This window comes from Dermochelys coriacea, chromosome 6 (assembly GCF_009764565.3).
Source record: "Dermochelys coriacea isolate rDerCor1 chromosome 6, rDerCor1.pri.v4, whole genome shotgun sequence".
NCBI lineage: Eukaryota > Metazoa > Chordata > Testudines > Dermochelyidae > Dermochelys > Dermochelys coriacea.
In genome coordinates, this window is record NC_050073.1 from 45858760 (window position 1) to 46147117 (window position 288358).

Below are 288358 nucleotides of genomic sequence, written 5' to 3' on the forward strand. Positions count from 1 at the left end.
AATCCCAGCTCTCATTAATAAAAAGTTAGTTTATCCTACGATGACCAGATGTCCTGATTTTATAGGGATTGTCCTGATATTAGGGGTATCTTACATAGGACCCTATTCCTTCCCCCCCCCCCCCATTCCTGATTTTTTACACTTGCTATCAGGCTGTAAAGAAAACATTCAAAATGTGAACCAAGTGCAAACCAAAGCAATTAAGTCTACCAAGGACTGCAGCCAGCCTGTCATGGCAAGTTTTCCATCTCCATTCATTTCATTGAATTCTAAAGCCTAATGATGATAGTTAACATTGATACTTAAAGTATTTAATTGCTGATCATTTTAGCAGAAGTGCAAGTGGGTAGGCGCAAAGCTCATAGCGGGAGACTGGAAGTTGCAGAAGGGAAAGGAGGCTGAAGAAAGGAGAAGAGACACAGAAAGGAAGATGGAGAAGGAATAAAGATAATGAAAGGATAGAAACAGCAGTGGTCCTAAAGGGCAGCATGTTTGCCATCACTCAGTTGTGAGGCAGCAATAAGGCACTTAAACAGTAAAATATAGTAACTAGAAAGTTAGCTACTACACAAGAGCCATATCCTACTATAGTAGACCTGGCTGCTTCCTGAGCATCCTCTGGTGGCCTTAGAGTCAGTCTGCGGTGCTCTGCTTTTGTGTTTTCTTTTTCCCCTTAATATACTCAAACACACTTTATCTATTTCCATCCCTTCTTGGGTTCTGCTTTATTAACTTAACCTTCAACACTGATTCCCTTTACTTTTGTACTGGACATCACTTAACTACTCTGTGTCTCAGCTTCCCCTACTGTAAAATGGGAACAATCTCTACCACACAGGGGAGGGATGTTTTTGGGGTTAACAAACAAACAGTTACTAAGGAGCTTTACTTCCTACATATTATTTTATTTGACAACTGGCATACAGCAGGTAACTAGGAAATGAACACAGATCATTCTGTTGCTATGGGACAGGTCACATTTTACGGACTTCTCTGTCCTTTGTGAGGCACCAAAATCAAAAATAAAAGACTTGCAGCACATTCCTGCCTGCCAGCAGACATCCAAGTTCCTATACACTAAGAACAGCAGCATTTATACAGCAGTAGCCTTTGGACTTCTACCACTTTAGCCTGCGTAATGTCACGTTAAAGTCTATGAAAAAATGATGGATCCTCCAAGGACAGAATGGGCCATTTTGATCATCTAGTGCATAACACAAGCTACAGAATTTTACCAGTAATTAGTGTAGTGGAGATAATTATTCTTCCTCACCTGCCTCTCTCTACTGCTTGGAGGAAAGGGAGAGGGGGTGGAGGACTCAAAGCTGAAGCAGAATCATCTCCTCCCACACCAGCTAGCCATCAGCACTCCTTGTTCTGTGGTACACTGTCCCAGAATGTGGTGCAGCAAAAGGGGAACTGCTGGCTCTGTTGTCAAGTCCAATAACTTGTAGTTAAACTATAGCATCTGCATTTAAGGAGTCCAAATGACCACTTCCCTTAGTAATTCATTCCAACGATTGAGGACTTTCATTTAAGAAATTGTATCATTTTGAATTTTTTCCACTGCAGATCTCTTGTCACTGGATTTTGTTAGGCTTTTTGTCTGCTACATTAAGGAGCCCCTTCATATCGTCTCCTTGCATAGAAACTTGCAGACTATGATCAACCTTCTCTTTGATGAGATAAACAGATTGAATTTCTCTACAAAGACTCTCATTGTAAGATGCGTTTTCCAGAACTCATTTTTTCTAGTTCTTCTCTGATCTAATTTTTCAATGCTCTTCTTGAGGTGTGGAGAGCAGATCTAGATGCAGTCACCCAGTAATGGTTTCACCCATATCCTATATAGAGATGCTATCTCCCTAATCTTGCTTGATAATCCTTGGATGTGTAACGAGAGAACTTGGTTAACCCTTCTGCCCACTGCATCACAGTCACTTAGTCACCTACAATGATTCCCGAGTTCTTTACATAGAATCACGGTTTTGTGGGATAGTCCCCCATCTTTTAAATATGGCCTATATTCTTTATCCCTACACATATGATGTCTCACTTGGCAATACTTCAAACATGTTCGATTGTGCCCACTGTACTGAGTGATCCAGACGGCAGGCTCTCTGAGACCAACTGTTGTTACTTTCCACCCACTAACACTGTGTATCTGCTATCAGTTAGCTCAATTTAAATGGATTAAAAAAAAAAAGCTGTTAATTTTGTATAATGCTATTTTTTAAAAATCGGTGTCGCACAAATCAAATGCCTTACAGAAATTCAAGTAAAAAACATCAGTTACCTTTATCAACCACACTCAATCTTGTCAAACAAATGTGATTCTTTCACAAGACATTTTCCCGAAACCATGCTGATTGGCATTACTTATATTTTTGGCCTCTAATTCCTTATTGGCACAGTTCAATACAAGCCTTTCTATTATTTTACCTGGGCTCAATACAAGACTTACCAGCCTGTAATTAGCTTGAGTTATTTTTAAATGGAAAACAAAGTACTGGCACAACACTGGCCTTCTTCCAGTCCTGTGAAATTTTACCAAGATCTATTAAAAATTAATACCTGTGGTCTGGAACCAACTCCATTAAAAAACTCTTGAATACAAGTTGTTGGGAGCTGCTAATTTTAGCATCAACTAACTTTAGTTAAGATGCTGTTTAATATCCTTCTTTGTTACAGCTAGATACATCATTCAGCATTAGCCCAAATACAAAACTGAACAATTCTGCCAGTGTCATTTCATAAGTCTCTGAAGGGTTGGTTCAGTAAAAAACAAGCCAACCGTCTAAATTCATCCTTGGTGAACTCCCCTGAATCAACAGAGTCACACAAGGACGCAATACATCCAGGCATACGTAATGGGAAAGTCAGACATATTTAAGCAATTGACAGTCAACAGCAAAAGATTCCCAGCTTTCAGAAACCTCAGATTTGAATGGTTTCAGAGTAGCGGCCGTGTTAGTCTGTATTCGCAAAAAGACAAAGGAGGACTTGTGGCACCTTAGAGACTAACAAATTTATTTGAGCGCAAGCTTTCCTGAGCTACAGCTCACTTCATCGGATCTGATTTGAACGGCATTCACAGCTGCCCTGGTTTAATGTTCTTTGGCCAACTCGACACAACTGCCAGTATGAACCGGCTCTCTCTTCACACAACTCCCTCCTTTCAAACACATACCTTCTGAAGCAAGCTTCCTGGACTTCATATTGGTTTAGGACAACGGCAAAATAAAAATAAGCCTCAAGTCACTTGACATGCCCAACAACTCTTCAAACTCTATACAGGGAGGGCAGGATGCTGGTCTACAGCTCTGTGGGCTTGATTCCAATTATCTGCTCAAGCGACCGTGATTCGTTTCAATGGGGCTATCCTGAGAGCAAGAAACGCCCGCGCGTTCGAAAGAAGAATCTTGGAAGACTCTTGGCCCTGTCCGAGGTGTGACCGGCCTCATCCCCCTACTCAACCGCCGCGGCGCGCTGATCACCTGTCCGGCATTTACGTGGTCTGGAGCTTTCCGCTCTCAAGCCGCCTCCCACACGCGTTTGGAGCCGACCTACCATTTCTCGTCCTTCGGCTGCGCCGCAACACACTCGAAGGGGGGGGGAAACCCAATAGCGTTCCCAGCCCTGCCGCTTCCAGCTGCTTTGTGTGAAGTGAGCTGTAGCTCACGAAAGCCGATGCTCGGATCAATTTGTTAGTCTCCAAGGTGCCACACGTCCTCCTTTCCTTTGTGCGAACACAGACTAAACACGGCTGCTCCTCTGAAACCTACGGATCTAGGAACAGCTCGGCCCAGTGCCCGAGGCGGCTCATGCATCATTACAGTTGGGGCAGAGTTATCAACCCTACAGCGGCCACCGATAGCCTAAACAAGGAGAGAGGCTACAGTCCCGGGTGCCCAGTCAGGGCTCACCACAGGACTCCCATTTAAGGATCATCGCACGCCAGGGCGATTGCACGCGATTGCCGGACGCCAAGGCAGAGCTGGGGAGTCCGCCTGCCCAGGGCACGGCGTGAATCCTGCCGTTAAAGGAGCCAGCCCTCGAGGCGGCCCTTGGGGGGGAAACAAGCGCTGCAGCCTCGGCCCCGCGGCTGCCTTTCGCGCCCGTCAGGCCCAAACGCGGACCCACGCCCTGCTCCAGAAGCACCCGGAGACCCCCGAGAAGGCGCGTAGCCTGCGGGCGGGGAAGAGCGGGGCGCTGCTCGCTTCTCCCTCCTTCCGCGCAGCGGCGCTCGCCCAGGCGGAGGGACACGGGGCACCGCGCGCGGCCCTGGAGGGAAACGCGGCCTCCGCCGCAAGCGCGTATAATTCAAGAGCCCTCGCCTGAGAGCGAGCCACGTCCGCTGCCCCCCCGCCCACCGGCTGTCAGCACGGGCCCGCCGAGAGCTCTTCCCGACGCTTACGCAGCGGCCTCCGCTCCCGGCCGAGCTGCTGGGAAAGCAGGCAGGTCTGCTGACTGGGGGCGGCTTCCGGCCAGGCAGGCGCCCACCCTTTCCTTGTCTCCTTCCTCCCCGCGGCGGGGAAGGAGGCCCGCCGGCTGCGGCTGGGTGGGGCTTGTTCACACTGACAGTCTACAGCGCTGCAAGTTTCTCTCTCCGGGCTGTGGGGAAAAAAACGCCCCCCGCGAGCGAGGCAAGTTTCAACGCGGTAACGCGCCCTTGTGAACAGCTAGGCCCCCCGCGGAGGTGGGCTTTTCGCGTTGCCCGTGTAGACCAGCCGCTCGATCCCCAGAGCTCAGCGGGGCGATAAGAGGCGGCCTGAGCATGAAATTCTGGAGGCTAGGCTAATGCCAGCTTCTTCGGGTGCTAATGTTATCTTGCCTCTTGCACAGACTCTCTTTTATGGGCCTGATTTGCTAGTAAGGCTATTTTTCCTCCCCTAGAGAAAAGGAATTCAAGCTCTTCCTTTCTGGAACCACATCCTACCATGAGGAATAACTGTCGTGTAATTCCTGCTGTGACAGTTGCTAAAAAGCATTCCTTTCCCGTTTGTCAGGGATCACAAGATTTGGACTAGATTGCTTTGGATTTCGCTTTACTAAGAATGGATGTTGAGGGTGGAGACAATTATATATGCTCCAGGGACCCTGCTTGGGATGGAGAAGGCACATCATTTAAAATTTAAGCTTTTATCAAACGGATTTGCATTCTCTCTGAAAGCAGGGAGGGAGATAATTAAAGTAGACCTGCCCTGATTGTGGAAGTAGAAGCTAAGAGAGTAGAGGAAGCGATAATAAAACAAAAAAAGGGTGAGGCTAGGCAAGGTTTCAGAGTAGCAGCCGTGTTAGTCTGTATTCACAAAAAGAAAAGGAGTACTTGTGGCACCTTAGAGACTAACAAATTTCTTAGTCTCTAAATAAATGTGTTAGTCTCTAAGGTGCCACAAGTACTCCTTTTCTTTTTGCTAGGCAAGGTTGTGTACCTTTCTACCAGACTACTGTGCCCCTTGCAGGAGTCATATTTGTCTTGTGTACCCCCAAGTTTCACCTCATTTAAAAACTACATACATTTTGCATAATGTACAAAATCAGACCTAAAAGTATAAAAGTGTCACAGCACATCATTACTGAAAAATTGCTTACTTTCTCCTTTTGTCTGTATGAAAATGAAGTTTGTACTGACTTCACTAGTACTTTTTTTGTAGCCTGTTATAAAACTAGGCAAATATCTATCTGAGTTGTTGTACCCCCTAGAGCAGTGCTTCTCAAGCTATCTGATGTGGGGGACCGGCAATTTCTTTTTCCAATGTGTACGCAGACCGGCAGCTGATGGCTCGCGGACTAGCACCAGTCCGCAAACCACCACTTTGAGTGGAACTGCCCTAGAAGACCTCTGTGTACCCCCAGGGGTACACATACTCCTGGTTGATACCTGCTGGGCTAGAGCCTTTGGAAATGGGTAGATGGAGTAAAGATTTTTGCAAAAAGGAATTTAGCCAAGTCTAAATAAAAGTGGGAGAACAAATATGCAGAACCAAAACAAAGCTCTGAAATGAAGACAGGCAGGATTGCTGTAAGCTAAATGTAACCCTTCTGCCCATCAGAGTTGGCAGCAACAAGGGACCAGGTTCAGTATCTAGGGGTTCCACTCCAATACACAATGGAAAACTGGCCCAAGCCCCCACCCAGTGACCTGGGACAACTATATACGACCCCCGCTGGGCACCTCCAAGAGGCAATACTTCCCCTCTCACAGAGTCTGAGTGTTGCAAAAGCCTTTTAATAACAGAGAGAAACAATGTGGCATGATGTTGGCTTTGGTCTAGCACTTCTGTTCTGCCCAGCTGCCGTGTCGTGGCCCATCTCATAAGGGGTGCCTACAAATTCCCCCACAGGGAACAAAAGGTTTCTATGCACCGTCTTTATTTGCCATGGACCCTTTTCAGGTTTGATCTTGTAGACCAGCAGATCTCCCAGTTTTTCCATCACCAGGTAAGGTATTGCCTTCCATCTGTCAGCTATCTTGTGTTTGCCAGGAACACCCAAATTTTGCAGCAGACTCTGTCCCCCGACTCAATCTCCTGCAAACGCACTCTAGCATCATATCGATGTTTGTTGCAGTCTGCGTTCTTCCGAGACGCAGAGGTAGCTAAGTGATAAGCATCCTGCAGCTTTTCTCTTAGTCGGGATACATATTGCTGATGAGTTTCATAGCTATCTCCATCCTCTGATACACCAAAGCAAAAGTCTATGGGTAATCTTGGTTTCGCCCAAACATCAAGAGATATGGGGTGACTCCCGTAGCATTGTTCTTTGTGGCATTGTAACATGTTGGCTCCAGGTTGCCTTCTGCTCCGGTCGCAAAGTTCCCAACATATCTAATAGGGTTCGGTTGAACCTCTCTGGCTTAGGATCACCTTGCGGGTGATAAGGCGTGGTCCTAGACTTTTTAATTCCTGCTATCTTCAGCACCTCCTTCAGAAGGTGACTCTCAAAATCCCGCCCCTGATCAGAGTGTATCCGAGCCGGGATTCATAGATACTAAGGTCAGAAGGGACCATTCTGATCATCTGGTCCGACCCCCTGCACAGCGCAGGCCACAGAATCTCACCCACCCACTCCTACGAAAAACCTCACCTATGTCTGAGCTATTGAAGTCCTTAAATCATGGTTTAAAGACTTCAAGGAACAGAGAAGCCTCCCTCAAGTCACCCATGCTACAGAGGAAGGCGAAAAACCTCCAGGGCCTCTCCAATCTGCCCTGGAGGAAAATTCCTTCCCGACCCCAAATATGGCAATCAGCTAAACCCTGAGCATATGGGCAAGATTCACCAGCCAGATACCCAGGAAAGAATTTTCTGTAGTAACTCAGATCCCATCCATCTAATATCCCATCTCAGGGGATTAGTCCTATTTACCTTGAATATTTAAAAATCAATTACTTACCGAAATCCCATTATCCCATAATACCATCTCCTTCATAAACTTATCAAGTAGAATCTTAAAACCAGATAGATCTTTTGCCCCCACTGCTTCCCTTGGAAGGCTATTCCAAAACTTCACTCCTCTGATGGTTAAAAACCTTCGTCTAATTTCAAGTCTAAACTTCCTGGTGGCCAGTTTATATCCATTTGTTCTTGTGAATCCATAGACTGAGAAATATTTGTCCCACAATACTCAAGCGACGGTGGTGGCCCTCTGATCACGTGTGGGATATGCCTGCGCATACCATGTAAAATGGTCAATCACTACTAGAATGTTAATTGTATCCAGTTTGCAAATTAATTCCAATTCAGCAGTCTCTCGTTGGAGTCTGTTTTTGAAGTTTTTTCGTTGAAGGATAGCCACTCTCAGGTCTGTAATCGTGTGACCGGAGAGATTGAAGTGTTCTCCGACTGGTTTTTGAACGTTATAATTTTTGACATCTGATTTGTGTCCATTTATTCTTTTACGTAGAGACTGTCCAGTTTCACCAACGTACATGGCAGAGGGGCATTGCTGGCACATGATGGCATATATCACATTGGTAGATGTGCAGGTGAACAAGCCTCTGATAGTGTGGCTGATGTGATTAGGCCCTATGATGGTGTCCCCTGAATAGATATGTGGACAGAGTTGGCAACAGGCTTTGTTTCAAGGATAGGTTCCTGAGTTAGTGGTTCTGTTGTGTGGTTGCTGGTGAGTATCTGCTTCAGGTTGGGGGGGCTGTCTGTAAGCAAGGACTAGCCTGTCTCCCAAGATCTGTGAGAGTGATGGGTCGTCCTTCAGGATAGGTTGTAGATCCTTGATGATGCCTTGGAGAGGTTTTAGTTGGGGGCTGAAGGTGATGGCTAGTGGCGTTCTGTTGTTTTCTTTGTTGGGCCTGTCCTGTAGTAGGTGACTTCTGGGTACTCTTCTGGCTCTGTCAATCTGTTTCTTCACTTCAGCAGGTGGGTACTGTAGTTGTAAGAATGCATGATAGAGATCTTGTAGGTGTTTGTCTCTGTCTGAGGGGTTGGAGCAAATGCGGTTATATCATAGAGCTTGGTTGTAGACAATGGATCGTGTGGTGTGATCTGGATGAAAGCTAGAGGCATGTAGGTAGGAATAGCGGTCAGTAGGTTTCCGATATAGGGTGGTGTTTATGTGACCATCGCTTATTAGCACCATAGTGTCCAGGAAGTGGATCTCTTGTGTGGACTGGTCCAGGCTGAGGTTGATGGTGGGATGGAAATTGTTGAAATCATGGTGGAATTCCTCAAGGGCTTCTTTTCCATGGGTCCAGATGATGATGTCATCAATGTAACGCAAGTAGAGTAGGGGCATTAGGAGACAAGAGCTGAGGAAGCGTTGTTCTAAGTCAGCCATAAAAATGTTGGCATACTGTGGGGCCATGCGGGTACCCATCGCAGTGCCGCTGATTTGAAGGTATACATTGTCCCCAAATGTGAAATAGTTATGGGTGAGGACAAAGTCACAAAGTTCAGCCACCAGGTTAGCCGTGACATTATCGGGGATACTGTTCCTGACGGCTTGTAGTCCATCTTTGTGTGGAATGTTGGTGTAGAGGGCTTCTACATCCATAGTGGCTAGGATGGTGTTTTTAGGAAGATCACTGATGGATTGTAGTTTCCTCAGGAAGTCAGTGGTGTCTCAAAGATAGCTGGGAGTGCTGTTAGGGTACGGCCTGAGGAGGGAGTCTACCTAGCCAGACAATCCTGCTGTCAGGGTGCCAATGCCTGAGATGATGGGGCGTCCAGGATTTCCAGGTTTATGGATCTTGGGTAGCAGATAGAATACCCCAGGTCGGGGTTCCAGGGGTGTGTCTGTGCGGATTTGTTCTTGTGCTTTTTCAGGGAGTTTCTTGAGCAAATGCTGTAGTTTCTTTTGGTAACACTCAGTGGGATTAGAGGGAATGGCTTGCAGAAAGTGGTGTTGGAGAGCTGCCTAGTAGCCTTTTGTTCATATTCTGACCTATTCATGATGACGACAGCACCTCCTTTGTCAGCCTTTTTGATTATGATGTCAGAGTTCTTTCTGAGGCTGTGGATGGCATTGTGTTCTGCACGGCTGAGGTTATGGGGCAAGTGATGCTGCTTTTCCACAATTTCAACCCGTGCACGTCGGCGGAAGCACTCTATGTAGAAGTCCAGTCTGTTATTTTGACCTTCAGGAGGAGTCGACCCAGAATCCTTCTTTTTGTTGTGTTGGTAGGAAGATCTCTGTGGGTTAGTATGTTGTTCAGAGGTGTGTTGGAAATATTCCTCGAGTCGGAGACATCGAAAATAGGATTCTAGGTCACCACAGACCTGTATCATGTTCGTGGGGATGGAGGGGCAAAAGGAGAGGCCCCGAGATAGGACAGATTCTTCTGCTGGGCTAAGAGTATAGTTGGACAGATTAACAATATTGCTGGGTGGGTTAAGGGAACCACTGTTGTGGCCCCTTTGCAAATTAATATCAATTCAGCAGTCTCTCGTTGGAGTTTCTACGTACAAGAATAAATGGACACAAATCAGACGTCAAGAATTATAACATTCAAAAACCAGTCGGCGAACACTTCAATCTCTCCGGTCACACGATTACAGACCTGAGAGTAGCTATCCTTCAACAAAAAAACTTCAAAAACAGTTTCCAACGAGAGACTGCTGAATTGGAATTAATTTGCAAACTGGATACAATTAACTTAGGCTTGAATAGAGACTGGGAGTGGATGAATCATTACATAAAGTAAAACTATTTCCCCATGTTATCTCTCCCCCCACCCCCCACTGTTCCTCAGAGGTTCTTGTTAACTGTTGGAAATGGCCCACCTTGATTATCACCACAAAAGGTTTTCCTCCCCCCCCCCCTGCTGGTAATAGCTCATCTTAAGTGACCACTCTCCTTACAGTGTGTATAATAAAACCCATTGTTTCATGTTCTCTGTGTGTGTATCTAAATCTCCCCACTGTATTTTCCACCGAATGCATCCGATGAAGTGAGCTGTAGCTCACGAAAGCTTATGCTCAATTAAAAGAGAGAAACAATGTGGCATTATGTTGGGGAAACACCACTAACAGGATTCATAACGACAGGTTTCAGAGTAGCAGCCGTGTTAGTCTGTATTCGCAAAAAGAAAAGGAGTACTTGTGGCACCTTAGAGACTAACAAATTTATTTGAGCATAAGCTTTCGTGAGCTACAGCTCACTTAATCGGATGCATTTGGTGGAAAATACAGATGGGAGATTGATATACACACAAAGAGAATATGAAACAATGGGTTTATCATACACACTGTAAGGAGAGTGATCACTTAAGATAAGCCATCACCAGCAGCGGGGCGGGGGGAGGAGGAAAACCTTTCATGGTGACAAGCAAGGTAGGCTATTTCCAGCAGTTAACAAGAATATCTGAGGAACAGTGGGGGGTGGGGTGGGGGGGGAGAAATAACATAGGGAAATAGAAAAGGAGTACTTGTGGCACCTTAGAGACTAACAAATTTATTAGAGCATAAGCTTTCGTGAGCTACAGCTCACTTCATCGGATGGGGAAATAGTTTTACTTTGTGTAATGACTCATCCATTCCCAGTCTCTATTCAAGCCTAAGTTAATTGTATCCAGTTTGCAAATTAATTCCAATTCAGCAGTCTCTTGTTGGAGTCTGTTTTTGAAGTTTTTTTTGTTGGAGAATAGCCACTCTCAGGTCTGTAATCGAGTGACCAGAGAGATTGAAGTATTCTCCGACTTGTTTTTGAATGTTATAATTCTTGACGTCTGATTTGTGTCCATTCATTCTTTTACGTAGAGACTATCCAGTTTGACCAATGTACATGGCAGAGGGGCATTGCTGGCACATGATGGCATATATCACATTGGTAGATGCGCAGGTGAACGAGCCTCTGATAGTGTGGCTGATGTGATTAGGCCCTATGATGGTGTCCCCTGAATAGATATGTGGACAGAGTTGGCAACGGGCTTTGTTGCAAGGATAGGTTCCTAGGTTAGTGGTTCTGTTGTGTGGTGTGTGGTAGCTGGTGAGTATTTGCTTCAGGTTGGGGGGCTGTCTGTAAGCAAGGACTGGCCTGTCTCCCAAGATCTGTGAGAGTGATGGGTCGTCCTTCAGGATAGGTTGTAGATCCTTGATGATGCGTTGGAGAGGTTTTAGTTGGGGGCTGAAGGTGATGGCTAGTGGCGTTCTGTTATTTTCTTTGTTGGGCCTGTCCTGTAGTAGGTGACTTCTGGGTACTCTTCTGGCTCTGTCAATCTGTCAATCATAATACAACCCATGAGCAAAAACTCCACCTCAAGTAAATTGGGGCATGTCCTTTCCCTTTGGTTCTTGAGTCCAGCAACCCAAATCACCCAAAGTCCCAAAAGTCCAACAACCCAAAAGTCTCTGTCCCTGGTCAGTGCAGCCCCAGAGTTTGAAAGTTTACCTCCTTTGGGAGGTAAAACTCTGCAGATAATGGGGAGGAGGGGGATGGAGATGGGGGGGGCGTTAAGGGGCACCTTACGTGGTCCAAAGCCGATTGCCCCATCTCTCCATGGGGCTCTGCTCCGCTCCACCAGCCGTTCCACGAATCGCTCCACTCTGCCAGCCACCCCCATGAGCTGCTCCAGGCATCCCACAAACTACTCTGCTCCAGCAGCCACTCTGCTCTGCCGTCACGCAAACTCCTCCGCAATATATCTTCAGGCTCCCCCACTACTTAACACAATACTCAGTGATTTCAGCTCTTAATAAGTTTAGCTCTTTTGTGATTTCAGCTTGTAGTAGGGGAGCCTCAATACTGGTGCACTATTGGCCCAAAGTGAATACAGTTCAGCAGCCTGTAACTAGACTCCTAATAGAATCAAAATTACTCCACTCTGGAGAGAAAAGGAAGTGCAATTAACATGTAAGGCCCTTATTAGGAGACCCATACCACCAAGTATTAATATCTATCCCCAGCCTCTCTCTATTCACTGGGTTTTGGAACCCATGACCCTTGCCTAGTGAGTGCTGCTTAGTTGATGGTGAGTCCCTAATCATAACAAAAGGCCAAGTACAGTTCCACTGTCCTTGAGTCACATAATCAGGATAATATCAGTTTATTCCTGCCCCAATAACAGAGAAACTGGGGCTCCTACAGCAGCCAAAGTGACCATCTAGGCAGGGTGGGTGTGCCTATGCAAATGAGATCAGCCCCTGAAGTTCTTTTCCACAACCCACCGTGACTCGCCACCAGATGTCAGGGTAGAGCTCATCCTGACTCTGCTTACATCAATAAGCGGTCATTGGGGGCTGTGTGGTAAAGTATAAGAGTGGCAAAGCTAGAATCAGGAACAAGACAATTCAGAGACAGCACCATAAGAGGAAAAAAACTGAACACTATTTCTTTAACGTAACCCTGTCTCTAGGGCATGGGTAGGCAAACTTTTTGGCCCAAGGGTAACATCAGTGTTGCAAATCTAATTACACACAATGTGCCTGTATTCCTAACAGAAAAGAGCACTTAATGAAATAGGACTTATCTTTCATAGAGACCTATTGGGAAGTATAAGCAGAAAAAAATATGGTCCTGATCTTCAGATGGTGTGAATTGCCATACGTCTAAGTGGATGTTGTTTATCCAATTTACACCAGCTAAAAATCTACATCTAAATGTTTATCTTTTTTTCTACAGATTTTTTCTACAAAAGTAAAGCATCCAAAAGTCATGGTCATAACAGTTGCTACACTGCAGGCTGTTTTTCTAGCCACTATGATTAGATTCTTGTTGCAAAGATCAGTTTGACAGCAGTGGGATCTAAAGTTGTAACCATTACAAATTCTCTTTTTTTTTTTTTTTTTTGATGTTGCATCGGTGGTATACTATGGATTTATAGAGTGGCATTATGATATTTACTGTCTTATCTATCCCTTTCCTAGCTTTTTTTACTGCTGCTGCACATTCCCCATGTTGTGAATTGCTCTGGGGCGTAAGTGGGAGATAGGTGTCCAGCAATCTAAAGTGAGTCAGCAGTGTGCATGCCCAGATGCAGAAATCGAGGTGGCAGTACTAAGTATACCTAGATTATCGCTGAGAGTTGTTTGTCTAACCTGCTCATAAAAACCACTAGTCGCAGGGATTTCACAACCTCCCATGGAAGTCTGTTCCAGTGCTTAACAATCATTATAGTTAAGTTTTTCTTAATAGCTAACCTAAATCTCCTTTGCTGCAGAATAAGCTGTTTACATCTTGTCCTACGTTCAGCGGACATGGAGAACAATTGATGACCATCCTGTTTATAACAGCCCTTAACACAGTGGTCTCCAACTTTTTTAAGCACAAGATCACTTTTGAATTTAAGTGCAACTGTGACATTCCCCTCTGGTGTTATCTGGACCAGTGATCTGCTAGGCCACTCCAATCCTTGACTTGGGACCAGACTTACCCTGCTCTGCTGTGAGAACCCCCACTCCTGGACTGTTCACACACAGCCTCTAGCATGTAAGCTGCTCCCAGCTACTTGCAATCGAATGACACTAGCAAATATCTCCGATCCCAGCACAACCCTAGGAACCTCCATCTTGCAGTGTCCAGTTATGCCTGCTGGACACTGCAAGCTTATATGAGTTAGTCAATTTAACAAAGAAATTGATATGTACCAGGCTTGTACTCCCAAAGGGAGCCTCTGACACACTTCAAATCAAACGCACTGCTTCAGGTAGAATAAACAAATAGATTTATTAACTATAAAGATAGATTTTAAGTTATTATAAGTCAAAGCATAACAATCCAGAGTGGTTACCAAAATAAAATAAAATATAAGCATGCAGTCCAAACTCTTAATCCTATTAGACTGGGCAGTAACTAGATTAAGCAGTTTTTCTCACCCCACGGATATTGCAGTCCTTAATACACAGGTTTGTTCCTTAAAGTTGTGCCAATCTCCTGTGTTGGAGTCTTGTCTTCTTCTCAGGGTCTTGGTTGCTTGAAGCATAGGTGGGAGCAGGAGAAGGGTCCAATATGTGTCCACTCTGCCTGTTTTATACTCTCAGTCCATGTGCTTGTAGAACACAAGTCCAGGCATGTCTGGAGGGCATTGCTGAGTCTCACCAAGCCCGGTTGAGAAATTCCCCTGGTGTGGCCTCATGCAGGTGAGTCATTGAATTGTAGCTCCCTTGCTGGACAATGGCCGTTGATGGGCTATTTGACACCCTGTCCAGGCATTGGTTACTTTCCTTGCAGGTGCCTCTGGGGAGCTAATATCTGGCTGCTTCCCCAATTTACAGCATGCTTTAGTGACCACCATACAACACAATTCTCATAACTTCATATGCATTCATGATACACATATGGATAGAGAAATGACTTTGAGCAGATCATAACCTTTCCCCGATACCTTAAAAGGCATGCTTTATATGTGAGAGCACGATTATGTGAATATGAAGAATATGGGGGTTATAATACACTCCCCCAAGGTATAGAATGTCACAGTAACCCAGTATCTACCGCAAAGAAAATGTAGAAATAACAGTAAACACATAAATCCAAACCCCCTAACCCTACCCCTTGCCCTACCCCTTCCCTGAGGCCCAGCCTCTGCCCCGCCCATTCTCCAGGGCCCCGCCCTGCTCACTCCATCCTCTCTCCCTCCATCGCTCTCCCTCACCCTGGACTCTGGACACCTCCGCCCCTGGACACTACTACCCCGCTTTCAAGGGCGATTGTATAGACTCCAGCCACTAGGCCACGCTACCCAATGAGAGGAATTGTATAGACTCTGGCCATTAGGCAGTACTGCTCCAATGTGGGGAGCGATTTATATGGACCCTGGCCATTGGGCCACACTGCCCTGATGCTTGGGGTGAGTTACATGGACTCCAGCCGCTAGGCCACACTCCCCCAACCAAGGGGTGATTGTGTGGAGGGAGGCCATTAGGCCGCAGCTGGCCGCCTACAGAGAGACGGCACGTGAACTTGTGAGTGGCAAGGTTCCGACACCCCATCCCACCCCTGCCACACAGGGGCAGTGTGGTGACAGGCCCGCCACAGGGGGATATGATAGAGGTCTATAAAATCATGACTGGTGTGGAGAGAGTAAATAAGGAAGTGTTATTTACTCCTTCTTGTAACACAAGAATTAGGGGTCATCAAATGAAATTAATAGGCAGCAGGTTTAAAACAAACAAAAGGAAGTATTTCTTCACACAAATGTACAGTCAGCTGGTGGAACTCTTTGCCAAAGGATGTTATGAAGAGTTCAAAACAGAACTAGATAAGTTCCTGGAGGATAGATCCATCAGTGGCTATTAGCTAGGATGGGAAGGGATGCAAAACCATGCTCTGAAGTGTCCCTAGCCTCTGTTTGCCAGAAACTGGGAATGGGCGACAGGAATGGATCACTTGATGATTACCTGTTCTCTTCATTCCCTCTAAAGCCCCTGGCATTGACCACTGTCAGAAGACAGGATGCTGGGCTAGATGGACCACTGGTCTGACCCAGTGTGGCTGTTCTTCTGTTCTTAAATAGCTCTAAGGCCAGGTGGGTCAAATGGGGAAGTGTGTGGTGTATATTACTCTTCAATTTTCTGTGTGGTATACTTTTAAATGTAAAATGAATTCCTGCCTGTATTGTGAGGCAGTGCAAAATGGCTATCACACAGCAAAAGCTTCCTTTCATGGAGATCCTGGCAGCCACATCCGGGTCACCAGGTTCAGCCAAATTCAGAGAGACACGAAAATATAAACATGAAGCGGGATTATATTGTAGGGCTTACCTGAGGGTTAATTTACATAAACAACCCAGATCCCAAGTAGACACTATACCAACTGTTGTGTGAGCCCAAAGTAGACTGCATACTGTGTCTCTAAACCTCTGAGTAGTTCAGGCCAGAGCCCAATAGACAGAGGATCTCTCAGCCCAGGCAGATTTTGCTCCTCCCTGTAACCAAGGGCTCCTTCTGTAGCCCAAACTATTGCATTTTAAAGACCTGCTTTGCTAATGAGGCCCAGCTGTCAGTTCCTGCCTTCAGGCCTGATTTTGGGGGTACAGAGCAAGAATCAGAAACCAAGTATTTTTTCTCCTTCATTAAGAAAGTAAGTAACTCCTTCCTCTCAGAGGGGAGGAGGTGCACCTCACATGGCAGAAGGTGCAATTCCTACTATGGGAGTTAATAAGAGCATTCCTGTTTCCATTGGTCTGGCATCACAAGATTTGAATTAGAATCCCCTCTATTTGGCTTTTCTTTGCTGGGAGCATACAATGCACTTAAAGCAGACCGTTTCTGCTTCAGGCACTGTGCTTATTAAGGGTGAGGAAAACTGTTTACCTTTTAAAAAGTTATATCATGGAATTACATTCACTCTGGAAGCAGGAAGATAATTAAAATCAAGTGAGGGTAGGGCCTTGGAACAGAGGCTGATGATGCCATGACTTTTCCAGCCACATTTCCTTCTTTTGGAGCAAAAAAATTATGCAGAAGCAGAAAACAGCTCTAAGAAGATGAAAGGCAGGATTGTTCCAAGAGAAGCAAGATAATTAGAGGCTTTATGGCATATTTTATATATTCCATCTAAATTTCCTTGAAGTCCAATATGCTCCTTGTGTTGCTAAATGGGAACTAATGAAATGGCTGCTAATTAACACAATAGCAACAATTAACAAAAAGTGATGTTACTTGAATCAATATGATTTGAAACCAGAGTATTCAGCATCAAAGAGAAAAAAATTAGATTAGGAACTAACAAAGAACAGAGGGAGTATCTGGTTCAGAAAGTCAATGATTCATATAATGTAGGAATGAAAAACACCCATGAATCATCTAGTGTGTTGTCTCTTTCATGGTAGTATTGTTGCCTACTGTAAATTGTTAGTTTACCCAGACAAAAGGGGTAGTCTGAAGCCTGAAATTAGATTAGTAACCCTCATCGTTTCCTAATGAAATGGCCCTTTCCCAGCACAGCTAACAGCTCTGGAAACACTAATTGATTGTATGTAGCCTCCACTCCCCGATAGACTGCCTTGTGAATTAGTTAAGATTTCTCATTTCCCAACATAGGATTCTTTCCTAACTGTAACAAGCATTCTGGTAAATAACCATACTTATCTCAGTTTTGTTTATTTTTGTCCTTTTTTATTCGTCAAAAATCACCATCATCACTCACGTTCTGAGTGATCAGATAAATTCTAGAACATCTTAATAGCTGGAATCATTTTGATCAAATGAAACTAAACCAAACTGTCATATGTTCTACAAGGAATAATATGGTGTCTTCATCTACCTACAGTTGTGGCAGCAAAGCAGAAGCATACTGGTCACCATGGGAGACTCTGGATACCACAGACCAAGGATCTCAGGAATAGAAATGTCTTTGGTAATTGACTCCCCTCTTGCCCAACGCAAGTAGGATAGTACACCCCTAAGAAAGCAGGGGAAGATTTGATATTACCGAGTACAGATTGAGAGAGGGGCCCCAAATATAGTAAAAGCACCAAGGTCTATCCCCATCACTTAGTGATCCAGTACAGTTGGCAGCAAGATCAAGGCTGTGTCAAAAGCCTTTTTTCCATGTACAGAAAGAGCATTTTTCATGCAATACAGTATATGTTTTATTAGCGGCAATAATAATAAAATATTGGCAGTTATAAATGTTGCACAAAGAAGTTCTACAGGTCTATTTCTGAAACATCCACATTTGGAAGCCCAAAGAGTTAGTTGCATTTGCTGAATCTGTTTCCAAGCAGAAACTAATTAAAGCATATACATACTGGAAATTTTGCTAGGTGTGCCCTTTTAAACTCCACTGTTTTAGACAAAAATATCAGGCTAAGGCCAAAAAGTTGCATACAACTCTGAATATGCAAAGTTGTTTTCAGTGCAAAGGACCTGCTCAGCTCTAATCTTTATTATGAAAGCCACCATAAGCAGAATATAAAATATACATAAGATGCTGTAGCAGCAACTACATGTACCTGCATGCTCATAGAACTCTAGAGATGCAGGGCATTCCTTATTTACTTAAAATGCACCTCAATTTAGTTTTTACTGACTTGATAATTCATTTGCAAAACATAGCTAAACATATTTCAGCAAGAACTAGGATTTCAACTATATTAATAAGATCATAAGAAATTTTACTTCTAAACAACAGCAGGAGAATTCACTGGCTGAAGGATAATAAAACATATTGGAGAAGAGAGAAAAACATAATTGCAAATTCATAGAGCATCAAGAAATTACAATTTTCTAGCATTTAATATGTATTTTTCCATGTTTTTTCCATATTTGGCTTTTTTTTAAAGATGGTATTTTCCTCCAAATGTGGCATCACAGAATGTTCTACCTTTCTCTGACTGATAACACACAATGTGCCCCTTTTTCCAGACAGCTGTTGACAGTAATTTATCCAAGAGAGAGCACTTTGTGAAGCAGGATTTATAAATCAGAGGGCAACACTCCACCACCCCATAGATAGAGAACTGGGAAAATATTTAGTAATACAAACAGAAAAAAATATGTTTATCTTTTTTATCTCCAGCTTAAAAGCAGAGCATCCAGATCATGGTCATCACAGTCGCAATGCTGAAGGTGGTTTTACTAACCACTGTGACTGGACTCTTGTTGCAAAAGTCCTTTTGACAGCAGTGGAAATCAAAGTTGTCAGCACCAAAATCATCAGCAATCTCATTCATGTTGCATCGTGAGTGTTTCCAGCAGGCATAGGTTTTCAAATCAGCTTTAAAAAAAAAAAAAAGAGTCAAAAAGAGTGTTCGAAACAGGATACCATACTGTTTGCTTCTCTGTAGAAAGAAGCCGAATCACTGCCCTGGTCTGAACATGCCCAGTTCTTGTCATTCAAACTACTTTCAACGTGTTCAGGCGTTCTTCTCTGAATGCACACTATCAACATGCTGGTGGGAGGTGATAACGCGCTTGTTGTCAGCTCAGTATTAAATTGAGATATGACTCAAGTATTCCCTCTAACTTAATGTCTACACACATATCTAGCTCAACTGAAATAGTGCTTTAAACTCGAGCTAGTTGGCCCATCAGGGATCTGGGTTGAATCTCAAGTGCTACTGTTTCTCAAGCTAATAATGCAGTGGGGATGCAGTTATGGCCAACAGCTTGAGTTAGTGCAACTCATAAGCTACGCAGAGTGATTGGGTTAGCAGCTGAAGTGTTCTTTCAAAGAGAAACCTGGAATAAACTATTCATTGCTGAATAATGCCCAGTTTGTGCTCAGTTCTCATCACAGAATCTACAGTTTAATGAAAACACTACATAGAATAGTGTCCTTTTCTAGTTGTGCCAGTGAAGTTTCCTTCATGCTCATAGATTCATGAGCTTGCAGCTTCAATACATTTGACATTGACAGAACTGGGGGCATTTAAAGATCCTCCATTATCACAAGACACCATAGCCAGTCCCTATTTTGGAGAGGAAGAATGAAATGGAGGTGAGGAAGAGGGAGTATGTGTGGTGGAATCTAAAGATAGTAGAAACATATTTCAGTCTGGCAGTCATTTCTTTTACAAAAGGAGTTAGGTGTTGTCTACATGAGAAAGTTGTGTGGGAAATGCTGAGTATCAGATGTTTTAGAAATGTGTGCCAAGTAATGGAAAATAACAGTACAAGAGGCGGGGCTGCGGGTGGCAAGTTGAAGGACTAAACTTTGGCTGAACTAAGGACTAATGAGATAAAGCAGCACCTGAGAGTCTTTACCACCACAAGATAATGGAACCCAAAGATAAGAATGATGAGAACATTGGGTGATAAACAACAGAAAAGGAATAAACAAGTGCTGTATATATATGGCTGTGGGAAGGGAAATAAAGTGCTTTTTACCAGCAACTGTGTCAGTTGTCCTGTAAGCCAGCCTGCTAGCAGCAACAAATGGTGACCCCGACGTGAGAATTCTGTGAATTTGATACCACGGACAGAGGAAGAAATAGCAGGGACCGCCGCTGCCGGTGTCCTCCGTTCAGGTGAGGGACCGGGACGCCCAAGAGACGGGGGAGCTCACACTGAAAGGTGAGCGGCGGGGAATATCTCTTATAATGGGAGCGGCAGCATCAGCAGATGAGCAGGCGGTGTTTAAGGTCTTAAGCAATTTGCTTAAGGGAGAAAAATTTTCCCCAGAAGCTCTGCAAAAATTGCTTCGGTGGGGAAAGCGACGGGGTTTCCTGGTTAATGCAAAGAATGTGTTTGACTCCTCGGTGTGGAAAACAGTGGGGGAAGACCTGTGGGACTTTGTGGGGGTCGAAATAAAGAAGCTGCTGCCTTGAGCCCTATCTGGCGGACTGTTCATCGAGCCGTTACCACCGCAGCGGCTCAGGCAGGGGCGCGTATTGCCTTACGCGAGGCATTAGAATCATCAGCGAAAGGGGCCTTCACGGTAGGAGCGAAAGACTTTTTTGGTAAAACAACGCCTATGATTCCTTTGGCGCCGTTGGACCCCAGTGAGGTACCATTGCCCTTGAAGGATGACGACTCAGATCGGGGCAAACCGATGGCCGTGGATCAGCCTGTGTCAGGGGAATCGTCATCGGGCAATCCAGAGAACCCGTTACAAGGGGGGTCAGGATTGCCGCCCGCGGTTGTGCCATCAGCCCCTCCTCGACACATTCGGATTATTGACTTGCCTAAAACTGGAGAGTTTGATAACTTGACGCAGGACCAGATAATTCAGTGGTTATATAAGAAAGGTATTGCAGCTCAACAGATGATGGATGAGCTGGATAGAAAGGAAAACAGACCGCAAGGATCGTCACGATCGCATTTGCTGCAACAGCTTCAAGAGCACGGCATACCTGACCCCTCACGTTTGCCCCATATTTGTAGGTTGTGTGGGTATTATGGTTGTACGGAGCACCTCACTCCCGAAGGAGAGTTGCGATCGACAGCAGAGGAAGAATATCGCAAAATTTATGCCCCCGCTACGCAACCGGTTCAACCAAAAGTGAAACCTCCGCCACCTAAGTGTTCTTCAATTGGACGAGGGCAAGAAGAACGGGGGACGGGGGTGATTTGGAGGGATGGGGGGGAGGAGTGGGATCTCCTGACCCAATTAAGCACTGGCATGGATTGATAAAGGATGCTATAATTGAAGGGGAATTTTTGGATGCCATGCCGGCTACTTTCCCGGTATCGGTATCAAGGGAGGGGGTTAAACTGGGTGCCGTTAGACTGGAAATTGATAAGGGAGGCTCAGAAAGCTATTGTGGCGTATGGCTTAAAAAATCCGTATGTACAAGCGTTATTAAAACAAATATTCTCGGGGCAAGCGATGTGTCCCTTTGACGCCCAGAAATTTGCAGACATGTTGTTAACACCCACACAGAGATTATTATGGAAGAATTCATGGAGAAAAAAGGCTGAGCACGCAGCAGTGCTTAATTTAGATAGACCCCGGGACGACCTTCTCCAGGTAGCATCAATAGACATGTTGTTGGGACGGGCGATTTAAAGAGCCTCAGCTACAGGCGTGATTGGTACCACAAATATTACAACAGTCTCAGCTTCTAGCATTGGAGGCATTCAAAGAGCTCCCTGATTTGGGCACCCCTTTACCTCCCTATTTAAAAGTCACGCAGGAAGTGGGTGAATCTTTTGCCCTCTTTTTGAACCGCCTAAGAACGGCATTGGATAGGGCCCCTAATTTAACACCAGACGCCAGATCGGCATTGGGGGTAGATTTAGCCCTTCAAAATGCTAACCCCACGTGTAAAAAGATTTTGGTAACCTTACCAAAATCGGCCTCTCTAGTTGACATAATTGAAGCCTGCACTCGTGCTCCTTTGGTGGAGGAGGAGGATAAGGCAAAGATTCATGCATGCGCCTTGGCGGTAGCCTTGAATACCTCCAAGTCGAATTGGCGTAGAGGAAGGGAGGGGGCGTGTTATTAGTGTGGAAAGATGGGTCATTTAAAACGGGATTGCCCCAAGAAAAGAGGTCAGACTAAAGCCCCTTTTTTGTATTTGAGACTTCGGATCACTGACTGCACCGTACGCCCCCAGCAGTTGAAAATCTCTCCTCATGTGCGCACACTGTATGATGCACAGAAACTGCTAGGTGAACTGCAATGGCTTCGCCCCCTTTGTGGCAACACAAATCAGGATATAACTCCTCTTCTTCCTTTATTAGAAGGGGGGAGAGCCCCTGGAGATAAACGACAACTGTCGGTACTACAGAAGCAAGCATTACAACGAATAGGACAGAAGGTGGGGGAGGGTTATTCCGGGAGATATCGGGAAAACTTACCCTTTGTGGTAGCGGTCTTTAGCCTAGATGCAGTATTGGAAGCACTGTTATTTCAGTGGGATACAAGGGATAAAGACCCCCTAGTCGGTTTGGAATGGATATTTCCACCGTGTAAAAATGTGCGTACGGTAACTTCCAAAATTGAAGCAATAGCCATGCTAATAGTGCAAGCGCGGAAAAGAGTAACTGTAATGACAGGAATTGATCCGCATCAGATTCTGTTGCGATTTTCAAAAACGATGATTACACATCTGTTGATGTATAACACTGTGTTTGCTGTTGCCCTAGCAAATTATCAGGGACAATTAAGTTGTCATTACCCTCCCCACCGCCTGTTTTCTTCCCCGTTGCAGTTGGAAAAACACCTTATAAGACAGGAGAATCCAGTGACAGGAATAACAGCATTTACCGATGCAGCGGGGCAAACAGGGAGAGCAGGGGTAGTCTGGTGGAATGGACATACTTGTGCCCATATGTCATCATCCCAAAGAAATTGGCAGTCACACCATGCTTGCAGCTTATGCCAATTTGTCTTCACAGTATTCGAATATGGCAAATTGGGGCCCCGCCAATTACTACTTGTCCCCTGGGGCCCTATCTTTACATACCCCGTACCCAGCCGGGGCAGATAATGTAACGTGTGCGCGAGTGGTTAATTGCACACGCGCAAAAGTACCCATGGGCTGCCAAACCGTAAGTGCCCCCCTTTTGAATTGTACTAATGCGGTTAATGTTTCTTTTAATTATGGACATATTATTTTGCCGTCTGGTTGGTTTTTTACCTGCGGCGAACGAACCTTTAGTTATATTCCTGCCAATCTAAGTCATAATACTTTGTGCTGTCTTAGCCGAATGACCCTTTTGTTGCCCGGAAAGAATCAGCAGCGAAATCGGCGAAGCACGGCCCTGCAAAATACGTGTTCCGACGATGTTACCTTATATAGTCACTCAGAATATTTGGCTTTGCTGAATGCTGTTGCAGGCATTCCTGGCTTTGCAACTTATTACACGGTGCAAACTTTGAATGCGTTAGCTTGTTTTGCTGTTAAAGCGCTTAATGCTATATTACAGGCAATTGCTCTTTTAAGTATGGAACAACAGGAATTAAGAGATGTCATTTTAGATAATCGAGCTGCGATTGATTTTCTATTGCTTAAGCATCCCTGGTGTTGCTATTATGGAAAATGCTTTTAATTTAGAGAAATTAGTGTGTTGGACTATTAAACAGTTTAATCTAATTTTTGAAATATTAACTGAGTTATTAATCGATGTAGATAGCATTTGCCATGCAGTTTTATATAATAGTGCTGCGAGTGAATTTTTGTTATTAGCACATGGACACGGATGTGAAGATTTTGAGGGTATGTGTTGTGTTAATTTGTCAGATCATTCTCACTCTGTTCATGAGTTACTTGCAAAATTAGAACAAAATATGAATAACATCATTATAGCACACTCTTATTAATTGGTATCTGTATTGGTATAATTTGTTTGTGTGGTCCATATATAGTTCAATGTATGCGTTGGGGAATGTCACAGATGATTCAAGCTGCTTTTTAACAAAAAGGGGGAGATGTGGGAAATGCTGAGTATCAGATGTTTTAGAAATGTGTGCCAAGTAATGGAAAATAACAGTACAAGAGGCGGGGCTGCGGGTGGCAAGTTGAAGGACTAAACTTTGGCTGAACTAAGGACTAATGAGATAAGCAGCACCTGAGAGTCTTTACCACCACAAGATAATGGAACCCAAAGATAAGAATGATGAGAACATTGGGTGATAAACAACAGAAAAGGAATAAACAAGTGCTGTATATATATGGCTGTGGGAAGGGAAATAAAGTGCTTGTTACCAGCAACTGTGTCAGTTGTCCTGTAAGCCAGCCTGCTAGCAGCAACAAAGTTGGACTAATTTAAAAAGGTGAGATGTTCAACTGATGCAAAAGCATACATGGAAACTTATATAGTATTGGTTTAAGAATGGCTTATTTCAATTTTAGTTTTCTTAAATGAATACAAGAGTTTCCACACAGTCTTTTACATCAGTTTAACTGAATCAATTTAAAATCTCACTTTCAGTTAAAATAATGCAACTCTCTCATGTAGATAAGCCCTCAGTTAAAGGCTCCATTTACAGCTCACCATATAATCTCCCAGCCATTTTTGTAGGAATCCCAACCTACAAATTGCAAGAGGCAAAGCCACCATTTGGTTTGGTTTGGGCAGTGTGGGATCTCTGACAAGGAAGGTTGTTTACCCCAACAATTCTGTCCCTTTAAAAAGTTAGGCGTGGAATAAATGCAGGTCCAAAAGAAACTTCTAGTCACTGGCTTCCTTTAGTTTATGCTTAAAGAAATAAACTCTAAGCTAGCTTGCTTCAATCAAGCTCGCAGTGATAGCTCACTTACTGAGTACATAGTTCTATACAGTCTGGCCAGCTGCTTCAGTTCTGAGCTTTTTTTCTCAGAAAGAAAATTCTCTCTCTCAACAATCCTCTCTCTTCTGAAGGAATATCATTTATAAGAGCTCAAATCCATGCCAACTGAACCACTTACTGCTTCTCAGTGCCTCTTGGAAGTATAAGCCATATAATGGAAAATATATGATTAAGACCAGAAAACAGATTTTCCTCCTATGAGCTTTCCTAAAGTTCTTCATTCCTTGCTATTCCTTTGCTGTTTCTTAGAAAAGGTGAAGAATAAGTGCAATGTTTATGTCATCCACACTTGGCATTCAACACATGGAAAAACCTTGTTCCTCCAGGCAGATTCATGTTTTCAGGTCAATAGATAGATTATATATATTTGCCTTTTTACTATTCTGCAATAATAAAGCATGCACCCAATGTTCTGGATGCTCATGACAATCTTTGAAAGAGTTAAGTGGATATGACATTCTGGTGTCAGAAAAATTGGTTCATTTTTTGAAATATGCTTTGATTGTTCTGAATTTTTCAAACATAAGTTTATTTTAAGTGAAGTATATTTATGCTGAGAACAAATTACGTGAAGTGCACTTTATCCACTACAGTCTTATGCTGTCTTGCTGTTAATTCATTCACTTGGACTACTTCAATTTGACTTTTTTATGTACCTGGATATGAGACAAATGTTGTATATCAGATACACATACCACCAGTTATCTTCATCCGGTGCTCAAAAAAACAAAATGTACTGATGATCATTCTTAGCATGTAATTCAAATAGAATTTCAACCTGAACTATATTAACAAACCAGAGTTGGACATTTCTAGACTGGAAATGCACAGATTTTGAATGAGTTAATTTTTCTGTATTTATTTTATTCTGTGGGATAGTATACATACCAAACCTGATCTGTAAGCAACTATCATCTCCATGGGTGCAAGTGGCATTGGTTGAACATAATGAAGGACTATTTGCACAGATGTAACACTTCAGGGCATATCCTAAACAAGAAAATAATATTTTATCATTACATAGGAACCAGCAGCTTTCCTAATACAAATTCAAAATGCTCATAATGAAGGACTTTTCAATATCTGTTAGACCAAACCATTTCAAATCCTCAAAAAAAAAAAAAGACTATTCTTCTTTAAGTACTGCAAGAGCCTCTTGGGCCACAAATTATTTATGAGTCTCTTAATTTATCAACCCAAGTTTAGGGAAACAGCAGCTCCATTTAAATAAAGCAAATTGGGACTGCGTCCAACTGCTGCAATGCATAAACTGAGCCTTAAGATTTACCACCCAAGGGATATTAACCTGAGTTTCCTACATCTTTGTTTTACTGGTGACATTGATGCAGAATTGCTTATCCTTTTAATCAGGCTCTTTGTCCTTTCCCTCTCATTGCTTCTTGCCCCACCCCTTCTTTCTTTCCATCATTTTACCTCTTCTGTTCCATGAACTGACTCTCTTCCTACTTTTTTCCCCTGTCCTGAACTATGCGTGTTCTCATAAATCTTCAACACCATGCTGGTGACATCATTTCCTAATCCTGACTGCTAGCACACTCCCTTCCTATCATTAACCCCCTTGTATCTTATGCTCTAATTTCTTATTCCTTTTCCCCCCACTCATCTCTGTTCTCATAAATCTTCAACATTCTAGAATATCTGCCCTAATCCTAACCACTAGCATACACCTCCCTCATCTTCCTACATCATAAACTCCTTGTCTCTTATGCTCTTTTTTCCTTTACCCTTCTTGCTCCCATCTCATTCTATGTTCCCACTGAAATATATGCTATTGATTTTTTTTCAAAGAAGCAAATGTGTCTGTCCATCGCTGCCTCCTGCTAAATGTAATATCAGACTTGCTAAAATGTGTCTGATCGCATCTTTAGGTTGTACCCTAAAACAGCTAAACCCCTCAAACTGTGACAAAAATGAATGTTTCTAGTTACGATTTTAAAACTAGAAAAAAATAGATGATAATGACAAATCCTTTTTTGAAAATCTTGGCTCAAGTGCATTTGTTTTTGTACAACAAGTGTGCTACAGGTAAAACCTTCTTTGAAACAGACCAATTTTCCCCAATCCTTGCATGAATCCTTGAGCAGAGCCACAGAGAGAAGGAACTGGGAGACAGCAGTAGCCGATATTTGTTACACATGTAATTGAAGGAGGCCAGTCTATCATCCTGCATTATATCTTCAATTTTTGTTAATCCTTTTGCTATCAAAATCATTTTAAGCATAGAGTAGGCCTTAATCCTGAGGCATGGGTTATCCATAGTGGTACAAAAAGGAACTTGTATGACAAGCAAGACTGTTTTTTTATTCCATATAAATTGCATGATAAGCCTATTTATTTGAGCAAAGAGCAAGGGGGAGATCTTGAAAGGTAACGGACTAAGGATAAAAGTCATTCTTGGGCAAATATTCATTTTGGCTATTTCTATTCTCCCTAATAAGGATAGAGAGAAGGGACACCACTTTTCCATGTCCTTGGAAATTTCTTTTAACATAGTTTATAAAAACAATTTTGGGAAAATTAGGACAAATTTAACACCTGAATAAGTTATTTCCTTGCACATTTGAAAGGCAAAATGCTGAAACTGAGAAGAATCCAGTCTTTTGGATATATCCATTGTTTGTGATTTATTCCAGTTAATGCAAAAACCAGAGATCTTTCAAACAATATCAACTACGTTCAATAGTACAAAAATGCCATCAGCATATAAACTGGTTTAGTATTCTTTCCTGTTTATAGTCATATCTTCAATGACTAAGTGCTGACATACGTACATTGCCAGTGGTTCGAGAGAGAGATAAAAAGGAAGGGCAAGAGGAGACAGTCCTGTCATATGTCTTTTTATAGTTGAAATGTGGGAGAAATAATTCCATTAGTTGATAGTGAAGCAAGGGGAGAGTTATTCCTTACCCAATTCAGAAATATTGGTCAAAATCCAAATTTTTCAGGACAGCCATTAAATAAGGCCATTCAACCCTATCAATGGCTTTCTCTGCATCTAGAGATAAGGCTATATGCAGGGAAAATATGACATCTGAGCTTGCTGAATCAAGTGAGCTATTTTTTTTGTATTATCAGCAGCCAGTCTTCCTTCAATGAAATCCACCTGATCTGTGTATATAATTGATGGGATGATAGCATTCAGTTGTGTTGCTAAAATTTTTACAATTATTTTGCTATCTGTGTTCAACAGAGATATGGGGTGGAAGTTACCACAGTTGCAACCACCTTTTGTTCTTTCTAATATTAAAGTAGTTCTCATGTCATGAAACATGATTCCTTTTTGGAATGTTTCAGTGAAGACCTTTGAAAAAATAGAAGATACTTGATTATAAAATGTTTTGTAGAAATCTGACAGAAAGCCACTGGGGCCTTGCCAGAATTCATATTTTATAACATGTTTGATTTCTTGTGATAGCTTTGTCCATATGTGACCTTGCACTCCATAATGTTTTATGGAAATATGCTTATGAGTGGTTTCAGAGTAGCAGCCGTGTTAGTCTGTATTCGCAAAAAGAAAAGGAGTACTTGTGGCACCTTAGAGATGCATCCGATGAAGTGAGCTGTAGCTCACGAAAGCTTATGCTCTAATAAATTTGTTAGTCTCTAAGGTGCCACAAGTACTCCTTTTCTTTATGCTTATGAGTGTGAATATAATGTAACTGGAATATGCTTTATGCAGAAGGTCTCTTGTGTGTTCATCCTATTTGTATGAATGTATCATTCTTGTATCTGAAACTAGGAATATGAGGTATAGCTCTGAGGTCCTATTATAATTATGCAAAGTGTGGGCCATTGATGGTGGTTTAGAATCTTGATGGCTCCCATTGACTAGGACAATTGATTGTAAATGGCTCTGTTTACTTGCAAGCCTTCCTGTGAGCCAGCCCAGGAAGAATGGAGGCTGGGGTCTCACAGGACATGTGATCATGTCACATGATGCTGGAATCCATCTTAATTCTGGTACTTTTCCATTTAGAAGGAGGGGTGGGGATCCAGAGAGATAGACTCCTGCCTTGGCCAAAGCTATAAAAGGGGGTGGAACAGGACAAAAGGGGCTGCCAGTCATGAGAAAACCCCTAGTTACCACCTGAGCTGGAACTAACAAGGACTGCAGCAAGAGGAAGAATTGGGCCCAGACTAGGAAGGAGTCTAGTTTGTGAAAGAAGCTTATTGGAACATCTCTGAGGGTGAGATATTGCCTGTATCAGTTTCTTAATGTATTAGGCTTAGACTTGCATGTTTTTGCTTTATTTTGCTTGGTGACTTACTTTGTTCTGTCTGTTATTACTTGAAACCATTTAAATCCTACTTTTTATACTTAATAAAATCACTTTTGTTTATTAATTAACCCAGAGTAAGTGATTAATACCTGGGGGAGCAAACAGCTGTGCATATCTCTATCGGAGTTATAGAGGGTGGACAATTTATGAGTTTACCCTGTATAAGCTTTATACAGAGTAAATGGATTTATTTGGGGTTTGGATCCCATTGGGAACTGGGTATCTGGAGATAGATGACCTGCTGAGCAGTTTTTGGTTAAAGTCTGCAGCTTTGGGGCTCAGAGGTAAATTCAGTACATCAGGTGACAGTCCCAAGGGGGTCTCTGTGACCGAACCCATCACACAATAAACAAAACTTAACTTAGGGTATTAAAAGGTAGGCCTTCAGTAAAATGATCAAATGCATTAGAGTTAAATTAGTTATCTGATTTATATAAAGTTGGATAGAATTGCTTAAATTTTTTATTTATATAGAAATCATAGAAGTGTAGGACTGGAAGAGACCACAACACGTCATCTAGTCCAGTCCCCTGCACTCAAGGCAGGACTATACATTAACTAGACCATTCCTGATAGGTGTTTCTCTAACCTGTTCTTAAAAACCTCCAATGATGGTAATGATGTTCCAGTGCTTACCTACCCTGACAGGAAGTATTTCTGAATGTCCAACCTAAACCTCCCTTGCTGCAATTTAAGCCCCTTACTTCTTGTCCTATCCTCAGAGGTTAACAAGAACAATTTTTCACCCTCCTTGAAGCAACCTTTTACATACTTGAAAACTGTTATGGCCCCCTTCAGTCATCTTTCTTCAAATTAAACAAACCCATTTTTTCATATTTCATCTTTCCTCATATTTTCTAGACCTTTAATCATTTTTGTTGTTTTCCTCTGGACTTTCTCCAATATGTCCATATTTTTCCTGAAATGTGGTGCCCAGAACTGGATCATAGAATCATAGAATCATAGAAAATCAGGGTTGGAAGGGACCTCAGGAAGTCATCTAGTCCAACCCCCTGCTCAAAGCAGGACCATTCCCCAACTAAATCATCCCAGCCAGGGCTTTGTCAAGCCTGACCTTAAAAATTTCTAAGAAAGGAGATTCCACCAGCTCCCTAGATAATGCTTTCCAGTGTTTCACCACCCTCCTAGTGAAAAAGTTTTTCCTAATATCCAACCTAAACCTCCCCCATTGCAACTTGAGACCATTACTCCTCATTCTGTCATCCGCTACCACTGAGAACAGTCTAGATCCATCTTCCTTGGAACCCCCTTTCAGGTAGTGGATTGGATACAATACTCCAGTTGAGACTTATCAGTGCAGAGTAGAGTGGAAGAATTACTTCTCGTGTCTTGCTTACAACACTCCTTCTGATACATCCCAGAATTATGTTCGCTTTTTTGGCAGTAGTGTTACACTGTTGACTCATATTTAGCTTATGATCCAACATAACATCCAGGTCCCTTTCCACAGTACTCCTTCCTAGGCAGTCATTTCCCATTTTGTACTCCTAAGTGGAGTACTTTGCTTCTGTCTTCATTTAATTTCATCCTAGTTACCTCAAATCATTTCTTCAGTTTGTCCAGATCCTTTTGAATTTTAATCTTATCTTCCAAAGCACTTGAAACCAGCTTTGTATGGTCTGCAAACTTTATAAGTGTACTCTCGATGCCATTATCTAAATCATTTATGAAGATATTGAACAGAACCAGACCCAGGACCAGTATGCCCTTCCAGCTTAATTGTGAACCACTGATGATTACTCTCTGGAAATGCTTTTCCAAACAGTTATGCACCCACCTTATAGTAGCTCCACCTAGGCTATATTTCCCTAGTTTGCTTATGAGAAAGTCATGCAAGAAAGGAAAAAGAGAAATCCCATGGCCTTTGTACACAAGGATTTCAGCTTTTCTGGCACCATTCATTAACATTACTTTATCATTGAACTTCAGCAGCTTAAAGATGATTGGTTTGGGCTTGTCACACTCTCATTGTCTAGCACCAGGCCTTTGATGAGCTCTTTCAGTATCTAATGGGGGCAGCTGTCCGTCTAATTTAAGTATGTCAGGGAGCAGTTTCTGAAGAAAGCTGATAATATCCTTCTCCTCTAGACCCTCAGCAATGCCCAAGAGGCAAAGGTTGTGTCTGTGAGAGCCGTAGGGCTTGTCTACATTACCTGCTGGATCGATGGGCAGCAATCAATCCAGCAGGGGTCGATTTATCACATCGCCAAGCGCTCTTCCGTCAACTCCGATACTTCACCAGGGCAAGAGGCGCAGGCGGAGTTGACGGGAGAGGGTCAGCCGTCAACTTACCGCAGTGAAGACACTGCAGTAAGTCGATCTAAGTATGTCGACTTCAGCTACGCTATTCACATAGCTAAAATTGCGTAACTTAGATCGATCCCTCCCCTAGTGTAGACCAGACCTTAGTCATCCTGTTTTTCTTCCAGTTTCTCTAGTCTAAGCTTTAAGGAGAAAGTTCCTTCTTTAATTTCCCTGGTTTCAATGGCAGTTTTTTGTAGCTCATTTTCCATGTGAGTTATATGGGTTTTACATCACATGTATCTTTAGAGAGGCCACGAATATCTTTTGAGATTGAATCCAGTCTGTCTGTGAGGAATTCTTTCAGTGCTGTAATATTCTAGGCTAGGTCCTGCTGTGGCCGTGTAGTCTCTCCTTTCAGCTGCTTAAGTGATTCAGGCCTAGGTCTTTTGTTGTCTCTCATTTCTCCATTGGCATCCATATTCAACAGTTTGAAATTTATCCATGGGATTAATTTAAACTTTAGGACAGAAACTTATTGCCAATTTTCCAGGAAAGTAATGATTAGAGATGAATTGATATGTTTTGAGTGAGGAGGTCTGAGACTAGTAGCCATCCTCCTCACAGGTACCATGTGACCCGCTGCTCCCTCCCCACCTTCTTGGGGAACAAAACAAAACAAAAGCCAAAACCCAAATTTCCTTTCCATAGGCTGTCAAAGGAAAAGAGAGAAAATCAAACTAGAAGGAAAAGGAAGGGAAGGGCTAAGAAGACTGGAGCAGGAAAAGTGCAAGTCCTACCCTTTTTAAAAATAACCCATACCCAGTTCACACACTGAGACAGACAACTAATGAAAAGCCTCTTTTAAAAATAAGTTTAAAATTTTTTAAATTCACAATTAAGATTTTTAAATAAAAATTTAATCTTGACCTCCCCAATGGATGATCCATGAGATTTTTTTTAGCAAATTTTGCCACACCATCCTCTTGAAGGCAACATTGTAGTTGTCTACACATCTGAAAACTTATCCTATGAAAATTTTAAATCTTCTACCACCAAATATTTCCAGTTTTTATCCCCTTGTCCCCTGGCTACCTTCTGCTGATACTATATCAATGAAACAGAATATTTCGTTCCTATACTGCTATGGGATGCTCACTGTATGCCTGCATTCTTGCTTCAGCTTGAAAACATTCTGTTACAGAAATCTACCTCCACCCCTGAACCTGCCCTCACCGCAGAAAGTGACACTGAAATGCTGTACATTTATATAAACTGCACTGCTTCCCCCCTAGTTTGTGTCTATAATGACAAATTCTATCCATGACCACACTGTACACCTGTTTAATGTGACATTGGTATGTATGTAAGAAAAGCGTTAACGCAGAACCTCCAGGATACCTACCAGAACTGCAATAAGCAATCAGAACAATGAAGACAGTGAACAGGATACAATGCATTTTGTTCATGTTTCTTCCAGAATCTGGAAGCAAGAATAAATGAAAAATGGTTATATATTCCTTAGTTTATAATATTTAAAACCAGAGAAAGTTTTGATTAAAAAAGAGTAAGGTCTAGTAAGTCTGAACACATGCTTCAGGAGTCAGGAACTCCCAAATTCTAATCTTGACCCCAACAGACTATTTCTATGGCATTGGGTAAATCACGTAACTTCTATGTGCTCAGGTTTCCTCATCTGTAAAATGGAGATAATACTCACCTACCTTACAGAAGGGACATAATGAAGGGTAATTCACCGGTATTTGATACAAAGCTTATTGACATCAGAAGGCTTTGGACAAGTCCCTTAATGTTTGCAAAGTACTTAAGATATCACATCTGCAAAGAATTATTGGATACTACATATGGACGTGGCAGCTATCTAGCAAAGCAATACTAAATTACTGTGTCACCATGAGGCAGATCACAGACATGCCTGAATTACTGATTTCTGTTCTCTGTGTTTTCTATTTTTTGTTTATTTTTCTATGCTTAATAGCCCACCCAACCCATACTAGACTTTTCTGTTGGAGCACAATGCAATTCCTTTTTGTAGCACAACTCTCCCTACCTCTTTGTCTCAAGCTGTTGTACTCGAACAGTCAAGGTCACAGAGCAGAAGCCCAGGCACTTCTTTAGGAGCATATCATTTTTCTAAAGGCATAATTTCATAAACAGGCTTTTAAGGCTCAGTACAATACCCCCCCCAAGTGGAAATCTGGGGGCAGCTGCACAAATCTATCCCTGAGGAAACTTTGCCAAAACCAATGGAGTTATAACATGGATGAACTTGGCACAGTATATCCAGGCATCTACAAAGGGCAAACAAGAGACATAATTTTGCAATTAGAAAAGGAGTACTTGTGGCACCTTAGAGACTAACAAATTTATTAGAGCATAAGCTTTCGTGAGCTACAGCTCACTTCATCGGATGCATTTTCCACCAAATGCATCCGATGAAGTGAGCTGTAGCTCACGAAAGCTTATGCTCTAATAAATTTGTTAGTCTCTAAGGTGCCACAAGTACTCCTTTTCTTTTTGCGAATACAGACTAACACGGCTGCTACTCTGAAACCTGTAATTTTGCAATTAAAATCATATATTTTATGACTCTCCATGTCCTTTCATCCCTCCTACAAGAAGATTGTCAAACTCCCTCCATTTGAGTGAGTGCTTAATTAAAGTCTTGTAACTAGATTCCTACTGTACACACTAAGGATATTTACACACATAAAATTAATTAAAAAATGCATTTGTGCAATATTAAGACTGCACAGTTAAAAAAATACAATGTGAGAAAGTAAAAAGGCAAGGTTCCAGTATCAGTATCTAGGCCATGCTACACATACACTGTTTTCTATTCCTGTTTTGCAGGGCACATATATAAATCACAAGTTACATACCATAAAGACTACAGAAAATGAAATACAGTGTGGCCAAGGTAATGTCTCTACTGTAATCTTAATTTTCGATTTTGTGACTTTTTGTGATTTGAAACTGCAACATAAAAGTTGCATTAATGCAGATTTTTTGCATTTAATAATTTAAATGGACGTATAATTCTCTTGATTGAAAGAAAAGGAGTACTTGTGGCACTTTAGAGACTAACAAATTTATTTGAGCATAAGCTTTTGTGAGCTACAGCTCACTTCATCGGATGCATGCAGTGGAAATGCATATATCAGCTTATGCTCAAATAAATTTGTTAGTCTCTAAGGTTCCACAAGCACTCCTTTTCTTTTTGTGGATACAGACTAACACAGCTGCTACTCTGAAACCTGTTATTATGCAAGGCACTTGATTGAAAGTGTAGTCCACATAGCTAGTATTAGCACTTATTTTATTCAGTAATAATGCAAGGAACCTACAGGCCTGTATCCTGCAAGATACTGGCTTCAGCAGTTTGCATAAGGTTTGAAGCCTATGAACTTTGGCATAGATAAATGTCCCAGTGGTCACACCTAAGTTTTGAGGAACTGGGAATAGGGTGTTTAAGGGGAAGTTTGTCCATAACAACCCCAAGAACATGAGCTAACATCAGCTCTTGGATATTTTAGGATAGGCACATGTGCAGAGGTCTGATCACAAGAGCACCATGGCAATGAACTGACATATATGATAATAAGTTGGGATCATTAATATACTAACCTATAGGAGAAGGGCACCCCAACATTAGTAAGGTGAGGAAATACAAATAAAGAAGAGGCGAGAAACCTACTGAATATGCATAAGACAAATTGGTGTCAGCATAGCATATTATAAAAGTTGTATCCCAGCCTTTGTACGGGGGGGGGGGGGGGAGGGAGACAGATGTAGCCCTTGGGTGGTGCCAGAATGATGGCCACTGGTGATCATGAAGAAGGTGATGGTGATGAAGAAGATAATGGCCTACATTTCCAGTTGTTTTGCAAGAGACAGTGAGAGTATATGGATGTTCAGGTGTACATTCTATATTATCTCTATCTACCGTACTGGATTATAGTGTTTGTGACTTTGCAAAATGTATTAATAAACTATTGTAAATACAGAAAGGCTCCTAAAGTATGAGTGTTGCATCAGGATTCCCAACTAAACAGTAATTTTAATAATATGGGGCTTGATCTTTGGACAAGAACCTGTCAAACCTCAGAGTTTCTTAAGTAATCAATATAATTAATACACAGTCCATAGATCGAGCTGCAAAAGATCTAGGATTTAGATATAGTATGTAATATTTAATTATGTTACATAGCAGCTCCTATATCAGATTAGTCCAAAGATCTATTTGTTCAGAAACAGGATGTTAGACAGCAGCCAATACCACATGTCTATGAAAAGGTATAAAAAACTGTTTTATGAAGACAATTATGTAATAGCCTATTTCAGGGGAAATTTCTTCCTAAACTCATGGAGCTGGTGGCTGGCTTAAGTCCTAAAACGTGAAGGGTTTGTAGCCCTTATAAAGCTAACAGATCTAATACAATTGTAGATATGCTTCTTACGTATATTAAATAAATGTCTTTTTGGAATCCTACTAAACGTTTGGCCTCAACGGTCTGGTGCCAGTCAGTTCCACAGGTGTACTAGGAACTGTACACTACAATAAATTCAGTAAAACAACCAAAAACAAAAAACAAAACAATGTTGAGTTTCCCTAAAAATGTGCAATAGAATCTGTTCCCCTCTAAGAGGGAATGCATAGAAACACAAAGATAGGGTTTCTTTGAAAATGTCAGATGTAATCTATCAAAGTCAGCCATGAATTATTTTTGAGCTAGAAGAATTGACTTTTAAAAGACTCTCTTGATCTTGAATATCTATTGAGGATAGCAACATGTCACAAAACACTAACATCCCTTGTTCTCCTAGGTCTCAGTTTCAGAAATCACTGCCATAGAGAAGAAGCCAACAAAAGAGTTTTCTAAATCTAAATCATTGGTCAAAAATTATACACGAGTCACAACTCTTAAAAGCAGGGGGAAAAAAGGCACAGAAGATAATATAATCAGGAGAAAAGAAAAACAAGGGCTTATTTCAGACTGTTGCAACAAACACTGTGCCAAGTGATACATAACCATGCACTTCCTTTCCAGACAGCAATATTGTACTAAAATCACAGTCTTGCAGTAAAAACTAAGGAGCATTTTATTTTTCCATTTTCTAAAAAATGTAAATACATCTTAAAAATCCCACTAAAATGCCATATACGTTATTTTACAAAACACAAAATTGAAAGATCATTTTGTACAGAAGCACCTTTGTTAGTGTGATCTGAAAGTCTGCCATCAGCAATTGTTCTACAAAATTAAAACAAAGATACTGGAAAACTATCCATTTCACTAAAAAATTCCAACTACTTGGATTTAGGGCTTGGGTACACTTGCAAGTTAGAGCGCGTTAAGGCAGCCCCAAGCACTTAGCTCCTGAGGTGTCCACGCTGGCAAGGCATGTAGAGCACCTGGTCTCTGCAACTGGATTACTTCTGGTAATCCACCTCCACGAGAAGTATAAAGCTTGCTGTGCCCCAGCTGAAAGACCCGCGTCAGTGTGGACGAGGTGTTGCATTACTGCGCTGTGATTAGCCTCCAGAAACGTCCCATAATCCCCTGAAGTCAAGTGGCCACTCTTCTCATTGTTTTGAACTCTGCTGCAGGCATGTGGATACCCCTTTCAAGGCTCCGTTTCTGAAAGCCGGAATGCTTATCTGCTCCAGGACAAAGCAAAGCATTAGTGTGGAATGCTGCTGTTGCGAGTGTGTGTGCAGGCGAGGGGGTTTGCTGCTGCCTGAACTTACAAGACAGCATGCTGACGCACTCTCTGCCCCTTAAAACACACTGTCTCTCCCCGCACATACACACAGCACACTCTCTGTCACTCTCCACCCCCGCCCCATTTGAAAAGCATGTTACAGCCACTTGCACACTGGGATAGCTATCACAATGCACTGCTCTTTGTGGCGTTGCAAAAGCTGCTAATTTGGCCATGCCAGTGCACTGCAGCTGACAGTGTAAACACTGCTGTGGTCGCCAAAGGCTGGTTTAACTCCAAGCGCCCTACATCTGAAAGAGTAGCCATGCCCTTAGTAGATGTTCTCTCTCCATAGCAAACAAAAAACAAACGCAAACACGCAAACAAACAGGACATCTGAAAAATCTGTTTATTTATTCCTTCTTAAGTGTGTTGTCAAGTGGCTGCAGCAAGAGCATATCAATACAAGCTTTGCACATAGTGTCACAAGCTTCTTAGTCAAAGTCACAACCGGAAAAAATCAATAGCTTGATAAAGAAATTATGCTTTGAAATATGGTGAAAGTAGAGAACTGGGAATCAGCACCCTTTGGTGATAGCCTCTGCACTGCCAGTGACTCACTGTTTGACCCTGGACAAGTCACTTTAGAATGATTTCCCTTAAGCTCTCTAAGGAGGGGTCTATTCTCTGCTCTGTTGGGAATTCCTGGCTTCTGATAGCCCTAATAGCTGTCTCGGGTGTAGGGAGGGACTCCTTCCAAGAGAGATACTGCTATTTTCTGCTGAATAGGGATAGGAGATTTCCCCTTCCTCCCAGCTGCTTTTTTACCCTCGCAGTTCTCTTCTGATACAAGAGCTATATTCCTTTTTGCTAGGGTTATTACATTAACACAGTCCATAGTACTTTGGTAATATGTTGTCTGTGTCCAATCAACACATCTGCTGCAATGCTATCCAGTATGCCAACATTTAGAGTACCTTTTATATCTTCCCATTCCTGTTCTATTTAAGCTCAAGGCACAGTAACTTCAAATTTTCCTAATGCAAGGAGTCTTACATTTTTTCCAGGGATCATACCAGCTTCCCTAACCAGATTTGTTCTGATCAGAGAAATCTGGGCACCAGTAGCTCACCAGCCTTGGCAGATTTGCCATTCAACTTGGCATCTTCGATAAACTCTTTAACAATCTCCAATGGATCAGACCTTACAAAATTCACTGGGACCCCTTCAGGGAGCCTCCTGGTTCCCAAGTCTAAGGCAGCAGTTGCATTAACTTGGGGTGACAGGGGTTTGTATTTGAATTCCCCTGGCTTAGGGCAATCTTTTCTCATGTGCTTAGTGCAGCCATATGAGTAACACTTTCTTGGACTGTCCTCCTGTGATTGAGGCCTGTAATTATGATTACCCAGAGGGGATCAGTTGTGGGGACTCTCCACCACCCTAGCTTTTGTCAGGGATAGACAGAGCCTCTCTCTCTTTACCCTGGGCTTCTGATCTTCTCTCTGGGATTTGCATTCACTGGACGCTCTGGCTTGTACATGTGCTGCCTCTTGTTCTGTGCTATGGGATTTATCCCAAATGGCCACCTTGATTTTTTTGAGCATATATTCAGGAAATGTTCCTTTGCAAAGAGGTCAAATAACGGGTCACAATTCTCAACCGCTTTTCCCTTTTGCCCACTTTTTTCATTGAATCACATATTTTATATACATATTCGCTAGGATTCATCTTATGCTTTTTGAGATTCCTGAATTTTAACCCTTCAACCTTTAACCCTTTAACACTTCAAGGGTGATTTGAAACTTTGCAACACAGCTTTTGAAAATCCACCGTATATCAAAGCATCTCTCATCTCCATCTCACTAAACATGTGCAACACTTCTCCTGAGAGCTCTGGGACGAGCAGGAGAACCCTCTTATCTTTTGGAATCTTATGCAATTTGCAAATTCTTTCAAAAATGGTGATATATTCTTCAACACTGTCTGTTTCTCTCTATGTAGGGGATAGTTTGCCCCAGTCGGGTGACCTTTGGGGAGGACTGATCACTGCTTGAGGGTTTTCCATCTCTCCTGAACCTTGGGTTCATGCTCCCTCACTTCATGCTTCTGCTTCTTAGCTCCATGGTTCACTAATGGTCAGTCGTTTCTGCAACCTTTTCTGCTTCTCAGCTTTCAGGGTTCTCTGGCAAACTGCTTCTTCCTCTCTCTGGGCTGCATGTTTTCCATCCTCCAGTTCCATTTATTATTCCTTCTCTGCTATTTCTAACTTTTTGGTTAGATCTGCTCTCTGCAAAGTCTGTATCTCCATCTCAGCCAATGAGAGTTACATGGTGTCTCACTGAGAGCTGTGTTTTTGCCCTCATGTTCTTTTGGCGGTCTATTATGTTTACTCATCTTACACCTTCTTTTGCTCTATTTCTCTTACCCGAAATAAACAAACAAACAAAACAATAAACTAACCTTTTTTTTGGTTCCCAACCTTCTCCCCTGTGAACCTAATCAGAATCTAATTTTTCAGTGCTTGGATTGTGATTCTTCGCTAACCAGACAACTGTGTGTAAATCCTTGCCATGACTACACCAACAGGATGCTCCCCAGGGGTAACCAGGGTCGTGAGGCACCTCACCACTACCTGCCCTTAGTATGAAGCAGACTTGTCTGTTCCTGCTGTGGATCAGCTCCCTGAAACCAACAGCCTCTGGCTGCACAAGCACCGTCTTCCTGGGCTCCACAGACCTTGCCATTTCGGTATAGGCTAGTACCAAGTACACCAACCCCTGAGTCCTTGAAGCACTCCCTGCAATATCCAGTCCCAGTCACTACTAGGCACTCACAATAACTGCCAAGTAAGTTATCTCCAAAGAGACAGTGTATACACAGCTTGATTAGTACAAGGTCCTTTATAACATTACAGCACTGAAATACATGTACAGTAAAAACAAGCATAAGTTTATTCACAAAGATTAAGATTTAAGAGATACTGAAAAAGGATAATGAGTGGAAACAGAACTGGTTACACATGAAACAAAACATAAAATAAAGTGCTAGGTCTACACTTATGAATGGTTACCATTCTTATTTAATAAAGTAGGTCTTCTCCCAAGGATTCAGTGTCTTTGACAGAGCAGTCAAAACCAGGATCCAAATTTTCATGAATATCCACATGCCCTAATAGGGAATTCCTCAGCAAATGGATACCAACATGGCTTTTTGCTTCTCCTTACATTTCCCATAATTCAGTCTTTTCACCCCAGAGTCAGGAGAACACCCTCCCTCGCCATTGTTTGTTCTCCAGTGTGTTGGCTGCAAGTTGTCTTCATATCCTCATGTTGACTGAAATGCAAATGCTTACTCTACATATGAATCTTGGCAGACAAGTGAATATACATTCCTCTGTCTGCCAAAACCAGTTTTTCACCTCTGCTGAGGAGTAACACCTTGATACGAACAATAAGGATATATTTTCAGTACATATACATGTCTTCTTAAATATAATCAGTACATACATTTCACAATAATATGAACGATCAGCATGATCTTGACTTTCCTTTAAGATCTCAAACAACATTCTTTTTAGATAAATATTATGAAAACAAAGTGTTAGATGTAGTGAGTTTGTCAAGCCTGATAAGAGTTGCTGTTACAGAACAGTAAACCCTTTTCCAGTTGGCATCATGGCGTTCTTAGGGCCGCAATAACTACACTGGGTTTTCTATTTAAAGCAGCCGATCACATTACTGGTCCCTATTTGTCTGTCTGCATACAGTGCCAAGCCCTAAGATGGTTTTCAGAAAGGTATCCTCAAAAAAATGAAAGGACCTGTCTTTCAGCACAATAATTTTTGTAAGAAGAATGATTAAAAATTGCTGAGGGGAGTGGGGAAAGAGAGAGAAGAGACACCTCCTAAAAGAACACAAAATTTAATTCCTAGATAACAAGCTCCCCCAGTAAAAAGAAAAGGAGTACTTGTGGCACCTTAGAGACTAACAAATTTATTTGAGCATAAGCTTTCGTGAGCTACAGCTCACTTCATCGGATGCTGTAGCTCACGAAAGCTTATGCTCAAATAAATTTGTTAGTCTCTAAGGTGCCACAAGTACTCCTTTTCTTTTTGCGAATACAGACTAACACGGCTGCTACTCTGAAAGCTCCCCCAGTTTGACTATAGAGAAACCAATAGCCCTGAGCATTCTTCTCAGCAGCAGCATGACCCTCCCTTTGTTTATATCAGTGGCTGCCATCTGTCACTCAGAGAGCTCTAAATTGTGGCCCTCAAGAGTACCTGTCAAGAAAAGGATGTATCTGATAAATGAAGATCTGTTCCCTCAGTGCACACTGTGATTTTTTTTAACTGAAAATTTGACTCAGTCTCATCACCACAGCAAGGAGGTAAAGGGCTTACCTTCTGGGCTGTGGGAGCCCCAATGATGGCAATACAGGAGCTTGACTGGCTGAGCCTGAGCCTGAGCCTGAGCCTGAGCAAGTGCATAGTGAAGGACTGCTCCCCTCCACACATAGCTTACCAAGGCAGTGCAGGTCAGGGAGAAGGGAACACACACATATATAGATAAAGATCATAAGCTGAGAACCAGCAACTAATTAGGATTCCATGTATCTCTACCGCAGCCCAGGTGAGAGCAGTCTCATGGCTGCTCTAACTTGTATCAGCTGCCTGTGAACCATAGGCTACCTGAAGACATCCAGCGGACAATGCATATTAGCCTTTTTCCTCCCACAGAGGGGACTTGTACTTGGTTTCTGCTCCCTTTGTGCCAACAGCTTCATCTGCCATTTGTCATAAGTATCTCGGGAAAAGTAACGAGCTTCTGCCTTGTCTGTCATAGTCTGGAGATATTTTCCTTTAAGATTAACCCCCCATCACCACCACCTTCCAGAAAATCACTGCTCTGCCAGGAAACTGGCAAGACCATTAGCACAGTAGGAACAGTATCAGGGAAACCCAAAGTCCCAAAGAAATTAATTTGCTTTTTTACCACACCAGACCCCATCACAGTGTGATAGTGCTGCTGACACTGCCTTCTCACTATTCAGCTCAGAGATAGGCCAGATTCTACAGATACATAGCACAGCACAGCACTGAGCCAATGCTTCATCGGTGTCAGGCAGGAAAATATGGAGTAAGAGACCCAGTGCTGGGACTCAGATTGTTCTCCCTCCTACCACAAGAAAAACTGGAGAGAGCCCTGCTCAGCCATAAATACCCACTCACAATCCAGCCAACCCCTCCTACTACTTCAGTGGTCCCCAAACTTTTCAGGGTCAGGCCCCGTCCCCTTACCCATGTCCACACCCCCCGGGAGCTGGGGCCAGGAGCAGGGCTGTGGCTCCGGGGTTAATGGGGCCACAACTGGGATTGAGTCTGGAGCCGGGGCCAGGAGCAGAGCCCCATCAGAGGCTGAGGCTGGGGATAGAGGCCAGGAGGGGAGCCGAGTGGCAGGGAGCTGAGCTGCAGATAGAACAGGGCTGGGTCCCTGCCTGGCCTGTGCCCCACCATGCCCCCTGGAAGTTCCTCCATATCCCTATAGTAGGGGGGCATGACCCACAATTTGGGGACCTCTGTACTACATGAAGAGTGGGAGTACCCAGTGCTTACTTTCTGCTATGGCTTGCCAAGGCCGATCTCCAGCACCTGTAGGCTTTGCAGTTCATAGCTAGAGCCCTGTGCGGATACTCGCTTTTTATCTACAGATGCAGATATCTGCGGTTATAAAGCAGATATCTGAGGAACTGCAGGACTCTTCCAGGAACAGCAGTGGCAAAAGCAGCCTCACATCAGGCCACCACTTCCAGGAGCCAGCACCCTGCATGGGCAGCAACTCTAGCGTGGCTGTACCACCCCCAGCCCTGCACAGTGGGGCGGGCACTAGGCTCAGCAACAGCTGTCCCTGGTTGCGCTAGTCCAGGAGTGTGCAAGCGGGCGGGGCTGGGTGTGCAAGCGGGCGGGGCTGGGGGCAGTAGAGCCAAACCAGAGGAGCTGCCTACGTAGGTCACTGGCTCCTGCAAGTGGCAGCCTGAGTGTGGCTGCTTTCACCTGCCGTTCCTGGTAGAGCCCTGCAGCTACTCAGATATCCGCTTTATATCCGCACATATAAATCTGGTTTCCCTGCAGGGCTCCATCCATAGCCCTGGCACCTCTGGGCTAGCTGCATCAGTAATGAATGTAAAAAAAATTTCATTACAAATTAAGCACTGGGAGTATCTCCCCCTCTGTCAGTTCAAGGGGACCCCAAATCGCATACAACTGTGTCTGAATCACTCCTTCATGCCTCAGAAGAGAGACTGTAGAATGGGACAGAAAAGGCACTGAAATGAGTGTGAAGATGAGAGAGGAGATGGGGTGATGGATTGGGAAGGGGTGGAGGAGAAGGGAGAACAGTGGAATGAGGGTGAAGGTGAGGGAAGAGGCTGGAGGAGGAGGAAGTGGGGTGACAGAAGGTTTGGGTGTGGAACAGGGGGGGCAGAGGAATGAGGGTGAAGGTGAGGGAAGAGGCTGGGGGAGGATGGAAGTCGGGTGACAGAGGGGCTGGGTGGGGAACAGGGGGGACAGTGGAACGAGAGAGATGGTGAGGGAAGGAGAAAGTGGGGTGACAGGGTTTGGGTGGGGAACAGGGGGACAGTGAATGAGGGTGAAGGTGAGGGAAGGGGCTGGGGAAGGAGAAAGTGCGGTGACAGAGGGTTTGGGTGGGGAAAAGGGGGGACAGTGAATGAGGGCGAAGGTGAGGGAAGAGGCTGGGGGAGGAGGAAGTGGGGTGACAGAGGGTTTGGGTGGGGAACAGGGGGGACAGTGGAATGAGAGAGATGGTGAGGGAAGGGGCTGGGGAAGGAGAAAGTGGGGTGACAGAGGGTTTGGGTGGGGAACAGGGGGGACAGTGAATGAGGGTGAAGGTGAGGGAAGAGGCTAGGGGAGGAGGAAGTGGGGTGACAGAGGGTTTGGGTGGGGAACAGGGGGGACAGTGAATGAGGGTGAAGGTGAGGGAAGGGGCTCGGGGAGGATGGAAGTCGGGTGACAGAGGGGCTGGGTGGGGAATGGGGGGACAGTGGAACGAGAGAGATGGTGAGGGAAGGAGAAAGTGGGGTGACAGAGGGTTTGGGTGGGGAAAAGGGGGGACAGTGAATGAGGGCGAAGGTGAGGGAAGAGGCTGGGGGAGGAGGAAGTGGGGTGACAGAGGGTTTGGGTGGGGAACGGGGGGACAGTGGAATGAGAGAGATGGTGAGGGAAGGGGCTGGGGAAGGAGAAAGTGGGGTGACAGAGGGTTTGGGTGGGGAACAGGGGGGACAGTGAATGAGGGTGAAGGTGAGGGAAGAGGCTGGGGGAGGAGGAAGTGGGGTGACAGAGGGTTTCGGTGGGGAACAGGGGGACAGTGAATGAGGGTGAAGGTGAGGGAAGAGGCTGGGGAAGGAGAAAGTGGGGTGACAGAGGGTTTGGGTGGGGAACAGGGGGACAGTGAATGAGGGTGAAGGTGAGGGAAGGGGCTGGGGGAGGAGGAAGTGGGGTGACAGAGGGTTTGGGTGGGGAACAGGGGGGACAGTGAATGAGGGTGAAGGTGAGGGAAGGGGCTGGGGGAGGAGGAAGTGGGGTGACAGAGGGTTTGGGTGGGGAACAGGCGGAACAGTGAATGAGGGTGAAGGTGAGGGAAGGGGCTGGGGGAGGAGAAAGTGGGGTGACAGAGGGTTTGGGTGGGGAACAGGGGGACAGTGAATGAGGGTGAAGGTGAGGGAAGAGGCTGGGGGAGGAGGAAGTGGGGTGACAGAGGGTTTGGGTGGGGAACAGGGGGACAGTGAATGAGGGTGAAGGTGAGGGAAGGGGCTGGGGGAGGAGGAAGTGGGGTGACAGAGGGGCTGGGTGCGGAACAGGGGGGACAGTGGAACGAGAGAGATGGTGAGGGAAGGGGCTGGGGAAGGAGAAAGTGGGGTGACAGAGGGGCTGGGTGGGGAACAGGGGGACAGTGAATGAGGGTGAAGGTGAGGGAAGGGGCTGGGGGAGGAGGAAGTGGGGTGACGGAGGGTTTGGGTGGGGAACAGGGGGACAGTGAATGAGGGTGAAGGTGAGGGAAGGGGCTCGGGGAGGATGGAAGTGGGGTGACAGAGGGTTTGGGTGGGGAACAGGGGGACAGTGAATGAGGGTGAAGGTGAGGGAAGGGGCTGGGGGAGGAGGAAGTGGGGTGACAGAGGGGCTGGGTGGGGAACAGGGGGGACAGTGAACGAGAGAGATGGTGAGGGAAGAGGCTGGGGAAGGAGGAAGTGGGGTGACAGAGGGTTTGGGTGGGGAACAGGGGGGACAGAGGAATGAGGGTGAAGGTGAGGGAAGGGGCTCGGGGAGGAGGAAGTCGGGTGACAGAGGGGCTGGGTGGGGAACAGGGGGACAGTGAATGAGGGTGAAGGTGAGGGAAGGGGCTCAGGGAGGATGGAAGTGGGGTGACAGAGGGGCTGGGTGGGGAACAGGGGGGACAGTGGAACGAGAGAGATGGTGAGGGAAGGAGAAAGTCGGGTGACAGAGGGGCTGGGTGGGGAACAGGGGGACAGTGAATGAGGGTGAAGGTGAGGGAAGGGGCTGGGGGAGGAGGAAGTGGGGTGACAGCGGGTTTGGGTGGGGAACAGGGGGGACAGTGAATGAGGGTGAAGGTGAGGGAAGGGGCTCAGGGAGGAGGAAGTGGGGTGACAGAGGGGCTGGGTGGGGAACAGGGGGGACAGTGGAACGAGAGAGATGGTGAGGGAAGGAGAAAGTGGGGTGACAGAGGGTTTGGGTGGGGAACAGGGGGACAGTGAATGAGGGTGAAGGTGAGGGAAGGGGCTCGGGGAGGAGGAAGTGGGGTGACAGAGGGGCTGGGTGGGGAACAGGGGGACAGTGAATGAGGGTGAAGGTGAGGGAAGGGGCTCGGGGAGGAGGAAGTGGGGTGACAGGGTTGGGTGGGGAACAGGGGGGACAGTGAATGAGGGTGAAGGTGAGGCGAGGGGCTCAGGGAGGATGGAAGTCGGGTGACAGAGGGTTTGGGTGGGGAACAGGGGGACAGTGAATGAGGGTGAAGGTGAGGGAAGGGGCTGGGGGAGGAGGAAGTGGGGTGACAGAGGGGCTGGTTGGGGAACAGGGGGGACAGTGGAACGAGAGAGATGGTGAGGGAAGGAGGAAGTGGGGTGACAGAGGGTTTGGGTGGGGAACAGGGGGGACAGAGGAATGAGGCTGAAGGTGAGGGAAGGGGCTCGGGGAGGATGGAAGTCGGGTGACAGAGGGGCGGGGTGGGGAACAGGGGGACAGTGAATGAGGGTGAAGGTGAGGGAAGGGGCTGGGGGAGGAGGAAGTGGGGTGACGGAGGGTTTGGGTGGGGAACAGGGGGGACAGTGAATGAGGGTGAAGGTGAGGGAAGGGGCTCGGGGAGGAGGAAGTGGGGTGACAGAGGGTTTGGGTGGGGAACAGGGGGGACAGTGAATGAGGGTGAAGGTGAGGGGAGGGGCTCAGGGAGGATGGAAGTCGGGTGACAGAGGGTTTGGGTGGGGAACAGGGGGACAGTGAATGAGGGTGAAGGTGAGGGAAGGGGCTCGGGGAGGATGGAAGTGGGGTGACAGAGGGGCTGGGTGGGGAACAGGGGGACAGTGAATGAGGGTGAAGGTGAGGGAAGGGGCTGGGGGAGGAGGAAGTGGGGTGACGGAGGGTTTGGGTGGGGAACAGGGGGGACAGTGAATGAGGGTGAAGGTGAGGCGAGGGGCTCGGGGAGGATGGAAGTGGGGTGACAGAGGGGCTGGGTGGGGAACAGGGGGACAGTGAATGAGGGTGAAGGTGAGGGAAGGGGCTGGGGGAGGAGGAAGTGGGGTGACAGAGGGGCTGGGTGGGGAACAGGGGGACAGTGAATGAGGGTGAAGGTGAGGGAAGGGGCTCGGGGAGGATGGAAGTGGGGTGACAGAGGGGCTGGGTGGGGAACAGGGGGACAGTGAATGAGGGTGAAGGTGAGGGAAGAGGCTGGGGGAGGAGGAAGTGGGGTGACAGAGGGTTTGGGTGGGGAACAGGGGGGACAGTGAATGAGGGTGAAGGTGAGGGAAGGGGCTGGGGGAGGATGGAAGTGGGGTGACAGAGGGGCTGGGTGGGGAACAGGGGGACAGTGAATGAGGGTGAAGGTGAGGGAAGGGGCTGGGGGAGGAGGAAGTGGGGTGACAGAGGGGCTGGGTGGGGAACAGGGGGACAGTGAATGAGGGTGAAGGTGAGGCGAGGGGCTCGGGGAGGAGGAAGTGGGGTGACAGAGGTCTGGGTGGGGAACAGGGGGACAGTGAATGAGGGTGAAGGTGAGGGAAGGGGCTGGGGGAGGATGGAAATGGGGTGACAGAGGGGCTGGGTGGGGAACAGGGGGACAGTGAATGAGGGTGAAGGTGAGGGAAGGGGCTCGGGGAGGAGGAAGTGGGGTGACAGAGGGGCTGGGTGGGGAGCAGGGGGGACAGTGAATGAGGGTGAAGGTGAGGGAAGGGGCTCGGGGAGGAGGAAGTGGGGTGACAGAGGGGCTGGGTGGGGAACAGGGGGACAGTGAATGAGGGTGAAGGTGAGGGAGGGGCTCGGGGAGGAGGAAGTGGGGTGACAGAGGGGCTGGGTGGGGAGCAGGGGGGACAGTGAATGAGGGTGAAGGTGAGGGAAGGGGCTCGGGGAGGAGGAAGTGGGGTGACAGAGGGGCTGGGTGGGGAACAGGGGGACAGTGAATGAGGGTGAAGGTGAGGGAAGGGGCTCGGGGAGGAGGAAGTGGGGTGACAGAGGGGCTGGGTGGGGAGCAGGGGGGACAGTGAATGAGGGTGAAGGTGAGGGAAGGGGCTCGGGGAGGATGGAAGTGGGGTGACAGAGGGGGTGGGTGGGGAACAGGGGGACAGTGAATGAGGGTGAAGGTGAGGGAAGGGGCTCGGGGAGGAGGAAGTGGGGTGACAGAGGGGCTGGGTGGGGAGCAGGGGGGACAGTGAATGAGGGTGAAGGTGAGGGAAGGGGCTGGGGGAGGAGGAAGTGGGGTGACAGAGGGGCTGGGTGGGGAACAGGGGGACAGTGAATGAGGATGAAGGTGAGGGAAGGGGCTCGGGGAGGAGGAAGTGGGGTGACAGAGGGGCTGGGTGGGGAACAGGGGGACAGTGAATGAGGGTGAAGGTGAGGCGAGGGGCTCGGGGAGGAGGAAGTGGGGTGACAGAGGGGCTGGGTGGGGAACAGGGGGACAGTGAATGAGGGTGAAGGTGAGGCGAGGGGCTCGGGGAGGAGGAAGTGGGGTGACAGAGGTCTGGGTGGGGAACGGGGGGGGACAGTGGAATGAGGGTGAAGGTGAGGCGAGGGGCTCGGGGAGGAGGAAGTGGGGTGACAGAGGGGCTGGGTGGGGAACAGGGGGACAGTGAATGAGGGTGAAGGTGAGGGAAGGGGCTGGGGGAGGAGGAAGTGGGGTGACAGAGGGGCTGGGTGGGGAACAGGGGGACAGTGAATGAGGGTGAAGGTGAGGCGAGGGGCTCGGGGAGGAGGAAGTGGGGTGACAGAGGTCTGGGTGGGGAACGGGGGGGACAGTGAATGAGGGTGAAGGTGAGGCGAGGGGCTCGGGGAGGAGGAAGTGGGGTGACAGAGGGGCTGGGTGGGGAACAGGGGGACAGTGAATGAGGGTGAAGGTGAGGGAAGGGGCTCGGGGAGGAGGAAGTGGGGTGACAGAGGGGCTGGGTGGGGAACGGGGGGGACAGTGAATGAGGGTGAAGGTGAGGCGAGGGGCTCGGGGAGGAGGAAGTGGGGTGACAGAGGTCTGGGTGGGGAACGGGGGGGACAGTGAATGAGGGTGAAGGTGAGGCGAGGGGCTCGGGGAGGAGGAAGTGGGGTGACAGAGGGGCTGGGTGGTGAACAGGGGGACAGTGAATGAGGGTGAAGGTGAGGGAAGGGGCTGGGGGAGGAGGAAGTGGGGTGACGGAGGGTTTGGGTGGGGAACAGGGGGGACAGTGAATGAGGGTGAAGGTGAGGGAAGGGGCTCGGGGAGGAGGAAGTGGGGTGACAGAGGGGCTGGGTGGGGAACAGGGGGGACAGTGGAACGAGAGAGATGGTGAGGGAAGGAGAAAGTGGGGTGACAGAGGGTTTGGGTGGGGAACAGGGGGACAGTGAATGAGGGTGAAGGTGAGGGAAGGGGCTGGGGGAGGAGGAAGTGGGGTGACAGAGGGGCTGGGTGGGGAGCAGGGGGGACAGTGAATGAGGGTGAAGGTGAGGCGAGGGGCTCGGGGAGGAGGAAGTGGGGTGACAGAGGTCTGGGTGGGGAACAGGGGGACAGTGAATGAGGGTGAAGGTGAGGGAAGGGGCTCGGGGAGGAGGAAGTGGGGTGACAGAGGGGCTGGGTGGGGAGCAGGGGGGACAGTGAATGAGGGTGAAGGTGAGGGAAGGGGCTCGGGGAGGAGGAAGTGGGGTGACAGAGGGGCTGGGTGGGGAACAGGGGGACAGTGAATGAGGGTGAAGGTGAGGGAAGGGGCTCGGGGAGGATGGAAGTGGGGTGACAGAGGGGCTGGGTGGGGAACAGGGGGACAGTGAATGAGGGTGAAGGTGAGGGAAGGGGCTGGGGGAGGAGGAAGTGGGGTGACAGAGGGGCTGGGTGGGGAACAGGGGGACAGTGAATGAGGGTGAAGGTGAGGGAAGGGGCTGGGGGAGGATGGAAGTGGGGTGACAGAGGGGCTGGGTGGGGAACAGGGGGACAGTGAATGAGGTTGAAGGTGAGGGAAGGGGCTGGGGGAGGAGGAAGTGGGGTGACAGAGGGTTTGGGTGGGGAACAGGGGGACAGTGAATGAGGGTGAAGGTGAGGGAAGGGGCCGGGGGAGGAGGAAGTGGGGTGACAGAGGGGCTGGGTGGGGAACAGGGGGACAGTGAATGAGGGTGAAGGTGAGGGAAGGGGCTCGGGGAGGAGGAAGTGGGGTGACAGAGGGGCTGGGTGGGGAGCAGGGGGGACAGTGAATGAGGGTGAAGGTGAGGGAAGAGGCTGGGGGAGGAGGAAGTGGGGTGACAGAGGGTTTGGGTGGGGAACAGGGGGACAGTGAATGAGGGTGAAGGTGAGGGAAGGGGCTGGGGGAGGAGGAAGTGGGGTGACAGAGGGGCTGGGTGGGGAACAGGGGGGGACAGTGAATGAGGGTGAAGGTGAGGCGAGGGGCTCGGGGAGGAGGAAGTGGGGTGACAGAGGGGCTGGGTGGGGAACAGGGGGACAGTGAATGAGGGTGAAGGTGAGGGAAGGGGCTTGGGGAGGAGGAAGTGGGGTGACAGAGGGGCTGGGTGGGGAAAAGGGGGGGACAGTGAATGAGGGTGAAGGTGAGGCGAGGGGCTCGGGGAGGAGGAAGTGGGGTGACAGAGGGGCTGGGTGGGGAACAGGGGGACAGTGAATGAGGGTGAAGGTGAGGGAAGGGGCTGGGGGAGGAGGAAGTGGGGTGACAGAGGGGCTGGGTGGGGAACAGGGGGACAGTGAATGAGGGTGAAGGTGAGGGAATGGGCTGGGGGAGGAGGAAGTGGGGTGACAGAGGGGCTGGGTGGGGAACAGGGGGACAGTGAATGAGGGTGAAGGTGAGGCGAGGGGCTCGGGGAGGAGGAAGTGGGGTGACAGAGGTCTGGGTGGGGAACGGGGGGGACAGTGGAATGAGGGTGAAGGTGAGGCGAGGGGCCTCGGGGAGGAGGAAGTGGGGTGACAGAGAGGCTGGGTGGGGAACAGGGGGACAGTGAATGAGGGTGAAGGTGAGGCGAGGGGCTCGGGGAGGAGGAAGTGGGGTGACAGAGGGGCTGGGTGGGGAGCAGGGGGGACAGTGAATGAGGGTGAAGGTGAGGGAAGGGGCTCGGGGAGGAGGAAGTGGGGTGACAGAGGTCTGGGTGGGGAACGGGGGGGACAGTGGAATGAGGGTGAAGGTGAGGCGAGGGGCTCGGGGAGGAGGAAGTGGGGTGACAGAGGGGCTGGGTGGGGAACAGGGGGACAGTGAATGAGGGTGAAGGTGAGGCGAGGGGCTCGGGGAGGAGGAAGTGGGGTGACAGAGGGGCTGGGTGGGGAACAGGGGGACAGTGAATGAGGGTGAAGGTGAGGGAAGGGGCTGGGGGAGGAGGAAGTGGGGTGACAGAGGGGCTGGGTGGGGAACAGGGGGACAGTGAATGAGGGTGAAGGTGAGGCGAGGGGCTCGGGGAGGAGGAAGTGGGGTGACAGAGGTCTGGGTGGGGAACGGGGGGGACAGTGGAATGAGGGTGAAGGTGAGGCGAGGGGCTCGGGGAGGAGGAAGTGGGGTGACAGAGGGGCTGGGTGGGGAACAGGGGGACAGTGAATGAGGGTGAAGGTGAGGCGAGGGGCTCGGGGAGGAGGAAGTGGGGTGACAGAGGGGCTGGGTGGGGAGCAGGGGGGACAGTGAATGAGGGTGAAGGTGAGGGAAGGGGCTCGGGGAGGAGGAAGTGGGGTGACAGAGGTCTGGGTGGGGAACGGGGGGGACAGTGGAATGAGGGTGAAGGTGAGGCGAGGGGCTCGGGGAGGAGGAAGTGGGGTGACAGAGGGGCTGGGTGGGGAACAGGGGGACAGTGAATGAGGGTGAAGGTGAGGCGAGGGCTCGGGGAGGAGGAAGTGGGGTGACAGAGGGGCTGGGTGGGGAACAGGGGGACAGTGAATGAGGGTGAAGGTGAGGCGAGGGGCTCGGGGAGGAGGAAGTGGGGTGACAGAGGGGCTGGGTGGGGAACAGGGGGACAGTGAATGAGGGTGAAGGTGAGGCGAGGGGCTCGGGGAGGAGGAAGTGGGGTGACAGAGGGGCTGGGTGGGAACAGGGGGACAGTGAATGAGGGTGAAGGTGAGGGAGGGGGCTGGGGGAGGATGGAAGTGGGGTGACAGAGGGGCTGGGTGGGGAACAGGGGGACAGTGAATGAGGGTGAAGGTGAGGCGAGGGGCTCGGGGAGGAGGAAGTGGGGTGACAGAGGGGCTGGGTAGGGAACAGGGGGACAGTGAATGAGGGTGAAGGTGAGGGAAGGGGCTCGGGGAGGAGGAAGTGGGGTGACAGAGGGGCTGGGTCGGGAACAGGGGGACAGTGAATGAGGGTGAAGGTGAGGCGAGGGGCTCGGGAGGAGGAAGTGGGGTGACAGAGGGGCTGGGTGGGGAACAGGGGGACAGTGAATGAGGGTGAAGGTGAGGGAAGGGGCTGGGGGAGGAGGAAGTGGGGTGACAGAGGGGCTGGGTGGGGAGCAGGGGGGACAGTGAATGAGGGTGAAGGTGAGGCGAGGGGCTCGGGGAGGAGGAAGTGGGGTGACAGAGGTCTGGGTGGGGAACAGGGGGACAGTGAATGAGGGTGAAGGTGAGGGAAGGGGCTCGGGGAGGAGGAAGTGGGGTGACAGAGGGGCTGGGTGGGGAGCAGGGGGGACAGTGAATGAGGGTGAAGGTGAGGGAAGGGGCTGGGGGAGGATGGAAGTGGGGTGACAGAGGGGCTGGGTGGGGAACAGGGGGACAGTGAATGAGGGTGAAGGTGAGGGAAGGGGCTCGGGGAGGAGGAAGTGGGGTGACAGAGGGGCTGGGTGGGGAACAGGGGGACAGTGAATGAGGGTGAAGGTGAGGCGAGGGGGCTCGGGGAGGAGGAAGTGGGGTGACAGAGGGGCTGGGTGGGGAGCAGGGGGGACAGTGAATGAGGGTGAAGGTGAGGGAAGGGGCTCGGGGAGGAGGAAGTGGGGTGACAGAGGGGCTGGGTGGGGAACAGGGGGACAGTGAATGAGGGTGAAGGTGAGGCGAGGGGCTCGGGGAGGAGGAAGTGGGGTGACAGAGGGGCTGGGTGGGGAACAGGGGGACAGTGAATGAGGGTGAGGTGAGGCGAGGGGCTCGGGGAGGAGGAAGTGGGGTGACAGAGGGGCTGGGTGGGGAACAGGGGGACAGTGAATGAGGGTGAAGGTGAGGGAGGGGGCTGGGGGAGGATGGAAGTGGGGTGACAGAGGGGCTGGGGTGGGAACAGGGGGACAGTGAATGAGGGTGAAGGTGAGGCGAGGGGCTCGGGGAGGAGGAAGTGGGGTGACAGAGGGGCTGGGTGGGGAACAGGGGGACAGTGAATGAGGGTGAAGGTGAGGGAAGGGGGCTCGGGGAGGATGGAAGTGGGGTGACAGAGGGGCTGGGTGGGGAACAGGGGGACAGTGAATGAGGGTGAAGGTGAGGCAAGGGGCTCGGGGAGGAGGAAGTGGGGTGACAGAGGTCTGGGTGGGGAACAGGGGGACAGTGAATGAGGGTGAAGGTGAGGGAAGGGCTCGGGGAGGAGGAAGTGGGGTGACAGAGGGGCTGGGTGGGGAGCAGGGGGACAGTGAATGAGGGTGAAGGTGAGGCGAGGGGCTCGGGGAGGATGGAAGTGGGGTGACAGAGGGGCTGGGTGGGGAACAGGGGGACAGTGAATGAGGGTGAAGGTGAGGGAAGGGGCTCGGGGAGGAGGAAGTGGGGTGACAGAGGGGCTGGGTGGGGAACAGGGGGACAGTGAATGAGGGTGAAGGTGAGGGAAGGGGCTCGGGGAGGAGGAAGTGGGGTGACAGAGGGGCTGGGTCGGGAACAGGGGGACAGTGAATGAGGGTGAAGGTGAGGCGAGGGGCTCGGGGAGGAGGAAGTGGGGTGACAGAGGGTTTGGGTGGGGAACAGGGGGGGACAGTGAATGAGGGTGAAGGTGAGGGAGGGGGCTGGGGGAGGAGGAAGTGGGGTGACAGAGGGGCTGGGTGGGGAACAGGGGGACAGTGAATGAGGGTGAAGGTGAGGCGAGGGGCTCGGGGAGGAGGAAGTGGGGTGACAGAGGGGCTGGGTGGGGAACAGGGGGACAGTGAATGAGGGTGAAGGTGAGGGAAGGGGCTGGGGGAGGAGGAAGTGGGGTGACAGAGGGGCTGGGGTGGGGAGCAGGGGGGACAGTGAATGAGGGTGAAGGTGAGGCGAGGGGCTCGGGGAGGAGGAAGTGGGGTGACAGAGGTCTGGGTGGGGAACAGGGGGACAGTGAATGAGGGTGAAGGTGAGGGAAGGGGCTCGGGGAGGAGGAAGTGGGGTGACAGAGGGGCTGGGTGGGGAACAGGGGGACAGTGAATGAGGGTGAAGGTGAGGGAAGGGGCTCGGGGAGGAGGAAGTGGGGTGACAGAGGGGCTGGGTCGGGAACAGGGGGACAGTGAATGAGGGTGAAGGTGAGGCGAGGGGCTCGGGGAGGAGGAAGTGGGGTGACAGAGGGTTTGGGTGGGGAACAGGGGGGACAGTGAATGAGGGTGAAGGTGAGGGAGGGGGCTCGGGGGAGGAGGAAGTGGGGTGACAGAGGGGCTGGGTGGGGAACAGGGGGACAGTGAATGAGGGTGAAGGTGAGGCGAGGGGCTCGGGGAGGAGGAAGTGGGGTGACAGAGGGGCTGGGTGGGGAACAGGGGGACAGTGAATGAGGGTGAAGGTGAGGGAAGGGGCTGGGGGAGGAGGAAGTGGGGTGACAGAGGGGCTGGGTGGGGAGCAGGGGGGACAGTGAATGAGGGTGAAGGTGAGGCGAGGGGCTCGGGGAGGAGGAAGTGGGGTGACAGAGGTCTGGGTGGGGAACAGGGGGACAGTGAATGAGGGTGAAGGTGAGGGAAGGGGCTCGGGGAGGAGGAAGTGGGGTGACAGAGGGGCTGGGTGGGGAGCAGGGGGGACAGTGAATGAGGGTGAAGGTGAGGGAAGGGGCTGGGGGAGGATGGAAGTGGGGTGACAGAGGGGCTGGGTGGGGAACAGGGGGACAGTGAATGAGGGTGAAGGTGAGGGAAGGGGCTCGGGGAGGAGGAAGTGGGGTGACAGAGGGGCTGGGTGGGGAACAGGGGGACAGTGAATGAGGGTGAAGGTGAGGCGAGGGGCTCGGGGAGGAGGAAGTGGGGTGACAGAGGGGGCTGGGTGGGGAGCAGGGGGGACAGTGAATGAGGGTGAAGGTGAGGGAAGGGGCTCGGGGAGGAGGAAGTGGGGTGACAGAGGGGCTGGGTGGGGAACAGGGGGACAGTGAATGAGGTGAAGGTGAGGGAAGGGGCTCGGGGAGGATGGAAGTGGGGTGACAGAGGGGCTGGGTGGGGAACAGGGGGACAGTGAATGAGGGTGAAGGTGAGGGAAGGGGCTGGGGGAGGAGGAAGTGGGGTGACAGAGGGGCTGGGTGGGGAACAGGGGGGACAGTGAATGAGGGTGAAGGTGAGGGAAGGGGCTGGGGGAGGATGGAAGTGGGGTGACAGAGGGGCTGGGTGGGGAACAGGGGGACAGTGAATGAGGTTGAAGGTGAGGGAAGGGGCTGGGGAGGAGGAAGTGGGGTGACAGAGGGTTTGGGTGGGGAACAGGGGACAGTGAATGAGGGTGAAGGTGAGGGAAGGGGCCGGGGGAGGAGGAAGTGGGGTGACAGAGGGGCTGGGTGGGGAACAGGGGGACAGTGAATGAGGGTGAAGGTGAGGGAAGGGGCTCGGGGAGGAGGAAGTGGGGTGACAGAGGGGCTGGGTGGGGAGCAGGGGGGACAGTGAATGAGGGTGAAGGTGAGGGAAGAGGCTGGGGGAGGAGGAAGTGGGGTGACAGAGGGTTTGGGTGGGGAACAGGGGGACAGTGAATGAGGGTGAAGGTGAGGGAAGGGGCTGGGGGAGGAGGAAGTGGGGTGACAGAGGTCTGGGTGGGGAACGGGAGGAACAGTGGAATGAGGGTGAAGGTGAGGCGAGGGGCTCGGGGAGGAGGAAGTGGGGTGACAGAGGGGCTGGGTGGGGAACAGGGGGACAGTGAATGAGGGTGAAGGTGAGGGAAGGGGCTTGGGGAGGAGGAAGTGGGGTGACAGAGGGGCTGGGTGGGGAACAGGGGGGGACAGTGAATGAGGGTGAAGGTGAGGCGAGGGGCTCGGGGAGGAGGAAGTGGGGTGACAGAGGGGCTGGGTGGGGAACAGGGGGACAGTGAATGAGGGTGAAGGTGAGGGAAGGGGCTGGGGGAGGAGGAAGTGGGGTGACAGAGGGGCTGGGTGGGGAACAGGGGGACAGTGAATGAGGGTGAAGGTGAGGGAAGGGGCTGGGGGGAGGAGGAAGTGGGGTGACAGAGGGGCTGGGGTGGGGAACAGGGGGACAGTGAATGAGGGTGAAGGTGAGGCGAGGGGCTCGGGGAGGAGGAAGTGGGGTGACAGAGGTCTGGGTGGGGAACGGGGGGGACAGTGGAATGAGGGTGAAGGTGAGGCGAGGGGCTCGGGGAGGTGGAAGTGGGGTGACAGAGGGGCTGGGTGGGGAACAGGGGGACAGTGAATGAGGGTGAAGGTGAGGCGAGGGGCTCGGGGAGGAGGAAGTGGGGGTGACAGAGGGGCTGGGTGGGGAGCAGGGGGACAGTGAATGAGGGTGAAGGTGAGGGAAGGGGCTCGGGGAGGAGGAAGTGGGGGTGACAGAGGTCTGGGTGGGGAACGGGGGGGACAGTGGAATGAGGGTGAAGGTGAGGCGAGGGGCTCGGGGAGGAGGAAGTGGGGTGACAGAGGGGCTGGGTGGGGAACAGGGGGACAGTGAATGAGGGTGAAGGTGAGGCGAGGGGCTCGGGGAGGAGGAAGTGGGGTGACAGAGGGGCTGGGTGGGGAACAGGGGGACAGTGAATGAGGGTGAAGGTGAGGCGAGGGGCTCGGGGAGGAGGAAGTGGGGTGACAGAGGGGCTGGGTGGGGAACAGGGGGACAGTGAATGAGGGTGAAGGTGAGGCGAGGGGCTTGGGAGGAGGAAGTGGGGTGACAGAGGGGGCTGGGTGGGGAACAGGGGGACAGTGAATGAGGGTGAAGGTGAGGGAGGGGGCTGGGGGAGGATGGAAGTGGGGTGACAGAGGGGCTGGGTGGGGAACAGGGGGACAGTGAATGAGGGTGAAGGTGAGGCGAGGGGCTCGGGGAGGAGGAAGTGGGGTGACAGAGGGGCTGGGTGGGGAACAGGGGGACAGTGAATGAGGGTGAAGGTGAGGGAAGGGGCTCGGGGAGGAGGAAGTGGGGTGACAGAGGGGCTGGGTCGGGAACAGGGGGACAGTGAATGAGGGTGAAGGTGAGGCGAGGGGCTCGGGGAGGAGGAAGTGGGGTGACAGAGGGGCTGGGTGGGGAACAGGGGGGACAGTGAATGAGGGTGAAGGTGAGGGAGGGGGCTGGGGGAGGAGGAAGTGGGGTGACAGAGGGGCTGGGTGGGGAACAGGGGGACAGTGAATGAGGGTGAAGGTGAGGCGAGGGGCTCGGGGAGGAGGAAGTGGGGTGACAGAGGGGCTGGGTGGGGAACAGGGGGACAGTGAATGAGGGTGAAGGTGAGGGAAGGGGCTGGGGGAGGAGGAAGTGGGTGACAGAGGGGCTGGGTGGGGAACAGGGGGACAGTGAATGAGGGTGAAGGTGAGGCGAGGGGCTCGGGGAGGAGGAAGTGGGGTGACAGAGGGGCTGGGTGGGGAACAGGGGGGACAGTGAATGAGGGTGAAGGTGAGGCGAGGGGCTCGGGGAGGAGGAAGTGGGGTGACAGAGGGGCTGGGTGGGGAACAGGGGGACAGTGAATGAGGGTGAAGGTGAGGCGAGGGGCTCGGGGAGGAGGAAGTGGGGTGACAGAGGGGCTGGGTGGGGAACAGGGGGACAGTGAATGAGGGTGAAGGTGAGGCGAGGGGCTCGGGGAGGAGGAAGTGGGGTGACAGAGGGGCTGGGTGGGGAACAGGGGGACAGTGAATGAGGGTGAAGGTGAGGGATGGGGCTGGGGGAGGAGGAAGTGGGGTGACAGAGGGGCTGGGTGGGGAACAGGGGACAGTGAATGAGGGTGAAGGTGAGGCGAGGGGCTCGGGGAGGAGGAAGTGGGTGACAGAGGGGCTGGGTGGGGAACAGGGGACAGTGAATGAGGGTGAAGGTGAGGCGAGGGGCTCGGGGAGGAGGAAGTGGGGGTGACAGAGGGGCTGGGTGGGGAACAGGGGGACAGTGAATGAGGGTGAAGGTGAGGCGAGGGGCTCGGGGAGGAGAAGTGGGGTGACAGAGGGGCTGGGTGGGGAACAGGGGGACAGTGAATGAGGGTGAAGGTGAGGGAGGGGGCTGGGGGAGGATGGAAGTGGGGTGACAGAGGGGCTGGGTGGGGAACAGGGGGACAGTGAATGAGGGTGAAGGTGAGGGAAGGGGCTTGGGGAGGAGGAAGTGGGGTGACAGAGGGGCTGGGTGGGGAACAGGGGGGGACAGTGAATAGGGTGAAGGTGAGGGAAGGGGCTGGGGGAGGAGGAAGTGGGGTGACAGAGGGGCTGGGTGGGGAACAGGGGGACAGTGAATGAGGGTGAAGGTGAGGGAAGGGGCTGGGGAACAGGGGGACAGTGAATGAGGGTGAAGGTGAGGCGAGGGGCTCGGGGAGGAGGAAGTGGGGTGACAGAGGGGCTGGGTGGGAACAGGGGGACAGTGAATGAGGGTGAAGGTGAGGGAAGGGGCTGGGGGAGGAGGAAGTGGGGTGACAGAGGGGCTGGGGTGGGGAACAGGGGGACAGTGAATGAGGGTGAAGGTGAGGGAAGGGGCTGGGGGAGGAGGAAGTGGGGTGACAGAGGGGCTGGGTGGGGAACAGGGGGACAGTGAATGAGGGTGAAGGTGAGGCGAGGGGCTCGGGGAGGAGGAAGTGGGGTGACAGAGGTCTGGGTGGGGAACCGGGGGGGACAGTGGAATGAGGGTGAAGGTGAGGCGAGGGGCTCGGGGAGGAGGAAGTGGGGTGACAGAGGGGCTGGGTGGGGAACAGGGGGACAGTGAATGAGGGTGAAGGTGAGGCGAGGGGCTCGGGGAGGAGGAAGTGGGGTGACAGAGGGGCTGGGTGGGGAGCAGGGGGACAGTGAATGAGGGTGAAGGTGAGGGAAGGGGCTCGGGGAGGAGGAAGTGGGGTGACAGAGGGCTGGGTGGGGAACGGGGGGACAGTGGAATGAGGGTGAAGGTGAGGCGAGGGGCTCGGGGAGGAGGAAGTGGGGTGACAGAGGGGCTGGGTGGGGAACAGGGGGACAGTGAATGAGGGTGAAGGTGAGGCGAGGGGGCTCGGGGAGGAGGAAGTGGGGTGACAGAGGGGCTGGGTGGGGAACAGGGGGACAGTGAATGAGGGTGAAGGTGAGGCGAGGGGCTCGGGGAGGAGGAAGTGGGGTGACAGAGGGGCTGGGTGGGGAACAGGGGGACAGTGAATGAGGGTGAAGGTGAGGCGAGGGGCTCGGGGAGGAGGAAGTGGGGGTGACAGAGGGGCTGGGTGGGAACAGGGGGACAGTGAATGAGGGTGAAGGTGAGGGAGGGGCTGGGGGAGGAGGAAGTGGGGTGACAGAGGGCTGGGTGGGGAACAGGGGGACAGTGAATGAGGGTGAAGGTGAGGCGAGGGGCTCGGGGAGGAGGAAGTGGGGTGACAGAGGGGCTGGGTGGGGAGCAGGGGGGACAGTGAATGAGGGTGAAGGTGAGGGAGGGGCTCGGGGAGGAGGAAGTGGGTTGACAGAGGTCTGGGTGGGGAACGGGGGGGACAGTGGAATGAGGGTGAAGGTGAGGCGAGGGGCTCGGGGAGGAGGAAGTGGGGTGACAGAGGGGCTGGGTTGGGAACAGGGGGGACAGTGAATGAGGGTGAAGGTGAGGGAGGGGGCTGGGGGAGGAGGAAGTGGGTGACAGAGGGGCTGGGTGGGGAACAGGGGGACAGTGAATGAGGGTGAAGGTGAGGGAAGGGGCTCGGGGAGGAGGAAGTGGGGTGACAGAGGGGCTGGGTGGGGAACAGGGGGACAGTGAATGAGGGTGAAGGTGAGGCGAGGGGCTCGGGGAGGAGGAAGTGGGGTGACAGAGGGGCTGGGTGGGAACAGGGGGACAGTGAATGAGGGTGAAGGTGAGGCGAGGGGCTCGGGAGGAGGAAGTGGGGTGACAGAGGTCTGGGTGGGGAACGGGGGGGACAGTGAATGAGGGTGAAGGTGAGGCGAGGGGCTCGGGGAGGAGGAAGTGGGGTGACCGAGGGGCTGGGTGGGGAACAGGGGGGGACAGTGAATGAGGATTGAAGGTGAGGGAGGGGGCTGGGGGAGGAGGAAGTGGGGTGACAGAGGGGCTGGGTGGGGAACAGGGGGACAGTGAATGAGGGTGAAGGTTGAGGGAAGGGGCTCGGGGAGGAGGAAGTGGGGTGACAGAGGGGCTGGGTGGGGAACAGGGGACAGTGAATGAGGTGAAGGTGAGGCGAGGGGCTCGGGGAGGAGGAAGTGGGGTGACAGAGGGGCTGGGTGGGGAACAGGGGGACAGTGAATGAGGGTGAAGGTGAGGCGAGGGGCTCGGGGAGGAGGAAGTGGGGTGACAGAGGTCTGGGTGGGGAACGGGGGGGACAGTGAATGAGGGTGAAGGTGAGGCGAGGGGCTCGGGGAGGAGGAAGTGGGGTGACAGAGGGGCTGGGTGGGGAACAGGGGGACAGTGAATGAGGGTGAAGGTGAGGGAAGGGGCTGGGGGAGGAGGAAGTGGGGTGACAGAGGGGCTGGGTGGGGAACAGGGGGGGACAGTGAATGAGGGTGAAGGTGAGGCGAGGGGCCTCGGGGAGGAGGAAGTGGGGTGACAGAGGGGCTGGGTGGGGAACAGGGGGACAGTGAATGAGGGTGAAGGTGAGGGAAGGGGCTGGGGGAGGAGGAAGTGGGGTGACAGAGGGGCTGGGTGGGAACAGGGGGACAGTGAATGAGGGTGAAGGTGAGGGAAGGGGCTGGGGGAGGAGGAAGTGGGGTGACAGAGGGGCTGGGTGGGAACAGGGGGACAGTGAATGAGGGTGAAGGTGAGGCGAGGGGCTCGGGGAGGGAGGAAGTGGGGTGACAGAGGTCTGGGTGGGGAACGGGGGGGACAGTGGAATGAGGGTGAGGTGAGGCGAGGGGCTCGGGAGGAGGAAGTGGGGGTGACAGAGGGGCTGGGTGGGGAACAGGGGGACAGTGAATGAGGGTGAAGGTGAGGCGAGGGGCTCGGGGAGGAGGAAGTGGGGTGACAGAGGGGCTGGGGTGGGGAGCAGGGGGGACAGTGAATGAGGGTGAAGGTGAGGGAAGGGGCTCGGGGAGGAGGAAGTGGGGTGACAGAGGTCTGGGTGGGGAACGGGGGGACAGTGGAATGAGGGTGAAGGTGAGGGGAGGGGCTCGGGGAGGAGGAAGTGGGGTGACAGAGGGGCTGGGTGGGGAACAGGGGGACAGTGAATGAGGGTGAAGGTGAGGCGAGGGGCTCGGGGAGGAGGAAGTGGGGTGACAGAGGGGCTGGGTGGGGAACAGGGGGACAGTGAATGAGGGTGAAGGTGAGGCGAGGGGCTCGGGGAGGAGGAAGTGGGGTGACAGAGGGGCTGGGTGGGGAACAGGGGGGACAGTGAATGAGGGTGAAGGTGAGGCGAGGGGCTCGGGGAGGAGGAAGTGGGGTGACAGAGGGGCTGGGTGGGGAACAGGGGGACAGTGAATGAGGGTGAAGGTGAGGGAAGGGGCTCGGGGAGGAGGAAGTGGGGTGACAGAGGGGCTGGGTCGGGAACAGGGGGACAGTGAATGAGGGTGAAGGTGAGGCGAGGGGCTCGGGGAGGAGGAAGTGGGGTGACAGAGGGGCTGGGTGGGGAACAGGGGGGGACAGTGAATGAGGGTGAAGGTGAGGGAGGGGGCTGGGGGAGGAGGAAGTGGGGTGACAGAGGGGCTGGGTGGGGAACAGGGGGACAGTGAATGAGGGTGAAGGTGAGGCGAGGGGCTCGGGGAGGAGGAAGTGGGGTGACAGAGGGGCTGGGTGGGGAACAGGGGGGACAGTGAATGAGGGTGAAGGTGAGGGAAGGGGCTCGGGGAGGAGGAAGTGGGGTGACAGAGGGGCTGGGTGGGGAACGGGGGGGGACAGTGGAATGAGGGTGAAGGTGAGGCGAGGGGCTCGGGGAGGAGGAAGTGGGGTGACAGAGGGGCTGGGTGGGGAACAGGGGGGGACAGTGAATGAGGGTGAAGGTGAGGGAGGGGGCTGGGGGAGGAGGAAGTGGGGTGACAGAGGGGCTGGGTGGGGAACAGGGGACAGTGAATGAGGGTGAAGGTGAGGGAAGGGGCTCGGGGAGGAGGAAGTGGGGTGACAGAGGGGCTGGGTGGGGAACAGGGGGACAGTGAATGAGGGTGAAGGTGAGGCGAGGGGCTCGGGGAGGAGGAAGTGGGGTGACAGAGGGGCTGGGTGGGGAACAGGGGGACAGTGAATGAGGGTGAAGGTGAGGCGAGGGGCTCGTGGAGGAGGAAGTGGGGTGACAGAGGTCTGGGTGGGGAACGGGGGGGACAGTGAATGAGGGTGAAGGTGAGGCGAGGGGCTCGGGGAGGAGGAAGTGGGGTGACAGAGGGGCTGGGTGGGGAACAGGGGGGGACAGTGAATGAGGGTGAAGGTGAGGGAGGGGGCCTGGGGGAGGAGGAAGTGGGGTGACAGAGGGGCTGGGTGGGGAACAGGGGGACAGTGAATGAGGGTGAAGGTGAGGGAAGGGGCTCGGGGAGGAGGAAGTGGGGTGACAGAGGGGCTGGGTGGGGAACAGGGGGACAGTGAATGAGGGTGAAGGTGAGGCGAGGGGCTCGGGGAGGAGGAAGTGGGGTGACAGAGGGGCTGGGTGGGGAACAGGGGGACAGTGAATGAGGGTGAAGGTGAGGCGAGGGGCTCGGGGAGGAGGAAGTGGGTGACAGAGGTCTGGGTGGGGAACGGGGGGGACAGTGAATGAGGGTGAAGGTGAGGCGAGGGGCTCGGGGAGGAGGAAGTGGGGTGACAGAGGTCTGGGTGGGGAACGGGGGGACAGTGAATGAGGGTGAAGGTGAGGGAGGGGGCTGGGGGAGGAGGAAGTGGGGTGACAGAGGGGCTGGGTGGGGAGCAGGGGGGACAGTGAATGAGGGTGAAGGTGAGGCGAGGGGCTCGGGGAGGAGGAAGTGGGGTGACAGAGGGGCTGGGTGGGGAACAGGGGGACAGTGAATGAGGGTGAAGGTGAGGGAAGGGGCTCGGGGAGGAGGAAGTGGGGTGACAGAGGGGCTGGGTGGGGAACAGGGGGACAGTGAATGAGGGTGAAGGTGAGGGAGGGGCTGGGGGAGGAGGAAGTGGGGTGACAGAGGGGCTGGGTGGGGAACAGGGGGGACAGTGAATGAGGGTGAAGGTGAGGCGAGGGGCTCGGGGAGGAGGAAGTGGGGTGACAGAGGGGCTGGGTGGGGAACAGGGGGACAGTGAATGAGGGTGAAGGTGAGGCGAGGGGTTCGGGGAGGAGGAAGTGGGGTGACAGAGGGGCTGGGTGGGGAACAGGGGGACAGTGAATGAGGGTGAAGGTGAGGCGAGGGGCTCGGGGAGGAGGAAGTGGGGTGACAGAGGGGCTGGGTGGGGAACAGGGGGACAGTGAATGAGGGTGAAGGTGAGGGAGGGGGCTGGGGGAGGAGGAAGTGGGGTGACAGAGGGGCTGGGTGGGGAGCAGGGGGGACAGTGAATGAGGGTGAAGGTGAGGGAAGGGGCTGGGGGAGGAGGAAGTGGGGTGACAGAGGGGCTGGGTGGGGAACAGGGGGACAGTGAATGAGGGTGAAGGTGAGGCGAGGGGCTCGGGGAGGAGGAAGTGGGGTGACAGAGGTCTGGGTGGGGAACGGGGGGACAGTGAATGAGGGTGAAGGTGAGGCGAGGGGCTCGGGGAGGAGGAAGTGGGGTGACAGAGGGGCTGGGTGGGGAACAGGGGGGGACAGTGAATGAGGGTGAAGGTGAGGGAGGGGCTGGGGGAGGAGGAAGTGGGGTGACAGAGGGGCTGGGTGGGGAACAGGGGGACAGTGAATGAGGGTGAAGGTGAGGGAAGGGGCTCGGGGAGGAGGAAGTGGGGTGACAGAGGGGCTGGGTGGGGAACAGGGGGACAGTGAATGAGGGTGAAGGTGAGGGCGAGGGGCTCGGGGAGGAGGAAGTGGGGTGACAGAGGGGCTGGGTGGGGAACAGGGGGACAGTGAATGAGGGTGAAGGTGAGGCGAGGGGCTCGGGGAGGAGGAAGTGGGGTGACAGAGGTCTGGGTGGGGAACAGGGGGGACAGTGAATGAGGGTGAAGGTGAGGCGAGGGGCTCGGGGAGGAGGAAGTGGGGTGACAGAGGGGCTGGGTGGGGAACAGGGGGGACAGTGAATGAGGGTGAAGGTGAGGGAAGGGGCTGGGGAGGAGGAAGTGGGGTGACAGAGGGGCTGGGTGGGGAACAGGGGGGGACAGTGAATGAGGGTGAAGGTGAGGCGAGGGGCTCGGGGAGGAGGAAGTGGGGTGACAGAGGGGCTGGGTGGGGAACAGGGGGACAGTGAATGAGGGTGAAGGTGAGGGAAGGGGCTGGGGAGGAGGAAGTGGGGTGACAGAGGGGCTGGGTGGGGAACAGGGGGACAGTGAATGAGGGTGAAGGTGAGGCGAGGGGCTCGGGGAGGAGGAAGTGGGGTGACAGAGGTCTGGGTGGGGAACGGGGGGGACAGTGGACTGAGGGTGAAGGTGAGGCGAGGGGCTCGGGGAGGAGGAAGTGGGGTGACAGAGGGGCTGGGTGGGGAACAGGGGGACAGTGAATGAGGGTGAAGGTGAGGCGAGGGGCTCGGGGAGGAGGAAGTGGGGTGACAGAGGGGCTGGGTGGGGAGCAGGGGGGACAGTGAATGAGGGTGAAGGTGAGGGAAGGGGCTCGGGGAGGAGGAAGTGGGGTGACAGAGGTCTGGGTGGGGAACGGGGGGACAGTGGAATGAGGGTGAAGGTGAGGCGAGGGGCTCGGGGAGGAGGAAGTGGGGTGACAGAGGGGCTGGGTGGGGAACAGGGGGGACAGTGAATGAGGGTGAAGGTGAGGGAGGGGGCTGGGGGAGGAGGAAGTGGGGTGACAGAGGGTCTGGGTGGGGAACGGGGGGACAGTGAATGAGGGTGAAGGTGAGGGAGGGGCTCGGGGAGGAGGAAGTGGGGTGACAGAGGGGCTGGGTGGGGAACAGGGGGGACAGTGAATGAGGGTGAAGGTGAGGCGAGGGGCTCGGGGAGGAGGAAGTGGGGTGACAGAGGGGCTGGGTGGGGAACAGGGGGACAGTGAATGAGGGTGAAGGTGAGGCGAGGGGCTCGGGGAGGAGGAAGTGGGGTGACAGAGGGGCTGGGTGGGGACAGGGGGACAGTGAATGAGGGTGAAGGTGAGGCGAGGGGCTCGGGAGGAGGAAGTGGGGTGACAGAGGGGCTGGGTGGGGAACAGGGGGACAGTGAATGAGGGTGAAGGTGAGGGAAGGGGCTCGGGGAGGAGGAAGTGGGGTGACAGAGGGGCTGGGTCGGGAACAGGGGACAGTGAATGAGGGTGAAGGTGAGGCGAGGGGCTCGGGGAGGAGGAAGTGGGGTGACAGAGGGGCTGGGTGGGAACAGGGGGGACAGTGAATGAGGGTGAAGGTGAGGGAGGGGCTGGGGGAGGAGGAAGTGGGGTGACAGAGGGGCTGGGTGGGGAACAGGGGGACAGTGAATGAGGGTGAAGGTGAGGCGAGGGGCTCGGGGAGGAGGAAGTGGGGTGACAGAGGGGCTGGGTGGGGAGCAGGGGGGACAGTGAATGAGGGTGAAGGTGAGGGAAGGGGCTCGGGGAGGAGGAAGTGGGGTGACAGAGGGGCTGGGTGGGGAACGGGGGGGACAGTGAATGAGGGTGAAGGTGAGGGAGGGGCTGGGGGAGGAGGAAGTGGGGTGACAGAGGGCTGGGTGGGGAACAGGGGGGACAGTGAATGAGGGTGAAGGTGAGGGAAGGGGCTCGGGGAGGAGGAAGTGGGGTGACAGAGGGGCTGGGTGGGGAACAGGGGGGACAGTGAATGAGGGTGAAGGTGAGGGAAGGGGCTCGGGGAGGAGGAAGTGGGGTGACAGAGGGGCTGGGTGGGGAACAGGGGGACAGTGAATGAGGGTGAAGGTGAGGCGAAGGGGCTCGGGGAGGAGGAAGTGGGGTGACAGAGGGGCTGGGTGGGAACAGGGGGACAGTGAATGAGGGTGAAGGTGAGGGAGGGGGCTGGGGGAGGAGGAAGTGGGGTGACAGAGGGGCTGGGTGGGGAACAGGGGGACAGTGAATGAGGGTGAAGGTGAGGCGAAGGGGCTCGGGGAGGAGGAAGTGGGGTGACAGAGGGGCTGGGTGGGGAACAGGGGGACAGTGAATGAGGGTGAAGGTGAGGCGAGGGGCTCGGGGAGGAGGAAGTGGGGTGACAGAGGGGCTGGGTGGGGAACAGGGGGACAGTGAATGAGGGTGAAGGTGAGGCGAGGGGCTCGGGGAGGAGGAAGTGGGGTGACAGAGGGCTGGGTGGGGAGCAGGGGGACAGTGAATGAGGGTGAAGGTGAGGGAAGGGGCTCGGGGAGGATGGAAGTGGGGTGACAGAGGGGCTGGGTGGGGAACAGGGGGACAGTGAATGAGGGTGAAGGTGAGGAAAGGGGCTCGGGGAGGAGGAAGTGGGGTGACAGAGGTCTGGGTGGGGAACGGGGGGACAGTGAATGAGGGTGAAGGTGAGGCGAGGGGCTCGGGGAGGAGGAAGTGGGGTGACAGAGGTCTGGGTGGGGAACGGGGGGGACAGTGAATGAGGGTGAAGGTGAGGCGAGGGGCTCGGGGAGGAGGAAGTGGGGTGACAGAGGGCTGGGTGGGGAACAGGGGGGACAGTGAATGAGGGTGAAGGTGAGGCGAGGGGCTCGGGGAGGAGGAAGTGGGGTGACAGAGGTCTGGGTGGGGAACGGGGGGGACAGTGAATGAGGGTGAAGGTGAGGCGAGGGGCTCGGGGAGGAGGAAGTGGGGTGACAGAGGTCTGGGTGGGGAACGGGGGGGACAGTGAATGAGGGTGAAGTCCGGGGAAAGTGTGGCTAGCTTGAAGGGAGGTGGGGGAGGCAGGGAGCCAGGCTCCCGGTCCTGCAGCGGAGGTCGCTAGTCCCCCGTGCGGGTCTCCCTCTTCAGCCCCTCCCCCCAGGGAACTTTCTTCAAGGGCGCTTTTCCCCGCGCAGCCCCGGTTCGCCACACACCCCAGCGGGAGGCAGGGTCCTCCCCGCCGCAGCGCCTCTGCGGCACGCGCGCTGCACCTCCCCACCGCCTCCAGCCGCCCTTCGGCCCCCGCCTCACCCCTCTGCCGAGCTGAGGGGGCCGCAATCTGTCCCTCCCTTGGAAAGGGGGCTTAGGCCCTCCAGAAGAGGGGAATAAATAAGGGCAGGTTGCCGGCTCAGCAGCAAAAGGGACGAGGGAGGGGGAGGCTCTGCTCCAGCAGTAAAACAGCCTCTTCCTTTGCACTGGGGGGAGAGCAATCCATGCCCCCGGTGGCCGAGGGGAATAAGGAGAGCAGATTTTGTGGGTTGATGCAGCAACCCCCATCCCGCAATTCAGCCCTCTAGCCGGCATGCATCTCCTGAGAGCGCTGGACGCCGCAGTTCCTCCGCCCTACAGTGCGCTCCAAGAGCCTCCTACCTGCTCTGAGCTCGCACCGGTGCAGCTCCCCGCTCACTCTGCCTCCCTGGTGGATTCACGTCTTCTGCAGAAAGCTCTCCCAAGCCAGCCCCTTCTAGCTCCGTCAGCAGCACTCAGCTTCCCTGGCGGCTTTTGGTTGTTCTGACATGGGGAAAGTGGGATGAGAGGGAGAGGAGCAGAAAGCCCACCCTTTACTTCCCCACACTCGCGTCGCATGGTAAGTCACTCCGCAGTGTGCGTGTGATCAGGAATTGTGCTCTCCCTTTCGTTTCTAATGGTTCGCGTTAGAGCTGGCGAAGTAGAGTCGTGTGTTTATGTTATTTAAGCGAGGTTATCTTTCCCCCTCTCTATTAAACAAACAGGGTACGCCGCTATTTGGTTCAGCGACTTGTTCTGATCTCGTTATGTGGTTTCCTCAATCCTTGCCACCTATTTCCAGGCTGTCAATGAGACTTAGGGAATGCATTTTTTTCACCTCCTCTGCCTCTTGTAATTTGCACCAGCACTCGAGAAGTGGTATTTTGACCTTGGCCTGGGGTTGCAGCTATGCTAGAAGCTCCTGCTCTGCCCTGGGACTATTCCATTTACTCACATTTAGCATCTTGGTTAAAGAGCTGAAAAGGGAACAGCAAATACACGAAGTTCATAGATGATGTTAATACATCTTAAAGGTGAGGGGGGAAATCCTAACGGTTGAGAGATTCCTGCAGAGGATATAATGCAGTGGTTCTCAATCAGGGGTACAGGTATCCCTAGGGGTACACAGAGCCAGACATCTCCAGGGGGTACATCAACTCACCTCGATATTTGCCTAGTTTAACAGGCTACATAAAAAGCACTAGCAATGTCACTACAAACTAACATTTCATATAGAATTAAATGTTTATACTGCTCTAGCTCTACTACACAAGGAAATGGAAGTACAATAGTTATATTCCCATTTATTTTATAATTATATGGTTAAAATTGTATTTTTATGTCTGACTTTGTAAGCAACTAGTTTTTAAGTGAGGTGAAACTTGGGGGCATGCAAGACAAATCAGAATCCTGAAAGGGGTAGTCTGGAAAGGTTGAGAGTCATTCAACATAATGAACAAGTTAGCCATCTACAAGTGTGCCACAAGTACTCCTTTTCTTTTTTGCATCTACAAGTGTAGACACCAAGGCTGGAGATGTCGCCTAGTACACAAGGATATAACTACAAGTAATAGGATGAAATTAAGATATAAAAATTTAGGTTGATAGTGCAATATTTTAGGCTATAGGAAAGCACCCCAAGAAAAGTAGTGGAATCCCATAAATTGGAATTTGCTGGGCAAAACAATAGAACAATTAATTGCTCAAAACTTCTTGAAACACAGAATTAAACGTTGACCAGGCACTGCCCTGTACGCTTCCACAACACTGAGTCCAGCATAACATTCGTCAATGTCAACATTAGCCAGTGTTTAGAATAGGATTGTGTTAGGGGTCCAGTTCCTGATGCTCAGCAACTTCTTCCATCATGCAGTGAGGGAAGCTTGGCTACCAGTGGGTGCAGAGCACCCACTAATGTTTCCCCATGCGTGCTCCAGCCCCAGAGCATCCACAGAGTCGGCGCCAATTGACTGTCTCCTAGAGCGGGGGACCCGGACAGGGGTAAGGAGGCTGAGGCTGTGGCCACAGCTGGGGGCAGGCATGGGGCCGGGAGCAGAGCCCCGGCCACAGGACCGGGCATAGGGCCCTGGAGCAGAGGTCTGGGAGCAGGGGGTGTAACCAGATGCGGGGCCCCAGGCATGGGGCCGGCGGCCAGGGCTTAGGGCCAGGCGATACAACCCAAGCCCCAGGAGCAGGGTTGGGGAGCAGAGTGTGGGGCCAGTGGCCAGGACCCGAGTCCCGGGCCGGAGAGCAGAGTCCTGCGTGGAAGGACGTGAGCAGAGCCCTAAGCACGGAGCCAGCGTCTGGGGAGCAGGGCATGGGGCAGGCCCCCGGGACCCGAGCCAGGGAGTAGAGCAAGGGCCGGCAAGTTGTAGGGGTCCGTGCTCCAGCAAATTCAGGGCTGGAGGTGGGGGGGGATGGCTCCACCAGTGTTCAGGGCTGGGTCTCTCCTCTGGCCCTGCCTGCTGCCCCCACGCATCCCTGCCTGTCCTGGGCAACGGGTAGCTGTCTCCGCAGCTCTGCGCTGTGCTCTCTCACTGGCCGCTGGTGGCTACAAGAGAGTGGCGCTGGAGACAGGCCAAGGCGGCTGCAGCACTGCAGGAGAGGAGGAACAGAGCAGCGCCCCTGCCCCGCAGGCGACTCGCGTTGACTCCGAGGAGGGAGGGGAGAGCTTATCCTAGCTGGACCTCCTGAGCAGCAGGCACAGGGGCGTGGGTGTCATGTCCTCCTCCCTAGCCCCCAGCTCCAGGACAGCCTGCCTGCTGCACCCCAAATTCTCCATCCCCAGCCCTGCACCCAAACCCAGCACCCCAAACCCTTGTCCCAGCCCAGAGCCTGCACCCAGCACCCAAACTCCCTCCCAAAGCCTGCACTCCAACTCCCTGCTGTAGCCCAGCCCCCTTCCAGAGCCTGCACTCAAACCCCTTCCTGCACCCAACTCCCAAACTCCCTCCCACAGCTCACAGCCTTAGGCAGGGCAGGCGGGGAGGGGGGTAGGACTTGGAGCTGTTCTAGGCACCACCAAAAATTATACAAACCTGCCACCCCTGAGTGGAGCCCTGCCATGGGGCCAGAGGCCCTGCATAAAACATGGGGGTGCTGCAGCACCCCCCACACTCCTTCCCATAGCTAGGGGAAGGCGGTAGGAGCATGATTACTCTGTGTTAACACTTGCTTACTCCACTCTTTCCTCTTCCCTCTAAGTAATGCTGTTTTCCTAGAGAATATTTCAAAAGAAAATTCTGAGTATGCACATAGATTTTAGTGCATTTTGAACTATCAGTTCAAACCAGAAGATCTGCTCTCAGTAAAGTTTCTAGGAGTTCCTGCTGAATACAGGCAGATAGCAACTAATGTGTGCCACACTCCCACAGAAAGCTGCTAACTTTTCAATAACATATTTTATCCCTAAAATGTACATCAATTCAATCCCAGGGTTAAATAACAAACATTCTACAACTCAAGCTTCAGAGGATTTGTGGATAGAATTCCAGTCATATATAATTGGAACTATATTATTCCCTTTATCATTCACTGTTCTAAATACCAGATCCTAGCCATTCGGGCAAACTAACAACTGCATGACCACATATCCTCACCTATATCAAAAGGCATTCATACTCCAAGCCTTTTATTGTAAATGTCATGCCTCTGTTAAGGTCATCTTATCCATCTAATAAGGCAGAAGTTATAGAGAGAACTGAAGAACTATCATTTAACTGACAGAAGGAACACCCCACATATTAGCAGGCTGCATTAGTAGGAGCATTGCCAGCAGAGGGAAGTGATTATTCCCCTCTATTTGGCACTGGTGAGACCACATCTGGAATATTACATGCAGTTTTGGGCCCCCTACTACAGAAAGAATGTGGATAAATTGGAGAGAGTCTCGTAGAGAGCAACAAAAAATGATTAGGGGGCTGGGGCACATGATTTATGAGAAGCTGAGGACACTGGGATTATTTAGTCTGCAAAAGAAAAGAGCAGGGGGGATTTGATAGCAGCCTTCAACTACCTGAAGGGGCATTTCAAAGAGGATGGAACTAGGTTATTCTCAGTGGTGGCAGATGACAGAACAAGGAGGAATGGTCTCAAGTTGCCGTAGGGGAGATCTAGGTTGGATATTAGGGAAAACTATTTCACTAGGAAGGTGGTGAAGCATTGGAATCGATTACCTAGGGAAGTGCTGGAACCCCTCCTTAGAGGTTTTTAAGACCCAGTTTGACAAAGCCCTGGGTGGGATGATTTCGTTGGGATTAGTCCTGCTTTGACTAGATAACCTCATGAGGTCTCTTCCAACCCTAATCTTCTATGATGTTCAGCTATCCATAATAAACACTTGTAGCCAGTCTACCATGCAAGTAAATCTATGCTTTAGTATTCTGCACAACATTCAGTGACTCATGACACATATTTTACATAGAACATTACCTAGTCTACCTAGGCCGATACACAAGGGATAAGGTGGGGCTTAGAGCAGATGCTTCAGCAAGGTGGTTAGAGAGACACCAGGTTGAGCAACTAATACAAGTAAGTAAAAGCAGGGCTTAAACCAAATGTGGTCACTGCTTTTTCACATATGAATTTTAGTTAAAGTGTTTCCCAAACTAGATCTCTCCTAAAACACAATCCTCTTCCTCCAGTCCCACTCATACCAGGTCTTTTCTCTTTTACCCTAAGCACATCATCATAATAGAGGAAACTGAGTCAGGGAAGACTACAAACCTATAGATCACAATCTAGAGAATCAGATATAATTTTATTCAGGGGTTTATGTCAAAGTAAACATTGACAATGTGGCTTTTAGTGAGACAAGGTGAATGAGGTAGTATCTTTTACAAGCTTGTTTCCCAGAATTGAATAAAAGCTCTGTGTAAGCTCAAAAGCTTGTCTCTCACACAAACAGAAGTCAGGCCAATAATAGGTATTGCCTCGCCCACCTTGTGTATCTAAAATCCTGAGACCGACATAGCTACAACACTGCATACAATTGTGGTTTTTGTCCTTCCAGCCATTTACAAGCATGAGAGACAATGACCTTTCCAATTATTACTATTTAATACCTTATCTGCATTAAAGACATTTTGCAAGAATTGTCCCCAACCCCAATTCAACTCTACCAGATAGCAATGCAGGCAACAGCCAACCTAGTTAGAGCTTACAACCTTCAAAAAAATCCCACTGTGACTGAAAAGTTCTTAGTCTTAAAACTAGAGATTGAACACATGCGGCTGGCTGCGGGGCCACCTGAGTGGCTGGCTGGCTGCAGAGCTGCTCCAGCAGCAGCTGCTGTGGCTGAACCTGGCTGGACAGCCACACTGGCTGCTGCAGAAGTCACGGCACCAATGACTTCCACGACCCCCCACAACAGACACATAGCCATAATCATCAATAAGACAGAGGTACTTTCTGCCCTTAAAGAAGATTAGAATCTTTTCATTTTAATACTACAGATTTGTGGTTATGCTAAAAGTTACTAGTCTCTAATCTTTTGTTAACTAATTATTTTAAAAAAACCTTTTGTATTTAGTTGAAATAGGAATCAAGGCTCTCACATTACATTGTATTTTCCTTTCACTCAGTATTTAGGAGGTTCAATAAAAACAACAAGTGAGCAGTTTCAAGTATTCCAATCGTTAGTATAGTTCATTAGAATTATTCATTATGGGCAGAGTTCAGCAGACCTAGGTAGTTATGTCTCTCACCCACTTCCATAGACATTTTTCCTGAGCAATACAGGATTCAATCCAGTAATGTTTCCTGGTTCTACTTAATTTGGTCTTGGGAAAACCTCCCTGACGTGAAAACAATAAACCTACGAGTGAATCTAATGGCACTAAAATCATGTAAAGGAAATAGTGGCCACAATTTATAATAGCTGCAACCAACCATTACTCAAGGAGATATCCAGCAAATGAGGTTTCAGTTGGGTCCACCAGTGCCAGATACTTTCTGTCCAAGCTGGAGGGAATTTGCTGTGGTAAATGTGAAGAAGGGCAACCAACTACAATGTGGCATCAGTTGCAACTTTTAATTCCTTGCTCTACTCTTAGCAAAAGGAATAGTTCCAAGTAACATTTAGAACAACGGAGGCAATATATTTATTTTAATAGCAGTGGAAACAAAATAAAACAATAGAACAAATGTTTCTTTAAATATAAGGCTTTTAGACATCTGTGTACTGATAAGCCCCAATTGTGAATCAAGCATAATTACAAAAATTCATATAGGATTCAGGAAAACATATGATAATACTTAGTCTTACACATAAAATTTGTGTCACTTACCACAAAATCAGATAGCAAACAGCATATAAAGGAAAAAAAATCAAACAGTATTTACAAATTTGTACTATGTAATAACTGAGAAATTGCTGGTTAGTAAAACAGCAGATTATGAATTATACTACATCCCAAAAGGCATGTATCTGTGATCATCAGATATTATAAACTAAGCTGAAAGACAGATTGTCTGAAAAATAAAGTTTGTTTCATTTCAAACTTATGCACTCAGTCACCAGAATTTTATGGTATCTGTATATTAATATAAAAAATGTACAGGAGCACCTGATCCAACCCAATAGGGTTACACAGGCCTAACTGCAAATTCCATTCATTCATAGCAGAAATTAACAATTGGAAGTTAGTGTGAAAGGCCATTATATACCTTTTTGCAAACTCCTCTGTCTGTTGCTAAGTTTTAAATGCTTGTATAAAAACAAATTCCCATACCATGTTTGTAATATGATCATAAATAGGAAATAGTTTAAAAATGTAAGATATGATTTCCTCAGACTGTCAAGCTGTTTTGCACTTTGGAAAAAAAAGTGAACAAAAACAACCACAAAACCCTTACCCCCGCCCTCAAAAAAAAAAATCCCTACAGTCCAATCAGATGAAAGTTAGAACTGGCACCAATATTCATGCTAGTTGTCCTGCTGGGGAAAAGAAAAAATTCATTTACAATATTCAGAAACTGTCTTATGTAGTAGCCCCAGAAAGTTTAATTTTTTTAACCAACAGTTTTTTTGTTTTGTTTTGTTTTAAACAAGTATGATCAGGTATGACGTGGACAGCGTCCAGAAGGGGCAGGAATATCCAAGACTCTACGTCTGTCTTCATATTCATCAGTATCTGTTGAGTCTTCATCTTCATCCATAGCATATTCATTATGATTAGTTTCCTATAAACAAGACAACCCCATGTTTAACTCGGATGCATCCGATGAAGTGAGCTGTAGCTCACGAAAGCTTATGCTCTAATAAATTTGTTAGTCTCTAAGGTGCCACAAGTACTCCTTTTCTTTTTGCCAATACAGACTAACACAGCTGCTACTAAGTACTTAATAATTGCCTCCTAAATCTCACTCTGATCAAGTGCTAACAATGTAACAGAAAAATCAAGATGTCATTTATATCACATTTAAAAAGTCAGTCTTAGATAAAGACTAATCACTATAAATATTAAAATACTGTTAAATCAGATTTGTTTTCATGTATCAATTTTATAAAATTTAATCTACATGGCGATTATATTTCTAATCTGTTTAAACTTTTATTCATAAACTAAGTAGACCAGCGAGATCAGAATCTGACTCAGTGACTGTTGGAATGGTGTTGAATTATTATAAATTACTCTGATTGACATGAGTTTGGTAAAGCTTGGTAAGTCTGAATTTGCTGAAGAATTCTGGGAGTGGGTTTTTTTCCTGGCACCAGACAGGCTGTATGAAAGTTTACTGAATGTGCTAACATTACACTTGGACACTGACACAATTATATACTTTGGATGTTTAACCAGGAGCTCTGTGTATTTGTGCTGATGTTAAAAAAAAAAAAAATTACGCTCATGATTAGTCATGTTTACCAAACAAATCACACAAAAAACATGAAAATGATGAACGTAGAACTAACTGAGCTGGATTAACTAATCCTGTAAAACAGCACAACCACAAGAGCTAACCCAAAAAGTAATTATTAATAAAAAAAGTAAAATTTCAGCCAGCCTTTAGTCTGTTCACGTTATCCCCTTTAAAAATATTAATCAGAAAAACAAGTTATAAGAGACCCAAAGGGCACATTTCAGGAACATGTAATTTCTTTTAAAAAGGGGTATAAGAATTGGATAATATTATATGCGCCTTTCTTCACCCCAATTAACATTTGAAAAGACTTCTAACAGACCAAGTGCTTAAAAAACCCAACCCCCCCCCAAAATAAAAGCCTTCATCTAGAACTGGTAGCTATACCTGCTTTGTTTGTTAATCAGGGCTATGTCCACACTACCACGGTAAGTTGACCTACACTACACAACTCCAGCTACGTGAATAATGTAGCTTAGGTTGAGTTACTACAGGGTCTACAGGAAAAAAAAAATCTCCTGTCTACTTACCTTATTCTTCTTGTTGGGGGTAGAGTACAGGGGTCGACTGTAGAGCGATCTGCTATTGATTTGGCGGTTCTTTACTAGACCCACTAAATTGACCACCAGTGGATCAATCTCAGCCCTGGTCTACACTACGAGTTTAGGTCGAATTTAGCAGCATCAGATCAATTTAACCCTGTACCCATCCACACAACAAAGCCATTTTTGTCGACTTAATGGGCTCTTAAAATTTCTGTACCCCTCCCCAACGAGCACTTAAATCGACATCGCCAGGTCGAATTTGGGTTAGGGTGGACGCATTTCGACGGTATTGGACTCCGGGAGCTATCCCACAGTGCTCCATTGTGACAACTCTGGACAGCACTCTCAACTCAGATGCACTGGCCAAGTAGACAGGAAAAGCCCTACGAACTTTTGAATTTCATTTCCTGTTTGGCCAGCGTGGCAAGCTGATCAGCACAGGTGACCGTGCAGATCTCATCAGCAGAGGTGACCATAGAGTCCCAGAATCGCAAAAGAGCTCCAGAATGGACCGAATGGGAGGTACTGCATCTGATCGTTGTTTAGGGAGACGAATCTGTACTAACAGAACTCTGTTCCAAAAGACGAAATGCCAAAATATTTGAAAAAAATTTCCAAGGGCATGAAGGACAGAGGCTACAACAGGGACCCACAGCAGTGCCGCGTGAAACTTAAGGAGCTCAGGCAAGCCTACCAAAAAACCCAAGAGGAAAACGCCCACTCGGGGTCAGAGCCCCGGACATGCCACTTCTATGAGCGGCTGCATGCAATTCTAGGGGGTTCCCCTAGAACTACCCTACACCTGTACGTGGACTCCTGCAAGGGAGTTTCACACAACAGGGATGAGGATTTGGGGGATGAGAAAGAGGATGAGGAGGAGGAGGTTGAAGATAGCGCACACTAGGCAAGTGGATAAACTGTTCTCCCCGACAGCCAGGAACTGTTCATCACCCTGGAGCCAACCCTCCCAACCCGGGCTTTGAAGGCGGAGAAGGCACCTCTGGTGAGTATATCTTTGTAAATATAATACATGGTTTAAAAGAAAGCGTGTTTAAATGATTAATTTGCCCTGAAGACTTGGGATGCATTCGCAGCCAGTACAGCTACTGGAAAAGTCTGTTAACGTGTCTGGGGATGAAGCAGAAATCCTCCAGGGACATCTCAATGAAACTGTCCTGGAAGTACTCCCAAAGCCTTTGCAAAAGGTTTCTGGGGAGGGCAGCCTTATTGCGTCCTCCGTTGTAGGACACTTTACCACGGCAGGCCAGTAGCACATAGTCTGGAATCATTGCATAAGAAAGCATGGCAGCATGTGGTCCTGGTGTTTGCTGGCATTCAAGCAACATCCATTCTTTATCTCTCTGTGTTATCCTCAGGAGTGTGATATCATTCATGGTCACCTGGTTGAAATAGGGGAATTTTATTAAGGGGACATTCAGAGGTGGCCGATCCTGCTGGGCTGTTCGCCTGTGGCTGAAAAGAAATCATCCCTGCTGTTAGCCACACACTAGGGGGAGGGATGAAGCAATCATCCCAGAGAACTGGGTGGGGGAAATGGGGGTTAGTTGGGTTTCTGCTGCACATTAACCCAAAAACATCAGCCCCTCCTTTTAAATTGCCAGTGTCTTTTTAAATTTTAATCTCCCTTTTTTTCCTCCCGCAGCTGAAAACGTTTCTACACTGTGACTAGCATCTCCATCCCAGAGGCTAGCGCAGATAAGGCAGGGAAAAAAATGCATTTCCGATGAAATGTTCTCTGAGCTCATGCAGTCCACCCAAACTGAAAGAGCCCAGCAGAATGCGTAGAGGCAGACAATGGTAGAGTCCAGGAAAGCACAAAATGAACATGAGGACAGGAGGGACATGCGAGATGACAAGTGGTGGGAGCAAAAGGAGAGGTGGCGGGATCAAGAGAAAAGGTGGTGGGAGCATGATAAAAGAAGGCAGGATGCAATGCTGAGGCTACTGGAGGATCAAACTGATATGCTCCAGCATATAGCTGAGGTTCAGAAAAGGCACAGACCGCCACTGCGTAACCAACCACCTTCCTCCCCAAGTTCCATAGCCTCCTCACTCAGACACCCAAGAACGGAGGGGGGAGGGGGGACACCCCTCCAGGCACCCAACCACTTCAACCCAGAGGACTGCCCAAGCAACAGAAGGCTGGCATTCATTCAATAAGTTTTGAAGTGCAGTGTGGCCCTTTCCTTCCCTCCTCCCCCACCCCACCCGGGTAGCCACCCGGGCTACCTTGGCAGTTATCCCCCTACTTGTGTGATGAATAAATAAAGAATGCATGAATTTGAAACAATGACTTTATTGCCTCTACAAGCAGTGATTGAAGGGGGGAGGGGAGGGCAGTTGGCTTACAAGGAAGTAGAGTGAACCAAGGGGGCAAGTTTTCATCAAGGAGAAAAACAGAACTGTCACACCGTAGCCTGGTCAGCCATAAAACTGGTTTTCAAAGCTTCTCTGATGCACAGCTGTATTCTTCTAACCACCTTGGTGTCTGGCTGCGTGTAATCAGCGGCCAGGCAATTTGCCTCCCCACCATAAACATCTCCCCCTTACTCTCAGATATTGTGTAGCGCACAGCAAGCAGTAAGAACAATGGGAATATTGGTTTCGCTAAGGTCTAACCGACTCAGTAAACTGTGCCAGCGCACTTTTAAATGTCCAAATGCACATTCTACCACCATTCTGCACTTGCTCAGCGTATAGTTGTACAGCTCCTGACTACTGTCCAGGCTGCCTGTGTATGGCTTCATGAGCCATGGCATTAAGGGGTAGGCTGGGTCCGCAAGGATAACAATAGGCATTTCAACATCCCACACGGTTATTTTCTGGTCTGCAAAACAAGTCCCTTGCTGCAGCTGTTCATACAGACCAGAGTTCCTGAAGATGCAAGCATCATGCACCTTTCCCGGCTATCCCACGTTGATGTTGGTAAAACATCCCTTGTGATCCACCAGTGCTTGCAGCACCACTGAAAAGTACCCCTTTCAGTTTATGTACTGGCTGCCTGGGTGATCTGGTCCCAAGATAGGGATATGCGTTCTGTCGCCCCACCACAGTTAGGGAATCCCACTGCAGCAAAGCCATCCACTATGACCTGCACATTTCCCAGAGTCACTACCCTTGATAGCAGCTCAGTGATTGCCCTGGATACTTGAATCACAGCAACCCCCACAGTAGATTTGTCCACTCCAAACTGATTCCCGACTGACTGGTAGCTGTCTAGAGTTGCAAGCTTCCAGAGGACTATCGCTTGTGAACTGTGAGGGCTGCTCTCATCTTGGTATTCTTGCGCTTCAGGGCAGGGGAAAGCAAGTCACAAAGTTCCACAAAAGTGCCTTACGCATGCAAAAGTTTTGCAGCCACTGGGAAAAATCGTCCCAGATCTGCAACACTATGCAGTCCCGCCAGTCTGTGCTTGTTTCCCGGGCCCAGAATCAGTGTTCCATGGCATGAGCCTGCCCCATTACCACCAGGATGGCCAAATTGCTGGGGCCCGTGCTTTGAGAGGAGTCTGTGTCCACGTCCTCACTGCGTTGTCATCACTTCCTCGCCTGCTTTTGTGGATTCTGGTTCTGCATATATTGCATGCTAATGTGTGAGGTGTTTACATAGCTCATAACTGCTGCAGTGATCTGAGCGGGCTCCACGTTTGCCGTGGTATGGGGTCTGCAGGAGAGCAGAGTTGCAGGGGAAGCGGTGGTTGGATGACCAGTTTTGCAAACCTACTGGACTATCTGCTGCCAGGACAACAGCTGAGCGGGCTACACACTTGCCGTGGTACGGAGAGACAAGAGCAGCCGAGCAGAGTTGCAGCGGAAGCAGCCCTGCGAGACCACCAGGAGAGCAGAGCAGCAGCGGATGACAATGGTCATATAGAGGACCTGCGAGGTGGATTCCTAGCATCAGGAGAGCAGAGTGGCAGCGGAAGCGGTCGTTCGATGACAATGGTTTGCAGACCTATTGCACTGTCTGATGAAAGTAGTATGGCGCCCACACAGAAAAAGAGGCATGAAACGATTGTCTGCCATTGCTTTCACAGAGGGAGGGGCGACTGACGACATACCCAAAACCAACCGCGACAATGTTTTTGCCCCATCAGGCATTGGGAGCTTAACCCAGAATTCCAATGGGCGGCAGAGACTGCAGGATAGCTACCCACAGTGCAACGCTCCGAAAGTTGACGCTAGCATCGGTACTGTGGACACACTCCGCCGACTTAATGCACTTAGTGGGGACACACACAATCGACTGTATAAAATCGCTTTCTAAAAAACTAGACTTCTATAAATTTGACCTAATTTCGTAGTGTACCCTCAGTGTCAATCCCGGCTGTAGTGTAGACCTGCCCCAGGATACTGTGTAGTACCAACATAGTTACTAAGAGTTTATGCTTGAAAAATTAAGGCTTGTTAAAAAAAAAAAAGCATAGTGTAACCTTTCCGATGACTGAAATTCTTTTAAATAGCTTTGCATTAAAAACAAGAACAAAAAACTAAATCTGGGTTTTACTGGCACTAATACTGTAAAATCTTCCCAGCTGTGGGCCAATAAAAATCCCAGCTCTTCACTAACTATTGAATTCAATTAGTTCTTTCAGATTTACAAGTATGTAACAGAGCAGAATTTAAGCCACTAGGTCTGAATGAGTCAATACGCTAAAATATCAATGTACCGCTCAACTTTTAATATACAATAATCCTTTGCTAAGCATCTGTATCAGAGGCAGAGTAATTAAATTATCAAATCAAATGCAAGTAATTTCTGCAACTTGTGGAACAGAAGAGAGGTCCTGGTTTAAATAAAGGGAACCAAAGGAAAGAGGGAGAAAAAAAGCAATGTATCTGTTACAAGTGTGACCTCTGTTGGCAGTTTGCATTCACTGTTACCAGCCTAAACCAGTGCTAGTTTCCCAAAATATCTGTTTAAATATGTAATCTCCTAATCACATCACTTGAGTGCCATATTCCTCTTTAGCATTGCCCTGCCCAGGGATTTCAGTGTAATTAGCAGCTTCATTTCCCCTCTTATGGAATCGGTTGACTCTGGGCTCTTTTTGCTTATTTGTCAATGCAGTTTTGTTTTGCTGCTCTGCATTTTGCAAGGCCTTCTGCTTCCTTTGAGTGTTTAACTACAGGGCCTGAAAAACATTAAACACCCTAAATTCCATCTGAACTACCTAGACATAGAACAGTTTACAAATTTTATCAAGTCCATTTACACTTACGTCAAAACAAGCTAAGAAAACTACCCAGATTGACCAGCTGATTCCAAACCTTAAAAATAGATAATCATTCAACAGAACAGCAATTTATTAAATTTTTGGAGTTGATGCAGGAGTTACTGGGCGAAATTCCATGGCCTACGTTGTGCAGGGTAGGCTAGATGAACATTACGGTCCCTTTTGACCTTAAAATCAATCAGCTTAAAAGGCCTGTTTAGCACATGTATGGAAACTTCTCTCCTATCAAGAAAAGCAGAGATACTCTTCTGATGTAGAAGGCAGCAAATTACAATCAGGTCACACACCAAGACAGAAAGAGCTCAAATATGTAACAATTTAGATTTATAAATAAGCGTGTATCCATCCAATTTCACAGTTACAAAGGTGTCAATGTCACAAGTTACAACATAAAACTAAGTCACATGCAGAACAAAACTCTGTTCTCCCTCTAAAGCCAACACTACAATAGCCTGCATAAATGGATGTGCCTGGAAGCATGCCCCGAAAGTCCACAGACGAACTATTTCAGACCCCTGGGCTAGAATGCGCAGGTAGAAGCCATTTCAGAATAGCAGACCCCCTCATGGACGAATTACTAGTTTACTCTCATTGTCAAGATGATTGAAGTTCAGCGTCTCCGTCCACTGAAACTGTAACAGAGTGGAGGGGGCAAGGTGGCCCATCAAACAGGAAGGACCCAATCCATTTAGGGATTCATGGATAAAAATTAAACATTTTAGCTTCAAGCCATCTTTGATTCAAAATGCATATTATAACTCCAGTGACATATGCTGCACCTGACAAGCATGTGCTGCTTGACAGACCACTACTCCACTCAAATTTTTGGATTGACTAAGTAAAGCCCCACATGGAGTGTATGCAGTAATCCAAGCATAAGGTGACATTAACATTTAATCATAAATGATAGTTAGATTCAGTTAATCTATTTTGTTATATTCTCTTGGCTACACAATCACCCCAAAGAACTCAGAGGAATTCAAATTAGGGGACAGGATTTCAGGGGGAGGCGGGGTGGAGGAGACGTCTCTCTCTATATCTATCTCCAGATTTTGTAATTGTTGTTCTTGTCCTTCCCTCTTGTAGGGAATTGTCTACATTATACTAAGAAATAAAATAAAATTATAAAACTGGAAAAAAGTATCATGATTATGGAGTCTGGTAAGACCTTTATCTAGAGAACGTACACTATTCTATCAGAGCTAATTTCATTCATGTTTTCTGCAAAAAGGTTAGGGATAAAAGCCGAGCACAAATGACAATACCAACTGTATCTCAGCTTACCATGCGTGCTGTAGACACCTTGAATGTTGGGCATACCATATGAAATCTGGGAATTATGACGTTAAAGAACTTGTCCTTATAGTAGAGACAATGGAAGGTATAGTACCCTTCCATGTATCCTGAAGTAGTGGAGAAGGTAGTACAGCTGGTATATTCATAAACTCGACCTGGGCTGATTATTGGAAATTCTCCTGCAGATACAAAAAACAACAAAGAACCATTGGGAGTTTTGAAGTATAAATAGTGTATACTTTCCTCTTGCAATATAATCAATTTCTATAGACATTAAGTTCAGTTAGAGTTCTGCTGGAATACACAGCTAGTAACAAAAGTTTAAGTGCTTCTGTAACTGTAATATACGAATAAAAGGGAAAAAAAAGAGGTAAGCTTGTTGTAACAAATCCTGTTTTAATGAACATTCTAGTGTCTAGTATCAGAGGGGTAGCCATGTTAGTCTGTAAAAGCGCAAAAAGTCCTGTGGCACCTTATAGACTAAGATGTATTGGAGCATAAGCTTTCGTGGGTGAATACCCACTTGGTCGGATGCATGTCATTCTAGTGACTAAGTTATCTTTGCATCACTTTCAGTCACAAGTGAATAGCAGGTTTTTAGAGAATATTGTTCACTAAATCAGAAGTGCCTAACTTGCTGAACAGGACTCACTATAACAAGCTCAAAGGACAAGAATGCCCAAACAACATGTGTGTGGGGGGGGTGTCTTTAAAAACAAAAGAAAAACAAAAACAAACCCGAACTATTGCTACAAATCATTTCTAAATACAAAAAAAAAAAAAACTTAAGTCTTCTGACATGCACTTATGCTGTTAACCCTAATACATAGATAAAAACCGATGGCATTAGAGACTTCAGGATTATTAATATTTATTTGTATCAAAGTACTTAGGAGCCCCAGTCATGGACCAGGACCCCAATGTGCTAGGTGCTGTACAAAAAGACAATTCCAGTTCCAAAGAGCTTACAATCTAAGTAATTCAAAAATCTTTAAATGGTTTGACTACTTATACTAATATTGACTACTGTATATTAATATACAAATTTGCCCAACAATTTAAAATAGTTAACCAAAAATTATATTCCTTAGATCTTTTAAAATTGAAGTGAATGTTTAACTCTTTCACTTACTCACAATGCAATATGAGAAAGTGGAACAGAATGCATGTTTGCTAAGAGAAGAGAATAGCCACCATCTTGCATCATTCCTGAGAATGGCTCCGCCAGAAGTTACAGAATTTTCACATCAGTGGAATGCTCTGAAAGCAAAAATGAAACTCAAACTCTCAATTTACATACCAACGACTCCAGGACCCTGAACTTCTTCTACGTCACCTTTGGCATTGGTTATTCTCCAGTACCGACTGTCCAACTGACAAGCCTTTTCAGGAAGAGCATCTTTGGACATCTCAATTCTATGAGCCAAATCAAATATATTTTTTGCATAGAAATGAATTACTTACGTGTCTAAAAACCACCATAAAATATTTAAAATACTATTTCTATACTCCCTAAGTGGTATGTTCTAGTGACCTGAATACAGACACAAGTAGGAACACCAGAGCACTAATTCCAGCTTTATTATTCCTCTTAATTACCTATTTCTCCTTAACTCATGACAAATATTGTGACAAATGTTTCACGTTTGCAAAGAGATATGTGCTATATATTTAGTGAAAAGAAACTCCTCAATAAAGTACAAGATGACCCATTCCAAGTTTTAAAATAGTCAATTGATTTAAAACTATATTAAAATAAATATATTGCATGCTGTACACCAAGCCCCATATGTATACGATATCTAAATTTCACCATACTTCTGAGTACTGTGCATACACATGCAACAGTCATGAGGCTTGAACTCCAGACAGAAGACTCTCCCGTTATCAGGAAAAGGAGCCCATTTGATATGCTCACCTGATTCTGTAAGTGAAGAAGTAATGAGGTGGATGTACAGAACTGAGTTCAGGTAGAAAAGACGTGGAGACTGAAACAGTAATATCTCCTGTTGTGGCCACACACTCCTTATCATGAACATACCTGTGCAACATACAAAAGAAATTTCCAACTCTTTATTATGACGTAATCCAATTTCATGGGTTCAATACAGATGCTAAAAGGATATTTTTGAAGAATAAGTTTCCATGCTATACTAATAGCATTTGAATAATTAAACCCAAAATGAAAAAAAATTAGTTATTGTGTGCAACTATTAGCCCTAAATGAAACTAGACATTTTTTTAGTCTGTGAATGCACTAGTACAACAGTGCAATGCTTGCCTTAAACTATGAAGGCAGACTTTAGAAATGTCTTCATGCAATTCTTCATATTCGGTTGTGTACAAATCTATTTTGGAGATACAAAATTTAGTTCTTACAGCATCCCATTAATCTTAAAACGGGCTATTATATACCAGTGGCTTTCAACCTTTCCAGACTACTGTACCCCTTTTGAGAGTCTGATTTGTCTTGCATAACCCCAAGTTTCACCTCACTTAGAAATACAAAAAAGCATCACAGCGCACTATTATTGGGAAAAAAAATCACTTTCATTTTTACCACATAATTATAAAATAAATCAATTAGAAAATAAATATTGTACTTACATTTCAGTGTATAGCATATAATATAGAGCAGCGGTCACACCCCCTTTTACCCCCAACCGTGTGCACACCCACCCTCTGCCCCACTCCAGGAGCTCGACTGTGACTCCGTGGGGGGGGGGGGGCGCGCCACAGATAAAGGTAAGGGGGCCAAAGCTGGGGACACAGCTGGGGGTGGGGCTGTGGTCAGGGGCCAAGGTGTGTGTGGGGGGGTGGGCAGGAGTGGAGCCACGCCAAGGATGGGGCCGTCGCTAGGAGCCGGAGACGCTGCTGGGAGCATGACTGCAACACAGTGGGGGGCAGGGAGGGGATGAGTGGCGCTCCCTCCCCACCCCTGTGGAGGCTGGCCTAGGTCCCACCATGCACCACCCTCCACCCCCAGACCTTTCTCCACAGCCCCCTAGGGAGGCATGCCCCACACTTCCGGAACCTCTGATATAGAGCACTATAAACAAGTCATTATCCATATGAAATTTTAGTTTGTACTGACTGCTTCTTTGTTTTTTTTATGTAGCCTGTGGTAAAACTAGGCAAATATCTAGATGAGTTAATATACCCCCTTATGAGTACTCCTGGTTGAGAACTACTGTTATACACAACCAAGATAAAAACAAACATCTAGAGAAGTGCACTTGGAGCTTCAAGGTAAATCCATCTCCATCCATCTTGTTTGTTTAGAGTATCATAATACATGTATTCAATACAATATTTGAATGAATGGTAGAAAGACCATATCACTGAAAGAATCCCTTATTTAAAATAGCTAATGTCATTTGTTTACCAGTTTTGTTGTAGCTGTTTTGGCCTCAGGATATTAGAGACAAGGTGGGTGAGGTAATATTTTATGGGACCAACTTCTGTTGGTGGGAGACAAGCTTTTGAGCTATGCAGAACTGCTCTTCAATAAACTCCTACACGATATGCAGATGTATCTTTCTCACTAGCCCTCTCATTTTGCATCTCAAGTTCTAGGCAGGTGGATAGATTAGAGCTGGTATTAATTACAGTCCCTTCAGTGTGATGCTACTAGTTCTAATATTCCTGGTAACAAAATTAGTTTTGGATTAGTTTAAGCCTTTTGATTCTGCAGCTATATCTGTTGTATATACACTACATCTCTCTTTCTCCATCCCCACCCATTAACCCTCATGCCACACATCCACACCCAGCTGTGAGGAAAAAAAAATCATCATTTAAAAAAAAGATTGTTTTTCTCTGCCTTGTAATTATGCTGCACTACAGATCAAAGTCACAATACCTGAAAATCTGGTCCCTGATGATGGGATAGCCACCTGTTACGACATTGTTTACATAAGATGTGAACCATTCCAAATAAGAAGTACCTAGATGCCAAAGAGGGAAAGTTTTACAAGAGCAGGTACTCTTATAATTAAGCCAGTTACAATATTAACTTTCTTTTTAACATAGGCAATATAAAAGCTCGTAGGCCTTAATATAAACAATTCCCAGACCTCTGTAGCTGAGTAACTCATTCCTTATCCTACTCTATTCAAAACACTAAACTCTGCTTTTGCTGGGAACTGAATTGTGGCTTAAATGGTTTGCTTGTCATCCTCCACTCACTGTTTCACAGCTAAAATGAGACTGTATACTTTTCAGGCCAGGAACCATGGCTTTCTATTTACATTGTGAAGTACCTCGCCCAATTCTGGATGCTTTTATACTTCAACTGCCTTTTAGACCTTTACTGGTACTGCTATGATTTAAGGAGGCGATGTTGGCTTTACAAGTAATGCAATTACTATACCTATTTCGTAGGCACTATACTCCACACTTAATCCAATATTCTATTTGCTAGGACCTACAAGCTTGGTTTTGTTTTGTAGGTATCTGATTATATATTATATATATATAGGTAAGGTATTAAAGTTTCTAAGAAATCTAGAAAATTTTGTAAGTTTCTGTGCTCCCAAGAACAAAGCTGGAAAGTAGGGTAGAAGAATGTGCAATATGCACACCGTTACCACCACAAGCTCGGAGCTCTGGGATTTATAGGTTACCCAATATAGAAACTGAGATTTCCAAAAACCTGCAGTCATCACTTTGAGAGCAGCTGGATTTATCAGGATCAGTAGAAAATTCATTATTGGGCAGATTCAACCTTGACAGAATCCCTTTAATGAACAAAGTCCTCAAAGACAAGACATTATCCTCTATAAGTGAAATAAGCTATAGGTAATTCAATTAATTCAAGGAACATATTATGGGTTTTAGTAAAGGAAGATCAATAGTTCTTTAATTTTTGGTTTATATTATTGATGTGAAATATGTTTATTTTTAAGTTAATGATTTAACAACATTCCATTTCTCCCAAGCTACACAGGGTTCCTATGGCACAAAGCAATAATTAACATAATTTACTCATCTCTTGTTCCTAATTTTGCCTTAAAAAGCCATTTAATTATTTGTACTGTCCTGCCATCTTTGGGGCTCCTCTGTTGCTTAGAAGTCTCCAATAATTTCTCTTCTCCATTTTCCTTCTTCTATCACCCATCCAATCATCTTCAATATTTTGTCTTGGCCTTGAAATGCTAGAGTTTGGGGTGCACACTGGCTGTACTGCTTCACTCTGCAGTTTGAACACTTGGTTTTTAGATGAAAGTAGGAAATACTTAGTAGATTAATCTTCTCATCTATATGGAATAGGTTGTGCCAGCATACTGGTACACAAAACTGGAAGTCATTATTTCCATAAGGACAAGTAATAATTAACACTAGATCACTGCAGTCATCTCCCTCACAAATTGCAAATAATTAGAATAGTACTTTGAACTTCTACAACCCCTTTCATCTGAAGATTTCAAAGCACAAGACAGTAAACCTCACTCTTGTGAGGAAGAAGACAGTGATTTCATCACCCAGCACTGCAATACAGCTACCTCTGGGGTGGAATAAGCGACGGGTTTTCCAATACACAGCCACTGCAAATCCAAAATTGCAGGACTAGAAAGTCTTAGTAAGAGTTTCTCTCTTCTCCTTTTACCCACAAGTGAAAGCATTATGGCATGGCCCAGTGGGGCTGTTACTCATCATTGGTATTGCAATAGAAACAACCTGTGATGCAGGTTAGCATAGATTATGCATATTAATGGAAGTCTAAATTAAGGCACTGTTTTCACTTAACAGGAAAGCAGTTCAGTTAGTTGAAGGCTTCCATATAGCTAGCCCTATCAAATTCACAGTCCATATTGGTCAATTTCATGATCATAGGGTTTTTTAAAAACTTGTAAATTTCATGATTCATGGGGGCCCAGCTGTGAAGGCAGAACTGCTGCCAGCAGCAGTGCAGAAGTAAGGATGGCATGGTATAGTATTGCCACCCTTACTTCTGCGCTGCTGCTGATGAGGCGCTGCCTTCAGAACTGGATGCAACTTCCAGCAGCTTCTGCTCTCCGGCCATCCAACTCTGAAGGCAGTGCAGAAGTAAGGGTGGCAATACAACAATCCCTCTATAATAACCTTGTGACATCCCCCCAATCCCCTTTTGGGTCAGGACCTGTAGTTTGAGAAACGCTGGTCTCCTGTGAAATCTGTATAGTAGGGTAAAAGTACACAAAAGAGTAGATTTCACAGGGGAGACCAGATTTCACGGTCCGTATTTTTCATGGCCACGAATTTGGTAAGGTCCTATCAATAGCCTTCAGTAGAAAAGGGGGGTGGGGGTGAGGAAGATGAGAGAAACTTCCTACTACAGTCCAAGCCCATAGTCAACAGAACATCACAAGGATTATATAGTCATCAAGTAATGACTCTGAAATCTTCCTCTCTCCTCCTCTATGCAGTTAGAGAGAGAACCTGAAAAATCCATGAACATTTTCCTTTTCAGGTATGGTTACATTTAGAAGAATGTTTCACTGGGAGGCACAATATATACTGAACCTGTGATATGGTTGCAAAGGCTACTAAAAAATCCTTCTCCCAGGCTACAGGTTCATGGTGTTTTTGAACCACCTGTCTCCGACAGCTCTTCTGATGGTTACCCTAAAAGGTGGCTACATATTTTGTCAGACTGACCAGTGTGTTGAATAACTCAAAAACAGAGGTGTGACTGACAAGCATTAATAGGGAAATAAAACTGTTTTAGAATTTATTTCAGTTAATTATTCAAGTCCCAATACCAGTTATAGGTTTCTCAGCAGTAATACATGTACAAGTTTAGTGCTTACTCTGTGAAGGTCAAAATGTTCTGCACATGTACTAACCAGCTCACAGCATATGTTTATTATTAATATATGCAACTTAAGACAGAATGAAATGGTTAGATATACTGACATCTCTAAACAAGGTATTTTTTGCATGAATCCCCCCTCCCCGCACACACACACTTCAACATGCTCTTACCTGTAATGAACATATCAATAGCAGATGGATTACGGGCCATCTGATCCTAGAAAAGGAACAAAAATTAAGTGTGTATACTGAAAAGCAGACTGACATTTTTTCTTGACATCCTAAATACCAGAATATTTTCCTAGCATTATCTAGGCCCAAATCTAGCTTCTTCAACAGAGCATCCAAATCCCACAATCAGATGTTCAAACCAGTATTTAAGACACAAATGTTTGTCCCATGTGTCTATGTGCCAAGTTGAGCATTCAAACACACAATCTGGACATTTCGCTAAGGTGATCACATCTGAAAATTAGACTTCATGCATCATTTAAAAAAAAAAGAAGCCTTAGAATAATCTGAAAACTAACTCCGCCTCATTTTTAGAACTCCCATCTTTACATTCCTTCCTACCAAAGGGTCTGTATTGTCTCCAGAGGAACAAAATATTAACATTTAAATGCTTTCAATTTCTCATAATATAGTCCAGGCAAAATAGACATTTAGCATAACAAAGGTATACAAGATTTTTTTTTCCAATTCCCCCCCCCCCCCCCATCAACATCAGGTGACTAGAACTCCCATTGCTACACATGAGGAAAATAACTAGGAATCCAACAGGGTAAGGTTCTATACTAAAGTCCGTTACTTGAGAGTTCCAAGCTTCCAGCATCTTTCTTTAGGAATTTGTGCTGAACGCCCTGGACAGCTAGAATTAGGTCAGTAGTTTCAACAACTGCTTTTCAAGGGGTTTTAGCTTAATTTCAATTCAAAATTAAGAGTCAGACTGTAGCCAAGGTATCTGTTGTTGTTGCTTGTCATTACAGTTTTACTGTGATGCCAAGTAATATGTACTGCAATAATTTTACTACAGTGAGAATAATGAAGAATAATTTAATCTTGCTTTTGAGCGTTTCAGACTTAAACTTGGTGTATATTTTCTAAACTGTGCATTTTAAAAACAATACACAACCTGACCAGGTAGGAAGTTGTAACAGAAATATATTAAAAGTTAGCTTGTAATTGCTACTGCTGTGAACTCAACCTGGAATAGGGAAGTCAAGCCGAATTCACTCTGTGCATTTTCCACAGATAGTACTAAACTCCAGTTGTAGATTTTGTAAATAAAATTTTATTGGTGACAGTGGACAAGCTGCATTGGCTCAGCAATGCTAACTAGAGTAGAAAAAAATATATTTTTATCAATAAAATAGAACACAGATAGCAGATCCACTTATTAAAGAGAGAATAATTTAACAATCCCTTTACTGACTATACTTGCACTTTAATCCGTGAAAGAGACAAAGCTGTTCAGGAATTGAGGGCTTGAATCCCTCCCACACACTAATGAGACTGAGGGCTTGTCTACCCTACAGCGCAGGGTCGATTTAAGATACACAACTTCAGCTACGTGAATAGCATAGCTAAAGTCTACGTACTCAGATCTACTTACTGCGGTAAGTCGACAGCTGATGCTCTCCCGTCGACTCCGCTTGCACTTCTAGTTCTGGTGGAGTACCAGAGTCGACGGGAGAGCATGCAGTGGTCGATTTACCACGTGATAAATCGACCCCCACACTGGATCGATCACTGGCCGCCGATCTGGCGGGTAGTGTAGACAAGCCCTATAGGAGTAAACTCCACTGAAAAAAATCAATGGAATTATACCGGTGCAAGTGAACAACCAGACTCAGATATTAGGGTGTTGCTATCGCTGTAGTATCTGAAACAATTTTATAAAGCTTTAATAAGATTTAAAAATTGTTTTTCTGTTCTTTCACTGTAGAGTAAGCATTGTATATTTTCCAAAAAGATCATACCCCATTTTTTCTTTGTTTTGCTCTTTCTAGAAAAGAAACTAAGTCACTGCTAAATCCAAAGGCCCCCACCATGCAAAACAAAGCTTAATGAAAAAGTCTGACTTGCTGAAACAGACTGGGACAAATTCATGGCTGTCATAATTCTACCAAATTAAAGAGATTAGAGCAGCAATAATTTTGACCCATTATGTCTTAAAATCTGCATAGAAGTTGGCTACAATCATTACTACTGGGGGAATTCTGCACCAAAAAAATCAGAATTCTATGCACATTTTAAAATTCTGCAAAATTCTACAAATTTTATTTGTAGGAATAACACTACATAAATCACAAGTTTCAATTATTTTGGTAATTTATTTTAAATACTTGTCAGCAAGTATGTCTAACAATACAGACACACAAAAATTTGCCCAGGAGTAGAGAGTTAAAGAAACCCCTATGACAACCCAGTTCCTGTTTCTCTGCCCCTTCCCCTTCCCAGAGCCCAGTCAAGGGGGCAGACACCCGAAACCTCCCCCCCACGAAGCCCAACTGTGGGGCCCCCCACACCACAGCCAATACAACCAACCTCTTCCTCCTCAGAGCCCAACCACACCATGCCCCCCATCAGCTCAGTTACCCCACCTCACCCCCAGCTGCAGGGTCCCCCCGAGAGTCCAGGGATCCAGAGGGAGAAACAGCCTGATGCTCCACCTCATGTTTGCACACAGCTTCCTGCACTCTGCCCTCTCCTTCCCTCAGGGCATGCTAGGAACTGCAGCTGCTAGGAACCCTCTAGCTCTCTCCCCCACTCCCCACAGCAGCGTCTTCTATGTGCAAGCTGGGCTCTGCCGAGTCCACTGACCCTTAGCAGAGGCTAGCAGTACTGCAGCCCACTTCTTGGGGGGTGGGGGGGGGGCAGAATTCTGCATGCAAGTTAATTTCTGCAAAATTCCAACTTGCGCAGTGGCACAGAATTCCCCCGGGAGTAACTGCATTACACACTAAGGTCACTGTCGTGTTAAATATTCTTCTTGGGTAATTTTGGTGTACACCTGAGGGCAACTCAAAGACGGCATTATTTTTATTTACCAGTTAAAAAGCTCAGTCATAGTATAAAGAGCACACACTCATTAAACTGTGCATACTATATATTCCACTTCTTATAACATGCAAAGGACAAATGCCAGTTTTTTCAAAAAGATACATTTATAAACAAACATTTCTTCCTTACTGGACATTGGTAGAAGATCTCATATTTATTACGACCCTCCACACACTCCAGTGCCATGTACTGACTCAGGCCAGTGTGAATGCAAAAAGTGAGAGGAAGACATTGTTTCAAACCAAGACGCTGTTGAAATCCTCCAGCTGCTGTGTCAATATCCAATAAATCCTCAGAACGATAGTGATTGGATAGTGCCATACTTCCCATCAACCTTAAAAGGAACAATAAGAACAAAAATAGAAACAATGAATACTTGATTAACAATGCAAAGATAGCTTTTACCTTTTACTCAGTGCATAACTCCTCATTCTAAGGTCTAACTCTGCCATCACTACTAGGCATAAAAAAACCCAACTTATACCCACAGAAGCCTGAATTTTAATATTTTCTACAGAATCAGGTCTTCAATTCATAACACCAGCCTTACTGATTTTTTTTTTTGGGGGGGGGGGGTTTAACAAATATTGTCTTGCTCATTTTCCATGCTTAGCACAGGAAGAAAGGGGGCTCTTGGCCATTCTGGTGACTGCCAATTGCCTCACAAGTTAAAGCAGCCTCAGGCCATCTGTTCACCATTGAAATAGCATAATAGGGCAGCTTCACAAGGCAGAAACTGGGACTATATTTTGCACTTCAAGTTTTGCATCAACTCCTTTCAGTACTAAAAGGAATATTTATGAATACTTAGTTTCTGTAGAAATTGTCAACTTTAGTAACAAATATTTGACAAGACACATTCTGTTACCTAGATTAATTCTCAAAATGAGTTGAGACTGAAGCCAGATGTAAAAAGTTAATAAAATTAAACAACTCTGCTCATCCCTTAAGAATAGTTACGTAAACAAGTCAGCAATTATTTTAACAGATACATATTTATGGATCTAGACTTAGGGTTTACATAGCCTTGAAAATTGTTCAGTTACATTTGGAAGGAAAAGAAAACCCCCATGAAGCATGCTTCTCTTTTTCATCAGTAGAACCTGTGAAAAATATTTCACATTGAGCTGGCCAATCTGCCATAGATTATAAACGCACACTAAATCCAAAAAGGCAGACACCTGAAATAACCATGAAAACTGATATGTAGTGTGTTAAACACCACAAAATTTTGCAGATTGCAGCATTCTGATTATTGTTTTCTGGCACAATTTGATTGACATCCTGCAGTAGCTCTTTACGTACAAATATTTCCAATACAGTTGGGCTGGTGAATGATGTGTTTGTTGGAAGACATTGGAAAGAGTTTTAATTCTAATGCAATGTAACTGGTGGGGGGAAAGGAGGGAAAATCACACAGTGCCTAGTTCAAGTTATCTGTATTAGAGCTAAGAACAAAATAAAACAAAGAAGTCAAGAGAGCTTCCAGACTTTTAGCTTGCTTTAAAAAAAACAAGCAAAAAAAAAAAAAAAACCAGGAAAAGGGTTGATAGGATAAAAAAGTAAACTGTCTCAGCATGAAGCCCTAGTTACTCCAAAGCATTGCAAAAGCAGGACACTCTTTTTGTGGCAGGTAAACAGCTTTGGAAATTTCTGAAGTGTAACAAACACTGATCAGATCCTTCAAGAAATGGTTTTATGTCTTTCACTATTTTCTCTCAAAATGTGCAGTTTGGATACATTAGTAATATTAAGCCAGGATTTAATAGGCCTTGAGGGTCATACTAAGATAGCATTTCCAGAAGTTAACACCATTTTCTGACCAATTCCATTACATCAGTGCTTGGCACTTGGCTTTTTTGTTAAATCACTTACTTGCCCACAGAGGGGAGATTTTCAAAGGGGAACAAGGCACGTCACTCCCATTGCCTAATTCCCTTTTGAAAATCTCTTCTAGAATACCTACTTGTAAAAGGTTCAAGTCATCCTCAGGAATATGCAGAATTGACTGGTTACTTCTTACACGCCTGGAGCTAGGGTTGGGGGTAAAAGATACCAAAAAAGGCTCCGGCTGCCACCCAGTGAGAAGTTAGAGGTGTCACAAATACACCTCAGATCCCCATCATTTTCTATCAACATACCATTCTTGGCAGTATTTCTACCACTCATATTACTTTCCCTCAAATACAGCCCAGTGTGCTAAACATGAGAAGCTTGAAGGTGCACTGTTTCTGTGTCGGGACAATATGCAATAATGTTTCATCACTTGCTTAGGACATCAAGAACTGTCAGTTTTACATTTCAGGGAAACGTCCTCTTTTCAGTAATAAGGAAAATTTAAAAAAATATTTCTATTTTGTAGGGTGCAAAATTTCTATTCTATCCTTTTGCTTTTCCAGTGGTCCCACCTCTCCCACTTAAGACTATTCTTGGATTGCCAGGTCTGGAAATTAGTTCTCTGACCATTTTATCACATTTTGCAAATTCTGGTACAAAATAGGCTAATTATGCCCTCGATTACAACACAGAGCATACAAAGTAACTCTGTAAACATTGGTGTAATTGAAGGACGTAAATATCCAGGGCTAAAATTTTGCTGATTATCAAAGGTAAAACTTTCAAAAAGCATTAAAGTCCCATTTTCAAAAGTGACTTGGGCATTTAGAAGCCTAGCTCCATTGGCAAGGCACTTAGATGCCTAGGTCCCACTGCTAAGGCACTGCTAACAGTGGGACATAGGTTCTTGTGAAGATTTTACCCAAATAACATAATAGCTAACTTCTGTACTGTATATAATATTTTGGATAGCCTGCTTAGTAGACATTCCAATTCTCACTCCATGTCTCAGTTTAACTAAACTGGCCACCATGAAGAAAAAGAAATAATCAAATTGATAGCAGGTTTAACTCCTTACCCAGGAACAACTAGTTTCTGTCCATTATGAATACGAAATGAACATCGATAATCATCAGGGAGTTTGCAACCTATTTGTGCTTCCACAGCATCTAGGTCTTCCTCCTGCACACTATCTGCAAACACATTAAAAACAATTATTTTTTTAGGTGGTAGCTTCAGACAACAGAAACAAGAGCTATCGCTTCAGAAATTATCTCAATAAATTGCTTAAAGTACTTGCCTTTGTATAAATCCCTCTTAAAATTCAATTGGATAATGCCTGACAAAAATTGGTGGATCTCTTAAGACAACTAGAGACAAATGATGCTTTCATTTACACAGTTACAACCCTTTTGGCTTCAATGCAACCTAAGTCATTTCACTGGAGCTGCACTGCTGTATGTCAGAGCAGAATTTGGCCTAACTGTTTAAGTTTTTCAGCTGTACTATAATGGCAACAGCAAGTGTACAATGAATTGGGGGGAAAAAAATCTGTTCATTTTAAAGCCCCCTCTAGTCACCACCAGAACTCAAGTTTCTGCATTTGATATTACAAAAGTGCAGTGAATTTAAAAAACAAAACCAAAAACCACACTTGTTTTAGGTGCAGTATTATTTAACATTTAGTGCAAAAGGAAAACAAAAATAGAAATAACTATCTGGCTCAATCATCCAAGAGTCCAGAAATTCAGAATTTAGGTTATTACTCTCCTTATGCATCCCATTGTGACTCTCAATTCAAAAGTAGGATTTTTGATCACTTACTGTTAGGCACAAAAGAGAAAATAAGGACAGCATTATCTTAACTAATACATCTAAGAACATTCAAAATTCAGATTATTATTTGTACTACCAACTCCTCCTTCAAGCAAACAGCAAGTTTATTACTTGGTACTAACCCCAATAGTATGCTAGTGTATATTAGGTAAGAGAGAATACCAGTATATCACAAATTTCAGAACAAGGGTTACTCATATAGCTGTAGTCTGTTTTTGCCTTCTAAGAGATCTCAACAACACAAATTTATCAGAAGTAGGTGTTTCTTCAAGAGACTCACTGTCAGGGTGAGTTTCAACAGCACTGGTTGGAGAAACAAAGTGATGCACCCTGAGACCTTCCCTAAAAGAAAAGAAACAAACATCGCCCCCATCACTAGAAGTTAGTTGATGGAGTCCTGACTCAGCCAATCTCAGCCAGCCAAGTTGTAGCTCTACTTGCTATCATAAAAGAAGGTTCTGTGCAGATTTTCTTTTTTGATCATTACCACAGAATTTAGAATTTTTCACTAAAGGAGGAGATGGCCACATTAAATTTCCAGCAAAAAAAAAAAAAAAAAAAAAAAAAAAAAAAACCAATACAAAAGCCAATGTTGGAGATGCTTCCCGTTACTCTAAATTTCTGATATGGTGTCTCTTTTGGGATCTCAAAAGAAATCAGCTCTTCCCATTATATAAAACTGTGATAACGTTGCACATAGTGAACATTTCTCATGATTTCCTAGGGCTAGCCAACTATTTTCTCAATGGAGATATTCCATTTAATTTCAGTAGAGTTGCTTCTGAATTTGGCCGTATGTTTATATAAGTAACTTTAAAGTTATCGGGCTCAATCCAAGGACAACAGGATGAAATTCTATAGCCACTGTTATACAAGAGGTCATACTATGTGATCTAATTGTCCTTTCTGGCTTTAAAAAAATATATTACTGAATTAAAGCACATTTAGAAAATTAAGGTACCCAAAACGCAACATTTAATAGTCATCGAAAGTAGTTACAAACCTGTTTTCCAAATATTTCTAATAAAAAAAATCACAACCTAGTAATCACCAAGAGTAACCCCACGAGGGGAATCTATCTCTGTAGGAGCAGGAATTTCTTCTCTGCTTCTGAGCTTTGCTCATCCACACCCCATCTTGAGCCAACAGCTTAGCACAGCTTCTGGTCAGTTTCACACAGAAGACTGAAACAAGCTTGACGTGGTCTGAGTTCTTTTGGATTTATATAGAATAGGACGAAATAGATACCTACTAACCTGCTCGGGTCATTTTATGTTACAAAATAATCAGAAGCCCTTAAAAATATTTAAAATCAATGCAATTTGGTTTATAGAGTCTAATATTAGAAGCAAACTTTCATAATGAGAAAGTTAATATGAGGCTACAGACTGATTTTTTTTAAAGAGAATTTTAGCTCAAAGCCACTTGATTAAGTATTTGTTATGCAGAGGTGTTTTCAATTAGGTCTTCAAAACAAACTTATGAATATAAGAGAAAGACAGGACACAAAGGAACACTGAGAAGTTATGAAGTCCTGCCCCCAACACTGAGACAGGACCAAATATACCTAGACCATCCCTGACAGGTGTTCGTCCACCTGTTCTTCAAAATCTCTGACGATGGGGATTCCACAGCCTCCCATGACAGGTTTCAGAGTAGCAGCCGTGTTAGTCTGTATTTGCAAAAAGAAAAGGAGTACTTGTGGCACCTTAGAGACTAACTAATTTATTAGAGCATAAGCTTTCGTGAGCTACAGCTCACTTCACGAAAGCTTATGCTCTAATAAATTAGTTAGTCTCTAAGGTGCCACAAGTACTCCTTTTCTTTTTACAACCTCCCATGGAAGCCTATTCCAGAGCTTAACTAGCCTTACAGTTAGAATGTTTTTCCTAATATTTAACTTAAATTTCTCACTGCAGATTAAGCCCATTACTACTTCTCCTGCCTTCAGTGGACAAGGAGAACAATTGATCATGATCATCTTGATAACAGCCCTTAATATATTTGAAGACCGTTATCAGGTCCTCCCCCAGTCTTCTTTTCTTAGACTAACCATGCCCAGTTTTTAACCTTTCCTCAAAGGTCAGGTTTCCTAAACCTTTTATCAGTTTTATTGCTCTCCTCTGGATTCTCTCTAATATGTCCACGTTTTCTAAAGTGTGGCACCCAGAAGTGGACACAGTACTCTAGCTGGGGACTCACCAGTGCTGAGTAGAACAAGACAATCACCTCCTGGGCCTTACATACACCACCACCTCACACCACAGAATATTTGCCTTTTTTACAACTACACTGCATTGTTGACTCATTCAATTTGTGATCCATTAGAACCCCCAGATCCTTTTCAGCGGTACTACCACCCAACCATTTACTTCCCATTTTGTAATTGTGCATTTGAATTTTCCTCTTTAAGTGTAATTCTGTAAAGACAAGTGAAAAGTATTTAATCTTGTTGATTTCAGACCATTCTTTAATTTGTCAAAGTTGAATTCTAATTCTAATTGTTTTGAATTCTAATCCTGCTCTCCAAAGCGCTTGCAACCCCCCACAACTTGGTGTCATGCGTAAGTTTTATAAGCGGACTCTCAACTCTATTATCCAAGTCTTGAAATGAAAATGTTAAATAATACAGTCACACTATTATGACACCCAGACAGCCATTAAAACAATATCCCTATTTAATTACAGGATAGGTGCAGTACAGGAAAAAGCAATGTAAGGTTTCCACACTGTATGGCATCTTTTATTCAATAAGAAGGCAGTTACATTTTCACAATAATTCAGTCTTTGGCCCTTTGCCGAGGCTGCCAATTAATATAGTGCTTTGTGCAACCTGGACATTCATCCTCTGGAAATTAGGCTTCGACAAACACACACCATGTTTAAACGTAGGCCAACAGCCACAAGATAGTATTTGCTACTGGTGAATGTAGTGACCAGGGAGGGATTTGAACCAAACATCTAGTTGTGAAAGACTAGCCAGATACAAGAAAACCCACACACAACAAAAAACAGTTAACATGGAGTTAAGATTGCAGGACCTCAACCTTATGTTAGGTGCTAACATGGCCCCTATTACTGCAGTATGCAATTTTCTTGATCTTCAATGTACTCATACTCAATACCTCTGAAGTAGGAAGTGCTATTATCCCCATTTTACAAATGAGGAAATGTCACAGAGACACACTAAGTGACTTGTCCAGTGTCACACTGGGAGCATGTGGCATAGTGGGGAATTGAGCCCAGGTTGTCTCCTGAGTCTCAGGCTAGCAGCCTAGCCATCCCTTCCTCTACACTACCCTGAGCTCTTGTCCTTCTAGAAGAGGAGAGTTTGGCTGTGATTTTCAAAGGAGTCTAAGAGAGTTAGGCAGCCAAGTTCCCTTAGGCTCTTTTGAGCATCCCAGCCTAGATTCCTAAAATTCAAACATTTCAAAACAAAGACATGTAGAGTTAAGAATATTAACATAGAAAAAACATGATACAAATATTAGAAAACCAGGAAATACAGAGCGACTTCCCACACAATAGCCATGCAACCTTAACTCAGGCCTTTCGATCCCTGCCCCAAGGATTCTCTCAGGGAAATTATAATACCTCACCCCTATTTCAGCCTTTTTAAAACCTGATCTCGGCTACCAGGCGCTCCCCAAGTTAACAGTGCTACAGAGAACACAGTGAGGGGTCTGCAGTAGTGTATGAACAGCAGTGCCAATTGGGTGTTGAGGAAGGCACAGAGGAAGTAGCCAGGTTTTGTCACTGCTCTGGAATCTGTGCTGCCTATCAACAGTTTCCTAGCTGAATTTACGTTTGTTTTACTAATGACACTTAGTGGGCCTGACTACTTGAAAAAACACCCCCCTTGCTCTCCGCCTCCCAGCGATAACTCTTAAAAACACTTATGCCAATTTAATAGGGAGGGGGCTACTTGCATCAGGTCACTCTTGTGGAGGGGCTCAACTTTGAACCTCGCTTCATGTCTTGGTTCACTTGACCCTGGATTGAAGGCCTTCATGACAGGAAATGGGCCAACATGTTCTCTCAGACTTGTCCAATAAGTTTAGGAATTCAGTGAGGAATAGAGGGAATGACGGGACCATGTCTAAGATTGGGGATAATCTTTTTTGGAGTTCAGTTTGATAGAAGTTGGTACTTTTGCTTATGCAGTGCACCTAGATTATGCAGTGGGTGTAAAACTTTTAAAAAACTATACAAATATATCTTGGCTTTAAATAACAAAAATAATGTTTATACAATACCTTTCAAAGAACCAATCATCCGGGGACACCGCTGTCCCAAGTATCTCTCTAGATCATCCCAGGCTTTTTTAAGTGTAGCATAATATTGACTATACCTTCCTAAATCAGAGTAAATACTTATGAAGATAGCCTTCCAGCTCTGATTTCTCCGAGTCTTCTCTGCGCTGAATAGACAAGAGTAAAAAATATAATAAGTTTCTAGTCTAGCAAATTCACTTTAAAAACAATATGTTATTGCTTAGGCAGTTACGGTTCTGCCAAGTAATATGGTAACGTTAGGTTATAACAGTGTACATAGATACACTTCAGTCCTGTGAAGGTACAGATGCTCAACTAATTCATGGAATTATTCAAATTTTTAATTTCCTTTGGAAGTAACTACATTTCAGCCAGTCATCTTTTCCAGAGAAAATTTAGATACGCTATTTCTTTAGAGAACTATAGGCCATTATTAAACTCAGGAACTTGCAGAAAATCAGATCAATTTAACTTGCATGTGCAGAGGGCATTTAAGTTAAAAATAATTCCAACCCAGCAGTCCTCTCTCAATTTTGCCTAAACAAGGACTATGGGATCAGCAACCTGGTCACAAAACATAGAGGCGACAATTAAAGGTCCTGGAAAAAATTTTGAAGGAGAAATTAGTTAAGGACATTGAAGTCAATGGTAAATGGGACAAAATACAACATGGTTTTACAAAAGGTAAATCGTGCCAAACCAACCTAATCTCCTTTTTTGAAAAAAGTAACAGATTTTTTAGATAAAGGAAATGCAGTGGATCTGATTTACCTAGATTTCAGTAAGGCATTTGATACCGTGCCACATGGGGAATTATTAGTTAAATTGGAGAAGATGGGATCAATATGAATATCAAAAGGTGGATAAGGAACTGGTTAAAGGGGAGACTGCAACGGGTCCTACTGAAAGGCGAACTGTCAGGTTGGAGGGAGGTTACCAGTGGAGTTCCTCAGGGATCGGTTTTGGGACCAATCTTATTTAATCTTTTTATTACTGACCTTGGCACAAAAAGTGGGAGTGTGCTAATAAAGTTTGCAGATGATACAAAGCTGGGAGGTATTGCCAATTCGGAGAAGGATCGGGATATTATACAGGAGGATCTGGATGACCTTGTAAACTGGAGTAATAGTAATAGGATGAAATTTAATAGTGAGAAGTGTAAGGTTATGCATTTAGGGATTAATAACAAGAATTTTAGTTATAAGCTGGGGACACATCAATTAGAAGCAACGGAAGAGGAGAAGGACCTTGGAGTATTGGTCGATCATAGGATGACTATGAGCTGCCAATGTGATATGGCTGTGAAAAAAGCTAATGCGGTTTTGGGATGCATCAGGAGAGGCATTTCCAGTAGGGATAAGGAGGTTTTAGTACCGTTATACAAGGCACTGGTGAGACCTCACCTAGAATACTGTGTGCAGTTCTGGTCTCCCATGTTTAAAAAGGATGAATTCAAACTGGAGCAGGTACAGAGAAGGGCTACTAGGATGATCCGAGGAATGGAAAACTTGTCTTATGAAAGGAGACTTAAGGAGCTTGGCTTGTTTAGCCTAACTAAAAGAAGGTTGAGGGGAGATACGATTGCTCTCTATAAATATATCAGAGGGATAAATACAGGAGAGGGAGAGGAATTATTTCAGCTCAGCACCAATGTGGACACAAGAACAAATGGGTATAAACTGGCCACCAGGAAGTTTAGACTTGAAATCAGACGAAGGTTTTTAACCATCAGAGGAGTGAAGTTTTGGAATAGCCTTCCAAGGGAAGCAGTGGGGGCAAAAGATCTATCTGGTTTTAAGATTCTACTTGATAAGTTTATGAAGGAGATGGTATGATGGAATAATGGGATTTCGGTAAGTAATTGATTTTTAAATATTCAAGGTAAATAGGACTAATCCCTGAGATGGGATATTAGATGGATGGGATCTGAGTTACCCAGGAAAGAATTTTCTGTAGTATCTGGCTGGTGAATCTTGCCCACATGCTCAGGGTTTAGCTGATCGCCATATTTGGGGTCGGGAATAGGAATTTTCCTCCAGGGCAGATTGGAGAGGCCCTGGAGGTTTTTCACCTTCCTCTGTAGCATGGGGCATGGTTGACTTTAGGGAGGCTTCTCTGCTCCTTGAAGTCTTTAAACCACGATTTATGGACTTCAATAGCTCAGACATAGGTGAGGTTTTTCATAGGAGTGGGTGGGTGAGATTCTGTGGCCTGCGCTGTGCAGGAGGTCGGACTAGATGATCAGAACGGTCCCTTCTGACCGTAGTATCTATGAACCTATGAAAATAAAGATTTCATGTGTAGATGAGATTTTATTTTCCAAAGAGCACCTCCTGCAATAAAAAAAAAACACACACTCATTATAAATTGAGACAAATAGCAGGGGATTCTGCTTTTATTCATTTGTAGAACAGCAATGAACATTTTGGCATTTAAGTCACAAATAAACTCAGTCTTCAGAGAGGTTACAATCTAAAAAACCGGACATATTAAGACAAACAGAAGGTAATAACTTGGAAGCTTTATTAATTGTTATCAATTCATTTCTTGTAAACATCATAAAAGAAAAGTCTTTGCAAGAGCTGAGTGAGGAAAAGGTGGTGGGACCATGGTTAGGGAATGCATGTGGCCTTATTTAAGTTTTCAAAATAGTTCCCATAAAATTCAGACTTAAAGAACGACCATGCATTAAAGTAAGTAACACTGAAAATGAACTCTCAAAATAATTATCTCCTTAGATGTTTTTATTCAAGGACAGAAGTTTAAGATCAGACAAGTATGCCAGACTCTGCCATATAGGAGGCTCAGATACAATGACATGTCCCATCTACCAAGGCCGACTGTTGAAAGTTCTGCCAGGATTGAATGGTCCTGAGCTGCTCAAGGGCTGGAACCAGTAACAGATTAACACACAGTCCCATGGGACCCATGTCCAGGGACCCTGGCCAATTTGGGGGAGCCTGCAGGAGCCCTGGATTCTGTATAGAAGAGTGAGTGTGTTTCGGGGGACATGAGAACACAGGGATGGAATTCAGAATAGCAGCCGTGTTAGTCTGTATTCGCAAAAAGAAAAGGACGACTTGTGGCACCTTAGAGACTAACAAATTTATTTGAGCATAAGTTTTCGTGAGCTACAGCTCACTTCATCGGATGCATTCAGTGGAAAATACAGTGGGGAGATTTATATACACAGAGAACATGAAACAATGGGTGTTACCATATATACTGTAACCAGAGTGATCACTTAAGGTGAGCTATTACCAGCAGGAGAGCGGGGGAGAGTGGGGGGAACTTTTGTAGTGATAATCAAGGTTGGTCATTTCCAGAAGTTGACAAGAACATCTGAGGAACGGTTGGGGGGGGGGGGGGTGGAGGGACGGGAGGAATAGTTTTACTGTGTGTAATGACCCATCCACTCCCAGTCTCTATTCAAGCCTAAGTTAATTTGCAAACTGGATACAATTAATTCCAATTCAGCAGTCTCTCGTTGGAGTCTGTTTTTTTTGTTGAAGTATTGCCACTTTTAGGTCTGTAATTGAGTGACCAGAGAAACTGAAGTGTTCTCCAACCGTTTTTTGAATATTATAATTCTTGATGCCTGATTTGTGTCCATTTATTCTTTTACGTATAGACTGTCCAGTCTGACCAATGTACACAGCAGAGGGGCATTGCTGGCACATGACATATCACATTGGTGGATGTGCAGGTGAACGAGCCTCTGATAGTGTGCCTGATGTGATTAGGCCCTATGATGGTGTCCCCTGAATAGATATGTGGACAGAGTTGGCAATGGGCTTTGTTGCAAGGATAGGTTCCTGGGTTAGTGGTTCTGTTGTGTGGTGCATGGTTGCTGGTGAGTATTTGCTTCATGTTGGGGGACTGTCTGTAAGCAAGGACTGGTCTGTGTCCCAAGATTTGTGAGAGTGATGGGTCGTCCTTCAGGATAGGTTGTAGATCCTTGATGATGCGTTGGAGAGGTTTTAGTTGGGGGCTGAAGGTGATGGCTAGTGGCGTTCTGTTGTTTTCTTTGTTGGGCCTGTCCTGTAGTAGATGACTTCTGGGTACTCTTCTGGCTCTGTCAATCTGTTTCTTCACTTCAGCAGGTGGGTATTGTAGTTGTAGGAATGCATGATGGAGATCTTGTAGGTGTTTGTCTCTGTCTGAGGGGTTGGAGCAAATGCGGTTGTATCGTAGAGCTTGGCTGTAGACAATGGATCGTGTGGTGTGGTCTGGATGAAAGCTGGAGGCATGTAGGTAGGAATAACAGTCAGTAGGTTTCCGGTATAGGGTGGTGTTTATGTGACCATCGCTTATTAGCACCGTAGTGTCCAGGAAGTGGATCTCTTGTGTAGACTGGTCCAGGCTGAGGTTGATGGTGGGATGGAAATTGTTGAAATCATGGTGGAATTCCTCAAGAGCTTCTTTTCCACAGGTCCAGATGATGAAGATGTCATCAATGTAGCGCAAGTAGAGTAGGGCATTAGGGAACGAGAGCTGAGGAAGCGTTGTTCTAAGTCAGCCATAAAAATGTTGGCATACTGTGGGGTCATACAGGTACCCATAGCAATGCCACTGATTTGAAGGTATACATTGTCCCCAAATGTGAAATAGTTATGGGTGAGGACAAAGTCACAAAGTTCAGCCACCAGGTTTGCCGTGACATTATTGGGGATATCGTTCCTGACGGCTTGTAGTCCATCTTTGTGTGGAATGTTGGTGTAGAGGGCTTCTACATTTATAGTGACCAGGATGGTGTTTTCCAAGATAGGCTGGAATTGTGACCCTGCCTCCTACTCTTCACCCTGGGGCCCTGTCCCAGCCAGATGCTGGAACCGGACTGTGGTAAGAACTGTTCAGGAAGCTTGGGCTGCTGTGGGGAGCCTCAGAGCCTCCATCTTCCCTGGGTGGAGGGCCAGGGTGCCCTAAAGCAGTCCCAGACCCATGTCCTGAACCGCAGGTCATCCACCCAGGGCAGATGGAGAATCCAGGCTCCCTAGGTGGTTCTTACCACTGCCAGACTCTGGATTCAGGCCTGGCCAGGGCCTTGGAGAGGGAAGAGGAGCAAGAGGCAGATTCCACGTAAGTGGGAGCTAAAACCGATCTCAGCCCTGCACTGGAAAGAGGTTGGCACTACTAGCTGGGGCTGTATTTCCCATTTGGGGAGCTGATGAACACCTTAGCTCCCTTGCTGTGAAGCATAGCCCCTGCTGCTCTGCACCTGCCCGAGGCTACTACACCCATGTTAAAAAGTGGGCAAGCATGGCTCTCCCACTTTTAAAAGGGGCGAGGGCCATGGCCCCACTGGTCCTCTCTGGTTCCGGCCCTCTTAGCTCCGCCAGGGTGTTGGGGGCCCAAATGTGCTTTGTGCCCAGGGCCACAATAAATCTTAATCCGCCTCTGGCTGGAACTGTTGACTAACCAATTGAGGAGCAAAACTAGTTAGCTCTCTTGAGAGTTCTTAGTCAAAAGGATGCTGTGATGGGTTTCCCCCTGGAGTGCCATCTGGAATTGGGGTTCAACTGAGCCCTCTGACCCACCAGCCTGGGCTCCTTCTCAGATGGTCCTGCTGTGACAAGCTGTAGACCACTCCCATCCTACACTCCCACCAGCATTCACGCAGGCAGGGACACACCCAGCTGCAGTTACATGCAGGCTGAACAGTCACTGCATGAACCAACAATAGAGAGGCTACAGCCAAAATAATCCCAGCTTCCCAGTCTAGGACCCCAGAGCTGTACCGCCCGAACTCTGGCCCATATGAATGTATTACCGGGTTCGCCCTTCCCTCAATGTGGAGGGGAACATGCAACATGCTTGTGTTAACCAAGCGGAGATTTTTCACCATACACTTCACTTAAAGGCACACTGGTTTAGATTAAAATATAAAACAAGTTTATTAGCTACAAGATGACATATTTTATGTGATTATAAATAATAGCAAACAGATCAAAGTAGATTACCTAACAAAAACAAAATTGCACACTAAGCCTAAGATACTGAAAGACTGGATATCAATCAGCAATTTCTCACCCAGGCTTGCAGATTCTCAAGGCACATGCTGCACTTGTTTTGAACCTTGGGCTCCTCAAATTCTTTCATATGGCGGGAACCCTTTGTTTCAAAAACAGTTCCCAGCCAAGCATGTGGAAAAATACAGGTACCCAAAATGGAGAATAGTGTCATGTGGTCTGTTCACATGCTTTTGCATGCCCTTCTAAGTCATAGCAGCCATTACTCACAGGATGTCTGCAGCATTCTCAGGAAGGCTCACCAGGTGCGAGATAAGCTTCTCTTAAGACCTACTGTTTTTCCTAATGGCCCATTACCCTGAATGGGCCCTTCACAACCAGCTATCTAGACTGGAAGCATCTTGCCTAGTGGGTGTCACCCTAGTGGAACTACATTTGAAATACAGATACATAGTAAATAGTCATAAGTTTATATACAAAAATGATACATGCATACAAATAGGATAATTGTATTCAGCAATTCATAACTTTTCCAATGACACCTCACGACTCGTCTTGTACAAATTGCATCATATTTATATCATAATTGTACTCCCATGATGAATATGGGGTATAGTGTTACAGATGCCATCTTGGTAGAAGCTGAGGGGGAGGACTGGCAATACTGGGTATGCATGAAGGGAAACAGCAACAGAATTCTCCATTTTGTATATTTCCACTACATTGCTTTTAGGCTGTTCTATTCAAAAAGGGCAGTTTCTTGTCTCTCATGCAGCTTTCAGATGTGGAAATAACAGGTTAGTTATATTTTAGCGGGAAGGCCCTTTCCAAATACTACAAAGCATGTAAGATGTTAGGAAATGCTTTTGCGTTTACCGATTCTTAGTTTGAATGAGAACATGTAAACAGAATACAATATCTATTTGAAAAATGGAAATATTCATGGTCATTTTATTTTCACAGATTCCAAGTAAAGTGACAGGTTTCAGAGTAGCAGCCGTGTTAGTCTGTATTCGCAAAAAGAAAAGGAGTACTTGTGGCACCTTAGAGACTAACAAATTTACTACAGCATAAGCTTTCGTGAGCTACAGCTCACTTCATCGGATGCATTTGGTGGAAAAAACAGAGGAGAGATTTATATACACACACACAGAGAACATGAAACAATGGATTTATCATACACACTGTAAGGAGAGTGATCACTTAAGATAAGCCATCACCAGCAGCGGGGGGAGGGGGGAAAACCTTTCATGGTGACAAGCAAGGTAGGCTAATTCCAGCAGTTAAAAAGAATATCAGAGGAACAGTAGGGGGTGGGGTGGGAGGGAGAAATACCATGGGGAAATAGTTTTACTTTGTGTAATGACTCATCCATTCCCAGTCTCTATTCAAGCCTAAGTTAATTGTATCCAGTTTGCAAATTAATTCCAATTCAGCAGTCTCTCGTTGGAGTCTGTTTTTGAAGCTTTTTTGTTGAAGGATAGCCACTCTTAGGTCTGTGATCGAGTGACCAGAGAGATTGAAGTGTTCTCCAACTGGTTTTTGAATGTTATAATTCTTGACGTCTGATTTGTGTCCATTCATTCTTTTACGTAGGGACTGTCCAGTTTGACCAATGTACATGGCAGAGGGGCATTGCTGGCACATGATGGCATATATCACATTGGTAGATGCGCAGGTGAACGAGCCTCTGATAGTGTGGCTGATGTGATTAGGCCCTATGATGGTATCCCCTGAATAGGTACGTGGACAGAGTTGGCAACGGGCATGAATAGGTCGGAGTATGAACAAGAGGCTACTAGGCAGCTCTCCAACACCACTTTCTACAAGCCATTACCCTCTGATCCCACTGAGAGTTACCAAAAGAAACTACAGCATTTGCTTAAGAAACTCCCTGAAAAAGCACAAGAACAAATCCGCACAGACACACCCCTGGAGCCCCGACCTGGGGTATTCTATCTGATACCCAAGATCCATAAACCTGGAAATCCTGGACGCCCCATCATCTCAGGCATTGGCACCCTGACAGCAGGATTGTCTGGCTATGTAGACTCCCTCCTCAGGCCCTTCGTTACCAGCACTCCCAGCTATCTTCGAGACACCACCGATTTCCTGAGGAAACTACAGTCCATTGGTGATCTTCCTAAAAACACCATCCTAGCCACTATGGATGTAGAAGCCCTCTACACCAACATTCCACAAAAAGATGGACTACAAGCCGTCAGGAACAGTATCCCCGATACTGTCACGGCTAACCTGGTGGCTGAACTTTGTGACTTTGTCCTGACCCATAACTATTTCACATTTGGGGACAATGTATACCTTCAAATCAGCGGCACTGCGATGGGTACCCGCATGGCCCCACAGTATGCCAACATTTTTATGGCTGACTTAGAACAACGCTTCCTCAGCTCTCGTCCCCTAATGCCCCTACTCTACTTGCGCTACATTGATGACATCTTCATCATCTGGGCCCATGGAAAAGAAGCTCTTGAGGAATTCCACCATGATTTCAACAATTTCCATCCCACCATCAACCTCAGCCTGGACCAGTCCACACAAGAGATCCACTTCCTGGACACTACGGTGCTAATAAGCGATGGTCACATAAACACCACCCTATATCGGAAACCTACTGACCGCTATTCCTACCTACATGCCTCTAGCTTTCATCCAGATCATACCACTCGATCCATTGTCTTCAGCCAAGCGCTACGATATAACCGCATTTGCTCCAACCCCTCAGACAGAGACAAACACCTACAAGATCTCCATCATGCATTCCTACAACTACAATACCCACCTGCTGAAGTGAAGAAACAGATTGACAGAGCCAGAAGAGTACCCAGAAGTCATCTACTACAGGACAGGCCCAACAAAGAAAACAACAGAACGCCACTAGCCATCACCTTCAGCCCCCAACTAAAACCTCTCCAACGCATCATCAAGGATCTACAACCTATCCTGAAGGACGACCCATCACTCTCACAGATCTTGGGAGACAGACCAGTCCTTGCTTACAGACAGCCCCCCAATCTGAAGCAAATACTCACCAGCAACCACACACCACACAACAGAACCACTAACCCAGGAACCTATCCTTGCAACAAAGCCCGTTGCCAACTCTGTCCACATATCTATTCAGGGGATACCATCATAGGGCCTAATCACATCAGCCACACTATCAGAGGCTCGTTCACCTGTGCATCTACCAATGTGATATATGCCATCATGTGCCAGCAATGCCCCTCTGCCATGTACATTGGCCAAACTGGACAGTCTCTACGTAAAAGAATGAATGGACACAAATCAGACGTCAAGAATTATAACATTCAAAAACCAGTTGGAGAACACTTCAATCTCTCTGGTCACTCGATCACAGACCTAAGAGTGGCTATACTTCAACAAAAAAGCTTCAAAAACAGACTCCAACGAGAGACTGCTGAATTGGAATTAATTTGCAAACTGGATACAATTAACTTAGGCTTGAATAGAGACTGGGAATGGATGAGTCATTACACAAAGTAAAACTATTTCCCCATGGTATTTCTCCCTCCCACCCCACCCCCCACTTTTCCTCTGATATTCTTTTTAACTGCTGGAATTAGCCTACCTTGCTTGTCACCATGAAAGGTTTTCCTCCTTCCCCCTCCCTCCCCCCCCTGCTGCTGGTGATGGCTTATCTTAAGTGATCACTCTCCTTACAGTGTGTATGATAAACCCATTGTTTCATGTTCTCTGTGTGTGTATATAAATCTCTCCTCTGTTTTTTCCACCAAATGCATCCGATGAAGTGAGCTGTAGCTCACGAAAGCTTATGCTGTAGTAAATTTGTTAGTCTCTAAGGTGCCACAAGTACTCCTTTTCTTTTTAAGTAAAATGACAGTGATTGTAATTTTATGATGTGTGCCCTCCATTCCCCATGTGTCATCATTTGTTGAGTTTTGCCTACATTTAGGTCCCAATCTCATTAGAGTCTCTGCCCTCTGCAGCACTTCAGTTAAGTCAGTGGAATATTATCCATGCAAAGCATTTGCAGGATCATGATCTTAGCTTCTAAGTTCTTTGGAACAGGGACATCATTATTGAGGCTGCGAGTCTGTCACGGAAGTCTCAGCTTGCATGACTTTCCATGACTTCTACAGTGGCTGGTGCTGGCCCAGGCAGCCCCTGGGCCAGCAGCAGCAGTTTGGGTGTGCAAGAGGCGGCTCAGGGCTAGGGGCAGGGGTTTGGGAGTGTGCTTACCTGGGGTGGGGGGCACCCCTGCAGCTCCTAGGTGGTGGAGTGGTCTCCACACTGCTCGCGCATGCAGACCCTGCTCCCTCTGGGAGCTGCCCTGATCTGGCCCCTGCCTATGCCACCTAGGAGCTGCAGGGATGGAGCTGATAAGAAGCCCCGCCACCACTCCCCCAGCATCAGCAAGGGTTCCCGGTCATCTCCCCCAGCATCCGCAGCACCCCCGGATCACCCCGCCCAAGCACCCCCACCCAAGCTTTAGTCACAGTGGGTATTTTTAGTAAAAATCATGGACAGGTCATGGGCCATGAATTTTTGTTTATGGCCCGTGACCTGTCCATGATTTTTACTAAAAACACCCGTGACTAAAACATAGCCTTAATCATCATCTGTCTGAAAAGCACCACACAAAATTGTGGAACTGTATAAAAATTACCTGAATTGCTCCCTGAATCCATCTCAAATAGGAAGCCGAGGCATTCCTACAGAAAAGGCCAAATCCACCATGTAACATAGAAGTAACAATATTAAACAAATCTCTGGGAGTATCTTTGAGAGCTGACATTAAGCTTTGTTCACTTAATACCAGAGTACAGCTTATCTCACAACTTCTGTTAATTTCAGATCTACAAAGCACTAAAGATCACAAGGGCCTATGAAGCATTTTGCAATGTTATTCTGAAAGATCCTATGCAAAAATAGTACTGTTAACCAAATGAGCTGGTTAAAAAGAACTGCTCCAAACTAAAATTTTTGTTCATAAGAAAAGAGTACCCATACTTACTCAGATAAAAGCCAGTATTTCTTGCAGTGTCTTTTCCACAACGGATCATGACTTGATAGCTGGTTTAATCTTCGACTTACATAGCAGCAGCTATAAATACAAGTCAGTGTTAAGTCTGATTACAAAAAGTAGTAAAATAACTAAGGACAAATGCAAGTCAAGGTATTAACATATTTAAGATTACATGTCATGAAATGAACATTAGAGCTATAAAATTTTAACAGGTTTTAACTTCATTTTTAGGGAGTTCAAACAGTTTTAAGTGTAATACAATTGTCATTAAAACATGTTGTAACAAGGCTGTCTTATCCACATAAGCACAGAGAAGAAAATAAATGTTATAAACCATGTTACAGAACCACATTTTTAAATCCTGGTAGATACCCAAGCAAGAACAGGGTTTTCTAAAATGGTTTATGACATTTGGGGGGGGGGGGCACGCTGCATCCCCTCCAGCCACAAAATAGTATTATGTTTGAGAGAGCTGTTTGCACACCAAGTCATTTTTTCCCCAATTTTACTGTGTTATGAAGTTTCCTCAGCTTTGGCAAATTAGCCCTTTTGAAGCACCAACTATACATATTACTGGATAGACCTATCCTCTGTTTGCCCATATTGAATCAGGTCATGATCACTAGTTCCTAGACAAGTATCAACTTCCAGGCAAGTGATGGATACATTGATTCATCTTTATCCACCACAATGATGTCCAAAATAAAGTTACTTCAAAAGTTATCTATACTTTTTAGAAACTGATGATATTTTACTACTGGCAGTATAAGACCTCTAGCACACATCTCCCAGACTGAAGTTTCCCATTACCCCACAATTTCCTTTCCCACACATTATAGACATGCGTGTAAGAAGTTAATCATCCTGTTCTCTCAGGGATTTGTAACACTCCTGGCCAGTGCTCCTTCCACTGATCCATATGCATTCAAGATCCTGAGTAAAAGTTAACAGGTAATGGGATCTTTAAAGTATAGCGCCATCCCCGACCTGTTATCCACTCTGTCCTTCGGAAAACAGGTTATAATCAGCAATTTTAACATACATTATATGGTTATCCCACCAGGCGAAAGGGGTCCAGTAAAAGATATTGCCTTAACCACCTCCTCTCTCCCTAACAGCCTGGGACCAACACAGCTACAGCAACACTGTGTACCGGTTTCAATAATGTCACTTAAGTCAAGCTTCCTCTCCTAAGAATTTCCAGGGTTTCTTGCACGGTACCCAAACTCAAAACGTCTTCTCGGTACCCGGTTTGCCACACCACTCCAAGGTGCTCACAGCACTGCCCAGCCTGAACGTGCACGAAACGTTTCCCGGCAGCGTCCCGGGAGGCTGGAGTTGGGAGAGCAACGTTGGAGCCCAGGGGCGCAGAGGGCTGGACAGCAACCCGGTGCTGCCGTTCTCAAGCCGGGGGGTGGGACGCGCCTGGCCCGGCGCGGGTCGCCCCGCAGGACGGGACTGGGGGCGCCGCGCCCACACGCTGGGGCGCTCACAGCGGAGAACACCCCTGTTGACGCCCCGTTAAGGGAGGGCAAAATCCACTGGCTGCGCTACCCTCCGCCCCTCCCCCGTCCCGGGCGCCCCTCCGCCTGCCCGGCGATGCGCCGCACGGACACCGAGAGAGCACCCCGCTCCCCGCCGGGCCGCCCACGCCCCCCGCGGCCGCGGCGCGTCAGCGCCCGGGACACGCCGCGCCAGGGGCGCCGCCCCAGCCCCGCGGCAGAGGGCAGGTAGCGGCGAAGGAGCGTCTGGCCCGCAGCTCAGACGCGCCCGGCCCCGGGGTCCCGCCCTACCTCAGGAGGTCCCTGTAGTCCAGGAAGCTCAGGATGAGCAGCAGCGGGTCGGTGGGCAGCAGCTCCAGGCTCAGGGGCTGGGGCTCCGGCTCCACGGACGCCGCCATCTTGAGAGGCCTCCCTCCCTCCGCGCCCGTCCGGGCCTGCTGCTGCCCGGGGAGCCCCGCCCCTCACGCCGGTTTGTTATCAAACGCCGTCGGAGGAAGCTCTTAAAGGGCCCGCGCCTACCCCTGGAGCGCAGAGCGCCCTTCAAGCCAGCGCGGGCACTGCAGGCCCGGCGGAGACTCCGAAGTGGGGGGGGGGGTCCTGCCCCACACGCCCCATGTGTGGGCCGAGTCCGGGGCGCTGCTGGCACAGTGTTTGTGGTGGGGCCGCTGAAAACCACTGAGCCAAACCGTAACCCCTGTATATGGAAGGGATAGCTCAGTGGTTTGAGCATTGGCCTGCTAAACCCAGGGTTGTGAGTTCAATCCTTGAGGGGGCCATTTAGGGATCTGGGGCAAAAATTGGGGATTGGCCCTGCTTTGAGCAGGGGGTTGGACTAGATGATCTCCTGAGGTCCCTTCCAACTCTGATATTCTATGCTGGAAACCACTTCAAGCCAGGGGGCGCTGCCACACCCCCAGCACTCCTCGTTTCAGCACCTGGCTTGCCCCATGGCTTGGCCCTTCTGGGGAGCTGGGCCCTTGCCTGTGGGGCGTCCTGCCAGACATGTCAAGTCTCACTCAGGCTTCAGAGTAGCGGCCGTGTTAGTCTGTAGTCGCAAAAAGAAAAGGAGGACTTGTGGCACCTTAGGGACGAACGCACTTATTTGAGCGCAAGCTTTCGTGAGCTACAGCTCACTTCATCGGATGCATCACAGTGGGTGTGATGGTGAGAGTCACTGGTTAGCATGAAGAAAAGGAGTACCCGTGGCACCTTAGAGGCTAGCAAATTTATTAGAGCATAAGCTTTCGTGAGCTACGGCTCACTTCATCGGATGCATTTGGTGGAAAAATCCGATGAAGTGAGCTGTAGCTCACGAAAGCTTATGCTCTAATAAATTTGTTAGCCTCTAAGGTGCCACGGGTACTCCTTTTCTTTTTGCGAATACAGACTAACACGGCTGCTACTCTGAAAACTGGTTAGCATGCAGTCTCACTCTCACAAGACACACGCCTAAGCTTAGCTCTCTCAATTTGAGTAAACACATAAAGATTTAAAGTATTTTTACTGAGGGACTGAAAGAGACAACAATACATCCGGGGATTCCGGCACAAGGTTTGGAGCTTGGAAAGCCACTTTCCAAGCTTGGTAATGGGTACTGTGGTAAGCATGGAGACTACAGGACCTTGTTGTATACAAGAGTGTGTGAGAGAAGAGAGAGGGCTATGTGGGACGGGTGGCTTGTGTGTGAATACTTGATGGTTCAAAAAATATGAGTTTGCCCTAAAAATGAGCGAGACTTGATCAAAAGTGTGCAGGTTCAGCAAAATACAGTTCAAAATTTAAACCACACTGGACAAATTCATGGTCATGCCCGATAGCAGGCAAGACTTTTTTTTTTAATATGAGCAATAATATGCAAACCAAATAATATTTGTGCTGTAAAGTGTTTTTCAAATAGGTTATCACTAGGACAAGGTGATATGCAAAATAAACATATTGTTGTATTGATAAACCAGTTTTCTTTTTAGTTAGATTTATATAAAAACAAATTTATTTTTGAATATTTCTCCTGTTCTGTCCACTGACTGTGTGCCTAAATTAGGGGTTATTAATTCTGGTCCTCAGGTTTTTGTTGTAACCAGCGAAAAATGGTTTTTATTAAAATTAGGGCTGTCAAGCAATTAAAAAAATTAATTGTGATTAATCACGCTATTAATAAGAGAATACCATTTATTTAAATATTTTGGGAGTTTTCTACATTTTCAAATATATTGATTTCAATTACAACACAGAATATAAAGCGTACAGTGCTCACTTTATATTTTTATTACAAATATTTGCACTGTAAAAACAAAAGAAATAGTATTTTTCAATTCACCTAATACAAGTACAGTAATGCAATTGCTTTATCATGAAAGTTGAACTTAAAAATATAGAATTATGTACAAAAAACCTGCATTTAAAAATAAAACGATATAAAACTTTAGAACCTACAAGTCCACTCAATCCTACTTCTTGTTCAGCCAGTCGCTCAGACAAACAAGTTTGGTTACAATTTGCAAGAGATAATGCTTCCCGCTTCTTGTTTGCAATGTCGCCTGAAAGTGAGAACAGGCATTCACATGGCACTGTTTTAGCTGGCATCAAAAGATATTTACATGACAAATGCGCGAGAGATCCATATGTCCCTTCATGCTTCAACCACCATTTCAGAGGACATGCGTCCATGCTGATGGTCCATAATGATCCAAAGCAGAGCAGACCGACTCATGTTAATTTTCATCATCTGAGTCAGATACCACCAGCAGAAGGTTGATTTTCTTTTTTGGTGATTCGGGTTCCATAGTTTCTGCATCAGAGTGTTGCTCTTTTAAGATTTCTGAAAGCATGCTCCACACCTCATCCCTCTCAGATTTTGGATTGCACTTCAGATTCTTAAACCTTGGGTCAAAAATAGCTGTAGCTATTTTTAGAAATCTCACATTGGTACCTTGGTTTGTGTTTTGTCAAATCTGCTGTGAAAGTGTTCTTAAAATGAACATGTCCTGGGTCAACATCTAAGACTGCTATTACATGAAATATATGGCAGAATGCGGGTAAAACACAGAGCAGGAGACATACAATTCTCCCTCAAGGAGTTCAGTCACAAATTTAATTAACACATTATTTTTTTAATGAGCATCATCAGGATGGAAGCATGTCCTCTGAAATGGTGGCCAAAGCATAAAAGGGCATACAAATGTTTAGCATATCTGGCATGTAAATACCTTGCAATGCCGGCTACAAAAGTGCCAGGCGAAAGCCTGTTTTCACTTTTAGGTAATATTGTAAATAAGAAGCAGGCAGCAGTATCTCCCATAAATGTAAACGAGATTGTTTGTCTTAGCAATTGGCTGAACAAGAAGCAGGACTGAGTGGACTTGTAGGCTCTAAAGTTTTACATTGTTTTGTATTTGAGTGCAGCTATATAACAAAAAAAATTCTACATTTGTAAATTACACTTTCACGATAAAGCGATTGCACTACAGTACTTGTATGAGGTGAATTGAAAAATACTATTATTTCTTTTTATCATTTTTACAGTGCAAATATTTGTAATAAAAAATAATAATATAAATTGAACACTATACATGTTGTATTCTGTGTTGTAATAGAAATCAGTATATTTGAAAATGTAAAGAAACATGCAAAAATATTTAATAAATTTCAACTGGTATTCTATTGTTTAACAGTGCGATTAAGCGCAATTAATTTTTTTGAGTTAATCCTGTGAGTTAACTGCGATTAATTGACAGCCCTAATTAAAATCCACTAATTTGCACTGCTTATAGAATTCTCACATGCCCTAGACTTTAGTATGAATTAGGACATTTATGCAATATTAAACAGTGTACATTTTAAAACTATTAAGAGCTGGTTGGATTAAAAACCTGGGCAATTGGATGTCATCAAAGACCAAAGATGAGAGTCCCTATCTTAACCAATGACCTAACATACTTCCTGGAAATTGTCACAATTGGCCTTGAATCTCACTCTTTACGGATGTAAATTTAACTCTTAAGGACAGCCAACCCTTGGCATCTTTCCCTGGCAGAGCCTTCCAGGCCAGATATGCCCGCCATCATTGCATCTCAGTCCCATCCAGTTGGCACCCCACTAACCATGAGGCCACTAATGGTTCCTGCCATTCGGGGCAAGGCGCACACAAGGGAAGGAAGGGGGTGATAGGAACAGGGCAGGGGAGAAGAGGGTAACAATGGCAGATGTGGAGTGACACTGAGGTGAAAGAGACTGTGAGGGAGGGGGAGAGTTGGAGCAAACAGCTAATCAGTACAGGGGAAAGAAATCCAGTTAAAACTGAAGAAAGTTCTGCAAATATCCAGAAGTCCCTGTTTTGGCTGCTACTAGTCCTACGCATCTCTGATTTACACTTGTTTTACGCTGGTGTAACCCCATTTACTTCAATGGAGATAACTCCTATTCATACTGGTGCGAGTGAAAAGAGAATCAAGTCACTTTTGTACTCAGGATAAAACACATCAGAACTTCGGATAACCAGGAGTTACAGATAACTGGTGTTCAGATTATCAAAGTTGGACTCCTCCACATTAAATTGTGTTTTGCTTTTAAGGGACAGGGTAATTAAGCTTCCCACCCCTCCAAATCTTAAAATGTATAATAAATTGATCTCTCTTGGACTACCCCAGCCAGTGAGCATGCATAATCATATATATTAGTAGGATCAGACCCACTGAAGTGCTCGTCACCTCCAAGAACAGGTTCCAAATAAGAGCACCAAGCCACTGACGTTGCTTCATAGCATTATTCCTATATTTAGCACACCCACAAGAGTTACCTTTAGAAATGTAGTAGAGCGGATCCCATGCAAGACAGACCTCAACATGAATATTTTTCATCCTTTTTCAGTTCTGCTATTTGATCTGTAGGTCACATTGGGCAGTTATCCATGATTAGAATCCACTGGGTTTGAAATGATAATAAGAGCAATCAATAGTACACTTCCAAATTCATGAATTAAATAAATTAAATTAAAGTGATGAAATTGTGCAAGATTGGAAACAAATACAAATATAACATATTTTAGAATTTTTAAATGTGTATATCTTCCATATTATATAAGAACCAAATTTCCTTCTCAAAGTTTTAAAAAACATTGTGACTACTAGATATTGTAGTCATAATAACCATAATAAATTTATAATTCTGTAGTCCCATGCAACCAAGGATCTCAAAACATTTAAAAGCAGTGAATGAAGTCTCATAACTATCCTGTGAGGTAGATAAATATGATTATGTCAGTTTTGCAGAAGGAGAAAAGAGGTGAGAGGTTTTTCGCAGGAGTGGGTGGGTGAGATTCTGTGGCCTGCGTTGTGCAGGAGGTCAGACTAGATGATTATAATGGTCCCTTCTGACCTTAATAGCTACAAATCTATGAATCTATGATTAGTGTGACTGAATTTGAGAAAACTATAACACAGTGTGCAACCACACTAGCCATCTATTTGCAGTACACTCAATGCATCATAATCCACAGCATTCTCCGAAAGTGTCACAGGGGGTGTGAATTGTTGCATCTAACTCACATAGGTGCTGGGACTATGGGTACTTGAAGTGGTTTCCATTATATACAGAGTTTACAATTTTGTTCAATGGCTCTCAGCACCCCCACTATAAAAAGCTTCTAAGAGTCAGTGCATAATATCTGTGGTCTATTATTTGCAGTTCTCACGTTTTTGGTTCCTTCCAATGCATGATTCTGTCCAGCCAAGGATCCACACATGCACCCAAAAGAACAAGAAATAAGCCCTAGTATGATCTCATGCTGCCAATATAGATGCCATGGCAGAGAGTCACCAACCTCTCTCTGAAGCCCTCAACTTTGGGCCTGGAAACCCAAATTATTATGAAGAGCTCAAGGAGGTAAGAAGCTTGATGTCCTGTCCATGCATGCATTCAGTAATTTTATCAATTTAATTTCCTTGCTATTCTATCTGCTCTCTTTTTTGTTGTTCATTTTGTAGGGCGGAGTTCCCTATATATATTTGTTCATGCTTACTTATGCTTGTTTCACTGTTCACATTTGACTTTATTGTATTTGTATTAAAATAATTAGTTATAAGGCATTTTGGACAATGGAATCGATCTTTTAAAATTGAGTCCAGTTTTGGTTGTTTACAACTCACTTTTTCGCGCCTTTTCGTTTGGTGAGAAACAGGGTTTGCTGCAGAAACTGCCTCTGAGGAGACTGGATCAAACTTTCGTGACACAGAAGGCATAAAAGGGCTGCACACCCTATCGGGAGCTGTCCGTCTGAGAGGCAGCTAGTGACTATCACATTTGCGCGGGCATCGAGGACTTCCTTCCCACCGATCTGGGTATCTTCCACCTGAATCCACTTACCTTGTTCCTGGTTCCAGTGATTGCCAACACCAGTGGTCTCCTAGTTCCTGGTTCCAACACAGTGAAGGCCCTGAGCTCCAAAAATAACCCAGGGTTTACTTATTTTTTATGGCGCAGGCGTAATGTACTAGGTATTGTACAAAACATAGAGAAAAACAGGGTCCCTACATTCAGGAGCTTACATATTAATTAGTCAAATAATGCTGAACAAAAGCATAATACACCGGTTAATCAGTAAGTAGCCTCATCAGAGAGCAATGCACATATCTTTTTTTTTAATATGCATATTTGTCTTCATTGGACTAACATTGACAAGAGTCATGAAAGACATTTCAAATGACATTCTGCACAAGAAAGTTATTTGCATACTCAATTGGGTCAAGGAAACAATAATGAACCTTTAGGAATATTTATAATTTTATTTTAGTTACAGCATTTGTCACTTTGGGTGATTTATGGTGCTAATAGGATGATAGGGTCCAAAGTGTCTGTCAACTGTAAAAGGCCTCCATTAAATGCAAGGCTTAAAGCAATGTCATTTTTATGATCTCTTGGAGAGTGCTCGGGCTAGATTTATGCATGAATTTAGTACTGGATTGAAAGTCCTGGAGAATGACGGTCCTTTTTTTATCCAGTGAACAGGTGCAGTGACCTGCACTGGCTCATTATTGTGCTTCCTCTCTGACCCAAGGGGACAAATTGTTCAAGCAAGCTTGCAGCTTACTTTTCAGGTACACTTATTCTTTGCTGCAGTTTTCAACAAGGGTGCCAATTAGTCCCATATGGGATGATATTTTTTGGAGATTCAGACACCTGTCCAGTGGGAACAAGCCCACCTAACAGTCGTCAGACAGAGAAAACTTCAGGTTACTCACAGCTTGGACTGGATTTGAAAAGGAGACATAAAGCTAAAGGGCTCCAGAACCCATTAACAATCCCCTAAGTCATTCATTCCCACTGAGGGCTCCTCTTTTGAAGTTTCCAGTGGCACTCATATGACCTCTGTTTATCCCCTCTCGTAAAAACTCTTATCTGTCTAACACAGACCTGGCCACTTTTCCTAGTAGTGCTCAAAACAGTTATTACAATGTAAACAAACTGTGCATGCTGGTGCTCATTCTCAATTCCCTTATCAACTGAACAGCATGCTCCTCATGCACATATTGGGTCAAATTTACCCGTCATCTAACTCCAGGGATTTCAGGGAAGATATCCCTGGGCTCATTTGCTCACTCACCTCCTGAGCATACATAAAATGTAACAACGGTATTGTAAACCACATGTCTATGTGGCCCTTCAGTTCAGACTACAAGGGTGTGAAAAGCAGCACACATTAACGTGCTATAATTTAGGTACAAACTAAAAGATAGCTAGTTCACATTAACATAGTCCTCTTGAAACAGGACTATGTGACTTTTAATGTGTCCACATGTGGTAGTTACAGTGCAGCACACAAGTGCACACTGTAGTTCACACCCCTGTAGTCTATACTGTGGGGCTGTCGTCTAGACATAGAAATAGAATTCCCCATTGATCTGATGTGTCCTTGCTTTGATGAACCTTGCTATCCATCTTAGACATTTTAAGGAGCTATCACCTTAGTGGTATCTAAGCACCACTACATGCAGCTCTCTGATTGCTGAGGGATCCCGACTGGCTGGAGGCTAGTTGTCTCACTTCCATTTTGGAATGTTCCATTTTAAACAAGGTAAACAAAATAATGGAATCTCAAAGTACTGGGAGGTTAGAAATAGCTGGTTAACAGCTTTGTTGAAATACATTGGTAATGATATATGGTGTGAAGGGCAGAATGTAATACTAAATGGGAACAAACTCACCCCATACTAAAGTCAGGAGACTGTATAAATCAAAACATTAGGGACTAAAGTTGAGACCTAAACTCCCCAGTAGAAGGACTTTTGTATGGCTTCTTGCCAGCCAGGGGAAAGGTGCCTGCCCAGCTAAGATGCTAGAAGAGAGGTTAGTTAAAGCTACTGGAAGGGCTATACCAAAGGAACCACCTGCTCCAGCAGATGTAGACCAGAGCCCAGTCTGCTAATAGTAAGCAGGGGGGAAAGTTCTTCTTGCTACTGACACCATATGTCATAGAGACCAACTCTCTGGGTTGTCTTTATAAAAAAAAAACAGGTGCTAACTATAAATTATAAGGATCTTATCCTACTATAAAGTGATGATCACTGTCACTTCCTGAACTACACTACTTCTTCAGCAGTTGCCTTTTTTTTTTTTTTTAAATCCTGCTTCTTGTGCCTCAGCTTCCCATTTGTTATCCTGCTGCACATGTGCTTCCAGCCGGGCTTGGCTAATCTGGCCCATGCAGTCATTAGTAGCCTGGCAACCATCTACGGTAGCTTTTACACAGAAGTAATGTTTTTGCTATTTTATCTTTTAGACAGAAAGCTGAAGGATTAAAAAAAGAAAACAAAAGCCTGGCCTGCCTTTCATATTACATTCACCTTTTTCACTCACAAACTAACCCCACAAAACAAGGAGAACTGAATGTGGTAGAACAAAGGTCCCCATCCACTGATTCTAGTAGCTATGTTACAACATCCCCATTGCTGGGCACCTCCATGTAACTAAAATCCCTAGGGCTAAATTCATCCCTCGTTATTAACTTCAAGTGAGCTAAACCAAGAATAAATCTGACCAGTATAACAAAGTCTCAGGGTACATTAGGAATCAAGTAGAGATAGTCAGAGACTGTTTTGTTTTTTCACAAAAACAATTGATTGTTTCTTGTTGAAAAACCAAGCACATTTTGGCTGAAAACCAAAAATTTGGGTTTAATTTTTTAACATGAAGTGCTTTCAGCATAACATTTTGTTTAGTCAAAAACCCACTTTTCCATTGAAAAATAGTTTATATAGAAAATGTTTGTCCAGCTCTTGTACTGAGTGAAGTCTGAGATGGAGTCTTTAGTAGCAGTGTCTGTTTCACACTCCTGGCTAGGAACACAGATTAAGGGTTTGTAAGCATTACAACAAACAATGAATACATGACTACAATTAGGTGGGGGGGGTGGAATCAAGTAGTACATATAATCATAAAAAATAACATAAAATCGGTCTGTTATTCTAGCAGAAGGGGGTTCTCTAGTTCATGGTATGGGTGCCAGAACCCTTAAACTTCAGTTGTTCTCTCAGCCATACCACTTTAAAGACAACGAACTGTCTTATACAAGAAGTGTATCATGAGAAGTCCCTGTATTCTCACAGAGATTTAAGCTTTAAGTCTGCTAACACTTATGCATGTGCTTAACTTTACATACTATTAGTTCCACTGAAGTCAATGGTTTTTATCAAGTGCCTGTCATGCTGGTATCTGAGCATGTATTATTAATAATTTTTATATTTAATTTGCTAAAAGCCTCCATTAAAAATGTTTGGAGGTCCTTGGATGGACTGTGTCACAGACATGCAATGTGCTTTTATTAAATGACACTGTCAGAGCTTTTCTGGTTTATTAGGTACCTGTCACAGAGACACCTTCTCATTAGGCTGGAACAGAACAGCTCCCGGCAGGATGATACAGCCTGTTTATGATTAGTCTTAAATTTATATCAGCTTACCATTCATCTATTTGATACTACCTTTGAATCATAATTTAATGACCTTATCTTGAATGTTCTCTGATACAGTGTCTCAATCTCTCTTTTTTATATCTTTGTGTAGTTTCTTTTTTTTGTCATGGAACAGAAGGATGGATGAATTGTTCCAGTGTCCATTAAAATTTCCATTGGCTGCTGTGCAGTGTCTTCTAGGGAGGAAATGAACCTGCTGCAAATGAAATCAGTTGAGGCTGCAGTGTATTTACAGAGAAGCAGAAATCTTTGTAGATTATTTTTTCCAAGAATCATGAATCTCCTTCAGTGTTACAAGTCACTGTAATCAATTAATAGGAGTAATATTTTCATTTTCAATTAAAATACAGGCCATGCACAGTCTATGTGCATCTTAGCAGATGTTTAAAAGCATTGGCTCTCAGAGGTGAAATGTTACTTTATTTCTGATTGGGGTGGTCAGAGGGTGTTTCAGGAGCAGAAAGACGTTAAAGTGCAGCACTTCAGACTGTCTTCTTTTCTGAATTTACAGCATTAGACTGGCAGCTGTATAAATGAATAATAGACTGCAATGTTATTTTCCAAGCAGGCTATGAAATGAGGGAGCCTTCAGTTTTGTGCTGATGCGTCCAGAATTCAAATAATTTGTTTCTTGATATAATGACAATCGGAAGCACGGTATTACCTTGAGAAAAGAGATGGAGAGACAGCTGCAGTACCCTGTACTCGTGAAAGATATTGCATTAGCAACTGCTTCCCAATTACTCTCTCCACTGAAAACTCTATTATGCTGGGCTCTTATTGCCTTTATTCAAGGGCACAAAATTAAAAAGTGATATTGCTGGCACTATTCTCATCTTCCTACCATGACATTGAATAATTGGACAATGAAAGAAAATGTTGAATGATGCTGATATTAAACACATCTAAAGGACAATGCATTTGAACATCAGCTGATGAAGTAATGTCCAGATTATTATGCATTCCCTTCTACTACTTTAAAATAAATTGTTTTTATTTTTGTTGTTGGTGATGGGACATTTTCTTTTCCTGTAATTGCTGGAGAGATGCCCTGTTTTAAGGAATATACTTGTGAAAGGGATGTGGATTAGATGCTTCTCAAGTTAACACCCTCACTGTATTGGTCCTTTCTGTTAAAGGAGTAGGATATCTACTGCCTTTTTCACATGGATCTGAGGAATCAAATTCACTAATGACTCCAGGGTGTTGTAAGTCACACTTTGGTGAGTCAAAAAACTGGTGTAAATTGTGAAGGATAACTTGCATCAATTTGGCATACATTGGGTGAGCAAAATGAGTGTAAGCTACACACAGAGGAGGAAGAAGTGGGGAGTTTAGAAGCAAAAAGCAACTGGCAGGAATGTGTACAATAATGTTTCTTGTAGGGTCAGGTGGGGTGGAACATGCATTATTTTAAATTTGTTAGTCTCTAAGGTGCCACATTCTTGTAGGGTCAGGTGGGGTGGAACATGCATTATTTTAAATTTGTTAGTCTCTAAGGTGCCACAAGTACTCCTTTTCTTTTTGCGAATACAGACTAACACGGCTGCTACTCTGAAACCTGTCATTATTTTACACGTTACAGTTGCTTTTCAATTACCTTCTCTCCCCTCACACCTTCCCTCCCCCAACACACACATGCATACTCCCTGCTCCATGATGTGTAAAGACATATTGACATAGGAAAGTTTTACCAGTTATATTGGTATGGGTATACATATACAGTTATACCACTATAACCCCTTATTCCAGTTTAAGAGTGTCTTTTTACAGTTTAGCTTAAACCTTTTCCCAGGTGACAAGCTAAACCAAAAAACTGAACTTATATGAGAATAAATGTCCACAGACAGGGGTAGGGAGGAAGGGTTGTGTTATATTATTATAACCATTTCTAACTAAATTCATATTTTAGGTTATACTGAAAAATCTTTCCCCTGTTGAACAAGAAACTTTACAAAAATCAGTAAGTGTTATTATCCCTGTTTTACAGATGGGAAGTTTAGGATGATGTAAATATTCCACAGAATATTTAAGTGACTTGCCAAAAGTCATACACAAAATCACTCTCAGAGGTGGAAACAGAATACAGATCTTCTGACTACCAGACCCTGTTGTAAAAACACTAAAACCACATCATTTCCATGGACAATTGAAATCATTATTCAACATCAATCTATTCAATATCAATCTAGCTAATAATAAAATTATTTATATTAGTATTTCAGACTCACATCTATATGAGACAGGATCTCTGAAATTAGTCCTTTTTAAGGGATGTCCAATGTATGAGTCAAACTCACAAATTATACACCATTAAATGAGTAGGAAATAATTATCAAAGCTTTCACTTCTTTGGAGATCATTATCTCGATGCTGCTTTCACCACACTGATCAGTTTTATACTGATATAACGCCATGAACTTCATGGAATTATTCATCCTGGATTTACATCATCCTAAATGAGATCTGAATCCACTCAGTACCTCTTTTGTAGCAATACAGAGAAGCCAAAAACACAGTGCTTATTTCTGTCAAAGTGAACCTAACTTTGTTACCTGATTCTGCTAATGTAGTCATAACTGTAAACCTAGGTTCTTAAGTAGCAACAATTAGTAATAGTAGTAGTAGCTACAGCCTAATGAAAACACATGGGAACCAGTCAGGGGTCCCTCAGCCAGCAGGTAAGTCTGACACACCAAAGGTCCAGAATGCCTAGTGCTTACTGCACTGTACTATCATGCAGAAGATCCTCTTTCCTATGTAGTCTTCTTTGCTATAGGTCACTGATCGGCGAATACAGGAGGGGACAGCCGTATCGTTTGTAGCTAGCATCCTTACCTCTATCTTGCCATGGACTAGTTGAAGATGATCATCTCACGGTAGAGATGCTGACCATAGGCGGTGCCAAGCACTCCCCAGTTTATTAGGAAGCAGTGTCTGTAGAATGTGTGGACAAAAGGAGAAGAATACTAAGGCCTAGATTCTCAGCTTTGCTTGGTATTCACTAGGTGCTGCTGAGGGTGTCAGGAGGTCACAGCTGTGGCTCCCTGTTCCGGAGGCTGGTTCTATGCCTGCCATGCCCTGAGCATAGTGTAAAGCAGTGTTAGGGCTGCTAAAAGTACAGTTGCTGTTTATGGCCCCCAGGCCAATGCACCAACTAAGAATATTTGGACCACAGTAGCACTCTCTGGCCACACTTTCTCTCTTCTTCCATGTCCTCATTATGGTCCTTATTCTTGGATCCCCATTTCTGTGGCTACAGGGAGATCTGCTAGCTTACTGCCCCACCAATACCACTGGCTATATCAAAGAAGAGAATATAAATTGTAAAACTGTAATACTAGGGGTCAGTGGCAGCATGTGGTGAATGGTAATAGCTCTGCTGAAAACCATCAGACAGGCAAATGCACCATGTGTCGAGAGCCTTGCACTCACTTAGTTACACTCTAGTATTGACCTGGGTTCTTATGTCACTGCTTGAGACTGGAGCACATCCCTTTGAATATACCCTTGAGCAGATTGACAAGAATCAGCTGTGCACCAAATGTAGCCAAATGCAGCCATGGTGCAAATAAATGAAATAAATAATACCGATGCAAAAGCAAACTCAAGTCTAAACGGTTGTACATTATTGAAAGAAATAACGCTCAAACTTTCTGTTGTTTTTATTAAAGCATTCAGATTCTTACTACACACAACAAATAGTTTATTGATATAATCTAAATTAATAAAATAGTTGAACAACTCTTTAGATTTATATTTGTATAGAAATGATCTGTGGAGCATCTCACCTTCAAACAGTGCTGCTTGAAAACAGCTATTCATCAGAATTTATTGAAAGAATTGTTTGGGGCTAGATGTTGCACTTTTCATTCTTAGGGGAGAGGGGGAGATTTCCATGCAAAAGAACCATTTTCTCTCCTGCACAAAGCTTAAGGCTTTGGAGACTCTGACCGACTCTTCATCTCCAGTGTCCTTCCTTATGTTTACATTGGAAACTATTGTCTAAACAGAGTAACTAGAAAAGATGGGAAGAAAAATCAATTGCACAATCCTAGTCTGCGAGTGTCAAAATCATAATGTCTCTTTACACAACAAGTCATTACTGCATTTCCAGTTATGAGAATCCATTATCACAATGTATTTGTTCCCCAACTCTCGCCTACTTGGCTGATAATGTCAGTTATTGTCAATACGCCTTTGCTAATAGAAGTCAGTCTATTTGCTATTGCTTGTAGTTTAGATTCTATGTAGCACTGTCTGAAAAGGGCCTATGCTGTGATCTTTCCCCTCCCAGTTTAGACAAAGCACATAGTTTGAGTGATTATCTCCTCATTGCAGCTATGCATTTGTGCCACCCATAAGATACCTCTTGATGACTATGAGGCATGTCCTGGCTATATCATCCCATTTATCTTAGTCCACTCATAGATGTCTTGCTCACACACTATGTCTGAGTTGATGAGGAGGTATCTGTCTCCAACACAAAAATGTTTCTGGCAAGCAGCACATTTGAAGCATTCCAGGTGGTATACTTTGTCCTTCACTCGCATAGTCATCTCATAGGCCCGGATTCGCTTGTCACAGGAAGCACAAAGGCCATCTTGGCCAAAGAGTCTAAAACAACAACAACAAAGAGTTACGCAAAGTTTCCTTGGAGAAAAGGGAGGGTAAGGAGAAAGAGAGAGAGAACTGAAACAAAAGAAGTGCACAACATCGGCTTTTTGCCACATTTAACATTGCATTGTAAGATATATAGAAGTTTAAACATTTGCTTGATGAAATCCAACGAGCAGGGACACTCAAAACTTTCCAGCATCAGTGGCATCCAGCAGTGGTGACCTGCCAAGAACCCAAGGGTGTCACCTATGTTTTAAAAGAATATACTTATTTGTTGTGATCAAAGTAAGGGTCTAATTCTGAAAGGCCATGAGCAACTTCAGTGGGATTTGAACCTCTCTAAATCAGACCATGAATCCAAACCACCCTAATATTTTCTTTCTACTCTTAATACTTGTTTTCACTTGTATCTTTCCAAATCAATCCATAGAAATTACCTGCTGATTGATAAATCTTGCCATTGCTCAGTTTTGTCCCCACTATGCTGCAGGCTATGTTTTAGGATTCTGTAGGGTATCTGAGATTTTTTTAAATTCAAATATCAGAGGGGTAGCTGTGTTAGTCTGTATCCACAAAAACAACGAGGAGTCCAGTGGCTCCTTAAAGACTAGCAGATTTATTTGGGCATAAGCTTTCGTGGGTTTTTTACCCACGAAAGCTTATGCCCAAATAAATCTGTTAGTCTTTAAGGGGCCACCGGACTTCTCATTGTTTTTAAACTCAAATGTTTCTCTACTCATGAAAGAACTCCTGCTAGGTTTCAGGAACTGGACTCTATGACCCTCCAGAAATCCATTTTAGCCCAAAGGATTTCATGATCTGGATTGTTCTTTAAGCCATATTAAGAAACCCTATTGAGACCATAATTATTGGGTTGTCTATTGAAAGGACCCTCTGATGTATGCACAACATGTTTATCCCGCTCACAAATGCACTACTTTCAGCTGGAACACTATGACCTATTCAGCTGTGTGTCATAATGTAATTTCATCCTCTACTGTAGGCTGTAGCTTGCAGAGTTTAAAAACCCTATAATTAATACGTAAACAGAAAACATCTTATTATTTGCAATAAGAAAGGGAGAAATTCAGAAATATTATTTGTCTGAAATATTTGCTTGTGTTTAAGTTTTCTGCTTTGCTGCATTAATTTTAGAACTAGTGAGTCCATTTCCCATATTTTTACTGTGTTTATCATAGGCTGTGCCTGCTTCAAGTAATCTACTAGGTTTGAAAGAAAAAAAGCCTATTAGACTCAGATCTCTGAAGGAAAAAGAAATAATTTCTCTTGTCCACCAGGAGATGTCACTGTTCACTTCTGACTAATGAAAGTAATACTAAATATTTTATAAATGTTGTGAAATGCTTCATTTCTGAAAACAGGCAGTCTCATTGTACAGAAAACACATTATTTTTGTTTCCATGGCCTGTTATTCTTCCATTAAAAAGTTAGTAAATATTTGGCAAGTGCACATGGGACTGGATCAATGTTAGAATATTTCATATAATGGAGATGTACAGTTTAAGCCATTATTGGGACCCAACCTCCAGTCTCTAGCAAAACTCCCATTGGAAAAGCTATGGGATAAATTTACTAGGAACTCTACTCTCTTCCCCTCCCAATTACCTACACTCTTAAAGGAAGTTTTGTGTAAGGAATATCAGGTTCAATATAAAACTAGACCCTAAAAAGCTGGGGGAGGGGGGAAAAAATGTGGAGTTCCTACTTATTCCATGCCACCAGCTCCTAGAGCACAAAGAAGACATTATAACAAATGATGTAGAAGGAGCAATACACTTTAATTGTAATCAAGAACACATAGGTTCTTTGTTATCAAGGTATTGAGAAATAATATATTAAACTTTAACTCATCTGCTTTGTCAAAATTTATAAGTAGAAAGATGGGCAAGGATCTACTAATGCAAAAATTGTAACAGGTGCTCTTATAGGATCAGATTCAGGAAGACACTAAAGCAAATGCTTAAATCCATTCTATTTAGAACAATGCTTAGGCATGTGCTTTTAACTTTATGCACATGCTTAAATTACATTGATTTCAAGTTCTCCTGAATTGGGCCATAATTATTATAATAAATGTAAACAGCACCATGCCTTTCAGCCTGAAGGGTCCTAGAGAACTTTAAAAAATGATACTCAAACCACAGTTATTGCACAGCAATACATCCCTCGTCCCCGACATAGAGAGTAGCAAAGCAAAACATCTCTTTCCCAAGTGGTGGTATTGTAGTGTGGAAAAGGGAATTTGGCTAGACACCAGGATACCTTAGTCTTACAAAAGTGGCAGAAGATCTTTCATATGCACTCATCCTTTAGGCCTCAGTTACTATATACATTGCATCAGAAAGGCAACACCTGCAGAAGTACAACTCCTCTAAAACCATGCTGGGGCATTAGCTCATTACTGACTCAGAGGGAAGAAGAAAAGGAGTACTTGTGGCACCTTAGAGACTAACAAATTTATTAGAGCATAAGCTTTCGTGAAGTGAGCTGTAGCTCACGAAAGCTTATGCTCTAATAAATTTGTTAGTCTCTAAGGTGCCACAAGTACTCCTTTTCTTTTTGCGAATACAGACTAACACGGCTGCTACTCTGAAATCAGAGGGAAGAGTAACACTTACTGACTCTTCAGCACCTACTCATGCAAGTGCTAACACAGCTCAGCTCCGCTTAGCTTCCCAGATCAGCAAGCACACTTAGCAAAAGGTGGTGCAATCACTGTCACTACCCTCAGCATTTATATTTTAGGAATAAATTATTCAGTATAATCTCTTCATGGATTCTTGTGGTGCATCATCATTAGGGATCCTAATTCATTCTAAATACCTCAATAAATCTGAATTTACAGAAAGCAAGCAAGTTAGGATAGGCTAGTATAGGGTAGGAAGGCTCTGTACCTGAGATAGTCCCTCCTGCAGAGTTTCCTGCCCAGTTTATAGTACAATCGTCTCCCCACCTCTCCAAGCCTGCATCCACATAGGTCACAGCTGAGGCAGTCCTCGTGCCAGTACTGATCGATGGCTTTCAGGAAATAACGGTCCCCAATGTTCTGCTGACAACCTCCACATGTTAGCAGTGAAGGAGGTATTTGGAGCACTTCATCCACTGGTTCCCTGAGAGAATGAAACAATTGTTGGAGAAGGGAAAGCCCTTTAAACTCAACCAAACAAGCAAAAAACCAAACCAGTCGCCTAATTAGAACAGGAATTATTGCCAGATTATTCTTCCATTGAAGTCAATGGCAGCCCCCTTCACCTCTTTCTTATCAATGGGAGCAGGAGTAGGCTTTTTTCATTTGTTTTAAAAACAGAACAGCCTAATATTTAGGAAATCACCAAAGGTGGCTAAAACATTGTTAATTCTTTGTTTCTTCTTGTGCAAAGACTACAGTGCAAACATGACAATCTGTACAACACCTCATTGCAGTAAACACATTTAACATGTTGTAAATGAATTGTCTGTATATGTGTACCACTGCCCTCTACTGAAGAGAATAAAAATGTCCCAACTATAAGTCATAGTCACCACACTGCTATAAAATAAACAAGATTGTAAAAATGAATAAATACAACAGGCGAGACTCCATACAACTTCCATGGAATTCAATGGAAGTTTTGCTCTTGACTTCAGTGGTGCCAGAATTTCACCCAACCTTACTACAATACTTTTTCCCTCCTGGTCAACGCAACCAAGAGCCTGATTCTGATCTCACTTACACTGGTTTTACACCAGTATAACTGCACTGACTTCAAGGAGTTACTCCTGAGTTATACACATGTGGATGAGAGGAGACTCAGGTCCCAAAACTGCATTGTGGTAGTACTTTAAGAGGTTTTTTTGGAGCAAATATTCATCCACAGTATTTTGTTCCTATACCAGTCTGACACCTCATCATTTTTAAACAAGAAAAAGAAGGAATGGATCTACTAATATAGGGGATGAAGCCATAATTTTCTGCAAATACACTTTAAGAAAGTCTCACTGTTGCCTGTTTGCATCACTTTGCAAGTTCTGCCAGAAACACTACTGGCAAAACATTAAAAGAATGACCTGTGGGCTTAATCCTGTAAGGTGCTGAGTACCCTTGCCTTGATCCAGCAAAGCATGTAGGGCCTTATGCAATACTCATTGAAGTCACTGGAAATATGACTCCACTGGATTAGACCCTTAAGCACATGCTTAACTTTAAGCATGCAACTCGTCACATTGAATTCAACTACTCAGATGCACATGCTTAAGTGCATTCCTGAATCAGAGCCAGAGCCCTCAATTCCTGGTAGAATCTAGCCCAGTATTCTTAAGTACCTTATTCAGTTACTGAAATCACAATCTGTGGACAATTTGCTTTTATTACATGCCGCAACTGGACTGGTGAGGGCAGAATGTAACTACCCTGCCAGAAGGAAATCTGGCTGTTTAGCATTTTCAACAGGCCAGGGAAACTAACATTTTTCTACTACCTTCACTTATTGGAGAAAATAGTTTCCTAGTCAAAAATTACTTTCTTCAGTGTCTGAAAAATGTACAGTGCTCCAGAACTTCCATCCTAACAACTGCAGTTCTTACTTAGGCAAAACTCCCTCTGACTTCAGAATTCAGTCATAAGATAGCATCTGCTCTTATGCACTTCCATTTTCACTCTTCACCATTCATATAGCTGTGTCCTAACATTCTTATGACTTGCAGTCCACACCTGCCAGCCCACTATTGCCAGTAAAGTCATGGGAGCTTCTACATGCAAAGGATCTGACCCTAGACTTTCAAAGCATATACAAGCAGTCCTCAGACTTAAGACACAATTGGTTCCTTAAAACTGGGTTGTAAGTTGGAACCACAATCTACTCCATTGCGGGACTGAGCATCATAAACTCAAAACCTATAGTCATAAGTCGAATCAGGGTGTCAATGTAGAACCACCGTAAGTGCTGTTTGTTGTAACTCAAACGTCGTAAAGTCAAGGACTGCTTGTACCTCTGTGCCCTGTGCTTTTCATGCATTGCTACTCATAGTATCATCCAAGCATGTATATAACTATAAAGGAACGCATGATATTTCTGTGAGGCTGGCTTGAAAACATCAATGCACTAAACAACACACATAAGCCAAATAATATAAACAGGGCATTATACTCATAGAACAAAGCACTGTGCTTATCTGCAGTAAATCCTACAGGTCCACATGAATATTTTAGGAATATGAGGAGATAAGGAAGCAGTACACAATAAATTTTCCACAATAAATGCATCCCTTCTTTTGGGAGTTCAGATGTACACATACATGCTCCAATATCAGGAACCATGAGTTAGTTATTTCAAAGCCCAAGTCAGGTACTGCCGTCTTAAACTCTGGCAGATGATCTCTTGAGCTGCTTTCCAGCCCTGCTGGAACCTATGATTCTATGTTTATTTTTAATAGAATTTCTGTTTCATGCATTTGCTTTTTTATGTGCTTGGATTTCATACCCAGCAGTTATTCACTACATAAAGTAGGTAAATAAATAAATATTGCTACTACTTTGTAGTTGAAACCTTAAAAAAAGGTATCTAGAAGGTTAAATTACAATTCCTTAAAAATCAAAGGGGGAAATGAGAAAAATGGTAACAAATGCAAAATGTCTGATATGACATATTAACTGCTTTGGACCATGTGGAGTTATGTTTTACACGTATTAGATTAGGGCTTCAGAAGACAACATTCTTAATAACTTACAGGAAACAAAGCCCAAATTAATTAAATTTATAGGGGGAAATAATATTTTAAGTTTTACATTGAAAACCAGGATTTTACAAATGTTTTTTTCTCTGTAATATCACAGTGCTTCTGAGACACAGACAAGTGTAATGCACCTAATGCTGCTCTTGAGATGTACAACCCTGGAATTCAGTGAAATGACACCACACATTATGGAGCTTAGTTAACACTCCTCTTGCAACTAAGTGCCTGCATGTACTTGGTGTACGAATGGATGGCTCCAGGAAATCTACTGAAAGAGCCAAATCATAATGCTACAATCAGTTACTGAATTTATGTAACCTTGTCCACAAAAGTGGCAAATGAGAACAAATTTCTCCTCCCATGCCCTCTGTGTATCAATTCTTTATATATTTGAGGTCCATGTACAGAACCCCTACCTCCCACACACCACCATTATAATATTTTGAAAGTTTCAAACTGTGTAGTATGAAAATGTGGAAGTTGTACACCATCAGATAACAGCTCTGACCTTTCAGTATAGTCAGCTAGTTGGGCAGATTAAACATGGAGCAGAGACTGAAAATAAGTTAAGCTTTGGAAAGTATTATGCACCCGGTATCTCTGAATTATTCTCATCAGCATCACTGAATCTCAAGAAGTAGGGAGGGGGGGAATGCACTGATGCTAAGGGTTGTTAGATGTTTTCAATCAGGAGGTTTATTCTGGCAGGTTTTTCACAAAACCTGAGAAATCTAAAGAATTTATATTCTGGTTTCAACTCAAAATGGGGAACTGGATGTCTCTGGGCTGGTGCTGCCATCCACATGAGCAGCACACTGATATCCACAGAGGTTACCTAGTTCAGCACCAGCTCAATGAAATCTACCAAACCTCCCCAATACATTGCATGCACCAAAGTAACACACTACCAAATCCACCCTGGTTGTAATATTACAATGGCAGCAGGCTTTGGAAGGGGATGGGAGTTGCTCTGGACTTTGGGGTATGCAGGGATGTTATTTTGAAGGTAAAAGCAGCCCTAGTATATTTCTAAACCACCTTTTACCAGAAAGAGATCCCCAAAGCATCTCCCTAGAACTGGTGCTTACACAAAATAAAAATAAATAAAGAACAACAACAATAAATGATTCTTGAAGCTCATAAAGTCCTTTTTAAGCCCATTTGTTGGAGAAGCTCAATATCAATCAAAACACAGAGGGGGGTTAGGAATGAAAAAAAGGCCACTTACTCGGAAGGATCGAGGCTTTTCCTCTCGATGGCTGATGACATTGGCAGGGCTTGTTCCTTTGTAGTGTGTCTGTGGTAGGATCTACCCCCTCTGCCCCTACAAAGGCTATCTGCTCCTGATGCCTTTTCACCAGCTGAGTTTCCCCTCCACCCCCCAATGACATTCACAGGATTTCCTCCTGCAACACCAAAGAGAGAAAGAAATACGGGCTGTTGCTGCTGCTGGGTTATGTCTCCGCAAGGCTGACCCTTAGGATCTAACCTCCCATCCTTGCAATGCTCCTCCTGTTTGCTGCGTGGCTGGGCAGCCCCAGCTGCTGCTGCTGTTCAGATCACTGATGGAAATAGACTGTCTCAGCTGTCACTGCTGCTTACCCTGGAGTCCCCTTTGCTTTGCTTATGCTTTCTGCTTCGACAGTTCTGTACATGCTCTAGACTGAGATAGGTGCATATGCCGCAGATGCAGAGATCAGCATCATCCTTATTATTATTTAGCTCAGCCCCGAGTCTCTGGTTTCATTTCCTTTTTCCTGATCACGATTCAAATACAATAGAAGGAAATCACACTTAAAGAGACAGCTGCCCATTTCTTAACTGGACTCCGGGGGATTTAGCAATACAAACAGCAGCATCACGACTGAGTTGGCTCCTTAAAGGGCCAGTAGCACCCTCGCCACAGAGTCTGTGCTGGAGAGCTGACTTTGCATTTTCACCACCCAGTGCAAATTAAGGTTACGATATAGTTTTGCAGCAAGCGAACAAACAGATATGCAGCCTGAAAACGATCTTCTGGGCGTGTATCAAGTACCCAGTACTATTTTTACTGGCACCTTTACCCTAGAGTCCTTTTGGTAATATATGTGGTTATGACAGGTTTCAGAGTAGCAGCTGTGTTAGTCTGTATTGGCAAAAAAGAAAAGAAGGACTTGTGGCACCTTAGAAACTAACAAATTTATTTGAGCATAAGCTTTCCTGAGCTACAGCTCACTTCATCGGATGCATCACTAGGGTAATGGTATCTTTCTCTCTCTTGTTGTTTGTGTGTGTGTGTGTGTGTGTGTGTGTGTTCAGTGCTTTGAGGTCCAAGAATAAAAAGCATTATGTAAGAACTAAATATTACTATTATTATCTACCTAGCTGTGAGCCAGCTAGGTCCAACTCAGCTAGGTCTCGGTCTCTTTTATTCTATGGTTTGATAGTCATCAGAAATCAGCACAATTGATCCTCACCTAGTTCATGATGGGTAATATAGCAAATGTATACCTTATTGCTGTTTGCTGCTAATTAGCTAGAAAAGCTCTGGAGTGGGAGGTTATTGATCTGTAATTAATCATATAAATACTAGAGATGGGAACCATGTGACCATTTCAGCTATCTCCCCACCGCTTGGCAGCCTTCACCGGTTACTCTCCCTCAAGGCAGGATGGTTCTCTGCAGTACATCCTGGAGCAGAGTGATTTACACCAGTAAAATTAAACCTACTACTGCAATTATAGTATTTTGCCTTCCTCTGAAGCATTAGGTACTGGCCACTGCTGGAGTCAGGACACTGGATTAGATGGACCATCTGCTCCAGTAATTGCAATGTAAAAGATCAGAAATAATGTATAAGTGAAGAATGAGAGAAATAGTTCACTTATATATTGATTCCCATTTCAGGAATATATTTGGCCTATTTTTATTACCCCAGTCTCATTTTATTAACCCCTTGATCCAGTTCTTTGGTCAATGGGGCAATAACACCACAGAAATTAAGGGTCTAATCCAATATCCAATGAAGTCAGCTGAAAGACTCCTATGGACTTCAAGGGGGGTTGGATCAGACCCTAAGAAATTTCTTAAGCCATCTTTGATCATTAGGAAACGCCCATCCATTTTATTTAAATATAATGTGTCCAGTACACTTTATATTTACAGTATGATAGTCACATTCATAATCCAACATTTTTTACTAAAGGAAAAAGCACTTAGTCTTCATCCGCAGGATGGAATGGTGTGATAAATATTTCATGTCAGATATATTAACTCTATGATCAAGAGCAAAAAGTAAACTTTCCAGAAAGAGAGAATAATTAAACTACCAAAAGACAGAATAATTAAACTGCCCGTGACTTTATTAAGATGGCTTGAAGGATTAGTAACTGAATTTTAAGGGGGACCAAGAATAAATGTAAGGCTTTCTTTTTAAAACTTTAATTAAAAAAAAAAGTAAAGCAGCAAGGGTTCAATCCTACCAGGAATGGAGCACTGCTATAAGGCCACTGTCTGACTTCCAGTCAGACCACCTCAGGCCAGGCCTGGAGCTGGCTACTAAACAGAGAAGGCTCAGTGAAGTTAATCAGACACCCAACCTGCTGAAAGTGAAGCATGTGCTTAGAGGCTTGGCTGGACTGGGCAAGAGTGCTCAGCACCTTGCAGGACCAAACTGAAAGAAATGTAACATTTTACAATAAATATATTGATCCAAATTCTGACCTCAGTTAACTTTGTGCAATTACTAGACCCTTAATAAAATGCCAGAGTCAGTGGGGTTGCACAGCAGTAACTGAGCATGGAATTTAGCCCACTGTATCTTCTTATTCTCTACATAGTATTGTGCATTTGCACTTGACTGCATTATGTTCAGCAGTAGATCATACACTTTGTAGCTTAATTTTTTTTAGTAAAGCATGGATTGGTTGTGAAAATAACCTTATCACTGCATGTGTAAAGTAAAATGTTCTAGATGGGATTGCTCTCAAGGACAGTCAATATTCAAAGTTCTAGCTCCAAAAGTCTTTTTTTTTTCCTAATAAATATTATTTATTTATTTAAAAAACCCACAACAGTGCACATATTTACAGGAAGAGCCTATCGGACACAATCCAGCTAAGGAGAAAAATCACTAAATGCAAACCTAACAACGGGTGGACAACTTTTGAAAGAAACATTTAGGGTTTAATCCTGTTAGGAATGGAGGACTGCTGTGAGGCCACTGACGTCGGTCAACCACCTCAGGCCAGGCCTGAAGCTGGCCTCCAAGCGGAGAAGACTCATTGAAGTAAATTGGACACCTAGTGTGCTTAAAGTTAAGCACGTGCTTAAGGGTTTTGCTGGACTAGGCAAGAGTACTCAGCACCCTGCAGGATCAAACTCTTAAGCAATAAGAGCCTCTCCCATCTGGAAATGGCTGAACAAGGTTCAAAGCATCTGGTTAATAGGCTAAGAAGCTGAAGCAGGCTGTATATGCATTTTAGGTACAGGGTTTGATTCAGGCTTTCAAGATCCTGGGCAAAATGCCTAAAGAAGGTGATATGCTCAGTTGCTTAAGTAGACAGCCTGTGAAAGTGCTGATGGTGTTACATGATACTTCCAGATACCACCTATGTGCAAGTCTGAAGAAAAGCATGATGACCACCAGAAGAAGAAGCTCTCTCAATCTCCCTATTCTCCATGGAGATAAGATGCCAGCAGGAGGTAGGGTGGAGAGAACTGGGTACAGAGGAAAAAGCAGATCACTTTGCTGGTGTGGAAGATAACAAATGTTCATTTCACTGTGCTTCGTGAGAGAGTGCTGATTAAACTCAACCTAGTTAAACAAACAGTGATCAGGAAATACTGCATGAGGATTAAAGTTGTCATGGTACCTTAAATAGGCTGCACTACAAAGACACAAGGTAACATTAGGCTCCATATGGCAGGTACAATTTCAAACCAAACCAAAAGAAGGTCACTTTGCAGGCAGCACAGTGGCTGAAGACAAAGACAAACTGTCAGGAAGAAGTATCCTGCATTGGTGGGCATGCACCAGACTGCAGGATTTGTCTGAGTGGAATTTCCAACCACAGTGCTTAATTTGTGCCATTTAGGCTTGGCAGTTCATAGGCTCGGCAATTCATAGTCTTGGCACCTATGGGCTTGCTGCATCAGTTATGAAAGTAAAAATATTGCTTGAGTCCTGGCACCTCTTTCATTACAAATTAAGCACAGCCCATAAGCATCTAAAATAAGTGCCTTTCCCTAAACTTTCAGTGGCTGGATTCAACACCAAGTCCCAGTGGATTAATGGACTGAAAGCTGAGTAAGGAAGTTCTCACCATCCTAATTAAGAACTGGTTTTCTAGCAGCTCTATTAGGGTGAGGAAAATGCACATAGCAAAGTAATGGATTTCATGAGACAATTTAATTTTTCCTTACCAGGTTTGTAGACAATAGATACTGATTCTGATGAGAAGGACAGTATTCTAGTGGGCAGAGCAAGAGACTGCAAATCAGGATGGGCTTTTTGCACCATTTGGGCAAGTCATTTAACTAATTGTGCCTCAGTTTCCCCATCTGTAAAATGCTTATCTCCTTCAATGGAATGCAAGTTTAATTAATTCATTTTGCTCTCCTTATGAGGAATGCTACAAAAGTACAGAGTGCTATTAATTGCTAGAGCCTGCAGTGCCTATGTTTCCTGCATGGGGACTAAAAGACAAGTATTATTTGTAGTGTAATCTTTTCTTGTCATTGTGCCTTTCTCCAGGAGGCCATGTTTTCCAGTGGTGTTTAACACAGCTTTTCATAATCATGGACCGCTTGGAAATCATGAGCGATGAGTGTTGGTTTCAATTAACTTTCATTAAGATGGATGATCCTGTAGACTTGCTCTTGAAGCACGGCCTAGATCAAATCCAATGTTGCTGATTGTATTTATCATGCAGAACATGTGCACTAAAGGGCTGTGAATAAATTGGCTGGCTATGTCAGCATATTTCTCAATGAGAGCATTTTATATAATGTTTCACAGCTCCTGTGGAAAGTGTCATCCAAGCAAAGAGCTAAATTAGTGCATTTCCAAAGAACTGCATCCCCGTTGGAATCTGGGGAGCTGTCATTAAAAGCCTTGCATTTGATCTCTCCTTATGCGAGGACTCCCTCTTGTACTAACAGAGCTCAGTCCAGCCAGACCTTTCCATTATTTTAAGGCTGACTGTAGCTGAGCATTCCCATAGATTGCATTGATAATGTAGAACCATTTCAGATCACACCTGTTTATAGACACAAAGGCCAAGAACTAACTTTGTTTCTCTCAACTATAATGGATGAAAATCATTTTGCTTTTTACCTTAAAGTACAGTTAATGAACCATTAACACAAGAATAGAATCTCATTGACTGTGTGGTGGGTTAGTTGCTAGCCCTCTGGCTATTAGACCAGAAAGGTTTAGAATCAAAACCATGTCTAGTGGTTAGAGCAAGGCTCCAGGCTTCTATTCTTGATTCTTGTTTCACAATGTGACCTTGGGCAAATTCCTCACCTTTAGTGCCTCAGTTTCCCCAACTGCAAAGGCGGGGGGAATAAGGGCTTGTATACGTGGTGAGTTACTGAGTGGCAAGCCAGGATCTAAATCTACCACACACCAGCTTGCTACACAGTAATTCACTGTATAGACGTTGCTACAACTCACTGAAAGTTCCGGACTTCAGTTTAGCATGTGCGGAAAGCTTGTGCACTATAGGTTTACACCCTGGCTTGCTGTGCAGTAATTCACCATGTAGAGAACTCCTTAGGTGTATCTGCTTCACATGAGCTGTATGATAATGATTGTACAATCCTTGCAGATGCATGGATGAAGGTCCTATAAAAGTGTAAAGCTGCCACTATGGTGCAAGCTGCACTGTGAGAAGTGCAAGCCTTCTGCTAGGAAATTTAACTGAGGTACTTTGTGTTCACCTGTAGTGTCAATTAAAGAACTCAGTTTACTTTATGAAAACTATATGTGACCTACTGCTGAACACATATTGGCTACTCCATTACAGTTCTATTCTGTTACATTGCAAAGTGCTGATTTGGGATACCTCACAGGTGAAAGGCAACATACAAAAACATATTCTTTTCCTTTTTCATTTGCTACCTTTTCAAGGATCTGAAAGCTCTTTTATCCAATAACTTTGTCTATGTGCACTGCATCTTTCAAAGTGCTGTTTCTTTTATATGCAGGACTCTACACCTTTAAAAAGAGCTAGATGCTATCATTCTTTTTAAGTTTTCTAGGGATGGAGATGGTGATAGGATGTTAGAGAGGTTTCTCTGAGTGAGGAGAGCAGGATCTAGCCCTAATGGCTTTTGAAACTCTTGGTAAATCATGTATTCAGAGGACTTGAAAAATCCTGGCCAAGGACACACACGTCTTTTTTTCAGGATCAACCTTTTCCTTCAACTGAAGAAAACAATGAAGTCTGCAGTTTGGGTGAGGGTTGCCCTGGGATTGTGGAGTCTAGACTTTTAGATAATGATAAAGTGCAGAAAGAAGATCTAGTGATTAAATGTTTTGCCTTATTTCTTTCAACAGGCAACAAAGATGAAATCAGCCTGCTTTTACAGCCGAGAGAAAGCTTCCATGGCAGGTCACACCACTGATGATGAAAACTAAGTTATAGGCAGCCAGATGAAAGGATGTTTCACTGGAGAAATGTGTAAAGGGTTTTTTTTCCCCTCTCTTCCTCCCTCTTTTTTTATTGATTTCTCTCGCTCCCATCAAGACTTCATTGCCTTGCGCACAAGCACAATCCAATTACCGTAAGCGCCTTTCTCCACAAGGCTATTGCTCTTCGGTGTCATCCTTTCAAGTAATTTGCACTTTTCCTGTGGTAAGTACTTTCACTCACTCTCTCATGTGCCACTGCCTAGGCACGTGAGTCACAGGGTATGGCTACACTGCAATCAAGAGTTCTGATTGCAGCATTTGTAGACATACATGAGCTAGCTTTGATCTAGCCCTGGACTGTGGGTTCATACAGACTCTTGCATACAATTACACCATTATGGTGTGGTCGGAGAGGAGCACTTTCTGGCTAATGGGCACAAAGCTCTTATTTTAGTATTAAGGGTCTGATCCTAAGCCTATTGGAGTCAAGGAAAAGATACCCATGGACTACGTGGGTTTGGAATCAAGCCCTAAAAGAATTATTGCCCTTAGAAAATGACCACTAAGTGTGAATACAAAATAGTTGGTCTCTCCTAGGTGGAAGGCCCAAGGGAACTATTGGGCAACAAGAGATTCTGTAGTTCAGTGTCCTCAGGGAAGACTCTGTATATTATAATGATCATCTTTAGTACTTATATGGTGGTTTTCATCTTCCAATTGCATTACAAACAATAGCATAATTTATGTGCAAGTAGCCTACATGGTTTCACATTGCTATTTGCCAGGCTGTTTAGTAAAAAGACAGATTTGTAAGATTATCCCTAGCATTAGTTGGTACACATAGTGCCCAGTGCATCCATTAGTAGATGGAGTCTCTTGGTAGACGCAGTTGCCTTGGCATCACTATTAGATGCATTAATCCTGGCACCACCTGACAATATACACCATTATCTTTAACATCATGTAGGACTTACACTAACCTTGTTGGCACCTCCCGCGGGGTTTCCATTCTTATTTTTAATTACTTGTGAGCACTTAAATACCGGGGTGCCAAAGCACAGAGCTGCAGATAGATTAGGTACATAGCAGCACTAATCTCATCACCACCAGATCTATATGGGCATCTGGTATCACAAGGAGGCTGTATGGCCTAGTGGCTAGAACATAGTGGGTAGAAAACCTGAGTTCTATTCCTGGTGATGCCACTGGCCTGCTGGGTGACTTGGGCCAAGTCACTTCCCCTCTGTGTGTCTCGGTTTCCCGATCTGTACAGTGGGGGTAATGATACCGACCTCCTTTGTGAAACTCTTTGAAATCTATTGATGAAAAGTGCTAAATAAGAACTAACTATTATTATTGAGGGGTCTCTGAAGAGTAGCATAGGTGAGTGCCCTGCCAGTAACACAAACAGCAGCTCAGAGAAACAAAGTTCAGATCTTGGAGCTCAGCATTTGCTCAGCATTTGCACTGCTCCTTAATCTCTCAAGCCCTGTCACTCTCCCTCCATAGTCCCTATATATATATATATATATATATATATATATATATATATATATTCACCCACTATCCATCTAACCCCTTGTTATGCTGCACCCCCGGTTGCAGCTTTATCTTCAGGCCACTGCATTGTAGTCCTTTATCCTCACCCGCACACATTATCCCACAAGCCTACTTTCAACTGATCTTCTAACACTTCTTAACAGGACAGAAATCTCCTCACCGGGGAATGTGTGATGCATCATTTGAGTTATTTTTTGTACATAACGAGGTTGTGGTGCAGGCATTCCAGTCACCTAATTATTATCCTTGACCTTGGGAAAAAAAATCTGAGTGCATTTAATAACAACCCCAGTGAGCTGAGGCAGCTTTGCAATTACGTTGCATAATGTTGTCACGCAAAGGAGGTTGCCAGAGAGATAATGGTAAACACCAGCCTCAGTTCTGTCGGAAAAATAATTGGAGTCATCTCCCTTTGTGGCTGGTGCAGAGGAGCAAATTGGATGGGTAAATTTTCAGTTACTGTAGGCATCAGCAGCAACACTGCACTTCACTATTGACCAGATCATTAGTCCCCTTTAAATGCTATGGCCATAAATTGTCTGGCTTCTTCTCAGTACACACAAGAGTGCATGTAAGCCACATGCAGTGTAAAGCCTGAAAGCTGACTGCACTATAACCTTTATTTTTTTTCATGCTGTTATTACATCTCCTTTGATTATTTACAATGGTCCTATCAAACTGCTGCATTTGCCAGTGAATCCATCACTTCTGACAACTCCATAGATAATATAAGCTTGGTACTCTTGTAAATAAGGAGCTAAATTCTCCTTTCAGCTACACTGGTCCAATCCCATTGACTTCACAGGGGTCACACAGAGTAATCAAGTGAAGAATTCAGCTTCTGGCAATTCCCTGTTATTCTGCCTCCTTGCTTTCTGCACTAATTGCTGCTATACAACATCTGTTTCATCTCAAAAGGGCCTCTACAGCTGTTGTTGGTACCACCTCTGCTTTGCCAGCATATAAAGATGCTTAAATGAATGTAGAAGAGCTGGGATGCTTTGAGGATCTCTGGCAGGATTGTTAGGTACTTTCCTCCCCATTGTTGGTCACCAAACAGTATCTATATTTGTTCCTCCTCCCCCCTCCCCATTATTCATAGAAGTGCTCCCTTGAAATGTGTTGTTTTCTGAATGGACATTGTAGCACTGGAAAGTCTGGTTAGCATGGGGCAGTTATGAGGGTGGTAGTTTCAGGGCTGATGTGAGTTATACAGCTATATCCAGAGGTTCCCACAGATATTTCAGCAAGTATTTTGGTTCTTGCCTGTGTTTCAGTCAGAAACCTCACTCTGCAATGAATTAGGGTCTGAACATTCCAGGCTAAATTCTGCTCTCAGTGACATCCAGGAAATTCCATGGTAACAAAGCACCAAATCTGGCCCAAACAGTTATAGACTTTAAGGCCAGAAGGGACCATCATGATCATCTAGTCTGATCTGTACATTGAAGCCCATAGAACCAGGGCCGGCTCCAGGCACCAGCTTTCCAAGCAGGTGCTTGGGGTGGCAATTAGAATGGGGTGGCAGTCTGTGTCCCATGGCGGCAATTTGGCAGCAGCTCCGCTGCTTTTCCCGCCGCAACGGCTTTTGGGCGGCATCTCGGCTGCTGTTGTGGTGGCGGCAATTCGGCGGTGGCTGCTTGGGGCAGCAAAATTGGTAGAGCCACCCCTGCACAGAACCTCACCCATCCACTCCTGTAATAGACACCTAACCGCTGGCTGAGTTACTGAAGTCTGCAAATCGTGATTTAAAGACTTCAAGTTACAGAGAACCCACCAAGTTTAAACTTGCAAGTGACCCATGCCCCATGCTGCAAAGGAAGGCAAAAAGCCCCCGGGGTCTCTGCCAATCTGAGCCAGGGGAAAATTCCTTCCCAACCCCAAAAATGGCGATCCATTCCACCCTGTGCATGAAGACCCAGAAGCCAAATACCTCAGTTGACTAGTAACTCAGTAAACATTCATTCAGCATCCCCTTGGTGTTTCCAACTCTTCTTTCCTGGGGCTTTTAAAGGTTTTCCCTTGTTTTACGTGGAAAGTCCCTTGCAGCTCTGCCATTGGAGCTAAGGCAGAGTGTGTGGACCAGTAGTGGCCTTCCTGGTGGTTTGCAAACTGAAACGTCTGATGACCCATGCACTGTAGGCTTGGGCTGTTGGGAGGTGAGGTCTTTCTCTGACAGAATAAAGAAGTCAGAGAACAATCGAGCTATGCCATTGGGTTCACATCTCCACCCCTGCCTAATTGCTCCTGTGGCTCCCATCCCCCAGTCTGGCTGAAAGCTCCAGGTCCTATTTCCAGGACCCCTTTTCTCACTGAGCCATCAGACTGTCAGTTGGTGCTGATTCTGGGTATTATTGATTCTGGTCAAGCCTCTTGTTCTCTACTGTGGCTGTCCATTAGCTGCTTATATCTTTGGCATTAACAAACTCTCTCCTGACCATGCAACGCACACCCTGCCACATTATACATGCACCCAGCATTGCAGTATTACTGTTTTTTCCCTACCCTTTCTCAATAGATCTCTCTTGATGTCAGACACACTTGTTGGTGCACACACATCTTTTATAGCTGTTCTCTCCTGGCCCCCTCTACCATCCAATTAGAAGGCTGTCAGCGACAAAGCCATCACTCCTCCCGCAGCTCCTGACAACACTGGGCACTGCTGTACTGCTGCAGAAGATTAAAGGAGCCTTTCCTTTGTATTATTATCCAGTGGCTGTGTGCTCGCCAGAATCCAATTTCTCTTCTCAGTGCATGTGTGTATGGAGCAACTAATGCTCTCCGGAAGAATCTTGTTTTCATCTTTATTAAAAAGAACAAGAACACCAAAAACAGACCTGTCTAATAAACATTTCCCCACTATTTTCTTTTTACCAAGCCTCAAGAGAACTGCAGACCTTGATAGTTACAGGGTTTAGGGAGTGGAGGTGCTTTCTAGTGGTTATAACAGGGGACTGGAATCAGGAATCCCAGGTTCTTTTTAATGATTCATTTTAAAATGATGATGATTCTATTTCCTATTCGGTAATTGCTCTTTACCTTGGAAGTGCTCTGCAACTGAGAAACAAATGTTTCAGAGTAGCAGCCGTGTTAGTCTGTATTCGCAAAAAGAAAAGGAGTACTTGTGGCACCTTAGAGACTAACAAATTTATTAGAGCATAAGCTTTCGTGAGCTACAGCTCACTTCATCGGATGCATCCGATGAAGTGAGCTGTAGCTCACGAAAGCTTATGCTCTAATAAATTTGTTAGTCTCTAAGGTGCCACAAGTACTCCTTTTCTTTTTGAGAAACAAATGGGTGTGTAATTCTTTCACCTCTAGATCACTGATTCAAATCTGCTCTAGGCTGGTAGTAACTGAAAGTCATTGTACTCTGAAGACTGTTCAGCAACCTATGTGGTGAATGACAGTCCTGTACATTTACTGTACATTTACCACCCAGCATAAAGATTACTGGGTAATACAAAAGAAATGTTGCTTTAACCTTCTGCAAAAGTACAGAGGTGCCCAGATTTGTCAGGAGCTGCAAAAGGAGTGATGGTCTCAGTACCTAGATCTCAATGGCATTCCAAAAGTTCTACTGAGAGCAGAGTTTAGTCCATTAACTTTAAACTATGGATTGCAAACAGTAAATGTGATGGATGAATATGTAGGGTTGAAATGCAGTGTAAATTATCAACAAATGTTGTATAACCCCCAAGAAGAGAAACTAGCAATGTACAAGCTAGGTTCAAAACAACCCCTCTGTTGATTCGTTTGTGTCAAATACTGCACTCAGTTACACTAATGTAAATTTGGAATAATTCCAAATGTGCAGTGTGAAGCCAGTGGAGTTACACTAGTACCACTGAGGTCAGTATCTAATCCGTACAGATTTAAAGATAAATGCCCTTTAGAATTCCTGATCCCGCTATGCAAAATGAAATGCAAGATCAGGGTACTCTTTGAAACTGATAGAAATCGCTCTGTTAGATCTCTCTCTCTCGATCCCTCTCGATCTCTCTCCCCTCTCTTTTAATCAAATCATTGCACTGTAATCAGCTCCGATTCTAAGTCTCTATTTGTAAGGAACAGTGTGAGCTTAGAAAATAAAATGATTTAACAAGTTGTTTCCTTCCTCATTTCTGCCCTGATTGAGTTTGTTCCACAATTTCTCCTACACATATGACTGTTGTTCTGCAGCCAGGAAGCCAGTAGGTCATTAATGCCACCTTAGTGTGACACCTTGGCAGAAAGATAGTTAATGTTACTATTTAATAGGGAATCACTTTTTTTCGGATTTTCCATTTCAGAATCAGAGATGTTTTCAATGCCTTCTTATTTTCTGAATTCCTAATCCCCTTAACTCTTATTGACTATATTAGGGAACAAATACTTTGCACCACAGCCTGTGTCCTAAAATAGGATGTAACCAATATGCAGCCACCTGATGCACACAGCAGTAGTAGGTATAGCTAAAATGAGCTTTTGGGGGAAATACATCTTTGTTTCCTTTCTAAGATAAATATTGCATAAATTACATCCTTTCAGTTTACAAATTCGTGTTCTGTACAAAGAGTGGATTTCTTTTAGTCACTTTCAGATGATATAAAGAAAAATGCTAGGAACGCTAAAGCCATAATCCTTCTATTCCTCTTGGCTACACTGTTTTGACAAAAATGATTACAGAATCCTCTTGATTTATAATCAATATGAGATAAATGTAAACAGGGTATTTGATTCTGAACGAATATGTTTTTCTATTAATATTTGTTCTGAGGATTTTCTGAAGATTTTTACAAGACAAAAAGCACAGTAATTAAACAGCAGATAACCTGGAACTGGGAAAAATATTTACAAGTTGGGATATTTTCCTTGATATGTTTTGTTCTCACCATAGTTGTGAACAATTTAACTGTTTTCATTCTCAACACATAATTCCCTAGCATTTTCCTGCCCACCATAGTAGGAACAATTGAGGGCAGCAAGAGAATAGTCATTATTTAGCCCTGGAAAATACATCGTTAATTCCAAGCAGGAGACCTGGGGTTGGCCCACTTTCTTCGGTGGCACAGAGCAAGGACTCTCCATTGGGATCTGATCGGAGTCTTCTGCATTGTTGTTTTCCCATGAGTTGAGGGTCCTTGGTGGACTTCACTCCTCCCTATCCAAACAACCTTCTTGTCTCAGTTTCTGTGTCTCTTTTACCCCAGAAAACTGATCCTATTTTTTTCCTCTGTATTCTTGTGAATTAACCGAACGACTAAAGCATAAATTTCTGCATGGAAAAAAATTCCTCTGCCCAGGAAAAGGGCATCATTGTATTTTTATATTTATGTCTACTTCAAGTGGAATTCCCATCAACAACGCCCTAGAGGAAATAAACCAAAATCTGTTACCATCAGTCTCTGTACTAAGTATTTTGCATTCCATAGCTAATAATAGGTAATGATTGTCAATTGACAACTTACTTCCTCCCAAGTGTCATTTATAGACAATGTCAAGGAGAAAACTGTCAGGGACAGAATCATGTTTGAGAATGCAGCTGGCCTGACTTGACTTCCTGTATGGCTGGCTTCCTGTAGACCCACAACAGCAAACAGCACATTGATAGGCTAGCTTTGTACAGATGGCTTCCTGTGATAGCTCTTCCTGGTCACCACAGCCTGCTGGATATAGACAAATATACATCAGCAATGTGCATTTTATATTTGTAAAACATTTGCATATTTGTCCTCAAGTTGCGGTGACCCTGGTGCAGTTATTCACGCATTGAACTTTCTGTTCAATCTACTTAGAAAATTGTTCATTGAAATATTTACTCTGTACTTCTCTAATTCCAGCCAACTGAGTAGCTCAAAGGGGTTTGCACTCAATTATGAATTAAGACTCATAGCACCCAGCTAAGGTAGATAAATAGCCTTCCAACCATTTCACAAAAAAGTAAATTGAGACACAAAGAGGTTAAGTGACTTGCTCAAGGTCATAGAGTGAGCTGCAAAAAAGGATCTATGATTTGTGACTCATGGTCCAAAGCTCTACCCACTTCTTCGCTGCTCTATGAATTCCTTCCATAGTTCGATAAAAAATCTCCACTTAGTGTTATTATATAATGGGAGGATTAGTAGCACTATTAAAAGAAGCCATTTTATGGTGCCTCTAGTCTTCAGATTCTTCCCAGATCACCCCCCTGTGTGTTTTTGATACTTTGTAAGTCAGTTGATACACAGCATAGAGCCAACTCTGGAGTCCACTGCACTGCTTAGGAGTCACAAGCAGCCAAGGGACAATTCCCCCAGCATATGAGACAACAAAAGCAGACCTGTACAGTCCCCTCCTTGCCAGTCTTGGTATAGGCTGAAAGTGGGTGAGACGTCCCTGTACCACTGAATGCTCCCCTGGGAGTGCTCTAATTTGCTCTGTGAGCCATTTTGTCCCCTGCAGCAGCCTGGAATCCAGGGGCTGGAAATATGGCATAAGGTGGATAGCCATCTGTCTTGGGCAGGTTAGACAGAACAAATCCTGCATCTTGCCAGGGGGTTAGACTAGATTAGCCTTGCAGTCCCTTCTTTGACCCTTGCGGTCCCTTCTAGCCTATCCCTATCATTATATAACAACCTTTTCCCTGCCTCCTTCTGGGCTTCACCTTCTGAGCTGTGCCTCTCCGGAGACCTATATATCCAGATCTCTTGGTCAGGCTTCCATACAATCACTCCCAGGCCTACCGACAGAAATTCCGGGCCTCAGAGCCAGAGCCAGGGGCAGAAGTGACGAATCTGTCACTTCTGAGACCGCGCACACTGGCCAATCGTGCCGGCCCATGGGGCCTGGAGCGGTCTTGGAGCCCTGCAGCACACCCAGGCAATTTAAAAGGGCCCAAGGCTCCCCACCGCCACTACTGCAGCAGCAGCCAGGGGCCCCTGGGCCTTTTAAAGTCACCCGGGCCCTGGGCAATTGCTCCCTTAGCTCCCTCCATCGGCGGGCCTGATCACTCCAGTGCTGCAGCTTGATTGATCACACCCGAATCTGGATCACACCCGAATCTGACATGAATCTGGAATTCTAACCACAGTTCCTGGTACACAGTTATCTATACCACAGATACAATATGCTCTTGGCTTTTTCAGGAAAGGTACAGGGCAGGTATAGCAGGGATAAGAGCTGACTGAGGTGCATTAATGGAGCAAGGAACGTTATCCAATGCCTGCCCTCACTATAGCAGGGCTATTAGCCTTTCACTTGCATCTGCAGGAAAACGTATCTTTTTTCTTTTTACATTACTGATCTTCTTGTAAAAATGCTGATTTCCAGACTGAAATGGATATAACTGGGGTAGACCATAGAGTGTTTCTACTTCGCGAGCTGACCCGTGTAATGAGATGGTGACATACAGGAGGACTGGTTACGCACTGAACTTTCTTTCCTGACTCCAGCCTATGCACGGGTAGGTTATAGGTAACACAGTGGGGTAGGTAACAGAGTATATAAATCACAGCAGGGTTTGATCCAAGAAATACATTACTAGAAGTAAAGCAGTACTTGTGGCACCTTAGAGACTAACAAATTTATTAGAGCATAAGCTTTCGTGAGCTACAGCTCACTTCATCGGATGTAGCTCATGAAAGCTTATGCTCTAATAAATTTGTTAGTCTCTAAGGTTCCACAAGTACTGCTTTTCTTTTTGCGAATACAGACTAATACGGCTGCTACTCTGAAACCTGTCATTACTAGAAGTAGTAATTTCAGAAAAGATGATCGGCACCTAGACTGAGAACAGTAATGGCTTGGTCTTGCACCCATTGAAATCACTGAGAGTTCTGCCCTTTGTCCAGGATAGCAGGCTCAGGCCCTAAAGCTGGAAAACTCAGTCTTATACCTTCAAATAGATACTATTAAATGAAGCACTCTGTGCAATTCTCCCCTGTTTAGACCCATTGGGGGAGGGCAGGTCCTACATATATTTCTGAGTAAAGTACGTTTGTATTTGTGTTTGTAGGTTGCAGAGCAACTCCTCTCTGAATACCCTGGTTTCTGAGTGCTCTGCAGATACAGTAAATCACCTTTATTGACTACAGTCATTCACCATTGAGCTCCCAGTGACAGTGCTGCAGACTTTGGGACTGGCTACTGTTCAGGGTTAGAAATGCAGCTGGATCTCTTCCTCATTTAAAATCAAAATGAGAGACAAGCCCATGTTTGATGTTGCTTTCAGTGGTTTTTAACAGAGAGGCAGATTCTTCATCCTGACTGAGCTCTGATGATAAAAACATAGGAATGTCTGTATTGGGTCAGACCAATGGTCCATTTAGCCCAGTATCCTGTTTTTCTGACAGTAGCCGGTACCAGATACTTCAGAGGGAATGAACAGAACAAGCCAATTATCGAGTAATCCATTCCCTGTCATCTAGTCCCAGCTTCTGTCAGCCAGAGGTTTCAGGACATCCAGAGCATGGGGTTGCATCCCTGACCATCTTGGCTAATAGCCATTGATGAACCCATCCTCCATGAACTTATCTAATTATTTTTTGAACCCAGTTATACTTTTAATACAAGAACCAGGGGACACCAAATTAAATTAATAGGCAGCAAGTTTAAAACAAACAAAAGGAAGTACTTCTTCACAAAGCTCACATTCAGCCTGTGAAACTTGTTGCTAGGAGATGTTGTGAAGGCCAAAAGTATATAACAGGATTGAAATAATACCCAGTGCCTCTCCTCCCTGTACAAAGTGCATATTTAGACATTTCATTTAGGGTCTCATCCTATGAGGTGATAAGTGGCCCTCAACTCCCACTGTCTTCAATAGGCGTTGAAGGTGCTCAGCACCTCACAGGACCAGACCCTTAAAGCACTATCCTATCCAGCTTGCCCAGCTTCATGCAGGAGTAGAAAGTATTCCCTCGGCATTTGAGGTGACTCTTAGCTTCATCCAGAAAAAGCTAAAACTACACTCAACCCTTCACTCCACATATGCACCCTCAAACTCCTATGGAAGCTGATGGGTGTCTGAGATGCACAAAGAATGTAGGAGTAGGCCCATATTGTGTAAATATTTTCCATTTGAAAACAATCATTTGCCTCCCCAGTGATTTACCACAGCACAATCTGTAATTTTTCTGATGAAAATTAGCAGTAGCAGTCGGCTGGACATGGCATGACTCTTGGATAATGAGGAAGCTTTGCTAGTGTACATTTCTCAGAACTAATATTTACCTAGACTACTTCAGATTTCATAAGCTTTGAGAGCTATCAAATCATATGCTGATCAGACTGGGTGAAATTCACTTTAGCCACATATAGTCAGATTAATTCCTATGGGCTAGAATAGTGGCTGCTGCCCCTCCATGTCTCTTGCACAAGGTGTTAGGACCACTGGATCCACACAAAGGCAGATCCCACTGCCTGTTCCCTGACTTGCTCCCAAAACCACCTTCTGCCAGGCTAGATGAGGCTGGCGTGTGGGCCCAGGCTGGGGCATACACTGTGGGAGAGGACACTCAAAGCAGATACTCTGCAAATTGTTCCCCTGACCAGCTGCCCTGCAGTGGCACAGAAGGCATTGCATAGTTCTTCACATGAAGGTGATTTTCACTCTTTATAGCTATTAGGCCAAATTCTGCTCTCAGTTGTACTCATACAAGTGCAAGGAAGTTATTAGTCCTGATTCTTCTCTCACACTGATCTTACACTGATATAACTATAGCTAAGTAGGAAATAGTTTTCCTGTCCTGGAAAAAATGTCAAGATTTCAAAACAATTTCCCATCCCAAATAAAGACAAAAGTCAAAAATTTCAAAAATTTCCAATCACCCCCACCCTCCAAAAAAATATTCAGTTCAGGTCAATCCAAACATTTTATTTAGATTTTAACCTTTTTGTTTAATTATTTTAAACTATAAATTAACTTAATTTTCAAAACAAAAAGTCATTTTGAACCAAAAAATTGAAACTTTTCATTTCAAAAATATGGTAATGGGATCTTTTGACTGTTTCAAAGTGGGGGGTTTTTTGTCAAAACTTTTTTGAAACAGGAAAAGCATAAAAACTGACCATTTCCTGTAAAAACCTGGTTTTGATAAATCAACATTTTCCAACAGAAAAGCATGTAATTGAAAAACTTCCAGCAGCTCTGGATAGAACTCCATTGATTTAATCACTTATTCCTGATTTACTCCAGTGAAGGAAGAGGAGAATCAGGCCCATTGGATTGGTATAAGCATTTGGCCCACTATTTGTTATTGGATCAGATGTGTGATCCACCCTGGAGTGAGCACACAGACATGTAGAACCATGGATGCATGTAACAGGCATATTGTCGCTGATTCAGAGTTACTCTGTTCCTGTGTTCAGTGCAGAAACAGAATGGGAGGGAGGCCTTTAAGCCATCTTTACCCTGCCCATATTCTGGGGTAGTCAGAGTCTTGCCCAGGCCTTGCTGTAAATTAGAGCGGCCTAACTCTAGTGACCCTATGGACCATGAGAAGTAGAGACTAGCCAGAGTGTATTGTGCTCGAGATACACACTTCCTCCTTACCAGAGTGTCCCTTTCCACTTCTGGCCCACATCTCACATGGTTGTGGACTTTAGGGGTTATTTCAATATAAATATTATACAGTAGTAATAGCACTGCCCGCCTTCCAGTGTACCAATGTCCCACAGCACTATCTGAATTTTCTTTTTATTTATCTGTTTCCCTAACACTGACATTGATTTTAAACTTCTTGGGCCCATGAGCCCAAATCAGCTTATCCTGACTCAATGCCAGCAGAGTTAGGCTCCATGTGCTGGTAATACAGCCTAAGAGCCGTATCCACCAGCTCTCCACTCCCTGATACTGGAGCAGCATACAGGGGCACGAGAGAATTGGGCTCTTTATGCCCATTTCAAGAAGGTATGTTGTAGAGCAGACAGCTTTTCATTCTAGCTGCTTATGGGCTTCAGTGTCAGACTTATAAATATTATTCCATTTCCTAGAGCTGTGATTGGGGAGATGGAATAGAAGAGATAGGCAAAGATTCATGTGTTACTTCTGGATTTATGTTTGGAGGAAAGACTGTAAATCTCGCAGAAAGGCAAGAGGCAGGACATTTTCTAAAACACCAGGATGAACCTTTTTACCTGTGTACATTTTTAAGACCTTAGTTTGGTCTCTTTCCCCTCCTCCTACTTCCTTTTGGATTCTAGCATCTGTAGTGCTGGTGCAGGGAAGAAAACTCAACACTGCTGTTGAGTTAATGATACAGGAGTTTGTAATTGCTGATACTGGCTTATGTGGTGGAAGCTGTCTTGCTCTCTTTGTCACTTTGTTTTTAATTTCCTTTCCTAAAAAAAGCATCTTATTGCATTGCTCAGGTCTGGATATTTGTAGCCAACTTTTCAAAAGCAGCCTCCAATTTTGAGTGCCACAATTTTTGGATGCCTGACTTTAGACACTGGGGGCCTTTTTTCAGAGTTGCAGAGTTCCTGCTGCTCTCATTGACTTGAAGATGGAGTTTAGCATGCACAGTACCTCTGAAAATCAGCTGGGCACGTTTTCAAATTTTGTTCTTGAGTTTTTTTCAGGCTATGATATAACCCAAGCCACAACACTGATCTTCATAACTGAACTTTTCAAAATTTCTGGATTCAGGGTTTTGATTTGAGTCTCTCCTACTTTTTTGTATAGTGATTAATATTCCTATGTTAAGAAAATGTCACATAAAGCTGGTAACAATCATTACATCTGCCCAAGAGTGCTGTGTCCCACTCATCATAACAACAAGACCTTTTCTTGCTCCGTATTCTATCTTATGTTTCCATATGATATTTTCTATCTGTTCTTAGAGCCCATAATCCAAAATCTATCAGAACACTTTTGTAGTAAGGGGGTGTAGTTTCCCTCTGAGACTGACAGGGCCTGGGCTCCGAGACTATTGACTGTTTGGCCCTGCTTGAGGGCCAGAGCCATAGACTGTTTGGGGCTCCACCCTGCCCGAAGGCTTTAGCTCCAGAGACTGATTACTGCCCAGCCCAGCTCAGAGAGCCTGGGAACCAGAGGCAGCTAATTTTCCCCTTTCCATACTGCCTTTCTATGAGACAGCAAGGGGGCGTGACCTCCCTCTGAGACTGACAGGGAGTGATGGCCATACACGCTTACATTTTGAATATGTGTGTGTTCTACTTTGCTTGCCTGGATTTTCTACTCAACAATTTTGTTCAATCAGCAAATGCAGCCAGTTTTAAAATTAAATCTGTCTTCACTCTCCAGGTCATTTTCCAATTTTTTAAAAACTTTGCAAGATGAATAAAACTGCCTCTGCCCTGTTGCATCCTGCTGCATATTCCTTCACTGCCTGGACTTCTTTCCTTCTTCTGACAGTCTCTGTTTTCTTCTCCCTAACCCAATTATTTTTCTATTTTAAAGGTTCTCCCCCTTCTTCCACATAACCAAGATACCATGCTGGTGAATGTAATAGATAGATAGATGCTGGGAGGGAGGGTCCATCCTGAAGGCCCAAAATATTGGCATCTCCCACCCTCCATTTAGCCTCAGTCCACCCTTTCTTGGGGAGCTGGCAGAATCACATATAAGTCAGCTCCCCGAAAGCTGCCTTTGAAATTCTAGCAGAAATTTCTTAGCTTATATGCACATGTTTACAGTCATTCTCACCATCTTCCTTTTCATCTTCTTGCTCTGATATTTTAGATGTCTAATAAGCTGCCTGTTTTGCCTTTAATCACACAGCAAAATCCCCCTTCACCATTTATGCTGGACTCTTTTTATTGCCACTATATTCATTACTAACTGATCCACAGAACCTATTCAGCACATAACCCTCATTTTTTTTGTTTGAACATCATCCATTTTCCCTGTGGGTATGTTTCTTTCTTGCTCCCTCTATCTCATCCCATCCCATTAGCTCTCTGTGCTGAATAGTCTGTTCCAGGACATCAAACTTTAATTTAAAGTAAAGAAGATGATCAATAAGCTTAGCAAACTGTCCATGTCAACCTCAGCGGTTTGACTCAAAGTGTTTTATATGTAATTTCAAGAGCATCCTCATTCATCCCTATGATGTGGGAAATATCTACTGCTGGCTTGGCCTGCTGCAGCTCAGCATGCTGGTTGAGGAGAATGTGAACCTCCTTTAGACACCCATACTAGTAAATAGTACAAAGCTGTACTGGGTCTGAATGTGAGGGTGTGTCTACACAGCTATTAAACACCTGCAGCTGGCCCAGGTCAGCTGATTTGATCTCATGGGGCTCAGGCTGCGGGGTTGTAAAATTGTGGTGCAGATGTTTGGGCTCATTCTCCTCAACCATGACAGGGAAGGGTCCCAGAGCTCAGGCTCCAGCCCCAGCCCAAATGTCTACACCACAATTTTACATCTCCATAACTGGAGCCCAGGGTGCCAAGTCAGCTGACATGGGCCAGCTGTGGGTGTTTAATTGCTGTATAGACATATCCTTAGTGTCTTCTGAGGCCACAAAAGCCAGGACATTTGGGACAAGACTTCCAGTCACACAGGGAGTGTTGAAAAACCCCTAGTTAGAAGATTAAAATCAAAGTCTGTTAGGGAAATAGTCAGATACATAAAAAGAACATTCAGATGGTGCTGTGGGACATTGGTATACTGGGAGGCAGGCAGCGTTGTTACTATTGAATAACATTTATATTGAAATAACCCCTAAAGTCCACAACCAGGTTGGGCTGGCCCCATTGTGATGCACAAACACATAAGAAATGACCATCACTAATAATAATGACCATCACTACCCTAAAGAGCCTATAGTAGGGTTGCCAACAGTCCCTTATTTTTTCATCTCTGTACAAGATCAGGAGTTTCTGAGAGATGCAAAAAGCAGAAAGAAATACTTTTGCTGAATGTAGCTGAGTACTGCTTATTTATTATTATTATTATTACTATTAATAGCAATAATAATAATAATAATTACTAATATCAGGAGGCAGGGTGGGGCAGGGATGCTAAGAAAACAGTCCCTTATTTTTGAAATACGTTAGCAACCCTAGCTTACAGTGTGGTGGAAGTTTGCCCTGCCACTACCCTGCACTTGTTCTGTAGATAAATAGACAACTCCTGGCTCCTGCTTAAAATAGTTTTAACTCACTCCTTGGGATGATGATTCCCACCCCCCACCCCAACTTTAGTCTGTGGTGGCAGGATAACAGGACAAGCAGACCAGCTATTGCCCAACTCCCATTTTTGCTGCCTGGCATGGGCTGAATGGAGTTTTTGGGATGGAAAGAGGATGTTGGGGAGCGGGGCAGTATTCTAGCAATACATTGGACACAGCTCCTGGCAGGGACTGCCTGATTGCACTTCCTCATTGATGTGGGGGCTGAGATAACTACTATTTAAGCCAGCAAACAGCCAAAGCTCGCTGGCTGCTCAATGAGTTTCCTGTCTGCAGCTGTCCTTGGTCCCACTTCCTGCCTGCCTATTCCTGTGCCCACTTCAGTCCCTACCCTTCTCCATCCTTGACACCCCTGGCTCTGCTTTCTGACCAAGTCTGTGGTTCACCCACTGATATTCGGCTTCTGATCACTGGCTCTGACCCTTGGCTCTGCTCTCAGTTACATCCCCAGTTGTCCCATTGCCCTGATTCTTGACTCCAGCTCAGCTCCGCTCTCACCTCCAGGCCAGACTACCCTCAGGGCTCTGACCATTAGGCCCGGTCATGCACGTCCCAGTTATGTTCTTGACAGATTGAGCAGCCCAAGAGAAAGACTGAAGACCAGGCTCAGCTGTGAAACTGAACCCCTTTAAGGCATCCCTCTTTCTGATGGAGGAAATGGAAACCTTGCGGAGGCTGCAGATCCAGATCATGGCCCTGCAGGCACAGATCTCACGACCTCGGGCCCATGTTCCTCAGGAACCAAAGAGTCCGCTGCTGGCTCAGTTTGATGGTGACCACAGGAAACTTTGCAGCTTCCCGAATCAGTGCCGGCTCTTCTTCACGCTAAGACTCCTGTCATTGCTCACTGACCAGGCCCAAGTAGGGCTCATTATCAGCCTGCGAGGGCAACTTGAGGAATTTATCCAAGCCATGGTGATTTCAATTAACCAAATTGTGCCCACTCTGCTGAGAGGGCACTTGAGAGCCTATGCCAAGGGAACAGAGCAGTTCCTCAGTTCGCTGAGGAATTCCAGCACTTAGCAACCAACACTAGGTGGAATGAGGCAACACAGCACTACCGTTTCTGGCATGGCTTGAATGAAGAAATTAAGGATGAGCTGCCACAGAAAAAGTCACCATTCCACCTAGACATGCCCTGGTCAAACTGTGCATCAGCATCAACAATCGCTTAGCTGAATGCCAACTAGAAAAGGAGTCCAGTTTTTGACCCCCACAAGCCAACCAGATTCGACCCTACATAACTGACTCAGAAAAGAGCTGGCGACAAGCTTTTGACTTATGCCTATATTGCCGGGAACCTGAGCAGTACATCCAGGGATGCCCCATTAAGACCCGTGTCCTTTGCCGGTTGGGAAAGCACCTTTTTTCAACCAGTACCCTGGCCATTGGTGGCCAATGAACCACCATCTTCCAACTTCCTCTTCAGTTATGCCATTTTGCTCTATCTGAGGTTGAACTGAGGGCATTGGTGGACTTGGGGTTCTGACAACTTTATGGACCTAGGATTTGCTCAGACTCATAACATCCTCAGCATGAGAGATCCCTGATTAACTCAGCATAAGAGCAACCCCAATTAGGTGGAATCCAATGATGCGTTCCCCACTCTCCTCTGGCCCAGTTACTCATCAAACAACACCAGTGACTATGACCACCATCCAAGCCCATTGGGAAAGATACAATTTGGACTGATATGCATCCAAATTTGGACACTCCCCTGTCATCCTTGGTATTCCTAGGTTTCCCACAACTCATGCATCCAGTGGGGCTCACTCAGAGTGCACATTACCTCAAGATTCTGCTGCCAGTCATGTCTTCCAAGGTCAAGCATCAGAGCAGAACCCACTCACGATGTAGCGGCTGAAGGGGAGGGGAGACTTTAAAGCTAGAAGCTGCCCTCTTTGTCACCCCTTCCACCATGTTGGGTATTCCAGAGAAATATTGAGACTACACTGATATCTTTGACAAAAGGAGGGCAAATGTTTTGCCTATGCATCACAATTATGATTGTCCCATGGAACTGCAACCCGGGCCTGACATTCCCTTCGGCCATATTCACTCACTTGATAACTCCAACACCCCTATCAACTTGAATTTGCATTTGCACAATGGTCTACTATATCATGGGAAGTGCCTTTGCATTCCAGGAGGTCAGCCCAAACTGGAAGTGTTGTGGATGTGCCATAATATGCCAGTGGCTTGGCATTTTCGCTGCTATAAAACTCAGGACTTAGTGGTATGATGTTTTTGGTGGCCGGGGTGAGTACTGACATGGCAAAGTATGTCAGCTTCTGTGACTGTGCTGTTGGAGTAAGTGCCTACATGCTAAACAACAGTCTACTTCAGCCTCTGCCCATCCCACCTCAATCCTGATGTGTGATCTCGTTGGACTTCATTGTAGAAGTATCTTGCTCCTAAGATCATAGTAGCAGTTGATCTGTTCACTAAGATGGCATGCTTTATTTCTATTCACTCTCTCCCCACCACTCAGGAAACAGCCTGCCTTTTCCTAAACCATGTTTTTCAGCTCCATTAATTGCCAACTGGAATAGTGTCTGATCGGGGCCCACAATTCACCTCCCGGTTCTGGTGTGAACTCTGTAAACTCCTAAGAATTGAACTTTTCACCTCCTCAGCCTACCACATGCAGACCAACAGGCAGATAGAGCAGGTAAATCAAATCCATGAGCAATACCTCTGATGCTTTCTTAATTACCACCAAGATGACTGGTCACTTTCCTGCCATATGCCAAATTTGCTTATAATAACTCCATCTGTACCACCATCCAGTATAGTCCATTTTATGGCAGATATGCCCTCACCTCCATCTAGTCACTCCTGCATACTCACAAGTTCCTGCTGCAGCAGACCTCATTACCCACTTTCACCAAATTCACCTGGAGCATCTGGAAGCTGCTCAGGAAACACACAAGTGTCATGCCAAACCTGCCAATTTGCACCAACACTAAGAGTGGGGGATAAAGTCTGGCTGTCTGCTAAACATCTCAAATCCTCCCACCCATCTGTCAAATTAGACCGTCAACACCTGGTTTATTTGAAATTATTGAACAAGTCAACCTATTAGCATTTTGACTCCAGCTGCCTGAATCTGTGAAAGTCCACCAGTTTTTCTTGTGTCCCTATTGAAGCCCTACACAGAAAATCCCTTCCCTGGCCACTCCACTCTACTACTTCCTCCCTAAGAGGTTCAGGGTCAGGAAGAATATGAAGTCCAAGAAATCCTGGATTGTAAGCGAACCTGAGATCTGCTTTACTCCCTGGTGGACTAGGAGGGTTATGACCTGGAAGAACAATCTTGGAACCAGAAGGGAATGTCTATGCTCTGGAGCTCATACTCACCTTTCATCAGAAGAACCCAGAAAAAACATGTTGAGGATCTGGTCCATGTTCTGAAATCCCCCCTCCCATACACAAACCCCAAATGTTAATATTTTGGATAATATGGATCTATCAACTGCTGGGTTGAGTTTTGCAAAATCAAAACCCAAGCAACAACTTTCCACAAAACCACACCCAGCAGACTCATCTCATCTCTGCTGTTTGTGCCAGAGCTTGGAGTCCATATGTATTTTCAGTCTATTAGAAAAAAGAAAAGATCTCCATCCTATTCCTGTACATTGTCCCCCGTGTGAGAATTTACAGCAAGAAGCTTGGGTCACTATGACCACTCAAGCCTGAACCCAATTGGGTGTCCCAATAAGTTATCTATCCATAAGGCCCTACGGTCTAACATTCAGGCACCCTGGGTAAATCTGTAATCTACAGTGCTTTGTGTCCGAGAGTTTACAGAGGCAAGACTACATCCATATCCTTTATTTTGAAAGTACCTGTTTTATATCAGAAGTCGCATGCCTAGCTGAGCTGTAAATACACTCTTGAGCTTCCTGTGCTAATAAAATGAACTGGGTTGAACATAATTGGTGAGGTAAATGAGCTAGTTAGAATATATTCAATATTGTAATGTACAGCTGGTCACAATGGTAGTTCACATTTCCTATCCTCATCCCAGACTGTCTACACTAACAGCAGATGAATACTTAACTGGGGGATGTTCCATTGCTGCATTTACAAACTCAAGCTATCAACTATTAGTTGGAGAAGTGATATGACCCAATACTATGTATGAAGGAGGAGGAAGGAATTAAAATTAATACCAAATTAATGCTGGGGAATTTTTGGCTATCAAAGAGTATGCTCAGAAAGCCAGGATACAGAAGAAAGTGACAAGGAGAGCCTGTGAACCAGTGGAATACAAAGTTTATGGAATCTTGGGTGATGGAGGCTGATGGTTTCAACAATCAATCCTCTTATCATGATGACATTATTCCATTTGCTTTAGGTCTTCTACTCACAATGCACTGTGGATGCAAGACCAGGGCACCTACAGAAAATAGTGGTCCTGGGGATGTAAAATTCAGTGCACCCTCAGCCAACACAAAAAGGGCTTGCATCAGTCACATAACTCATCCATTATTTTTCCATGCCAGTTCTCTGCTTGGAGCAAGTATCTGCAATTTAGCATTCGAGAAAAGGGCAGTTTCTGAATAAAGACCCCAGGTCTCTCTTCTTTTATAGATCAGGTCTTCCTAGGGCAGTCAGAAGTCAGTTCCCTAACTCCTACTCCCTTCCCTCCACCTCTTGCCTCACCAGAATAGGCCTAAAATGATCAGCTGGCCACTATATTTAACTAGAATGATTGACAATCTATTTTTTTGCTGCTGGACAAAGTTAGGGGAATCTGCTGGGTGCATGAGATATACACTGCAGGCAGCTAATACCTCACAACAGGCTTCATTGGGTAAGCGTTGTGAGAGGAAATCCTTGAGGAACAGTAGCTAATATTCATGTTCTCAGTGCTATGGGAGGAGTTGCCAATTGCCCATGTTAGAGACTGATAATCCACACATGCAAGTGGTAGACTTAGTTATTGAAGGGACCAGGTAGGATGTTCAGACTAGGAGAAATCAGCAGTAAAATGTATATAGCTGTGATGCAAACTGTTTGGGGGAACTGTTGGTAGGGTCCCCAGGAAACCTTTTCAAAGCATGTTTCAGAACTGCAAGCATTGTCGTCTCTTACTGAGTAGCGCAGAGTGCCAAGCAGGCCCTTACAAGACAAGCTATAAGTTTCTAAAGGCATTTAGCTCCTAACTGACTCTGGGCAGGAAATTACAAAACGGATGTTGAAATGTTGCCCTGTTGAAAAGTTGTCATTTGAGTAATGGATGCTTTATTTCCTGTTTTTGCTGAAAGGTAAAGTGCAGCATAATTAGCGAGTGAGAAAGCAACCTTGGCAGCCAAACAAAAAAAGCACATTTTGGGCGCCTGAGCCAATTAAAATTGTTTACACAGCCACTGAACAATATTTTCTCCAAATAATTATGACTGGGAGAATTGATCATAACAAAGCTAGGCTTACCCGTCACAAATCTGATCCTGCAATGTGCCTTCAACTCCCAGGGATGTGAATGGAAGTTGAGAGCGTTCTGCAACTCTCATCATGCAGAGTTTGGGAGAAGGGGAGGTGGGTGTTAGAGCCGAACTCACTCCTATTCTTTAGGTTCTGGGTAGGATCCCAAACTGGAAAAGATTAGATGTACAGTACTTTCTGGATCTGGTTCAACTTCTCTGGGGAGAACCGCTGTGCTGCTCTCAGCTAATTACAGTTCAAGATGGTGGAAGTCTGAAAGCAATAGATATTGAGAGATTTTTGACATTTTGGGCATTAATCTCACATGATTTTGGCTGTTTAATATGAACCCAAACTTTAATTCAACCTCATGTCTAAAATGTAGATTAATTCTAATCCTGATTCAGAGTCAGATTGAACACTGCTTCCTCAACTCAGTTTTACATTGAAGAGGCTAAAATTCTCTCATGCTTCTATAATAACAATCTATATCTTTAATAAACCTACACATATACTTTGAATCACCTGACCCGCACCTCTTGATGCTCACTCAGGCAAACGCTCAGCTGGATGTCCTAGCTGTTTCTGTGATGATTGGCTCTTCTTCCTAGGAACAAAATAATGCATCCGATGGAACCAGGAGTCCAGATAAATATCATTGCTTTTTGCCATGATGTTAATATGCTCTTCTTATGAAATAACAACAATATACTTACCATGCATTGGAAGTCTCTCACGCCTGGGTCTGTATTCATACACATACTTTATTTACTATATTTTTATGTATGACTTCTCCCCATTCTCCTATTTTAATATTTTCTTTGGTTGTTTCTGAAGTATAATTAAACCAAACTGTGAAAGCTACTACAGGATGACATACTCTGGTAAGGGTGCTATACAGAGTCGGTAATAAGCAATAATAACACACATATATACACACATTCTGGATGCTGCTTGTGTCCAGACTCGTACAGGGTTGTATTTTTTGTAAATAGGATCTGCCTGCTGCCTATTTCTGCCTTGCACAGAGTTGTGCATGTGTATGTTTTAATTATTAGGTATGTCCTGTTTTGTTTTGAGACTTTCAAAAAGAAAAATGAACTGGGCGTAACCTGCCCAGGGAGAGCTATAAAAACAAAAACCTCTGGTGGGTGTGCAGTCTGTTTTGACTTGCCCTTGGTTTAGAGCACAGAGAACAATTGGGAAAAACATGCTCATAGATCAAATTTGCTGGAAGCAGAAATCCTGGGCCAAGGCGCCAAACACTGGAGAAATTTGAAGTGCTTGGAGGGAAAGTTAGGGCAGAAAGAAAACAGACTCATTTGAAAATACTCCAGGAAATGTCAAAGTGGTCACCACAGAGTTCAGTTTATAGGATCTTGATGCATGGGTTCAATTTCCATTGATATCTGAATTCCTGAACTTCAATGGGAGTTGCCCACATAGGGCTACACTGTGGTTTTAGTAACCACCGCAAAGCATGCAGAATGGGGAAGGATGCAGAAGGGCACTGTCACAAATCTGTCCATGGTAGGGCACCCCCCTTAGGCAAAGTGGGGAGTACATCTACATGGGTCCAATTACTCCACCCACACACCAGCAGACACTGCAGGGTGTCTTTTTAGTGGGTGAATGCTTACCTTATGACTGGGGCCTCTTGACTGTCTAGTCCCCTCTCTGTGTCCCCCTGATGCCACCAAACAGCTTATAGTCAGCAAAAGGGGTTAAGCAAAAGAAAGGTAAAGAAAAGCCAGTAAGCAGCTTCCACCAGGATATGGGCCTCTCTTACTTCAGAGGGGCCCTGGGAGTGTCAGTGTCCCCTTCAGAGTGCACTGGGCTCCAGTGCAAGCCTCCGTTATTTTCCCCTTCAGCTCAGGGGCTCTTCACCCTCCTTCTGCACAGGCAGGACTTTGCAGGCTGCCAGTCCTCTCTCCAGGGCTGGAGAAGCTCAGCAGTCTGTTCCCTTCCCAAGGTTGCCACCATCTGACTGGAGTTGCCTCTTTTTAACTCCTCCTCCAGTCCTGGCTTGATTTTCAGGTGTGGTGGGGTAGGGCCACTCTAGCCCAAAGCCGCTCCTTAACCCCTTCCATGCTAGTGTGAGGTTTATATACCCTGTCGCAGGCCTCCAACCACTGGACCATCCTTGGCCATCCATTTTTTACAAGGTCTGTGAGGGAGGCTGCAAGGGTGGCAAATCCTGGCATGAGGCGCTAATAGTATCCCCAGACCCAAGAAGTCAGCCAGATTTATTTCTTGATCGTGGGCACTGGACAGTCTGTCAATGCTTGGAGCTGGTTGACTGGTGGCTGCAGACAGCCTCCGCCCATGGTGTATCTCAAATAGGTGACTTTGTGGTTCCCTATTTTACATTTTGCCAGATTAGCCATTAGGTGGGCATCTGTGAGGGCCTGGAGAACTGCTATAAGGTCTTTATGTGGCTGTCCCAATATCATTGTCTACAGTCAAGGTCATCCCAGTAGGCAGGTGCCTGCTGCCCATGTGGCTGAATCCAGTACAATAGCCTCTGGAAAGTTGCCACTGCCCCATGGAGATCAAGGCATGAACTGGAGTTTATACAAGCAGAAGGGCATGGACAAGGCCACCTTCTGTCTGGATTCTGGCATCAATTGTATTTAACAGTAACCTTTCAAGAGATCTAAAGTGGCTATATATCAGGCCACTCCCAATTGTTCTAATAGTTCATCTACCCTTAGCATCAGGTAGTTATCAAATTTTGATATTGCATTGATCTTGCAGAAATCAGTTCAGAAACTGATCATGCCATCCTGCTTTGGCACTAGTACAATTCACTCCAGGGTCCTGAATTCATGCACATACATAAAAAATAGCAAATATTTGTCTGTTTTAATGTTTTCTTTGGTTGTTTCTGAAGTACAATTAAACCAAACTGTGAAAGCTACTACCGGACAACATACGCTGTTGATGGTGCTATACAGAGTCTGTAATAAGCAATAATGATTGAATGAACACAGAGAATAAATAACATTTATATTATGTAACCCATTATCAAACAGAAAACGTTAAGTAAGATACACACTTATATACACACATTCTGGATGCTGTCTGTGTCCAGACATGTACAGGGTTGTATTTTTTGTAAATAGGATCTGCCTGCTGCCTATTTCTGCCTTGTACAGTATTGTGCATTTGTATGTTTTAATTATAAGGTACGTCCTGTTTTGTTTTGAGACTTTCAAAAAGAAAAATGAATTGGGCGTGATCTGGCCAGGGAGAGTTATAAAAACAAAAACTTCTGGTGGGTATGCAGTCTGTTTTGACTTGCCCTTGGTTTAGAGGGCAGAAAACAATTGGGAAAAACATGCTCATAGATCAAATTTGTTGGAAGCAGAAATCCTGGGCACAGGCTCTAATCACTGGAGAAATTTGAAGTGCTGGGGGGAGGGGAGGGGAAGGAGAGTTAGGGCAGAAGGAAAACAGTCATTTGAAAATACTCCAGGAAATGTCAAAATGGTCACCACAGAGTTCAGTTTTCAGGTGCAATTTCCATTGATATCTACTTGCACTTCAATGGGAGCATCTGTATCATTATTATGAGGCCATAATTAAGAAGGATATTATTGACTGAGATGTGAGTAGTGGTGAGCATACTAGTTCCCACTGTAGTCAATGGGAGCAAGGGTACTTAGTACCTCTCAAAATCAGGCCCTAAGTATTCAATGTCATACTCTAGCCAGATTGCCTATGTTTAACATTTCTCAATGTTAATTCTTCTTGGTGTGTAACTTCAGTTTTGTTCCTGTATATGTATGTTCCTAAATCCTATAAAGGACGCATCTTTATTTTGCAGATGCACAATACAGAAAGAAGTGCAGAAATGTAAGCCATGGTTCCCTCTTCCTCTGGTTAAGGATTTAAGTGTTGGAAAGGGATTTGTTCCAACCAAGTAAGTGGAATTATTTGGCAGCAGGGTTGTTAACATTAAACCTGTAATGAAATGTGAAATGTGAACATTTATTTGATGAACCAAAAGCAATGTTTCTCTGAAATATACGGGGCCAAATCACTCTCAGAGTGATTCGACTGGCTCTCTTGGCTGAATTTAGGTTGCTGAGATACCAAGCCATCTTGATGGGGGCTGAATATCTCTGATAGAAAGTAGCAGCCTGACATGGCCAAGACAGCCAAAGAAATGTGTTCAAGGAAATAAGTGCTGGACTGAAAGCTATTGATTTGGTCACATCAGTATTGTTGGATGTGAGGTCTCCTATTAACTGGCACTGTGGTATTAATGCACTAGGAAATTCAGACTGTTTATCCATCTCCATCAAAGAATGGAAGGAAATTAGTGAAAGGGGACTGTTGCCCCCTTACTAACATTCAGTGGGGGTGTTTTAGTTGCTAGCTCCCAGTACTAAAAAGGGGGAAGGGTCAATGGGGAATCAGGACCCTGAGACTGACAGCCCCCAGGAACAATGGGGAGAGACCAATGCTCCAGGTCAGCCTGAATGACGGCGGGCAGGCTAATCAGGGAGTCAAGAGGCCAGGGAGGTCCCGTCTTCCGTGTGAGCTGGATTTGCTTGGGTCAGACAGAGTGGGGCTGAGCTAAGGAGAAAGCCGAGGCCCAAGCTGAGCTGGAGAGCAGAGCTGTGTCAGATCTAGAGAGAGCAGATCCTGTCCTGGGAGCAGAGCTGCAGCCCCAAAGCCAGAGGCACAGCCCAGAGAGAGCAGACTTGCCATAGGAGCAGAGAGCTGCAGCAACTAGAGCCAGAGGGGCCAGAAAAGCAGCCCACGAAGCAGGTCAGTGCTGGGAGCAGAGTCACGGAAGCAGCCTGCAGAGCAGACCTGCCCTGGGAGCAGAGCTGCAGCAACCAGAGCCCAGAGGGGCCAAAGAAACAGCCCAGGGAGCTGGAGGCAGAGCAGCAGCAACAGCAGTGCAGAGACAGAGTGGTACAGCTGGGTATGGTGAGCAGCTGGGGAGACCGAGGGGACCCTGGGCAGCAGGCCCAGCACAGGGAGACGCCTCAGCCAAGAGGCTCTGCAGGCCAGGCTTGGATCATAACCCCGACAGGACAGGGGCAATACTGGGAAGAAGGGTCCTACCACTTAGAGCCTGAGAGAGTGTGGCCACCACCAGAGCGAGTGTCCAACCCACAGCATCCCTGCAGCACAGCCAGGGCCTGAGAAGAAGGCCTGGGACCTACAAGGAACAGACAGTGAACTGCCCTGACATTCCAAAGACACTGTTTATGGTGTTCCCTGCCACAGAGCGGGTTGATGTGTTTCCTTTAACCTTTCTCATTTCCCCTTATTGTTTTTAAAATTAATTGTTGATTAAATAACTTGCATTTGCTTTAAATTGTATGTAATGGTCAATGGGTCAGAGAAGTGCCCAGTAGAATCATAGAATCATAGAATATCAGGGTTGGAAGGGACCCCAGAAGGTCATCTAGTCCAACCCCCTGCTCAAAGCAGGACCAAGTCCCAGTTAAATCATCCTAGCCAGGGCTTTGTCAAGCCTGACCTTAAAACCTCTAAGGAAGGAGATTCTACCACCTCCCTAGGTAACGCATTCCAGTGTTTCACCACCCTCTTAGTGAAAAAGTTTTTCCTAATATCCAATCTAAACCTCCCCCATTGCAACTTGAGACCATTACTCCTCGTTCTGTCATCTGCTACCATTGAGAACAGTCTAGAGCCATCCTCTTTGAAACCCCCTTTCAGGTAGTTGAAAGCAGCTATCAAATCCCCCCTCATTCTTCTCTTCTGCAGACTAAACAATCCCAGCTCCCTCAGCCTCTCCTCATAAGTCATGTGCTCTAGACCCCTAATCATTTTTGTTGCCCTTCGCTGTACTCTTTCCAATTTATCCACATCCTTCTTGTAGTGTGGGGCCCAAAACTGGACACAGTACTCCAGATGAGGCCTCACCAGTGTTGAATAGAGGGGAACGATCACGTCCCTCGATCTGCTCGCTATGCCCCTACTTATACATCCCAAAATGCCATTGGCCTTCTTGGCAACAAGGGCACACTGCTGACTCATATCCAGCTTCTCGTCCACTGTCACCCCTAGGTCCTTTTCCGCAGAACTGCTGCCGAGCCATTCGGTCCCTAGTCTGTAGCGGTGCATTGGATTCTTCCATCCTAAGTGCAGGACCCTGCACTTATCCTTATTGAACCTCATTAGATTTCTTTTGGCCCAATCCTCCAATTTGTCTAGGTCCTTCTGTATCCTATCCCTCCCCTCCAGCGTATCTACCACTCCTCCCAGTTTAGTATCATCCGCAAATTTGCTGAGAGTGCAATCCACACCATCCTCCAGATCATTTATGAAGATATTGAACAAAACGGGCCCCAGGACCGACCCCTGGGGCACTCCACTTGACACCGGCTGCCAACTAGACATGGAGCCATTGATCACTACCCGTTGAGCCCGACAATCTAGCCAGCTTTCTACCCACCTTATAGTGCATTCATCCGGCCCATACTTCCTTAACTTGCTGACAAGAATGCTGTGGGAGACCGTGTCAAAAGCTTTGCTAAAGTCAAGAAACAATACATCCACTGCTTTCCCTTCATCCACAGAACCAGTAATCTCATCATAAAAGGCGATTAGATTAGTCAGGCATGACCTTCCCTTGGTGAATCCATGCTGACTGTTCCTGATCACTTTCCTCTCCTCTAAGTGCTTCAGGATTGATTCTTTGAGGACCTGCTCCATGATTTTTCCAGGGACTGAGGTGAGGCTGACTGGCCTGTAATTCCCAGGATCCTCCTTCTTCCCTTTTTTAAAGATGGGCACTACATTAGCCTTTTTCCAGTCATCCGGGACTTCCCCCGTTCGCCACGAGTTTTCAAAGATAATGGCCAAGGGCTCTGCAATCACAGCCGCCAATTCCTTCCGCACTCTCGGATGCAATTCGTCCGGCCCCATGGACTTGTGCACGTCCAGCTTTTCTAAATAGTCCCTAACCACCTCTATCTCTACAGAGGGCTGGCCATCTCTTCCCCATTTTGTGATGCCCAGCACAGCAGTCTGGGAGCTGATCTTGTTAGTGAAAACAGAGGCAAAAAAAGCATTGAGTACATTAGCTTTTTCCACATCCTCTGTCACTAGCTTGCCTCCCTCATTCAGTAAGGGGCCCACACTTTCCTTGGCTTTCTTCTTGTTGCCAACATACCTGAAGAAACCCTTCTTGTTACTCTTGACATCTCTTGCTAGCTGCAGCTCCAGGTGCGATTTGGCCCTCCTGATATCTTTCCTACATGCCCGAGCAATATTTTTATACTCTTCCCTGGTCATATGTCCAACCTTCCACTTCTTGTAAGCTTCTTTTTATGTTTAAGATCCGCTAGGATTTCACCATTAAGCCAAGCTGGTCGCCTGCCATATTTACTATTCTTTCGACTCATCGGGATGGTTTGTCCCTGTAACCTCAACAGGGATTCCTTGAAATACAGCCAGCTCTCCTGGACTCCCTTCCCTTTCATGTTAGTCCCCCAGGGGATCCTGGCCATCTGTTCCCTGAGGGAGTCAAAGTCTGCTTTCCTGAAGTCCAGGGTCCGTATCCTGCTGCTTACCTTTCTTCCCTGCGTCAGGATCCTGAACTCAACCAACTCATGGTCACTGCCTCCCAGATTCCCATCCACTTTTGCTTCCCCCACTAATTCTACCCGGTTTGTGAGCAGCAGGTCAAGAAAAGCGCTCCCCCTAGTTGGCTCCCCTAGCACTTGCACCAGGAAATTGTCCCCTACGCTTTCCAAAAACTTCCTGGATTGTCTATGCACCGCTGTATTGCTCTCCCAGCAGATATCAGGAAAATTAAAGTCACCCATGAGAATCAGGGCATGCGATCTAGTAGCTTCCGTGAGTTGCCGGAAGAAAGCCTCATCCACCTCATCCCCCTGGTCCGGTGGTCTATAGCAGACTCCCACCATGACATCACTCTCTTGTACAGAGAGACCACCCCGGAATGGGGACACCCTAGCCCCTGTCCTAGGTGACCACAGCAGGATTGGGGGTTGAGCCCCCCAAGAATCCTGAGCCCAGCCTTGTTGGGGTTACGAGGACTCTGCCAGACAGGAGAGTGGAAGGGGAGTCCTTAAGGGCAGGGAGGCCAATGGGTAAAGGAAGTGGGAGCGAGGACTCAGATCCTTTCGCTAGCCCACTTCACCGGGGTAGTGCAGAAGCCAGGAAAGTTCCCCACAAGAGAGGGACTATTCCCCCGCTTACATTAGGACAAAGGCTCATTGTTTATTCAAAATTGTATTTTTATTTATCTTTTGGTTCTTAAAAGCCTCTTGGCTTACATCTCCTCTGGGCAGAGGCATCAATTTAAAGACATCACTGATGAAACAAACAACTCAGGGAGAGCAACAGAGACATGAAAGCGACTCAGCCTCTCAAAGTGCCCCTGGAGGTAAAAGCCTGAGTAAATAGGCTTTGCAGTGAGCTTTGGAAGGCAATGATCTCTGATTTTGTCAGACCACCCAGGAAGCCATGTTACCTGCCATAGGGAATGCTCTGATTTTGACTCCTCAGAGTTCAGATCTAGGGACCATTAGCAAGAGCATCTGAAATTATCTCAACTGTTGGGATAGAGCATAAGGAGAAATGTGGCACTGGTGCATGGATACGACAGCATCAGTGCCTTGGGCCCCCATCCTGCAATGGGTTGCACATGGGTGGATCCCTTTGTATGTTGCCACAATACCATTAGGGGGCTCCGCAGAGGCACAGCGGTGCTTTGGTGTGCAAACATTGCAGGACCCGAGCCTCAAAAATAATATAAATGGATAGATAGAAGATAGACAGAATTTTTTGAGTAAATCCCACTAATTTCCGTGGGCTGCTAATCAAAACAGAGGGGGGTTCTGGCTACCTGATCTTCTACTATGCTCTTTTAGTCATGCCACTAGGGCAAGGGCAAATGATTTCAGAGATATTGCTGTACATCTACCTGCACATTTGCCCATAACTAGAATTAACCTCACAGAAAACATTTTTGAAGGTTCCAAACTGTTCCATTCTCATTTTCTTTACTTTGCAATTTTGTTCATTTCTTTGTTTCCCAGATACAGCTGGGATGTTTAGTGCCAAATTCCTGCATTATCAGCAGAATCCTTCATGACAAGCATTATCAGCAATGGAAAACTGGGAAATCTTCTGAGGGATATTTTGTAGCCCAAAGATGGTAGGTTAGTCAGGGTAAGCTCTGGAGAAGTATTCAAATCTTGGGATGCTTAATCAAATTGAACCAGGACACAAATAGTTTGATCTCATCACTGCTAATCATGCTGGGTACAATTTTCAAAAACTCCCATGTGATTCAGGAGCCTGAGTACCATTTTCATAAGTGATCATTTGCACTCCCAGGTTTTTGAAAACTTTACTGGCTATCTTTTTCAAATAGTTCCTTTTATGCCAGCAGAGACATATATCTTTGCCAGGGGTTCTATTCTGTCAGGAACCATGAGTCTTGAATACTGGGCCATAGGGCGTTTTTGGAATCAGTAAGTTCCAACCTGCCACCCACTGCCCTACTGTCACCAGAATAGGAGTTGACCTTTGATAGAGGACTCCAGTCCTGGGAGTTGATTGGCCGAGTGCTCATTGGGGATCCTCATTGGTTCACAGCTCCTATTTAAACCCAGCAGACAAACAGGAAGTTGTCCATGTAAGTGGGTTCATCCTGCTTAGGACTGCTTCCTTGGCAATACCAGCTCCTCTTGCCTGCTGCTGATCTCCTGGTAACCTGACTCTGCCTGTCTCCTGACACCTGACTCTTTGTTTGCCTTCTGGCCTGGCTTGGACTCTGATTTCCTGGTGTCTGACCTCACCTGACTTCCAACTCCTGCTCTGACCGCTAGGTCAGACTGCCCATGTCCTGGTCATGACATATTCAGACTCCTAGCTACTTCAGTTAAACTCCTGAGGATCTCCCATTGGTCAGCTATGTTTTACCCTCATGTAAAGCTCTGCCTCGCTTTGGACAGCAGTGGTGTAAATGCTCTTGTTTCAGGTAGGCTATTGGAATGAGGACCCTCCTTTAAAACTGATGTGAGTTCCATGCCAAGATTAGGAGGTATTCAAGTGATGAGTGACCATCACTCTCCACCTATATCACCTCAGGGACACAAGTCCATCAGAGTAAGTAGCTGGAGATTAAGTGTTATTTCTGACTCTCAGTCTCTTTGAAAAACATACAGAGCCAGGGTTTCAGTGCTGGCTTCCTTTTTTACAGGCACAGACATTACCATTTAGACAAAAGTACCTTATTTGCCAGCATAGGCAGGAACTTAGCTCTCTAAATGGTCAACTTCAAGTCTAAAACTATGAATCCCATAATGCACCAACAAGGAAAAGGAGTCAAAGCCCCTTCAAGAAAATGGTCTTATAAATCACTTTTGTCTTCTGGTCAGAGCTGGGGACTTCCACAGTCCTTGGCTGAATTATCCTTTCCCCTCACTGCTGTGCAGCATGGTATATGCATCCCTGACACTGAATACCAGGCATGACTACATTTCACTGGTCATCATGATCCTCACTTCTAACCAAGGAGCATTTGGTGCTCCTCAAGATGGTGCCGGTGGCAGGGTAGCTTGAAGCTATCTTTGTCCTTCCCTGAGCCTGAGAAGAGCTATCTCCTAGGCATACACTAGAGGAGACGAGCCTGAGCACAGCTTTAATTTATACCAGCTGCCAGCAGTCCCAAGGGGGCATTATGGTAGCTGGGAATCAGCCCTGTATGAGAGCCCTGACCATACCTCCTTATTCTGGCCACAGCCCCTGCCCCAGTGACTATCTGCATGTACACACATGTACAGATACATGAATCTCTTATATAAAACACTCAGACCAGCTACCCACAGCGGGAGGGCTGGATTAATGCAGGGGCTTTAGGACTGCAGCCCATGGCCTCAGACTAAGAAGGTCTCTGCAAAAATAAATCCATAATTATATATAATTCAGTGGTCACCAACGTGTCGATCACAATTGACTGGTTGATCCTGGAACCTCTGCCAGTCGATCGTGATCTCCAGGCTGCTAAAAGTCCAGCAGCGCAGCAGGGCTCAGGCAGGCAGCCTGCCTGCATGCCGCGGCCCCACGCTGCTCCTGGAAGCGGCTGGCTGCTGGCACGTCTCTGCAGCCCCTGGCAGGGTGTGGGGGAGGAGGCTCAGGATGCTGTCCCCACCCTCAACACCGTCCCCATAGCTCCCATTGGCCAGGAACCGGCCAATGGGAGCTGTGGAGGTAGCGCTTGTGGGCGCGGGCAGCACAAGGAGACAGGCTGTTCCCCTTCCCCCCAGGGGCATGCAGAGATGTGCCAGCAGCTGGCTGCTTCTGGGAGCAGCATGGGTCTATGGCAGGCAGGCAACCTGCCTGAGCCCTGCTGCACCGCCGGCCAGGAGCCACCTGTGCTAAGCACCTGCCAGCTGGAGCCTGCACCTTGTATTCCCCTCCTGCACCCCAACCTCCTGCCCTAGGTCAGAATCACCTCCTGCACCAAACTCCCTCCCAGAGCCCGCACCCCTCACCCTCTCCTGCACCCCAACACTCTGCCCCAGCCTGGAGCCCCCTCCTGCACCCAAACTCCCTCCCAGAAAGAAACAAATATAACAGCTGTTCTAAGGTAAGAAGTAGGTTATTTTGAATTAACTTAACTATATTCTACATGTTTTAAGACTGAAATGTAACCACATATGGTTTAATGTTAATTAAAAGGCAATTTTAGTATAGTGTTAATAGCCTCTATGCCATAATTGTGATCGTTTTGTTTTAAATTAGGAAAAAGACTTGTATGCAGGGGCCCCACAAAATCTATAGCCCTGGGCCTACAGGAGAGTTAATCTGGCCCTTCACAGAGGACAGGCTGTAGGAGATGATGCCTATGACTATGCCACCTGAGGCTCCCCTGCAGTAGGGTGATTCTTTTCTGTGGCTGTGGGGCAGCTTTGCAGTGATGGGGTGGCCAGGGGTGAGTCAGACTCATAGTTTCTAAAATGCCCTTCATGGGGTTGTACAGTTGTAAAGGCCTTGTATAGTCACCCTGGTGGTTTGTGTGCCTGCTGATTAAGGAAATACCGTAAATGCTTGGAAAAGCCCCAGTGAGAAACAGAGGGGAATTTGGACTCTTCAAATACTTTTGTTGCAAACAAGTCCCTAAACGCTTTTTTTCCTGCCTACTGTACTGTCCGCACAAAGGGACCAGCAGCCAATTGGATTATAGCACTGTTGATTACTCACAATTCCCTTCCTGTGAGGACAGGCCCTGATGTGTTGTTTTTTGATAACACTGGCTCCTTTAGAGCAATAATGCTGGTACAGCTTCCTGTCTAATCGTAAAACAATTACTGCACCTCGAAAGGAAAAACATTTTGGAGAATCCTGTTTTAGCTCGGAAGTGATAATAGAAGCATTTTCTTGCTAATCAATGGTTTGGCTTTCAGTTTCATTAAAACATTCCCTCTCGTCACATGACCAATGTTAAGTAGACTGGAAGGCTCAGGTTTGGAGACTGGGTAGAGATAGACCTAGTCTCAACATCTCAATCTGGAGCTGAATTTCCCCAGTTTTTTCAGGGGAGAGAAGCTGGGGTTTTGGTTTGGGCTCATCTCCAGTAATAGGATATGTAACTTTTCACTTCTAGGTCCCTAGTCTGAATTAGCCCCAAATTGGTAGTGACCAGCAGTTGCCACCATGTAATGGGTGTTCAGTGGTCTATGCGAATCAAGCTAATAGTCTTCCTCCGATGGATGGTTTCCATGTTCCTCACTGATGGCAGGTGTCCATGTCACACCACTACAGCTGGTATTAACTAATCGCTTGCTCATAATTTTAACACAAAAGCAAAGACTTAATGGCCTGAGGAATGAACCACCCTGTGACCTGTGGAAGTGGTCTGGCAGGCCAGGGCTAAGGTACAGTGGGGATAAAGTGGGGTGAGTTTGCACTGCCTTGCCCATGCTGTATGTGTCTTGTGCATGAGGAAAGACCCTCACTCTCCAGGACTGGCACCTGTCATCAGCACTTGAGAAAACATTAAACAAGAAAACCAAGGCTTACTGCTCCTGATCTGCACAAAAGCTTCCTGAACTCTCTAGACTGTGAAGACTAACGTTCTAATGGATTGAGTGGCAGACATGGAGCAATATAGAGGAGACTAGCAAAAACTCTATATTCATGAGTTAATGTATTGGTGGCAGGATAACTCTGGAACTCAAAGACTGGAGGAAAAACCCTGGGCCTGATTCTCCTCTCACTTACCCCAGTTGGTGTTATTCCATTGACTGCAGTGGAGTTACTCCAGATATACACCAAGTTAGCAGAGCAGAAACAAGCCCAATAGGTGTATGAAACATGGGACTAACAATAGTATTTGATGGAGAACAGGTTCTGTACTCTAGCTAGTCATCAAGTTTCACACAACAACTATACACTGTGTAAAGTTCTGTACAGACTGATTTACTTTCCTTTGTGAATTTAACAAATAGTAAGAAGAAGCAAAGTCCTACTAACTAGTCCAGGATTTCTGTTTTAAGAAAGCAGATTCTTTGAATCTCTCACTTTTTTTAACAAAAAGTGTTCAATGTAGCGTTTAAACATCTTTCTAGGAAAGAGGATTTCTTTTCCAACAGAGTGATAGATAGAAAATTAAGAAGTAGTATGATCTGGACTGGGACCCAGGACACCTGGGGTGAAAACCTTGCCCCACTGAGGTGGAAAAACTTCCATTGACTTCAATGGGATCAGGATTTCACTTCTGGATTCTGTTTCCAGCTCTGTGCCTGACTCACAGTGTAACTTTGGGCAAATCCCTTAAACTAAACAACATATTGCTTAAAAGTGTCACGGGTATTGTGTGACTTAATGGATTGTTAAAAGTGCTTTGAGATCCTTCAGTGAAAAGATAAGTACAAAGTAGTATTAGTTTTATGTGACAGGGGAGCACCCAAACTTGTGACATATTTCCACTGATCACCGCTTTACTTCATTTTCTAGGGGCTGTAAACTCAAGCACCTCCATCTCAGGCCAGGGTGTGTGCCTTTGAACTCCCTGCTGGGGACTCTACGGATACAAAGGGTGTGTGTCTGTGGTGAGAGAAGCACTATCTTACTGAAGTAGAGCAGAGAAAGGAAATGACTCAATCATCAAAAGGCCCTCCTTCCTCAGGGAACTGTCCCTAATCAGTATTATCCCCTTACAATAATACTATTTCAGAGGCACTGTGAACCAGAGCACCACGTAGCCATGTAAACTGCTTCCTGTATTTGCCAAACAAAACAGCATTCAGCAATTAATAGAATTTAGCTATTAGCTCTGCTATGATATGCATCTGATGAAGTGAGCTGTAGTTCACGAAAGCTTATGCGCAAATAAAGTTGTTAGTCACTAAGGTGCCACAAGTACTCCTTTTCTTTTTGTGAATACAGACTAACACGGCTGCTACTCTGAAACAAACATTACAGCTAGTCATATGGCCATTCTTGGTACCATGCATCTCCTATGGAGAATCCTTTTCGGTTTAGAGTGTAGTTTACCTGCTGTGCCATAACACTTTTGCTAGGAAAGAACAAACCTAGTTTGTTACATTTCGCTTGGCTTAAAATGTCACAGCTGTGAAAATTGTCCTTATTACCCTTGCAAGAGTTATTGCAATGCTCTCCTCCTGGGACACCCTGATTAGTCATTGCTGTAGTATTAAGCAGGGATACTTTGTGTTACTTGCCAGGGATCCTGTAAAATCTCTACCTTTTTGATGCTTGATAATAGAAAGAGGCAGCTACAAAAGTTGGCAGTGAAAGCTACAGAATAAAGCGATGGGCACTCCAGAGCTCTGGGACCGGGAATATTACAGAGACTCCGCTCTTTATAATTAACTATGATCAGACACAGATGTGCAGCATCTCAGCAACAAATGAACCATTTGTTCATCTTTAATGCTGTAGGAGGGAAGTGCATAAGATTGGCAAGAAAATGCACCTTGTAGCTTTCTTTCACTTCCCTCATTCTTTTTTTGATCATCCTCAATCAGTCACCCCTCCTGCTGATACAGTCACCTGAAGGTGGTGGTGGGAGTTAGCTGTTTGCACATACAAGTAAAAGGCAGCCAAGATGCCCAATTACCCTCTTAGCATAATGTTGAAGTAAAAAGAAAACGGTACAGAGTTTAGGCATAGAAGTTTCTGGTTATCAGGGAATAAGGTACAGATTAACAAAGGGCGCGAAGTTCAGTTTAGGAGTGGGTGGCGTAAGGAATACATAATCTGCAATCTCCCTGATTGAGGGTAAAAGTTTAACGGGTCAAAGTACAGACATTGAAATATGGGGGTATGTTGTCCATATAATGGCTATGTTCAGGTGTGGAGTATAATGAGCGGATATGATGATGAGGATGGATCTACCCTCATTTGGTAGGATTTAATGTTCAGTGAAAAGGAGTACTTGTGGCACCTTAGAGACTAACAAATTTATTTGAGCATAAGCTTTCGTGAGCTACAGCTCACTTCATCGGATGAAGTTGCATCCGATGAAGTGAGCTGTAGCTCACGAAAGCTTATGCTCAAATAAATTTGTTAGTCTCTAAGGTGCCACAAGTACTCCTTTACTTTTTGTGAATACATACTAACATGGCTGCTACTCTGAAAAATGTTCAGTGAGTTTATGGTTCCAGTTCATATGGTCCAATGGGGAAAAAAAAAGTCTCTCAGTCCCTTTCCCATGGTTGATGCACGATGTTGTACTGGCTCACACCTCCTGGTACTGTCGGTGGCCGGTGATGTGTTCGATGTAGATGTCCCTGGACCATCGGATTGTGTCCGAGACCATGAGGCGCCGCATGAGCCGTGCGTACCATCGACTGATCCCGCAGGTCCGCAGCACACGCTCGTTGCAGGGGTCCCAAGCTCCCAGGGCTCCGACAATCAGGGCATCCATCTGCACCTCGTAGCCCTTCGCTCTCAGGGTGACCTCCCTGTATCCACCAGTGTGGATCTTCACTTATGGGAATGAGAACATTATCATTTAGCTAGATACATTTAGTGTGACCATTTTCAGATGACAACTTGTCAAAGCCTCCATATGCAGGTTTAATTATAGAATACAGACTTTAGCATTGTGTCATGAATTTATGGTGGTTTCAAAATGAGGGTATGAAGTCAAACTTTGGGTCTGATTCTGGGGCTTTCTGCATTAGTGTAGGAACAATTTTTATAATGGGGATGCTGAAGGCAGAAACCATGTAATTTGGGTTGTTATTACTACTTCAAGCCAGGGGTATGGCAGCACCCCTAGTTCCAGCACCTATGGTTTTTCTGCTAAGCCTCAGAACTCTGAGATGTTTCAGTCAGGCAGAGAGTAAAACCACTTCCCTGAAAATGAAGCATTTGAACATAAAATGGATCTTTTTTGATCACAAAAACTCACCTAAGAAATCTCAATTAACTCATCATGATTTCTGTATTAATAGGACTGATGAAAAACAGAAAGTTGCTACAGCTCATGGCTGCACCATAAACAGTATCTCCGCATTGCAGGGGGCAAAAATAATGGCCCAAATTAATATCTGGTGTATTTCCATTGACGTCAGTACAGTTACACAGAGGAGGAGATTGTTCCTATGTATTTTGTTATATATGTGATACTGACAAATGTAATGCCTTGTTTCAGCACCTGCAGAAAGACTGCAGTTTGAAATTGTATGAAAACACCCCTGCCATATGAGTCCAGAGGGGATTATGGAGCAATAAGGAAGCTGTGAACTTGATGGAATCCTGGTCAGGAATAGCATGAAGGATCTTGTGAAGCAGCATCTTCCCTTAAGTTCATGGTATACAACTAGCAACAAAGGTCAAATCTGAATCCAAATGTGAAGGTTCAGGAAAGTGGTTCCAGTTCAATATGCATGAAACGTGAGCAGCAATGAATGGTGACAAAAATACATAAAGTTCCTGTAAAATCTTTTTTTTTATTATTTCTGTAAACTACTGTAGTGAAAGCTCTGGACCTTTATAATATTAATTGTCACACAAATACCTTTTAATATTCCTCATAACAAATATAATCAACCTTCAGTGCTAAAGTCTTGGAGGAGAAAATTAGGGTTGTGGTTTCCATGTTTGATATGAACCTGAAACTCTCAGAGCTTCTCCTGATTCCTGAAGAGGGCAGAAGGCCTGATTCTTCTTTCATATTCATTGCGGTAAAGCAGGAGTGACACAAATGAAGCCAATGGAGTTACACTGGTTTAAGTGGGAGGAGAACCAGGCCTTGGTTTGGCAGGGCCAGGGTCTGACTGGCTGGAGAGAAAGTTCAGCAGAGGGTCATTGAAACAGAAATGAAACTGCTGAGCTTTCAGGTTTGTTTTTTACAGGAGTCATGTGAAACAAAACAACACATAAAACCTTAGAGCTGTCTCAGCCTCTAGCCACATTCTATTCATGAGGCTTAAATCCATAAAAAGAACTAACTATGAACATAAACCCAATTAGCTAGTCCCCTGTAGCACTCCCTGCTTTGGATTCTGCCCAGCACCTCCTGTAACTAACCCAGATTCTTTTCAAGATTCTGAGTCTAACTAAGCTCAACTGCCTCTAATTCTTTCCCAACTGAAGTGTCTCAAAACCCCACAACCACTATCTGACTCAATAAAGCCCCTTTCAGGCACCCCGGCATAGGGCCAGGTAGCACAGAACACTCAACTCATCCTTGTCTAGAACAGTGGTTCTCAAACAGGGGTACATGTAGACATACCCCTGGGGGTATGCAGGGGTCTTCCAGGGGGTACATCAGCTCATCTAGATATTTGATTAGTTTTACAACAGGCTACATAAAAAAAACACTAGAAAAATCAGTACAAACTAAAATTTCATATGACTTGTTTATACTGCTCTATGTACTATACACTGAAATGTAAGCACAATATTTATATTCCAATCAATGTATTTTATAATTATATGGTAAAAATGAAAAAGTAAGCAATATTTCAGTAATAGTGTGGCTATGACACTTCTGTATTTTTATGTCTGATTTTGTAAGCAAGTAGTTTTTAAGTGAGGCAAAACTTGGGGTATGCAAGACAAATCAGGCTCCTGAAAGGGATACGGCAGTCTGGAAAGGCTGAGAATCATTGGTCTAGGATAACAAAGGGGCGCAGCCTGTGACATCTCCATTCTCCTCATGTCTTCAAAAGGTGACTGTCTGGCCTGTCCCCACAGCCTGTACTTTTGAGGGAGTGGTAGTCAGCAAGCTCATCTCCACGCATCACATGCAGAATATCCAGCTTCTTCAGGGCCTGATACATCAGCAGTAGCTGGACTAGGGAATGCTCCTCATTTTTTACTGCTGCCATGTATTCTGATGTCTCCACAAATGGGGACTAACAAAGCAAACAACAAGACACTCTAACTTCTCTCATCCAGTTCCCTTTGATAGGAAACAGTAATTGGTGATAATAATAGTAGTAAGCTCCGTGGGTTACTTCTAATGAGCAGACGCATTTCAACAGAACAGAGTTTAAAATATTGTGCAGCCTGGCTGTCCATGTCACTGGTTTTCCTCCTTTCACAGCTGCACCATCTTCTTGGCCAGAAGTAAAAGTCTCACTTCTCCAAACATCCCCACTCCTCCTCAGTTAGTTTCACCAGAATAAATTAGTTCCGAATAAATAGTTTCCCTTCTGATTTGCTAGCCTCACCGCCCACAAACATATCCTTGTTCAAAGCAAGTCATAAGCAATAGGGATCCAAATGAGCTTAACATCTACAATAACCCAAGGCAGATTGCAAGTGGATCCCTTGTTTGTTATGGCAGCTGAGCAGGAAAATCCTCTTCCAAGATAACAGCATTAAATTCAGGAAGAGCATAGGCCTGGTAAATAAAAAAATGGACAATATAAGAAACAAAAATGGTTAGCTATGTTTCATACGGATTAGGAAACAGGTCCAGGATGGGTCAGAGTAAACTAATACAGGGTCAATAGTTGAGGGAATACTGATTAGGAAGACAGATGACAGCGGACTCCAAAATTAAAATCTTTCCTGCTTGAATTGGAAAGAAATAGAAACGGCCAGATCCGGCAGTCCTTTGTGGCCCTGCCACTGGCCTGCTGGGCGAGCTGGGGAAAGTCACTTCACCGCTCGGTGCCTCAGTTTCCCCATCCATAAAATACTTATACTGGCCTTCTTTGTAAAGTGCTTTGAGCTCTACTGACAATAAGCACGATAGAAGAGCTAGGTATTATTGTTATTATTTGTTAAGCCAAATTCCACTGGCTTCACTGGGATTTTAGTTAAATAAGTACCACAGGCTCAAACCCAAAGAAGACAGAAAAAATGCATTAGGGTCCCCACCAACAACAAACCCTAATCTACCTAAGTAACACTTTGTAATGGCTCTTCCTGACCAGATACTAGCTCTGTGTCCAGAGCCAGTGCTAGGCATAAGCAGGCTAAGCAATTGCTTAGGGCCCCAAGCAGCTCAAGGGGGCCCCTATTTGCTTTTTATTATAAGAACTTGCCTGTGTTAGTATTGGGGGCGGGGAATATTCCTGTTTAGGACCTCCAAAGGGCTAACACTGGCACTGGCTGTGCCTGCCTATTAAACATCCTTCATATTGTACAACAATCTGAATGGGTAGAGAAAGCTCATGCTCATCAATGATGCAACTAGGAATAAAATAAAAGGGGTTTTAATGGAGACTAATATATATATAGGTGTATGGTAAATTATACCCCCTTCTCCTGGTCAGGTAAGATAGCAAGAAGTATAGTAAACTGAAGTAGGACAGTCTGTATCCAAATAGCACAGCCAGTGAAAAGTTAGTTTAAGAAAGCTCTCTTGAGGCTACAAAGGTGTCTCTGTTAAGCACAAAGCAAGACATACATCGTGAGACATTGATGACATAATCTGGATTAGTCTTCATGCCTTGCTGGCTGTCTCAAGTTTACTACTATTTATTATTTTATTACAATAGTATCTAGCAGCCCCTATTGTGCTAGGCCTGTATGAATGCATAGCAAGACGGTCTGTGTCCAGAAGAATTTACAGTCTAGGGTCTGATCCTACAAACTCATAAACATGAATAAGACAATAGAACACAAACTTAAAGTTAAGCATGTGCTAAAGTCATTGCAAGATCGGGGCCTAAACAGATATGACAGCCCAGGAAGGTATTATTAGCCCCATTTTACAGAAGGAGTGCAGAGAACCAAAGCCTGTGGCAGAGTCAAAACTTGGACCCAGATCTCCTCAGTTGTAGGCTAGTATTTAAACCACAAGCTCATCTTTCCTCACACATTTATTGCTATTCCATCATAGCATCACAGATTGTTGTTAGAGAAGACAGAAGCAATATTATACATGCTACCAACTGGTACACACCGACTGGTTAACACTATCACTCCACAAGCTGCCAGTTCCTTTCCAGATAATCCACACCATTTTGAAAACTCTCTCTCTTGGACTCTAATTCTTGTCCTTGGATTCCCAAATTTATCATTGTTGAATTTAAACTCTTGCTGATGAATTCAACACCATGATCTACAGAACAGCAATGTCTGATTGATTGTTAGGTTTCTCCTCACCTGTTTTAATCCTAACACTGTTATTTATATAAAGAAACATCGAAGTGCTTGGGATGTGATGCAATATCCTAAAAACAACATAAAATAAATATTTATTTAAAATAATAATATAAAAGGCCACCCAGTAAAAATTCAGACAAAACTAAGCAGTGGGAAAAAGCAGTGGGAAAGGAGGAAAGATAATAAATATGAGGCCTTGCTGTCAGAATAAAAAAACACCATTGGAACAGAAAAGGTTAAAGGTTTTGTTATAGGTGGTGAGAAATGAACTGAGCTATATATATATGTCATTGGGGATCTAGTGGTAACTATAGCTAACTTGCCGCTGAAGGCACAACAATGGGGTTTTTACAAGGCCATAGATACCTGTCAGGATAGACTCTAGTTGTGGGAAGCTGAGAAGAAATGAACTCTGAGCATTCAAGTCCTGGGAGGGTGCTCCTAGCAGGTAAAGCCTTCTGAAGGGGATAGGTGGGAGGATTACAAGCCACAACATTTATAGACACATCCCTGAATGATGAGAGAACCTGGTGGAAGGTAACCAGCTCTACACAGGATTTTAGTGGCAGCAACCATTAGAAACACACAACACTGCAGGCCTGATCCTTAACCCCCCGATGAAGTTTTGCATGAGCATGGAGCATAGTTTGGAGCCCTGCCTGTGCATTGCTGATATCATGCTTTGAATGAATATTCAGCTTTGTGCTGAAGCGCAGCCGCGATACAGTGGACCTGGCAATGTGAAGCATACAACACGGCCAGTGAAGTTAGGAAGGATATGTGTGAAAGGTGGCTATACTGCAAAGGGATGTGTTGCTGTGTGTTTTCTCTGCAGTGTGCTGATAATGAGGGGGCAGCTATCCCTCCTCCCCCCTATGTCCTGCCATCCAGAGAAGAGGATAAGAAAAAAAACAAAGCAAGCCGGGGAAAGGTTATGTGGTCAGAGTGGGTGGAGTAAGACCACCACCCATCATGTCTTATCGTCCCTCACACAGACATAAACTCCGTTCTAGAAGGGCGTGCAAAATGGTATTCAGAGTGATAGCAACGGAACCAACTGAGAAACAACTCACGAAAGGGAATTACAAAGGAAAATATACTTGACGGTTGTTCTCTTTTTTTGCCTGAATCCTTTAGAATGGTCTTTTTGCAGCCCACAGTCCTGCACAGTGAACATGGGCAGTCCCTTGAAACACCCAAGTTAGGCAAATCCCCTTGAGGAACACTTTTGCCTGTCAGCTGCAGGAAATGCCCCCTCCCATCCCCAGTGCACAGTGAGAATGACTCAGTAAGTGTCAGGCCATGGTTAAAAAGGAAGTGTACAGAATGTACTAAGCACTGAAAAACTCATGTAGGTGGGTGGCTGGAAAGCAAATAGGGTGTGAAAGGGCACCTAACCATGTTCTACAAGCCTAGGTTTGGTTTGGGGTTTTTTTTAGCCTTAAAGATGTTTCTTATTTACAGAGTAGTAAGTGTGCAATGGCCTTTACAAAACCAGAAAGAGGCACCGGGAGAAATTCATCCCTGGTGTAACTCCATTGACTTCAAAGGAGTTGTGCCAGCAGTTCCTTTGGGTCAAGCTCCCTGCCCACAAGCGCTAGCCATCTGAAGACTTGATCCTGCAAATTGCTGAACACTCTCAACTCCCACATACTTCAACCAGAGCTGAGGGGGCTCAGCAGTTTGCAGAAGATACTTGGCACTCAGTAGGTTTAGGCTCAAGCTCAGCCATAAGCTGGGCAATGGGTCAAGTCCAGGAAGGTTTGGAGACAGAGGAGTGGGTATTAAAAGGTTCATGGTACACTAAAAGTGTCAGTGTGCTGAGCATAGAGGCCGCATGAAAGAAAGCGTGGAACCAAGAGTGGTAGCAGTCAGAGAAAGCTGTTGGGTACAGAGGAGCATAAGAAACGAGATGCAGTACAGACTAAAATGATGGAAAAAGTTAGTTGGTGTAGAATGAAAGGAAACCACATTGGTTACTGTAGTGGAAATATTCAAGGGCATCCATTTGAATAATGAACCATGTTTATACTAACGATACATGGCAGGAATTTACAATCCAAATCATAAACATAGTACTCGGTTTGTCTCTCCTCAACAGAGCTGTACATAAAATTGAAAGGTCGAGAAAAAGCACCATAAAGAGGAGAGGAGCTCTTATTTACCCTTTCATAACACTAGAACAAGGAAACATTCAGTGACATTGAAAGGCAACACATTTAAAACCAATACAAGGAAATTACTTTACACAAGACACAAGTTACCCGTAGAATTCACTGCCATGGGATATGATGTAGGCTAGCCATGATCAGACATTTATTCAGATAATGAAAACATACACAGATACATCAATCAGATATGGAAAAAAACCTGTTTTTAAAAGGAATATAAACTCTGATGCTTCAGGTCATAAGCCAATTACTAACTTCTGTGAGTTAGAAAGAAACTTTCTTTGGGGAAGATTATTCCATAATTGTTCACTAGGGAGTTTTCCTGCAGCTTTCTTTGAAGCATCCAGTTCTGGCTGCTGATGGAGACAATACTGACCTAGATGGACCATGGATCTGATCTGGTCTGGCTGGCAATTCCTATTTTGTCTTCAATATGGATCTCTATTCCACACTCTTTCTGTGCAGGCTGTTACTCGTTGAATTCACTGGGAGTTCTGGAAACAGATTAGCTGTGGAACATATACTGGATATCACAATGCGGGTAAGAGAAAGCCCTGTGGATTGATGAGGAAAATTTTGTTCACAATTTGAAATCCTTAATTATAATGGAATTTATCAGGTCTGTTTCTATTCAAAGAATAATACATTCTGTACCTGAACTTTATATGAATGTTACCATTTTAAAAAGCCAAGTATTCTATTCACAACAGCAAACATCACGCTTGCAAAAAGGTCAACTTGGAGAAAAATAAAGAGTACCAAGCTTGATTTTTCCAGAAGGATTCCATAAAAATATATCCTTTTATTCCCATCACATTCATGGTATATCTCTCCCATTTTATCCTCATCTCTCTTTCCCTAAAACTCCCTCTCCTGGGATTCCAACAGATTGTCCCCATGGCTTCAGGCATTTGAAAGGTTAATAGTGAAAATTATTGCTGTTTCATTACCAAAAAATACTGTGTAGAACCTGCAAATATGCAAGGTGGCCTGCAGCCACCTTGCACTGCTGTCCTGTCAGATCTCATAAACTTAGGAAGATTAGTATTTGATGGGAGACATATACAGCAAGTCATGGTGGTGGGCCTCTTCTCATTGATTCAATGCCAGATGTGTCTGGATAAGAAACAAAACTGATCCCCTGACCACCTGTGGGTTTAAAGATCCTATGGCACTTTTTACAAGAGTAGACATGTTAAAGCCTTTGCCCTGGCCAAATTCCAATTTGATTAATTACATTCTGCCTCCTTGAATTCCCTCTGATGTTTCAGCTGGATAAGGTATTCTTCACTTCCTGTCCTATCATCCAGTGTACTGTGGACCCAACACTGGTTGCTGTGGATGAAATGATACCTGTGAATAGTTTGAATACCAGTGTGAGTTTCTAAAGACTTTGGGATCCTTCAGGATGAAAGATGCTCTGTAAGAAGTAAGATGATGAAGATATAATATAAATAACAACAAGCAATAGTAGCCTTGCTTTAGATCTTCCCCTTCTGTGTAATACACTTGATGAAGGTACTGATAAAAGCCTGCTGCCCACTTATGCCTTCTAGTAGATGGAAGATAGGAGAAAATCAGTGCAAAAATGGAGGGGAGACAACTTAAAACAAGAAGCATTGAATTTTGCAGCACAGATTATCTACATGATGCATGGCTCAGAAGATAAGACTAAAGCAAAAATCATATATTTGTGACTCACAGCAACAAAAGTTTCAATCAGCTCTTGCTCCCTCAGGCCTGAGCTTGCTTTCACTTCAATGAAGCAGGATCAAACTTTAATATGGGCCTGGTTCTGTGAGGATCACCTCATAACCATTTATTGAAGTCAGTGGGCACTGAAGTACTTGTTACCATGATGATTCAGAATGTATATTTGCAAATGACAATAAAATTTAAGAGGACAAGGCTCTGAACTGAGTACTTCACTGTCACTCTTCTGCCAAGAGGCTTTGTGAGAATTTGGTTTTCACATTGTTATAGGTAGAGCCCTGCACGGATACAAAATTTTTATCCTCATCCAATCTCCGAACCATAAACATGGTGTAAACATGATATAAAGTGATGCAGATTTTCATCATAGATATAAAATTTGCATCATAAATATAAAATGTGGATCCTCATCCATCCACAATCTGCAAACATGGTCCACAGATATGGATATCTGCAGATATAAAGCATCGGATGTCTGCAGATCTGCAGGGCTCTAATCATAGGACACTATGTACTCAATCCAGCTTGCCAAGATGTTTTCCTTTTTGCAAATAATACTTATTTGACATGATTTTCAGAGGTACTGAGCATCCACAATTCATGCTGAAGTCTACAGGAGGGGCAAGAGTTCAGGACATCTGGTAATCAGGCCAATGATATATAATTTTTAAGGACTTGATCCAAAGCCCATTGAAGTCAATGGAAAGACTCCCACTGACTTCTCTGAGCCTTGAATCAGGCCTAAAATGCATTAATTTCTATGCATTAGCAAGCAGACCATATTAATCAAGATGTTCATATGTGAAGGAGGCAGGAGGAGGGGAAGGAGTTAACATGTTCCATGCTCATTTTCCATTCAGACAGAAGGTATTTACATATTTGGTATCAGATACTGATAACCTTATTCATGGTGAATGAGATATTAATGGGACCGCTTGTGCAGTAAAGTGCTATTTAATGTGAGTGAGGAGAGTGAATCTGGCCTTTAGGAATTTGTTAAACTGCTCCCCCCAACACAGTTTCCTATGTACATAAAATGTATTGGCAACCAAATCTCATCAGAATGATCTATCCAAGAGAGAAGTTACAGAGCTTGAGCCTTCAAATCCTTAATCATGAGAGGCAGGCAAGCAACTGCAGTCTAGTGGACTGCACATGGGGCTGAGAGTCAAAAGATCCAGGTAAAATCCTGGGTCTGTTGAAGTCATTGGGAACTTTGTCAGGGATTTCAGTAGGGCCAGAATTCTACTACAAGTTCTAGTCCTGACTCTGCCACTGAGGTGCTATTTAACCTTGGGAACATCAGTTACCCTGTCTGTAAAATAGGGAGGCTAATAATGCTGACTCACCTTTACAAGTGCTATGTAAAGGCAAAGTAAAATTGTATTAAATCAATTGGTAATGGGCCTGCTTGCATAATCAAGAGTTTGCAGGATCAAGCCTCATTCTCTTTTACCAAAATGACTGATTGATTAGGTTTCACACAGACTACTTTGAATGTGAAGAAGCCTCCATACAAGCCAGGACAGGAGGTTTGTCAACAGCCGGGCCTCCTCTCCCCATGTCCACTTACAAAAGTGGGAAAGTGAAGTATTGTCCTTCCACTGGTCATTTCCACTCTCCTTAGCCATGCTTTGTTTCTTTTCTGGCACATTCTTTTGGCTCTGAGAATATTCCTTCTATTACATCTTGTCCTCTTATACCAGGTAACCAAAGCTGCATGCATTTTACTACATCAGAAATTCAAATTGGTAAAATACTACATTTTCTAAAGGATCCTTCTAAGAGTTTCTTGTTAACAAAGCAGTGATGCCACCTGGAGGCCACCATACAAATTCATATAAGGGAGTAGGAGACAGCTAGTGAACGTGCAGGCAATATTTCTCCCAAAGTTCTTTACTTGTTTTATTAATGAGCTTGCTACCATCAGCTTCTTAGATGAAGCTGGTCCTTCTGAAACTGTACTTCAAAGGGGAAGGACAATGTGAAGCACATAGCAGTAGTGGCATAAAACAACTTACTTATATTTTCTTATTCTGGTCATTCCTTTACACCAGGTCTTGCTGCAATCTTGGATCACTTTCACCCAAAACTCTGAGCTAATATGACAAAAATAACAAAGGAAGTAAATGTGTTAAGCTACTAGTGCTGAGTCTGCAAGACAGTCTATCTTTTTTATACACAGAATACTAGGTACAAGATTAGAGTGATCATTAATGTTTTTGTGGTAGCAGAACAACAGCAGCCTCTTTCAAGGAACGTATTTAAATGGTACCTTTCTTAAAAGTCATGTTATTAGTCACCATATTTGCAGCTATTGATGGCTTTGTTTTAAAGATATGTTTGCTTATTGAAAACAATCAGAAAAGAATTTAAAAAATAGGTTTACAAAATCAAGATCCAATTTAAACTGAAGGCAGTGTTGCTAATTAATGACATTGCCCTTACTCCCCTATGTCCTTTTGGAATGAATTAAACAGGAATGATCCCATTACTTTTCTTTGCATTGAAATGTAGGGATCTGTCATCTGTTTTCCTCTGGTCTGTTTAGCAGGATACTTGGCGGGGTTGCAGGAGTATCTTTATTGAGATCAACAGGTACCTTTCTAGAGAGATGTTTGGGACAGAAATTTAATTATATTCTAGCTCTCCTCCAAAATGAGATTTTGACTGATGAGTCCAACAACTTTCCTTGTATGGATGCAGCATTATTTTTATAAATAAATAATCTAATACCACATTTGAAAAATGATGATATCTATCAGCACAAATTGCTAGTCCAACCTTCTTGCAAAGGAACCATGGCTTCTGTTATTCAAATGTGATTCACAAAGCATTCCTCTGCCATCCCTTCTCTTGTGCCTACCTGTGGTGACTCTTGATCATTTATGGAGGCAAAAAATGCCAACCAAATATAGGTCTAGAGTGACAGAATAAAGAATACAGAAAATGACAAATTTGTAGACTTACGGATATAGACAATGAGACCTGCTATGGAAAATGACACAGTCCCAGGATAGAAATACATACTTCATAGACAGGGATCACATAGGCTAACATTTGCGGGGTTATACTGTCCATGTCTTTTAAAAAGTTGCTTCAGTGCTGTGATGAAAGGGAGTAGTGATAGTTATAATAATATCTAACTCTTATGCAGCACTTTGCATCAGAAGATCTCAAGGTGCTTTACAAAGATGGTGAGTATCAAAGTTGACTAGAATGACAGGCCTCTGTAGGTTCAAAGTTGCCTGAAGGTGTCTATGAAGGGACTGAGTTTCCTATCTGCTCTCAGTACAGTACACACACAGGGTTAGTGTTGAAAACTCAACCCATATCCAGGATTTTCCTTTATTCTTAACTTAAGAACAACACACATAAGTTTTAGCCTGATTTAGTTGTTCCTAGGACTTTTCCCTGCAAAGTATTTTGTCTCAACCTGTAGCCATTCTTTTGACTTCAAGACTCTTCATATTTTGTCCTCTTGAGTAGGCGCTAATGAGGCCACCTGGTATGGCTGCAAGAAGTATCTGAAAAATAGCCGTGTACCTCTTCTGGTTCATAGAACTTGACATCCTGCTCCAGTGTCCTTCATGGTAGGTTAAATCAGAAAATACTGAAGTTCTGCAAAAATCGATGTGGGGTATTTTCCTGTCCTTGGACCCACTTAGGAAAGATGCAGGAGAGGGTGCCTTCTCAGAATGAATCTTTTCCAGCAATTTTTCCTCAGATATTAGCTGGATCTAAACATTCTTAACCTTCTGATGACTTGGCAAACATGGAAAAGGGAATGCATTCAGTAACCGACTGCATCCTGAAATAACCTCTGTCCTCAGATTCCAAGATACACAGCTTACAGGAGGTCATTATTTATACAGAAGGTCATTAAACAGTCTTCACGCAAGTTAAATGGGTAGAAAAAATCTGAATTCTGAAACATTATCATGAATTATACAACATGTGGGGGGGGGGGAGATGGGATGGGTCATTTATTGTGCCACTATGACTTTCCCAGTAAATAATAATAGGGAAAGATTCAGGGCCAAATTCTGTGCTGGTGTAAATGCATATGATTCCAGGGAAGTCTATTGATTCAGTGAAGTGGCACTCACTTATATCAGCAGTGAATTTGGCCCTTGCTTTCTGTGTTTCAAGCCATCCCCATCTGTTTCCCGGAGGCTCAAGATGCCTTGTAATACACAGCCTATGAAATTTTCCCCCTGCCATTTCATGGCAAAGTTGGTGCCACAGTGGAAATGAACCTTTCGAAACTTTGGGAACATTTCAACTCTTTAAACTCCCCGTCTTCCCAATGCAATGATGATGACTGTTATTAGATGTCCGTTACAAACCTGAAAGTTGAGACATTCACAGTCTCAGTAAGAAAGACCATTTACAACTAAAATGTTTCAGAATGAACACTTGCCATCCACATTGTGTGAAAACAAAGTGTTTGATGACTTTCAGTACCAGGACAGTTGTTCTGTGCCCCTCTCTTGGGTCAGCCTACAGCTGTACAGAGCTTTGACTCCAGCTGTTTGTGTCTTTTGTACTCTGGAATTTATTTTCCTCATCTTATGATGGGAAGATTCTGAACATGTCCCACATGCTGCTGCTTAGCACATAATGACCCAAACAGCATATGCCAGAGCAGTTTCTCTTACAGCCTCAGATGTTTGAAAATGCACTTAAAACTTCATGAAGGTCATTTTCCCCTTCTTCCCCCAGTCACTTATTAAATATACTAGCTTCCCTGCACTCTACATGGAAGGAGACTGCCTTTTTAATAATGCTAAAGAAAGTGTTAACTAGGCAATAGGAATTAAACATTTCCTTTATATGAACCAAAACTGAGACGTCTCTATACTCCTATTAGACATTCACACACAAGTACTGTATCTTGTTGGCCAAATCTAACCTACAATCTGGCATACAGTTGTTTATTTCTGATGTCCTTTTGTTGAATATCCTCAAGGCCATGCATCAGTTCAACCATATTTGCATGTCCGAGGAAGAAAAGACACTGTACTGGTTCTGAATTGAGTCTTGGATTAGCTGTAACATCCAACCTGGGATTTGGTTTCCTGAATGGTTTTGCAGAACAGTTCTCCGGGGCCCTCTAGTGGATGAGGTATAAAATAATTTGTTAGTCTCTAAGGTGCCACAAGTACTCCTTTTCTTTTTGAAAATATTTTCTGTGTCATAATTTCAAGCTATTCCTGTTAAATAAATCACCCACAAGCAATGACTCATGCTTCTGGGTTAAAAGGTTATTTTATTTTTTGTATTAATTATTTATTGGCCACCATAATAGATTGGTTGGCATTGTACAAAACATAGAGGTAGAATTTGATATCTTTATCTTGCATCTAAGAACATACAGAAAAACACACCTTCCATTTATTTTGACCAACAAACTAACTGCAGTTTTAATCTTAGACTTATGTTTGCAAATATCAGTGGTCACTGATCACTCATATCAAAGAATTTGTATGTGTACATTTATTATTGGGAGGAAGTTGTTTTTGCATAAGCTGTAGGTATTTTATGTTGCCATTCTGTTGTTAATATGAACAAATGGAGAAAATCTTTAAGAAAATTGACTAAAATAGCCATTTGAGATCCTTATAGCAGCCCTGCATGTATTTTGCAGAAAATGCTAATTTCCACTTTACAGCAGAAAGCAGAGTTCAGAAAGAACTAGGTGACCCATTTATTAGAATATGGCATCTCCAAGACCAAAGATTAAAGCAGAGAACATGCAACAGACAGTAATGACAAAATTCCCTTATTGTTTTATGAATTACTAATACATTGCACATGAACATTGGCTTGAGACTTTATTCACAAACCTACTTAAACATTCATTGCAAATCTGTTTTATCTATTTTTTAAAAAAAAGCCACACACTTTTCTTGAATGTTTTATTTCTCTTTCCTACTTGTGGTTTAGTATGGACTGTGTTTTCCTGTCTGCACTGGCCTGCACTGAGCGTGTTGGGGAGGCTACTATACTACCATAATAAATAATAATAATAATCCTGAACACCAACCTGTTCTTAAAGTAATCTGGAGCAACCTGGAAAGCTTCGTCAGTAGCACCACAATATGAAAATATCACACAAGATCCTTTCCAAGGTATCATATTCCTAATATTTTTTGCCATAAACACACTTTGCAAATTTATGATGCAATGTGTGTTTCATTGTAGTTGAAACTGTTAATTTGATGCAATTTTTCTCTCTTAAATATTGGGACTGGGAGAAGTGCTGTGTCAGATTATACCACCTTTTCCCCTGTGGAATCTGTGCCTGCCTGGCTCTTAGGATAATATAGAGCAGCTCCAGCATTGTTCTAAATTACAGTAACCTTACATCACTGCCTCGGGGCTACTGCACATTGTAGAATAGCTGGAGTGCAACAGCCATCCCCCAGGTCCTCCAAACCATTTCCAGGCATGCCCTTATGACAAGGCCTGTCAAGGAGGGCACTGTTCTGCGAGATGCTTGCCAGTAGTGGAAACCCCTGCACACCAGGGGTATTTCCCTGGAACCCATTTTGTACCCGCTAGACAGGATCCATAATAGGGGATATAGTTTGATCCTCAATGCTGTACCTTTCTAAATAACTCTGGCACTCAGCTCAGTTGCAAGGGAAAACTGCAAACTAAGGGTGAATGGTTTCATAATGGATTGTACACTCTTTGTGGCAGGAACTGTCTGCTATTCTGTATTTGTACAGTTCCTACCACAATGGGGTCCCACTCTTGGTTGACCCTTAGGCAATACCATAATAAACATGATTTGTAATAATAACGTTATTAGCTTGGTGAGACATTGTTATGCATTGAGTTAAAACCTCATTGAGCTAGGTTGGTGTGAGCTCATCTTTCAATTAACTAACTCTAAACATAGTACAGGAAGGGGTTCCAGGTCTAGGGGGGCTCAACTGGGGCAGGGGATTGTGGCGTGGGAACAGACTTATGTCCAGCGGCTCCCTGTCAGCGGAAGCAACCAGCAGCACCTGGGCGGAGGTGCACAAGCAACTCCGCGTGACTTTCACCTGCAGGCACTGTCCCCCCAGTTTCAATTGGCCGGCTCCCAGCCAATGGGAGTGCGGAGCCAGTGCTCGGGGCGGGGGCAGCACATGGAGCCCCATAGTCCCCCTGCCTGGAAGCTGGACAGCTGCTGGTCACTTCTGGGGCATAGCGCAGTGTCAGAAAAGGTAGGCACTAGCCTGCCTTAGCTGGGCAGCACCGCCAACAGGACTTTTAATGTCCCGGTTGGCAGTTCTGACCAAAGCAAGGCGACCCCTTTCATGCTGTGACCCAGTATTGGGTCATGACCTATGGACTGAAAAACACTGAGCTAGTCCAACCCCCTGCTCAATGCATGACCAACCCCAACTAAATCATCTTAGCCAGGGCTTTGTCAAGCTGGGCCTTAAAAGCCTCTAAGGATGGAGTTTCCACCATGTCCCTAGGTAACACATTTCAGTGCTTCACCACCCTTCTAGTGAAATAGTTTTTCCTACTGTCCAACTCCCACACTGCAACTTGAGACTATTGCTCCTTGTTCTGTCATCTGCCACCACTGAGAACAGCCTAGCTCCATCCTCTTTGAAACCCCCTTTCAGGTAGTTGAATGCTGCTGTCAAATCCCCCCTCACTCATCTCTTCTGCAGACTAATAAGCCCAGTTCCCTCAGCCTTTCCTCAAAAGTCATGTGTCCCACCCCCCAATCATTTTTGTTGCCCTCTCCAACTTGGACTTTCTCCAAGTTGTCCACATCCTTTCTGTAGTGTGGAGTCCAAAACTGGATGCAATACTCCAGATGTGGTCTCATCAGTGCCAAATAGAGGGGAATAATCACTTTCCTCAATCTGCTGTAATGCTCCTACTAATGCAGCCCAATATGCCATTAGCCTTCTTGGCAACCAGGGCACACTGCTGACTCATATCCAGCTTCTCATCCAATGTAATCCCCAAGTCCTTTTCTGCAGAACTGCCACTTAGCCAGTTGGTCCCCAGCCTGTAGCAGTGCATGGAGTTCTTCTGTCCTAAGTGCAGGACTCTGCACTTGTCCTTGTTGAACCTCATCAGATTTCTTTGGCCCAATCCTCCAGTTTGTCTACGTCATTCTGGACCCTACCCTCCAGCATATCAACCTCTCCCCCCAGCTTAGTGTTATCCGTGAACTTGCTGAGGGTGCAATCCATCCCATCATCCAGATCATTTAACCCTATACCCTGAGCTCTTGCTGCTAGATATGCAGGTCTAGGGTTAAAATCCCACAGTCATTCCAAGCTGCGTCTCTTACCAAAGGGCTGCTGCAACATGGAACTTAAACTCCAGTGGCTTCATGGGGCCTGTTACAGGGACACTTTCACATCTCACTCTAGGAAGAAATTTGTTTTTATTAAATCAACAAATTACATCCTACCATTTTTTGTGTTACCAATATTCATTCTGACGGTCACTTCTCTCTCTAATCTGTTATTAAAATTAAAAATGCAATGTAGCTAGCTTGACTCTTTTAATTAGATAATTGTTGTATAATTTGTTATTATCATCCTTGGAGTGTAACATCTGGTTATTGTGATCACTTTTTATGGATCAGTTACTTATTCAGTTGATTTAATGTGTTTTATAAAAAATAGAATCCTGCATTAGTCAGCAGACTTGTTCCACTCTGAGGAAGATACTTATGCCTCTAAAAGAAGTAAACTGCCTGTGGGAGACAGAGAGGGGATCAGACTTTGCTGGAGGCATTATGCCTTTCAAAGGAATGGACGCTGGACGCTGTGGGTAGCTTGCTGGGAAGTGCCCCTTGCTACACCGGTTCAACAAGTATAATCACCAGTACTCCCCAGGCCTCAGAGCAACTCTATTGTTGCATAGGGTGGGTGAAGGCAGAACCATAGCCTTGTGGGGCTGCTAACGCTGACAGAAGCACTATTGCTGCTAGACTATCCCATTCTTGTCTTCCTCAGTACTAGGAACCAGCTTATGCCTGTTTGAGGGAGAGCTTTCACCCCTTCTTGCATTTATCCAGGTGGATGTATAATTTTGTCTATTGTGCTGAAATGTGAACTCTGTTACCAACATATCTCCTGTTGCGTGCGCACACACACACACACACACACACACACACACTTACTTTACAAAATATTTAGATATGGCCAGATTTCCAGTGGTGCTAAGCAACCACAATTCCTATATACTCCCATGGGAGCTGTAATTACTCAGAACCTTTGAAAATCAAGCCATTAGTGCTTAGATACTATGTAAGGGGCAACATAAAACAACCCTAAGAAAGAGAGTTTTCCTTACTTTCAAGTTATTTTGTTATAATGTAATGATTGTTATAGGAGTGTTAAAGCCTGTCATCTGTTGATTCACTGATACAGCAACTCTTAGCTTTTTTGGCTATATGCTTACTAAGCACCCTCACGGTTATTTTTGATTTGAGAATATTTTTGTGAGAGAGGCATTAGGTGTATATTCTGGTTTTCACTCAAACTTTGTACCATGTGGGAAAGCTGACAGCAAGTTTACAAATGTAAATGTGTGATAATGCCTAAGATAAGCAGGTCAGTATAAACAAAACCAGAAGAGCTAGACTTCAGAGAGGCATATGTTCATCTCCGTGCACAGGGATTTACACCTCAGCACTAACTATTTTCTGTTTGACAATGTGATTTTGCCATTTTAAGCTGGTGATAGGAGGTGCTAATAAGTACTTCAACTAAGAGTGGAGATTGAGGCAACAAGTCAAGCTAGCCCCTTGCCAAAAGTTATATATACAAGGAACTTTCTAAATAAATCCAAATCATCTAATCTGCTCTCTCTTTTATGTCCCAAGTAATTATGAAATCAGTATTACATTAGTAAAATTAATGGTATCCAAATCATGCTAGTTATAAAGCACTTGGCCGTGCTAATCCATTCAGACCCCTCCAAGATAAGCTGAACATTCCTCCAGTTTGGAATAGCATGTATCTTGTTTTTGAATTAAAAAAATAATAAACAATAGTTCTTGCTTAGCAGTCACTAGCTCAGACTGGGTGACTGTTCTGTCCTATACATTTGAGAAAAGGGAGTCAGTCATTTAAATTCAGATTTATCACTAATCTTTCCACACTTACTAATAGGTGTGTAAACATCTCTGAAAATCATCCCTATTGGAAGAGTGCCTCATACACAATTTTGAACCTGTGTTAAAATTGTTCAACTTCATTTGGCAATTCTATGTCTGAGAAACCACTTTGATGATGAATGTGATATAATGCCTTTGAAGAAAGATGTAACTTCTCATTAAGCAGATAGTTGGAGGTACTTATAAACATACGGGGCCAGATCCTTGGACATCTGAGGGGGTGGGGAGCATAAAGGAGCCATTTTGACTCCCCCCTTCCTTGGGTGCTCTGCACTGGGCTTTGACCTTAACCAATTGTTAATAACTTCAAGAGGCCAGTACAGCAGGTAGGGATCACGTACGTGCCAGAAGTCTAAGCCATGCACTCCTGTCAGTCTTGCCATTATCCTGCGTGGAGGAGTCGCACCACCTGAAAATCCCCCTATGTGGTGGAAGTCATCTAGGAGTCTGATCTGGAGGGTTTAGGGCTGCTTAGCACCTGTGGCAACAACAAAAAGCAGCCAGAACACAGCTAAGGATCAGGGCATCATGTATGGTGTGACGTGTCACACTATCCTCATTTCTGTCTGGAAACATAAGACAAAGAATAGCTACAGCCTGAGTGTAATGGAGACACCAGCCCATAAAAGTAAGATAGTTTATTTGAATGTAAATATTTTATATGTATTGTAAGCAGAGTGGATAGTGACACCTATAGTACAGTTGCCTTGTGCTTTCCATTATAAGCCCTGGCTTATAATTGTCCCTTTGCTAATAGCCCCTTTGCTAAACTTCACCCATTTGGGCTGAAATTTTCCACGCTTTCATCTTTGCCTCATACTGAATTTTTGGAAAGTTTCACTGAAAATGGTTTAGCCATTTCTGGAAATGAGGTTATGGAGAAATAAGCAGATTTGGCAATGTCACCCATATTTTGAAGAGCGCTAGCACCTTTGTACCCTAGAGCATGAATTTGAAATTTGGCAAGGAAATACTGCTGGGGGCAGACAGCTGCCTTTTCCTGCCTTTGTGAAAATTCACTCAGATTTAGCTAAATGATAAGACTTTGAAAATCAACATTTGAGCCTAAATTTGTAGATTTTAAGACCAGAAGTGACAAGTGTGATAATTTAATCTGATCACTTGTATAACACAGACCATAGAATTTCATCCATTAATTCCTGTATCAAGCTCCATAATGTAGTTAAACTAGAGCATGTATTTTAGAAAGCCATCCAGTTATGATTCAAAGTTTTCAAGTGATGATGCTTATTAATTATTTAGCATTATGATAGTGCCTAGGGGCATCAGTGATGGATCAGGGCCCCACTTGTTTTTAGTATAAATGAGTAACAGAAAGATAGTCCCTCCCCTGAAGAGCTTACAATGTAAATATAAAATGAGAGGGGACAGGTGACAACAGTAAACAGATGACAGAAGCACAAGGAAACAATAAGACAATACTGGTAAGTTGGTTAATTGCCCTTATTGTTAACATTTTGAGCCTTATTTCTGGTTTGAATTTGTCAAGCTACAACTTCCAGCCATTGGCTCTTGTTATGGCTTTGCTAGATTAAAGAGCCCTTTGCAGGTATTTATAAGTAATGATGAAGTCACCTCTTCACTCTCTCATTTATAAGCTAATTAGATTGGAGCTCCTTAAGGAGACTGGCGGGCATGTTTTCCAGTCCTCAAATCATTCTTGTAGCTCTTCCCTAAGCTTTCCCCAATTTTTCAATATCCTTTCTGAAGTGTGGAAACCTGAACTGGCCACACTATTCTGATAGTAGTCTCACCACTGCCTTATAGAGATAATATAGCCTGCATGTTCCTACTTGACACTGACCTGTTTATATATTCAAAGATCACATTAACATTTTTGGTCATAACATTACACTGGGAGTTCATGTTAATTTGTTTGCCCATCACTATCCCTAAGATCTTTTAAACTGTTTTCTAGGATACACACTCCAATCCTGTAACTATGCCCTACGTATTTTGTTCCTAGATGTAGGACTTCATATTTGGTGCTAAAGTGCATGTTGTTTGTTTGCACTCAACTTTTAAAGTGATCCAGATTACTCTGTATAAGTGCCTTGTCCTCATAATTATTTATCATTCTACAAGTCATTATAGGCAATGATGTTGTATTTTCTTCTAGATCACTAATAACAATATTAAATACTCTGGGGCCAAAAACCAGTCCCGTGAGCCCCCATTGTAACATACATTTGTTGATGATTTCCCTTTAACAATTATGTGGTAAAATCCATTAGTTAGACAGTCTTTAATCAACATAATAGGAGCTATATTGATTGTATATTATGTTAATTTTGCAACAATGTACCCTCAGCTGTAGAGTACGAAAACCTGTCTTACACCTCGAATTCCTCAACCTGATTCCTCAACCAATGTGTTATGCACAGATCTTTTTCAACAGAAAGCTTTATGAATATTTTATTTATTTTGCTGCTGACACATTAATGTTTAACACTTATGTCACAAAACCTGTAATTTCAGTTTATTCAGACAAGAGCTCCTTTGAGCTTTTTAATTCTTATTCAAGAGAAAGGTTTATTTTGTTTGAATTTAATTTTATTATGAAAACTTAGTCAGCCTGTAGGTTTAAACAGAACAGGAATTTTTCTCCCTTGGGCAAATTTGCTTGGGAATCGGAAACTAAAAGAAGAACAAAATGATTCATAATTTTATAGAAGTGTCTGATCAGCATTAAGAAATACAGCTATTGAAACTTGGTCTGCTTTAAAAACGTGAATCTAAGTGAAAGCTAGCATCTGTAGATTTCACTAGATCTTCTTTTTTAGCAGATATTGTGCTGTGTTCATATTGCTGAAGGTGTGGTTCAACCCAAACAAGGGCTCTGTTATAAAGACATCATGGGCTCCATGTTCATTATACTCCCCAGACAAAATGTGCTCAACTGACAAGATAAAATACATTTTTTCTAATTGTCAGTCATGCAAACAAACTAGGAACTGAGAATCAAGGTTAGTTCTTTGCTTCTCGCATATCACTATCAGCAATAGAGATTCTGCAGATCACACTGGACCCCTGTGCCAGCCCATTCCCTTCTAATAAGGCCGTCAGTAACACTTGTGAAGTCCCATTTTATTCAGCAGGTTTTTGAACATGCAACTGACTGGAACTTGGTCAACAATTGTGTTGCCCAAGAAGGGCTAGAATTCATCTAAGTCACATTGACTAGGCCTAGATAACAGGAGTAAAATGGCTGTAAAAACCTAATTGTATTTCTTCAGTCAGAGGATATGATTCTGAATATAGACAAGGAACAGATCTCCTAAGTAAGAAGGTACAATTTTTATAGTAGCTTTTCAGAGAAGACATGCAGCAGAAGTACTTCAAACGCTGTTTTCTCACAAATCCATTCAAGAATACAGTAGGAAGAATGAGACAAAGGCCCCAATCCTGCAAACAGTCAAAATACTAAAGTATCCATAATATAGTTCATCCCTTATACTTCAAAGAGGATGGGAACTTGTGAGACATTTTATTTCTTTTCCTACAATCTGAAAAATAAAAGTTCAGCACCTGCCCATTTCTCTGGGTATTCACAAGGCAGAAAGTGATATTGATATTAATTTAAATCACAAAATGTGAATAGCTGAGTTATATACCTCAATACCTCAACTACAGGGCTCTTTGAAAATAGCATTTGTAAATTTTTCTATTCTGATTTTTTCTCCTTTACTCATTCTTGTTCCTGGCAATATTCTTCTCCTCTGGAGGCAAAGCCACCATTCTTCGGGATAGGAGGGTCCTCTTTCTGTAGCCTATCAGCTCCACTCTTTAATAAGACAGAAAAGTTACTAAGTATTACATGGATATTGTTAGGTAGGAATTAATTCTAGGGTCTCCTGCATGGCAGTGCCAAGCACTTCCAGAAAGATGCTTAGCTGGCCTACCCACATGTTTCTTTAGGGATAATTTTACTATTGTGTCTGTCATTTAGCTTCACAGCACCTCATGTCCTTGCAATAATCTCCTGGAAATACAGGCTGTCACAGTAACACATAATTTGTCAAATCAAATCAGACCACTAGTCCATCAAGTCTAGTAGCATCTTGCTTCCAACACTGGCAAATGCCAGATACTTTATAGGAAGATGAAAGACTCCCCTATAATGTACATGGACAGTTGTATAATACTGTACTTGGTGGGGAGAAATTACTTCCTGTTCTCTACAGTCTGATAAGCTGAAGCACAGAAGCATGAGATCTGACGATTCTTATTTTAACAGGTATAGCTACAAATATTATTCCTGGCTATAACATTTTTTTAGCTCCATTATGAAATCCAGTTACAGCTTAGCCTAGAACAAGTGCAGTTCAGGGACTCAGGAAGTCTTGACTGCCCATCCTAGCTCTGTCACTGACTTGCTCTGTGGCTTTAGGAATGTCAGTTTATCACTCCACATTAGTTTTCTCTTCCTTACCTATTCATGCCTATTGTATGGGAGTGTCATGAGGCTTAATTAGTTAAAATATTTGCACTTTGCTTTGAACATGGACATAACTAAGTATTTTTGCTATTATAGCTGAACTGCTATGTGTGCGTGTGTGTGTAATTCACTCTCATAAAATATATTTGCAGCAATAAGCCGCAGGCTTTACAAGTTAAAACCAATACTTTAACTTCCACCCAGAAACCAGCCCACAGTCAGTGCTCGATGGAGCACTGGAATAATGCACTCGTGGTGTGAAATACAATTTAACAAGCAAGCAGATGTATTTTACACCAGCATCAGCTTCGAAATGGCCTTAAAATGTAGCTTTGTGTAAAGAGAACTCCACTATTCTAACTTCAAAGCAACATAGGAATGACTCTATCTGTAGCAATGTCCACATCCAGAAGGAACAGTCATGACCTCCTTGTCAACCAGAGGCTGGAAAAAAGCAGACTTGGCCACAGCTGCTATCTGCACACCCTTAAAATTTAGCATGACCCTCACACCCCAAATTATGGACCTGAAAAACAACCCGGGGTGCACTCCCTCAAATCAAGGTAATGTAATCTCTGTCAAGTTTTCTGCTTGCTTCCCCCAACCTACCTCATTACCTGTGTTGTATGGATTGAGTCTAAATCAATCCCCAGCATCAGACAGATACTAGATAAATCACTCAACTGCCTTAGACAGATCAGACAAGACAGAAATAGAGAGGTGAATGTCATCAGCATACTGAAGACACTGCCGCCCATGGACTAAATTCTACTTTCAGTTACATTACGTAAATCCAGAGTAACCCCATTGACTTCAGTATAATTACTCCAGATTTGATGTATCTGGAGTATCTCATCCATGTGGGACTACTGATACTGCAAGGTATGACCCTGAACATATCAGAAGTGATTTCAGGGCTCCCGGAGTCAGGATGAAGGAATTGGGGATGTAGGTGGTATTCTCATTGATCTTTCCAGTCAAGGGTAAGGATCCAGGCAGAGACAGACACATCCTGGAGGTAATACATGGCTGTGCGGATGGTGTCACCAGGAGGCTTCAGCTTACTCGACCATGGGATCCTGTTCTGAGAAGGACTGCTGAGCAGAGATGGGGTCCACCTGTCTAGGAAGGGGAAGAATATCTTTGGATACAGACTGGCTTACCTAGTGAGATGGGCTTTAAACTAGGTTCAATGGGGGCAAAACCCCACAGGTAAGTCCAAAACATGAAGATCTGACCGAAGGGTCATGGGAAATCGCAGCTTGGACAAAGGACAAACATGACATAATAAAGAGGGGAAATCTAATAATCCTTTTAGATGTCTGTATACTAATGTAAGAAGTATGGGGAATAAACAGGAAGAACTACAAATACTAGTGAATAATCACAAATACAACATAATTGGCACCACAGATAACTTGGTGAGATAATTCAAATGACTGGAATATTGATATAGAAGGGTAGAGCTTGTTCAGGAAGGACAGGCAAGGAAAAAGGAAGGAGATGTTGCCTTGTATATCAAAGGTGTATACACTTGCACTGAGGTTGAGAAAGAACTGGGAGGCAGACCTGTTGAAAGTCTTTGGGTAAAAATATAAAAGGGGTAAAAAAACCACGGTGATGTCATGGTAGGGGTCTGCTGGAGACCACCTAACCGGGAAGAAGAGGTGGATGAGACTTTTTTTAAACAACTAACAAAATCATCCAAAACACAGGACTTGGTGGTGATGGGGGACTTCAACTACTCAGACATCTGTTGATAAAATAATACAGCAGGGAAGAGATTATCCAACAAGTTCTTGTAATATACTGGAGATGACTTTTTGTTACAGAAGATGGAGAAAGTGACTGGGGAGTGGCTATTCTGGATTTGATTCTGACAAACAGAGAGGAACTAGTTGAAAACCTGAAGGTGGAAGACGGTTTGGGTGAAAGTGATCATGAAATGACAGAGTTAATGATTCTAAGGAACCGCAGAAGAGGAAGCAGGAGAATAAAGACAATGGACTTCAAGAAACCAAACTTTAGCAAACTCAGAGAATTGATAGGTAAGATCCCATGGGAAGCAAATCTACGGGAAAAAAGAGTTCAGGAGAATTGGCAGTTTTTTTAAGGAGACATTATTAAGGGCACAAGAGCAAACAATACTAATGTGTAGGAAAGATAAGAAGTATGGAAAAAGCCACCTTGGCTTAACCAGGCGATCTTCAATTACCTGAACTCAAAATAAAGAGTCATACAAGAAATGGAAAATAGGTCAAATTTCAAAGGATGAGTATTAAAAAAAAACAACACAAGCTGGTAGGGACAAAATTAGAAAGGCCAAGGCACAAAACAAGGTTAAACTAGCTAGGATATAAAAGGTAACAAGAAAGCATTTTACAAATACATGAGAAGCAAGAGAGGACAGGATAGGTCCATTACTAAATTAGGAGGGAAAGACAATAACAGAAAACACAGGGATGGCTGAAGTGTTTCAGTTTTGTTTCAGATTTCAACAAAAAAGTTAGCAATGATTGGAAGACTAACATAGTGATCATCAGATCATCACCAGAAGAAAAGAACAACTTAAGAATTACTTAGACAAGTTAGTCTTCAAGTCAGCAGGGCCTAACAAAATATATCCTAGAACAGGGGTGGGTAAAGTTTTTGGCCTGAGGGCCACATTGGGTTTCTGAAATTGTATGCAGGGCCAGTTAGGGGAGGCTGTGCCTCCCCAAAGAGCCAGGCATGGCCCGCCCCCTATCCAACCCCCCACTGCTTCTCGCCACCCCGCCAGGGATTCCTGCCCCATCTAACCCGCCCTGTACCCTGACAGCCTCCCAGGGACCCCTGCCCCATCCAACCCCCGCTCTCGTCTCCTGACCGCCCCCAACTGCCCCCCGCCACCCCATCCAATTCCCCTCTCCTTCCTAACTGCTTCCCCCGGGACCCCTGCCCCATCCAACCACACCTTCTCCTTGACCGCCCCTGGACCCCCTGTCCCTCACTGCCCCCCACCGCCCCATCCAACCCCTCCTCTCCTTCCTGACTGCCCCCCCACCCAGGACCCCTGCCCCCATTCAACCCCCGTTCCCTGTCCACCCCCGGAACCCCACCCTGACTGCCCCCGCTGCCTCATCCAACCCCTCCTCTCCTTCCTGACTGCACCCCCGGGACCGCTGACCCCACTCAACCCTCCTGTTCCCCGCCCTCTGACCGCCCTGACCCCTATCCACACCCCCAGCCCCTGACACCCCCCCAAACTCCCCTGCCCTCTATCCAACCCCCCCAGCTCCCTGCCCCCTTACCATGCTGCCTGGAGCAGCGGTGGCTGGTGGCGCAGCTACACCAGGACTGGCAGCGGCACCGCGCAGCACAGAGCACCGGGTCAGGCCAGGCTGTGCAGCTGTGCTGCCCTAGGAGCTTGCTGCCCTGCCGCCCAGAGCATTGCGCCAGTGGCGCAGTAAGCTGAGGCTGCGGGGGAGGGGGAACAGCAGGGGAGGGGCCAGGGGCTAGCCTCCCGGGCCAGGAGCTCAGGGTCCAGGCAAAACAGTCCCGCGGGCCATAGTTTGCCCACTTCTGTCCTAGAATAATTAAGGAACTATCTAAAGAGATCTCTGAGCCATTTATGATTATCTTTCAGAACTTGTGGAGGATGGGAGAGATATCAGAGGACTGGAAAAGGACAAATACAGTATCTATCTAGCAAAGAGGAGTAAGGATAACCCTGGGAATTATAGACCAGTCAACTTAATTTATTTTGCTCCAGAAAGATAACGGAGCAAATAATCTAACAATGAATGTGTAAGAACCTAGAAGAAAATAAGGTAATAAGTAACAGTCAATAGGGATTTGTCAAGAACAGAACATGTGAAACCAACTAATAGCCTTCTTTGACAGGGTAACAAACCTTGTGGATGTGGGAAAGCAATAGATATCATATATCTCAACTTTAGTAAGGCTTTTGATATATGACTGTCTCATAAACAAACTAGAGAAATATAACCTAGGTGAACCTACTATAAGGTGAGAACACAACCAGCTGGAAAATCGTACTCAGAGTAGTTGTATAGTGCAGTGGTTCACATTTGAGCTGGAAGAGTATATAAAGTGGGATCCTTCAGGGATGTGTCCTGGGTCTGGTTCTTTTCAGTATCTTCAGAAATGATTTGGATAATGGCATAGAACACATGAAGTTTGCTGATGATACCAAGCTGGGAGCGATTGCAAGCGCTTTGGAGGACAGGATTAGAATTCAAAATAATCTTGATAAACTGGAGAAATGGTCTCTAGTTAAACAGGATGAAATTCAATAAGGACAAATACAAAATACTACACTTAGCAAGGAATAATCAATAGCACAAATATAAAATGGGAAATGACTTCATAGAAAGGAGTTCTGCAGGAAAGGATCTGGTGGTTATAGTGTATCACAAATGAAATATGGGTCAACAATATAATACTGTTGCAAAAAAAAAAAAAGCAAACATCATTCTGGGATATATTAGTAGGAGTGGTATAAGCAAGACACGAGAAGTAATTCTTCCATTCTATTCTGATAAGGCCTCAACTGGAATATTGTGTCCAGTTCTGGGTGCCACATTTTAGGAAATATGTAGACCAACTGGAGAAAATCCAGAGGAGAGCAACAAAAATTATTGAAGGTCTAGAAAACATGACCTTTGTGGAAATATTGAAAATTTGGGCTTGTTTAGTCTGGAAAACATAAAACTGAGGGTCCCTTCCCCACATGATAACAGTCTTCAAGTATGTAAAAGGTTGTTTTAAAGAGGAGGATGATAAATTGTTCTCCTTAACCACTAAGGACAGGACAAGAAGTAATGATCTTAAATTGCAGCAAGGGAGATTTAGCTTAGACATCAGGAACAACTTCCTGTCAGTATAGTTAAGCACTAGAACAAATTATCTAGGGAGACTGTGGAATCTTCATCATTGGAGGTTTTTAAGAACAGGTTAGACAAACACCTCTAGGGATGGTCTAGATAATACTTAATCCTGCATCATTGCAGAGGACTAGACTAGATGACCTATGGAGATTCCTTCCAGTCCTACATTTCTATTTCTATCCAACAATTGAAATTGGCCCCAGTCTACTCACTAGTTTAATAATCTCATGTATATGAGCAGCAGGGATTCACAACAAAGACCCTCCAGTGTAGATGAACAACCACCCAAATGCTACCCTATGCGAAATGTTCCTTTGTAATGTCAGCTAGAAAGGGTATTCTTCACTTCCAGATCAAACTATTGTGTAATGTTGCTGTTCTACAGTTAAGTTTCATTTTGTAGGTGGCTACATTCATATGAATTGCTTCCTAAATATAGTTTGCACCATCAACCTGTACAGCACTCTGAATACAAGATACTTCATATATGCAAGGACATTTACTATTGCAAATTATTTGTCAGAGATTATAGAAAAGCCAGAAAGCAGGTTTGCTTAGCATGGAGCTAAAATTAGGTATAAAATGAGCAACAGAAGAATAGGAACACAAGTTAGCCGATTATCAAATTCACAAGAAACGTAAGGCGCATTTTTCCCACTACAGTATCAGGGAAAACGTTCCCTTATATTATAAAAAAGGGAAGCTGAATAACTGCCAAAGCCTTTCCAGCTTGGTTTGCCACATTCAGGGGTATTTCAGTTGTCTCCAGATGTCACACTTTTATCTCCTTAAAATAGGTATAGCACTCCTTTTGAATGCAAATTTGCCTTTGTACAACACAAGCCAGGTTTTGTCTCACTGTCAATTCCTGCAAATGATAAAGAAATAAAGTAATAGGCTTTCAGTTACCTGGACCAGAAATCAAAAAGTCCAGCAATAGCTGAAAGGGGTTGGATTCATTATACTGTCTTAGGTCAGAAATGTATATAAAGTTTAATATGTATGTAAGTATTAGACAAGCATCATTATCTGCAAGAAAGACACAGGAACCTCTAACACCACACCTGGCAGGTAAGGAAAGAAAGGCAATTGTTTGCCAGTGCCCACAATGCATGTATTATATTTCAACCCCCAAAAGTGGATGGATGTAGCAGGTGGCTCGCACTGGAGAGGTTGATCACCCATCCTGTTGTTTCAGGGATGCTCCTTACGGGGTACCTAACATCCCATGAGCCGTACCCAGTAACGAGCAGCTACTGAGCGTTAACTGATTAGGCAAAAACCAAGCTTTCAAGCCACTCGTCTGCGGGTCAGAAGTTCACGGTGACTCTGCACCAGACACAGCCCACCCCACAGGCACGGTCCTCAAAGCGCCCCTGTCCTGTACCGTCCGGGCAATGGGGCTTCTTTGCGTGGAAGCACAGCGGGCCACAGGCGCGCTGCGACCGGCCTCGCTCGGGTCCCGCTGGGGACAATTCTCAGCGCGCGTGACGCCACGGGTCATCCCCAGGACGCTCCCAGGCTCGGCAGGCACTGCCCGGCCCACCGGGGAGCCGAGCGGCCCCCACTGCCGGCGCAGGGGCGGCTGCAGCGAAGCCCTTTGCCCCGAGGGGGCTCGGAGCCCCTGATCCCTTCCCCCGCCTCTGGGGGGGTCCACGCAACCGTCCCCACTGGAGAAGGGGCGGGAGCGGCCCACGGGGCCGCTGCCCGGGCCGGATTCGGAGGCGGCGGGACTGGGCTGCCGCCAGAGGGGAGATTTCCCCGTTGCCCAACAAGCCCGGCCCGTTCCCGCGGGGTCCTGCCAAGAGCCCTCTGCTCTTCCCATTGTGGGCCGGGTTTTAGTGGCTAGCGCGCGCCTGAACGACTCGCCCGGGAAAGGCCTTGGCATTTGGAAGGGGGATTGTTGGATGCACGATGGGGACGCGCCGCAATCCAGAGCACGTCCCGCTATGCAATGCGGATCGGTCAGTGGCTCAGGCGTTCTACGCGGACACACCCCGCCGCCGAGGACCCCTCGCTCGCTCGCAAGCCGGCCCTGCCTGTCTCAGGCGCGCGCGCTCTCGGCTCTTCCTTTAGTAGCTCGCTGCAGAGGTAGCAGGAGCGGCGCAGGCGGCGGGGCCGGAGTGGGCTGAGGCGGCCATTCCCAAAAGCGAGAACGCAGCGCACTGAGCCCCTCCCCTTGGGACACTCACACACACGGTGAGGGGCGGGGGGGAGTTTGATGAAGGGTTCCAGACACAGGGTCGGGAGGGTTTCCGTGAGTGACCGTTGAACGGGGATAGGGGACGAGCGGCGCCCCGGAGGCTGCTGGTCACGTGATTCCAGAGCGCCCCCGTCGTAGGCGGACAGAGCCGAATCGATTTGGTTGCGAGATCGTTGGGCGCGCGCCTGCAGGTGCGGCTCCGACGCGCGTCCTGGGGGGGGGGGTGGGTGAGGAAGGTGGGGGGGTGCGCGCGCGCGCGCGCCCTCCCGCGTGTCCCCTCCGGCGGCCCGTCTAGCCATCCCCTTTAACGCGCTCTCTTTTCTCGCCTGTAGAGATGCCCTCGGCCACCAACAGCACTATGGCGAGTAGCAGCGGCAAAGTGGGGCCAGTGCCGGCGGGTAGTGAGGCCAACCCGGCAGCGGCTCCTCCCCAGGCGGTAGCGGCTGCGGGCGGCAGCACCAGCTCGGTGCAGACAGAGGCCATGAAGCAGATTCTGGGAGTGATCGACAAGAAGCTGCGCAACCTGGAGAAGAAGAAGGTACCGTATCTCCCCGCACTCCGGTCTGGGCCCGGCCACCCCCTCGCGCGTTCTGGCTTCCTCTGCTCCAGCTCTCTCCGGTCTCCTCTTTCTCTCTGGGTCTCCGGGTTCCCTTCCCCGCCCGGGAGTTTCCGCTGCCCGGCGGCCTGTCGGCCTGTCTCACGCCGGGGCCGTAGAATCGCCTTTCCCCATCATCCACGGCGGGGATTGGCCGGCCCGGGCCCCGCTGTGTGGGGAGCGAGGTTCCGGATCTCGGTGCTCCTGCACCTGGCCGGCCTGGTCCCCGGGGAGTTGCCGCGGGCCTGCTCGGGGCGTTCCCGGCGGAGGCTCCCGCCGGAAGGTTCCAGAAGCGCGGCCGCCTCGCCCGGGGCATTCCTTTCCTGCTCCGCTTGGCCGAAGCGCGCAGGCTTTTGTTCGCAAAGCCCCGCGCGGGGCGATGCGCGTCGCGCTCACGGGGCTCTTTGGGTTCGGACACAGGCAGGAGGGGCCGCCACTGCCCCCGTTCCCGTCCTCTCAGTCGGTGAGACACCGGTGAGACAACACAGTCCCCACCCCCACCCCTTTGTTCCTGGGGGCCGGGGTCTTCGCGAGCTCGGCCTTTGCCGGGGGATGAATTGGGCTTGTAACCATCCCATGGAGTTGCGGCCCTCTCCCCCGGCATAGAGAGCTGGGTGGGTGCGGGACGATAGGCTCTGCAGTCTGTGGGGCTCACGGACTGTGCACATGGAGGCTGAAGCTAATATGGCGGCGGCGAGAGGCAGTCTCAGCCTCTCCGAGGCAGCTGCATTGTGTGAGCAGGCACTGGCAGCACAAAGCCGGGGCCAGCCGGCCACCCTGCCAGAGATTCCCCTGGAGGCTTCCTCTGTATGGGTCACGCAGCCAAGACTCGAAGGCGTCCAGGATATTATACAACAGCCCTCGCCCTGACTCTTGGGGTGTCTCTTGTGGGAATATCAGTTAGTCTCAGAGGGTCTGGGTTGCCTAAGGAGAGTGACGGTGTTGTGGTTACTTATCATTTCTATGGTACCAGTTGTGTACATGATGCTGTGTGTCAGATGGATCGTGCCATGCAAGTGACCCGGTTCTACAGAGCTTAATGGGTAAATGTGATAAGACACAATAGCAAAGACAAGTTTGAATGGTTATTGCCCCCATTAAAAGCTCTGGAGTTTTGGTGATATACTTGAGAAATCACTATATTTACAGGTTAAATCTTGGGATACTACCAAAAAATTCTGAACTGCAGCAAGGTTAATCTCTTAATTCTGCTTTTGTTTTTAATGTTAAAAAAACCATGAATTCAGTTATGAAATTTTTTTTCACTTTTATTTAAAAACAAAATTTGAAATATGAGTAGTCTAGTTTGGGATGAATTGACTATATTAAGGCAGTAAAGGTGACATGCAAAGTGGCCAGAAATAGGGCCTACTTAACACCTGTATGCATGAATGCACTGCTTTTTTTCCTTTTAAAAAAATAGCAGGAATGTTAAGTGTCATTTTAAAGAGAGAGGGAAGGCTTTTTGTATGACTTTAAAATGTGGCAGGGGAGTTCTCTCATACTTTGCCTGTAGACAGACTTATACTTGTATAAGCAGAGGTGTGATATTAAACAGTTAAATCAGTGCAAGTTTATGCATAGACAAAGTCTTAGTCTTTAACTGAAGGTTTGAAGATTTTCAATCAATCCTTAAAACTTCCCCAAGTGTTTTAAGTGAATTAAGTAAATTGTGAATGGTCTGAATAAAAAACTTCAGACAAAACAAGGAAGTGAAACAATATCATAAACGTGCTAGTTTTCCAAGATGGACACAACTTGAATTTTGAGTTAAAAATTAGGAGGGGGGCAGGGAGGTAGGGAGAAGAGCTCTTCAAACCTTCTGCCCTAAAACAAGCAAAAACTGCACAAGTACAGCCTTTATGCCTTGGGTCACTTTTACCTGTTTATATGCAGCAGTTTCTGAAGTTTTAAAGAAACTTCATAACTTACATTTTAACAAATGCATTTAGTGTTTGTTTTCTAATGCAGTCGCTCTCAACCTTTCCAGACTACTGTACCCTTTTCAGAAGTCTGATTTGTCTCACGTACCCCAACTTTCACCTCGCTTAAAATCTACTTGCATACAAAATCAGACATAAAAATACAAAAGTATCACATACAGTATAACTGAAAAATTGTTTATTTTCTCATTTTTACCATATGATTATAAAATAAATCAACTGGAATATAAATATTGTACTTGCGTTTCAGTGTATAGTGTGTAGAGCAGTATAAACAAGTCATTGTATGAAATTTTAGTTTGTACTGACTTTTCTAGTGGTTTTTTTTTTATGTAGCCTGTTGTAAAACTAGTCAAATATCTAGATGAGTTAATGTACCCCCCTACATACCCCCAGCGGTACACGTATCCCTGGTTGAGAACCACTGTTTTAATGGACTTTCTGGTAAAGCTCTATGGAGAGTATCTAAAACTAGAAAGTTATAAGTAGAAGACCTCAGAATTCTGATACAAATGCATGCAATTTGGGACATTTTAGCTTGTGAATTCCTTAGTTTCTGTTAGTTCCCCATACCTGTTATAACATATGGAGAGCAGTAGTAACTGGTATAATTAAAGTGTCTTGAGCATTTCATTATAACTTTACATTTGCTTATTACTTTCTGAAACTTGGCATGGAAACTTCCCTCACAGAGAAGAACCCTTGAGTAGTTGTGGTGTGAATTGCTTTTGAGTTGAGAAATTGTGTATTAGCACTATATTTTGTTTTTTTTTCTTGTTAAGGTCAGGTTGTATGTGCATAGCTAGCTTAGCACTGTGCACAATGATGAGAGTGCGTGAAGGAGACAAGAGCTCCTGCACAACTCCGAAGACTTGCTGCAGACCTCATAATGTGCATGGGATAAATGGTTCTTGGATGTGTCAAGCCAAATAGTTAAATTATGGATTTTTTTCTTGTCTTTAAAAAGAATAAATCAAAGGTGTTAATATTCTCTGAAGTTTTGAAGATAGTCATTTCCTTACTTCTGATTACTTACCCTTGCAGAGAATACCTATGCAATATTTATTTGTGCTTATGTATTATTTGTGATCACATGCTGTTTCTTAAGTGCAGTATTCATACAACTACATTTTTTAATCTTCTAAATTTCTGAAGATGTTTTGCATATAAAGGGTAAGATCAGAAATTATAGTCTAGAGACAAGTGGATGAAAAATGTTAAATGTGAAAACATCTGATAATGTGCAAGATTAAATGCTTTCACTAAAAGAGTTTACAGGTCTTCATCTAGAAGGACAATTGAGTTAAGTTTTGAATGTTTATTAGCTAAGAACAAAGTAAAAATCATGTTGATTTGGTGACCTGTGCAATTAGAGTTAGGACATATTTTAAATATTTAAATGGTAAGTATGGCTTGTGGTCTAATAAATATACTTTTGCTGTAGAAATTAGAAATGCTACATCTTGACTCAGAAGTCTTTTTAGTTTCACACTTTCATTAGCTGGCTCTAAGAGTAAAATGATATTGCTAAACTCAAGTAGTAATAATTTTGGAATTACAGTACAGAATTTGTTCAAAATAAGTTGAAAATAATTCAAGCTAGGAACCATAGTAATTACAGGTGTTTATACTAAATTGCTAGTTATATTTCAGTCGTCTTGTTTTCAGTTTGCTTCAGAACTAAAGTGTTAAGAAAAGTTCCAAAGAGCCAAAGTGGTACATGTTTAAAGGGGGATGACAGTAACCCAGTTTCTTCTCTTTTAGATGTAGAAAGAAAGCTTGAGGATGTTTTACCTTTTAGAAAGATCAGGAATGCTGAATCTTGTTTCTGGACTTCTTGAAGGTCTCTTACGTGTTAAGAGCTTCCTTAGGTCCTAATTCAAGGGATGTTCTATTATCTAAAGTCTTTTCTTCCATCAACTTATGAGTTGAATTAAATAGGTGTTTAAAAAAGTTTTAAACAGTCTGAATAAAAATCACTTAAACCTCTTTTTGACTTCACTTGCATGATGTATGATGTTAAAATCCTACTAGTTCTGTAACTACTCATAGTCTTCCAGGAAAAGCAAGCTAGATCTAAATCTCAATTTCTGTTGTGTTGTAATACAGAAGCTTTTTTCTTGGGGTGGGGGTGAGAGCAAACATTGTCTCCATTTTACAGCCTGGGGGCAGGAGAGAAACACATGCACCAATTGAGCTGTAGCTCACGAAAGCTTATGCTCAAATAAATTTGTTAGTCTCTAAGGTGCCACAAGTACTCCTTTCCTTTTTCCTCCCTTTCAGTTCACCTTTAATACCACAGACAACCAAACTTCGTGTGCTGTTCTAACTGTGCCATTGTCTTATGAAGCTTTAGAATGCTTAAAAATATGAAAGATGCTGTATTAAAACCATATTCTATAAACTGATAAATATGAATGTGAGAAAGCTGTACCAGTTTAACAACAAGTGTAGGTTTTAAACCAGTTTGGTAAATCTAGTGCAAACAGCTACGTGGACACTCCTTTTTATTTAAACCAACCTTAATTTGGCTTGGCTGATGTCAATTGGGAAACGGTTTAAACTAAAATAGGTGGCCATCCCAGGGTTAGCACTAATTTTAAAAGAGATTTAAGTTAAATTGCTGCATCTTTGTCTTGTAGCCAAACCATAGATATGAGTCTAAATATCGTAGTGACGTTTGCCAAAATATATTTCATGGATGGTTCTACCATGCTCAATAACATAGGCATTTCCATTGTAATACATCAGTTTGACCTAATATTTTAGGTAGTATTTGTGTCTCTGCTTCCACTTTTTGATAGATGTGATAGACTTTCTGCATGAAAGATCTGACTAACAATCAGTCTATCATAGGGCATTGTGATAAGTTTCTTCGGAAGAGGTCTTATGGAAGCAACCATTGTTGCTGGGTTTAAGGCCCCTCTGGTGATCAAAGGCTCTTCTCATTGATACACTGATCTCCAGGTAGCTTTGGTGAAGCAGTTGCATGCTCTGTCAGGAGGGCTGTCTTCCTGTTTCCTTGTGGGATAGCACTAAATCAGTCCTGAGTCTGTTGTCTCTTTTTTCCAAGTTACTTTTTGTTACTCGGTATCCAGCATGGCCTGTCTTAGGACAAAAAGAAAAGGAGTAGTTATGGCACCTTAGAGACTAACAAATTTATTTGAGCATAAGCTTTTGTGAGCTACAGCTCACTTCATCGGATGCATGCAGTGGAAATACATCAGCTTATGCTCAAATAAGTTTAGTTTCTAAGGTGCCACAAGTACTCCTTTACTTTTTGCGAGTACAGACTAACAGCTGCTACTCTGAAACCTGTCTTAGGACAGTATCAGTCACTGTTATTGCACTGCACAGCACATGTTCAGAGTGGTGGGCCCAGTCCCTGCATTTGTGGGTGTGTTTTTTTTTTTTTTTTGTTTTTTTTGTTTTTTTTAAGGAAACCTACTCTAAGAAATGTCGTCTAAAATGAAACTCAAAATTAGTTGTAATAAATCTGATTGGAAGTTTCTGTATTGAAATTGTGAATGGAGGCAGACTATGTGAAACCACAGCTGAATTCTTTTGTGTTGGAACCTCCAAGTGGTAGCATGGATATACTGATTTTTGGATACATATTAAGTCCCAGCTCCAACCCTCAAAATTAAGCTCTCATACCTGTTTTTTTTTTTTTTTTTTTTTTTTTTTTTTAAATTTTTGGAGGCACTAGTTCCTTGTTTCATCTCATTGTTTCATTTATAACTATTAGATTTTTTTTAATAGTATAGAAGTTATTTCTCTCAATGGTTGATATAACTTCTGTTAACTAGTTATGTATGCTCACTGAAGAGAAAATAGACTCCTTTTCTATGCATTGGGCAAAATGTCTTAATTACCAATGTAAGTAATTTTGCTGACTTTTTGTCTTTGATGGAAGCATGTGTTTGCCACAACATTTTAGAGCATCCAGCTCTCTGCACTGCTTCCTCCTTTAGATGACTCTTAAAAGAACATATTTATGTTTGACTCTGGATTAAGCTACTGATGACTGAAAGAGTCCTTTGGCTGGACTAAATGTGTGTATTTAAAGGACTGTGAAAGCCACTTAAGGTTGTACTTTCATAATGAACAAGAGGTAGCTCAGATCAGTAAAACTCATTAAGGCTCCCTTATGTCGACTTCAGTCTGTAAGCATCTACACTAAAATGCCCCTCCTGCCAATGTAAGTTGCCCAGCACACCGGCTTAGTAACACCATCTCTGTGAAAGGGGTAGCTCGTAAGTTGATTCAGTGTCTATGTAGACACTGAGTTGTTCCCATGGCCTGTTGCAGCCCAGGGCAGTGGGGCTCAGGCTGTCTGTGCCCCACAATGTCCCACACTGTTAGTTAAATCGGTTCAAGTCCTTCTGGTGAAGACACACTGCTGACAGAAGGAGCATAGTGTGGACATTACAATTGAAGTAATTATTGCGGTGGCTGTATGTCAACTTAACTTTGTAGTATAGACATGCCCTGAGGCAGTGACTTTGAATCTTTCTAGACTGCTGTACCTTTTTCAAGAGTCTGATTTGTCTTGTGTACCCACAAGTTTCACCTGATTTAAAAACTACTTGCAAAATCAGACATAAACACACACGTGTCACAGCACACTATTAGTGAAAAATTGCTTACTTTCTCATTTTTACCATATAATTATAAAATAAATCAATTGGAATATAAATATTGTACTTGCATTTCAGTGAATAAAGAAAAGGAGGACTTGTGGCACCTTGGAGACTAACACATTTATTTGAGCATAAGCTTTCGTGAGCTACAGCTCTCTTCATCGGATGCATTCAGTTGAAAATACAGTGGGGAGATTTATATACACAGAGAATATGAAACAATGGGTGTTACCATACACACTGTAACGAGAGTGATCACTTAAGATGACAGGTTTCAGAGTAGCAGCCATGTTAGTCTGTATTCGCAAAAAGAAAAGGAGGACTTGTGGCACCTTAGAGACTAACAAATTTGAGCATAAGCTTTCGTGAGCTACAGCCAATGAACTGGACAGTCTCTACGTAAAAGAATAAATGGACACAAATCAGATGTCAAGAATTATAACATTCAAAAACCAGTCACAGAACGCTTCACTTCAGTCTCTTTGATCACTCGATTACAGACCTAAAAGTGGCAGTTCTTCAACCAAAAAGCTTCAAAAACAGACTCCAACAAGAGACTGTTGAATTGGAATTAATTTGCAAACTGGATACAATTAACTTAGGCTTGAATAAAGACTGGGAGTGCATGGATCATTGCACAAAGTAAAACTATTTCCTCATATCCTTCCCCCCCCCCCCCCCCCCGCTGTTCCTCAGATGTTCTTATCAACTGCTGGAAATGCCCCCCCCCCCCCCCCCCCCGGTTATAGCTTACCTTACCTGATCACTCTCGTTAGTGTTCTCTGTGTATATAAATCTCCCCACTGTAGTTTCCACTGAATGCATCCAATGACGTGAGCTGCAGCTCACGAAAGCTTATGCTCAAATAAATTTGTTAGCCTCTAAGGTGCCACAAGTCCTCCTTTTCTTTTTGCGGATACAGACTAACACGGCTGCTACTCTGAAACATTTCAGTGTATAATATATAGAGCAGTATAAACAAGTCATTGTCTGTCTTTATGAAATTTTAGTTTGTACTGACTTCACTAGTGCTTTTTATGTAGCCTGTTGTAAAACTAGTCATATCTAGATGAGCTGATGTACCTCCTGGAAGACCCCAATGGGTACACATATTCCTGGTTGAGAACCATTGCTCTAAAGCATGAGGTAAGTATTGCTGGAGAAGTCAAGTAGAATGGTAAAACAGAAGTGCAAGTCATGTTGGCTTGATTGTATGGATAGAAGACTAGGGATGTCCAGATTGGAATAAAAATACTATAGACAATGCATTATATTAGTATTTCTGCACTGAAATTTGCTAGCAATAGGGGATTCATCCACTAGGAAGACTTACAAAATATCTAGGTATATTCTGTCACTGATCCACAAATAATTTACTGACTAATTCCCAGTAAGATTAATAGGCCTTAGTGGGTAAATCACCGGTATCTTTAAGTTAAGACATATACACGTATTGACTTGCATATTCAGGAGTGATTTTATTCACCTAAGATATTAGATATTTCCATTTTATGGAGTAAACAAAGGTTCTTAAAAACCAATTCAAATAAAATGAGATTTTACATTTAAATTAGGACTGTCAAGCAATTACAAAAATAAGTCACGTGATTGAACTGTTAAACAAAAATAGAATACCATTTATTTAAATATTTTTGGATGTTTTCCACATTTTCAAATATATTGATTTCTGTTACAATACAGAATACAACCATCTTGATTGATTTGGCCTCGTTAGCACTACAAAAAGTAATTTTCCCTCTGTTGATATTCACCCCTTCTTGTCAGCTGCTGGGAATGGGCCACATCCACCCTGATTGAATTGGCCTTGTTAGCAGTGACCCCCCACTTGGTAAGGCAACTCCCATCTTTTCATGTGCTGTGTATCTATACCTGCCTACTGTACTTTTCACTCCATGCATCTGATGAAGTGAGTTCTAGCCCACGAAAGCTTATGCCCCAATAAATTTGTTAGTCTCTAAGTTGCCACAAGGACTCCTCATTGTTTTTACAGTGCTTACTTTATATTTTTGATTACGAGTATTTCCTAATAGATAAGGCATTGGTCTCCTAAGCCAGGGGTTGTGAGTTCGACTTCCATCTGGGGTGAAGAGAATTTTAGAGGGGGGAGGGATAGCTCAGTGGTTTGAGCATTGGCCTGCTGAACCCCGGGTTGGGAGTTCAATCCTTGAGGGGGCCATTTAGGGATTGGGGCAAAAATTGGGAGTTGGCCCTGCTTTGAGCAGGGGTTTGGACTAGATGACCTCCTGAGATCCCTTCCAACCCTGATATTCTATTAGCACTGTAAAAACCCCAGAATAAATAGTATTTTTCAGTTCACCTAATATGAGTACTGTCGTGCAATCTCTTTATCATGAAGTTGAACTTAGAAATGTAGAACTATGAATAAAAATAAACTGCATTCAAAAATAAAACAATGTAACATCTTAGAGCCTGCAAGTCCACTCAGTCCTACATCTTGTTCAGCCAGTCACTCAGACAAACAAGTTTGTTTACATTTGCAGGAGATAATACTGCCTCCTTGTTTACAGTGTCACCTGAATGTGAGAACAAGGGTTTGCATGGCACGGTTGTAGCCAGCATCGCACAATATTTACATGCCAGATGTGCTAAAAATTCATGTTTCTTCATGCTTCAACCACCATTCCAGGGGACATGTGTCCATGCTGATGACAAGTTCTGCTTGATAACAATCTAAAGCAGTGCGGACTGATACATGTTCATTTTCATTATCTGAGTCAGATGCCACCAGCAGAAGGTTGATTTTCTTTTTCGGTGGTTCGGGTTCTGTAGTTTCCGCATCTGAGTGTTGCTCTTTTAAGACTTCTGAAAGCATGCTCCACACCTCATTCCGCTCAGATTTTGGAAGGCACTTCAGATCCTTAGATCTTTGGTCAAGTGCTGTAGCTATCTTTAGACATCTCACATTGGTACCTTTTGTGTTTTGTGAAATCTGCAGTGAAAACGTTCTTAAAATGAATATGTACTGGGTCATCATCCGAGACAGCTATGACATGAAATGTATGGCAGAATGTGGGTAAAACAGAGCGGGAGACATACTATTCTCCCCCAAGGAGTTGTTACATATTTAATTAACACTTTTTTTTTAATGAGCATCATCAGTATGAAAGCATGTCCTCTGGAATAGTGGCCGAAGCATGAAGGGGCATATGAATGTTTAGCATATCTGGCATATAAATACCTTGCAATGCTGGCTACAAAAGTGTCGTGCAAATGCCTGTTCTCACTTTCTGGTGACATTATATATAAGAAGAGGGCAGCATTATTTCCTGTAAATGTAAACAAATTTGTTTATTTAGCGATTGGCTGAACAAGAAGTACAATCATGATTAATATTTTTTGAGTTAATCATGTGAGTTAACTGCGATTGATCGACAGCCCTAATTTAAATGATGGTAAATATTCAGCTTAATGTCTTTGATATTCTTTATAAAGCTGTGTTAAGTGCTCGACACTCAGATTTACATGAGAGAGAGCTCACTTAAATTTAATACAGTACATTGAGAAAATCCTCAAGTTCTAAACACTTAGTTTCTGAATAAGAAACAAGGATGTTTATATTAATGCAATGTTGAAGCTGAAAATTCAGGAGCACATTAATATCATAGTAATATTTTATCTTTGGATTAATAATGTGACCCTGTTGCATGTCCTATCTATTTTAGAGTATAAATTAAATAAGAGTGATCAACAACTATTTATTGTGTACAAGGAAAACAGGAACAGATAATTCTATATGTGACATAGCCAAGTTGTGGATGTGGGGAAAACGGGAATTTCTGAAGTTTTGAGTGCTCAGTTTCAACTTTTCATATCACTTGAATGCTTGTTTGCATTTAGTTTTCCTGGTTCTTTTTAAGAAGTGGGGGGGGGGAAAAGTGCTTTGTAGTCACTTTCAAGATGCCTTTGTGGTGCTAGATCATTTAGATGACACAATTGAGGAGGCAGTGAGTTGGGGAACATTCTGAAGCACATGCATGAAAATATCAAACATTCGTTCATAAACTCTTTTATATAAAGTCAAGTTTTTCCCTATTGAATAGTGACTATATAACAAGTCACTCTTTAAATAGTCTGACTTCATCTATCTGAATTACAAAACAATGCCAGTCAGAACATGTATAACTCAGAAAAGACTAAGATAGTTTACTTAAAAAATAAATGAAAATTTTAGCCCCAAAGGAATTTGCTTGAGAAAAGTTGAAGTGAAATCAAAGAGGGTGATGGTTCAGAATGAAAATTAATTCTTATAGTTGCCAACAAACTCAATATTAAAACAGACCAGTCAGACTTTCTCAGTTCAGGGCAACTGCACTTGTATTTTCCTCTTCGTGGTCCACCAAGGCATCTACTCTAGGCCATCAACCCACGGTGACCCTACATCTCACAGGGTCACCGTGGGTTGATGGCAGAGCAGGGACTAAAATTGGGATCTGATGACTGTGTCCTGTGACCTGTTTACTGGATCACTCTTCCACTCACTTTCCTCTTAAATTTTTCTGCTGTTTGTGCTTCAGAGTGCACATGCTGTGTGAGAACTTAGGATAAGATTGTATAGGGGAAAAAATCAGTGAAACATCTCATTTTGCTGGGATAGTGCAGTTGGGCTGCAAGGCAAAAATGTATTACAGCAGTTATTTTACAGCTCTTGTTGCTGATGTTAGTTAACAGGTTTAAGAAGTGACACCTTGATTTACTCTTTCTCTTTTTTATCTAGTAGTATCTTAGCCTAATGCAGTAGGTGACCTTCTGGATTGTGTCTACAACTACAATGAAGTAACACTTACTCTGCATTTAGAATCCCGTTTGTGATAATGTGTGTTTAGAGTAGCTCTTCCGCTGCATTGCAGAGGGCAAGGCTGCTTTCCTTTGCCTTCATCTTGGCATACTAAATATCTGGAAGCTTTGAGAAAGTAGCATTAAACAGGAATGACTTTTCTTCCAGTTTGTTGTGATGGAGAAGCCTGTATTAAAAACCTTTGTTTCTAATAGTTAAAACTCTTTTGAAAGAGAGCCAGGTTACCAAATTTAAATCGTCGTTCACGGCAGACTTTTTTCTTTTTTGGTGGTCAAGCGTGCATTGTGTGACTGACTAGGCCAGGGGTGGCCAGCCTGAGCCTGAGAAGGAGCCAGAATTTACCAATGCACATTGCCAAAGAGCCACAGTAATACATAAGCAGCCCCCCATCAACTCTCCCTCCCCCGCTCCCAGTGCTTGCTGCCCACCGGCAGCCCCACTGAACTGCTCCTCCCCCTCCCTCCCTGCACCTCCTGATCAGCTGTTTCATGGTGTGCAGGAGGCTCTGGAGGGGAGGGGGCAGGGCCTGTGGCAGTTGGGGTTGAGCACCCCCCTGCACATTGGAAAGTTGGCACCTGTAGCTTCGGCCCCAGAGTTGTGCCTATAGAAGGAGCTGCATGAAGCTCCGGAGCCATTAGTTGGCCACCCCTGGACTAGGCTAACAGTAATGTGCTCAATGCTCTATTTAAGAGGGTTGCATCCTGAAGCTTGAGCTAGTGCTGAACACGGTTGCTTACTTCTTAAATGGTGATAGGCTGTTAGGAGTAAAACACCTTTGCTACTTGCTCTGTCTGGCTAATGGTCTTTTGGGTATAGTTTTAGTGCTCATCAAAGTATCTTCCGATCTATCTGTTGGTAACCGCTTCACCTACTGTGTCCCATTGTTGTGGTTTAATTTGACCACGATGCTACAGTTGCTAGTTGTTGCCCAAATCAAACACTTGGCCAGGGACATTACATTATTGGGAGTTAAGGAAATCCTTAGTTGGAGAATTAATTTTCTGTGAAAAAGGTAATATTGAACAATTTATTTTTATGGAAAGGTGAAAAAGGTAACTATTTTGTTTGTCTTTTTAATTGTAGAGTTTTCAGTAAAATGGTCTGTTTTGGCAGAGGATGACTTAGTTTAAAAGATATAGCTGGAGTATGAGTGGCTGTAACTTTCTGTCTGGGACCACTGTCAGTAATTTATCTTACATAGCAGTTTGCATGTCATCCTTACTTTCACAAGCCCACAGCTTTCCAGAACAGATCCTTTGGGCTGAACTTTTTTATACTCAATTTCCCAAAGTGAATTGTTTCAGAAACTTTGATCAAATACTTTCACTGTCTGTTTTATCTTTCAATCAGAATGTTATCACGGTCAACAAATGATGCTTCAAGAAACATTTAAATCTAGAACACAATCCTGCCATGGTGGGTTTTTTTAGTTTTTCTACTCCAGAGACCTTTTCCGCCCCCTCCCTTCTTTTGTGCCTTCCTGTTTTGGTTACTATTAATGATTCCTTTAGTTTACTCTGGAATTTAAAACTGAGAGGACATGAAGTAGTGGTTGAATCTAGATCTCCAAACAGCTTTTCATGGCAAACTTCATGAAATATGCTCAGTCATATAGAAATAATGAAAATTCCAGATATATGAATAATTAACTTTTAGGTCTATGTAGATTTGTACATCATCTTACATGAAAGCAATAGAATTTTAAGACCAAGTTTGCTATTATGAGGTTGGATCCAACAGACCTTTTACCAGTATTTTATAACTTTAAAGTGACTATTAGATCATCATTAGCCCAAAATGTACATCTAGTAAAAACAAGTAGTGGTGGTGTGTTTTTTTTGTTTGTTTTTTGTTTTAAATAAAATGTTTGTCAGTTTTTAGAATTCTAATGGAAACGGTTCCATGGACAAATGTAGTAAAATTTTGAAAGTCACTGAAAAATAAATTAAACTTCAAAAATTCTTCCAGTTATAATAGCCTCAGATGGTATTAAAAATGGAGCTAGGAAAATTTTAAGATTTAATCTGTATTACCTTTTATAATGCTTCTATCTAAAGCGGCAATTTTCAAACTGCGATCCGCGGATCCAGGGAAGTCCACCAGCCCCACTGATCAGCTCCTCTCCTTCCCTTCCAGTGCCTCCTGCATGCCAGGGAACAGCTATTCAGTGGTGTACAAGGAGGCGCTGGAAGGAGGAGGAGGAGTTGGGAGGGGGCAGAAAGAGGCGGGGAACAGGAAGGGCAGAGGTGGGAAGAGGTGAGGTGGGGAGGGGTATTGGGGTGTGGTTGGGTCTGTGAAAATGGGGGTCCTTGGGTTGCTAAAGCTGCTGATCTAAAACCAGTATCCCAGTGTTGGCTTCATTGCCTGTCTCTAAGTGAAGACGGAGAAATCCTGTGGTGTCAAAAGTTCCATAATGGGTTACCTACAGATGTAGCACTAAGTAGTAGGGTTAGTGACAAAATATAAAAGGGGGAAACGTTCACTGGAAATCTTTGTCCTTTTGGGACTAACTTCAGAACCGTATTTTGATTCACATGAATAAAACCTTAAATTCAAGTGACTAAAATAGATTTGTGTAGTATTTAATCTTATATTCCCAAGATATGTGACCTCCCAATTTTAAGAACAACTGACAGATGACTAAAACTAAAAAGCCCTGTTCTTTAAAATAAATGGACTGTAACCTGTAACTAGAATTTTCTTTTGCAGTGATTATCCCCCAAAAGAAAATTGTGTTGTTTTTTGTGTTGGTCTTTTTGGTATTATGGCTATCAGGATATTCCTTGGTGGTTTTTTTTTTTTTTAAAAAAGTGTTTGACTTAAATTTTGATTGTTCAAGGCAATATCTTTCTCAGTGTGTTGTATTTCACAAACATTAATCTGAATTGTGTGGGCAAGCACTCCTTTAATATCTGTAAATTTTCATAGTCTTCAAAGCTTTATAGCAATTGGTAAAGATATTACTGTAGATTAAAGTGTTGAATCCATAATTACAAACATCTTTATAGTAACTGGTTACTATTTTAGGTCTCTGTAATTGTCTTGGGATGACTACCTTTTTCTGAGAATTGCTAAATTAATTCTAAAGGCAGAAGGGGAATTTTTGAAGTTTGAAGAGAAGTTTATCTGACTTGAGTTACACGCCGCTAAAAATTACTTTGAAATATTGACTCTTGTCAATCATTTTTGTCGTCTTCTAGCTCTATTATGAATTACTACCACTTCAGATTTTCCATATAATCTTCTTTAAACTTCTTGTCTCTAAAGAAAATAAGTCGTATTTTAGCAGAGGGTTTTTGTGGAGGAGTTGTCATTGATTGGACAAGCCCGCTGGGCGAATAATTGTTGTTGGCGCATTTAGTGCACTGGATGAGGTATACCACATGCTGTGATATGGAATGTGTAGGATTAATGGCTCTTGAAAGGTATGATTGATCATTATAGCAGTGGAGATATGTATGGAGGTTTGCATCTGTTGTTATGGCAAGGTCTAGTGCTGCTTTGAGTTATTGTGTCCTGGTTTGTGGGGAGGAGTTTGGTGGGTGCAGTGCTTACCTGGGGCTCCAAGGCAGGCCAGCCTCCATGTGCTGCTGTCGCTAGGCACCGCCTCCGCAGCTTCCCATTGGCTGCAGGGGTGCTTTGGGTAGGGGCAGTGTACGGAGGCACAACCCCACCCGGGGACCCAGGGAGGGGCTGTCAGATATGTGGAGCAAGCAAGCAGAAGCTTCTCAGCTCCGCTGCGCTGCCGATGGTGGGCAGGCCTCCAGGCCATTGTACATCACCTGGGGGACGTGCGCCGGGGGGAAAGAGCACCTGGGGCAGCAGGCAGGGCCAAGGGAGAGACCCGGCCCCAAAATTGCTGGAGCCCCGTGGGCCACATTGGGGAGGATCTCAGGCCGCAGATGGCCCACGGGCTGGGAGCGTGAGACCCCTGATATAAACATTATTTCAAGAAATGGCAGAACACTTTGTTGAAAAACTTGGACTTGGACTTTAAACATGAAAAGAGAATACTTTTTAGTGTTTAACAGTCCATGTGTCAGAGTTATGGTACTTTTCTTTTTGACAAAATAAGCATTTTATAAGTGTTTATTACATGGCTAGTGTATCATTTAGGTCGGGGTGGGCAAATTCTTTGGCCTGAGGGCCTCATCTGGGAATAGAAATTGTATGGTGGGCCATGAATGCTCACAGGGTTGGGGTGTGGGGGGTGGTAGTGAGGGCTCTGGGGGGATGGCAGAAATGAGTTCAGGGTGCGGAGGTGAGCTCTGGGCGGGGCGGTAGACTGGGGTGCGGGGGGAGGCGAGGGCTCCGGTTGGGGTCTGGGCTCAGGGGTGGGACTGGGGATGAGGGGTTTGGGGTGCAGGAGGGTGCTCTGGGCTGGGTCCGAGGGGTTCACAGGGCAGGGGGTTGGGCCATGAGGAGAGGCTTGGGTGCAGGCTCTGGGCAGTGCTTACCTCAAGCGACTCCCGGAAACAGCGGCACGTCCCTTCTCTGGCTCCTATGCGTAGGTGCAGCCAGGCGTTTCTGCACGTTGCCCCATCCGAAGGCACTGCCCCTACAGCTCCCATTAGCTGCGGCTCCCGGCCAATGGGAGCTGCGGGGGCAATGTGCAGAGCGGAGCCCCCTGGCTGACCCTATGCGTAGGAGCCGGGTGGGGGGGGGCATACCACTGCTTCCGGGAGCCATGTGGCCCAACCCTGCTCCCCGGCTGGAGCGCTGGAAGGGGGCCATGCTGCTGCTGCTTCCAAGAGCCGTGTGGAATGGCCCCAGAGCCTGTTCCCTAGTGGGAGCTTGAGGGACTGATTAAAACAGCTGGCGGGCTGGATCTGGCCCGTGGCTTGTAGTTTGCCCATGCCGAATTTAGGAAGTACTTAATGATTTTTGTTTTGTAAACTAAGTGATAAGGGACAGTTAGCAGTTACCTAACTAGATAAAATATTTTGCTTTTGAAACGTATTGGTTTGACTTTACCAAGCTTGGAGTCGCATTTCTTTTGGAGTCGCATCTCTGGCAGTTTAGTGCAGTGCATAAGATTTTTAGTTCAGGGACTGAGCTTGGTTCGTCACTCTTTGGGTTAGCAGGAAATGAACACAAAGAAATTAGAAGATATTTGTGTATCTGACTTAACTCTTAAGTCACCAGCAAAAGAAAGTAAGTGTGTGTGTGTGTGTGCTCTTTGTGTCTTGGATGTATAGAGGTCTCCTACATTAAATATGAGGAATCTTAAGTCTGGTCTGGTCCCTCCTGGTTTACTTGAGGACTTAATAAAGTCACATATGGATTCACAGTTTTCCCAGCCGAGAACTGGAGGGGAGGTGTTGAATCCAAATACTAGGAAAATGAATGTTAGCAAAAATAAATGCTTAAATAAAAATTGCCTCCTCCAAGTTAATTAGGTTTTACTTTCTTGGTACTTGTGATGTATTTCTCTGGTTCTTGTTCTTTAGAGTCTCCCAGAGCAGATAGACCCTGAGTAGTTAGTGTGAAAAACAAAAATGAAAAAAGCTTTGTGTTGTCTTTATGCACCATGAAACTAAACAGGGCACACACACCTAGTTGTTTCTTTGCAAGTCACTTTCAATGCTGATGCAAACTAACTTTCTGTTGGTTGCAAGAAAGGTCACTAAGATGTGCATTATAGAAACAGAATAAGTGAGATTAAAATATTTCCTCTGTGTAAAAGTGTATTTTTAAATGTAAAATGAGTTCAGGTATTTACATACAAAGCTCAAAATCATGTCCGTTTGCACACTGTAACACAAACACGTGGGGAACCGTAACATAACTCTCACTTCTGTTGTGGTTAACTCTTTATGACTTGTAGTACCGAAAACGTAAAAGCATTTATTTTTCCCCCTAGGGCAAACTTGATGATTACCAGGATCGAATGAACAAGGGAGAGCGCCTTAATCAAGATCAACTGGTAAAAATCGAAACTTCCATAAAGCTCTTCTCACAGGCTGTCAAGGCTTGATTTTTTTTTTTTTAAATATGAACTCAAATTTAAAAATAATTGAGTAGATCTGGTTTCAGCTATAGTGATAGATCGAAAAGCTACAAGGATATATTTTGTGTGTTGGTATTTTTGTTTATTTAGGTTCACAATTGTTAGTGTACTGTGATGAAAACTGACTTAAATTTCAATAGTACTGTTGTTTATCTGTGGTGGTGCCATAATTAAGGTTATATTCAGTTTCACACCTAAAGCAGGAGTTCAGCCTCTTTTATAGGAAAACAGTGTAATGACCGAAAGTTCAGCACATAATCTTAAAATCAAACTTGAATTTTTGGGGGGAGTTTCAAGAAAATCTATCAGTTAAAAGTTGGCTCCCCAAATTCACATTTTGAGTGCCATATTTTTTGGACCCTGCTGTCTTAAAAAATACAAACTGTACAATTTGTGCGTAGTGATAATTTAGATCTCTCTCTTGGCTAATATAAATTGGTTAATTAACAAGCTGAAATAAATTAACATTGACCATAACTTAATCCTTATGTGCTATAGCTAGTTGAGGGAAAATATGATTTACATTTGATCTCATTTTTTGTAATATGTGAAAGCTGCCTGGTATGATTTAAGAGAGGAGTAGAACACCACCTTTCTCATATGCCCCATTAATGTTCTCTGGGCCGGAATTGAGGGCTAACCTGATACATGGAGTTAGCTACTTGAGGAGGATTTGTTGCATTAGAAAATCTTTTACAAAAGAAGGGCAACTTTGTTAAAGAACAGGTCTTCAGCATAACAGCTGCTGCTGCTTTGATGAAGACCTAGATCTGAACCAGAGCTGCTGACCTAGCAGAACAATCTCCTAAAACAGATTTGTTATCTAAGGTTTTGTCTACACAGGAACTTGGTCAGCAAAACTTTTGTTGTTCAGGGGTGTTTAACACCCCCCCCCCCCCGTCACGACAGAAATGTTACTGACGAAAAGCGCTCTCCTGCTGACAAACAGCTAAACTGTGAGCTTTTTAGCGGCACAGGTGTAGCGGCACAGCTACAAAAATCCTGTTGTTCATGAAAGTGCTAAGTAGAACAGTTTGAAAAAATGGGTTAGCCGGTTGACTGGGCCACTTGATCCCTTGGGCCACATAGGCTAACCACCTATTGGACCACATTGGCTACTTGACAAAAGACAATGACTGAATATGAAGACAACCAAAGTCTAAACTGTAGAGACTAAATTTTTTGGGGTACTTAAAATATTTTTCATTTTTTAAAAAAAATGAACATTTTCACTTTTGGGGGGAAAACTTTCAGCTAGTAATGCTTTTTGTTCAGAAATGTTCAGCTAGCTCTGTTGCTGTTCATAATCAGGAGTGGAGCTTTTGAGGAAATGAGAGAATTTCATGAAAAGCATGCTATTTAATATGGGAATGAGTACATTTGTAAAGATCCTATCCGTGAATGGTGCCATTACTTCACTGAATATGCAGGTTTAGTTTTCAGGGTTTTGCTTCTGAGTCACTTGGGTGGCGGTGATCTTCAAAATCACTTACCTTTAAAACAAGCCACCTGGAAACCTAATTAAACAAACACTGCCTTGTGTCTATTAAGCTAGCTCTATGTAATAAGCCTAAAAGAACTTAAAAAGCAAGGGAGTGGAAAAATTAAAGGAACCAATTATACATATCCTCTATTCTTACACCCTGAGAGAGACATCTCTGCTAGCAAAATCATAATTCATGAAGAAGGCACCACCATTAACTACCCCAACAGGGATTTCAGCTGTCTACTGTCTCCTTCCCCAAACTTGTGTGTAGAATTTCAGAGTTTTGCAGGAGTCTTGCCTGGTTTTGGTGGAGGGGATGATGGAAAATAAATGTAAGATGTGAGCAAATGTTTAAAATTGCTTAGGAAGGAAATTGTCTACCAGGATGTATTGCTTTAAATAATAATAATCTTAATCATTATTTAAGTTAGCAAGCAAATTAAAAAGCAAATGTTTTGCATTTGTATTTAGTTATTTTCTTAAGAAAAAGTTCATTCTCACTGATTGGTATAAACATTAAAACATGCTGATTTGCAGTTAAATGTACATTTGCACTACCTTTGGTGGTACTTGCTAACCTAGAGGATCTATTATGTCTTCCCACCAATTACTTAAGCAATTATACAGCTCATCATTTAATCAGAAATGGTGAATGACACACTTATTTGCTAGATCAATTTTTATTCGGGATTTGTCAAGTTGCAGTTGGATGGAAATTGAAATTACATTAAAAATACACAAAGAGCAAGTTAAATTTATTTTCACTAGTTAAATAAAACTACCTTAAATGCACTGGATATTTAAGAAAAAGTTTATAAAACATGTTTTGCGTTTAGAATTAACTGATTTTTCAGCGAAGGAAGTATTAAATATTATTAGTGAATGGACATATTGCCACCATCGTGATCACAATGCCTAAAGATGCAGATAGGTGATGCGGAGGGGTGGGGGGGGAAGGGGTGGTCAGTGTGTGTGTGTGGTTTCAAAAGTGCCTGTGCAGCAGGGTAGATGGATTTTTAAATCACCAAGTGCCTTGATTTAACATCAATTTTTTAATTCCCTTTTTCATTTGTACTTCAGTTTTGAAAAAAAAGAGGTTCTAAATAGAGCCTTTACGCTAGATTTGATAAATCTTTTTGCTGTCTAGAAAGCTACACTGTAACTATATACATTTAAGTGATAAGCTTAATATTTTCAGATTCCTGTTAAGTGGTGTGTTTAGAAAATGGTGAATGATAACTTTGCTCATGATTCATGTCAAGCTGCATTAGGATGGTAACTGAAATTTAATTAAACATGAAATGGCGCATAAAATGTATATTTATTAAGCGAGACAACTTTAAATATTTTGGATATAAAACTTGTCTTATCAAAACATTTCACATTTTTTTAGAACTAAATGATTTATAAAACAGTAGTAGTCTGTAGTCAGTGAATTAAACTGATTTTCAGGTCAGCCTGGGAAAACTTTCAAATATGCCTATGTTAAAAGTGATTGGAGCTGAAGTTCCTGCTCGCCTATGTTTCATGAAAGTGACAGTCTTCCAAGTTACTTAGGCTCACTTATTGTGCCATATTTATAAAGCTTGGTCTCAAAAGATTTCCTGCTGGTTCTTTCTTTAAATAGACAAGCAGCCTTTAATGTTTTTGGTAGAGACTTATGGATTCAGCTTATTTATTAATTTTTTTTAATGTTTTAAGAGATTATAAAAGTTCAGTCCTTAACATATCTGTGTTCAGATTTCATTTTAAATAGGTTTACTTTTAAAAGAAAAATGTATTTAAATTAATTTTTTGTTTTAATCCACTCTGCAAAGCAGGTTGGGCATCTAAATCCCACTAGTCACATGTCTGCATCTTATGTACTTAAATAACTTCTGAAAATCTGGCCCCATGTCCTTCAGGTCTTTAGAATTTGTAGATCTCCTCCTCTCCCACTTGGTTTTTATTCATAATTTGGAAGAGGAAAACAAACTTTCCTGCTTTTTCAGCTCCCCAGTTTCTCAATTTTGAATGAAGTTGTCCAAATGAAGAAAATATTCTTTCTTCCCCTGCTAACTAAACTGAACCCAGAGTCGTCTTCACGTAGATGTAGGCATGTATTCCACTTAAGCATGCACCCACCTAAGTGGAATACACATCTACATCATTTCTTAAAGCACCACATTTACAGTAAGTAGCCATTTCTTATAGTAAAAGTGGGCCTTAACATAGTTGGTACTTTTAAAATGAAATTTTAAACCAGTTTATTTCTAAAAGAAATATGTATTAAATTAAATATCAGATTTTTGCTTTTTTCTTTAAAATCCTCAATATTTATCCATCCTGCTTTCCACCCTTTTTCTAGGCTGCATTAATTGTAGGTTAGTCTGACCTGGGTTAGTCTTCAAAATGTCTTGTTTTGCATATGGCTTTCTAGGAGTTGCTTTTTGTTTTCATAACACTTGACCCATTTTTAGTTGACTAAAATAGAGTAATCAAACTAAATATTAAAACAACTCTCTCGTGCATGCGCACATGCACGGTGGCCCCTTTATTCCAGAAAGCTAAGTCCTTAAAACTTCAAACATTTGCATGTCTCTTCTACTCAATATATTTGAAGCCTCAAATATCAAACCCTCATTACTGTTTAAAGATGCTCAGCTAACTTTTAGAGCAAGACAGTGCTTTATTCAGAAAGCTATCACTTGGAAGTGCATATCTCTTGCTTTGTAATAAGTGTCGCTTTAATTTTTTTTTTTTCTTTCAAGGATGCAGTGTCTAAGTACCAGGAAGTCACGAATAACCTGGAATTTGCTAAAGAACTGCAGAGGAGTTTCATGGCTTTGAGCCAAGATGTAAGTAAAGGATTGAAAATCAGAGGCAGGCTAACAGTTGAAATAGAGAAAACTAAACTGTTTTCTACAAATAGTAAGTGATATTGAAAATTACTTTTTATCTAGAAAGAACCTAATGCACATTATATTTTGTATATTTGACTTCTTAAATTGCAACGTGTTAAACACTTGTCTGAAAATAAGGACGCATTTAAACTTCTGACTTACTCATTTCTGAGTGTTTCAGACTCAGTTCAGTATATTGTCATAGCAAGTTGGTTTCCTGTTAAAAGAAGTTGAGCTCAAAAGGTCTTTGTTTGTTTAAAAGATTTTCTGTATTACTTTGAATTCTAAGGCCTTTAAAGCACTCGACAAAATGTGACCAAAAATAATGAAATGCCTCATAATCCACTGAATACATAACATGAGTGGTATACAACAGTAACCCACCAGTTCAGTAACAGTAAAATTATCATAAACCAACAAATTAAAAAGGAAGCAGGAGGGATGCCACAGATATATTTAGACTTTTGTTCAAAGGCTGAGTGTTTTTTAATATTTATGTTGCAGGGCCCCTTATGCTAGGCCACTATGCCATAATAAATTATAGTCTCTGCCTCAGATAAATTAGGCCTTGTCTACACTACAAATTAAAAAGAAAAGGAGTACCTGCGGCACCTTAGAGACTAACAAATTTATTTGAGCATAAGCTTTTCGGATGCATTCACTGTAGCTCATGAAAGCTTATGCTCAAATAAATTTGTTAGTCTCTAAGGTGTCGCAGGTACTCCTTTTCTTTTTGCGAATACAGACTAACATGGCTGCTACTCTGAAACTACAAATTAAGTCGACCTAAGTTAGGTTAACTAACAGCTACCACAGTAATTACTGCATTGTGTGGCACTCAGCCGCATAGCCAGGTGGAGGGAACAGGGGTAGCAATCAAAAAAAAAAAAAAAAGGCATCACCCACTGCGGCGCTTTTACTCACCCAGCAGTGCTCCGGTGGCAGGCCCTCACTTGCTCCAGGTGTCTTCGGCAGCACTAAAGGCCCCGCCACTGAGGTGCCGCCAAAGACCCGGAGCGAGTGAAAGTCCCGCTGCTGAGGTGCCACCGGAGGTCCAGAGTGCCGCCGGGTGAGTAAAAGCACTGCAGTGGGTAACGCCTTTTTTTCTCTTGGATCCTCCCCCTATTCCCCTAACGGGAAAACTTAAAAGGCGCCAAGACATTGACAAGGTGCCACTTGTGCTCAGTGGCGGAGCGGCCGCTGCCCCGCTACGCTACTGGTGGCACTGATAGCTGGAGCCCTCTTGTTGTGGGGCCAACAGCCAGAGCCATCAGTGGCGGGGCTGATGGCTTGGGCTGTGGGGCCAATATGAACACTGTGTTGCCCTAACTACATCAACCTAAGTGCTACGCCTCTCGTGGAGGTGGAGTTAAGTCTATTTGTGGGCGACTTGTATCAGCAGGACCACTGGCGTAGTGTAGACACTTAGTTAAGGTGACGTAAGTTGCGTTACATCCACCTAACTCTGTAGTGTAATCCAAGCCTGAGAGTGAACCCTATTACTGCGAGAGGACATACGAATACAGGAAAGTTGTCAAGTCAGATAAGACGTGGCTCCCATAAAGGAAAATTTGAGTCTTAAAGTTAACTGGATATGACTAAAGTGAAGATTCTTTGTTCAAGTGTTGTTTATAGGTTAAAATAATTTTCTAATGAACAATGATAAACTATTAATACTTATTTTCATACATCTTAACGTTTTAATTTTATTGGAAATTCCATTGGATGTGTCGAAATTTCCAATCCTGTGAACTTCCTTTCTTTGTTTCCTCTGCCTACTGCCTCAACCATAGCAAGGTGTACTAAACCTCGTCAGTCATAGGTATTCTGCACCAAAAAAATAAAAATTCTGTACACAATATTTTAAAATTCTGCAAATCTTATTTGTCAATAAATAAATGTGGAGGCTCCAGCATGGCAGTGGGGAGTGTAGACCACTGGTTTCATGGAGGTGGGAGATAACCAAGTCAGCGTCCCACAGGTGAGGGAGTGATGTTGCTGCCTCTGACTGACACAGTGCAAGGGCCGGGCCTGCTTCTCCGCACCAAGGGTGGGCAAATAGGCTTGGGCAGGCAGGATCCAAGTGTGATGGGGGGCTTAGTGTGGTGGTATCTAGATGTGGATTGAGAGGGTTTTGTGTGGGGCAATCTGGGTGAGGGTGGTTCAATGGGGTGTGAGAGTGTGGGGGAATCTGGATGCATGGAGGCTGGTTGGGGGGGTTCTGAGTGCAGGGGTAATGGGACTCTGCTGGGAGATCCAGGTGAAGTGTTTGGGTGTGGAGGGATGGGGCTTGGCAGGAGGGCTCAGCGGGGGGAGGGGTCCGGATACTGGGGGAATGGGGTGGGGTGGGGCTTAATGGGTTGAGTGCAAGGGCTCAGCAGAGGATGGTCTGGGTGCAGGGGTGGGGGTCAGCAGGGGATTTGGGTTCAGGGGGGCTCCTTGGAGTTGTGGTTCGATTGGTACGGGTCTGGGTGCAGAAGGATGAGGCTCAGTGAGGGGGTTGAGATGCATGGGGGTTGCTCCCCATACAGTGATCCCTCCAATTGTGATTGAGGAGCGGTGAGGGCAGGAAGCAGGTGGGCAGGGGTGTGGAACTTCCTACAACCAGGGGATGCGTCTGATACAGCCCCAGCTGCTCTGTGCAGGGGAAGAGGAGATCCTGTCCTCCATCAGCCCACTTGAGACTAGCATCTGAGCCCACTGAAGGGTAGGAGCCACTGGCTGGGGCAAATACAGCTGCGCTCCCCGCCCCCTCGCAGAGATTTAATGCTCTGCTGGCTGTTCCAGGCACCCAAAATTAGCACCTGTGCTGTTTAGGAGAGACATATGACCACTCTTGCTTCCCCTGTCAGAAAGTTCTTTCTGTGAGGAAGTACAGCAAAGCAATCTGCAGGGGACATGAGTTATGTGAACTTAGAGTGGGGCAGAATTCCCCCAGCAGTATATTGCATTGACAAATTGAGCTTAACACATGCACCAGGATTAACCACTTCGAAGCATAACATATTTTTAAACACAATAAAGCAGCTAGAATAGTGATTGAGAAGAGAAATAAAAACAGCAAAATTTTGTTTAATCAGTGTAAGCACATCAGATTTGTGAATCTTTAAGACTTGGAAGCATGTTGAGTTTGTGCACAGAAGGGTGACTTTTGATGTTCCAGAAGGGCATCAATACATGGCACATATAAGTTCCTATATTTGATTAAAGTGAAAGGGCTTGTCTACACTAAAAACTTAAGTCGACCTATATTATGTTAACTTAGAGCTACCGCAGTAATTACTGATGTCCACACTACCCTCCTTGGGTTGGTGGTGCATGTCCTCACCGGGAATGCTTCCAGGGACAGAAGAGGGACAGCGTCGGGAGCTGAGAGCTCCACTGGCAGCTCCTGGCTGGGAGCCAGGCTGCTCCACGAGCTCCTGGGCTCCTGATTTACCTGCCGGGACCGGGGAAAATTTGCCTTGGGCTTCTTGTCCACCATGGAGCCCAGAAATTGGCAAGACAGCCATTGGTCCCAGCTCAGGGGGTGGGAGGGGAGGAGAGAAGCTGTCCTGGCTTCTTGTTCTCTTCCCCCTTACCCCCTCACCCCGAGGAGTGTGGGACAGCGGGACAGCGGCCCAGGAGACACTGTCCTCTAGATACCCCTCTTGTCAGTTTCATTGCTCTGGAGCTGTGAAATTGACTAGCACTAGCAACTCATATAAGTAACACTGTCTACACAGATTCACCCTAACTACAGCGACATAAGCTCTACACCTCTTGTGGAGGTGGAGTTATGTCAATGTAGTAGGGCACTTACATCGGCGGGACAAAGCTGTAGTGTAGACATTGAGATAATTAGGTCAACGTAAGATGCCTGATGTCAATCTAACTGTAGTGTAGACCAGGCCAGAGACATTCAGGCTTTTTTGAGCCAGTTGCTAGTTACCCATTTGCATTGGGACTCTACCTTTTCACATGTGAAGCCCAGCAATCAAGAGCTTTCTTCTTCTGACAGCCTTGTCTTGTGCTTTTTCAGTCTTTTTGATCAGCTGGCTTCTGAGAGCCAGTCAGTTCCGGAGTAACAAATCAGCTGCTGCCTTCTAGCTCAATTTTTCTTCCCCAATTAGGGCTTGTTCTTCTAAATTAAGAAGTTTCGTGCTAAGGCAGTTTTAGAATTGTTAGAGAAATGATTCTCAAGGAATAAACATCTCTACAGAGATGCCAAATCTGACAAAAAGGAGATTAATGGTTGCTTGCATTGTAGTTACAGAATTACTTCTCTCAGAACCTCAAACATGCTTTAGATGCTTGGATGAAGGATGCTTACCTAATAGGTGCCATATCTTGTAGATTAAAGTGACAAAATATCACTCACATTACTTAGTATAACTTCTAATCTAGAACAATACTATTTTTATACAATGGAAAGGAGGCAACAGAGGCCAGAAGTCAAATGGCAAAATATTGTATGAAAGATACCTGTGAAGCTTCGTACATGGCTCCTCTGTTTGTAGCTACAGCTGTTGCTTGATTGAACTGCCTTGGTCTCCTCAATCATATAGAGAGAGAGAGAGATGGAAGAACTCCCTTTTGAAGCTCAAGATCTGGGATTCTTTCTTGGGTGAGATAGTGAGGAGGGAAACAATCCCAGGTCCACCTTGAAGTGTCAAAACATTGATTTCCTATTAAGAAGAGAATATTTTTCAGATATCACATATAGTCAGCCTTTTCTAAAATAAGACTGACAGCATCTCAGAAAACGTTTTATTTTCATAGGCAGAAATTTAGACACTACTGTCAAAAGCATATTTGTGTTTGCTGCTTTAGGACCTTCTGCTGCCAGATAGAATGTTAATGGGTTCGCACAAGCATTAAGCCAGCTGCTGTGAGTGACTAGTATTACAGTAGCATCTAGATATCCAACCAGGAGTGAGGCCCCAATATGCTAGGCATTGTACAGATATATACAGTCACTGCCACAAAGATGTTACAGTCTAAACAGACAATGGGCCAGAGGGGGAAAAGAGGCACAAAGGTGAAAGGATTTGTCCAGTCATTAAAGCTGAGAAGAAAACCCCATCTCAAGAGTCCTAGTCCAGTACCCTGTCCATTAGATCACTCTTTACTACCCCCCATTTCAATTTATCCTCTTTCCTTTCTTTTTGAGGACAGTCTTTCTTGTGGTGATAATGATCAGAATCTCCTCTGACAAGTAAATTTTTCATCTCTTGGTCTCAAGGTCATCTTCTCCCATACCCTTGATGCCCAAAGTCATAAAGGGGATAGGGCAGGATGCAGCCAGAATGATATTGATAGCCTCTTATTGGTCCAGATAGTATTGGCTCCCAGACTTATTGCATCTGTCCAAACAGCCATTGACTTTTCTTCCTGATCTGTCAGATTTACTATCCCAGAATTGAGGACAAATTCCCACCCAGATCCCCCATCTCTTCAACCAACTCTTTGAGCAGACAGGGATTGTTCCATAGAAATCCAAGAGATGCCCATAGAAGGTCTCCTGCTCTTTATTGGTATGTCTATACAACAAAAAAAATCTGCAGCTGGACCGTGCCAGCTGACTTGGGCTCGTGGGGCCTGGGGCTGTAGGGCTATTTTATTGTGTAGAATTCTGGGCTCTAGGGTATCAGAGCCCGGGCTTCAGTCTGAGTCTGGAAGTCTAAACAGCAATGAAACAGTCCTACAGCCTAAGCCCCGCAAACCGGAATCAGCGGGCACAGGCCAGCTGTGCGTTTTTCTTTGCTGTATAGACATACCCTATGAGACCAGTCTGCAGATCATAATGGAAGAGATTTTCCATCTGAACTTCACAACAAGGTCTTGACCCGTTGCAAGCTTCTATTCCCAAGGTTTTGGATTATATTCTCCATCTCAGGTTATCAGGCTATATCATCAGTTCTTTCAGGGTCCATTTAGCTGCCATTTCACGACTCTCTCATTTAAATTGAGTGTTTTCTCATCCCATTGCTTCAAAATTTCTAAAAGGATTGGTTCACACCTATTACTCCCATTCGGGAGTCTCCTCAATCCTGAGTCTTTAATGTAGTTCTTGTGGAATCTCTTTTTAGACCCTTATCCAAGTGCTCTTTTCATCTGAGACTCAAAATCACCTTTCTCATGGCTATCACCTCAGCCAGGATAGTTAGCAAAAGTCAAGAACTAATGACAGACACCTCTTACACTGTTTTTCACTGGGATAAGGTGTTACTGAGACCCCATCCTGAGTTCCTCACCAGCATGGTATCTCTTTTCACTTACACAGTCAACTTCCCCAAACGACACACCTGGGAGAAGCACAGCTCCATGGTCTAGTTGTTTCCTGAGCTGCTATTTGTTTAGGGAAGAGAGAATTGTTTGGGAAATCACTCAATTTATTTGTGGCATTAGATAAGGCTGTGAAAGGTCTGGCTGTCATAAGTAGGATCCAGAGACTCAAAGAAGATTTACAATATATTGTGGCTCTTCAGGAAGTTTTGTTGTATGGATTCCAATACCTGCTTTCCTACATAACTTCTTTAAAGTCCATTTTTACTGAGTTTTTCACTGAAAGACAGTTGGGTTGCTCTGCCTATATACTTGTCGGAGGGAGGGTTGATGAGGACATGCAAGGCTCAAGTGCAAACCTAATTGAGTGCTGGTCAAAAGATTCCTCTTGTATGTAAGATGCATGTCCACCAGAAGGTAGGGGTTCTTCGCAAAGTGTCCCTGTGGCTGTTCCACTTTAGGTGACTTGGCACCCTGCACTTGTAATCGGAGATTTGTAGTAGCAGTGCCCGGTGGGTTGCACATGCGCGGTAGCCATCTCGCACCACTCCGAGCGGTTACATAGTGGTGTGTAGCCAACCGTCCCCCACTTCCTTCCCTACTGCCTTTGGCTTGAGTCAGAGCGACAGCAGTGCCTTTTCTTATCTCAGGTAAGCTTAATAGTTTGTGGTGTTTCTGATAGGGTTAGATTAGGTGTAGTTCTCGCATCTCATCTTCGTCAGCAGATGAAACAATAGTACTACCACCCCCCACTATTGATTTCAAATCTTTTCAAGACCCTTCAGAAGGGTAGCTGAATCTCTGGACGTTTTACTAGCTCAGGACGTACTCCAGGCATCCCCAACAGCAAAGATAGCACTGCCAATTAATGATGCCATCATGGACCTTGCAAAAATAATCTGGCAGGCACCTGTCACAGCCCCTCCCTCCTGTAAGAGGTTTGATAAAGAGTTTATGTGCCAGCAAAAGCGGTTGAGTTTTTTATTCACCTACCCCGCATCAAACTCGCTGGTGGTGGATGTGGTCAACCAAAGGGAAAAACACCACTAGTCCGGAATTACCCTATATGATAAGCACTGGAAAAGGCTAGACCTTTTTGGTCAGAAAGCGTACTCCTCTGCCACACTCCAGTTCCACATAGCCAATTATTTGGCCATACTGGCAAAATACACACATAATCTGTTTCAAAAAATGTTGGAATTAACATAAGAACAGCCATACTGAGTCAGACCAAAGGTCCATCTAGCCCAGTATCCTGTCTTCCAACAGTGGACAATGCCAGGTGCCGCAGAGGGAATGAACAAAACAGGTAATCATCCATTGACTTTATTGAAAGTTTACCCGATGGCAAAAAAGAACAGTATAAGACAAACATCTCTGAGTGACAGGACAGCCCTACAGCCTCTCTTGACTCTGCAGACATGGCAGTGCAGTCCATCACTACATCCGTGGTCATGTGCTGTGCATCCTGGCTCCACCTCTCCGGGTTTCCCAGGGAAGTCCAGTACACTGTGGAGGACTTACTCTTTGAGGGACAAAAATTGTTTGCTGACAAAACCGATGTGTCCTTACACACCTTAAAGGATTCACAGGTGACCTTAAAATCCCTGGGCATATATGTACCTGCAAACAAAAAGAGACAAGGCAAGTTTTACAACCAGAGATACCAGGCTGCACATACTCTCAACCCCAAAGACAGTATGACCAACGACGTAAACAAAGACCAGACATTGGCAGAACTAAGATCAGCCTTCAATGTCTCAGGTATCTACTTCCAGACAATCATTTTGAAGGTGTGGTCGAGGGCACGAGACCTCCACATTCTCTGATTCTGGAACCAGATCCAGTCTCCTGCCCATTTGGAGACAGTCTGTAACCATACTGTCTTGTCTGGAACACCATCACAACAGACAAATGGGTTCTAGAGATTATCCAGAAGGGCTATTTCATCCCTTTTATTTCTATCCCACCTACCCACTCCCCTTCCCCATCCCTCTTCAGGGACTCCTGTCATGAGCACCTGTTACAATAGGAAATAAACCACCTTGTACAGTTGAGTGCTCTGGAACCTGTACCATCTCAACACTGGGAGAGGGTTTTATTTCCATTTATTTTCTTGCTCAGACAACGACAGGTGGAGACCCATCCTGGATTTGGGAAAACTCAACAAATTTGTGAGAACGTGACATTTCAAAATGCTGATTCTTATCCACAATAATTCTGGCATTAGAGAAAGGAGATCGTCTCTCGGCCCTTGACCTCCAGGGCACTTATTTTCATATTGCAGTTTAACCCGGCACACCAAAGATTTGTGAGATTCACCCAAGGGAATCCGCATTTCCAATACAGAGAGCTACCTTTCTGCCTGTCAATTACCTCGAGTTTTTTTCCAAGGTTCTCACTGTCATTGCAGCTCCCTTCTGCAAACAAGGGGTGATGATATTTCCATACTTAAATGACTGCCTTATAAGGGCACTAAATGCCACGCAAACCACGACAACCCTATTCACAGACCTTGGGTTACAAATAAATGTACAGAAGTCAATCCTGGTTCCTGTCTAACTGTTGGAATCCATAGGAGCCTACTTCAACCATCTCACAGAAACAGCAATGTTACTCCCAACAGTGCTTCCTCACCCTAGTCAACCTATTTTCAACAGTGATGGACAGCCCACAAACATCTGCCAAACATATTTACAACTCTTGCAGCACATGTCACCAGCAATGTTTGTCATACAATATGCCAGGCTCCACATGCGATGATTACAGGCCTGGCTTCGAACCGTGTATATAACACACATTCTCTCAACAGAAGCCCTGCAGGGTAGAAGACTCGCTAACATGGTGGACACAACAACAGAATGTCTGCTCAGGAATCCCTTTCCAACAAAAAGTTCCAACCATGACAGTCATGACAGACACTTCTCTAGTTGGTTGGGGGGCATATTTGTGACAAATCGATCCATGGCCACTGGTCCCCAGCAGAGTCCATCCTTGGAGGTAAGGGCAGTCTGAAATGCATGTGAGCACTTTCTCCCTTAAATCAAGAACAATGCCATCAAGATCCTTACTGACAATATACCAGGCATGTACGATATAAATCGTCAAGGGGGAGTACGATCACACCCTCCAATACGCGATACGTCTCTGGAATTGGTGCAACACCAAGAGCATAGAGATATTGGCATCCTATCTGCTGAGATGTTGGAACACAACAGTGGACCAAGTAAGCAGGGATTTCTCACAAATCCATGAGTCGGAGATGGATCTCGGAATTCTCAAAGCCATATTCAAACTATGGGGGTTCCATAGATTTATTTGCAGCAGCTCAGAATGCCAAGTGCCCACAATATTGCTCCTTGGCTGGATTGGGACACCACTCCCTGGGCGACGCTCTCCTCATAAAATGGGAAGCGCCACTGATGTATGCTTTTCCTCTGATCCCACTACTGAGCTAAGTTGTTCACAAGATCAGGCAGGACAAATCCAGGGTCATTCCCATTGCACCCACGTGGCCCAGACAAACGTGGTTCCCCTACCTGAGACAGATGGCAGTGAAACTGCCTCGAACCCTTCCTTTAGTGCTTCACCTTCTGTCACAGGATGCAGCGCTTGTCCATGACCCCAACCTCACAGTACTCCGCCACAAGGCCTGATTATTCCATGGCTAATGGGGGTCGAGAAGGACTGTTCCGAGGAAGTGAAAGATATACTACTGAATGGTCAGATACTAAGCACATGAAAGACACATAGGTGGAAACGATTCGGTATTCTGTGCCAGTACAAACAGATTTTTCCACAGTCAGCCCTAGCATACCTAGTCGAGGATTTTGGGACTTAAAAAGTCAGGACTATCCACCAGCTCAGTCAGATTACATTTGACAGCCATCACCTCCTTCCACGACAAGGTGGACGCAGTCACTATCTTTTCTCACCTGATGACTAAATGCTTCCTTAAAGGCATAGAAAACTCTTATCCCACACTAAGAAACCCTACTCCCATGTGGGATTTCAACCTTGTTCTATGCAGTCTCATGGGAAACTCATTTGAATCCCTTGCAACTTGCTTTGTTGCACTTATCAGTGAAGGTTGCTTTCCTAATTGCCATCACATCAGCAAAGATGGAGTGGGAGAATTATGTGTCCTAATGGCACACCCATCTTATGCTACATTTTTTTAAGGATAAAGTACTCCTATAACCACACCCTAAATTCATATCCTGGGTTGCCGCCCCTTTTCATTTAAGTCAGCCCATTTACTTTTCTGAAGCCCCATACTGACCACAGGGAGGCCTCGCTCCACATGCTAGACATTCGCAGAGCATTAGCTTTCGACATGGAACAAAAACATTCAGAAAATCATCTCAACTATTCATTTCCATAACAGAATGCTCCAAGGGCCAAGCCATCTCAGAACAGACTATCCAAATGGATATCTGTATGTATTCATTTGTGCTATCAAAACAGCAATCTGCAATCTCCACTTGGAGTTCACACACTCTGTCTCTGTCTGTCTCTCCCTCCCTCCCTCCCTCCACCAGAGCGTTATCAACTTCTGTGGCCTGTCACTGACTGACATTTGCAAAGCAGCTACCTGGGCATCTGCCCATACTTTCAGTAAACATTATGCTTTAGAACACCAATCAGCAGCAGACACTCAGTTTGGACTCAGTGTTATCCACCATCCAGTGAACCAACTCCGAAACCCCTCCACTCCACTGAGCACCCCCAAGGACACTCCTTGAAGAAGAGAAGGTTACTCACCTTGTGCAGTAACTGAGGTTTTTCCAGATGGTTGTCCCTGTGGGTGCTCCACTATTTCTCTTCCCCCTCCCCCGCCAGCCCACACTTTTGGAGTTTAACGCCATCTTCTGGGGTAGAGAAGGAATTGGGGGGTGGTTGGCTGTGCACTGCTATGTAACCACTTGGAGCAGTGCGAGATGGCTACAGCACATGCGCGGCCCAACCAGGCACTGGTATTACAAATCTCCGATTACAAGCACAGGGTGCCAAGACACCTAAAGTGGAGTACCCACAGCAACAACCATCTCAAAGAACCTCAGTTACTGCACAAGGTGAGTAACCTTCTCATCCACATGGACAACGTGTCTTGAACCACAGTTACTGTAAAATTAAGTAACTGTTCTTCTTTCTACCATGCCACCAAGTCTTCTCCCTGCTGCATTCCTTTAAATGAATCCCACAGTCTACCAAGAACAAAGTCATTGTCCTTCCGTGACTTGGAGAAATAGAAGTGGTTTCTCCCTTCTCTCTCCTCCCCTCTCCCCCCCAGTTGCCCCTGGCCCCTGCTGCCTCCCTACTCACCTTATCCAGGACTTAATTTGTCCTGGGCTTACAAGGGCTGAGTAAATCTGCTGTGAACAGGGATATTTGTATTTGTTTAACACCACTTTTCACAGCAGACTTAGTAGTTAGCTGGAAGGCTGTGAAAAATGATGTTAACATACAAGTATACCTTTTTACAGCAGCAAAAAAAAAGCAACCAAAAAAGCAAAAGAAACAACAACAAAGACAAGAACGTACAAAGCACCTTATTTGTTTCTCTGTTCTGTTTAGGTCCAGTAAAGAATAGAGACAACTGTACATTTTTATTACTGAGTCTGCAAAAAAACCCAACACCTCTTCCCAAACCCTACATAGATAAATTGCAATGGCTTGGACATGTGTATGTGCATAATTTAATTTTAAGAAAAACAAAGTATTTTAGGAAAAATTGTCAGAGCCGCGACCAGCAATAGTTGGTGGCCACGCTCTGAGGCCACCAGAAAATTTGTTATGTGAACCCCTGAGGTCACTAGCCAGAAAATTTATTCTGTTTGTCACCAGTACTTATGCAGATTGGTGGTGAAGGGTTGCTCTTCCTCCTCTGGAGCGCCTGTGCTTCTTTTCTTTCCCGAAGCTGAATTCCTGTACTGCTCTGGCACAGCCCTTTCCAGCTGACTTTTTATAACTCTATATGAATAAACAAGTGGATTTGTTGGAGGATCATGATGTGATATAATCCAACAGTAGGTCTCTAAAGTTGATCTTAGATAATGTCGGTTATTTTTCTCTTTTAGTGGAGTATACTTTCACTGGCATTACATATGAAGAATATCTTGGTAAAATCTTAAAGATGGTTATATTGATTATGATTAGAGCCAGTAGCTTGATAGCAGTGGTACTCAGACCTCAGTGGTTCAGGAGCCAAATGAGTGATTTGCGTTACCCAAAAAAGCCACAGTTGTGTGAATTCGTAGATTCATTTACCATAGTACTGTATATTCATGTTTAAACAGCATGATGTCTGTGTGTGGGATGGATGGATGGATGGATGGATACATAGATAGGTAGATAGATAGATAAATTCTCACAGCAAAATGATTGACCAAGTATTATTTTGTCAATTAGAATCGGTTAATAATGTAAAAGCATCCTGATTGGTTGTTAATTATATCACAGTATTTTAGTATGTTCTGTAAAAAGCTGCAAGAGTCATATCAAAGAACCACTTGCGGATCGTGCACCTCAGTCTTGAGTATCACTGCTTTATATAAACAAAACATAGTATTTGTGGTGGCATGTAAAAGCCAGTTCTCTGGACACACAGATCATTTTGAGTTGTAGTCTAACTCGATCCAGTACAGAATCTATCTTAAGTAGTCTAAGGTTCCCCTTTCCTTGTGAGCAGATCCAGAAAACAATAAAGAAGACAGCCCGCCGGGAGCAGCTGATGCGAGAAGAAGCTGAACAGAAACGTTTAAAGACTGTACTTGAGCTGCAATTTATTTTGGACAAGTTAGGAGATGATGAAGTGCGCAGCGACCTGAAACAAGGCTCGAATGGCATCCCTGTACTGACAGAGGAGGAACTGACAATGCTGGATGAGTTTTACAAGCTAGTTGACCCTGAGCGGGACATGAAGATGAGGTAATGTGCTAGTTGTACTGTTAAGTAATCTCTGTAATGTTAATATTGATCAGTGCATTTATTCTAATTATCTTCAGCATAATATTACTCGAAAGGTCTCAAAATTCTTATGAAGAAAAGGAGTACTTGTGGCACCTTAGAGACTAACAAATTTATTAGAGCATAAGCTTTCGTGAGCTACAGCTCACTTCATCGGATGCATTTGAAGTGAGCTGTAGCTCACGAAAGCTTATGCTCTAATAAATTTGTTAGTCTCTAAGGTGCCACAAGTACTCCTTTTCTTTTTGCGAATACAGACTAACACGGCTGCTACTCTGAAACCTGTGAAAATTCTTATGCTTCAGTTAATTAATATTTTTGTTGAAGGTTGAACGAACAGTATGAACAAGCATCCATTCACCTATGGGACTTACTGGAAGGGAAGGATAAGCCTGTTTGTGGAACTACCTGTAAGTATGTTTAAAGTAGAAGATTGAATGCAAGGAAAAAATATACGAAATATGAGTAAAAGTTACATTACAAATGCCTGTGCTTATAGTTTTAACTGTCAGAAGTGCTGTCTTTTGCTAATTGCTTGTCAGGATAGTGACTGAATTATCGTAGTCTCAGCTATGTTGTAACTGTGTAGTTCAATGTAATGTTAACTTAGTGCATATTGTATTTGGCACTGACACAGCCTTACTCATCACTTACTGGGCCCCCAGTTTCTGCTGCTTCAGCGGTGTTCTGTCACTGATTGTGCTTGCTAGCAGTTTTTTGCTTTTTAGAAAACTGTGGGTTACACAAGGAATATTTTTCAACTAAATATGTACTTTGGTTAGTTTTAGACCTTTAAACAAGGCAAGTTATGACTTCTTTTTATTTTTATTTTTTTAAATGGAATGCTTAAATGGTAGCCAAATTTTCAGGTGAGCTCAGCTTCTGTTGAGGTGCTTAAATGGGAGTTAAGCTCTTCGGAAAATATGGCAAGAATACCATCTGGTTTCTTAGCAAGAAATGGTTTGTTTCATTAGTGTAAGTAAATCCATCTACTTATGTGATTTTATAAAAACAGCTATATATATATTTATTTTATGAAAATATATATAGATTGTCTACCGTTGTATCCAAACATATTGCTTAATTTGAGATGAAGTGAAACTTCCTGTTGGAGAAATTAAAGGAGTGTGGTTTTAAAATCAATCTCAGCAATTGTATTTCACAGAATGGATGTTTTGAAGTATATTTGTGTGAATAAGATAAACCATTTAAGGATAAGGGGCTTAATATTTCCAGGGTTGGTTGCTTTTTTCTGAAAACTGCTATAACTGTTGAGATAATAATTCTCTGACATAATTATACTTTGTGATTTTTGGACCAAACAGATAATTTAGGCTGAAAATGTGACTTAAGGATGTGCTAACTTTGTCAAGAATTGTTGAAAACAACTTAGTTTTAGGAAGATAAAATATTTTTGTACATAAAGCAGAATTTTGGCAAGAAAAAGCAATCTTTGCGTATGCTTTCATTTACAGTTGCTGCTTATTCTACAGTTGAAATTGTCCTCTATTTTCTTCATCGCTAGAAATTGTTGTATTAAAATCGGGGTTTTGTTTCTAGTATTTATTTTCAGTATTACAAATAATGCACAAAAGAATAATTACTTGTAATTATAACAAAACATAGATTTTTAAGTGGCAACTAGATACTCTTAGGATTTTCCTGTGTGGGCCCAAGATATGTAGATGTATGCTTTACAGTGCATTCAGCTTATTAGGGAAGTGCTGGTTGTGACTCCATATTTTAGACTGAATTCCATTTTGCACTTAAAGCAGGGATTTAACTTCTTTGCAATATAAGAAAAATGTAGTGTATCCTCCAAAGTTACACAACTTAATTTTTGAGCACAGAAGTAAATTTTTGAAAATTCAGTAGATTAGTTAGACATAAAATCCATTAAAAACTATGTTCTTTAAGAAATTTAGCATCTACCATACTTAAATTCACTCCCAGATGAGTTTAACGGAAGAAAAATCTTCCATCTGTCCATATATAAAAGTATTAAAAATCTTGTGTCTATGCTATATTTGAAGAAATATTTTTGTAAAAAGCTAAGTTATTAAAAATTGTATATAGTTATGATATAGGCTTACAGACAGGTTCAGGTCAACTTTTACCTCTGATGTCAAATGACTCCATGGATCCCCAACCAATTGCCACTATTCTTCTGCAGCTAATTGGCATGTAACAAATTGGTTGTAATATGTTGGTGAGATAAAGATTGGACACATATCAAAAGTTCTCATTGGCAGATTACTTGGCCTGGCTGTTGCATCTCTTCATCTTCGAGTAGATGCAGCTGTGTAGTCCATTTAGGGTGGGTGTGTGCACGTGTGCGCCAGCCAAAGCTGAAGAAACTTTTCTAAGCCGTACCTGTAGAGGGGCAGTGCTTATGCCTTATGACTAGCACCTCCCCTGGTTCTGTGCGGTGTGCCCCCACTTCCATTTTACTGCCTGTGTCTGGGGTTGGAGCTCTGTTGTTTTCACCTCACAATCCCTTAATATAATGTTAGATTTAGTGTATGTTAGCTGTAGTTTGTCTTTCGCTGGTGATGTGTTCATCAGGGTTTAAACATCTGTAGTGTGGGGGAGTGATCCCCACATGTGGGGCTTGCTGGCACTAGGAAAAGCCTACATTAAAGAGCAGTGTTCAATTTGCAGATTATTTACCAAATGCACTCAAGTGGCAAGGGACCATCAGGGGAGGGCATGTGGATTGGTCAAACCCCCGACCTGACTGCATCCTCCTATGGGATCTATGCCCCTTTCTGGGACAGTCCCCCTGTCTTGGGGGAAGCACGCTTGCCAGATGTGTGCTGCAGATGATACTGCTGTTGCTGACTGCCATAGTGGCACTTCTGGACCACCATCATGTATACCCCCCAGAATCATAGCATAACCCTAGACTTTGCAGTCGTTACAGGACTCTAGGGTTATGCTATGATCCTGGGGGATGTACACAGACCTTGCAGAGATCTTGCATATGCTTGAGTTATCAGTGTCTAACAACTTATTTCATGGTACATTTTAAGATACTTACCCCTTAGGATCTAATCAGAAATGAAGTTCAGCTTTTCATAGATTCAAGAAGCAGAATTGCTTCAGAATGACTTCGAAGTTGTTAGCTGCTCTTTAAATTACCGTGGTTTAATGTGTAAACAGGCAGTATGCAGTGCTGGCACAACTCAGGAAATGCTTTTAATTTCTGATCGTTAAATTCCAGAGGACATTCCATGGTAGATAATTAAATTCAAAGTGACATTAGACTAATTCTGGACAGTAAATGTTGCCTACCAATAAATGGAAAATAAGTTTTGAGATTTTTGGGAGGGATGGGGGGGAACAGACATCATCCTGGAAAATAGTTATATGATCTTTAGTCTATACTTGACCAGAGTTTAATTCCTTTGCAGACAAGGCCTTGAAGGATGTTGTTGAACGCATTCTTCAAACTAGTTATTTTGATAGTACCCACAACCATCAGAATGGATTGTGTGAGGAAGAGGAGGCAACCCCTGCACCTGCAGTGGAAGATCCTGTAGCAGAAGCTGGTAAGTACATTTATCTGTTTGGGTCTCCATATGTAAGTTGAAGGTCTACTGTTATCCCTACTTGCTGGGGTCCATGAGAGCATGGAAAAATGATTACAAATGTGAAATAAATCAAGCTCTTATATCTAAACTATTCAGTCAGCCTCGTGCTTTAGACAGAATTTCATGCTTTGTAAAAGAACACGTATAGCCTGGCTACATACTAGATAAATGCAAAGTGCATAAATGTTAGGAATGAGCTAACTAGCAATTAAAATCCTGAATATAGCAGCAGCCTAACAAGGCACAGCCACTTAATGGGATCTTCACTGAGTGGGCAAATGTTCAAAATATGCACTCAAGACAAAGCTCATTGCACTTCTAATGAGGAATCCATCTTAACAGTGAAACTGTTTATGTGCTATTGTATAGATTAAAATTGGTCACCACATCTTGCTTTCCCTTCTAGTCCAGTTTGCTGTAGAGCTGTAGGTTTAAGAACAGAACCTATGTTCTCATAATTCTAAAATCACAAAGATTCAACAAAAACAGTGTTTGTCAAAGGAAGATACACTGTTAAACTACTGGTTGGGATTGGACTATTTTTCCCCCCCTCAAAGTCAAAAGGAAAGAGTAACATACATTTACTTAATGGAATGTACCTAAAATAGTATATTTTTCTCATAGAACCTGAGCCAACAGAAGAATACACTGAACCGAGTGAAGTTGAATCAACTGAGGTACTATTCAGTGGAAAGATTGCAGTCACTATTTTTGCTTTAATGCCACTATCTGTCTTTCATACCTTTTCATTTTTATTTTAGTATGTAAACAGACAGTTCATGGCGGAGACTCAGTTCAGCAGTAGTGAGAAGGAACAGGTAGATGAGTGGACAGTTGAAACGGTTGAGGTAAGATGTCTTATGTGCTGCTGGTAAAATTGCAGTCCCTGTTTTCATTGACTCGCAACTCTTCAAAACATTCATAATAGATTTTAACTCAAAAATAACCTTTTTACCAGTCTTGAGCTGGCCATATTTTCCCGTATTGTTTACCCAGCTCGAAGATCTCTATAGTACTAACCTTGCATATAGCTAAATCTCAATAGGGAAGCTACTTAATGGTGTAGTAATAGGTTTGGGAAGTGGAACTAGAAGAGTAACAAGCAGTTTTAAAATTGTCACTGATGCATAGCCAGTGTAAGGTTTCAGAGTAGCAGCCATGTTAGTCTGTATTCGCAAAAAGAAAAGGAGTACTTGTGGCACCTTAGAGACTAACACATTTATTAGAGCATAAGCTTTCGTGAGCTACAGCTCACTTCATTGGATGCATTTGCACGATTAAACAATAATAGTATATTATTTAAATAGTGTATATTTAAATATTTTTGGATGTTCTCTACATTTTCAAATATATTCAATTACAACACAGAATACAAAGTGTACAGTGCTTATATTTATTTTTGATTATGAGTATTTGCACTGTAAAAAAGCAAAAAAGAAATAGTGTTTTTCAGTTCACCTAATAAGAGTACTGTCGTGCAATCTCTTTATCATGAAGTTGAACTTCAGAAATGTAGAACTATGAATAAAAATAAACTAGTGTAACATTTTGGAGCCTGCAAGTCTACTCAGTCCTACTTGTTGTTCAGCCAATCACTCAGACAAACAAGTTTGTTTACATTTGCAGGAGATAATGCTGCCTCCTTGTTTACAGTGTCACCTGAAAGTGAGAACAGGCGTTCACATGGCACTGTTTTAGCTGGCATCGCAAGATATTTACATGCCACATGTGCTAAAGATTCATATGTCCCTTCATGCTTCAACCACCTTTCCAGGGGACATGTGTCCATGCTGATGACGGGTTCTGCTTGATAACAATCCAAAGCAGTGTGGAGACGTATGTTCATTTTCATCATCTGACTCGGATGGATGCAACCAGCAGAAGGTTGATTTTTTTGGGGGGGGGGGTTCAGGTTCTATAGTTTCCTCATTGGAGTGTTGCTCTTTTAAGACTTTTGAAAGCATGCTCCGCACCTCGTCCCTCTCAGATTTTGAAAGGCACTTCAGATTCTTAAACATTGGGTTGAGTGCTGTAGCTGTCTTTAGAAATCTCACACTGTATTGTGTTGTGAAAATCTGCAGTGAAAGTGTTCTTAAAATGAACTTGTGCTGGGTCATCATCCGAGAGTGCTATAATATGAAATATATGGCAGAATGCAGGTAAAAGAGAACAGATGACTTGCTATTCTCCCCCAAGGAGTTCAGTTACAAATTTAATTAACACTTTTTTTTATTGACATCTGCATGGAAACGTGTCCTCTGGAATGGTAGTCAAAGAATGAAGGGGCATATGAATGTTTAGCATACCTGGCATGTAAATACCTTGCAATGTTGGCTACAAAATTGCCATGCAAATGCCTGTTCTTGCTCTCTGGTTACATTGTAAATATGAGGGCTACATTATCTCCTGTAAATGTAAACAAACTTGTTGTCTTAGCTATTGGCTGAACAAGAAGTAGGACAGAGTGGACTTGGGGTCTCAAAGTCAATTTACCTTAGGGCCAGTGCCAGTCCTCAAATCCTCCTAGCCGACCAATAATGTCACTCATGCCTCCCAGAACCCGCCCCCCCAAAAAAAACTCTGCCCCCCCAACACTCCACCCCCCCCACCTGCTTAAGGCTCTGGGAGGGAGTGGGGTGGGGGAGGAGATCTGGGGTAGGGGATTGGGGTGCAGGCTCCGGGAGGGAGTTTGGGGGATGTGGGGAGGGGGTGGAGGTGCAGGCTCTAGGAGCGGGGTGCAGCCTGAGGCTCCAAGCCTGGGCGAGCTGCGGGCCTCTGCATGCTGCTGCCCCCAGGCACCGCCCCTGCAGCTTCCCATTGGCCACAGGGGTGCTCAGGGCAGGGTCAGCGCATGAAGGCTCAACCTAACCTCTCCCCACTGTGGGGCCATAGCGAGGAGCCGGCAGACACCTGGAGCGAGCAGGCAGATGCTGCTCCGCTCCACTGCACTGCCGGGGCCCTGGGTCATTGTAAATTACTTGGGGGGAGGGTGTGCCTGGGGGCGGCTCGTGGGGCCAATGGAGAGACCAGGCCCCAACATAGCTGGAGCCCTGCGGGCCGCAGATGGCTTGCGGGCCGGGAATTTGAGACCTCTGCTCTAAAATCTTAGATTGTTTTGTCTTTGAGTGCAATTATGTGACAAAAAAAAACCCCTACCATTGTAAGTTGTGTTTTCACGACGGAGATTGCATTGTAGTACTTGTATGAGGTGAACTGAAAAATAGTATTTCTTTTATCATTTTTACAGTGCAAATATTTGTAATAAAAATATGCACTTTCTATTGTGTTGTAATTGAAATAAATATATATGAAAATATAGAAACATCCAAAATATTTAATAAATTTCAATTGGTATTCTGTTTAACAGTGCGATTAAAACTGATTAATCATGGTTAATTTTTTAAATTGAGATTAATTTTTTTTGTTAATCGTGAGTTAACTGTGATTGACAGCCCTAATTAAGATGTCAGCAAGGTTGAGTATGTCTGAGTAATTTGGAATTTAAAAAAGTTAAGATTTTATACCCAAAACAAGAAGCATAAACCCAGGAAATTGAGTTAAGTTTTAACTTTAAGTTAACCAAGCATTAAGGTGCAGTTGGACTTTCAAACAGCTCTGCACGGTAGTGATGCTATGCAAAGCTATACAATTATGATAAATTTTAAAACTTGTAGCAGTCCTAGATGGAATGATTTTTAAAGAGCCTTTTCGTATTTTTTTTCTCATGGTATCACTACTGCCCAGTTAAACCTGGTCTACAGCTGCTTTGCATTTCCAGAACAATACAAAGTGGTAGGAAAATAAACCCTAGTTTCCCCTTCCCTCCTGCCCTTCAACACACACGCGCTTGCACACACCAGCTCTCTCCTACCCTATGTGTTGATCTGGTTCTGTGGCTAGCTTATGGAAAGAAATGTTGAAGATTAAGGGTCACATTGTTCCATTCTTCATAATTCTATGTTCTTTTGCTCTTCAGTAGCGACTAGTATACAAAGCCTTCCTCAGAGAAGTTCACAAAGAATATCCCTTTTTTTAAAATGGCCATCATCTCCCAGTGTACTCCATGAGACAGAGGTCACAGCTTCTCTTGGCGAAGATCGCCACTACTATGCAATGGGAATTAAGCCATTCTTTTATCAGGGAAGATACCAGCCTTTTTGCTCTCAGAAGCCAGCATCCATCTTAACTGAGGGCAGCCTGTGGCTTTGGTTGTATTGAGAAATATTTGATATTTTGAAAGGAGGGAATTCATGAGTTTCTCTGAAGGAGAAATGTTCACTTCAGAAGGAAACGGGGTGGTGGTGGAAATGACCGTGATCGTAAATTCTCTTTAAAAACTACTCATTACAAAGATATACTCAAGATTTACCCCTCCGCAAATTTTTGTATGGCTTAAAAAATTAGTGCCTGAGCTAAGGGAAATTTTAGCTTTGGTATTGGGCAAATACCTAACTATGAGGATAGGTAAGCATTAGAACAGGTTATGTAGGGCTACAGAAGCTTTAAGAAATAGGTTAGACGAGCATCTGACAGGGTTGATGGTAGGCATACTTCATCCTGCCTCATCATGGGGGGCTAGATGACGTCTTGAGGTTCCCTCCAGCCTTGCATTTCTCTGATCTAATTCAGCGTGCTATATTTCTTAAAAGATGCAGTTTTAAATTTCATGCAAAAACTGTCCAGTTTTTATAGATTTGCTCAAAACTACTTAAGTTGGATGTTTTTAATAGTCAATTCCAAACCATGGTTTTTTAGATTTATAGCCTCATATATTAAGCTAATAGCTGCTAACCAAGTTTTGTGTCTGCTTTTAAAAAAATGGAATCGATTATTGTCAAAGCTTTGTACCAACATTTAAGTAAGGGGGAAACCATACTTGCAATCTTATAATTGTTTTCAAAATGTACTTCACAATCTAACTTCCATTCTCCAAACAATCTTTCTATTTTATTTCACACTGAACCACTCCATAATTAGCTTTTTTGGAGATTGTACAATGCAAAAATGTAGAATTGGGCCTTATAAAGTGAGAGGGAATTAAATGTATTGTAATCTTTTCAGGAGACTTAAAAAACTTAAACAAACAAAAAGCCCTCACTTTGGGCAATGTTTCTGAGATGGTGTTAAATCATATGTACTTATAATGGAAATTTTCAAAGGGTCTTCTTTGGATGGCCAATTGTGTGCACTTGGACAATAGGAATTTTAAACCAAAATGTGGGTGGAAGTTGGTGGGTTTTTAAATTTATTCTTGGTGCTGGGTGTTCAGTTCAGCTGGGTTCCTAGCCACTAGGATTTTCAAAAGTTTACTACCGTGAAGCTGTGCTCTCTGAGAGCTGCTGTTCTGTTTCGGAATGCCACACTTTCCTCCATCCTTTGCTCCACAGTCACTCAAGACATCTAGAAGTTTGACATCACTTCCAGTGGGTACCTTTTGGAAAACGTAACATCTCCAGTCTCACAAAATTGGTGCTAAGTCTGGGTTTTTTGGGGATGTGAAAATCGGTCATTGTTTTTAAAGTGGTATTAAATTAACTTCATATATCTGTGCTCAAATGTTGTAGAAGAGGAATATTTAAGTCAGGAATATCTGTACGCTAATCAGTGTGCTTCCAAAATATTGGGCAGGCGCAAATAGCCATACCTATCTCTGGAAATGCCTGCTAGATACAGAATATCATATGTGAACTAATAATTCACATAAACTAATGAATTGTAGACGCCTAGTTGTAGTGAAGTAAGACTGTTTTTGGACACCATCGGAAAGTAGCTCATCTGACAACGTTTGAGGGTGAGACAAAAGGAACCCAGCTATGAAGACACAGAAATTAATACTGTAATCATAGAATTTCCCCCTCCTAGAGCATGATTCTGAGTATTAGCCATCACAACTATGAACAGTCTTCATCTTAGACAATCAGATCTTAGGTATATTTTTTGTTCCTATAAGCTGTATTCTTCCCTTGATTCCCCTCAAGCCATGTGCACCATTTACAATGACCAGTACAGCTAGATTTCAAAGGCATTTCTGCATAATTTGATGTTGGGTCTGTTCAAAACTGGTCTGTAACTCTTTAGATTTTGGCATTTACTAAGTTCTAGATACAGAGAGGCTCTGAACAGATTACCAGTAATGATCCCAATTAATATTTGAAAGGGCCACCACTGTTCTTGGCTTCTGGGGATCAGCAGGGAATGTTCTCAAGCTTGGATATGGTTACAAGCCTCTTCTAAGCCTTAACCTCTCTTGCCTGCCATCTCCTGCTGCTCAGTTATTTCATGCCTGAATGTAATCATATGCTATACTGAAGTCCTGTTACTGTAATATCCCCCCCCCCCCCCCCGAGACTCTAATGTGTAAAGAATCCCACTGTTCTTTTTCTCCAGATGTGTGGCAGAGATCCTTTATACTGTTTGTGTTCAGGGTATGCAGGTTGCAGAGCAGACTTAAGAGACTGCTGCTTGAGCACCTTAACTTGTACCTCCAGGCTTAACCATGTCTCTGGGCCTGTCTCAGAATACTGTTTGGGCACCCATTCTCTCTAGACCACGGTGCCTGAGACCAGAGGTCACTGCATTCTTAGGCAATTTATGTAGAATAACATCTGGTTACTTAAGTCCTTACAAAGCTGGTTAGGCCTACCTAAGATTTAGAAACCCTATTGAAACAGACTATAAGGGCATGTTTACACTTGGAAATTTACCAAAATAGATATTCCTGAATAATATTCAGAAATAACTCCATGTGGAACTCCCTTATTGCAGAATTGAATGCCTTTTTCTGATTTGGTTTAGTGGATTAAGTTAAATTGGAAAAAAGCACTTTTGATTTCAGAATAAGGCCCCATCTACACTGGCAAACTTGTGCGCAGTAAAGCAGTTTTGAGCACTATAACTCCCAAGGTGTACACATTGCCAAGTCACTTAGTGCGCAGAAACTGTGTAGATGCAGCACTCTTAAAAAAACAAAACAAAACAAAACAAAAAAAAAATCTCCCCAACGAGAGGCAAAGAGCTTTCTGCGTCGGGGCTACAGCGCTGCGGTGCTAGTGTAGACACGGTGGTGATTACAGCGCTGCAATTGGCCTTCAGGAGGTGTCCCAGAATGCCTGTTTTCACCTTTCTGGCCATCTGTTTGAACTCTACTGCCCTGGCCTGAAGTGACCATCCTTCAGCCCCATCCCATGCATTCCTTTGCACATTTGAAAGTCCCCTTCCTGTTTGCTCGGTGATGCATGCAGTAGTCTCAGTGCATCTTTCCAGGTGGCCATGCCCGCTCCACGCAATTCCCCGCTTGGAGCAATGCAGAGCTGCTGGACCTCATTGGCATTTGCAGAGAGGAGGCAGTGCAGTCACAGCTGTGTTCCAGCTGTCGGAATTATGATACCTATGGACAGATTTCTAGATGCATGATAGAAAGGGGCCATGACCGGGACACATTGCAGTGCAGAGTCAAAGTGAAGGAGCTGCAGAACACCTACCACAAGGCGCAGGAATCAAATCGCGGCTCCAGTGCTGCGCCCACGAGCTGCGGGTTCTACAAAGAGCTGGACGCGATACTTGGTGGCGATCCCACCTCCACTGAGAAGGACCCTTTGGATACTTCGTTGACTCGTTTGCCAGTCGAGAGTGGACCAATCCAGGAGGAGGCAATCTTGGACAAAGAGGGGGACGGGGACCCAGAGGTAGAGGATGATTCAGAGGCCAGAGATGCATGTAGTCATGAGCTCTTTTCTACCCTGGAGCCTAGCCAGTTACGGCAGTTGGAGGTTGACTAAATGTGAACAGGAGAGGAGGCCCCTAGTAAGTGGATCTGATTTTGGGAGTTGCTGAAGCAAGTTGTTGAGTGGGAGGTTTCAGAAAACAAGCTTGTCTCCCACCTCATGCCTAGCCTGAGTGGTGGAACAGGCTGTTGATAGACTCCCTCACTTCATGGGAATCTCACTCAGATCTCCAGGAATCTCTCGTGGAGATACTGGGCAATCTGCTGCCGCAGGTTCCTCAGCAGAGCTGTTTTGTTTCTTGCCCCATTAACAGTAACTTTCCTGTGCCACTTTGCCATGACTGGTGGGGGGATCATTGCTGCACACAGGCTAGCCGCATAAAACCAGGGCGGAAGCCACATGCTTGGAGAAGACCCTCCTTTGATTCTGCTCACTCTCGGAAGCGAGATATCTTCCATAATCACCTCCTGTGGAAAGTGTGGGGAATAGGAATGATTATCGGGCCAACCTTACAGTGCTGGCTCTCCCCACGTGCCCAAGAGCCACGTGCCCAGTGTATAGCAGCACCCAGGAACAGTGATTTACCCTGCCCCCCATGGCTACTCACCATTTTGGGGGAGCTTTTGGCTCATGTGTGCTGGGGACTGCCAGTTAGTGACAGGTCTGTGAGTACTGGCTGTGTTTTTAAAGCACTGTAACAGTGTTGTCTGTGTTGCAAACAATACTGCTTCTGTAAAATGTTGCATTTAAACTTCATAGAGATGACCTTGAGAGTACAGCCTCCCTCTTTGTTATCGGCGGCAGAACGGCTGCACAGAATTAGAAAGCGTCCAAGAAGAACTAAGGAGGACTTTATTTATGAGGTTATGATGTGCTTCACCGCTAAGAAAAAAGAATTGAAGGAATGGCGGGACAGCGAGAAAAGGGACCGAAAGGAGAATGCAGCACACCAAAAAGAAGCCACAGAGTGGCTCTTAACAGTTATGGAGCACCAAGGTGATATTAGCTCTTCAAACTGAGCAGCTCCACGCACTCCTTCCCCTGCAGCCGCTGTCGCAAGACTCTTTACCATGCGCCCCCCCACACTGCCAACACACTCGTATCAATCTCCTGGCTCCACTCTCTACCCGCAGCATTCCATTCCTCACAGTCCAGCAGTGTGGACTCCCACTGCACTCAACACCCATCCCTCTGCAGTTTGGCCCTGCTGAAGTACAGCACCCCCTGCATCGTACTCCAAAGGAGAAGGTTGGGTATGATCCCTGGACATACACAAATCTGTAGCTGTCCTGGGACCCCTCCTCCTCTTGAGACCTTCCCTTCCCCCATCCCCCTCCCTGCTGATGATTTTTTTCATTTGACTCTCTCCTCTGGTTGTTTTTGTTCTTTTTAATAAAAGAATTATTTGTTTGAAAGCAATCTTTATTCTATTAAGTGAAAACAAAAAGAGCACTGCAAAGCAACGTACAATTAGGTTAAGGCCCCTTCTTGCATCATGTGCACCAATCACTACTTAGCATTACAAGCACTGCAATCCCAAGCATAGCAACAAATATTAGTCACTTTCAGCTTCAAATTGCTGCCTCAAAACATCCCTGATCCTCATGGCTCTGTGCTGTGCCCCTTTAATAGCCCTGGTCTCTGGCTGTTCAAACTCAGCTTCCAGGCGCAGAGCCTCTGCGGTCCAGCCCTGAGTGAAGCTTTCACCCTTCCCTTGACAGATATTATGGAGCGTACAGCACTTGGCTGTAAGCATAGGAATATTGTCATTGGCCATGTCCAGCTTCCCATATAGGCATCGCCAGCAGTCTTTTAAATGGCCAAATGCACACTCCACAGTCATTCTGCACTTGCTCAGCCTGTTGTTGAATCACTCCTTGCTGCTGTCAAGTTGCCCCGTATATGGCTTCATGAGCCATGGCATTAAGGGGTAGGCGGGGTCTCCCAGAATCACAGTGGGCATTTTGACTTCCCCTACGGTGATCTTCTGGTCCGGGAAGAAAGTCCCTGCTTGCAGCTTCTTGAACAGGCCTGCGTTCCAAAAGATGTGTGCATCATGCACCTTTCCAGACCAGCGTATGTTAATGTCTGTGAAATGCCTTTGGTGATCCACAAGTGCCTGGAGAACCATTGAGAAATAGTCCTTGCGATTAATGTACTCGGTGGCTAGGAGGTCTGGTGCCAGAATTGGAATGTGCATGCTATTGATCGCCCCTGCACAGTTAGGGAAGCCCATTTGTGCAAAGCCATCCACAGTGTCATGCACGTTACCCGGAGTCGCAGTCTTTTGGAACAGGATGTGATTAATGGCCCTGCAGACTTCCATCAGCACAACTCCAGTGGTGGACTTTCCCAGTCCGAACTGGTTAGCAACCGATTGGTAGCAGTCTGGAGTAGCCACCTTCCACAGTGCAATCGCCACGTGCTTCTCCAGCGACAGGGCAGCTCTCGTTCTCGTGTCCTGGCGCTGAAGGGCTGGGGCGAGCTTGTCACTTAGTCCCATGAATGTGGCATTCTTTATCCGAAGGTTCTGCAGCCACTGCTCATCATCCCAGACAGGCATGACAGTGTTATCCCACCACTCAGTGCTTGTTTCCTGAGCCCAAAAGCGGCGTTGAACTGTCGTCAGCACCTCCGTGAATGCCACAAGCAATTTCGTGTCGTAGCTACTCCACGTGGCGAGATCAGTGTCTCACTCCTTGCCTTTGGAGTTTTAAGGAATAACTCCACTGCCACTCGTAACGTATTGGTCATTGCGAACAGCATACTGGTCAACAGCTTGGGATCCATTCCTGCAGCCCGAAAGGGGCAGGGGACGCAGTACACAAACCATTGAAAGATGGCACCAAATGTAGACAAAAGCACAGTGATTGCTGGGATGCAAAGCAATGAATCACTGGGCATTGGGACGAACCCAGGATGCCCTACGAGGTCTTTCCACAAGTCTTAGCGGCAAAAGAGAGAGAGGTGCTCTGAGGGATAGCTGCCTATAGTTCACCGCTCTGAATAGTGCTGCAGGTGTGAATATGCTATTGCGCAGGCAGCTGTCAGTGTGAGAACACAACAGTGGTTTTCCTTAGGCGCTCTCTGAGCGGCGCTGTAACTGCCGGCGCTATAACTTTGCAAGTGTAGACGTACCCTAAGTGTGCCCACATGAAGAGTTATACTGGAATAACTATTTTGGTAAACTTCCAGGTATAGACGCTTCCTTAGTCTCGTTGGTAGACAAATAAATGACTGATTTTTGCATTTCACCTGTCAAAAATAATGCACCATGATGGTGCGTGGATGGATACTGAATAATTGAAGTAACTGCAATGGCTGCTAAACCTTTTGTCACAGCAGCATTCTTAGAGCAGTTCATAGTTTTGAAAAAAGCAAAGGAAATGTATAGAAAAATAAGGCATTACTTCCTTCTAGGAAACCTATGTACTGGCAATAGAGGCCCTTGTGCTGGCATTGTAGAAAGATACAGTTGTATTCTTTTCCAAGAACTTGGAGTTGTTTTGCACTTACTAGTTTGCCAAACCTTTGTCATTAAAGTTCCAAGTTTTTACTCTTTTTGATAAATTGATTGATATTCTCAACCAAATACGTAGATGAAACCCATGAGCCAATTGTTACTTCCTCACTAGGTTGTAAATTCACTCCAGCAACAACCACAAGCTACATCTCCTCCAGTTCCTGAACCCCATGCTCTCAGTACTGTGACTCAAGCAGACCCTCTTGTTAGGAAACAGCGAGTACAGGACCTTATGGCACAGATGCAGGGCCCATACAACTTCATGCAGGTATGTAGTTGCTCTGCTGTGGTGAACTGGTTTAAGAGGGACACTAAACTTTCTTACGTTTTGTTAGTAATGCCTCAGTTATCTAAAGTAAAAATAATAAAGCCATCTAAATAGTAAAGAACAGGTTACTTGCTTGTCTTTTGTACTTTGCCTGTGAAAACAAGCTGCCATAGTTAATTATCTTTTCAGTGGAGTATACTTCATAGTTGTGAGGTAAGTTCTGTAATTTTCATGTTGTAAATGGTGCAGAAGAATACTTGAAATCTTAGCTGATTTTAAATAAATTGATATTCCTATTTTTCGTTTAAAAAAAAAAAGACCAAATCCCTGATCATAACAATCTAACTTAATACATTTTTAAAAGAATGCTTGAATCCTGTTGAATTATTCTATTAGGATTCCATGTTGGAGTTTGAGAATCAGGCTCTTGATCCTGCCATCGTATCAGCACAGCCCATGAATCCAGCACAAAACTTGGACATGCCTCAGATGGTTTGCCCTCCAGGTTTGTAATGGTAAATCATAAAACTGCATCTTGGGGAACGTTTGCAAAACTAACTTGATTTCAGTCATTCCTAACCCTGCTATCTCTAATGTTAAACCCACTGGGTGTTCAGTGAGGTCATTATGTGATTTTCATGGAATATAGCTGTGCTGCAGAGTACTTTGTAGACATCTAGTAGTCTATTGCTCTAATTTTCATTTGTAGCATTGGTGTATAAATTATTGTCCAGAATCTCTGGTAATTGGGTGTCCTTTCAATTATTTGAACGTAAGACCAAGCATTTAGCTCGTGAAGGACAGGTCACTGTGCTGTAGGCTAATATTTCTGGATTTAGTGGATAATTCTGACCTTAATTTCTGTGTCTCAGTTCCCTTTCTGTAAAATTCAGATAATACTCCCTCATCTCACAGGGGTAGTCAAAAAGTACTTGAGTCACTCAGACACTATGGTGGTGATCACCATAGAAGAGCCCATGCAAAAATTTAATAGTTCTGTTTTCAGAGCAGGGTTTGATCAGTGTGCAGTAAGTAAGGCATGGTGTCACTCATTAAATAAGGAGAAAACAAAACATTGAATAACTGCTCAGTTAAGTGAGTACTATCCATTCTGTGCTCTGAATGAGTCAGGAATCCTGTGGGGGGGGGCGGGGAATAGTTTGTGACCATGTAATTAAAGACTATATTGTGCATATGCACAAGGGGGCTGAATTATAGGTGCACAAGCAACATTAATTCTGACATTGTCTAACCTTTGAGTGCTTAACTTTAGGGCAATAATAGAATACCATTTATTTAATTTTTTTATGTTTTCTACATTTACAAATATATTGATTCAGTTACAACACAGAATACGAAGTGTACAGTGCTCACTTTATATATTTTTGTATTACAAATATTTGTACTGTCAAAAAAAAAAGTATATTTCAGTTCACCTAATACAAGTATTGTAGTGCAATGTCTTCATCATGGAAGTTGAACTTACAATTATAGAATTATGTACCAAAAAAAACCTGCATTCAAAAATAAAACACTTTAAAACTTTAGAGCCCATGAGTCCACTCAGTCCTACTTCTTGTTCAGCCAATCGCTCAGACAAACAAGTTGGTTTACATTTGCAGGAGATAATGGTTCCTGCTTCTTGTTTACAATGTTACCTGAAAGTGGGAACAAGCATTCGCATGGCACTGTTATAGCCTGTGTCGCAAGATACCTTGCGTGCCGGATGCACTAAAGATTCATATGTCCTTTCATGCTTCAGCCACCATTCCAGAAGACATCCATCCATTCTGATGATGGGTTCTGCTCGTTAATGATCCAAAGATGTGCAGACTTACACATGTTCATTTTCATCATTCGAGTCAGATGCCACCAACAGAAGATTTTTTTTCTTTTTTGGTGGTTCGGGTTCTGTAGCTTCTGCATCTGAGTGTTGCTCTTTTAATACTAATGAGAGCATGCTCCACACCTCATCCTTCTCAGATTTTTTGGAAGGCACTTGAGACTCTTAAACCTTGGGTTGAATGCTAAAGCTATCTTCAGAAATCTCGCATTGGTACCTTCTTTGCGTTTTGTAAAATCTGCAGTGAAAGTGTTCTTTAAATGAACAGTATGCTGGGTCATCATCTGAGAGTGGTATAACATGAAATATATGATAGAATCCGGGTAAAACAGAGCAGAAGACATACAATTTTCCCCCAGGGAATTGAGTCACAAATTTAACTAACACATTTTTTTTTTTTTTTTAACGAGCGTGGAAGCATGTCCTCTGGAATAGTGGCCAAAGCATGAAGAGGCATATGAATCTTTAGTGCATCTGGTACATAAATATCTCGCGACGCCGGCTATAACGGTTCCATGCGAATGCTTGTTCCCACTTTCGGGTGACATTGTAAACAAGAAGCAAGCAGTGTTATCGCCTGCAAATGTGAACAAACTTGTTTGAACAATTGGCTGAACAAGAAGTAGGACTGAGTAGACTTGTAGGCTCTAAAGTTTTAAATTATTGTTGAATGCAGTTTTTTTATACATAGTTCTACAATTTGTAAGCTCAACTTTCATGATAAGATATTGCACTATAATACTTAGGTGAACTGAAATACTATTTTTTTACTGTAAACATTTGTAATAAAAATGTAGTATGATCACGGTATCGTTTGTATTCTGTGTTGAAATTGAAATCAATATATTAGAAAATGTAGAATAACATGCAAAAATATTTATTACATTTACATTAGTATTGTTTAATGGTGTGATTAAAATTGATTGATCGTGATTAATTTTTTAATTGTGTAAGTAAACTGTGATTAATCGACAGCCCTACTTAACTTTGCAACTGTAATGAACATTTTGCGTATGTAACTTCCTTTTTTTTAAAAAAAGCAAACTAAAAAATCAGAATTCCATTATGTGACATATTGATTGTTGTATGATGACTCATCAGTGGGTTTGGAATCTTTGATCCACTGCTCCAAGCCCTGACACTTGGGATAACAGAGTAACTGATAGTAGTAGTAGGTTGTAATCCTTTGTGTCAACTAGCACTAGAGAAAATGGGACACTTTGCCAGTAGGTTTGACAGGAATTTGATAGAGGAATGGAGAGAATCAAGAAAAATATGTTTTGCCCATTTTAAAAACTCTTGGGAAGCTTTTCTACAAATAGCTTTAGTGCATCATGCTTTGGAGAAGAGACCTGAAATTTCAAAGGGTGTGTTGTGGCAGGGATGTTCCTCTTGCTGTCCTCATGAAAACCCACCCACATCATGCCAGTTTATAAGCCTCTGAAAAACTGTGGTACATGTGCTCAGTAGAGACTTTGATTTTAGCAGCCAAATTCCCCAAAGATTCCATCTGCACTGAGAATGTTCCAGCTCAGGGCTGAGCAGGCCTTTTGCCGCAACTGCAGTTCTAGGCTGCTGTCAGCTATGCCAGGTTTGGGCACCTGAAATGTGATCAGGGCTCTTTCCTGTACTCTCAGTGACTCAATGCTGGGCCCAGGCAGCACGGTGGAGCACACTGTCTGATTCAAATGCAGACAAGGTGGGAGGACTGGCACTTGAATGGAGTCAGGAGGCATAGGACTGGGACTTGCTAGAGACTGGGACAAGGAGCCAGGGTGAGGAAGAGAGAGGACTGTGATGGAGCAGAAGAGGTGAAACAGAAGAATCTGTACCCACAGGGGAACACTCCCCTCCACAGGCTGGAATGGAACCCAAGATTCCCTGTCCTTGTTCTCCACAATGGATGAACCATTTTATCTGCAATTTTCCCCAAAAAATTGATCCTGAGGCTGACAATCAACCTGGAAAATTTCAACCCAAAATGTTAGTTTGGCAGAGTTGTAAACAACTTAAGGGCTGTATTGGGCAATCTTAGTAAAAGGTGGTGTTGCCAGTCCCGCTTGTAATTTATGCCATGTAAGAAATATACAGTTACATAGTAAATACAAAGTTATTGTATTTCCAGTTCATGCTGAATCTAGACTTGCCCAGCCTAACCAAGTTCCTGTGCAACAAGAAGCTACGCAGGTAAGATCTATGCTCAATAAATCATTTACTAGATCTTTAATTGGCTTTAGGTTTATTTTAATTGGTGACTATATTGTGTTGGAAGAGGTTAACCATTAGATGCATCAGAAATCAAGCTTATTTTTTCTTGTAAGATTTTTTGGTATTGTTAGTTTCCACTCCCCTTCAATTTTGGTGTCTGTGAACTTGATAGTGGCCGAATTTACATCGGGAAAAGCTGATACAAGAATCAGTAGAGGGTCTCATGACTTTCTTGTTCAGTAGAGGAATAAGAGCCCTGGAATGAATGGAAGCTAGCAGGAAGCATCCCTGCTAGAAGACTGACAAATGCTTCACCATTGAAGATCAACAGGAAGTGTCATGTGGAGTAACAGAGATTGAGAATGTGCATTAGGAGTACATGCCTTTTAGACTAAACTCTGTGTGGGAAATGTATGTTCTTAGAGTGATTTGTCCACATGGATTCTGCTTTAGGGGCCATGCCTGTGCCCTGAGTGCATTCATTCCTCCCCCTCCCCCCCACTTTTATTTTCCAGGGTTTTTTTGCATTTTACAATGTTAAGTGGTGCTTATGGGTTTTCCTCAATGCGCCCCCCCCCCCCCCCCCGGTCCAAACGAGTTCTAACAGTAATTCCTCAACCATTTATGTAGCTAGCAGCTAAACTGCTTCCAGCTTTGCTGTACAATGGATTAGGGACATGTGATGGTTCAAAAAAGGTGACTCTGGCAACCAGTCTTGTGGACTTCCTCTCAAGAATTGCCATCAAACCTCTGTTGCAAGGCAACGCTTTTATTTTTCTGCAGGTGGTTTCAGATCATGTTCGTGATGGAAGCAGAGCAGTTTTTAAAACAACTTTACTGGTCTGCTTCACTCCATAACTTACCATCAGGCCACAAAGCCTACAAGGAAGTTGAGTTAAAAGGAGGTAAATTTAGTTCGGATGGGTTCATGCCAGCAAACATCACCTCTGTGCCTGCTGCTACACGCTGTTCCTCATCCCTAGTATGCTATGTGCTTTCTCTTGTGGTCGTCTTAGGAGACATAATGGTAGGAAGAATTTTCATTTAAATCAAAACTTACACCTTCAACTGGATTGGACAAAAATATAAATGAACTTAGAACTTCTCTCCAGAGCAGTGGGTGTACACTAGAACAAATCAAGTAAAATAAATTTGCTTTGCCCCTGTTTCAGCATTTCTAAATTTAATCAACTTGTGCATAAGTATATTGCTACTGTGGATATTAGTAAAAATTTTGGGTATCCATAACTAGATTTTTACCACAGGCACAGTTCCTTCCAAAGTTGTCCTGTCTGGTTCTCCAGTTTGTAAAACTTGAAGGAGCTTCTACTAATCTTAAATTCTTTCTGGCAGGTGCCCTTGGTTTCTTCTACAAGTGAGGGTTACGCAGCATCCCAGCCTATGTATCAGCAGCCTTCTCATACAACAGAGCAACGGCCACAGAAAGAATCAATTGACCAGATTCAGGCAAGTCCTATTAAATTTTATTTTGGGAGCAATATACTATCTCAATCTGCAGGTCTGAATAAAGGGATAATGTATGACACTTTGAAGATAAAGCTTCATAGTTAAAATTATTTGTTTCAGGTGTCGATTGATAAGGCCTTTTTTATGATGTAGTAATTATTACAAATGCCTTGACCTTATTTGTGACTTCTAATTTTGTGAAATCTTACATTTTTGGTAGCAGTTGTTTGAGTCCTCTGTATTCAAGACTTAAATTTATTAAATCACCAGCAGCTAGATGCTGATAAAGAGGAGAGGGGCTAGTACTTTTCAGTGGAGCACCTTGTGGAGAATTTCATCGTACAAGCATACAGGATGCTATCTTGGAGGACGTTATTGACCATGGCTAGTAGGTGTCATACTGGGCACTTGCTTTTCCTCCATTCACTCACTTCTCTGTCCTTCTCTGAGGTTCATGAGTGTGGGAAGACTTCTTTGTTTTCATTCATCCAGTTGTGCTGTGGTCGGGGGGGGGGCCCTACAGTTTAGTTACAGCAATGCCCCTCTGCCATGTACATTGGCCAAACTGGACAGTCTCTACGTAAAAGAATGAATGGACACAAATCAAATGTCAAGAATTATAACATTCAAAAACCAGTTGGAGAACACTTCAATCTCTCTGGTCACTCGATCACAGACCTAAGAGTGGCTATCCTTCAACAAAAAAGCTTCAAAAACAGACTCCAACGAGAGACTGCTGAATTGGAATTAATTTGCAAACTGGATACAATTAACTTAGGCTTGAATAGAGACTGGGAATGGATGAGTCATTACACAAAGTAAAACTATTTCCCCATGGTATTTCTCCCTCCCACCCCACCCCCCACTGTTCCTCTGATATTCTTTTTAACTGCTGGAATTAGCCTACCTTGCTTGTCACCATGAAAGGTTTTCCTCCTTCCCCCTCCCTCCCCCCCCCTGCTGCTGGTGATGGCTTATCTTAAGTGATCACTCTCCTTACAGTGTGTATGATAAACCCATTGTTTCATGTTCTCTGTGTGTGTGTGTGTGTGTGTGTGTGTGTGTGTGTGTGTGTATAAATCTCTCCTCTGTTTTTTCCACCAAATGCGTCCGATGAAGTGAGCTGTAGCTCACGAAAGCTTATGCTCTAATAAATTTGTTAGTCTCTAAGGTGCCACAAGTACTCCTTTTCTTTTTGCGAATACAGACTAACACGGCTGCTACTCTGAAACAGTTTAGTTGAGGTAGCACATGTCAGTAGCAATATATTGTAGGCCTTGACTATAATTTGGTATAGGATGACTTGACATAATCAGTTGCTGTATGAATTATTGCTTAAGTGCTCTTCATTTCAATTGCTAGGCTTCACTGTCTTTGAGTGCAGACCAAACCCCAGCATCATCACCACTTCCTACTGCACCCCAGCCGCAGGTATTCCAGGCTGGGTCTAGCAAACCTTTACATAGCAGTGGAATCAACGTTAATGCAGCTCCATTCCAATCAATGCAAACAGTAAGTACCAAATGAACTTAATGCTGAATCACTTTGTTCTGTTAATCAAATCTTCTGATAGCCATTATTTTGACCCTGGAATCTAGAATTGCACGTAGAATAGGCTCTATTCTTCGAGTGGTTGCATATGTTCATTCCACTGTAGGTGTGTGCATGCCTAGTGCACAGATGTCAGAGACTTTTTTCCCTCAGTGTTACCTGTTGGGGTGGCTGGAGTGCCCCCTGTGGCCGCTTTCCACTGTGTGGTAGTATAAGAGGAGCTACTCTCAGCTTTTTTCAGTTCCTTCTTCCCGACAATGATGATTGTCAGAGCGATTTCAGACTTGTTTATTTAAATACCTTCTTCACGCCTTGTAAATAGTACTCCTAATAGAATTCTGCGCAAAACAATTAAAAATTTCTGCACACAATATTTTTAAAAATCTGCAGATTTTATTTTTAAATATATAAAGGTGGAGGCTCCAGCATGGCAGCAGCGAGCACGGACCACTGGCTCCATGGAGGTGGGAGATCACCCTGCAGGCCACCCACTCCCTTCCTCTCCCCTCCCCTTCAGGGACATGGACTTGGTAATGAGGGTGCACCCAACCTAACACAGCACAAGGGCAAGGCCTGCCCCTCCATGCCAGGTGCACCAGGTGTGGGCAGGCAGGCTCAGCCTGGCAGGATCCAAGCTTGGAGGGGCTTAGTGTGGGGGGGAACCAGGTGTGGGGTTTTAGGGTTCTGGGTGGGGGCATCTCAGTGGGGATATGGGGTGGGGGGGAAATCTGGATGCACTGGGGGCGTTCCAGGTGCAGGGATAATGGGACTCTGCAGTGGATCCAGATGAAGGTGTGTGGGGGGGTGTCTTGGTGTGTGTGCGGGGGGGGGAAGGGACTCAGCAGGGGGAGTCTGGGAGTGGGGTTTGGTAGGGTGGGGTTCTGAGTGCAGCTGGTTGGGGCTCAGTGGGGGGTTTCAGGTGGGGGGGGCTAGTTGGGGTAGTCCAGGTGCATAGGATGTGGGATTTGTCGTGTTGGGGGTTCTATTGCCCGGGGGGGGGGGGGTTGAGGTCACCAGGGAGGTGGCTGGGTTCAGGGGTAGGACTCCAGATGCAAGGAGGTGGGGCTTGGCTGGGAGTGCTGAGTGCAGGGCGTGAGGCTTGGTGGGGGTTCAGGTGCGAGGGTATGGGGGGGTTCAGATGCATGAGGGTGGGCAGATAGGGGAGCAGCTCCCGTGACAGTGACCTCTTTCGCCTACAGCTGAGGAGCGATGAGGGCAGGAAGCGAGGGGTGTGAGGATGTGGAGCTTCCTGTAGCGGGGGGACATTTCAGGGAGGGCAGGGGGGTCTGGCCTGGCCACTTTGTGCAGGGATGTGCACTCTTCACCCAGCCCAACTGGGACTGGCCAGGGCATCCCCAGCACCAGGCTTGGTGGGGGGGGGTCTCGGTGAGGAGGCATTTCTGAGTGAAGGCGGGTGAGGCTTGGAAGGATTCTGGGTATGGGTGGAGTCTGGATGCACAGCAGTTGGATGGGTCTGACCCAGCACCGGCTGGGATGTCCCCAGCCATTGCCTCTCAACTCCCCCTAGCCCATAGTGATTTACCTTTCCATCAGCTGCTCCGGGTCTCCGAAAAGATGTACCTGTGCTTCTGCAGAGGGGCATGTGACCACCGTTGCGGCTTCCCTTTGCTTCCCCATCAGAGAGTACTTTTTTTTGGCAGAGAAGCAAACAAATCTGGGGGGGGCATTAATTCTGCACCCACACAGTGGTGCAGAATTCCCCCAGGAATAAAATAGTTATTGTTCATTGTTAGTTTGTTAAATAGTGTTAGGCTTCCATATTTTGCATATGTTGGGATCTTTTCTTTCAGTACCAGGTTCGGTATCCCCAGGGTTCAAGTCCCACGAGACATGTTCAGGGCCCATGCCCAGCAGTAATCCTCATCTGACCTGTCTGATGTGAAGCCCACATAAGTGACAAGTGTCATATTTGCAAGGCCTTCAAACTCTGCTCGAAGAAGGATAGACCAGCTAAGCTTAAGTGCTTGCTTACGGAAGCAGCATTTTGACTCTCAGCTGAGTTATCGCATGTGGAGAGTGCCCAAAGTATTTCAACATTAGTATGGAATACTCCACCAGAAGTATTTTCACCTCCATGGTCCCGATCTCTGGTGCTGAAGGAGAGATCCAGACCTTTCTCAGGCTCGCCATCTTGTTCATCAATCTCGGTACTGAGATGAGATGGGGCAAAGACTCTAAGCATGTGGCAGAGAAAGCATCCCCGCAAGCCTTGCCTACTATGAGGGGTTCACTGCCTCTAGAGCTTGAGGCAGGTCCATTAAGTCTATCCCACAGGCATATGCAACCACAAGAAACTTGTTTAGTTTCTCAGTACTGTTTTCACCAGTGTAGGAAACTGTCCAACCACTTCCTGCTCCCTCAGCTCAACCCTCAGTACACTGAGAACCCCTCATACCCCTATCTAGACCTCTTCTCAAATCAGTTTTATCTAGAGGGAAACCTTCCTTGATTTCTCCAGTACTACCATCCCCAGGTTCAGGTACCTTTCTCGGGTACCATCTGCATCAGTGCCTCTGCTATCTGAAGCCTCTGACTTGTTAGACTTGGAAGTGAGGGCCTCCTGTTTCTCGGCAGGGACATAGCACTTACCCTCCTGCAAGGTCATTGGGGCCATAGGCAGTGCAGTAGCCCCATGGCTGGCCTTTTCCCTAAGGCACAATGGTGTGGACGTGGATGGGACCTGGGTCCATACCAGTGGCCACTCTGGGCTCCATGTGGCATTCCTCCCCCAGCTAGGATCTCACCCCAGCAGTGTCGACAATTGTGGGGAGCGCATTGGACATCATGGCACCAGGAATTTCATTCTTCGGTAGATGACATGGAAACAGGTACCAGGCACGGAGAGTGTCTCTCTGCTTTCCGGTACTGTGACCGGTCCCAGCCAACCATGACCACCTCAGGTAGTTTCTCCACCACGGTTGCCACTATCTCAGGTGCTGGTTACAGCCTCATCTTCATCACCAGATGAAACTATAGATTCAGTGGGAGATTCGCCTCCTCCTTTGGAAGGCTACAGGGCCCACCAAAATCTCCTGAAAAAGTAGTCTCGGGTCTTTGGCATCTAGGCAGGAGAGCTATGTCTGCCACCTTGACTGAGATTGCTCTGCCAATCAATGAGGCAGTCGTGGAGCTTGTCACGACTTTGAGGCAACACCCTTTTTCCTTGGCTCCAACAGTAAAACAGACTGAGAAGATAATTTACTTCCTCTAAAGGGTATGAATGTTTTTGCAATCACGCCTCCTCCAGTTCTCTTGTAGTATCTCAGCTGCCAATGTGCAGGAAAGACAGGGTGAACATATCTCCACACTTCAGAGCAAGGACTCAAGACTAGATCCGTTTGGTTACGAACTTTATTCCTTAGGGAATAGTGGTGAGGTCCTGGCTGGTGGGAGGGGATGCCATATGGAGCCCAGAGTGGCCTCTGGTATGGACCTGGGCCCCATCCTGTCCACGGCATTGTGCCTTAGGGAAAAGGCCAGCCATGGGGCTCCAACTCAAGATCTTAAACCAGCAGGCACTCCTGAGTTGATAAAACTATACAAACTGGGAGAACATTGAGAAAATTCAGGGACAAATTACCAGAGGATTACAAACAAGAGTTTTCTGTAATGGTGGAGTGTGGGGTAAATTGGTTGCCACAACTGCCCTCCAGGACAGTCTGGATAATACAGATTCAGTGGCTCGAACCATGGCACCAGCAGTTGCTGGGAGAAGATGTTCATGGTTAGTCATCCAGACTGCCTGCCAGAAGTACAACAGCCCATAGAGGATCTTCTGTTTGAAGGGCCTACCTATTCTTTGAGAAAACTGATGGCAGGGCTTCATAGCCTTAAAGATTCCAGGGCTATACTTAAATCCCTGTGACGAAAAGGATGCATTTTCATCAACAACCACCTTTTTCTTTATCGAGTGATTGCTCATGTGTGTTCCGTAATAGGTGTGCATGCTCACCAGGTGCCCTGGTGCCGGAAGTTTTTCCCCTTGGAGTACCAGTAGGGGGGAGCGCCACAGCGACCCCTGGAGTGGTGCCTCCATGGCATGGTATAAGGGGAGCTGCGCACTCCCGCCACTCTCAGTTCCTTCTTGCCACCAGCAAAGATGTCAGAATTACTCTGCTTCAGCTTTGCCATAGCTCGTCCCCAGAACTGTTCGTTCGTTTACCGTTGGTACCTGTAGTTAGTTAGCTGTTTAGTTATTTCAGTTCATCAGAGAACCCAGACTGGGGCATGACCCGCACCCCGGATTTTAAGTTGTGCGGCGCTTGTATGCGATCTATGCCAAGGAGTGACCTGCATGCAGACTGACTGTGCTGTTTGGGAGAAACCCATATCAGCGATGGTTGCAAAATTTGCAAGTTGTTTAAGCCTCCGACCAAGAGAGAGGGGGACATTAGGCTCGGGGCCATTCTCATGGAGTTGGCGCTGACCCCGACTCCAGCGCGCCGCTCCGAGCTGGCACTGGGCGTCAAGGTGTTGGTGCGCAGTGACCTTCCGGTGCCGTTGACCAGTCAGCACAGCTCCCCGTCCATGGGGCATGCCAAGAAAGCCAGAAAGATGCCTTCTTTGCAGCGGCACTGAGGGAAACCTGGGACCTAGACCCATGTTGGGGAGTCCTCGATCCCCACCAGCCTCTAGGCTTCTGACTCATGTATAGCAGAGTAGTCCAGCCTCTTCGGAGCAGACCTCCCCGAATGTCCAGATGCCATCCATGCTGGAGGCCCTGCAGGCTACTCGGGATGTTATGTTCATGCCGGTACCAGGAGCACCGCTGATGTTGGCCCCACGCTCCCAGGGGCAAGCTGCCCCTGGGATCTCCACTGTCACCCCAGCTCAGTACTCGTTTCAGTCCAGGGAATGTTCCCAATGCTGTTCGCTGCCCAGCGACAGTTAGGGGCAAAGTCCACAATGATCGCCCTTGACTGCCACCATACTGACTGGTTGGGTTCTGTCAGACCGAGACTCTCGGCACGGTTCTACCTCAAGGAGCGAATACCGACAGGACCGGGACAGGTGTTGCCAAAGGTCCTTGTATCGGAGGGGTTATCGCAGCCCGTCACAGCACAGATGTCGATGCCGTGTTCGCTCAGAATCCTGCTCCAAGACTCCGCCAAGGCATCGCCTCTGCAGCCCTGGGTGTCGATCGTCGGCATCTCACCATCTTGGATCTGCCCGTCGGAGCCAATTGCAGAGCAGCTGTTACCGATGGTACCAGTCCTCCACGTAGGGTTCGCGGACCCATGGTCAGTGTCGCTCCCGGCATCGCCGCTGTTCCCGGTCCAGGGACAGTGGCAAGTCGTACGTCAGCCCAGCCTCCATTCATAGTCGTCCATCGATGGTCCAGGCCAGCCAGGCTGAATGGTAGGCCCCGCCGGTGCCGCAGCAGGTGCAGTGGCACCGGGCGCCATGGCTTGCCCAATGGTACCAGGGGCGCCGTGGTTGGAGCTTCAGAAGCACTGTTGGCCTCCTTCTCCAGACCTCCGAGGAAGGAGTCAATGGGATGTACTTCCTTGGCACCGTGGACACCCAGAGTACCACACCGGCCTCCTCGACCTCAATGGATGAGACAATTACGGTCCCGTCCCCCTCGATCCCGCTGGAGGACTTTAGGGCCTACCAAGAACTCTTAAAAAGGGTGGCATCAAGCCTCCACCTCCAGGCAGAGGAGACGAAGGAGCCATCAGAATCCCTTTTTAATGTGCTGTCCTCTTTGGCACCAGGCAGGATAGTCTTGCCTCTCCATGAAGGTGTGGCAAAAATTTCAAATGCCCTGTGGCAAACACCGGCCTCGTTGGCCCCCATCTCCAAGAGGGTGGAACGCAAGTACTTTGTGCCCGCCAAGGGACACAAGTACTTACACACCTACCCAGCGCACAACTCCCTGGTGGTCGAGTTGGTCAACTACAGGGAATAGCAGGGCCAGCCAGCCCCTACCCCAAAAAATAAAGAGTCACGGAGGCTGGACTCTTCTGGAAGAAAAATTTATTTGTCCTCGAGTTTCCAGTTACGAGTGGCAAACCATCAGGCTCTCCTGGGCCGGTATGAGTTCAATCTGTGGGGCTCCTTGCCCAAGTTCGAGGATTCCCTCCAGGAGCGCAATAGGAAGGAGTTCAAAGCACTGGTGGAGGAGGGTACAGCGGCTGCCAGGGCAGACCTGCAGGCAGCTTCGGATGCAGTGGACACTGTCTCCACAGTGTCCATGAGAAGGGCGTCGTGGCTCCTGTTCTCTGGGCTGTCCAGCGTGGCTCAGACCTCCCTGTATGATCTCCCATTTGACAGCAGAGCTCTGCAGCGCAAACGGATACAAGGCTACGTGACATGAAAGACTCCCTTATGACCCTCCAGACTCTGGGTCTCTATGTTCTGGCTCCGGCTAAATCTAAATTCAAGCTGCAAGATTCCCGCTCAGGCCTCCACCCGAAATACGAGTCCTCCCATAAGAAGTCATGAGACCATAAGGAGGTGCCCTCAGAGGCAGTCTCTGCCTACCCCCCAACCTGGGTCCTCCAAGGGCAAGCAGATGGGGAAAAGGCATTTTTGACGGGACACTTGGGGGCGCCCTGCCAGTTCTCATCAGGAATCCACCCTCAATAAAGCTTCCCTTCTCCAACCGGTTGTGTGCTTTTCTCCCGGAGTGATCGCAACTGATCTCGGACCGATGGATCCTCAACACCATCTCCCGGGGCCACATCCTCCAGTTTACTTTCTCCCCGCCCAACCATCCCCCGCTCCCATCTCTCCTGGGGGACTTCTCACACGGAGCTCTGCTCCAGCAGGAGGTGGGGCGGCTCCTGGGCCTAGGAGCAGTGGAAGTGGTGCCCGAGGAGTGCAAAGGCAAGGGGTACTACTCCCGCTGTTTCCTTATCCTGAGGCCAAAGGGGGACTTGGGCTCATCCTGGGCCTGCGAGGTCTGGACCAGTACATGGTGAAGCTCAAGTTCCGCATGGTCTCCTGGCCTCTGTCATCACATCCCTGAATCCTGGGGACTGTTATGCTGCCCTCAATCTGCAGGACGCTTATTTCCACATTCATATATTCGAGGGGCACAGATGCTTCCTCCATTTCTGGTGGGGCAGAATCACTACCAATTTATGGTCCTCCCATTTGGCCTGTCCACTGCCCCCAGGGTATTTACAAAATGTATGTCAGTGGTAGCAGCCTACCTCAGGCACCGGGAGGTACAGATCTTTCCCTTGTCAGGGACGATTGGCTGGTCAAAGCTCCTGGTCGCAGGTGAGGGATCATGTGATGCTCCTCCTGTCCATGTGCACCATTTTGGTCCTGTTGGTAAACAACAGCAAGTCCACATTAGTCCCGGTTCAACACATAGTTTATCAGGACACTCCTGGATGCCTCGTTGGCCAGAGCCTCCCTCTCACCGGTCTCGCAGGGCTGCCTTCTCCACCCCAGTCTAGTGGCTCTCCAACTCACAGCGTGGCTGCTCAATGGCTAGTAGGGAGGAGAGGACGTGCTCAGAAGGACGTGCTCCTAGAAAGCAGGCGACCCTCCAAGCACCGCGCCTACTTGGTGAAGTGGTCCCAGTTCTCTAGATGGGCAGGTGAATGGGGTGTTTCCCCCAGTGGCTGCCCCAATCCGGCTTATCCTTGACTACCTTCTTCATCTTACAGCCCAGGGCCTGGCAGCCTTGTCAGTCAAGGTGCACCTGGTGGCCATATCGCCCTTCCATCTGCCGGTGCACCGCCATGCTATGACTGGCCGGTTCCTTAAGGGGTTGGACTGTCTTTTTTCCATATGTTATGCCCTCAGTCCCGCAGTGGGACCTGAACCTGGTGTTGGCTCATCTCACAGGGCCCCCGTTTGGGCCACTAGCTGCGTGCTCCTGGTCCCACCTCTCATGGAAGGTGTCCTTCCTGGTCACGATCACATTGGCCATGTGGGTCTCGGAACTCAGGGCCATGACCTCCGAGTCTCCGTACATGGTTTTTCATAAGTGCAAGGTCTAGCTCCTCCCACACCCTGCATTCCTCCCAAAGGTGGTCTCCGCCTATCACATGCGTCAGGACGTTTTTCTGCTGGTCCTCTGCCCCAAGCCCTGCACGTCCAGTGAGGAGCGACGTCTCCACATGCTCAGTGTGTGATGGGCTCTGGCTTTCTACCTTGAGTGAACCAAGTCATTCTAAAGTTCTTGCAATTGTACATCGACTCAGGTGAGTGCATGAGGGGTCAGTCGTTCTCCTCCTGAGCAGCTTTCCAACCGGATCACTTTGTGCATCCGTACCTGTTATGAACTGGCGGGTATCCCCCCGCCACCGATTGTGAAGGCACACTCGACTCGAGCACAGGTCCCGTCGGCTGCCTTCTTGGCCCCTGTCCCCATGCAGGACATTTGTAGGGCTGCCACGTGGTCTTCAGTTCACATGTTCACCCTGCACTATGTGATTGTCTCCCAAACCAGGGATGACACCAAGTTCAGCAGGGCTGTCCTCCGTCCTGAGAACTTGTGAACTCCTACCCACCTCCAACAGGTAGAGCTTGGAATCAACTGTTATGGAATATCCGTGAGCAATCACTCGAAGAAGAAAAGACAGTTACCTTTTCCATAACTGGTGGTGGTTGAGATTTGTTGCTCATGTCTATTTCAAATCCTACCCTCCTTCCCCGTGTCGGAGTTGTCTGGCAAGAAGGAACTGAGGGTGGGGGGAGCGCACAGCTCTCCTTATACCGCACGATGGAGGTGCTACTCCGGGGTCGCTGGGGCAATCCCCCCTATAGGTACTGCTAGGGGAAAAGCTTCCAGCACTGGTGCACATGGTGACGACGCACACCTATTGTGGAATAGACATGAGCAACACATACTGAACACCAGTTACGGAAAAGGTAACAGTCTTTTCATCACCATAGCTTTGCTCCCCGTTTCCAAGATCCGCCTAGGAAAACAGAGAAGGAGCTATGGAAGGTGCCCTCCTCTTCAGTGTCAATGAGCTCATCACATCCAGCTGCCCCTTCCAAATAGGCATTTTGATTGGGTAGTTGAGGATATTATGCCAGTCTCCTCACTTCTGTTCCCCCTATTTTTTTTGTTTACCAAATGCTTGTCCCACTTCCTAAGTACTTGGACCCACATAATGTCAGACCAGTGTGCCTTAAGTATGTGGAATAGAGGTATGTCATCCAGTTTGATACACCCTACCCCTCTCTCTATACTCCCGCTCCCCCAGTCAGGGACCACTTTAGATCTCCCACTGAAGGGCAATGTCGAGAATCTCTTTCAGACCGACTGTAGAGGAAGTACCATTGAGCCGCCGGAGAGAAGGTTTCTATTTGTTGTTTCCTGATTCCCAAGACAAAAGGAGATCTCATGCCCATCTTAGATGTCAGAGAGTTGAACAAATTCCTACAGAAAATAAAATCTCACACTGTTCCTAGTGTCAATTATCCCTTCCCTAGCAGGAGGAGACTGGTATGGGGCCCTTTCACTTGAGGGACACTTACTTCCATATTGCAATATGTCCCAGCCATTGAAAATTTATCAGGTTAATGCCTGATATTCATCATTATCAGTTCATAGTGCTTCACTTTGGCTTGGCAGCTGTGGAACCAGCTCATCTTCCAAAATTAGGTATCCATGTCTTCCCATACCTGAGTGACTGGTTGATCAGAGGTTGATCAGAGTTGCAGATCCTGTCCAGCATATTCACTGCTCTGTCTTCATTCAGAGCTCCAGAGCATTGAATATATTGAGAAAAATCCATATGGAAGCCTGTACAGACAGTAGATTTCAGTGGAGCAATCCTTGACTCCACAAAGCCAGAGCTTTTTCTACCACAAACCAAGTTCAAAACCATTTGAGACCTAGTAGTTCGATTGAAGGCTTGCCTGCTCATAACAGCAAGTAAGTGACTAAGGCTGCTAGGTCATATGGCAGCCTGAGCCTGTGTAGTGCAGCATGCCAAACTGTCATTCAGGAAGCTGCAAACATGGCTAACATCACTATATGTCCTGCATTGCCACCATTTGGACAAGATGGTTCAAGTGCCAAAGCTAGTTGTGTTGTCTTTGGATTGGTGGATAGACCCTCTAAAAGTTTGCTTGGAAGTTGCCTTCCTTCCCACACTATGAGCACGCCCTCTAGTTGCGCGCACATCCTCTCTAGGTTGGGGGAGCTCACATTGGGTCCATGAAGACATAAGTACACAAGTGGTAATAAATGTCAGGGAGTTAAGAGCAGTACATCTAAACTCAGTTATTTCACCTCAAAGCTGCTTACCTTTCGGGGAAACAGAACACCGTGGCAGATCAGCTGAGAAGATCCTTCACTGATCAACAGAAGTGGTCGTTAGGCCCAGTTGTAGCTAGGTTTATCTTCCAACTCTCGGGGTTTCCCCAAATGGACCTTTTGGCAACAAGACCCATAGAAAATTTTGCCAGTTCTGTTCCCTAGGCAACCTAACAGATGCCTTTCTCCTATCTTGGAGAATTCCCTTCTATATGCCTTCCCTACAATTCCTTTGTTCTTCTGAGTAATATCCAAAAATAATTAAGGACCATGCTTGTCTTATCCTTTAAAGTACCGGCATGGCCCTTTCAGTACTGGTATTCAGCTTTCCTGATTCTGTCAGAGCTTCTTCTGTTCTTCTTGTTGGATCCAGACATGATTTCTTGAGACCATGGCTGCCTTCATCACTCCAGCCTCCAAGCTCTCCATCTCACAACATAGATTTTTCGTGGCTGAATCCCTTTGAAAGGTCCTGCTCACAGGATGTCCAGAATGTACTTCTGAATAATGGAAGACCCTCAACTAGGGTCACTTACTTGGCTAAATGGAAGTGCTTCTCCATTTGGGTTCATGAGAAACATGTATCTGCTCAGCAAGCACCCTGAATATTGTGCTGAACCATCTGCTAGATTTAAAACGGAATCTGACTGTTGTGTAAGGGTGCATTTGGCTGCTATCTCAGCTTTGATGTATCAGTGGTGTGACAAAGTTCCTCCTCTGCCTTGGTGGGTCCTGCACTTATTGACAGATTTGCTTGCTTCAGAGATTCCCGGCAGCCCTCAGTTTGGCCACTTTTGCTAGTGGCTCAAACCCTGCTGTCCACTCAGCTAACCTCATCACTGGCCAGCATGGGGGAAACTGAGAACAATCCCCGCCATCTGTGTCCCACCTAGTGGGTCAGGAACAGGCCAGATCCCTTTCCAATGTAGACCTTCCCTTTTGGTGTTTTTCACAGACTAGGTCAACTTGTCCTGTGTCCTATCCGGAGTTGGGGGGATGGGGGAACCCAGGTCCACCCTCTACACTGGGTTCCAGCTCAGGGCCCTGTGGATAGCAGCTGTCTACAATGATCCCTGTATCAGCTGCGTGACAGCTACAACTCTCTGGGCTACTTCCCCATGGCCTTCCACGAGCACCTTCTTTATCCTCACTGCAGGATCTTCCTGCTGAAGCGTGATCATGCTTGAACTCTTCAGTCCTTCTGCAGCATGCCTTCTCACTCCCTGCTCCTTGTGCGCCCCCCTACTAGCTGATGGGAGGTCCTTTTTAAACCAGGTGTCCTGATTAGCCTGCCTGCCATAATTGATTCTAGAAAGTTCTTAATTGGCTCCAGGTGTCTTGATAAGCTTGCCTGTCTTAATTGGTTCTAGCAGGTTCCTGATTGTTCTAGGGCAGCCCCTGCTCTGTTCACTCAGGGAACAGAAAACTATTAATCCAGTGGCCAATATTCTTGCCTTCTACAGACTCTACCGGTCTGGGTCTGTCACAGTGGATAATAGATTATACCCTCAAGTGCATGTCCCGTCCCTCCTTGGGATCTCGACTTAGTCCTGGCAATTCTAATGGAACCCCACTTTGAACACCTTGTGACTGGCTCCCTCCTTCATCCTTCTATGAAGGTGGCATTTTGAGAGATTTAGTTTCAGAACCCCCTTATACAGTTTCTTATAAAGATAAGGTTTGTCTTCTGCTGCATTTATAAAGCAGCAATTTGGTCATCAGCCGCACCTTCTCTTCTCATTACACCATTGACTATCAATCCAGAGATTATGCCAGTTTCGGCGGGTGGTCTTGCAATCACTATTCAGATAGACTCCGAATCCACCTCCACAGACATTTTTGCTTGAGAGTCACCTACTGTGGAAATTGTTTGATAACTCGAAGAAACAGTTACCTACCTTTCTGTAACTGTTGTTCTTCGAGATGTTCCACATGTCCATTCCACAGCCTGCCCACCTTCCCCTCTCCATCAGAGTACATCCAGTACAAAGGAACTGAGAGGGGTTGGGTTGTCTCTGCCTTCTTACATCACCATGCATGGGCTTGAGGGGGGGCACTCCAGCCATCCTGACGGGTACTGCTGAAGGGGGAGGAAAATGACATCTGTGTACACAAAGTGCACACCCATCCACAATGGTGTGGGCATGTTCAACTCATCTCAAAGAACAACAGTTACAGAAAGGAAGGTAATTGCTTCTTTTGTCAGTTTATAAAACATATAGTCTCGGATTGTGTGCAAAAGACACGTAAGTACAAATTGGGGAAAATGTAGACCCGAGAGATATTTAGTTTTTTCCTACCATTGTAGGTATTCAATATGAATGCACCTGTTCCTCCTGTCAATGAGCCAGAAACCCTAAAGCAACAAAATCAGTACCAGGCCAGTTACAACCAGAGTTTCTCCAATCAGCCTCATCAAGTAGAACAATCAGAACTTCAGCAAGAACAGCTCCAGACAGGTAAACTTGTTAGACGAAATTAAAACATTATTTTAGCCTAAAAGGGAGGCTTCCAGTGGAGGATAATCATGGAGACCAAATACCAAGAAACCAGGCAGCTGACTTAAAATTAAATGGAATTTAGAATGTGTAAAATTTTGTTCGGGGGAGTCTCTGCAAAATTAAAATTCTTAATGAGGAGAATCCAACTGAGGGGAAGTTCTGCATGTTGAATGCATTTTTTTTATGGAGCAGTGTCGCTGCCTCTGGGCCCTATATTTAGCTATTTAATGGAAAGATTGTGGAAGTCACTTGAGAATGTTTCCACTTATTTCAGGGCTGTGTGATGTGTTGTTTTTTATTATCATCATTATTATTTAAATCTACAAACACCAGTGAAAAGATTAGAGTAATTGTACTAACTTGAGGCCTGTTGACACTGACTTCACTGAACACTAGACATCTTGCATTATTTTAATATTGTGGAATGTGTCAGAATAGCAACTTTTAGTTCTGCAAACCATCTTACTTTTTGGGTTCATAAACATTTACTGCTCTGCTTGATGGTACTATGGCAGATTTGATTGGTTTAACTTGATACTTTTCAGTCTTTGGGGAACATAGAAAATATAAACTTTCATTTTTATTTTTTTATTATAGTGGTTGGCACCTACCATGGTTCCCCGGACCAGTCCCATCAAGTGGCAGGTAACCACCAGCAGCCTCCACAACAGAATACTGGGTTCCCACGTAACAGTCAGCCTTATTATAACAGCCGGGGAGTGTCTCGTGGTGGATCACGCGGCACTCGGGGCTTAATGAATGGATACAGGGGACCTGCCAATGGGTTTAGAGGTAAAAAATAAATATATATATGTATATATATGTGTATATATATTTTATCAAAATTTTGAGTTTATATGAATTTTTTTTTTTCAGGATTACAGAATGGCAGGAGACCTTATATTATGTTGATCCTATTATTGTTTAATACAGAAATATATTGGGAAAATATTTAAGCTTGTGGTGGTGGTATTTGCTTTGTGCTATCTTAACAAAGCAGTTTAAATTCTAGGCTTGTGCTGGACTGTCTCTAAGAACTGAATGAAGAATCATCTTTTGTTCTATGTTTGTTTGTGCAGTGCTTAGCACAACGAGATCCTTGGTCCATGACTAGGGTTCCTGGACATATGGTAATACAAATAATAAATAACAGATTAAGCATGTGTACTAAAGATTATCAGAGAAACATCCTCAGATAACCACTTCCCCAATTTTTTACAAGGTCTTAATGAGAAGATGTAGGTTATTTTACAAGTTTTTACACAGTCTGCTGGCGCACAACACTTTCTTATTCAAGTTTTTTCTCTTAAAAGTCAATGAAATCCCTCCGTGGCCTTTCATGTGTGTGTCATAATTTATGAAGACAGGTTATGTGCCCTTCAGTAAGCATTTGTATTCTAATCCTTAGGAGGGTATGATGGCTACCGCCCTTCATTTTCCAACACTCCAAACAGTGGTTACTCGCAGCCCCAATTTAGTGCTCCTCGGGACTACTCCAACTATCAACGGGTGAGTTGACATTTAAATAAAAATTATAAGAATAGAAAAATCAGTTAAACTAAATGAAATAACTTGCTTAAAACAGCTAGCAAATATTCTTCTTAGAGTTTTAATTGCTAAACCTCAATCTCAATGACTCTAAATCAAATGTGCTTAGTTTACAATGAAATTAAAGCTCCCTGCTCCATAACCATCCAAATGGCCGGTCTTACTCACCCTGGGATTTTGAAAATAAAGCTTTTTTTTTTTTGTGTGACTTTTGCTTCACCAGTAAAAATTTAAAATTCATCTGTTTTCATTTATCTGTGGGCAACCCTTTACACATAGACATACTGGAAAATCCTGCAGTTGGAACTTGGTTAATGATTCTGTTGGTGGATGAGCCAAAATGGAATTAGCTACTTTCTTAGCTGTTTTGGCTCTGCAGCGCTAACAAATAAAATGGAATAACTGTATTTCTAAACAGATATACTCCGTATGTTTATATTTTTATATATCTATATCGGGGTTCTCAAACTGGGGGTTGGGACCCCTCAGGGGGCTACAAGGTTATTACATGGGTGGTTGTGAGCTGTCAGCCTCCACCCCAATCCTCGCTTTGCATCCAGCATTTATAATGGTATTAAATATATAAAAAAGTGGTTTTAATTTGTAGGGGGGGGTCGCACTCAGAGGCTTGCTATGTGAAAGGGGTCACCAATATAAAGGTCTGAGAACCACTGATCTGTATGCTTGGCAGAATTTGCTTTTTTTTTATTATTTCAGCTGCTAATATTTATTTTTAAGCATTTTTTTAGATTTATCACTTTAAGTTTTCACAGTTGCCCAAAATTATGGACTTTAAGCGTTTTTTAGATTTTTATTAGGGCTGTCGATCAGAGTTAACTCACGCGATTAACTCAAAATAAATCGCTATAAAATTGCGATTAATTGCACTGTTGAACAATAGAATGCTAATTTAAGTTTATTAAATATTGGATGTTTTTCTACGTTTTCAAATATATTTCTATTGCAACACAATACAAAGTGTACAGTGCTCACTTTATATTTTTATTACAAATATTTGCACTGTAAAAATAAGAGATTTCAGTTTTCTCTCATACAAGTACTGTAGTGCAATCTCTTTATCGTGAAAGTCTAACTTACAAATGCAGGTTTTTTGTTTTGTTTTTGAGAGCAATTATGTAACAATGTAAAACTTTAGAGCCTTCAAGTCCACTCAGTCCTACTTCTTGTTCAGCCAATGGCTAAGAAACAAGTTAATTTACATTTACAGGAGATGCTGCTGCCTGCTTTTTATTTACAATGTCATCTGAAAGTGAGAACAGGCATTCACATGGCACTTTTGTAGCTGGTGTTGCAAGGTATTTACATGCCAGATATGCTAAACGTTCGTGTGCCCCTTTATACTTCAGCCACCATTTCAGAGGACATGCTTCCATGCTGATGATGCTCGTTAAATAATGTGTTAATTAAATTTGTGACTGAACTCCTTGGGGGAGAACTGTATGTTTTTGGCTCTGTTTTACCTGCATTCTGCCATATATTTCATGTTATATCTGTCTCGGATGATGACCCAGCACGTGTTCATTTTAAGAACACTTTCACTGCAGATTTCACAAAATTAAAAGAAAATACCAATATGAGATTTCTGAAAATAGCTACAGCACTTGACCCAAAGTTTAAGAATCAGAAGTGCTTTCCAAAATCTGAGAGGGACGAGGTGTGGAGCATACTTTCAGACGTCTTAAAAGAGCAACACTAGATGCGGAAACTACAGAACCTGAACTACCAAAAAAGAAAATTGATCTTCTGCTGATGTTATCTGACTCTGATGATAAAAATGAAAATGCATCAGTCTGTTCTGCTTTGGGTTGCTATCGAGCAGAACCCATCATCAGCATGGACGCATGACCTCTGGAATGGTGATTGAAGATGAAGGGACATATGACTCTTTAGTGCATCTGGCATGTAAATATCTTGCAACACTGGCTACAATAGTGCCATGCAAAGGCCTGTTCTCACTTTCAGGTGATGTAAACAAGAAGTGGGCAGCATTATCTCCTGTAAATTGTAACCTAATTTGGTTGTCTGAGCGATTGGCTGAAGTAGGACTGAGTGGACTTGTAGGCTGTAAAGTTTTACAGTGTTTTATTTTTCAGTGCAGTTTTTTTGTACATAATTCTACATTTGTAAGTTCATCTTTTATGATAGAGATTGCACGACAGTACTTGTATGAGGTGAATTGAAATACTATTTCTTTATATTTTTATTACAAATATTTACACTGTAAAAATGATAAAAGTGAGAGCTGTACACTTTGTATTGTGCTGTAATAGAAATCAATATATTTGAAAACATAGAAAAACATCCAAAAATATTAAAATAAATGGTATTCCATTATTTAACAGTGTGATAAATTTTTTAATTTTTTTTATTGTGCCATTAATTTGTATTCACATTTTTTCAACTGTGGTAAATTATATGGGGGGGTGTGTCAGACTAATTGATATAAAACATTGAGATTCAAAAAGTAAGCTTTATAAACAGTTAAAACACATTTTCAATATCACAGGTCCAGATATACAAAGTCAATATCTATAAATCAGCAAATGATAACTTTTTACTATTCATTTGCTAGTCCATTTGTAACAAACCTAAGTCAGAAGTCTGAATCACTAGATTTTGACGCTTAAATTCTCAAGCAGCATTTTTCTTTCTTTGCCTAACTGTAAACTTCCATTATTTATCAATATTATTCATCCGTTTGTGTGTGTTAGTGACACTTACATTTACCAGTAAAAACTGTAATCCTTCCAAGCCTAGATATGTTATGTAAAGTTTAATCACTTAGTCAGTTAAAACAATATAAGATGTTTGTTAGTTGCTAACGAACCTAACTCCTTTCTAGTCTCGTGAGGCAGATTAGAATTTCCTGCTAAGAATTACAATTCTGGTATGTTGGCAGTGCCCCCACTGGCATCATTTACCTGAATTCATATACTGAAAAATGGATGTGTTATTCTAAATACTCTTGAAACTTAATATTTGTAATAGCAAATATTTAACTTTTCTAAGGCACAAAAAATGACTGTGGTGGTTTAATGAGGATACCTTTAATTTACTTTTCTCACTTCTACACTTTCTTTAGGATGGATATCAACAGAATTTTAAACGTGGCTCTGGACAAAGTGGACCGCGGGGAGCTCCTCGAGGTAATACTCAAATGATACGTTCCTAATTCTGCTGACCTGGAGTTTCTGATGTAATCTCTTAGAGGGTTGTGGATCAGAAAACATTTTATCATGTATAACTAATAGGCCACAATTCAAAAACACAATTCAAAAAATTTAAACTTTCCTGGAACTTTTGTTGGAAGTTGTTAGTTGGCTGTTGAATGAAGTATTTTTGTTTGTAAGAAGTTACATTTGTCTGCTAAAATTTAAGTTTATCTTTGCATCCACACTATTTAGTTGCCTTTTTCCTTACTAAAACAAAATGAGCCCTGAAAACTTGAAAATATTTTTTTTGGTAAAGCTTTGCACCCATTTCACTGCTGCCCCATCTAACCCAATTTGGAATTTTAATTTTTTGCTGACAAGATTTGCTAGAATTTTGACTGCAGGCTTTTCTTCTGTGCATTTTTTTAAAGCTTCCTTGACTTTTGAATTTGTATATTGATGTTTATTCAATTTCAGTAAAGATGTGTTGTTACTTGCAGCCTGTTGCGGAATACTTTTGTTTGGTCTACATATTTACAAAAGCAGCCTTTTGTTCATTTAGTTCCTAGAGTCTTCAAGAAAGTGATTATAGGAATTGATACTTAAAAAATAGAGAGAGGTTGTTTTTTCCCTTTGTAAAAATCTCCTAAAATATTTCCAGCCTTATTTGCAGCTGCACAGTGTACTTTATTTTAAGAATGAAACAAAAATATTAATATATTGTAGGAGCTTACACTAAATGTTTATTAAATAGCCAAAACTGTAGTTGAGCTAATATTTCTGCATTTGAACTTTAATTACTTTTCAACAATACTTCCATAGTTTTTCAACAGGCATTTGGTAACTACATTGCATGTTGTCCATTTCTTCAGCGTAAAATGTTGAAATGTATAACAGCATTAGCCACCTTGTGGAAATGTCTGTATGCGTTGTCAAAAGGAACTGTCCTAATAAATGGTGTGATGGGAATGGGGATTGAGAGTCTATCTAATCGTGGTGAATTTATAGCAATGCTGTGCATAAATATATTCCAAATAATAGGAAAGTCCAGGGGTCATTGCCAATAAAATGCAGGTAAGTATTTTGGCAGAAGGGTGGATTGATTGAAGATAGGTTTTCTAAATTGATACGTCTATCTTCAACAGAACAATAGCTTGTGATCTATTTTCAGAATGCTGTTTGAGACTTTCAAGGTGCTCGATACAAAGGAGCAAGAAAGTGATAGCAAACCTGCAACTGGCTGTTTGATAATTTAAGAGACCCTTTAGCTTAATGGCTTTAAAATAAGGTTTTTTTAAAAATGCTAACCAATTATTTTTTAAAAATCTTAGTTTAACTTGCACTGGATATGTTATCCCATACGTGTGTGGGTGACTTGTGTCAGTACTTGCTGTTTGTTAACTGAAGGGGAAAATCTCTTTAGAAGTTAGGTTAAATTAATCTAAGAGATTGAGAAAATTATGAAAAATACCAAGAGGGGGAAATCAAGGAATTGATTAGATTATTTAATAGGCATACATGTGTGATTGATTGTGTTTGAATGGATAAGAATATTGACCATGTATTAGTACAGTAAACATACACCTATGAATTCTAAACCAAAATTATTGAGACCAAACTTGAGTCACACCCTTTATGAACTCTAAAATGGTCTGACTGGATACAAAATTTAAGTGCTGTTTTTATTTTCTAGGTCGTGGAGGGCCCCCAAGACCCAACAGAGGGATGTCTCAAATGAATGCTCAGCAAGTGAATTAAACTAATCCACAGGATTATATTAAACGCCAAAAACACACTGGCCAATGTACCATACATGTTACCAGAAGAGTTATTATCTATTTGTTCTCCCTTACAGGAAGTTCATTGTAATGGGACTTTTTTCATTACCCATAAAGACAGGACTACAGTTGTCAGCTTTATATTACCTGGATATGGAAAGAAACAACGTTTACTCTGCATGTTCTGTCCTAAGCATCATCTTGAGCCTTGCACATGAGATTCAGATTTGTTATTCTGGCTATGAGTAAAGCAAAAAAGGCAAATTCAGGGTGATCAAATCTCCGTGGTTAACTAAAGTGGCAGAAAAAAGCAAGACTGCCTCACTTCTGACATTCTATAGCGATTCAACAAATAAAATCGGCAAATCCCTAAAGATTTTATTCTGATGGCAGTTGACAAAATTAAACTTTCCTCATGAAAGAAGGATGGAAGAAATGAAGTGTGGTTTGGCAGAGCAACTGCATTTCAGCTTTTTCATGTTAAAATGAAGCACTGAACAGTTTAAGATGCATAATGATGCATATATCCCTAACTAGACAAATAAGCTTACAGCCAGCTTTTGATAGACAACACACCCCTTAGCTACAGCATTCTCCATCACCAGGCTCAGTTTACTGTGGCTAAGGATACATAAATTGCTTTTGTGTAACTGCTGATGTAATTGTATAAGGTTTTTTTTTAACCCTCCTGCCCCCCTCCCCCCCAAAATTAGCTTTGATTGGCACTTTAAAACTTCTGCAACAAATATAGGATATAATCTGGATGGCCACTTGTATATTTGATGTGAAGTATTTAGATATCTCTCTTGAACATATTTAAGTTTCTTTGATAGCAATGACTTTTGTAAGGATTGGTATTGTCTCTATCATTCCTTATGACTTGCACATTGTCTGTCACTAATACTTGACCTTCTGTATTATCACCTAAATAACTGATACAGGTACTGATGGAAATCTCTAATGGATAATCATAACACTTTTGGTCACATGTCCTTTCGTCTTTCCTGCAGCCTGAAGGTTTTAAGAAATCTCAAATGCCCGCTGTTGCTGCCCTTTTAATTGCTATCTTTTGAAAAGCACCAGTATGTGTTTTGATTGGTTTTCCCTTTTAAGGGAAATGACAGCCAGCAGTTACAGTTCTAACGGTATAAGCAAGACAAATAAAACATGTTTATAAAAATTGTATTCTGGAACGATGGTTTTCAGCTACTGATGCAGACTTAACATAATGGGGATAGACATTTCATAAGCTTATTCTCTAATTCACCTTACAGATTTACATAAGCCTTTTGTTCCTTTTTTAATTATTCCAGAAGTTACAACTCTCACACTTATCCGTTGTCTTAATCGATGCTAATTGGATTAACTGGGAATTTTTTTTTTCCCATGAAGACTTTCATGTTCATCAAGTCAACATATGGTGTAGAAGAATTAGCTTGGGACTGGGAGTTGGGAACTCATAAATCTTACCCCAAGTTTGCCACTCACTTCCGTTATGATCTTGGTCAAATTGGTTAATCTCTTTGTGCCTGTTTCCCTATCTAAAATGGGGAGAAAACATAGCTACCTCAATAGAGGTGTTGAGTACAAATGCATTTTATAGCACACTGAAAATGTAAAGTGCTATAAAGGGTCATAATAAGCAACAGCCACATATCGAACAGAGGATGTTTAATCATGAGGTAATGGTATTGCTTTTACTAAACCAAAATGAAGGGTTTGCTGTCATTTGGAGGATGTTTTATACTGTCATGACAGTTGGAAGCTTTTTTTTTTTTTTACTTTTTATGAAATAGTCCCAAACTCATTGCATGTGACTTTCACTTTGTCATGACCAGAATTTAAAGATCACAGAAATTAATTACAGATATTATACTTACTGGGAGACATCACAGTTTTGTGGAAGCAACAGTAAATAGTCATCTTGCAAACACATTAGTTGCTTGGGGTGGCACTTTTTCCCATAGTGATTAAATGATATACATTGCAGTATGATGGCAAGTCACTCTTGTGACCATACAGCAAACTGCTGGTGGTGCAGTCCCATTTAGTTGTCTGTTGCTATTTCCTTACAGTTAGAATAAGATAAGCTTTTTAATGCTGATTTTTAGGAAAATAAGGGAGTGTTTTCAATGTTTTCCTTTTAATCTTTTTATAAATTAGTAGACAAATAGCCATTCAGCTTTCTGCTGCACCCCAACTTATTCTTAAATCATTTTAGTTTTTTATTGAACTTACAACATACTTAACTGAAGGCCATTGAATAGATCAGGACATTCCATTTTCCAAAAATGTGGGTGTATCCATTTATTTTCAATGATATCATTTAAATGAACTAATAAAATGTGGGTAATTGAGACCTGTTATTTTGAGGTGTTATCTTGTGAGCTTGTGTGTGAAAATGGCCTTTAGGCAGTCTAACCCTTCTACTGTATGCTAATGATGCATAGAAATGTACTATCATCCTTAGTACATAAAACAAGTGCTTTGCATACATATGTACTCCAAATGTTCACTCTAATTCCATTAATCTTAACAGATGTATGGTTAATAAACCCCTTGCTGAAAACTGACCTTCTCCATCACATTAAGGTTCATAGCTCCACTAACTAGTCTTCCAGCCTGCACTTCAGGATATAGCACCAGATATGTCCATCATTGGCATAGCTGACCACACCTGTCTAGAGATGTTACTCTGTTTCTTTTCTTCCTCCATGATGCAGACAGGTCAAACTAATACTCTCCTGCTGCAGAACTTTTTGAGTTTCATTCTGCATTTAAGAATTTCAGTTCTTTAGCCTCTGCAGTCCCTGATTTGACTTCAGATTTGGTTCTCTCCCGAGAGAGAGCATCCCCAGTACATTCTTCACTACTAAGGGTCCCTGACTGATACACAGCAGCCACATATAGTTGCTAGTAAGCTTGTTGAAAAGGAAAATGTATGCTTGGCTAGTCCTGCTCTGGGGTTTAGCTGTGGCCTGTTCTTAGGAGGCACCAAAGACATCAGAATCGGTCAGGTCAGGTGGCATCCCACTCCTCATCACCATGATTGAAGACCTGAGCAGCAGTCAAAGCTCAGCTGGAGATGCTACAAGTGGCGCCACATCACTGCACACCCCAGCTTTGATGACATTGGTTATACCGAGTCATCTGATTAACTATTGCCACATCAAACTCTTTGGGAAGTAACTGAGGCCAGTGAAGAGAGCACCGCCCGTGCTGCTACTGCATATGGAATATCAGATGAGCTTCTTCCGTCTCCTTTGGGCTATGGAGGATTGAAGCCAACCAGTCAGTCTCAAAGGATAGCCCTAGACAGTAGTTATGGGTTTGTGAGGCTTGACTCTGAGCTCCTAATTTACTTTCCTTTCAGGGCATATGTCCATGGATCTCATATGGCCTGACTAACATTGTCATTACCCTGAAGCAAATCACCCAGAAGCCTGGTTCTATGGCTGGACCTTCTCCACCTGATTCTAATGCCTGTTGGATTCACCAGAGCTCTTTCCTAGGGATCTGCAGCCTTTAATATCTCCCCAGAAGAATCATTAAAAGGAAAAGATCC

The 288358-nt window shown here is 44.4% G+C and overlaps 4 protein-coding genes and 7 long non-coding RNA genes across 25 annotated transcripts in view; 5 read left to right on the forward strand and 6 right to left on the reverse strand.

Annotated features, from left to right (window-relative positions):
• CD59 (CD59 molecule (CD59 blood group)) overlaps nucleotides 1–4547 on the reverse strand; it is an 11715-nt gene extending 7168 nt beyond the window's left edge. The window contains exon 1 of one of the 2 annotated variants that reach the window (XM_038404841.2): nucleotides 4418–4547. Coding sequence is in view for 1 of the 2 variants with exons in the window: in XM_038404840.2 (XP_038260768.1) it covers nucleotides 3191–3218 (28 nt within the window). In the remaining variant the exon portion in view is untranslated. Of the gene's footprint in view, nucleotides 1–3190; nucleotides 3589–4417 lie in introns of those variants that run through there. The other variant, XM_038404840.2, reaches the window with a different exon arrangement.
• Nucleotides 4548–25968: 21421 nt separating this feature from the next.
• FBXO3 (F-box protein 3) lies at nucleotides 25969–113014 on the reverse strand. Of its 7 annotated transcripts, none has more exons than XR_006282011.1 (12): nucleotides 112825–112989; nucleotides 111020–111109; nucleotides 100013–100176; nucleotides 94999–95113; nucleotides 92214–92418; nucleotides 89193–89238; nucleotides 86089–86173; nucleotides 84145–84267; nucleotides 83527–83642; nucleotides 82215–82405; nucleotides 33049–33126; nucleotides 25969–26070 (listed from the first exon to the last, which is right to left on the reverse strand). XR_006282011.1 is itself a non-coding variant. In XM_043516450.1 (12 exons), the coding sequence occupies exons 1-11, from the start codon at nucleotides 112929–112931 to the stop codon at nucleotides 80917–80919; spliced, it is 1290 nt and encodes a 429-aa protein (XP_043372385.1). In that variant the 5' UTR covers nucleotides 112932–112989; the 3' UTR covers nucleotides 74313–74450; nucleotide 80916. The 7 variants fall into 7 exon arrangements, 6 of the variants coding, with proteins under 6 accessions (XP_038262909.1, XP_043372387.1, XP_043372388.1 ...); XM_043516450.1 differs by lacking the exons at nucleotides 25969–26070; nucleotides 33049–33126 and adding exons at nucleotides 74313–74450; nucleotides 80916–80964; XM_038406981.2 differs by lacking the exons at nucleotides 25969–26070; nucleotides 33049–33126 and adding an exon at nucleotides 73346–74450 and having other exon boundaries at nucleotides 112825–113014.
• Nucleotides 95670–97377, reverse strand: LOC122460603. Its single transcript, XR_006282020.1, has 2 exons — nucleotides 97324–97377; nucleotides 95670–96098 (listed from the first exon to the last, which is right to left on the reverse strand). It is a non-coding gene; the product is annotated as an uncharacterized LOC122460603 (long non-coding RNA).
• Nucleotides 113015–116157: 3143 nt separating the features above from the next.
• LOC119857711 lies at nucleotides 116158–123498 on the forward strand. Of its 3 annotated transcripts, XR_005293679.2 has the most exons (3): nucleotides 116158–118413; nucleotides 118709–120601; nucleotides 122589–123498. It is a non-coding gene; the product is annotated as an uncharacterized LOC119857711 (long non-coding RNA). The 3 variants fall into 3 exon arrangements; XR_005293678.2 differs by having other exon boundaries at nucleotides 118709–123498; XR_006282013.1 differs by lacking the exon at nucleotides 118709–120601.
• A 2649-nt stretch (nucleotides 123499–126147) lies between these two features.
• Nucleotides 126148–134211, reverse strand: LMO2 (LIM domain only 2). Its single transcript, XM_038406983.2, has 3 exons — nucleotides 134079–134211; nucleotides 130033–130248; nucleotides 126148–127114 (listed from the first exon to the last, which is right to left on the reverse strand). The coding sequence occupies exons 1-3, from the start codon at nucleotides 134117–134119 to the stop codon at nucleotides 126895–126897; spliced, it is 477 nt and encodes a 158-aa protein (XP_038262911.1). The 5' UTR covers nucleotides 134120–134211; the 3' UTR covers nucleotides 126148–126894.
• A 38-nt stretch (nucleotides 134212–134249) lies between these two features.
• On the forward strand, nucleotides 134250–149529 carry LOC122460600. Its single transcript, XR_006282017.1, has 3 exons — nucleotides 134250–135086; nucleotides 140394–140691; nucleotides 149319–149529. It is a non-coding gene; the product is annotated as an uncharacterized LOC122460600 (long non-coding RNA).
• Nucleotides 145338–163858, reverse strand: LOC119857710. Its single transcript, XR_006282016.1, has 5 exons — nucleotides 163217–163858; nucleotides 162113–162183; nucleotides 161586–161849; nucleotides 147479–147676; nucleotides 145338–147378 (listed from the first exon to the last, which is right to left on the reverse strand). It is a non-coding gene; the product is annotated as an uncharacterized LOC119857710 (long non-coding RNA).
• A 9282-nt stretch (nucleotides 163859–173140) lies between these two features.
• LOC122460598 lies at nucleotides 173141–178519 on the forward strand. The gene is made up of 3 exons (XR_006282012.1): nucleotides 173141–173190; nucleotides 175560–175641; nucleotides 178228–178519. It is a non-coding gene; the product is annotated as an uncharacterized LOC122460598 (long non-coding RNA).
• A 1044-nt stretch (nucleotides 178520–179563) lies between these two features.
• LOC122460599 lies at nucleotides 179564–208915 on the reverse strand. Of its 2 annotated transcripts, none has more exons than XR_006282015.1 (4): nucleotides 208272–208915; nucleotides 188047–188124; nucleotides 184689–184866; nucleotides 179564–180426 (listed from the first exon to the last, which is right to left on the reverse strand). It is a non-coding gene; the product is annotated as an uncharacterized LOC122460599 (long non-coding RNA). The 2 variants fall into 2 exon arrangements; XR_006282014.1 differs by having other exon boundaries at nucleotides 183215–184866.
• CAPRIN1 (cell cycle associated protein 1) lies at nucleotides 207441–285976 on the forward strand. 5 transcript variants are annotated; one of them, XM_038406977.2, is made up of 19 exons: nucleotides 207441–207725; nucleotides 208062–208267; nucleotides 225611–225673; nucleotides 229994–230080; nucleotides 243084–243322; nucleotides 243689–243771; nucleotides 246775–246912; nucleotides 247579–247631; nucleotides 247716–247802; nucleotides 258314–258469; nucleotides 258866–258974; nucleotides 262438–262499; nucleotides 263874–263987; nucleotides 265350–265499; nucleotides 278102–278252; nucleotides 278892–279086; nucleotides 279703–279803; nucleotides 282946–283009; nucleotides 284709–285976. In XM_038406977.2, the coding sequence occupies exons 2-19, from the start codon at nucleotides 208064–208066 to the stop codon at nucleotides 284771–284773; spliced, it is 2121 nt and encodes a 706-aa protein (XP_038262905.1). In that variant the 5' UTR covers nucleotides 207441–207725; nucleotides 208062–208063; the 3' UTR covers nucleotides 284774–285976. The 5 variants fall into 5 exon arrangements, with proteins under 5 accessions (XP_038262905.1, XP_038262906.1, XP_038262907.1 ...); XM_038406978.2 differs by having other exon boundaries at nucleotides 207494–207920; XM_038406979.2 differs by having other exon boundaries at nucleotides 207561–207725; nucleotides 278892–278939.
• LOC122460602 lies at nucleotides 267437–278094 on the forward strand. Its single transcript, XR_006282019.1, has 3 exons — nucleotides 267437–268683; nucleotides 269275–269276; nucleotides 269432–278094. It is a non-coding gene; the product is annotated as an uncharacterized LOC122460602 (long non-coding RNA).
• Nucleotides 285977–288358: the final 2382 nt, after the last annotated feature.

Bases quoted from the DNA above. Each gene is read 5' to 3' on its own strand.
- FBXO3 (XM_038406981.2), bottom strand. From the start codon at position 112,931: ATGGCGGCGTCCGTGGAGCCGGAGCCCCAGCCCCTGAGCCTGGAGCTG. The intron at 92,419-94,998 runs GTAAGGAGTTAA...GTTCCTTTTAAG, and splicing joins CAGAAACTAGTTGTTCCTGG to GTTGATGGGAAGTATGGCAC. The intron at 89,239-92,213 runs GTAAGGAAGAAA...TTCCTTTTCTAG, and splicing joins AGATCTTCTACCAATGTCCA to GATCAGATGGCCCGTAATCC.
- LMO2 (XM_038406983.2), bottom strand. From the start codon at position 134,119: ATGTCATCAGCCATCGAGAGGAAAAGCCTCGATCCTTCCGA. The intron at 130,249-134,078 runs GTAAGTGGCCTT...TCATTCTCTCAG, and splicing joins AAAAGCCTCGATCCTTCCGA to GGAACCAGTGGATGAAGTGC. The intron at 127,115-130,032 runs GTACAGAGCCTT...TTGTTGTTTTAG, and splicing joins TGCAGGAGGGACTATCTCAG to ACTCTTTGGCCAAGATGGCC.
- CAPRIN1 (XM_038406977.2), top strand. From the start codon at position 208,064: ATGCCCTCGGCCACCAACAGCACTATGGCGAGTAGCAGCGGCAAAGTG. The intron at 258,975-262,437 runs GTTTGTAATGGT...TTGTATTTCCAG, and splicing joins TCAGATGGTTTGCCCTCCAG to TTCATGCTGAATCTAGACTT. The intron at 278,253-278,891 runs GTAAACTTGTTA...TTTTTATTATAG, and splicing joins GCAAGAACAGCTCCAGACAG to TGGTTGGCACCTACCATGGT.